At 42.1% G+C, this 266,479-nt stretch overlaps 2 protein-coding genes and 3 long non-coding RNA genes across 17 annotated transcripts; 2 read left to right on the top strand and 3 right to left on the bottom strand.

The window, feature by feature from the left end:
* Nucleotides 1-44,014: 44,014 nt before the first annotated feature.
* LOC118351931 (uncharacterized) lies at nucleotides 44,015-59,488 on the bottom strand. Its single transcript, XR_004808178.2, has 3 exons — nucleotides 59,062-59,488; nucleotides 52,516-53,082; nucleotides 44,015-47,481 (listed from the first exon to the last, which is right to left on the bottom strand). It is a non-coding gene; the product is annotated as an uncharacterized LOC118351931 (long non-coding RNA).
* SERP2 (stress associated endoplasmic reticulum protein family member 2) lies at nucleotides 51,900-72,983 on the top strand. Of its 2 annotated transcripts, none has more exons than XM_025478223.3 (3): nucleotides 51,900-52,283; nucleotides 56,496-56,568; nucleotides 65,844-67,446. In XM_025478223.3, exons 1-3 carry the CDS (start codon nucleotides 52,200-52,202, stop codon nucleotides 65,918-65,920), a joined length of 234 nt encoding a protein of 77 aa, XP_025334008.1. In that variant the 5' UTR covers nucleotides 51,900-52,199; the 3' UTR covers nucleotides 65,921-67,446. The 2 variants fall into 2 exon arrangements, with proteins under 2 accessions (XP_025334008.1, XP_025334009.1); XM_025478224.3 differs by lacking the exon at nucleotides 65,844-67,446 and adding an exon at nucleotides 72,539-72,983 and having other exon boundaries at nucleotides 51,914-52,283.
* A 33,476-nt stretch (nucleotides 72,984-106,459) lies between these two features.
* On the bottom strand, nucleotides 106,460-237,658 carry TSC22D1 (TSC22 domain family member 1). Of its 12 annotated transcripts, none has more exons than XM_025478233.3 (4): nucleotides 145,707-145,758; nucleotides 132,908-133,031; nucleotides 109,030-109,081; nucleotides 106,460-107,868 (listed from the first exon to the last, which is right to left on the bottom strand). In XM_025478233.3, the coding sequence occupies exons 3-4, from the start codon at nucleotides 109,030-109,032 to the stop codon at nucleotides 107,611-107,613; spliced, it is 261 nt and encodes an 86-aa protein (XP_025334018.1). In that variant the 5' UTR covers nucleotides 109,033-109,081; nucleotides 132,908-133,031; nucleotides 145,707-145,758; the 3' UTR covers nucleotides 106,460-107,610. The 12 variants fall into 12 exon arrangements, 9 of the variants coding, with proteins under 9 accessions (XP_025334018.1, XP_025334010.3, XP_048955500.1 ...); XM_049099541.1 differs by lacking the exons at nucleotides 132,908-133,031; nucleotides 145,707-145,758 and adding exons at nucleotides 205,245-205,401; nucleotides 234,429-237,658 and having other exon boundaries at nucleotides 107,770-107,868; XM_025478225.3 differs by lacking the exons at nucleotides 132,908-133,031; nucleotides 145,707-145,758 and adding an exon at nucleotides 234,429-237,616.
* Nucleotides 237,659-239,474: 1,816 nt separating this feature from the next.
* LOC112678858 (uncharacterized) lies at nucleotides 239,475-259,839 on the top strand. Its single transcript, XR_007405068.1, has 4 exons — nucleotides 239,475-239,817; nucleotides 256,274-256,420; nucleotides 257,718-257,967; nucleotides 258,622-259,839. It is a non-coding gene; the product is annotated as an uncharacterized LOC112678858 (long non-coding RNA).
* LOC125753377 (uncharacterized) lies at nucleotides 240,073-244,951 on the bottom strand. The gene is made up of 2 exons (XR_007405069.1): nucleotides 244,731-244,951; nucleotides 240,073-243,172 (listed from the first exon to the last, which is right to left on the bottom strand). It is a non-coding gene; the product is annotated as an uncharacterized LOC125753377 (long non-coding RNA).
* Nucleotides 259,840-266,479: the final 6,640 nt, after the last annotated feature.

Raw genomic sequence — 266,479 nt, 5'->3', positions numbered from 1 at the left:
TTTACCCACTTTTTAAGATAGCCAATTCTTCCTTTCCCCCCCACCCCAAGACATGTGAGCATCTGCTAATGAAAAGCAGTAAACAGCTACTTGGGCTATGGCATTTTCAACTCCATTCCAAGGTGAAGATTCCAATGACATTCAAGACTTAAGTTCTCTCAATTTTCTCCTAACAAAAGTTCCTGAGTCCAGTATTTACAATATCACAGCACTAGCAGCTGTCGAAATTTATAAATAATTTGTCGAAATTAATGTTTCTCTGGAAGAACTGCAAGAGTTAAGAAGAAGTCAGATATGCCACTTAGTCCAGCGCTTGGATACAGTGTTGGATGAGAGCACTGGCTGTAGAGTCTGGTTTGCTTCTAGAGGAATTGGTTGGTTAGTGCCCCAGGATGGAGCGAGGTCCTATCAGAGCAGTGCAGACGTAGTTCTTACTGGAATTGGTGCTGATGAGCGACTTGCAGGTAATTCTCACCATCGTGTGTGCTTTCAGATACATGGAATGGAAGGATTAAATGAGGAAATTGAGATGGAACTGGACAAATATCTTCTAGAAATCTCAGCCGTGATGACAGAGTTATCAGTGATCACGGAAAAGAAGCAAGATTTCCTTTCCTGGATGAAAATGTCATCTCCTTTCTAAATTCCCTACCAGTTTGGAAAAAGGTAGACTTGACTTTACCCCGTGGAATTGGTGAAAAACTGATTTTGCGTCTTGCAGCAGTGGAACTTGGCTTAACAACCTGTGCTCTTCTGCCAAAACGGGCCATGCAGTTTGGATCCAGAATTGCAAAAATGGAAAAGAATAATGAAAAGGCATCTGATAAATGTGGAAGGCTCCAGGTCATTTCCTTAGAAGACCTCTCTATTGAAAAGGATATTGAAGTGTAATATTTCACAATGTAACAGCATTTACTGAACGATGACTGTGTAAAAATAAAACGCTCTGCTGCTTTATTATTAAAAAAAAAATTCAAAATTTTTCTCAGTGTAACCGAAGCAAAGATAGAAAGGAGGTGATAGTGCCTGAGGAGGAGGACAAGACTTTGTCACCCTGCAGGGTACAAAAGAGAAGGAAGACAGTGCTGTCTGCTTGCAGCACTTCGGGGTGGTGCCTGCTGGGTCCCTCTGGCCGTGGGTTGGTTACATCCTGCAGTAGCAGGAAGGAAGAGTCTGGAAAGCACGGAGCCTGATGCCTGGGAAGAGCTGGGCACCAGTCATTTGGCAAGGGCCTTAACTGTGGCCTGGTCAGCATTTCCGGAGTTAATGATTCCCGTCACCACTAACAGCACCCATCCCAAATGGGCACGCTGGTGGCTGTGGTTAATGATCACTCTGGCCAGCGAGTGGCTCTGCTCCAGGAAAAAGCTACTGCACGCAGGTTCCCCAGTCTAGAAAACAAGTCAGAATTCACCATTTTTCTTTTTCCTGAATCATTTCATTTCCTTTAAGTTGCATGGGTGACACGTCTGGCCTTCTGAGGGTAGTGGATCCGAGTTCAGGCTGGAACACGGCCACAGAATACCTGGTCACTATCCCCGCCAGCATGTTTAAGCAGCTTGGATTTGATTCCAATACACGTGGTAAGTCATCAGGATGCATCAGGCCTCACGGGGGGGAGACACACACACCATCTTGGATGTTCTTCCAAAAGAACGTGCGGAAAATGCAGCCCTTCTGCCAAACCAAAGCCTCCTTTCCCACCTGTGCCACTCTCTGCCCTCGGTCCGAATCCCCAACACACTGCAGTGTGCAGGTGGCTGTGATGGGCTCCCGTGCTGCCTCGGGACACCCTGTGCCACCTGTCCTGGGCTCTCCTCCCGTGTGCCCCTACACAGGTGACCCCGGGGGACTTTGAAGGACAAAAATAAGAAGGCTCAATGGGGCAACCTCCGCAGCATCTCACCACTCTGCACTGCTGATAAGCAATCGGCAGGCCTTCCTCTGGGGAAGGATGGCCCAAAAGAAAATCCAGAATTGCAGCCTGGCTGCGGGCCACAGTGGGGCAGGCGTATGGGCTCTCAGGCATGTCAGATAGAGCACTCCAATTCTCAACTAATTCACAGCCCGACCTCCATCTGGGAAACTAGACATGGGGTGATGCAGAAGGAAGTCCCTGAAGGCATCCTCCGGACCCCCCAAAGCTGCCATCCCAAAGTTACTATAATTCGCTCCTGGGCTGGGCATGCTGATAGCACACAGGCCAAAGGACATTAAGAAGATTAATGTTAATATAATGTTAATGTTAATAATAAATATTCATGTGCAAGGGGGCAAAAACGATTACAGAGGACTTTGCAGAGCTATGGCCTGAGGATAAACCAAGAGCATTTAGTGGCCAACACAGAAAACACGGACTCACAGCTGAAGTTCTCTCCCCAGCAGTACAGAGCCGAGGGGCGTGTGACACCTGCCCCGGGGAACCCGCCAGCCCAGTGGGTGAGCAAGGACCCGCACAGCGAGGGAAATGACACCCAGTAGGGGAAAAGTGCCACGGAAGAGGTGCAAATGAAGCATTTTAGGGTGTCCGAAGAGAGGTTGCTCTCCCACAGTGGTGAGGCCATGGCTCCATGGAGCAGAGACATTGGAGCTAAATCTGAGAAGGAGGTCAGGATGCAGGCTCATGGGGTGGGAGGAAGAGAATTCATTGGCTGCGGCCAGGACTATAGCAGAGGTGCTGGGGTCTCCCTCAGAGCCCCTCCCCGTGTGCGTTCCCATGGCCTGGCTGCTGGGCCATCGGCTCTCCTGGCTGCTCCCAGCTGCTCCTTTCCCTGGAGCTGGTCCCGGGCTCACCAGAACATCCCACCAGATAGATAACCACACCCTGCCTCTGGGGGTGGCTGACTGCCAGGGGTTGACGGATGCAGGGACACCCAAGGCCCCTTGCCTCAAGGCAGGGACAGTTCTGCAGTGTATGAAGTTATGGCCCACCCCCAGTGACTCACACCCAGGCTAATCTCTTTGCTGGCTTCTCTCCCCACTCCTATCCTGCTTCCCTCACTCCCCGGCCTATTCTTCCTAAAATCATCTCTCTGGTGAATCCCATGTCCTCAATCCCTGCGTCAGGCTCTGCTCCAGCTTTCCCTCCTGCGGCTGCACAGGTGCGGTACCAAGGCATGCCTGGGGGAGCCTCGAGTTCCTCGGGGAGCCACCTGTTCCACGTCCCAGCCACAACTGTCCCTTCACTGCTTCCACCCCTCATGCCTTCCTTTGTTCCTCCTCCTGCCAGGGAAGCTTACTCCACTTACCTATCGCTTTCAAGAGCTAACTTGAGTTTTAATTTATTCCACTCCCAATATCCCTTCATGTATATTTTAAAGCACTTAAGACAGGTGCCAAAACATGTACCTTTTTTTTTTTTTTTGTCTTTGAGACAATTAGATCAGAACTTAATCATCCAAACAGCTGTTGCCACTTCCAAAGTACTCATCTTGAGAGATTAATCACTTCCTCCAATACAGCCACAACCCATCGTAATTTAGGGATTCCGCGTCTGGGTTTGCCTTCAGAGTATGTGTCACCCACTAGTGAACACAATAGCCTACAGCAATTCTCTGTCCTTCGAATTTTTAGGGAATCATCCGCGGAACCACGACTGGCGGTTGCAGATTAGTGAAAGTATGTGTCTATTTTGGAATTCCATAGTTTTGCACACCCAGGGCTGTCCCTTGGATAGCAACACCCTTTCTCCTACAACGCTGCCCTCACCCCAAGCAATCCCAGCAATAGCAAATATTTGCTCCGTGAAAGTGATTTTTCTTCCCCCTATGAGACATGGATTCACACCCGATGAGTTAGGTAGGCATTGATTCCTTCATTCAACAAATATTTATTGAGCACTTTCCACACGCAAGCACTGTGCCATAAGCCTGCCACATCAAATAAAAGATGGTTTTTACTCACTCGGGACTTAGAGCCTGCTTGAGGAAAATACAAGTAAATGGACAATATTTTGAAGGATGATTTGCAGTTTGCCAGATGAAGGTGGGGCAGGAGGGAGAGAAGGAGCTTGCAGGAAGGCATAGATAGGATTCTGGCCCAGCAAGGCCCTCCTGTGAAGGGCGGACAGGAGAATGAGCACAGAGGTGAAAGGCCGCTTAAGCTGCTGAGCAGCCAACCAGGGTTTGTCTTCAGAGTGATGGGAAACCACTGAGGGTTTAGGCTATGACCCAAAACAACAACCAACAGAGCAAAATCACATCATGTGACTAAAACCCATGAATCCGTTGTAATGTGTGTGCTCCGTATTCTTCATGTGGGCCAACCTGGCTAACAACCCCTTAACTCTGCGAGACACACGTTCTTAGGCCCACATCACAGATGAGGAAACCGAGACCAGGGAGATTTGGTAACATGCCCAAAGTCACACAGCTGGTAAGTGGCCAGTGAATTGGGATTCAAGCTCTATCTCTCCATATCTCTCAAGTCCAAAGCCCAGAATGACCTCCCGAAAAGAAACTCAGCAAAAAATATGAACAGGTACATCATCTTGGAGGAAACTTTGAATTCTGAATATATATACAGTGTTCAATCTGGGCATACATCAAAGCATCAGAGAGACGATAATATTGAACCACTTTATACTCACTTAATTGGCAGGAAACATTAATAATCATGCATGATGCCATCTAATTTGTGTCACTAAACAGTCATTAATATATTGATGGTCATACTGTAGATTTACATAAATCTTTTGGAAAGCAATATAATAATAGATATTGTCATGAAAATGTCCATCTTGCAGGGCGCCTGGGTGATTCAGTGAATTAAGCATCTGCATTTGGCTCAGGTCAAGATCTCAGAATCCTGGGATGGAGCCCCGCATCCGGTTCCCTGTTCGGCGGAGGTTCTGCTTGTCTTTCTCCCTCTGCCTCTGCTCCTTGCCCCACGTGCGCACTCTTTCTCTGTCTCTCTCAAGTAAGTAAATAAAAATCTTTTTTAAAAATGTCCATCTTCCTTTGCCACCTCCAGAATTTATCGTAAGGAAATATTTCAAAAGTGGGCCCAAAGTTTATCACTGAAACATTATCTTTAATAGCGCAAAATTGAAAACACCCTAAATGTGGAATAACAGGACAATATCTAACCCATTATACAACCACTCAGTGGAATATTCCGTAGTCATTTAATATGATCTTTACGAGGATTACATAACACCACGTGACCGTCACATAAAAATTAAGTAGAATATAGTACACTATTGACATTTATGAGGCATATGGGCTAATATCTTTGCAAATTCCCAGGTAAGAGAAAACCATTGTAGCCTACAATTTCCTCCTTTAAAATGCAGTACCTAAAAATGTTAAGTAACCCCTTAAGACTCTTAATGTATCTACGAGCTCAGAATTGGCTTATAAAGCTATAAATATAAATTCTGCCAATAAAATAAACTCTAGGTTGCATTATATCATACTATTAGTGTACTTACCCAAATTTACTGAAATCTGCAAAGAAACAACATCTATCATTTTGTGAGAGTCCCTTGCAAGCTCCATATGCAAGTACAAAAGCTGTATTGAAACGCTGCTCCCAGGAACGGTGGGCCAGGTTGGTTGACTCACTGTGGACTCTTACTTTCCCACACGACAGTTTTGAAAACCAGCCATTTCAAAATCAAACCCCTGCAGAATTACAAATTATCACAATCTTTGAAGTTCCGGGCAAATAATTGAAATTGAGAATGTCAGATTCAAGCATGTCAACAGCTAGTACCATTCGTAATTACAAATGCGTTATGATGACAGCTATTTGAGAATGTAGACATGGAGCCAATGTTGCTTGGAAACACGAAAAGACAGTGTCATTGGGGTGAAAGAAGTCTAAGTAATATCTTCCTTTTAAACCATTCATTAAGTATTCTGTTGTTGCTTTACAAAAAGGAAAGGTCCCATAATGACTTATTACTCTACAGCCATATTCTTCTAGATTGCACTCCATTGCCTTTAGCCCTTTGGTATTTTGTAGTTTTTAATGTGTTTGCAAGGGCCTTAGGGTTATACCGAGTGGGTCAAGCCTGGAGAATTAGCAGGAACTCGCAGCAGAACTAACCACATCATGCTTCCTATGGCATTCAACTAGAGATGTCAAAAGCACGAGTGGCTTTGTACCCGTGAACACTGCTGCAAAGCCCCTTACTTAGGCTTCAAAGATGATTTTCGAACACTCAAATAAAGGCACACGCCTAGGATTCCTGAACCCCCACCTGAGTGATGTGACTACAACTACACATTACATCCGGGGCTCTCTGTACGTGAGTCCGGGAGAAAGGGAGGAAGGGAGACGGGAAGAATAGAAAGCAGGAGGAAATCATCGTGTATTCATGCTAACAAGCCTTGCAAGCCAGTTTTCTTTTCCTTGTTTTCACAGCTCCTTGTGTGGATCCCTAGGGGTCATTCTCTCTGTCACCAGAGATCCAGAGATAGGAGGGGAGAGGCAGGTGGAGCAGGTGACAGAGGCTCAGCCTACCCATCAGCATGTGAGGCAGAAGCTGGGCCTGATGCTCCTCAAGCGGGGGGGGGGACCTCCACTATACAGGAACATCTAACTGGAAAAGCAGATGCTTTCTGTGTTTGCAGGAGGGGACAGGAAGAGGAGCGCCACAAATGTTCAAGTGCGTGAGCTTTGCAATCTGTAAAAGCTCATTGTGTTTTCACCTAGTATAACTAAAAAGTAATAACGCAGAGAAAGAAACTCTGGTGTCCAAACTGAAAGCAGCCTAAAGAGAAACACCAGTAACAAGGATTAGTGGGGATGGGGAACAGGGAAAACGACACCGCATTTAGCTTGGATCTTGAAAATGGCGAATCTTCTGTGAAATCTGACATCCACTTTTTAAATAACTGGACTTCATAACATCTTTACACCTGGGGCTTATGCATTTTTCTTATTGACCAAATAAATTCAGTAGAGAAATGAGGTAAAAGCCTTAGGACAAGAAGAGGGGAGAAAGTTTAGTTGTGCAAGACAAGTAAGTTCTGGAGCTCTCGTGCACAGTGTGTGATGATAGTTAACACCATATCATATGCTTGAATCTTCTAAGTGAATAAATCTTAAATCATCGCACCACACACACACACACACACACACACGATAACCATGTAGAGGTAACTGTCTGCTATATTGCTTAGCTGGATTGTGGTGCTTATTTCACAATGTTTAGATATAGCAAAATATCAAATTGTACCTTTTAAATATATACAATTTTATATATCAATATCTCAATAAAGTTGCTTTTAAAAAAAAGAATAGCAGAGAAAAGAATATTTAAAATGTTTTAGGAGTCTTAGCACCTCATTCTTTAAAAACAAACAAAAAAAGATTTTATCTATTTATTCATGAGAGCCACAGAGAGAGACAGAGAGAGAGGCAGACTCCATGCAGGGAGCCGGATGTGGGACTCAATCACAGGGCCCCAGGATCGAGCCCTGGGCTGAAGGTAGTGCTAAACTGCTGAGCCACCCCAGCTGCCCCTATTTTACACTACTCTTCTTTTTTTATTTTATTTTTATTGGAGTTCAATTTGTCAACATTTAGCATAACACTCAGTGCTCATGCCACCAAGTGCCCCCCTCAGTGCCCATCACCCAGTCACCCCGCCCACCTCCCCTTCCACTGCTCCTTGTTCATTCCCCAGAGTTAGGTTCTCTCATGTTTTGTCTCCCTCACTGATATTTTCACTCATTTTCTCTCCTTTCTCTTTATTCCCTTTCACTAATTTTTATATTCCCCAAATGAATGAGACCATATAATGTTTGTCCTTTTCCGACTGACTTACTTCACTCAGCATAATACCCTCCAGTTCCATCCACATCGAAGCAAATGGTGGGCATTTGTCGTTTCTAATGGCTGAAGAATATTCCATCGTATACATAGACCACAGCTTCTTTATCCATTCATTTTTCGATGGACACCGAGGCTCCTCCCACAGTTTGGCTATTGTGGACATTGCTTAGCACCTCATTCTTGACCAAACTCTCAGTCTACCACTGCTGGAGTGCAGAGCAGTGAAGAACAAGAATGGAGCATACCAAGGTCACCCCTCAGAGAGCCCAGGCTTCTGGAGCCAGCACGCCCTCCACCCCGCTCTTCCCCAAATGACAAACTCAACCAGTAGTGACTGTCCTTACGGATGAGGCACAACCAATCCTCATCCCACCGACTCCTTAGATCCACCGTCTTACAGAAGACATGGTAACTAACTGAAGAGTGGCGAGCACTGTGGTGGACTCCCTGGCTACCACACCTCTCTGCACGAGTGTAAAGCGGTCAGGCTCCTACCATCCCCACCCAGGAGCTTCTTCAGGAATGTTCCTGGGGCATATTTCTGCTAGCAATCTCCTGGAGGAAGCTTCTCTGTCTTGAAAGACCATCCCAGGGGGAGGAACTCTCTCTTCATCCTTGGGCAAGGACAAGATGCCTCTTTTTCCCAGCAAAGCTCACTCTAAGGACAGCAGAGGGGGAAGGGAAAAGATAGCAAAGATCCTGGGTGGCATCACTGAGCTACCAGCCTCACCAACCCCACAGCCAGCCCAACCTCTGCACTTCATACGAATGAGATGATAAATTTCCCGAGTGTCTACACCAGTATGAGTCAGAGTCGATTTCCTTTTCATCAAAAGCATCCTGGCAGATGCAAAAGCCAGAATCCCAACTCAGGTCTGTCTGATGACCACACACCTACTCATTCCAAAAGTTTTCTAGTCCGAGAGGCTGTCTCTGGTGAGCGTAACATCTCGAAGGTGCTCCAGCCCAACAGCTGCAGTGTCACTGGAGTCAGACAGATTAGATCCCAGCTCTGCCATTGATTATCTGTGCGATCACAAACAGATTCTCTCTCTTCCTTATGCCTTTTACCTCATCGGAAAAGTGGGAATAATCTTAGTGCTTGCCATAAAGGATGCTTGAAGACTGAAGCACGTCTCCATACAGTGAGTACTCTGTGCCCATTAGCTGTCCTGAGAAAGGGAGCCTCATGACTTTTGGCACCTTGGTTCTTCACGGAATTTTTATGTTTTTAATAAGGTGAATTATTTTCCCCTGATATATTAAATCTATGTCATAATTAAAATAGTGTTTCCTTTTAAAAAAAAAAGTGTTTCATTAATGTTTGTCCCTGTCTGAGCTTTCAGCTTTTTAATTAGTGACTGTCCTCGAGAAAACACAGCATCATTAAAGAAAACATTTAAAATGCACCCATAGTATCACACTACCTAATTAAAACTATTTTTGCTCCTTGATATTACCTTTGAGTGTAATATTTACATATCCACGACCATAGTGAACATTCCACTTTGTTTGCTGTTATTTTTACTTAAATCACAGCACATTTCTCTGCATTTCTATACATTCTTTAAAGTATTCGTTTTAATGGTTTTATGATATTGCTACAACATAATTCACTGAACAGTCTCCTAACATTGGTATTTTGTACACAAACTGCCTCCTTATTTTTTTTATCTTGAAGATATTACAGCAGCAAACATAGATGTTTACAAATGCTTTGATTTCTGTGAATTATTTCCTAAATAAAAAATTCCTAGGAATAGAATTACTGTTTCTCGGGTATGTATTGTCTTTATGCCTCCTGCTGTATAATTCCTTCTAAAAGGATTGTTCCAGTTTGCAACTGTAAACTTTATCTTAACTAGTCAAGACTGAAATTGAGTTCCTTTAAGCAGTTACTTGGTTTGAAACATCACAGAAGTCTTTGTACTTTAGTGAAATCGGTATTTTGATTGCCTTGCCATGGTTTCAAACTTTATAAGTCAAGTTCTGCTTTCTTGCTTTGAAAGTTCCCCTTGAACCAATCAGTCTTTTTTTTCCCCCATAGGCCATGAACTTTTAAAAGGCTGTCTGCTTTTATCTCCCTGTCTCCCTTCATGAATCTAATTGGATTGATATAGACCCCCAAGGATTCGTAAATGGCTCAAGGACACCATTTTAAATGGATAATCTAACCCAACTTCATACTTCCTGTGAGAGGCACATTTCCAGTCCGGGAGTGAAGCGGTACAATCGCTCCAACCAGATGGGGCAGCTCTGATTTCCCCAGGTCCTTGGAAACCCACCGACCACTCTGTGAAATCCTGGGACATTAAGAAAAATGCACCCCATGCAAAGTTTAATGTTAACTAACCCCTTCTCACTCTTCCATACAACAAAAGTAACGAGGCTCTTTTTCCTTTGGAGCATGGAAAGTGGGTTTGACTACACCAGGATGAGTCTCCTGGGGGTGTATATTTTTCTTTGGTTCGGAGTTTACCTGACTCATGGGCAGATACCTCTCAGTCATAGGCAAGGCGGTGAACACAGCCCTCGATGCTCCTAAAGGGACTTTGTCGAGCTTGCTGTGAGGTCTTTCCATCTTCTCATGTTTCTGATGATGATCAACCCTAATCTAAATGCAGACACTAAAACACAAGGCACTTTATAATTTGAATAATTTGAGTGACTAGGTTCTAGAGGAGTCGTTCAGATGATGCAGGGCGTGTTTATGTTCTTTTTTTAATATCCAGACTAATATCCACATGAAAACACAGCATTTAAAACTTCTAGACTAATATCCACATGAAAACACAGCATTTAAAACTTCTGGTAGGATTCCCAAAGTATGTCTAGAGATATACTGGAGTTACAAACCCCGGGTTAAGAAACACTTCAAGTTCAAGGATCTAGTTGTTGTTGTTGTTGTTGTTTTTTTCTATAAAACATCAGATAGTAAATACTTTAGATTTTGAAGCCCAGATGGTGTTTGGAACAACTACTCAACTCTGCCAGCACAAAAGCAGCCACCAACAATTATAAACAACAGGCACAGCCATGTTCCAATGAGCCTTTATTAACAAAAAGAAGTCCAAAAAAAAAAAAAAAAAAAAGTCCTGGATTTATACTTTGTCAATTTTGATTTAGTGTGTAAATGGTAAAGTGGGAAGACCATCCATCAACTCTGTAGTCTCGCTCTCTGCAATTTGTGTTTGCAAGCCCATTGGTCCATTCCATTAGTTTCTGTATTCATATGTCATGGGATTTAGGATGTAGCTATTGATTCATTCATTCAAACATGAGTTTTTTTGCTACCTACTGTATGCAGTCACCCTTTAGTTTTGTCCTTAATTAGTCCTATCTCTATTAAATATGACGAAGACCTCATTTTTTGGTGATGTAGGTGGAAATTAGTTAAGAAAATTAAAAGCTGAACCGCAGCAGGCAGTAAAAATCAATTTTCATTTTCAGGAATTTCTGATGAACTGAGATCTGAGCATATTGATTAGAATGGCTTCTCTGGGGATCAGGGAAGACTCGAAGGCAGGAAACTGTCTGATGTAGAAGAACATAGTGAGCTTGGAGCTAGTGACTGGTGCTACAAATATTTAGCTGTGTGTCCTTTCCTTAGGCAAGTTGTTTAATTTCTCTGGGACTCAATTTCCTCTTCTATAAACCAAGGGATTTGGATGAAGTTGGATTAGATGAGTCCCAAATCTGCTCAAGCTTTGAACATTTAGTTTTGTGTCAACCAGTCTATGCTGAGAAGCTTCCATTATGCCAGAAAGCAAGCAATTTAGAGAGATTTCTTCCTCTAGTGGAGCTCAAATACACATCCTGTGAAGGCCCCTCATTTTGCCTTCACCAAAAACTGGGACATTTCATTCATCTTGGGAACCACAATGATCATGACAACGTACCTGGCTTAAAAGGCTTCCACCCACTGTGAAAAGCAAACATGCCACTGCCAACTGCAACCCAAGGCAGAGTAGAAAGGAGACACACACCATGGAAATGAGGAGAGGAGGCACTGGTCCTGATCCTGGTCAGAAGCAAAAGCATTGAATTGGGGTCCTGTGGGGTGAGCAGATTTTAATAAACCTGGGGGTAGGGCGACAGTGTTATATCGCTTTGCTAATAGAAGGTAATTCAAATGGAGAAATACGGTGATGGAGGCACCATCCTGAGCCAAGTTCACAGTACTGTCACCTTGTGAGTTGGTGCTTTCCCTGAACCCCACTGTTGTTGGTACTCACCTCCAATGGTTCAGCACTGGTAACTATCACAGCAAACGTACACTGGGGAATTTTTCATTACACACCAATTTTTTTTTTTTGAGTATGACTTTTTGGTTTATACCTTTTAATTGGTTGGTTTTTCTTGATCGTGGATCCATCAAATAAAGTCAGGTTAAAGTGAGACTATAGGGACTATGGTAGATACAGTGACTCCAGCAGAGGCAAGGAATCATGTTGATAAGTGAAGTATCAGAAATGTAGGTACTTGAGTCTGCTAATAAGCCCAACATTGGCAATTTAGTTTCAGTAAAACATCACCTAACATATGAAATGAATGTTATGAACTTGAATGCTGTTGATATTTTTGTCTTATTTGTATGTAATTAGATTTTTAATGGTTGCATAACAAAAAAAAAGCATACAGAATGTATATCTACTTACATATTTTTGCATTTTTATATAGCCCTTGATAAAAATAATTTGAGTCAACACTTAGAGTCCTTTAGAAGAATTTTTAAAAGGTATTACTTACTAATTTTTCTAGATAACACATTATATCAACTTAAAGTTTACTTCTTTATATATCAAAAGGAGATGGTAATTATTTATTTTGCAGGGCTATTCAGAGGATGAAAAGAGGTCTGGGAAGTTTAAAATGCTATGTAACACCAAGGAGATAAAGCAGTATTTATGACAAAACAGATACGAGTGAAAAACCAAAACAGCTGCCCAGTATCTACCTCTCAGGCTGCATAATCGGGGCTCTTGGCAAAACGGTTTTTATGGGTAAAGAGCAATAACTCACAATTTGGATGTTGTTCCTTGGGGAGTCCTGTACATGCAGCAAAACCCTACCTGCCCCACTGCATCCTATCCCTGTGAGTTTGCAGATGCTCATGAGTTATGTCGAGGCTCCTTTCAGCCTTTTGAAACAAAACCCAACCCGGGATAAATGCAGAGGCCAGCTCATGAAGCTGAAGCTTCGCAGGACTGTTTGCAAACAGCTGGTGACGGAATGCATCTTGAAATCTAAGCTGGAAAGTCTTTTGACTGAGGCAGGTGGGCAAGATTTTTCTATAGGATATTCTTTTGCATCAAGGAATCCAAACAGGATGTATCTCATAAAACACCCAATTCAAGCTGGGCTCAGAGAGATGGGTGGATGCAGGAACCACAAGGCAGGTGTGTGTTCCCCCCGCAACTATGGAGGACAGTGAAGGGGCTGCAGGATTTCTGATCCCCACGCACTAGTGGGTCACTGCCACCAGGGAAAATGAAATGTGGATAAGTGCAGAATTAACTGGTCATTTCAGGAGTTTAAAATTGTATCTCTAGCTCCAATGTGACAATTGTTTATTCAAGGTAAGCCATTTCCCAGTTCTTGGGGGTCCAGGAAATGATTGGTGCTGCAGGTTTTGACTTTCAGTTTTACTATTTCAATGACAGAGACATTTTCCTGGGTGACAGAAGTTTCTAGTCTCCAAGAACTTTCTCGAACTTCCCAATAAGGTGGAATTATGATTTTTAACTTGAGATAGATACCTACCTCTGAACTACTATGTTGGGGATTTTGTTGAAAGCCACTGAGCAAAGTCAGTCCTATATTTACTGTTTCTTTCATTCTTCTCCAATGCCTGACACCTTGCTCTCGCTAATACATTGTCCTCAACCAATATGTTCTCCCAATTCGGTACTGGGGGAAAGTTTGAGCAACTGGACTGCCACGTTTTGTCAGAAGCTATCTAGTCAGCACCTCTCCCTAGGGAGAGGGACCTCTTTACCCAGTTCGATGGGAAATGATCCTGTTTCAAAGTCCCTCTTAGCGCCTGCTTTCCTGGACCACTCCTGGCAACAATCTTTGCAGGTTGGTAGTAAGACCGAATTCTTCGGAAGGAGACTTGGAAATGGGGTTTGGTATAGAGGGTATGTATCAGGGATCAAGAGCTGTTGGAAGTGACGGGGAGGGAATAGGATTGGTCAGAAGGAGAGCCAAAGCAATACATGCCCAACAAAAGTGTGGCTGGCACAGCAAGGAGCTCAGGAGTGTGCACGGCCCACCAGGGCTATCCCACCTGGGGCTGAAATGGGTGGATATGCCATGCCCCCCACTGCAACCAGTCAGTGGTGAGGCTGCCGTGGGATGAGGTGGATCTGCAGTGATGGAGGCCTGAAGACACGGACAGCTGGGGAACCAGCCACTCCTATTAGGGACCCAGTGGATCCTCGGCAGCTCTCTCTTCAGCCATCCACACCTGATTCCTCTTACCCACGGCCACCACATCCGTGGGCCCCAGCGGCTTGCCTAGGGTCATGACTTCCTGAAGAGTGTGGGTCCCTCCTGCGTACACTCTCTCCCCTCGGGCCTCTACTCCAAGCATCTAACCTTTGCTGTCACATCATCCTTTTCTAAAGTGAGATTCTTGCTTCTAAAATCCACTTCGAAAAAAATCAACTCTAAAAGCAGCATCCTGCCTCCCAAAGCCGCTTCCAACTCCTACAGCGATCATCCCTGGGTGTGAGCCTCTGCACCCCCTTCTAGTTGTTCATTCCCGAGGCAGCCCCACTCCTTCCCAGGCCAGGCTCAAACAAGGCAAAAGGAGACCTACTATTTTCACTCTGGAGAACTGGAGAAACAAAGAGTTACCTGCATAGAACTCACATGAGACCCTGTAGAAGCTCTCTCATCATGAAAAATGTCTCCTTCATTTTAGCATTAAAATAATATTACATGAGGATGGCTTATGGGAACAGTCCACTATTATCTTTGAAATGCCTTTCTAAAAAAGGAAGAAAAAAGAAAGAAAGAAAGAAAGAAAGAAAGAAAGAAAGAAAGAAAGAAGAAAGAAAGAAAGAAAGAAAGAAAAAAGAAAGAAAGAAAGAAAGAAAGAAAGAAAGAAAGAAAGAAAGAAAGAAAGAAAGAAAGAAAGAAAGGCCTTTCTAGAGCACCATCCTATCCCAAGGTCTCCCATCAGCTCTTCAAGGTCGGTGCCATTATTTTGCCAACTTTTCAGAAAAAGAAACAGAAGTTCAGAGTGGCTCACAGCCAGGGTGTGGAGGGAGTCTGAATTCAGAGACCTTAAAATCTTCTGGGGATGGATAGGGCCCTAGAGAGGACTCTCCTTTCCGTGCCCTCCCATCTGACAGGGCTGGGGGGTCTCATCAGTGGCCTCTCCAGAAGAGACGGCATAGTGTTTCTCTTACCTCCGTCCGTCCTTCCACCTCCCCCCCGACCAAAGTGAATGTAAAACCAGCTTGCCTGCTTTGGAAACCCAGTTTTGGCCAGAACCTCACTCTGTGCCCCTCCCGTACATTGACAGGACCCCTCTTGGGGTCTCACAGCCAGGGCTTACAGGTACCATGCAACAGTCCCTGAACGGGTGGTGGCTTACAGGAGCTGAGACGGAGAACTCTCTCGACCTCATTCCACAGGCACAGCCTGCAGCCACGTAGCTGAGAATTTTCTGAGGAGACAAAGCTGTTCTCACCGTTGCTTCTGTCCTTCCCACCTCCTTCGTCCGAAGTTCCATGAACCCTGACAGCGAATGTCATGGATCTCAGAGGCTCCCCACAGTTCTGGAAGGTGCTGGTCGGGGAGCCAACCTGTGCCTGCTCAGCTCATATGCACAGAAGCCCTGGAAGGGCTCATGTGGGGAGTGATAGACTCCCCACAAAGGAGAGGCGCATCCGGGGCGGGGGGAGGCAGCGCCCAGAGGGGCAGGGCAACGGGGCCTCCCTCTCCTTTGCTGCATCTCCAGGAAGCCCCAGCTGCCAGGGCTCGTGCTCTGCAAGCAACAGAAATCTCAGTGGGCTCAGCTCAGCTGGAAGGAGTTTGCTGGAAGGGTGCAGAGGAGGAGCGGGGAGGACGGTGGGGCTGAGGATCTGATTGCACGGCCTACAACCCACCACGGGGACGACAGAATCAGGAGGTCACCCTGCAGAGTCCCCTGAGGCGCCCAGACCTCTGCACACCAGGCCCTGCACAGGGGAGGAAGCCTCCAGAGTGCCGGGCGCCGTCCCAGCAGCAGGTGCCCCCGAGGAGGGCCACCTCTGTGTCAGGGGAGGAACCTCACCAAAGCAAGGCTCTGCCCTTGTACCAGACCAGAGGGACTTGAATCTCCAGTACCCGGGCATTCCAGTAGAAAGCAGTAGCGATGGCACAGATTTCGAAATCAGGCGGAGGAGCTCAAATCATGCCACAGCCACTTACCGGCTGCAGGACCTTGGGCGGCCGATTCAACCCACGAGGGCCTCAGTTTGTCCATCCTTTAGATGGGGGTGAGACTGGGTGCTCACGAAGTGGCTGGGGAGAGCATGAAGAAAATAAAAATATAAAGCAGCTGGCTCAGAGCAAGAGTTTGAGAAATGCTCTCTCTTCTTCCCTCCTCCCATGTGCCCGTCCTGGCGTCGCGGGGCCCCGTACACGGCCACCTGGGACGGTGAGAACCGGTGTCCACGGAGCCGGGCTGTCTCTGTCAGGTGGGGAGAGCGGGCCCGAGCTCACATGAGCATTTCTGGGGCAGCCGAGGACCAGGATCGGGGACGTGGGCTCCAGGGGCCCACCGGGTACCACATGACAACCTGACACACAGCACCCGGTGGCCTTCCAGAGCCAAGAGCACCCAGAGGGCCCACCCGAGCGGCCCCACCAGCAGAGGGGACTCGGCCCAGGGGTGCTGCCCTGTAGAGCTGATGGCGCGAAACCCTGCTGACTGAAGCACAAGAGCAGAATCAAGGAAGGACCAGGGACCTTTCCCTGGCCAGCATTCCTAACTATTGGTACCAAACAAAAGATCTACTTACTAATTTTTTTTAACCTGGTAAATTTGTTCTCTGCCCACTGGAAAGAACTAGGCATTGCCTAGAGGAGCCGGGGGGGGGGGGGAGGCAGGGGGAAGGAAAGGCTCTCTCTTGCATATTCTGTATAGGATGGAAATCTGAACATTGGCACAAGTAAAAATGAACCCTGAAGAAGCCCCTCAAAGTCTGGGGAGAAAACCGGGTCTGAGACAATCTACTTGTTTGTGGATTTGAGAATGGGGTGGTCTCATGTGGGGCCCTGAAGAGAGAGGGACAAGGTATTTCTATGTCTGCAGTGTTGACTACAGTCCTGAGCTCCGACATTCCATGCTGTGGCCCCACAAACAAATATTTGTCCAGGTGATAAAATTGAATTTAGAAAACGGGGGGCAAACACAGCCCCGCTGTGCTCAGAGGCCCCCTCAGGCCCGGCGGCAACGGTGGGGCCTCAAAAGCCCTTTGTGGGTCCCCTGGGCGCTCCCAGGATCCTGGCACCTCACCTCGGAGGGTGCTCCTTTGTCCACACGGCTGGAGGCCTATGCCTTTTTAAGAGACACACACAGGGCAGCCTGGGGGGCCCAGTGGTTTAGCGCCGCCTTCGGCCCAGGGCATGATCCTGGAGACCCCGGATCGAATCCCACATCGGGCTCCCTGCATAGAGCCTGCTTCTCCCTCTGCCTGTGCCTCTGCCTCTCTCTCTCTCTCATGAATAAATAAATAAAATCTTAAAAAAAAAAAAAAGAAAGAAACACACACACACACACTCGCTTGTCTGGGAATGGTGGTAGTCACTGGGCTCCTCGAAAAGTTTTCCAACAGAGTAAACTTCTGGAAACATTTAGTGGCCGTCTTTCTCTTGGTTTTGATGTTTTGTTTTGTTTTGTTAATTCTCATGCCCAGCCTGTCCTGGGAATCCTGGGAATAAGAGACAGGCGGGGAGGGGCTGTGCAAAGCCCTATCCCCGAGGTCCAAAGGCCAGCAGGCCCCTGGGCCCCCACAGCCTGGCCGGGGATTAGCTAGTCCGGCTTCCACTGGCTCAACAGCTCCCCTTGCGAGATTCGGGTGTCTTATCCGAAGGCTATATTGGTGCCCATTTCTTTGAGAAAACAATCCTTGAGCCGAACTTCACACACAAGTACAAATTAGTCTACCCAGTGACCCTTCATCAAGGACTATCTGCTTCGTCTGTCTCACCGTCTGGCGTAAAGGACGTAGCTCTCATTTGAAATATCATTTACGATTTCTTTACTTGTTCGATGAGGACGCCGTCATCAGGCATGCACACCAGCAGGGACAACAGAAACAAAGTAGTGAATAACGAGGGCTCTCGAAGTGGGGCCTAAAGCTCTCTCTCTAGGCCTAGAAGTTCTCGTCCTAGCCAGACAAGCGGTTGCTTAGTAACTCTTCTTATCAACGATTTAGGTTTTCTCCTGATTGCCTTGTAAGAAGATAGGACCTTTGGTACTTTCTATTTCTTCCCTTCCAGTCGTAATGAAAAACGATTTTGCAAAAGGTCACTGTCCAGAAATACACTCTCGCTCGCATGCAACTGGCTGGGCAGTTGTACAGTCATTACCGTCACGCTCCCAAAGGTGGCCCTCGAACTTGACTGCACATCAGCATCTCCTGGGGAACTTTTTAAAAGTACACAGGCCAGGCCGCATCCTATTTCGGAGAGCCCGAGGCTCTATATCGTCTCCTAACTCACCAGCATTGGAGAACCACTACCAGAGCCACAGCCACTGGCCACCGAATAACCAGAGTCTGTAGTTCTCAGGTGTCCACTAGCCCCTGATGCCAATCCAAATCCCATCAATGCCCAAGCTTTCACACGTGGCTCCAAGGAGACCTTTCCGATGCTTCGTCGCCACTCTGGACTCAGGCTCGAACAGACCTCCAGAGGCCCATGTCCACTGTGTCCACGGAGGGGCTCTGATGACAGTGTCTGGGTCATGGCTCCCAGGAGACTCATTCCGTAGATGATGGACCTCAGAGAGACAAGCTAAGCCCCGCCAAGGAGCAAACAAGGTCCGAGTCTCTCTTTCCCCAAAGCTGAGATTTCAGTTCATGAACAAAACTCATCTTGCAACAAGGATGTGAGACACCAAAATTCACTGCAAAAACCAGGTTGTCCCAGAGTCTTCTAATCTGGAGATTTTAGGAGTTGGGAGAGCCATCTCTCTGGAGTTGTTTGACGCACGGATCTGGTTGCATGGATGTGATTTGAGATTCTGTGACCTTCAGAAAGAATTGGGCTGCTTCCTGGAATGAATGGTTTGGAACATTTTCTCCATCCTACAGCACCGGATCAAACAGGTCAGTACAACCCAAATGCAACTTCTCTACACACACACAAGAAATTGAAAATCTAGGGGTGTCTGGGGGGCTCAGTCGGTTAAGCCTCTGCCTCCTGCTTAGGCCATGATCCCGGGGTCCTGGGATCAAGCCCCGCATTGGGCTCCCTGCCCAGCGGAGAGCCCGCTTCTCCCTCTCCCTCTGCCTGCTGCTCCCCCTGTTTGTGCACGCTCTCTCTCTCTCTCAAATAAATAAAAAAAATCTTAGGGAAAAAAAAAGAAATTGAAAACCTAGAGAAAGATGTTGGAGGCAGAAAATATTCTAGATCCCAATAGAATTTCTGCTTCCAAGTTAATCTCCTCCCCACCTCCCCAAAAGAGCAAATTGATCTTTTTTTTTTTTTTTGCTTTTTTAAGTTTTTCAAGAAAAGGAAAAAAGTTCACTCAACCATGGTTTTAAAATGAGCTGCCTAGAAAACATGTGTCATCCTTCCTCTCAGTGGGAAAGACCCATGGAGCAGACGCTCACCACAAGGCTCATGTCCCAGGTGGGAGCATCTCTTGGCCTCCTTGGCATCTTCACAAATCACAGGAAACAGAGGTTTGGAGAGCAGACAAGAAGAAAGCTCGAGTTACTGGCAACTCTGTTCAGAAATGACCTAGACTCTAGACTTCATTTCCACACGTTCCGAAGCCCCTGGGCTAGAAACTCAAACTGATGTCATAGCAAGAACCTGGACTCTGGAGGTTTAAACTCTGCAAATAGAAATAACGCTTTACGACAAAGCCAGGGAGCGGTCGTCCTGTACAAGTAACACTTTTATATGCATTATCGTTTGCTGTTTCTTTCTAGGGAAGAAAGAAAGACTGACAAATGGAAGGCTGCCCATCAAAAGATAGGAGGAATGGGCTTCGGGTTCACAGAGAGCTGAATCTGAGGTGTGGTTTTGCCACCTTCCGACTGTGTGGTCTCAGGAAAAGTTGTTTAGTTTGTCCAGACCTCAGTTTGCCCCTCTGTAAAACGAGGCAGTGAGAGTATCCGCGTGGCACTCGCACCAAGAAAGCGCTCGGTAAGTGTCAGTCACCATTTCGGATCTATGAGGAAACAAGATCACTTTATATTTTAAGCAAAATTCTCAAGTCATTGGAAAGTTGGTAATTGTAAGAAAGAAAATAGAGTCATGGAAGGTGGTGCGAGTATCCTGCCTGTTAGCTCGTCTAAAAATAAAAGGTATGGGGAACTTAATTATTTATTGAGTCTCTGAATGACATGCCCAGGACTATTCCTGGCATGACTGGAGAATCAAACATGGTCCCTGCCCTAGAAGAGGGTACAACCCAATTGTGCGGATGAACCATACGACCGTCTAACTGTTTGAAGGAAAATTAGGTACAAAGCCAAATGGTACGTTCAGTGGAGAAAGAATGAGAAAAATGAGATCAGCGCCAGCTTGATGAGCGGGTGTGGAGGAAGGCTTGAGTAGTCGTTACCATGCCTCACGTCTCTGTTCCCATCAGTCACCATGGGACAGCCAAGTCTCCAGGCCAGGCCCACCTCCGGGGCAGGTGTGTAGCCCCGCGCGCCAACTCAGTCTCACCCTTTGCTACCCTACCAGCCCTTGCCCCGTGCCCTCTGAGCTCATGACGTGAAACCCTGAGGTCTAAACCTCCTCTCTGAGAGACCGTGTCACCTTCTTGCCCTCACTCCACCTCATCCCTCCTAAGGAGGCCGATTCTCCTGCAGCCCTCTCAAGCGACAGCCCTTTCTCACACACACACACACACACACACACACACACACACACATCAAGTTCCCTGCCTGGTTTAGGTCCGTGGGGCCTCCTCTAGCTTCTCCTCCCCAAACTCCAGCGAGTCTAACGCACATAGTCTCAGGCCAGAACCCCCTGTTGTGTCACCTGCACACAGCCTGGGCTCATCCCCACTTGTTGAAGGTTTTAGCACTGGGAGGATGGTTATTCTCTTCAACATTTCTCCTGTGGTGGAACAATGGCCCTCCTACACACACACACACACACACACACACACACACACACGATGCCCACGTCCTAATCCTTGGATCCTGTAAATATGTTACCTGGTGATATGGCCTGAATTGCATCTTCCCCAAATTTCTACATTGAGACCCTAACCCCCTATTCCTCAGAATGTGACCATATTTGGAGATGGACCCTTTAAAGAGGTAATTACATTAAAATGAGGCATTTAGATTGGGGTGTAATCCAATCCAACTGAAGTCCTTATATTAAGAGGAAATTTGGACACGCAGAGAGCCATGAGGGATGCACACACTAAGGAAAGATCAGAGGAGGACATAGCCATCTGCAAGGCAAGGAGAGAGTCCTCAGGAGACACCAAACCTGCCAACTTTTTTTTTTTAAGATTTTATTTGTTCATGAGAGACACAGAGAGAGAGAGAGAGAGGCAGAGACACAGGCAGAGGGAGAAGCAGGCTCCATGCAGGGAGCCCGACATGGGACTCGATCCCAGGTCTCCAGGATCACGCCCTGGGCCGAAGGCAGGCACTCAACCACTGAGCCACCTAGGCGTCCCCTTGCCAACATTTTGATCTTGGGTTTCTAGCCTCCAGAATTGTGAGAAATAAATTTCTGTTGTACAAGCCCCCCAGTCTGTGGGATTCTGTTCTGGGATCCCCAACAGGCTAAAACACATGGCGAAGGGGAGTTAAGGTTGTAGTTGAAATTAAGGTTGCTAATGAGCTAACCTTAAAATGGAGGTTATCCTGCATCATTCAGATGGGCCCAATCATAAGGAAACATGGAAGAGGGAAGCAAAGAGGCCAGAGTGATGCCATGAGAGAAGGACGCAGCCCGCTGTGGCCAGCTTTGAAGTACAAGAGGGGCCACAGGCCGAGGGACGTCCAGGCAGCCTTAGAAAGCTGAGAAGGGCCAGGAAACAGATTCACCTCTGGAACCTCCAGAGAGCACAGGTCTGCCAACACTTTGATTAAAATCCATGAGACTTATGTCGGCCTCCCACAGAAAAGTAAGATTATCAATTTGTGTCGCTCAAACCATTAATGTTTGTGGTCATTTGTTACAGCAGCAGTAGGAAGTAGATACAACTCTGGTCAGGGGCCAGAGTTTAACATCTGGGCTAGAGTAGACAATCCATCCAGCATCATCCAGTCCCTCCGTCCCTGGGGTTCCTCTCCTCCACAGACCCTGTTCCCGCCATCTTGTCCCCTGTCATGACAAGCCAACCATGTCTCACTGTCAAGGGCAACGCTTTCCAACTCCACCTGCTGCCTTTCCGCCTCACTCCCTCAGATGCTGACCCGGACTCCAAACATCCCACAGCTGCACTTGCTCTCTCCCTCACACTCCTCCCAGCTGTGGGGCATTGGCCATAAACACAGCCAGCCCTGACATTCAGCCTCACCATCTTTCCTTGTTTTTCCCTCTTTCATACTCACGTGGAAGCACCAAGCCCCAGAAAGATCCAACCCTCCACCCACTCTGAACCTGTATCCACACATCCAAATGTGGCTGGTGGACCACATTCTAGCGGGCTCCTCGGTCTCAGTTTCAACCCATGACTGACAATCTCAAAAGGATTCTCAGTGCAACTGGTCAATCCTGCCGCATTCCCCTCTATTTACTCTTGTATTCTCCAGGATGAATATCTCATACCTGAATACTGACTTTGAGCAATCACCTCTCCTAGGAATTCCCTCCTGACCTCTTCTCTGGCCGCCCCAAAACTGACCGAGGTACCTCTCTGTGGGGGTCTTCAAATATTCTGTGCCTAGTATTGCACTTACCATTCTGGATTATAATTATCTGTGTGCTCACTGGACGCTGAGACCCTTGAGGACAGAGCCAGGTGCATTTCCAGGCCCTGCAGGAAGCCCCGTGTCCAGAACAGGGCAGGTATTCAGACAATGCTTGGTGAATGGATGAAGAAATGAATGAGTGAATGGACCAACAAAGTGAGAGGAAAAAGACATGGAGCAAGCAGGTGAGTTGCAACATTATATAGTAGGTTTTTTTTGTTTTTTTTTTTTAAAACTCTGAACCACTTTTTCCCAAAAGAACAGAAGCCAGAGAGGCTGGCTGACCTCCCAAGGCCATTAGCGCACCGGGCAAACAGCCTGAGACAGCCGTTGGAAAGTGAGTTGGAGAGATTTGTTTAAATCGGGATAGATTTCATTTGGAGATGTTCTCAAGTCTGGAGTCATGAAATCTTAGAAGAGGATGGGGCCTTTGAGGTCATTTAATTTCACGCTCTGAGCTTGTCCAGCCCAACCCGAGGGGTGACCTTGGCTTCAGCGCGCTCTTGTTTGCTATTTTGGTGGATTTGTTTTTATATCTGTTATTTTGAACTCACGTTGTTTAAAAACGTGAAAAAGACACTGGAAAAGAGAAATATTCACCTTAAAAAGAGGCCATTTGGCCGCTTTCACACATTTTCTGGATCTGAAAAATGAACGGAGAACCAGAGGGACTAGAGAGACGTGTGAACCAAAGTCAGGAAATCAAGGCCTAGCGGCTCATGTGTGCACTTGTGTGAACCAGGGAGGCTTCCCGAGGTTTCCTTCCAGACAATGGAGGTTACTGTAGCTCCGTTCCCCTCCCCAGGCCTGACTGCATTAGGTAATGCCTGTGACCACACTGCACTCCCGGGAGAGTGGGTCTGAGCACAAGTTACACTGTTGTAAATATTCCAGCAACAGTGAGAAACTAACGGTCCTTTCTCGTAATTTTTTAAAAATCATAAACCACATGATTTGACCTCGCCAAGTTGTGAAAAACGTCCCTCGTGATTCGCCCCAGCCAAGTTGTGAGAAATGCAGCTGCTCATCCCAAGACTTGCAGGAGAACAAATGGAAACTTCAGGATTTGGGCTACTTTTTTTGCTAGAAAGACAGTCAAATGCGAAAACACACCATTTCTCCACGCCAGGCCTTCGAGCTTTGCTTGGTGAACATTTCTTTGTTAGAAAACCAAACAAAGCAAGGCCAGCGATGTGTCTTCGGCACCTGCCAAGTGCCAGGCGCCGTGCTGGGCCAGGCCGGGGTGGATGAAGACGAGTCACGGCACCTTCTCTAGAGACACTCACAGGTGATGGGGGGCAAGGGGGAGCCACGTGTAAACAAATCACGAGGATGACAGGTGCTCCTAAAGGGCCTTTGTGGGAAGGTGGGGGCCATCTGCTAACATTTCTAGCCCCACTTCCAGGCAGGGGTGGGTTAGTTTGGTCAAAAGATGCAGGAGGAAGTGATCCAGGCCGAGGCTATGAACTGCCAGCTTGAGACTCTGCGGAGTTTCCTTCCATATCTTGGGGACCCTGGGAAAGTATGAACTGGGGTTCAGTGTGGCACTGAGCCGATGCATGAGGTCAGCCACCCCCAGGAGAGGCCCCCGCCCCTCAGCACATGGCCTCTGCTGGAACTCCACTGTCGCCCTTTGCCACCAGCGAGGTGTGGGGTGCATTTGCTGTCCCCCTATCAGGAGATGGAGCCCGTGGTCCCTCTGCACCCCCTCCCCACCACTTGTTCTCTCTCTCTCTCTCTCTCAAATAAATAAGTAAAATCTTCTTTTAAAAAAATGCCAAAGGCAGTGACTCCATCCATGGCAAATTTGAACCTAATGGCATTCGTTTCAGTTGTAAGAAATAAGAGAATGTAAGAGTTGAGTGGCTTCCTTGAGGGATTTCTCCTCCACCCATCCAAACATGGTGTCTTAAGAAACCGGCTTCTGGAGGACTCTGGAACACCACGTACCTCCCTGTCCTTCAGGAGTTCAGAATATCCCCAAGGACAACTGGAAGGCACACAACAAAGCAGGCCCATCCACTTGCAAAGATGTCTCCACTGGACGACTAATCCGGAGTGTTGGAAGCCCCTGGCGGGTTATTGGGCACAAAGCTGTATCTGACAGAGTAGGGTGAGTGGCTAAAGACAACACATATCTTTCTACAGATTTATTGAAATATAATTTAGGCATTGTGCAATTGACCTATTTTCAGTGTTGAATTTGGTTAACTTGAGGCAAACTACCCAGCTGTCTGACCATCACTTCCAGGGCTGGCGCACTTCTGTCACCTGAAAGCTTCCTGACACCTGTTTGCCGCTAAACCCTGCTCCCATTGCCACCCTCAACAGTTTTGCCTTTTCTAGAAATTTCACATAAGTGGAGTAATGCACCAGTCTTTTGTGTCTGGCTTCTTTCATTCTGACTTTCACTCTTGCTGTTACATGTTTCAGTAGTTCGTGCCTTTTTGCTGCCCAAGCAATATTCCATGCTAGGAATATATCACTTTTTTTTTTTTTTTTTTTTGCCCATTCATCATGATGGACGTTTAGACTCGGAGCTGTTATGCATAATGCTGCTCCGATTATTCACGTACAAGTCTTCATGTGAATAGATATTATCTTGTCTCTTGAGCAGATACCTAGAAGCAGAATCACTGGGTTGTAAGGTGAATTTAGGTCAAGGTGTGTGTGTGTGTGTGTGTGTGTGTGTGTGTGTGTGTGTGTGTGTTTGGTAGGCTCCACACCCAACAAGGGGCTGGAACTCAAAGCCCTAGGTCAAGGGTCACATGCTCTACCACTGAATCAGCCAGGTGCCCTTAAATTTAAGCTTTAAAAAAGTGTTTTTTAAGGTGACTTTACCATTTTACATTATTACCAACAATGCATAAGGGTTTCAGTTTCTATACATTCTCTCAAAAACTTGGTATTGTAGGTCTTTTTGAATGCCAACATTCTGGTAAGTATTAGTGTCTAACTCTGGTAGTATTTATATTTCCCTAATGATTGATCATGGTAAGCATCTTTCCACATGCTCCTTTTGTTGTTGTTGTTGTTCATTCATGTGTTTTCTTTAATAAAGTGTCTATTAAATCTCTTGCCTATTTATTTATTAAATAGTTTGTCTTCTTGTTGAGTTGTAGGAGTTCTTTATACATTCTGGATGTAGGTCCCTCGTGAGAGATACATGATCTGCAAATCTTTTCTCTCAGTCTGTGGTTTGCTTTTCATTCTCCTAGAAGTGTCATTTGAATTGTCAAAGTTTTTAATTCTGATAAAATCCACCTTATCCTTTTTTTCTCTTTTATGGATCATATATTTGATGTCATATGTAAGAAACCTTTGCGTAACCCAAGGTTGCAAAGATTTTTCTCCTATGATTTCTTCTGAAGGTTTTATAGTTTGAACTGTAATATTTATACTTATGATCTATTCTGAGTTAATTTTGTGTGTAGAATGAGGTAAGCATCTAAATATTTTCTATCTGTTGCTGTTGTTAATTCTGCATACGGATATCGGATTTTTCCAGTACTATTTTTGAAAAGACTATTCTTAATCCCATTGTTGAAAAGACTATCCTCGCTCTTTTGCATGCACCCTTTTCAAAAATCAATAGACCACAAATATGTGGGTTTATTTCTGAATTCTAGTGTCTACCATTGACCTACATGCTATCCATATGCAAATACCAGGTGTATTTGATTACTGGACCTTGACATTAAGTTTTGAAATCAGATAGTTTTAGGTCCTCCCACTTTGGTCTTCTTTTTCAAAATTGTTTTGGCAATTTTAAGTCTTTTGCATTTCCAGTTAAGTTTTAACATGATCAAACACTTTTTTTTTTTTTTTTTTTTTTGAGCACTACAGTTTCTACCTTATGGAAACAATTCTGCATTTCTTCAATGTATTTTTTTTTCCTAAGAGGTCAGAATATAATCTGACTGGAACAAGAAAGATTGTCAGTAGTATAAAGTGTTTAAGATTATGCCTAAAATGGGGGATCCCTCGGTGGCTCAGCGGTTTGGTGCCTGCCTTTGGCCCAGGGTGCGATCCTGGAGTCCCGGGATCGAGTCCCGCATCAGGCTCCTGGCATGGAGCCTGCTTCTCCCTCCTCCTATGTCTTTGCTGTCTCTGCCTCTCTCTCTCTCTCTCTCTCTCTCTCTCTGGGTGTGTGTGGGTCTATCATAAATAAATAAATAAATAAATAAATAAATAAATAAATAAATCTTAAAAAAAAAAGATTATGCCTAAAATATAAGGTGCTAAAGACAGTTGAGCACTCCTCTTGTTCTCTCTTCCACTCCCTAGCTTGCATTTCCACCAGAAGGTGGGAGTCAGAACAACATGGGTTTAGATAATGCCTCTGTGACTTACCAAGTGGACAATAGTGGGCAATTCATTTAACTTCCCTGAGCTGATATCTCTCCATCTGTAAAATAAAGATCATAATACCTACTTCCTAGGGCTGTTCTGACACCAACAGTATGCCAGATCCATGGAAAAGTTTGGCACATATGTTATAGGCAAATGAGCAAATAAATGGAGAGCTGGTGATTATTTGAGTTTTATGACAACGTGAACCCAAAATACACTATTATGGCTTCAAAGAAATACTTGGGAGAAAGGACTCACTTCCTGGTTTCCCACAGATATTCCTGGTAGGAAACAAACCTGTCTGATTCTACTTACCTTTGGCAATAGTAGAAAGGCTATTCAGCACTCCTCCCTCTAGGGTCCTGGTTGAGATTTTCAGAATTCAGGGATCTAGTTTTTTCTTTCTTGTGTTCCATACAATGCCCTTGTGGCTGAGTCCGAGGCAAGACAGAGCATGCTCTTGGCCTCTAGGGTTTCCATGTTTATCAAATAAAAATCCAGGAGAGCCAGGTGACTTTGAATTTCAGATAACCAATGAACAATTTTTAGTATAAGTATGTCCCGTGCAATTTTGAGGATATACATGTCCTAAAAAGTCAGTCATTGGTTATCTGAAATTTAAACTGAACTGTGAGTTCTGTGTTGTATTTGTCCCATGCCTTAGAAGGCTTTACATAATATAAACACAGTCACCACAAACAAAAAATGTAGTAAAGAAACACATGGGCCTTCTGTCATCTGCTCTGCAGACCTGGCATTTGTCGGTGGCACAGCATAACCTGTCACCATAAACAGTCTCTAACCACACCATTCTCTAGTAAACACCATCCAGGCCCCAGGGAATCACTCGTCCACACCTCTTTGCTCTTTTGTCCTTGAAATAAAAGGCAACTGCATCCAAAAGGCTGTGAAGCTTTGTGGGTTGAGCCAGTGCCAAGGTCAGAGGTGAACACTGCTTCAAAGGGCCCAGAATTTTTAGAGTGAGAGAAGCATGAAGGTAAAAGACAAATTAACTTGCCAAGACCTTCCTTTCAGATAACACGGGGGCATAAATTAAATATTGCTTCACAGTAGGGCCAGACGACTAATTTGTGCTCCAGTGCATGTTCTGGAGGCACTCGCAAATTAGCAGGGCATTCACAACATGCTGACAGAAAAACATTTTGCAATATTAAACAGCTCACATTACACTCAAATTTGAGTGTTTATAAATATGCACATGACATACATAAGCCATGACAACAGTTCTTTACATTGGCAACTAAAGAGACATAGAAAACCAGAAATACAAACAGATTTACTTTCATAAAATATTTAATGGGACTCAAATATTTGAAAAATTAAATTAAAACACTCAGCTCCATTTAAATCATTTTGATTTGGAGTGCCTTTTATTTTAATTTGCCTCTAAATTTTAAAAGGTAACTGTGACTATTTTAGGAGATAAGTAACCATTAAAAACGTATGTAAAATAATTATAAATGTTTACACATTTAATATAATTATAAATGTTTACACATTTAATATAATTCATTTTTAAAATAAAAGTATCTACTTCATCACCTTCAAAAACTTACAATGTATTTTAATCCTGTTTATCTTTATTATCAAGTGAGCATCAGTGGTGTGAAAATCTTAATTATAACATGGTGGCTGAGCTGAAATAAGGCAAGAAAAATAAAACGTATGTAAAAACTATATAATTTATTGTGACATATTTATATAAGATCTATTAAACTTATTAGTTATCCGCACATCGCCAGCTCATCAGAAGATCACCCAGACATGCAACAATCATATTTAAATTCAGTGATATTTAACATTTTGCCAACTATCAGTCAAGAAAAAAACTATAGCCTTACAGATATTTTTAAGCTTTGTTGCCGTTTTGCATGGTAGGTATAAAAATAATGTATTTTATTTACCAGTTTGCTAGCGCCGTGGCTGGGCCTTCTGTGGTTCTCCACCGCAAACTCTTTCTCTGGGCCGGCGGCTGGTGGAGTCTGGCCTGCCTAAGAGTCCCAACAATCGAGACAGGCAAGGGTAGTGGGCCCGGTGCTTTAGCACCCCTGATGGATGGGGGGGAGGGGGAGAGGGTCCAGTGGGTTCTTTCTGTGGCTTATTGTCAGGGAAGTCACGCTCTTGTCCCCTCATGGAACCAAAGACCTCCCAAGGTTGCACTGAAGGCCAAACCAAGGCAAACAAATATCCGACTGCTGGGCCACAGAACTGCTAGGTCCAGCTGGGCCTGGGGATGGTCTGAGGGGCAGGCCTCGGCCGGGCCTGGACTTTCTCCAGTGCATGAGGTAGAGAGGGACATGCCATGGCACCCTATAAGTGAGGGTGCTGAGGTCTGGCATGTGCCGAAATCCAGTGAGGATGAGCCCAAGGCCAAGTGGGCCTGTAGTTGGGAGGACACCTGGAAGGCTCTGAGAAATGACTTCAGAGAGATCCACAGCTGTGCAGAAGAGCAGCCTCTGCAGGGGTCAAGGTCCAGGTGAGATTTGTTCACATATTGATTGGAGGCCATTGACTGGCCCACATTACCTGATGACAGCAAAACTTCAACACTGTCTATTATTGCCTGCTGCTGCCCCCCACACTGGCCAAAGTCCCTTCCACGGCAGGGGCTCTTCGCCCTGGGCAGGAGGCTCCCACGCCTCGGCCTGCAGGCAGCACTGACCAGCCCTTCCCTGCTCTCCCACCTCCCAGCTTCATCTCCCCACTCCCGCTTCCTGGGCGCCCCACTTAACTCTGAGGAGCACCAGAGGGCTTACAGGTACTCCCCACACTGCTCTGCCCCACCTTATCATCCCCCTTTCTGTTTCTGGTGGAGCCCCCTACACCTTCCAGATCCAGAACAGTGCCACCCCGACCCACTGCCATCCCAGGCCCGGGCCTTGGCCTTCCGTGGGCTCCTGTCGCACAGGATGGACTTCTGTGTCCCAGTCATCCTTTAGTGGGTGGGATGGGGTCTGTCCCTGGTAAACCGGGAGCATCTGAGGCTCAGGGACCCTTCTGTCTTTTGTTCCCAGCGTCAAGCTTAGTGCCTGGTGCATAGTCAGCACTCAATAAATACTTGCTGCGGGGCAGCCCCGGTGGCGCAGTGGTTTGGCACCGCCTGCAGCCTGGGATGTGATCCTGGAGACCCGGGATCGAGTCCCACATCGGGCTCCCTGCGTGGAGCCTGCTTCTCCCTCTCCCTCTGCCTGTGTCTCTGCCTCTCTCTCTCTCTGTGTCTATGAATAAATAAATAAAAATCTTAAAAAAAAAATAATAAAAAATAAAAAAATAAAATAAATACTTGCTGCATGAACCAAACATAATCTCACTTGACCTTCACAGCACCAGGTGGAAATTGGCATATTATTATTTCATTTATATGGGTGAAAATAAAGGCTTAAAAAAAGTTAAGTTCTCTCACCTAGGATCTCCCTGTGAAGTTTTCTGATGCCCAAGGCCACACACAGGACTTTCTACGGAACCGTGAGTGCTAAATTCAATGGCTTTATTTCATTTCATTTCATTTCATTTCGAAGATTTCTATAACTGTGAATTCTGTTTGAAGAACAAAGGAACAAGTGGTCCTCACCTTTGAAGCTCTGGAGCAATGGTTACCCACTTTGGAATATTCGTTGGCCAATGAGAATTGTTTTTGAATCTTCCCTTTGCGTAAAGTGGAGCTGGTATCATTAGTTGAGAAATAATTACATAGCACAGAGCACTCGGCCCACAAGAGTCTTTGTTGTTGTTGATGATGCTTTTAAATCAACCCTTTACCAGGAAGCTGGTTTTCACCAGGGTAACTGATGCAAAATATTTATCCAGGTAAGAGAAACATTCCTCAGCCACTCAGAGGCACCTCGATTGTGTGACTTCACCTACCTCATTACCATTGACTACATCGCCAGCGCCAGCCGTGCAATTACCTTCGTGTGGAACACATCCTGTTTCCGCTTGCTCAAACTCCCAGACTAACATTTTCTCTGATTTTCCAGAACTGAGCTGGGAAGTCTGAGACAGGGAAATAAGTGGCCGGACTCCTGAAGTTCAAAACCCCTGTGTCCTAGCATATTGGGGCACAGACAAAACACCATCCCTGAAGAGTTAGAAGCACAACTAAGAGGTTCTGGATCCTTCAGGGAGCCCGTCACTGCAGGAGGAGGTAGCTCCAATCAGGGATGAGTGAATAATGCCCTGGGGCTCACACAGGTGCACCTCCTCCCCGAGATCCCGCCCCCTCTCTCCTCAGGAGCAGACCTAAAAAGCGATAACAATGCCAGGACACCAAGGTGGAGCCTTGGCAGGATGGACACCAAAACCTCTGAGAAGCTAATTTCCTCTCCTTGGGCACAACATAAAAAACAGAAAAGGGGGGAGGCGTTCCAAAGGGCCAGCCTCAAATACCAGCTCTGCCTCTTTGTAGCGGCGTGACCTGCTGCAAGTTATCCAACTTACCAAGCTTGCTTAACCATTTGTAAGATGTATTTTGTAATTTGTACTTGAGGATAATGGTATTTACCTCACAGCTATTGTGAAGATTAAATAATACAGGGGTGTGGAAAGTGCAGGGCACAAATAAATGTCTGGCACGGAGCTGGCCCATCACCAAACACTACTCTTCCCTCTTTCCCACCCTCATCCCTAGAAGCTCAGAGAAAGATGGCTTGATCATCGTGAAGGAGCTTGAAGATTGGAGAGCACAAGAGCAGGAGGTGGAAATTCAGCTCTGCACCAGGACCAGGCAGGAGATATAAATAAATGCATCCAGTATGAGAGCATGGGGGCTGAGACAAATAGGAGAAAGTGCACCGCATGGAGAAAGAGCTCTTGGGATTATCTTGAATACATAGGTTACTGACCCCGTGTTACCAGAGATTCAATTTTTTAAAAAGATTTTATTTATTTATTTATTTATTTATTTATTTATTATCAGAAGGAGAGAGTATGTGGGGTCGGGAGGGACAAGCAGGCTCCACACTCAGCACAGAGCCCACTGTGGGGCTCGAGCCCATGACCCTGAGATCACGACCTAAGCCGAAATCAAGAGTCAGAGACTTAACCAACTGAGCCACCCAGGTGCCCCCAGAGCTCCAATTTTTTAAGAGAAGCAAGAAATTGAGATATGTGTTTGAGAGTTCCCAGTTTCTAAAAGTTGAACCAAATTAAAATTAAAAAATACTCTCCTGAGGGTCAAATAAAATACGTTCCCTTGGTCCTCCACTCTGCAATCTCCATTCAAGGTAAAAATGCAAATGGCACAGTGTGTTATATAGGGAACTTGGAGGCCAGTGAAGATCCAGTGGCACTCATGTCACTTACTGTGACCTGTAATTCCGATAGAAATCTGATAGTCATCACCACAAATAGCCGACATGTAATGAGCTCTAACTGTGGACCTATTCACCTCACCTAATCCTCCCGAGTAGGGTAGGTGTTATCATGGTCACCCATTTTGCAGATGAAAAAAACGTAACTCAGAGAGAAATAGCTTTCCCAGGATCATCTACCTGTTAAGAGGTGACACCAAGATCAGTAAATGTGTGCTCCAAATCCCAGTTCCCTCAACACTCCCAAGAGCTGATGCCTAAGTGAACTTGAGGAGTTAAGACAGAGAGCCTCAGAGAGAATCACAGTCAATGAGTCATTGCTTCCACGTCTGCTGTGTCATGGTGTGACGTAGATTCTCAAAAGACATGGAAGCCGAATGTTTTCTGCCAAGGGCCTTTGGCTAGAGGTATTTTCTCTTCCACGAGCTCACCAGAAAGAGTGGCTCCTCAATGGAACCAACCGATAAACAGACAGAAGCCTACACTTAAGAAAATTAGGGTCAATATTTGTTATGGTCACGCAGTCCTGTCAACCAACAGGATGTGGGCACAGAAGCAGTCATCAGACTCAGAGCATGACATATCTTCCACACACACGACAGGCCACACCCTGGCCTGCCCACCCTCTCCCTTTCTGCCTCAGACACTCAAGAGGATAGAGGGTGGATGATGGGAAGCCTCGGAGATCTTCAGGAGAGGATCCCACTCATCAGATTTACAAGATTTGAAAAGTTCGACACTACCAAGGGTTGTTGAAGGTGTGGGGGAAATGGGAACGCTCATATAGGGCTGGTAGGAGTGCAAATCAACTCAAACATTGGAGAACATTTCATAGTATTGCCAATGCGCGGGGCCTAAGACCCAGCTGTGGCATTCTAGGTATAAAATCCTAGAAGAAATGGCCCTTATGTGCACCAGGAGCTACACACAAGAAGACTTACTAGAATATTCTAGGTGGTAGCCAAAAATAAGGGAAGTAATAGATGTGGTGCTGTGCTCACACTCTGGAACACAATGCAGAAGTTGAAATTAATCGACTAGGTTTGTATAAACCAATATGGTTACATCTTAGGAACCTACCACGAAATGAACACAGCGTAAAAAATACAACATGTCACCACCTCTCTGCAAATAGTTTTAAAATACACCATTAGGATATGCTATTTGGGGAAAGCAAAAAGATATGAATTGGAAGGTGCATGCTAGATTCACGATGATGGGGATGTCTAGGAAAGGGGGAACGAAATGGGCCTGGCAAGGGAACAGAAGGACTTCAGACATTTCGGAAGCAAGTATGATACAACCGTGCATCTGTGCCTTCCGGCTGGTGGGCACAGGGTGGTGACTACATATGCTGTGGTTTCTGAACTTACAAACCTTTCTTTTTCTTTTTTTTAAGATTTTATTTATTTATTCATTAAGATACAGAGACAGAGAGAGGCAGAGACACAGGCAGAGGGAGAAGCAGGCTCCATGCAGGGAGCCCGACGGGGGACTCGATCCCGGGACTCCAGGATCACGCCCTGGGCCGAAGGCAGGCGCTAAACCACTGAGCCACCCAGGGATCCCTGAACTTACAAACTTTTCATCCAAACTGAAAAGGGAAATGATATCCTGAAAAAGCCTTGTGCTGGAAAGTAGTCTGCCCTCATCCGCCTGCTGCACCTGCACCCTGGGCCCCTCCTTAGGTCCCCGGTGGATGGCCCAGTCTCTGCCAAGGCCAGCAAGCAGATGCCTTGGCATGATGGTCTCTTGAGTCTAGTCTCATTCTGGGGTCAGTCATCTTGTGAAAGTCCAATGTGATTCATGATTTTAAAAGGAGGAACACCCAGCTAGGACGCACAAGGCGCCAGCCAAACATCTTCCAACTTTACAATACAATCAGAGGGACAAACTCCTTGCCAGATCAACATACAACAAAACCCAACATGGCATTATAGGCTTTGGAATCAGACAGACTTGGATCTAAATTCTAGGATTATTATTTACCAGTTTTGACTCATTTGGCAGAGTAACTTAGCCATGTCTCAGGCTCCTTGTCTGGAAAGTGAGGGAAAGAAATCTTCCTCCTGGGTCTGTTGTGGAGACTAACGTACCAAAGAAGTCATGTCCTCCTTACCATACCATGTTCTATTACCTCTAAGTCACAATGTTTCCCTCACTTAAAATCTCTAAAATCAATCTCTCTGTTAACAATCACCAATATCTTAAAATTATAGTTGGTGGTAAATTTTCTTGTTTTGTTTTTTGTTGTGGTGGTGGTGGGTTTTTGTTTTTTGTTTTTTGTTTTTTTGGTTTTGTTTTGTTTTGTTTTTTTGGTTTTTTTTTGAGAGCAAGAGAGAGCATGGGTTGGGGAGGGGCAGAGGGAGAAGGAAAACGAGTCTTAAACAGTGCAGAGCCCAACACAGGGCTTGATCTCCACCTCACAACCCTGAAGCATGACCCCAGCCGAAACCAAGAGTTGCATACTTAACTGGCCGCAACCACCCAGGCACCCCATTTTTTTGTTGTTGTTATTTCTTAAGCCCATGACATAGAGATATGTGATAGCAATAGGGTCTTAGGTTCTACTGTAGTAGTTCCTGACCTTTGTGTTTCAAATAGTCGTTACGTGTTAATCAAGATAAATCCATACATTATTAGGCTATTAGCTAATCCATTTTGCCAACCCTAAGAAAAGTGCTAAGAAGAACTTACCTTGTTTTAAACAGTCATCCCAGTCGCCTTAGAAATATAATCGAGTTCCCTCCTGGCCCTAGACGGGTTGCATCTCTAAAATCAGTCATTGTACTGCAGCGCATTTTCTGGATCCCCTGCTCGGAGGACACACAGGCATCTCAGAAGAAAGTCCTATTTATGTGCACAGTAACCATCGTAAACGAGCACCAAGCCCATCTTTTCAACAAGCAATGGACATATTTGCTAAGCATTTCTGAGAGATGAGGGGAAATCTGGGTAATTTTTGAAATATATATATATTCATATATTATATATAATACATACATAATTGGAAAATAAGGAGTAAACCCTGGGGGAAATGCATATAATAAGAAGGCATATTATGCTTTATATTTTTCAAAGATTTTTCATCCATTTAATGCAGTTGGCACAACCATTCCATGAGTTAAGAGAATAAATATTATTATATTATTCTTGTTTTACAAATCTAACAAATGAGGCCTAGAATTAAGTGGTCTGTTACGATCCTACAGCCAGGATAGCTGGGAGTAGGACCCAGATGTTCCAATGCTCAGTCGAACTTCTGTTCGGCCAACTGTAAGAGCAACCTAGAAGAGACCACATACAAAGGTGCTATTCTGTGATCCGTTATAATGGGCTCACATGCCAAATATTTTATTCGATTTCTTGTTTTTCCGATCCTCCTTTCAACCTATTTCATAAGCAAAAGCAGCTGGATTACTTTTCTTTCTCTTTCTTTCCAACTTACAAATGCACACGATCGTTTCTTCAAAAACATTTGACAGCATGTCGTGAGAGCAAACGTCAGAGCAGTCACTGTTGTCACATCCCAGCCTGGCAATTCGCCTGTGTCCCTGGGCACAGACTGAGGAGATTACTCTTCAACTCACAGTGTACTTCCCTATTGCCCTGAATAAACTCCCCTACCCCATTAATCTGAAGTTTTATCTATCCAAGATGTCAACTTGACATCTCATTTTCCATCCTGCCTAACTGCCAGCAATGCGATCTGCGAAACAACACACCAGAATGGAAATTGCACCTCAAAAATGCGGTCATAAACGTGTCAAGTTTTTTTCACGTGGTAGATTTTGTTTTAAATACAGCTCAGATGGGATCAGGATATACGTAATCAAGAATACATCTGTGTTTTCATTTTCAAACCAGGAAAGTGATATCCCAAAGTTTTTTTAAGTCCTGATTTCGATCTTCAACAAGCTTGATGTTACGGCCCATCGCTAATCAATAACTCATTATTTTCACGTGCGGGAATGATGTAAGATGACTAATTTGCACCCTGTGGAAACTCTAGTCAAAATAGTCAGTTAATAATAATTACTACTTTTCACTGAATGTCTTCCATGCGCCAAGTGCTGTACTCTACTTGAGGAGATGAAGTATTATTAAACTGGTTTTACAACTGATGAGGTCGAGGTTTAGAGAAGTTAAATAACTTGCCCTGGGTCACCCAGCTCGTTAGCAGAAAGTGGAGGGTTGAACTCAAAGCCTATCCCCTTAACCACTCTTCATATGAGTTTAATTTGACCTGAAATTTTATCCTTAAAATAGGGTTTGAAGATTTAGAATCTGGAATTTCCACAGGATGTTGAGTGGCCCTTGAAATAATCCTGCTAATATTGTGTACTTCGGCTTTCATATGTTCAGTCAACTGATAGGATTCCCTTTCTTCTTGGCCCTAGGGATAGCATGGTAATAACAGATATGGTATCTGTCTTCATGGAGTTTACAGTCTGGAGGGGACATAAATCACTAATCGAATAATCGCAGGAGTAAACGCCAACTACACTCCAACATGCTATACCCCATTTAATCTGATAAAGGAGGTGTATGGTACGTGTTCAGGGGGGCCTGACCTGACAGGTTTCAGAGCAGAAGTGTTGAGATTCACAACCTATGAAGCACAACACTTGATTGAGTGTTGCTTCTAAAGCTGGGGAAATGACAGGAATGCCAACAATTAGGATGTCCAACCGAGTCCAGCTTCTCCTATGTCCCCTACTGACTTGACCCCATAGTTTCCTCTTAGAGCCAAAGACGTCTCCAGCTCTTTCAGCTGAACTGGAATATGTTTGAAATAGCGCATCCCGTTGATGACCTGGACATGGAGGGTAGTGGGGAGAAGAGAGTTGAGGAGGACTCCTCCGGATGTATAAACGTGCGGAGCTAGGACCTGGGCCCTGTCCTTCACCAGCAGTGGTGGAGATGGACAGGAGGGAAGGTTTAGGGGGTGCTTGGATCGCAATAATATGTATTCCATTCGAGGCTAAGGTATTCAAGCGATAGTAAAAATATCCAAGGGGAAACACCTTGCAGACTGGGGTGGGAGATAAGAACAAATGCTAAACCTGAGTGTCAGACTGGAATTTATCTGCACTCAGGAATAATCACTCTTTCGGGTTACATAATAATCATCGTCATTTCACAGGGTGCTTACTCTATGTCTACCCACAGATTAACTGTGGGAGTCTAGAGAGCGAGCCTGTGAGGCAGATATTATCATTTCTGTTCTACAGACTGGGAATCCGAGACACAGAGTTCAAGTGGCACGGCCACCGTAATCATGCTGAGCCAGGTTCAGTCGCAGGCAAGCTGCCCCCAAAGCCACACCCTTAACCACCAGCCTCCCTCCATAGCATGACAGGTTACAACACACTTGTACTCCCGTCCGGTGCTCATTCCCCACATCAGCCTATTGCCCCTACAGAGGAAGTATTGTCAGGCTTAGCTTTACAGATGAGAACACAAAAGCCTGACACAGGGTTTCAGAGCTCCAACGCATATTTTCTGGTCCCAGGTTCAGTATTTTTTCCACTGCCCTAGGGGCTCCTTGCTGCCTTGGGCAGCACAGAGGGAAAAGAGGGAATTTTCATGGGTGTTGAGGAAAAAAAAGAGGGAAGGTGTAGGTGAAGAATGAAAAGTTAGAAAAACAAAAAAGGAAGCCTGGGAAGCCAAAGAAAGTAACAGCCTCACCAGATGGCGACTGATGGCTGCCTGTGGGCAAAGCACTATGTTCAGTGGTTAATGAAAGCGTGTCCAAGATCAGATGTAATGGTAATCACCTTCCAGGAGACCTGATTCTCGCCCTCGATGAGCTTTCTCTCTGTCCCAGTGGGAAGCAAGTCAGGCTTTAAACACAGGTAAGGAAATATTTTTACAAATATTTTATTTATTTATTCATGAGAGACAGAGAGAGAGAGAGAGAGAGAGAGAGGCAGAGACACAGGCAAAGGGAGAAGCAGGCTGCCCCCCAGGGAGCCAGATGTGAGACTGAAACCCAGGACCCCGGGATCATGACCTGAGCTGAAGACAGACGCTCAACCACTGAGCCACCCAGGTGCCCCCAGGTAAAAAAATTTTTAAAAACAATTGTACTGAAGTGTGAGTGACTCAGAAAACAGCAGGAGGATTTTAGAGAAGGAAAAGTTACAGGCTGAATTGTTATGGAAAAGTCAGAAAAAATGGAAAAACATGGGTCCATCCAGTACATTCTACATAGAGAAATCGTTCTGTGCTCTTGCTCTTCTGTTTACCTGTAATTACCTCTGCACATTTGTCTTGATCCTTTCTGGACCAAGACCATAGAGAACAAATTCATATCCTTTCCTCTATCCTTCCTCTCTCTCTCTCTCTCTCTCTCTCTGGCCAAAAGAAGGAAAAAATAGTGACAACTTTTCTCACTTCTCTAAGCACAACGTTGAGGTGGTTACCTGAGTGGCCTGTTCCAGTTCTAGAATCTCTCCTTCTCATGCCACAAGAATAAGTTTTATTTACACTCCCATCCCAAAGGAATTTGAAAGTGCCCTGAATGTGCCCCAGGGGCCTCCAGCTGCTCACTAAGTCAACAGTCCCTCAAGGAAGTAATTTCCCTTTTAGAAATCTGCAAGCCCCACCTGTAGCCAAAGAAACATGTGATTCCTATTTCCTAAGAAACGAACCCAATATGGACAACATTTGTTAAAGTGGTTTCGTTATCACTGGAGAGGAATCTCAAAAAGCCAATCTATAACCAGGAACCCGGTTATAAATCTCTCCAAGTCCACCTGTGTTAAAACAGATGCCTGAAATAAAGACCAGAAGTTGAACAGCTCCCTCTCCCCTTGATGTGAAATCCCATTGCTGCTGTTGAACAGGATTTATAGACATTGAGTCAATTAGAGGGAATTATATGCAGCACCTAGAACAGGCAAATTCAGAAAGACAGGAAGTGGAAAGGGGTCACCAGGCGCCGGGGAAGGGGGAGATGGGGAGTTGTGTTCAATGGGGACAGAGTCTCAATTTGGGGAGATACAGATGTTCTGGAGGTGACTAGTGAGTTTGAGCACAACAATGTGACTGTACTTAATGCCACAGAACTGCACACATAAAAAGTAGTGAAAATGGTAAATTTTGTTATGTATATTGTACCACGATTTTATTTTATTTTTTTAAGATTTTATTTAAGAGAGAGAGCACACAAGCAGCGGAGGGGGAGGGAGAAGCAGGGTCCCCACTGAGCTGGGAGCCCAGCCAGGAGCTCGGTCCCAGGACCCCGGGATCATGACCTGAGCCAAAGGCAGGAGCTTCACCGACTGAGCCCCCCGGGTGCCCAATTTTTAGAAAAAGAGTAAAGGAAATGTGTTTCAAAACCTAGAATCTAGAATCTTTTCCTAGTAACAGTGACTAGGGCAACTGCCACCTTTTTATGACAAACTAGCTTTTAGTCAACTATTTTTAAAATATCATAAACGAAGGGGAGGGAGACAGGAGGGCCTTTGAAGAGCGTAATATGAAGAAAAGTCAACCTGTCCGCTAGGAGCCATCCTATGAGTAGTTCGGGTGCGCCATCGGTTCCTGGGTTATTCAAGGAACCTCTCAGCCTGCCAGATGGTCATTCAGCAATCTGATAGAAGCGCATCGAGGCCTGGAGCCAAGTATTACCCTTTTAAGAAAACTGAGACTTCAAAACTGTATTTCAGTACCTGGAATAGACAAACTCATAGAGACAGAGATGGAATAGAAGTTTGACCAGAGGCTGGGAAGTGGCCGGGGGGGGGGGGGGGGCGGGAGGGTATTGTTTAGTGTTATTGTTTAGTGGGTACAGAGTTTCTGTTTCAGATAGTGAGAGAATTCTGGAAATAGTGCTGATGGTTACATAACACTGGGCACCTATTTAATGCCGCTGAATTGTACATTCTAAAACGGTTCGATTTTATGATATGTGTATTTACCACAATTTTTTAAAAAAGGTTAAACCGTCCCAGCCCCTTGCAATAAGAGCAAAACGAAACAGCCTTTCCAAGAAAGAGAGAGTCCTAGAGAAAAAAGACTAATAAAGAATTGGCAGTTCGTAGATAGTGGGAGGCAAAAAAAAAAATCTTTATTTCACACGAGGGCTGCTATGGGCGTGAGACAGCCCTTAGCCCGTCTAGTCTGGAGACATCTCTCACGGATCTCTGGCTGGCAAGGCCCCATTCAGCCAAAAGTTTTCCGAGCGGCCCGGTCCCTCTTTCTCTGTCCTCCTGTCCCCTTCCTCCCCCTCCTAAACTATTCAGAGCCCTACCCGGTCATTTTCTTTCTTTTAAATTGGCAACCGCCCACGTTGGATAAACAAGATACACAGGATGGAGGGGGGTGGTGAGGCGGAAGCACATTTCAGAGCTAAGAAAACAAATAGCCAATGAAGCAGAAGAAACCACAATTTGACTTAGACAAGTTCAGCTCTGGAAAGAAGTGTCAGACGAGTCAATTATTTCCAGATCTCTACAGGCCAGGGCCGGAGAGAGCCAAGGCCAACCATAGCATTTGTCGGAGTGAGTTCCTACGGGGTGGAGTCCAAGTCAAAGGAATGGATGGAGAGAAGCAAGAAGGGGAGTTAAGGTCCCTTTTCATTAAGTTGTCACTGAGAAAGCCAAGTCTGTAATAAAGCTTGTTGGGTACCGATTAGGCTCTGTGGGTTTGGGCAGGGGAGGAGAAGGGATAAAATAGCAGTCGTGACATGACACCTTGTCCCTGACTCTCACTGGAGCAAAGCCGGAGGATGTGGCCCACACCAGGCACAGAGGCCACAAAGCCACAGGGCCACACACTGAGAGGTTCCCATGGGCTGCTCAGGTCCGAGCATCTCAGGAAGGTGAAAGCAGCAGTAGGCTCAGAAATGGGTCCTCTCTGGCATTCTCAGCCATCGGGAGGTCCACCCAGAGCGACCCTGCCCTCCCTGGAGCTCTTCCCAGAGCCGGGAGCACGAGGGGTGCTGGGGCCTTGAACACAATCAGCTGTGGCTTGCAGAGTTGAGGCAGGCCCTGCGTCGCAGAGCGACAGAGCTGCAGAATGAACTAGGCGTATTGTTTTTTAAAAAAAATCCCACTTTTCTTTTGGGCAAAAACGTTCAGCTCTTTCTATTGCATGGAGCCAAAATGTGGGTTGAATTCAGGCAAGGCTGTTCGTGACGTAGCCCAGCCCGGGCCATCTGAGGTGCACCGCCTGCATGTCAGGGCCTCCGCAACGTCAACCGAGTGGCAACCGTGGGCAAGGCCGCGTAGGGAAGGTGGCCTGGGAAAGGGAACGCAGATCATGCCAACACGAACCAGACGGATCCGCTCGCAGAATTATCACTCGTTACCAAAGATAATGCACAACAGGGGCCCCAGGGGGCCCAGGGAACACAGTTGGGTGGGAAACAAATCACAGGACTTCCCTGGAGAACCAGGCCTGCCTGGGAAATTGTGAACTTCTATTCTTAAAACAGTAACGCTACCAATAACTGCAGTTGATCTGAAAAGAAACCTATTTTTCTTCCCTCAGCACCAAGGAGCAACAAAGCCTTCAGCCAATCGGTCACCGTGTCTCCCTTGTGGACTTGGCTCCTTTTGTTGCCAAATTCTGTTTATGGCTTTTACTATGGAATTATGACTAGCCCTGTTCAAACGAAGTGATTTATTTTTACTGCGTGCCCTACGTGTGTTATCAAAATGAACAGAAATGAGGCCCAAACCCTAGTAGCTCAGGGGTTTAGCGCCACCTTTGGCCCGGGGTGTGATCCTGGAGACCCAGGATCAAGTCCCACATCGCGCTCCCTGCATGGAGCCTGCTTCTCCCTCTGCCTGTGTCTCTGCCCCCTTCTCTCTCTATGTCTCTCATGAATAAATAAAATCTTAAAAAAAAAAAAAAAAAAAAGAAATGAGGCCCAACTGCCCCTCCAAAAAAACACACATGCTCGGATTCTTGGGGTACAGTTTCTGCATATGAAACTCCCGGGTCTCAGGCACAGGGCACCCAGTATGATGAATGATGCCCCTTTTTTGACATTTGCTTTGCATCCCCTTTAGGCCGGGGCATGGGCCTGGATCATCTCCAGGCTTCTTTTCCACCCCAGAGTCCCGTGAGGCTGTGCAGGAGGTGGGCTCACCGGCTATGAATTGGGGGGCTCTGACGGGACAGGTCGGGCAACCTGAACCCCGACCCGATGCCACCACCCCTGTTCCTAGGAGAATCCTCCACTGGTAGAGTCACGGGGTCCCCATGGGCAATGGGGGTGCCAGGTAGAGGTTGTGTGTGTTTGGGGTTTTCTCGGTTGTACATCAAATGTCTTGCAAACAGGACTTCAGGGCAGGTTCCTACCACCATCCACCCCATCCCTTCTGGCCAGCTGTTGCCCTGAAGGCCCCCCCCCATAGAGAAATTCTGGAGCCGTCACCATCTGTGTGCTAGTTTCTCAGCTGTAGACCTGAGATGATAATAACGCTGACCTATCTCCCCACCGAGGTGCGGGGATGGACTAATTAAGGCCTGCAAAACGCCTTGAACACTGGACAACAGGACCCTCTGCCTCTGTCAGAAAGAATTCACACCATCCCCTAGGCCTGACCCCGGGTGATGCCGCAGCTCCTGTCACTCTCCGCTGGTATTTTGTCACATTTGGACAAAGGGCTCTGGAGTCAAAGGGCAGTTGAACCACACACACCCAATATCTTGCTCCGAGGAATTCCTGCGAATCCACTTAGCGCTGGGGATGATTGCCAAATGCTCTGAATCACTTCCTTTCCTCCCCCAGACTGGCTTTTTCTTGATTTCTGCTCCTAGATGAAATGGGTGTGCACGGGGGTGTGGGAGAGGGACCGAGCCTGCGGCCCTAGGCTTGTACTTGCAGTGACACGGTGGTTCCGATGCTTCCTACAGGGACCCGAATTCCCAGCAAAGCTTCCTCTTCGCAGTCCCTCTTTCCTGATGCTGGTTCCGATTTCACTTTGAGGGCAACTCCTGCCTGGCTTGCATTGCCCCCCCCCCACATGCACCCCCATGAAGCTGAAGATACCAGCGTGGCCAGGGCCCTCCACATACAAAATCACGCAAGCACGTGGGGTGATTAGAAGCTGCTATGGTTTCGGTGAAAGCAGCTCCGTGCAAACATCTGGGCCTTCCGCAGACGGTTTGTTAATCCATATCTCTCATTGCCAATGAGCTCTGGGCGAAAGCCTTTTCAAGTATATCAGATGTGACAGGTTTCCAGAAGCTGGGATCCTGGGTTTAATGTGCTGACAGTCAGAAAAGCCAACAGCATTCCTGACCATTCACAAAGCTCCTTTCAAGTGATTTTGTGATGCAGTTACTGAAAAGGCCCGACTTTTCTGTAAATCAGACCTGACAGAGATAAAAACAATAATAATAGTAATAATAACAACTGTAAAGAGGAATACGGGAATTGGATGAGGAAAACATGAACGTTACTTAAAAATGGTAATTTAACTTTTAATTTAGATCAAAGAAAAACAACAAAGGCAATTAAATGAGGATTTACATTGTCATCCTTCTTAGACTCCAGGGTCACACAACTCAGAATATGTACCTGTTCTGTGCACCTAACAACACAAGCTGATGTGCACTCTGAATGAATGAAATACAAACTCGACGAAACACTGAATATTTACTGTGATCACTATCCAAACCCCCCAAATCCTCTCAGTCTCCCATTATCTTTTCACTTAATACCCACTGAATACCTCGCATTTGCCATAATGACAGCCTCTGGGAATATCACGCTGAACATCCATGGTCTATGCCACCAAGGGGCTAACAGTTTAGGAAAAACAATTTCTGCGCAATAAGGATTTTTTATAAATGTAAGTCCTCTTTCTCCAAATTGTTTAGAGCATTATACTAAATATAGATATATCTTGCTACAAATAATGAAGCTGAGGAAACAGAGCAATATTATCATTTTTAAAGATGTAAGTCTGTCGATAATTCACCATTACCGTCTTTAAATCCAGAAATGGTCAAGAATATTGCCTCTCTGTTCATTTTCTCCTCTAGTCTCTGTTGGGATTCACAGACCATGGAAAGGACTAACCTTGATGAAAGAGCCAGCAAAGCTCATTAACTACTTAGTAGACAAATTCATGACCTTGGGCTCATTAACATAGCGCTCAATCTAACTAGTAAATATAAAGAAACAAAAAGAAGCAACACTATTTACTCAGGGTTGTTTGCCCAATGCAACTAAGAAATAATGGACTGAACGAGCTCATATACATTATGGAAGGAGCATACATTGACACAACTTCTCTGGAGGATAATTTGGCAATATCCATCACAGATTTATGTGCGTAACCTTAGGTCCAGTAATCACACTTCTAGGAAGTTCTCCAACAAACACATGTGTGCATATTTACAAAAACACATATACAAGGTTGTTTATTGATTCATAGTGGAAAAAAAAAACCTAGAAACAATCTAAATATTCATCAATAAAGGGTTGGTTAAATCAATCATTATATACCCACACAGTGGAACACCGTGCAACCATTTAAGATTGTAATCAATCTTGATATAATGATGTAGCTCAACCTCCAGAATACACTATCAAGTGAAAAAAAAACAAACACAAGGTACAGATCATATTGAAAAAAAAATGGACTATTTGGGATTTTTAAGGAGGGATTAAAAGGATTTTGTAAATAGCTTCTTTAAATATACTATACATGAATAAGCATACACACATGTATGTATAAAATGCTCTATGCATGCGTGCTCGAATTTGCGTAGAAAGACACGAAGGGGTTCCTTTGAACTTAAAGTCAGAGGCAAAAAAGACCAACTCTTCTCTATATGCCTTTGATATGGTAATACTTGAATTTCTTTTTTTCAGATTTAAAAATAATTAAAAAGAAAAAAAGGACCCAGAAATATTGTCCACAGGTTCTGTCTCTCACTTCAAGGGCTTCTCGCATTCATCCTGAGTTACCGCATTCATTAGTGTTTAAGAACCTCAAGAGGGGGGCACTGGGTGTTATGCTATATGTTGGCAAATTAAACTCCAATAAAAAGAAATTAAAAAAAAAAAAAGAACCTCAAGAAGACTCCAAACCACCTGAAGGCGGGTACTGTGGTTCATCATCTTGACTCTCCTTGGGCAAGTTACTTAACTTCCGTAGACCTGTTGCCTTAATGGTGTAGGTAAAAGCGGCAGCTGCCATTTATTATGTGATCACCACGGGTCCAGCCTCTGTGCTCAGTGCTTTTTTTAAACATTTTTTTTATCATCTCATCTCAAAACAATCACATCTAATAAACACTCTTGCTCTTCCCATTTTGCAGATTAGAAAAGAGGCATATTAAAAAAAAAAAAAAAAAAAAAGAGGCCCATCACTAAAGTACGAAGTGGAGGGCCCAGGATTGTTTGCTCCCAAGGTCCACATCCTCACAGGGTTGTGTAAGAAGTGAGAAAGCGTAAGGAAGGTACTTGGCAGTCTGGCTCTTTAGGAAGCACATAGGAAATGTTAGATATTATCAGTGATGTCATTTCTTCCCTGCCAGGAAACTCTTCCACCCATTAAGAACATGCATCCAGTTGAACTGAAACAAGGTGACTCTGTCCTGGAAGCACTGGAATCTTAGCGGGGGCACAGTCATGAGTGATGCACAGCCATAGCGGGAGCTGAGACATGTGGAAGAGCCTCACGTCTCTGCAGCCACGAGGGGACGGCCATGGGGAGTCATCAGGGAGAGAACTGCATGCAGCAGGGCAGGTGTTTTCCCCTTGGGATACGAAGGTTTTGCTGCAATTGATAACAGACGTGGCCAGCCGATTACAGAGCGGAGATGGGTAATCACATCTTGCATTTGGAGGCTTAATCTGATCACCTCTGGGGTCAAGGAATGACATAGTCATCAGAATGGTTAAAGTCTGCTTGTGCCACCCCTGATGGGCCGAAGTTCAAGCCTTGGAGGTCCAAAATGGAATTTATCATGCACAAGTGTGCATGCATGCGTGCTTGCGTGTGTGTGTGTGTGTGTGTGTGTGATTTATTTTTGTGTACGTATAAGCTGCTCCAAAGCTTGGCCCTGTCACCCTGGCTCCCTCTTAAGTTTACCTGGTAAACGTTTCTCTTGAGAAAATGGAAAGCCAAGAGGCCTCAATTTTGCTTTCAGTTCTGCTACAGTTTTCCTTGCAATTCCTGGGCTTGAGCTCACTTGTGAAATTGGGGCCGTCTCCCACTGTTTACTTCTTTGTCTCCGCCACACAACTGAGAGCTCCCTGAAGGCAGAAGCCTTCTATCAACCATTGAATTCTCAGTGTCTAAAATAGTGTCTGGCCTACAGTAGACACTCAATAAACACCGAACAAATGACTCTTGAGCTTCCTTCCAGTGACAATGTGGCATGATTCCATGAAATCATAATCAAGTGCATTGAGTTGATTCCAAGGCATGCAGCAGATAACACTGGCTGTCAGTTCTCTTTTTATTTTTCTCTGCTTCCTATTGAGACACCTTCACGAACATTTGCACCAGAATATAACATGTACGAAAGGAGATGATGTTGAAATCTGCCCAATTTTTCTCTTCTCTGCCAGTACTGGGAATGGTTTGGATGAAGGAGAAACAAAGTCTTAATTTGAAGTGTTGGTGATTTGCTGGTTTTATGTAAGCAGTTGTGTCTGCCAATCATCCCCATTCATACTCGAGAACTGGCTGCCCACACTTGTCACCAAGGCCTCTAGACTTAGTTCCCCTTGGTGAGGAAGGACCTCTGGCTAACAGTGTCTGAAGGCTTCAAGAGACATGACAATCATTCCAGATTTGGAAGGGGAAATGACCAAGCCAAAACTTTCTGGGTTTTGTTGTTGTTGTTGTTGTTGTTCATTTTCATGCACATGAGTCAGGGTTATTGGATGTAAACAACACAAAGAACCTCTGGTCAATGGAAGCAGAAGAGGAGTCTAAGAATTTCAGGTACCACAAAATCAGTGGGTTTCACCCCCACTCCACCGCCACCACCCTCTCCACTGCTGAATGCTGCTTGCCTCTTGGGTACCCCACTACCAGGGTGAACAGTACCTTATCCTTTTGTTTTTGTTCTTTTTGTTCAAAATTCAAAGCCCCAAACGGAGAATATGATTGGCCAAGCTGGGCCATACCTCCCAGCCAAATACAGGCACACCTCAGAGATACTACAGGTTTGGGTTCCAGACTCCTACATTAAAATGAGTATCACAATAAAGTGAATCAAATAAGGTTTTTTGTTTCCCAGGGCACAGAAAAGTTATGTTTACACTGTACAGTAGTCTATTAAGTGTGCAATAGCATTACAACTAAAAAAAAGTACATACCTTACTTTAAAAATACTTTATTGTTAAAAAATGCTAACCATCATGTGAGCTTTCAGTGAGTTGTACACAGTGATCACAGATCACTGTAACAGATAAAATAATGGAAGAGTTTGACCATTTGCGAGAATTGCCAAACTGCGACGCAGGGACGTGAAATAAGCAACTGCTGTTGGAAAGATGGCACCCATAGACTTGCTGGACGCCGGGTGCCCACAAATCTTCAACTTGTTAAAAAAAATCATAATATTTGCAAAGCATGAGAGAACAAAGCACAATAAGATATACCATATCTGTCCCATTGGGCTTCTATATTGGGAAAGAAGGTCCTAACTTGCATGCAGTCGGGGAGTCCCCCAAAGAGAAAAGAGATTTGCATGCTGGTCAGCCACAGAAAAATGACAGGTGTGCACTACTTCACAAGTCAAGTGTAGCATCTGTACACTTTGATAATACATCATTTATAAAGGTGTGTGAAACCTAGAGTCTACAGCCGCAAACCTAGTACCCTAAGTGGGGCAGACTCATGATTAATGTAGGGAGGGCTGGTTAGGATTCTTGCTCTAAAGGTCGAAAAAATTACTGGCCAAAATTAAATTTTAATCATTTAGCAGTTTCCTGCTACGTTACCCAGGGCCATTTTAGAAGTTGTGGTTGAGCACCGCATGCTACCGGCATGTTATAAAATTCCTGCTGCCAGCATGAAATAACCCAAGGGAACTTTTAACTCTTGATCAAGTTTCCATTCCTCTCCTAGGTCTCCCACCTCAAAAAAACAAATAATAAAATAAATAAAATAAATAAAATAAATAAAATAAAATAATAAAATAAAATAAAATAATAAAAATAAAAATAAAAAAATAAAAATAAAAATAAAAATAAAAATAAAAATAAAAATAAAAATAAAAATAAAAAAACAAGACAACCCAGGGCCTTGCTCCTTCTTAACCTTGTGGTTACTCCGGAACTCTGGGGACACACCTTCAGACCTTGGCCCCAGCTTCCCTGCAGAAAAGCCTCTGGGACCAGCCAGCTCAACCTCTAGTTCAGGTCCAGCCGAAGGCTGAGGAGAGGCAGGGACAGAATCCAAAGGGGAAGGGAAAAGCTTTCCTAGCAAATAATGCTGATGCTCAGGGGCCATAAAGAGGACTGAGATCCACAGAGGAGCAGGCCTGAGTACGGTGGAAGTCACAGCAGGTTGGCTCCCCCCAAATCAGGAGCAATCTCTCCACCCAGGACCTTGAAAAGGTGCAGCAAGGTCCCGCCCCGCAATCTCTTGCACACATTTACTTGCACAAGTACATAAAGGCAGGTGGGCAGGGATGTGCACAGTGCAGGCAAACACACACTCACATCGGAAGTGACTGTCTAGCAATAATCCAGTACATTCCATATAATCATGTTGAGGGATAGTATGCATGTACGAAAAATAGAAATGATTTATAAGTAGACGTGATAACATTGTCAATAAACTGAGAGAGAAGAGTAAGTGGCCGCACGGTTTGTCTAGTACGATTCTGTTTGTTTTTAAAAAGGAAATACGCAGGCGGGTGTATGAATGAATAAAAAATGCTGGAAGGGTAACCTAGGACCCGTGGGAATTAGTGAGAGAGAGAGACAGAGAAAAAAAAACAAAACAAAACCTTCAGTTTTTACTGTATATATCCGATTTCTGTTGGCAGGTTGACTCTGAGCGTGCAGGCTACACATAAATTAAAACAAGAAAAAGGAGCAAAATTAGCCTCCACCAAGCAGGAATCAGGGGCCAAGAAGGAATTTTATTCCCCCAAACAAGGGGCTCACCTAAGGCTGTGGGAAGGCAGGCTTCTCAGTTAAGAACGGGTTTCAGGGGGGATCCCTGGGTGGCTCAGTAGTTTAGCACTTGCTTTTGGCCCCAGGGTGTAATCCTGGAGTCCGGGGATGGAGTCCCATGTGGGGCTCCCTGCATGGAGCCTGCCTCTCCCTCTCTCTGTGTCTCATGAATAAATAAATAAAATCTTAAAAAAAAAAAAAAAAAAAAAGGATGGTTTTCAGCTTATAGGCCCAAAGGGACAAACATCTCTGTCTGTAGCTTTTCCTTACTGTCCCTCAGAGCCAGGTGTGTCCTCAACTCAGGGGGGAACTCACCCTCTACATCCTCCCCAGGCAGGTGCCTCAGGGAGAGGCACTTTCTGGGCTTGGGACCCTGGCAAGGCTCGGTGGACAGCCGGGGGGCGGGGGTGGCCCTCTCTCACGCGGCCCCACCAACAGAGCCCATCGTGACAAAGAGCGCGGGTCTTTTAAAAATGGGCCTGCTTTGGGGGATCCCTGGGGGGCTCAGCGGTTTAGCGCCCGCCTTTGGCCCAGGGAGTGATCCTGGAGTCCTGGGATGGAGTCCCACGTCGGGCTCCCTGCATGGAGCCTGCTTCTCCCTCTGCCTGTGTCTCTGCCTCTCTCTCTCTATGTCTATCATAAATAAATAAATAAATAAATAAATAAATAATATTTTTTTAAAAAGGGGGGGGGGGGCTGCTTGGTTTGTAGGCCTGTGGAAGGGTGGTGATGTTGGTGGGAACTACAGTGGAAACTTAACTGACTTTAGAAGAAGTAATGACCCGGACTTTACTAAATGAGGCTTGATGGCAGCCCCTTCTGGGCCACCTAGGGCAGCCCCCAAGCCGTCTGTGTGGGAGCTTGGATGACAGGCTGCAGGAGGAGGGGGAGGATGGCAGGGACCCTCTATCCAAGCAGGGCCCTACCGTGCCCTCAGGGAAGGCCTGGGGCGCAGGGCCCCAAGCAGGTTCCCCCACCACAGCCCACCCTCCAGACCTTGCAGGCCGTTCCCCCCCCACCCCGTTCTCCACTCTTCTGAGCTGCTGAGAGCTAACCTCAAGTCTTGGGGCGCAAGGAAAAGTGAAGGACTCAACGCCCCTCCCGGCCCCCCCACCCCCGCCCCGGAAGCAGGCAATCTGCGGGCCCCAACACTAGTGCCAGTGAGTCACCCACACTCTAGCTGTCATCCCTGCGGTGCCAGGAACCTCCCAGTCCAGGTCCCTCGGGCTAAGGGTGGCGGGAGGAGCTCCAACCGCCCCGCGGGCGGGGCCAAAGGCGCCCAGGCCCCCCCAGCCCCCACACCTGTCTGCGCCACACCTGCCGCCTGCCCGCTGTCATTCCCCCGTGTGGCCCCTCGGCCTCCAGGGCAAGGCCACCCGCCCAAGTCCAGCCTCGCGCCCACTGAGCCCCACCCTCGCGGAGTTCCCGCGCTTTCGGCAGCGCTCGACCAAGGTCCTGCGGGGAAGGGGCTCCCGGGCGCAGGACCCCGTGCCCAGACCCCTGCCCCGGGGTTCTCGGGACTGTCCCCGACAGTAAGGGCCCGGCCTCGCCCCCGCTCTGCTTTGTCCTTTGAGGACCCCCCCACGCCCGCCCCCGTGCTGCCCCCCCACCGCCCCCTGATCGATCCCCACCTGGCAGGGCCCCCGCCCCCCCCCGTGCAGCCCGCCCCCTCCCCGTCATCCCAACCCGGCAGGGGGTCCCAGGTGCTGCCCCCTCCCCGCCTCCCTCCCCATCCCCACCCGGCGGGGCCCCGCGTGCTGCCCCCTCCCTCCTCCCCGCCCGGCAGGTACCCCCCTCCCCGCCCCCTCCTCCACCCCCACTGTGCTGCCCCCCTCCCCACCCCCCTCCGCGATCCCCACCGGGCAGGGCCCTTCCCCCGTACTACCCCGCCCCCTCCCCCCCCATCCCCACCCAGCAGGTTCCCCCCCCCGCGTGCTGCCCCCCTCCCCTCCCCTCCCCTCCCTCGTCCCCTATCCTTACCCGGCAGGTCCCACCCCCCGCTGCTGCCCCCTCCCCTCCCCGCCCCCCTCCCCACAGGTCCCCCCGTGCTGCCCCCTCCCCTCCCGCCCCTCCCCGCCCCGCCCCGCCCCCTCCCCTCCCGCTCCTCCCCGCCCCGCCCCCTCCCCCTCCCCCTCCCCACCCGGCAGGTCCCCCCTCCCCTCCCCTCCCCTCCCCTCACCCCCTCCCCCCCCGGCCGGGCCCCCGCGCTGCGCTCCCGCCGCCCAGGTTGGGGCGGCCGCGCTGGTTAGGTAGCAGGGGGGACCGGAAGGATGGCGAGGAAGCAGCGGAGGGTTTCCTGAGATGAGAGATTACTTCCGTCCGGGCTCTGGCCTCTCCGGAGCCGGCTCGCGGGGGGCTGGAGCGGGGTGCGCGGGGCTCGGGGGCCGCGCCTGCCACCTGCAGCGCCCGCGGCCGCCCTGTCGCTGTCCCCGCCGCCGGGTCGCGGTCGCGGTCGCGGTCGCGGGGGCTCGTGCCGGGGGCTAGCGCCCAGCCATGGTGGCCAAGCAGCGCATCCGGATGGCCAACGAGAAGCACAGCAAAAACATCACCCAGAGGGGGAACGTAGCCAAGACCCTGGTAAGGCGGGGGCGGGCGGGGGCGGGCGGGGCTCGTCGCGGCTCCCCGGGCGCCCAGGGCGGGTGGGGCCGGGAGCGGCAGAGACAGCCCCGGGAGGGAGTGGGCCTTTGTCTCCGCGGAGCCCGAGAGGCCCATCCTCAGGGAGCAGTGAACCCCACTGCGGGGGGTTGACCCCCCTTGACCCTTGGGTGCACGCACGCTTGCATGAATGCTGGGGAACGGAGGCCCTTACCATCACCCGGTCCGGCCGATCCCGGCGCTCCACCCTGGGCACCCCCCGCGGCGGGCTTTTCTCGGCAGCCCCTTTGTAAGGGCTTGTGCAAGTCCGAGGGAAGCGGGGTTCAGAGCCCCGTCTTCCCTCCATCCTGCTTTCTCTCCTTTGCCTCCTCTCCCGTGAGGCCTCTCCCCACTGGGCTCCAGTTGAAATGCGGCCCTACTCTTGTTCTCCATCCTGAGGGTATGATCCAGAACTTTGGAGATTAGATTAAGGCTTTTATAACTGGACTTGAAAGTAAAACCTGGGCCTCTGCACAGGGGGTTTCTTCTAGAGTGTCTTCAAGAGAAAATGCCAGGCCGCCGATTTGGGACATTCAGAGGCATGCCTGGGACCAGTTGTCGGGCAGTGTTGGTCTCCAAGCCTATGAGCCAAGGCGCCTGGAATCTATTATCCTAGACACTTAAGCGAAGTCCAGATGAAGCTTGGGGTTTGGCTGGAAGAGCTTGCAGAGCTGATGAGGCAATTCCTTTTAGCTCAGTAACTGAGCAAAACGCTACAGCTCCAATCATCACAGCAGGATTCCTACAAAACCAAGCAGAGAGACCTTAGGATCAAACTCTAGGATCTACCCAGAGCTTCATACACAGCTCCAGATTTAAGTTACAATGGAAATTCCCCCCCACACACACACACACCCCGGGTGTTAGATCATTTAGTGGTGACTGAGCAGTAAAATGCTACTATGCCACTGAATCCGAACCACTTTTCACATAGATCTATTTTCCCTATTTGGTTTTGCTCAGAAAAACAAACCTTGCTGTCCAAACTGACCTTGAAAAAAAAAATAAATTTTAATTGATGTTAAAGCACTCAGGGTTTTATGTCCCTGGGAGATCGCTTCGTCCTAGATATACAGACTAGCTGATGTGCTGGAAATCTCTAGTTGTGTGGTTTTTTTTAATGAACTGAGAAACTAAAGAACTAAGAAAATGATTAGCTGAACTCAGGTGACAAGTATAGGCCTGCAAAAGTAACAACACGGGAACCGATTTGGGGAGCCGATGTATCCATTAGGCTCTGTAGACTCAGTGTGGGCCGCCTCTGGCTTCTCAAGGCCATTAGAAGACCGTTGAGATCTGGGGGAAAGAAAAAGTTACTGTCTTCAAAATAAGGAAACTTAAAAATTGGGGGGAAATGTTTAGCTATCTAAAACATGGACTTAACGCCATTGGAACTCAACTCAACTTTCGGAGCTCCATTCATACTTGTTTAATCTATGATGAGTGAATATAAATAGGTTCTGCTATACCATGGAGTGGGCCCTTCCAAAGTGCCTGGCACCTATGAAGGTGTTCACACGGCCCTACTACATTCGTAATGAAAGTTTCCCAAACCAAGCCACAGTCTATGTTGATCTTCAGTTGGTTAGAAGACCTCTTTGGGTAACTTTATCGTAAACGGACCAGCGTCCAAAAAGATAAATGAAGTTCTCTTTCAAAAAGAAATACTTTAAACCCTAAATCTCATTTCCCTAATCACAGGTCAAACACAATTATACTTTGAAAGAAGTAACTTACAAGGGTGACTTGTTCCAGGATGACACTGGGGACCTGTGAACAGAGTCTAACTGAAAATTCAGAATAATCCTTCCGAAATAAACCCCTTCAGTTGTATGCAGATCCTTCAGAATTTCATCAGTTAACAGCTACGAAGTGAATGATACTCTCCCAGGTAGCAGATAAATCCAAGAAAGAAGGAAATAGAATAATCATTTTGTGATTATATAGTAGTAACTTCTCCAGAACGAAGGGGGATTCAAATTTCAGAGTTCTGAGTTACCCTGCTGGTGTATAATCATGGGGAAAGCCAGCCCCCGACGTTCCAAAGCCGCCAGAAGTAGCAAACTTCTGTTTGAGATGAACCATGTCATTTGCAGGATTCTATTGCTTTTCCTTCCTTTGCCAGCCATAGATTCAGGCTTAGGTGAATTGCCCCAGTGGGACTGAGCTGGGTACTGCTTGCAAAAAAGAGGATCTCCAAGCTCTCAGAAAAGGACACATTGCTGTTGTTGAGCTCTGAGAGTCCTCCAGTAACATTGATTTATTGGCAAATGTCATCAAATACATTATTTGTGTTTTGTAGCCCAAGCTCTGCGTGTTGACAATCTGTGTTTTCCTGCAAAGGAACAATAATGGACTCCGTTTGGTATCCGCATTGGACCAGTAATTCATTTACGGGCTCCTAAATTCACTTGTTGGCTTTGCTTGAGACAGAGCTAAATGAACTTTTTATATAGCATTAGTGGGATGACAGCCACAGAACTGGTTTCTGGTCAACTATGACAGATTGGTAGGGCATTAATGTAAGAGGGTGGAGAGGGCTAAGTGCCACGCTCTGTTCAGGTAACTTTAGTTAATATCACTGTTATTTACCTGATCTGACCTTGATCTGGTGTTAAGTGCTTGTCAAGGCCAGAGAATTGAGGGGTTTTAATCTTTAGAGTCTACCTGCCAGTAGCACTTTCATCTGTACTTCTCCAGTAAGAGGGTGATAGGGATAACCCTACCACCAATTAGGAAGTATTTATATATATACAAAAAAAGTTCTTATGCTTATTCATTTTCCGATGAGCACTTATTGAGCACCTCCTGTGTGTACATCCTGTACCAGCCATTGCTGTACATTGATTCAGGAAAGCAACATAGTGCCTGCCCTCGTGAGCCGATGGTCTGGCCGAGAGACAGACAGTAAACACGTAATCCTGAGAATAAACAGATACGAACTCTAATACATGCTGTCAAGAAAAAGCCGGTGGCGATAGATAGGTGGTCAGTGGACCCACTTGAGGTAGAAGACAGGACGCTCTCTCAGAATGTAACGGGCAAGCCGAGAACCAAAGAATTGTGGCCCCATCTGTGAGACAACCAGTTCCCTAATTTACCTTGGGGATAGCCTCTTTTTGGCTCACACACAGGAAGAAATGGGAGTGAGTTCTTTATTTTTTTCACTCTGATTTTTACCCTTTTTATTTGAGAAACTCACCACTGTTTCGGGTGCCCCCCCCCCTCAAAAGATAGTCCTTCCATGGATCGATTTGATTTTAAGGTCCAGGCCCCACCTGCAAAGAGACCTAGGCTGTGGATGGTCATTCTTATTATGCCTGTGCTGTTGGTTTGAGGGGGGCAGGAGGTACACAGGGCCAGGTTCATGTGGGCACAGTAGTGCCCTTCTGCTCCCCAGGGAATGTAGAGATTTCCCCAAAGCATAAGCTTCACTGAGGTTCAGGAGCTTTGTTACAAAATGCTGCTTCCTTGGCAGAGCCACTCACGGTCGCCATGCCGCTTCTGTCGTTCCAAGGATTTCCATGGCATCCACTTCTCGACTTTTTTGGGAGGGAAGGGGGGGCACATAGAAGGTTTTGAGAAAATGGCTGTTCTGTGACCTTACTTGGAATCCACAGGTTCAGGAATTAAAGATGACTCTATCAGTGGAAAACACCCTGGCTCTCTAAGGGGGCAGTCCTAAATCCCAGCCCTTGCTCAAGCTACCAGACTTGGGGTGTCTCTTTCCCAACTAGAAGTGGGGAGATGATAATACGCCTTGCACAGAGCTGTGGGTGGTGGAAATAGGGGCTGGAGATTGCCCAGGGGAGAGCCTGGCATAGAGTGTGCCTTTGACAAATGGAGTAGTGTCATTTGGGGCTCCCAAATCACTGTATTGGTTTGTGTATTTGTACCCCCATCCATCCCCAGAATGTTTAAGCCCACCAAGTTCACTGCATTACAGGAGTAGAAATAAGGTTATTGATGAGCCTGTTCACACCTCTGTGGACCCATTACAGTTGGCTTTCTTCAGCTACTTCTGCCCACTGGGCATTAAGACGGGATCTGTCTCCCTCACCGTGGCGTCCCCAGCCGTTAGTAGCGTCTAGCAGTACCCCACAAACGTTTCCTGAATCAATGAACCTAATCTTACTTTCCCCCATTCCCTTTCAGAGGCCACAAGAAGAGAAATATCCTGTGGGACCATGGCTGTTGGCACTGTTTGTTTTTGTTGTCTGTGGCTCAGGTATGGGTTTTTCGCTGACCTCACGGCCCATGTTCTGCTCTGTTCTTCAGAAACACATTTCATAAGTAAATAGACAGAAAAAAAAATATTGGTCTGGGATTCAAGTTAATCACTGCCTGAAGCCTTCATCTCGGTGGGTTTTGAACCAGTCTCTAGGCCGGCAGAGCAAATATGAGTAGGGACAGAATTGATATACTATCAAATCATAATCGTAAGATGATTACACGGAGCAATTAAGTCGGCTGTACACACTTGAGAGTTCAGTTAAACCTTTGTGTGAAAACGTGGCCTAAAAAGGGCAGTTAGAACAGAGCGGAGCACCTGTCTGCCCAAGATAGCTCCAGATTCCGGAGAAAGGGAGAGGCTTTCTGCCCTACAAGGAAATGAGAACTAGGGAGAACTGGGCCTTTGACCTGTGCCTCTTACTGTAAGTTCAGAGAGCTTTGCTTATACTCACGTGCAAACACACACACACACACACACACACACACATACACAGGAGGCTTGAGCATGGGATCATGCAGTTGTTTCTAGTTGAATTCTGTTATTAGGAGTCTTGTAATCCCCAATCCCCGAGATTGGGTCTCTGCAATAGTGGTCAGTGGGGAGAAACGAGGTCATTTCTAGCGGGACAGGCCTTCCGAGGCTCCCGAGATCTCTCACTTACAGAAACAAAACTGTACCCCGTTCCCAAGGATGCAGCTCAATAGGAATCTTTTACCCATTACGGGGATCTCTCATCTTTAGCAGACGTTATCTAACCTCTGCTAGAATACTTCTGAGGGTGGGGGGCTCACTTCTTCAAAATACCTACCCCGTTTCTGTATGGCCCTAATTCTGCTAGAGACATCTCCCCTCTTTTGAACGACGCTGTGCTGTCTTCTCAGTAGTTCAGGGGTGAACTCCTAACACCACAAGGCATGGACTCGCTCTCTTCTGAACATCTTGAATCTTCGGCTCTCTCAAAGATGAGTTTAAACTCTGCCAACTAAACTCCTTCCCTACCTCTCTCAACCTCGCCTCATAAGATGTGGTTTCTAGACCCCCCCTCTTCTGGATGCACTTCATGACTTTCTTGAAATTTATAGCATTTGCAGCTGCAGAAGTCTAGAAATGGTGTGACTGCTCCAGAGGCAGTAGGATTGTCACTGACTGACCTTCATCCTGTCACTCTGTTTCTATTAATATGACCCGAGCTTCAGTTTATTTTCAACAGTCACAGCACATCCGAGACTCACATCGAGCTGATGACCAGCTCAGCACCACCAGGCTCTTCTTTACATAAATGTCCTGCAAGCTTCAGAGATGCATCTCCACACCTCCGCCCCCACCCCAGTCCCAAGTTGTCCCTTATCCCCATCACACATTGTCTTGTTTTATTCATGGCCCTCATCAACATATGACATTATTTAGTTCGCTTACTTACTATCCATTTTCCACCCCTGGGACATAAGCTCAGGGGAGGCAGTGTTTAGTCATCCACTAAGTGTGTACATTCTTGTAAGTATTTAGCACGTAGTGAGTGCTCGGTGTGTTGGTTGGATGGATCCGTGGATGTGTGGATGGATGAATAAAGCCAGATGTGGCCCATACTGTAGATATCCAGTTGACTTTCTTGGAGATCTAACATAAAGCTTCATGAATATTTCTATTAAAATTTTACTGTTGGTTGTCAGTTGTCTTTCTACAAGGGTAGCCACGAAGTCTAGAAACGTAAAAGAATATACATAATAAATGGCTTGCCGATACCACATTGCAATGCGCAATACGGTCAGTGACATGACGTGATATGCTCAGGGTCTCCCCCCATTAGTCGTGCATGGCTCAGAGCACTGTACACGATTACAAGGAGTATGGCCTGCAGAGTCTTCCGTTACGCATTGCCTCAGACGATCTGTCTCTGATTTTCAGCCAAAAACAGAACAAACAAACGTATGCCTTTAGCATGCCCCCAACACACACACACACACACACACACACACAAATCAGGAAAAATAAATCCACATAAAAAAATAATCTGCATTCTCAGGCTTTATGGCCAGCCTGTAGATTGTTAGGTCTTGAACCTTGAGCCTTTTATCTAATCATCCTCCTCCGCCAGCTTTACAGTCTCTGAAAGCGCATAACTCCTCCGAGTCACTAGGAAAGTCTAGACACTGAGAAGCCTCCGGAACGCCATTAGGGACAACTCCCTTCAGGCTGACCTTGAACATCTCAGCAAGACGCCTGCAAACAGTCACCAGGTCTCGGGGGTCCCCTGTGTGCCTGGCCCTGTCCCAAGCGTTGGAAATGCAAACCCCTTGAGGAGCCTGCAGGCCCTGAGGGAGGCAGATAAGGAGGCTGGCAGTTGCACGTGGGGGGAGAGTTCCATGATAGCAGCGTGCCCAGGGTGCTTGGTGGGCGCGGATAAGGGATTGTCTGAGGCTCTTTGGGCCCGTGTGACAAAATCCCACAGACCAGGCGGCTTATGAACAGCAGCAATGTATCACTTACAGTTCTGGAAGCTGGAAGTCAGATCAGGGTACCGCATGGTCCGGTGAGGGCCCTCTTCCCGGTCCCAGACTTTTCCTGGTAGCCTCACATCGCAGGGGGGGTAAGGAGATCTGTGGGGTGTCTTTTACAAGAGCACTAATGCCGGGCACCTGGTGGCTCAATCCGCTAGGTGTCGGCCTTCAACTCAGGTCATGATCCCGGGGATCCTGGGATCGATTCTCCCATCGGGCTCAGCAGGGAGTCAGCTCCTCCTCTTGCCCTTCCCCCCTGCTCATGATCTCTCTCTCTCTCAAATAAATCAAAGCATCTTTTTAAAAAAAAATAGTTAGGGCAGCCCAGGTGGCTTGGTGGTTTAGCGCCACCTTCGGCCCAGAGTATGATCTTGGAGAATCGGGTTCGAGTCCCATGTTGGGCTTCCTGCATGGAGCCTGCTTCTCCCTCTGCCTGTGTCTCTGCCTCTCTCTCTCTCTCTCTCTTTCTCATGAATAAATAAAATCTTTATAAAAAAAATAAAAAAATAAAATAAAATAGTTAAAAGCACCGATCCCTCTCATGAGGCCTCCACCCCCATGACCTTACCACCTCCCAAAGCCCCTGCCTTCTACTGCCGCACTGGATGTTAGGATTCCAACAAGTGAATACAGGAGAACACACATGATCAGACTAGGGCAGGGACTTCCAAATCGTACAGGGCAGAGGAGAAAGTTCCCAGAGGAGGTGCCATTTGCACTGAGTTTTGAAGGACAAACCACCAGACAAAGGGAAGGTCATTCCACAGGAGGGAATGCCAGGTGACAAGGCTCCTAGGCTTGAAATCTGCTATATGCAGGGCTCAAGAATGGCCAAAGCCCTATTGAGGCATCCGTGAGCCCAGTCATCCTGCAGCCAGGGTTGTCAGGAACCTAATAGATACAGAGCCACTGTTTTCTTATTTTTGGCATCAAGATACACATTAAACAGCCCCCACCCAAACCCCAGTCTGCATCGTTAGGTAGCACAGAGGGCGGGTTCAGTCAATAAAGTCTCAAACCTGTGTTGGTTCTCAATGCCCATCCTTTTCAAAGGGCTTCTTAAAAACCTTCTCGAAATTGCATTTTAATTATAATCTTGCCAGGCTCTTGGTCTATATAGTAGGAACCGTGTCTCTTCCCACCAACCACCCCCCCGCCCCGAGTAAATTGGGACATCTGCTGACACCAATCTTTTGGAGCCCTCCCAGCCTCCATGCATTTTTTTTTCCCAGGGATTAACTACATTGGCTCTGTTATCCTTCCTGGGGGTTTGTCCAGGGGCCTGGGACGGGCGCTTGCAGGGCCTGGAGATGCAGACTCAAAGTGGCGGAGAGGACACCGCGATTAGGGACATGTCACACCGTCTGCCTTCAGGTCCCTTGCTCTTCCGGGGATGGTGCTTTAGGTCTTCCTCTGTTCCTTTTACAGTGAGGCTAGTTAGGAGTTGGGTCATCTCACTTTCTCTGTGTTCTGTTAACATGCTACCGTGATCCCTAGATAATGGGCTTCATCTCTTTTTTAATCATAACTAAAAATAATCCACTACCACCTTTCTCTCTCTCTCTCTCTCTCTCTCTCTCTTTTTTTTTTTTTTTGCAAGCCTCAGCTCAAGCCGGGCACTGTTCTCACAAAAATGTGTCACTCTTCTCAACTTGTCCTTGGTACTGTGCCCTTCCTTCTATCTTTGTACGTGTTCTTTGCTATCCAAACATGTCATGAAAAAAAAAAAAAAAACACAGTAACTCCTTTAGATCTGTCCCTGTTGCCACCTCCCTGGGATTAGTCACGATTCAGCTCATCGTACGGAGCCTCCTGTCCCTCCCGAGCTTTTCCTTCGGAAGGTTGCAAGGCCAGTGTCTTCTCTGCCTGTAAAAGAATGGGATTTTCTCAGGTCCTCTGCTTCGTGCCCCAAACCTCCCTGGTGCTGGGTGATCGAAGCTCCTGGTCACAGTGAGTGAGTCCACGTGGCTGGAGATTCATAGTTTGTATGTTTTTATACAGACAGGAAAGCTATGGAATCTTCCAAGATTGATGAAGGTGTTGATCCTGGACTTGATGCTCTTGAAAGACTCGCTCTCCTTACCCCACTCTGTTAACCCACTTTTCTCGTGATGCTTGGTTGGGCAAAGTGCTCTTTTTAGAAACTTTTTTTTTTTTTTAATTGAAGTTCGATTTGCCAACATGTAGTATAACATCTTTTTAGAAACAGAGTCCGTGGGCCTGGGATGGAGACACACGGAGGTCAGGCAAGTTATAAGGAATGTGCATCTTACCTGTTTTCTTAGCTCGATTATGGGAAAGGATTAAGGCTGGGAACACGTTGGCGTTGAAGTATATGCGCTCACTTACTGGTCACCCTTACTCCCGTGTGTGTGCAAAAGCGAGTTAACAAACCTCCAGGAGGTCACCGGACCCCTTAACCACGGGGAGCCATGTGTCGCAGCTTGACCCCTTGCTTCCCGGCCCCTTTGCAGGCCTTCCTCATTCTCCGCACATGCCTTTCATGCCTGTGGGGCTGATAAGAGCCAGATAGTGAGAAAGGAGGGAGAGGAATCAGGGCAGTGGTGAGGGCACAGAGCGCAGGCACCCAGGGACCCCGGCGCAGACATGCACCCAGAGAATGCTCACCCCCTCCCCAGGAAATCAGATAAGGGCGCCAGACCCCCGGGGGCTGCGCTGAGGTCCAGCCCAGGCACACAGTCGTAGCCCTCACCACGTGGCCCTGTTGAGACACAGTTGGGGGAGCTGCCCAAACACACCCCTCTTCAGAGCAAGTAGATTTTTACTCTCCATGGTTGCAAAAGGGCTCTTGGGCAAGACACTTCTTTGAAACCTGACCAATTGGCCATAAGAGGATAAGAGGTTAAGAGGCCTCGGAGAGGGGGAGGGCTCTGGAATGTGCCAGATGTAGGTTCAAAGCCTAGAGTGGCCATCAGCTGGACAACCTTGGATGCATTATTGACTCTCTCTATCGATTTCCTTACTGATCGAAGAGGGATCCCGGGGGCCCCTCCCCAGCCTCCCCTGGCACTGAGTGACTCCAGGGACATCGGTGCTGGTCCCCAGCAAGCTTGAAAGCTGCAGCTTCCGACACCGTGGCCCTCGTGGAGAACAGTGGCTCTGCAGCTGGGGCTCGTGTGCCGTGGGGGGCTCGGCTTCCTTTTGCCTTTCCTCCTTCCAGGCTCAGCCACTCGCGTCGCTCTTGATCTTTGAAAAAGCCAGAGGCCCTGCCTCTCCGAGGATGGGTGTCAGCAATGTAAATGATAACCCTCTGGGTGCACGAGACTATTTTCCGATGATAAAGCAGCAAAATCTTTCAGACCTCCCCACCCAGGACAAAGGAAGCACCCACGTGCAGACTAGAATTAACCAATAGGGGCTTGTACTTTAAGTTGAATAACAGAAATGGAACGTGAAGCTGCATTTCCTTAAGGCAACCTGACCACACCACTGTTTGGCTGCAGAAGTTTTCTTTGCGAGATACAAGGGCTTTGGGAACAGTGTGTTCTTTTGAGACATGGTATCACCCGGATAGGACATGGATAGGACAACTCGGGGCCACACCATTCTTTGTGTCATTTGCTCTATTGTTATTCATAGTATATACATTCTGTCCAAAACCCAAAACCTGTTTCTCAGAAAGCCTGTTATAGTCTCCCCAGATGCGTATTCCAAGTAGACCAGAAACTTTTCTTTTCTTTTTTTTTTTTTTAAGATTTTATTTACTTATTCCTGAGAGACACAGGCAGAGGGAGAAGCAGGCTCCCTGCGGGGAGCCCGATGTGGGACTCGAACCCAGGACCCCAGGGTCACGCCCTGGGCCGAAGGCCGACGCTCAACCGCTCAATTGCTGAGTCCCCCAGGTCCCCCCCACACCCAAGGCCAGAAACTTTTCTCGTTCAAGTCTTGGCCTGGGACTTGGCAGGTGGCGTTTGTCCTTCCATGATTTCCAAGGACCCCAGGTGCACGCAGAAGCCCAAAGGATGCTCAGAGGCTTTGCTGTGTTTTTCTCTCTCTTCTTTATAAAAACATTATCTTCCATTTCTGCGGGCGGTGGGGCCTCTTTCCAGATAAGCAGCCCACCCTGGCCGTCCAGGTCCCCTCTGGAGCCCGCCTCCTTGAGAACCTGCCGTAGCTCCCGAGCACTGCTTGTTTTTATCTTGAGACTCAGAGACAAGCGCGCCCCGGAATGTGTGTCTGAGGAGATGCCGTCGCCCAGATAGGCCCGCTACTATCTCTGGAAGCCACTTGCCATCCCCAGGCAGTGCCCCAGACCGGCAGTGAAGCCAGTCATTGCAGGGGGGACCCCAGAGCCCTGGGTTTTCCTCTCCCCTTTGCCCTCAGCAATTTTAAGAACTTTCCTGGGAAGGATTGTGAGGCCTGAGCCAGGCTCTGGGGTTTGGGGGGGGGGGGAGGTATCTGCTGCAGTTGACTCCTAACATCCGCCACAGCAGGGTCCCAAGCTCATCTTTGCCACCCGTGGCCCAGCCTTTTCCTAATGTTAGTGCCACAGGTTGACAGGACAACCGTCTTCAGCCTTTTCGGCTTTCCCCTGGGACTAGAACTAGTCCAGGCCTCCTGGACTCCTTGAAATTAGGTCTTGTCCTTAAACGTGTTGGTTGTTCTAGACAGTTCCGTTGGGCAGTGAGCATATCCACCTGTCTCGTACCCCGTGGCAGTCCTTCCCCTTTCCCAGCCCCAGTGGGCAACTGGAGACAGAGGGCCCCAGTCGGAGGCCGCGCTCTTTGCAACAGGGCCTCACCCTTCTGGGCCTCACCCTCAGGTCCTCAGGGACACTTCCACTGGGGTTCATGGAGTGCTCACTTGGTGCCATGACCCCTTGGTTTCCAGAGGGAAACTCTTACATGCCAGCCACGGCCCGGTCCCTCCCTCAGACTGTCTCTCCCTCACGGATTCCTGATTTCAATTTTCTTCCTCTCGCTGTGGCCAAGCCTGACTCTCCTTTCCTAAATTAGAGATGATGCGAATTGCAATGGCTACCGAGGCCTGGGTCTTCTCGAAACAAGGTGAGCTTGCATCCCCCATCAAAGGGAAACCCCTCGGGTAATAGGATTAACCAATGCCTGTTATTTCCTTCAGACTTTTCTCTATTTCCCAGTTTTGTCAGTGAGCATATATTACTTCTATCACCAGAAAAAAAAAAATGAAGTGTATTTGAAGAAGGAAACATCTAGACTAGTGCATTTTCACCTTAAAAAAAAAAAAGCAGCTGAGCTCTGCTCAAATCTTAGAGGGAAATTAATAAAAGGGCATCTGTCCTGGTTTTAGTAGGATGTGTGTGCGTGAGAGCGTGTCTATGTGTGAGTGTGTGTGTGACTGTGTGTGTGACTGTGTGCGCGTGCGTGTGTTGCTGGATATTATGATTTTTTTTCATCCCAAGAAGGGAACAGACATCTGGACTCTCCTTGCCCGTCAGATAGGAAGCTGTGTCTGGCCCAGCGCTGGCCTCGATCATGACAGAGCTAATGCCTCTCAGCAAAGGGCCTGCTAGGTTTGTTTGGCACACGAATTGCGAGTAGCTGCGCTGTTTCTGGGCAGAGACATTTCCTTTGTGTGTCACTTAACAGACGACAGGCTCCTGTATCGTCCAGGGCCCCTGCCTGCCTGTGGGTGCGGGGGGGTGGAGGGGATAGCATGCCACAGGCAGGTCCGTCCTTGAGGACAGCCTATTCAGAACAGATACGAAGAAGTGATTCCCCGAGATGCTCTCGGCTGGGCCTGAACCCTTCCCGTGTCCCCAGCCTCGTGTGTCAGGGGGTCCAACTGTCTCCCTTTACAGAAGGCATCTCCGTGTCTCTGGAAGGGCCAACGCCCCGATGCTCCCTAGGACTGGCTGTTTTTGTTAAGAACAGTGCGGAGGAGGGAAAGGACCAAGTCGTGTGTGTGCCAGCATCAGGGCCAGGCCCCCGGGCTTGAGACCTGGCTCTGCCACCTAGTAGTAGCCGGTGGCCTCGTCCAACTTATGCCCGTTCTAGGCCTTGGCTCTCCCATTCTTAAAAGACATAGGGATGGTCCCTAGCTCCTAGGACCTTAGGAGCCTGTTGCTACTGTCGTTATGCTTATGACCCTTGGTACACCGTCTCCCCACCCCTCAGCCCCCTCGGGGGGGTTCTGACCAAGATTCTGAATGCACACAGGGAAAGAAAGGTAACACTTCCATCTTCCCAGTGACTTGACTTAGAAAACTTGTATTGGGATAGATAGCCCTGAGGTCCTGAGGGAGCTGTGGCTGTGCCAGCGCCCACCCGGAGAGGTGGGGGACAGGTCTGTGAGCCAGAGGTCGGAGGGGTCACCTCCGCAGGGGCAGCTCAAGCCTCTTCTCTATCTGTAGAAAGGATTCTTTATAAACTAGCAGATGGGGGTGAGCAAGACCTGTTCATAGAACCATGCTGGCTACCATTTCCTGAGGGCTTGTCATGACACCAGGCCCTCCACGTACCTTTGCTCTTCTCATCACGGAATCCCTGCAGAGAAGCTCTGGGGCTCATTTCTCCAGATCATGAACCTGAGGCTTAGAGAGGAAATCAGCCAGCATTCCGCATCACCACTAAAGAGTGAGAGAGGTAGGACCCAAACCTGACCTCTAAATCCATCCCCTTCCTATTGCCCTGCATTCTCTCTCTCTCTCACGGCCTCCCCCACAGAGTAGGACCAGACCCAGCAGAAGTTGTCCACCAACCTTAGGCCTTTAGCGTATGAATGCATATCGAAAAGAACTCCTGTTAAAACATCTCCTACTTTCCCTGCCAGAGGTTCCAGATGTACGGCCATCCTGGGTCTGCCCCCAGATGGAGACAGCCTTGACCCAGCCATGGGCTGCTTGTTGACTGGGCCACCGGGAGGCCCCGATCACCTTACTCTTTTCTGGACTTTGCTCCAGGACCAAGAATTCACCATGTCTGCAGGTCGACCAATAAACACTGGCCTTTCCCGGAGACCTCCAGAACTCTCTCGAAATTGTGATGCTCAAGGGTGGTTGTCACAGCCCCTGAGACTGGCGAGCAGGATGTCTGAGGAACTGAGCAGCCCAGAAGGAGCCCTTCGATGTCACCACGAAGGAAGGACTGAGGACATAGCTCTATGTCCTGCCTCAGGACCTGCGATGGACACTCTGGGAAGGAAATCTCAGCAGCCACTGGCTGCCTCAAGGGGACCTGCGTCCTCCCTCGTTCCAGGCCACCCTCTGCCTTCTGCCCCATGGAGCATTTGGGTTTGTGTACAGTCTGGTCCTCAGAAGAGCGTTTCTGCTGTGTGCCATTTTGCCAGAGATGGGGCCATCATATTCTTTGCTAATAATATTCCTTCTTTCCACAGCGCCTTTCTGCTCTCATGTGTCCCAGGCACCTCTCTCTCTTCCCTCTTCTCCATCTCTGGAGAAGCTACCAGAAAATGCGACCAGGACTAGTACCCTGCCTTTGACTCTCCTTGTGCTGACTCTTCCTGAGAGCTTAATGACTCGCCTTTGCAATGTCTCATTTCTTGACATTTCCACTTACCCTCTCGTAGAACCTGTACTCTTTTCTTACCAGCTCTTTATTTTTCTTTTCATTTTTTAGATGAAAAATAATCAGAATTAAATAATTTCTAGAGTCATCTTATCCTCCTAACGGGTTTTCCTTTGGCCTGTCTCAATCTCTCTTCTCAACAAATCTCTTGACCTTGCTTATCATCAGCCTTATTTTCAATAAAACTGGCCTTCTGAAGCTTCCTGTTGCCTGGCAGGCAGCTCTCTGGCAGCCTCCTATTGTCTCGCTGTCTGACAGTTTCCCCGGGGATCCCTTCCTGCCATCCCCGTGTCCTTCTGGCACTCCCAGTTAGCTGGGATAGATCAGTCCCCAGGGTGGAAGAGGGTTGGGATGACATAGTCCCGGGACTTCAGGAGTTTATGGTCCTTCATGACTTTCCTTCCCCTCTAAAGACTGAGCTCTTGCAATATTGGAATTGAAAAGTAATGATTTGATGTTGACTCGTGGCTCACAGAGTCATAGTTTGAGGTTTTCAATGTACATGTGTTTTCCTCCATGCTCTTTGCAATTATTCACCTTTCATTCCCCCAATAAATATTTACTGAGGATCTACTATGCCCAGAGCTGAGCTGGGCCCAGTGGTATAGTCATGAGCAAAATCATTCAAGGTCCAGGGGTGCCTGGTTGGCTGAGTCAGTTAAGCATCCAGCTCTTGGTTTTGGCTTAAGTCATGATCTCAGGTTGAGCCCTACGTTGGAGTCTACTTGGATATTCTCTCCCTTCTCCTACTCCCCCTCATTCGCAGTCTCTCTCTCTCTCTTTCTCTCAAATAAACAAACAAATAAATAAATAAATCTCTAAAAAAATAAATAAAAGAAAAGAAATCATCTAAGGTCCCTGTTTTCCTGGAGCTCACAGTCTAGTGGAGAAGCAAGAGGAGTTTGTCAAGTAGTTATGCTGAAACGTGAGATTTCAGCCATGACGGTGTTTGAAGGAGAGGCATATAAGGCTGTGAAAGCATATACCACAAAGGCTGGTATCCTCTGGGTAGGAGGTTCTCAAAGTGTGGTCCCTGGACCAGCAGCCTCCGCACCACCTGTGACCTGGTTAGAAATACACATTCTCATTTCCCACTCTGGACCCAGTGGACTAGAAACTCTGGAGGTGGGGTCCAGCCTCTGTTCCACACGTCCTCAGGAGACTACTGTACACACTCAGATTTGAGAACTCTTGCTTCACATGGTGGAAGAAGGCTTCTCGGCAGAAATAACTTTGGGATTATAAAGGAAAACTAGGCAACAGGGTAGGGCGGGAGAAGTATTTCAGACCAAAAGAATGGCATGTGTAAAAGGCCTGTAGTAAGAGCAGAGAGCTTTTGAAAACACGAGGGATTACCCTTCAGAGAGGAGAGTGATACAAGATGAGTCTGGACAGGTTGATAGGGCCAGCCTATGCAGGTCATGGAGTCCTCCTCAAGGATTGGGCAATAGGAAGCTTTTGATGTGCTTTAAACACAGGGATGACACACTCTCATTTCTTTTCTTTTTTTTTATTATTTTTTTAAATTTATTTATGATAGTCACAGAGAGAGAGAGAGAGGCAGAGACACAGGCAGAGGGAGAAGCAGGCTCCATGCAGGGAGCCCGACGTGGGATTCGATCCCGGGTCTCCAGGATCGAACCCTGGGCCAAAGGCAGGCACTAAACCGCTGCACCACCCAGAGATCCCTCTTATTTATTTTAATTTAAAGAATAATTCTAGCTACAGTATGGAGCACGGAATGAAGAGGAGCAAGAGTAGACCAGTTGGAGGTCATCGCAGGGGTCTGGGGGAAGATGGTAGTAACTTGCACTACGGTGGCTTCTGGAGAGATGGAAAGAAAGGTGCATAATCACAAGGTACTTAGGTAAAGTCCACAGGTCTTGGTGACCTGTTGGAGGTGTCCAGGATGGCTCTGGCATTTTGGGTTTCCATTCAAGGTGGAGGATAATGATGCCAAGTTTGGTGGTGGGAAGAGACCATGAGAAGATCCTGTTGAGGTTGAAGTGTCTTTGAGCCATCAATGTGTAGGTATCAGTTAGATGGTGGGAGGTGTGGGTCTGCAGCTCTGAGGAGAAGTCAGGGCCAACAGATGAGTCATCCAAAGCTATGTGCCAGCTGAAATTGTGGGTGAGGATGAGGTCGCCCAGGGAGAAAGAATGTAATGAATAGAAGAAAGCCAAAATGCTCACTGAGGAACGACATTATTCTTGTTTACTGGTCAAGTGGAGTCGGGATGCCCCCAATAAAACCCATGTATGTGAAGAGCTGAAGGGAAGGAAGAAAACTAGAAACCAGGAGAATATAGTGTCACAGAGGCCCAGGGAGGAGAGGGTTGAAGGAGGGAGTGTTCAACAATGGTGAGGAGGGGAGGCAGGCAAGAGGAGGCTGGAAAATGCCCATTAAGTGACATGGGGGAGCTTTGTGGCTTTAGCAAGAGGTATTTCAGTGGAGTGAAGGGAGCAGAAGCCAGAATGAAGTGGATTGGGGTTGGGAATTGAAGGTAAGGAGATGGAGTAAGTGAGTATAGACAGCTCTTTAGAAAAAGTTGGGGAGTGGACGAGAGGGCACCTGTTGATGGCAGATGTCGAGTCAGGAGGATCGTTCTGGTTTGTTGGATCTTTTGAGTGTGAATGGTTCTCTCATGTGAAAGCCTGAGGATGTTACTGCAAGGGGATGGTTAAGTAAAAGAGAGAGACGTGACCATCCAAGGTTCCCAAAGATCAGGAAGCGAACACGTTGCAGAGTCCAGAGGCTCTGCGATTCCGTAGCTCGTGCGCAAGCCTGGAGTTCTCTGGACCCCAGTGACCTGCCTAAGACCCGATGCCCTGGCCTGGAATGCCTGCCTTTTCTTGGCACCTCTCCTCCCTGCTGTCTGGCTTACTACGCACAGCCCCTCTGCTCCAGGCCGCTCAGCTGTTTTCTCAGCTTTGTTCACTCACTGTTAAGTTATTAACTTGTCAGGGTCCAGACTCCCCACTTCCTTTCCCTCTTTGAACCCACTGTTGGCCCCTTTCCTGTTCGCTGCCTCGGAAAGTCAGCGCTTGGAAGGCCGGGGTTACTCTGCGGGTCATTACGGGCAGCCACACAGAAGTACAGTTAACAGAATTGGTAGGGAACGTTGAAGGCTTCTTAAAGACATTAATACAACCGAAAAAGGAATAATAAACCCAACCCTCCCCCCATTACCTTAAAGGTGGAGGCCAATGGGGAACTTGAACTTAGAGTAGTCTCTCCAAGCGGGTTCAGTTTTACAGAGTCACCTGTAAACAGGTGAAGGGCTATCAGATTGTCACATTTTAATGTGTAATGTTAATTCCTGGATTCAGTGGGATCAGGAGTGATCTTTGATTAGTTCTTAAAGCCGACTCCGTAACTGACAAGTTGTTTTAATAAGAGGGTTGCTATTCTGAAACAAGCAAATTTTGTCGGATTTTTCCTTAAAAAGAATTAAGTGGTTTTTATCATTACCTAGCACTTTTCAAGTCATGGATTAACCGAATGGGGCACAATAGACTTAAGGCACAGACTGTTTCCTATTTGTTGACCTACATTTCTTGTCTAAGGATAAAGTTAAGGGAGAAATAACATTTTTGAGCGTTTGATGATGGGCAGATTTTTTTGCTTGTGTCATGATTATTTATTCCTTGCCATGCTTTGAGTCCCATATCATCTACAGTTGCACAAATAGAGAAATCAGGGCTCAGAACTATCAGGGCTCAGAACTCCCACTCAGAACTATTTGGGAGTTCCCTCTAGAGAGCGGCGGGTAGCACTTGGGCCTTAACTGAGCTCTGGTCTTGATGCCCAGGCGTGGAGAAGCATCAGTCATTACTGCAGGGATGGTGACATCAGCGACAGCTCCGGGGTGGAGTCCTCAGTGTCACAGAGCCTTCCTATGTGTCAATGTGTCATATCGTTTAAACCCTATAACAAGCACTGCAAACACCACGGTCCTCATTTTACCCCAGAGGAAACAGGCTCGAAAAGGTTAAATTATTTGTCGGGTCACACAGCTATTCAGTGAAAACCTGGTTCCATCTAACCCTAACATTCCACTGTCAACTTGTTTGTCAAGATTAGGGACGTTTTCCTCCGAACCCAAGAACAAAACATGAGGCAGGGTAGACGTAAATATTTTTCCCCTAATGTTGTTGACTATACAGGGGCCTCCCAGCAGTCCTGGTGAGCTGGACCACAGAATGTTTATCTGATTCTTATCCCTTGTCCGCCTTGGGAGGGGAGGACAGAGATGTCCATGATTTCCGGGAGCTTATACATCTCGGTAAGGTGCCTTCTCACCCAGTTAGTACCTTCTCCAGTCAAGACCCATCCCCAAACCCAGAAGAAGCCAAGGAAACCTCCCAGCACAACCAGAATTAAATATCCCAAGTTGTTGAATTCACTCCTTCGCTCCCTCTGGAGAAGAGCCCCTCCGACCTTCATGCAGAACCGGCTGGCTTTAATGCTCCATGTAATTCTAACAGCCCTGCTGGGTCTGTAGCGACATGATGATAGAAGAGGGGCCACTGCATGGTGGTATGGTGACACCATAGAGGTGAGCGGAGATCATAATAATCAAAACAGAAGCAGAAATGAGAGCCCAGGGCCCAGCCAACCGGAGCTGTTGGTGTCAGGTGGAAAACCTCACATATATTCCACGACGATGTTACAGCAGAGTCTTACCAAGGACCGTTTCTCATTATGGTGACACTGAACATTTATGAAAAATTAATAGTATGTCATGTCTGGTGTGCATCCAATTGAGGAGAGTAGTGGCGATGGGTGCAGGGTTGTTTTTTGGTTTGGTTTGTTTTTAGAAAAAAAAAAAAGGTGCATTCAGGCCTTATCTCGCCCTCACATCTAGCTGTCCAGGAAAGATCGCCCAGGGCCCTGCGTGTTACTGATCTTTGCACACCCGAAGCCCGGGACCTGGCGCCCAGTGCGTGCTCACTAAAGTTAGATCATGGAATGCCAACGACGTGTTTCCTCAGGGTTCTGGAGAGCCTGTTTTACTGCGGCCGCTCCACTGCTTTCCTGTTTATTCCGTGTTTAGACATGATTAAGTGGAAGGATACCCAGCCTCGCCTCCAAAAAAAAAAAAAAAAAAAAATCGCACAACGCATGGTCGCAGCCGTGTGCATCATGATGCCCGTCGTCCTCATCAGGACCGACCAACACTGCCCTCCGGACAGGGTGCAAAATAGAAGCTGGGCCTCACTCTGCTGGGACACAATTGAACACCATAGCTACAAAAACAAACAAACAAACAAACAAACAAAAGAACTCCCTAGCGAGACCCAGGTTGGGGAGCTGTCTCACCAGCTCTTAGCACAATCAGCAGGGCACCAGAATTCTCTGCGGGCTTACAGGCTCCCAGCCCCTCAGTGTGAACTCAGTGTTGCTCTGGATGGGGGCTAGCCGCCAGGACAGCTTGATCCCCGGGCTCCCGCACCCAGGGCCCCAGCCTGCTGCACCTGCTCCGACCACCTGGCCCGCCTTCCCAGCTCAGGGGCTGCCTGTTTTCCAGGGCACTGCAGCTTGGGAAAGGCAGCCTCGCTGACCTGTTCGATGAGGGCAGCCCTGTGTCCCCCCAACCCGGTCCCCTGCAGCCACCACCAAAGGCTTCTGGGGAAGGGGGCCCAAAGCTCTCCGCCTGAGGGAATGCTGGCCTTAGCTCCCGCTGGAATTAGCCGGAGTTATCCATAAATCCCCCAGGCATCCCTGGGCAGGCCGAGCAAGGCTGCCTTTTTAAAGAAGTTCACTGACCTCTTGTTAACTTAACTCCTTGTTAGGAAATATCTAATCAGCTGTATGCTAACATGTCAGGGGCCTGGAGTTTGGGGGGGGTGGTCAGCAGAAGCAGGGCTGGCTGCGGCCTGGGGTTTCCAGCTGCGGGCTGCCTCTGTCTGAGCCTGTGTCTTGTTTTCCTCCTTCCAGCTATCTTTCAGATCATTCAGAGCATAAGGATGGGCATGTGAGGAGGCCCCGGGGCTTTGACACTGCCCCCATCCTCTGGAGGGCGGAGGACCACTTAGGCTTTTAGCCGGGTGTGGTGGGAAGCAAACGAGCCACACAGAATAGGGAAGAAAAAAAAAAGGCTCCCTCAATTGTTCCCTGATGACTTCACCGTGGATGTCAGACCAAATTGCCTTCTCACAGGACATCTTGGCACAACCGTGTGCTGGAGCGGAAAGGACATTTTGCTTCTCTGTTGGCGGGGTCGGTAGCTCCCCAGTGCCCGCAGCGGCCCGTCTGGTTGGGCCCTTGGTGTCACTGATGTATGCATGTGGCCCTCTGCACGACCACCACTCTACTTTCTATGGATACACCCTCTCCCCCACTGGGAATTGGTTTTACAAATAAATGTCTTTGTTCAACCTTACGCCACGTGTGGGTGACCCTGAGAAAACCGAAGCGAAGACAAGGCCACCACGGGTCCAGGGGGTGCTGGGTGGGGTGGAGGGGTGGGTGGGGACTGGACCAGACGGTTGGGACTGGGTCAGGGAATCTGGTTGAGGGGCCACAGCTAGATTTACCTTTCAAGATTTGGTTGGTTGGTTGGTTTGCCCAGAAGGAAGCCCAGGCCTTGGATTTTCCACACATTTTGCTTTTATAAATGTTTTGATCTTTTGGGGTTTTTTTTTTTTTTTTTTTTTTTTTGTTTTTGTTTGCCTTTTGTTGTTCTTTTCTTCCGTGTAGAAAAGGCATTTACAAAGCATGTTGAGGCTCGATTAGCCATTCTCTCCTCTTCGTCTGCCCCAGGGCTTGGTGAGGAGCAGGTGTCTGAGGCCTCTTTCTGAAAACCAACCAACCTCAGGACCCAGCCAGGCCCTAATAAGCAGCACAGGAGGACAGGAGTCCCACCTCTGGGTGAGGCCCAGGGCTGGTGGGTGCAAGCCTCCCCTCCCTGGCCAGCCTCCCCGCAGCCTCTCAGAATGTGGTCTGCCTCCATGGGCACCCCTGCATACGCCGGGGCAGGTCAGGGGGTGCGTGGGTGGGGGATGCATCTCAAAATACAGACCCTGGGGTTCCATCTCAGGCCTGCTAAATTGGAAGGGCCGCAGGTGGAGTTGAGGCTAATGTTTTTGGACGAGCTCCCCAGGTGAGGCGTACGCACCCAAAATTTGGAGGACCACCATCCTGAGAAAGCCCGGTTAGGGAGGGAGGGAGTTTTGTGCCCTTCCAAGCAGCAAGGGGCCCCTGGCGGGGGCGGCTGGTGGAGGCAGGTGGTGAGTGCACCTGCCCTTTCACCCCTGTCCCCAGCGGCCTGAGGAAGCCCGAGGGCCGCCCCAGAGATCCGTGGCGGGACTGAAGGCGTTCACCCTGCAGCTTTGAACAGGCCCGTGTTGCTTTTGCAAATTCCATCGTTGCCTTCCTGGCGGTTTTTTTCATTCCCAAATAGTGTGAGAGCTTTAAAGGTGGAAGTGGCAGCAGCGGCCAGGACCTCCCCCGACCACTCAGGGGCTTTGTTGTAAATAGGACACTTGGAAATAGGGTGGGGGGGGGGGCTTTGGGGCCCCTGGAGCCTTCAGTGATGTCCTTTAAGGTCTTATTTTCTCCCTTCCTCCTCCTCTCTTCCTGCAGAGAAGAGGGGGGCCGGCTCGCTCCAAAGAGAGCAGCCCCAGGGACAGCCCAGCACTCTCAGGGTCCCCTCAAAGGCCACCGCTAAGCCCCTCCCAAGCCGGCAGAAGGCACCTGCCCCCACCAAGGCCCACACACAAGGTGCTCCGCGACACCCCGTTGGCCCCACGCGGTTCTCTTCTAGGATCCGTGTGCCCGAGTGGTCTTAGAGACCTCAGGGCTTGGAAGAAGAGGGGCTCACCTGGCCCACGCTCGCTCGTGCCCTAAGTCCCGCGTGGCCCAGAGCCCACCTAGTCTGGCCTTTCTCCCCCTGCCTGGGAACAGCACCCCACCCACCCACCGCGATAGGCCGCTGCCGGGCGCACGCTCCTCCGGGACCGATGGAGCCTTGTCCTGACACCACTTGGGCCTCGCCCACAGCAGTAGCAGCCAGCGGGGGGCCAGGCTCCCCCAGGCAAGGCAGGGGAAACTCTGCCAGACTGGGCTCCGGGGAAACCCAGCTGGCCCCAGGTGACAGGGTGACAGGTGAGTCAGCTGCTCTCGGTTGGGCTTCCTGAGATTGGTTTGTCCCCCCATATGTGATCACCCACAAATTGGTTTTCTGTTACTTCCCAGGGAGCCTCCCCGAAGTACTTGTATGCCACCCGGTCTGCCCTCCGGGGGCCGCCTCCTATCCCTCTTCTAGAAGAGGAGACAGGGGCTGCCCCCAAGTAATCGAGGGCCACGGCTGATGTACGCCGTCCGGCTGAGACTTCCAGGCGTCTTGGGCCGTGACACGCAGAAAGAAATACATGGAGGCCCAAAGCACGACACACCCACCGAAACGAGTTTTCCAGAACAACACCTACCCTGAACATACGTCATGCACTCTTCCCAGCCCCCGCCCTCCTGGTCTATTTAATTTTTTGTTTTAATGCTGGTTGCACCCTGCTCAGCGCATCCTCTAACCCCTCCCCCCCGGTAGGTCCCACGCACTGGAAACACTGCTCTTCAGCCGAACGTCAGGCCCTTAGCGGAGACAGAGGAGCGAGTCTCACAAGATAAGGGAGTTTGCATCTCGCTTTGCATTCTGGCGAGAGCCTGATGTCACACGGGTCACAGCGCATCCGTACCTCCTGTGGCCCAGAAGCGCTTGCTCCCGGTTCTACGGTGCATCACCAGATCCCAGAGAGAACACTGGCAACTCCTTGAATTCATTGAAATAATATGAAACTAATATCACATTTCCTTTGTCAGCCATCACTCGAGGTTCATCACGATTCCTGGTGGTCGGGATGGTTTTTTGGTTTTTTTTTTTAAGCCGGAATCCACCCTGGGTCGACTGAGAATCAAAGTCTCCAGGGAAGATGGGCCTACACGTGTATCATTTTTTAATTTTTTTTTAGTGTCCAGAAGATTCCGATGCTGCCCATCCACCAGCTGGCATTTGGGAAACAAACTCACCAGCTTGAACTGTGACTCAGTTTCAGCCAAAGCAGGGACTCACTCAGCAGGAGTACCCCCAACCCGAACTCTGCAGCGACCCGGCACGATAGCTTCTCCCCCTGATGTCTTAAGCATTTGGGCTTCTGGGCAGAGCTGAACAACAGTGAGACACTATGTCTCATTTGGCTCCAGGTCTTGCATGTCTTTGGTGTTCCAAGTAGCTCACAGAGTCGGGCACAGGGTGCTTGATACTTGACACCCCCGGCCCCCCCCCGCCCCCCCGCCCCCCGCAGCTCTGTAGGAGGGGAGTGTGCATGGTGGGAAGGCCACGGGCTTTTTCCAGGTCTCCACCTTCCAGGCCATACTTACAGATCAAACACTGTTTCTGGAAAGGCCAGGACACCCACGAAAGGGCTCGCTGGTTCAGAAGACAGGGAAACGCGCGCTCACCTGTAGGCCGCACTTTGCTAAAAGACAATTCTCATCTTCTGCAGACGCAAGAATATTCTAGCTTCAGGTCCACGCACTGCCGTGCTGCAGCAACAACTGAAAAGCTCAGTCACCCAGCCAGTGTTTCCTTCTCGCTCACGCAAGTCTGACGGGAGCAGGCCAAGCTTCCCTGCGAGGGGTGTCTCCATTTCCAGGTTGCGCTGCCGTCACAGCCCAAGGTCCCTTCGGCACAGACAGTGAAATGTAGTGGGACAGCATCTTCGCTGCCCTGACCCTTTGCATCCGCTCACCACGACATTGGCCCCTCTGCGAGTCCCATGACTGCAGGGAAGCCTGGGAACCCATGGGGTGCGCATGGGTATCTGGGGAACTCTGTTTCCGCCCTAACACTGTATCTTGAGCGGGTTATGTTGTGTGACTGTGAGGCTCAGTGTTTAGTTAAGAGCAGGTTTCTAGCCATCACTTTTTCTAAATTTCTAACTCTCGCCACACTCCTTAGGCCTCAAAGGCCCTGCTGTGCCCAGCTCACAGACAGTGGCTAAGAGAAGGCTCGCTGTGTGCCGCGGGTAGGTGACCAGGGCATCACCCCAGCCAGGATGCTTGTCAAGCACAAAGCGGGGACTATGAACAATTACACGAGGACCCCAAACATAAAGGGTGACTGTCCTGGGCAGACATACGGTCAGCCTGCCCGTGGACTGATGCACAAAGCCACATCTCAAGAGACACTAGATCACGTTGGAAAGTTTTGCACTTTTGCACACCCGGAGCAGAAGGCCGACTCCCCTCAGAATGTTAGAATAATCAAAGTGAGACAAGTAACTAATTGACCTGCCTTGGCAGAGCCATGAGAAAATCTTTTGGGACCACCAAGGATATCAGTCCTCTCGGTGCCCCAGTGTGAGTGGGGAGTCAAGCAGGAGGGTGGCCAGAGCCAAGCTACCACCTTACCGGTGGGGCCGGCGGAGGTGCTGGGAGGCTCGCTCTATCTGCGAAGCAACTGGAAAGTTTCAGCCTGGAATGTTCCAAATGCCATCTGTCAATACAGAGGCACAGACTACGTCACGGACATCCTGTATGTCTTCAGTATACAACCCCTACTCCTAGACTTCTATTTTATGTTATTTGGACAGGTACAAACGTGAAGTATTGCGTTAGGGACTCAAGGAGAACGGAGTAGAGCTGCAGAGACCTCTGGAAGAAAAGCCCAAATGAATACTTTTTAAACTTGGCCATTTCTTCTTGGGGGGGGGAGGCAAAGGGAGGTACAGACAAGAGAAGGTTTGTCTCTGCTAAGACAAAAAAAAAAAAAAAAAAGCCAGAAAGAAGCATTGAGTCATGGCCCCAATTTTACTGCAAAGCATCCCTAAGCGTTCTCCAATCTTCACACATATTTAGTGTTTTTAGTCCCCCCCAAGGTAGGTCGACGCACAACCAGCACGTACAGAGGGCTTGCCGCGTACAGAGACGACTCCGATCCTTGTTGCATCTGCTCGTGTATTCCTCACAACACGCATGGGTGGGGGCTGGAATCATTCCCCACCCACTGATTAAGAAACTGAGACCCAGAAGTTTTGAAAACTCTGCCGGAAGAGGATGCTGCTGGGGAAGCGGGGAGCTGGGGCTCAGACCCGGGTGTGAGCTCCTCCCCAAGGTGCTGCCCTTAACAGGGCCTGATCCTCACGCACAGAAGGAGCCCATTTGGGTTTTGTTCCATTTTTATTTTCACTGCTATATATTCCCAGTGTAGATCAGTGACTGGAGCCCAGTGATCATGAAATGAATGCTCGGCTGAGTCAGCAACTAGTAGCCCCTTGGGGAATACACACTTGCAGCCAGACTGGAGGGGTGGCAGGTGGACGTGCAGGGTGGAAACGGCCCAGGACCGGAGGTCAGGCCCTGGGCTTCTTGCCTTGGCTCCTGCCCATCGTTTCTTCTCTGGACCTTGATCTCCTCGGCCACACATTTGAAGATACCCTGCCCTCCCACATCACAGGGCTCTTGTGGGCAGCAAATGATACCATGTATGGGCCATTGCTTTGAACAAACTGTAAAATGTATACAAATTATATCTGTATATAATTATATCTATGTATACAATTACCTACGTAATCATTGCTGGCAACCGTATAATAATATAATAATAATTGCTACTCTGGATGGGCGGGGACTGCATAGAAAAAAAAAAAACAACAAAAAGCAATTCACATTCAAAATTCTACCTCTACCAGGCGGACCCCGGCTTAGAAAACCATTCAGGGTGGCCTGGGTGGCTCTGTGGTTGAGCATGTGCCCTCGGCTCAGGGCGTGACCCAGGGGTCCTGGGATCGAGTCCCACGTCGAGCTCCCTGCATGGAGCCTGCTTCTCCCTCTGCCTGTGTCTCTGCCTCTCTTTCTCTCTGTGTCTCTCCTGAATAAATAAATAAATAAATAATCAATCTTTTTTTATATAATCTTTAAAGAAAGAAAAGAGAAGAAACAAGAAGAAAAGAAAAGAAAAAGGAAAAGAAGAAAGAAAAGAAAAAAGAAAAGAAAAGAAAAAAAAAGAAGAAAAGAAAAAAAAGAAGAAAAGAAAAGAAAAGAAAAGAAAAGAAAAGAAAAGAGCAAAAGCAAACCATGCTGTCCCGGGCAAGAGTGCGCAGGCGGGGAGGGTGGACGGGTGAACACAGGGCGTCCCAGCCGATGGAGAGAATCCAAGGCCCGTGCACGACTTCAGTGCCACCGTTTGGCCTTATGACCGGTGTGGATTGTCGTTCAGGTGCGACTGCGAACTGACCCGGGCTCTGGAGGCCCCCGGAGCCTGTGGAGACGCTGACCCACTGGAGTTTCACTCTGATCCCAGTTTATCTTCAAAGGTCCTCGTGTGTCACCCCTGAAGAGAAAGGGGCCGGGACGCACCGTCCACCAACACACGAGATTCAAAACGGATGTGGGAGGAAAGGAAGAAAGAGGGGAAAGGGGGATCCCTGGGTGGCCCAGCGGTGGAGCATCTGCCTTTGGTCCAGGGCATGATCCTGGAGACCGAGGATCGAGTCCCGCGTCGGGCTCCCTGCATGGAGCCTGCTTCTCCCTCTGCCTGGGTCTCTGCCTCTCTCTCTCTCTCTGTGTGTGTGTGTGTGTGTCTCTTATGAATAAATAAATAAAATCAGAAAGAAAGAAAGAAAGAAAGAAAGAAAGAAAGAAAGAAAGAAAGAAAGAAAGAAAGAAAGAAAGAAAGAAAAGAAAGAAAGAAAAAAAGAAAGGAAGGAAGGAAGGAAGGAAGAAAGGAAGGAAGAAAGGAAGAAGGAAAAGAAGGGAATGCGGGTGGGGAGAGGAAGGAGGAAGGGGGCGGAGGGAGTGAGAGGATCCTCTGACCCTGTCGCCCCCTCAGAGTCCCGACCCAGACCCAGGTCCTCCCCCGCCAGCCTCTACCCGGAGGAGCCTCAGCCCCCAGGGACCCGTCTGCAGAGGGACGGTAGGAACCTGCCCCGCGCTGACACCTGGGTTATTTCTGGCTGAGAAAAGGGCTTATTTTGCCTTCGGACTCTGATAAGCATCTGCAGGCTGGATATAGGGTGTGGGGGGGACGGCAGGTGCCCCTCGGGTGGGGAGGCTGGAGCACGATTGCCAGGGGACGGGCCCTCATCCTGAGGATTGGGGGTGTCTTCGGAGCTCAGGACGAGGAGCGGAGAGTGGGAGGCCCCAGCACCTGGCACCCCTGCACCCCCCTGCACACCGCTGCAGGGGACACTACGGGACTGTCCTTCTGAGGAAGCCGGCATGGCTGCCGGAACACAGGACGACGTTCAGCGCGACGCTGACCCCAAAGGTACCTGCGGGTGAGGGGCCATCCCCTCAACAGGTGCTTGCTGTCTCTTCCAGAAGGTGTTTCGGGGGGGAATAAAGGAGGAGAGTGCACGGCGCGTAGGGCCTGCTCTGGGGGTGGGGTGGGGGGGAACTCGGGCTCTTGCTGCAGCAGGAGACACCCCATGTGTCCCAGCAGGGGTCCAGGCACAGGCTGGGCAAGGAACGCAGCGCGCACGGCCCGAATTAAGGTCGCTCATTGTCAGAAGTCACCAAACTTGTATTTCAAGGGCCATGTCGCTGGTGCTCTCAGCCCGAGGCCAGCCTGCGCCCCAAGGGACCCAAGGGACCCAAGGGACCGGGCTTGGCTGCAACCCCTCCAACCACTCGGGACAGCCCGTGGCTGTGGCTCCCCGTTCCCTGCAGCCGGGCCACCACCTCAAAGCATCGTGCTTGTGTTGGGGAAGATCCCTGGGGGCTCCCGGGGCCCAGGAGGGGCGAAGGCGTGAGGGAGCGACCCAGGTGGGCCTGGGGCCCAGGGGACAGCGCAGGAGGGAGGGCGGCAGCTGTCCCCTGGTAAGCCACCCCGGCCACGCGGCCCGGGGGCCGTCGGGGTGCCTCTTGGTGCCCCTGCCTCTCTCCTCAGGCTCCCAGCAGGGAGCCGTGACTGCCACCCTCCAGCAGGACTACCCTTGTCGCCCTGGACGCGGGGGTGCCACAGCGTGGCCTCTCCCAGCCTCCGAGCTGCGTCCCGGCGTCCCGCACCGGCTCTCCAGAGGGGCCGCCTGGCTTTGCCCCCTGCGGGCAGCCCCTGACCACCGCGACCCGCAGCCTGAGGGGTGGGGGGCAGACGCAGGCGCTTGCTCGGGCTGGGATCCGCATCCTGCTCCGGGCGGCCACCTCCCGCCGGAGGCACCAGGACGGTTGGGGTCCCCCTGCCGGGGAAGGAACCCTCCTTCGGGCCTCTCCCCGGGCTCGGTGGAGAAATGAGGCAGCATTTTAAAAATGTGAACCCAAAGTGCCCCGTGATGGCCTGGATGGAAACCCAGCAGGGAGCGCGCGGGGGCCCCATGTGCCTTGTCCCTTCAGAGCCATCACGGAGTCATGGGGGTGCGGGCAGTGGGGTCCCGCTGGTCCTGGAGGAGCTGCACTAGCCTGGTCAGGGCCCGCAGGGACCCCGGACCCGTCTGCATCCCGGGATCCATGGGCTGCGCGGGAGCCCCCCTGAACCCTGCACATCTGGGAAGCGCTTTCCTCCTGCAGAAGATGGGAGGGACCCAGGGGATGGGGGGCGGGTAGGAGGGCAGGCAGGGGCCTCGGGCCCACCGGGGAGTCTTTACTATTAAGGGTGGGGGTGCTATGCGGCCCCCAGACCCCGCGGTCCCCATCCCCTGAGACCTCGCTGGCTGTTGCCCGGGGACCCTCGATGATGCACTGGTGCCCAGGTACCTGGGGAACCCAGAAAATCACTTTTCCTTTACACAATGGAGCCTGTGTTATGTAAATTTAAGAATACAATAGAGGAGGAAGGTGAGAGCCGCGCCAGCCGGCAAGGGAGGCCTGCCCAGATGCCAGCTTTTGTTAAATTGCGGGGGTTTCCAGGCCCCGCTGCTGCCCCCGCCCCCTCCCGTGCTCGGGCTCCTCACCCAGCACCTCTGGACCCAGCGCCTCCCCGCCCCTGTGACCAGCACAGCGTCCACGGAGCACTTACCTGTGCCCGGTACGGTTCCAAGGGCTTTTCAGGACTTGGAGCTCCCAAAACTCCCCGAGGAACTCCCCTGCTGCACGCACACGTGCCCCCCTCGCCCGGGCCTTCTCTCACGCACACGCATTTGCACACACACCCCACACACCGGGGCCCCCCTCTGTCCATCGCACGGCGGCGTCTGGGGTCCTCGGGCAACAAACCTCCTCGGAAGGAGCAGCTTCAGAGATGAGGAACCTCAGCACCTTGCCTCTTGCTGGGGCATCTGGAGCCCCCCCACACCCACCCCCCGCCCGGGTTGCCTGCAGGTGCCTGGGTGCTGACACCTCCTACCTGGGTTAAAGCTTGTGGTTAAAGCTTGTGGTTAAAGCTTGCTGACCCCACGCTGGGCTGCCCCCCACCCCGGGGCCCAGGCCTGCTGAGGGGTGTCCCCTCTCTCCTGAGGGAGGCGACAGGCCCAGAGCAAGGGGGGCCACACAGCAGGCAACCGCCCCTCCTGGCCGAGGCCATGTGGCAGCAGCACCAAGTAGAGCACCAAGTGGAACCTGGATTTGGCTCCTGGCCCTGCACCAGCCCCCTGTGGGGTTCTGAATTTCCCACAGGAAACTGAATTATATTCTTTTTTTTTTTTTTTTTTTTAATCTTAGGGCAGTTCTTTCAAACAAAATCAGGGAAGCCCCATATAAAAGAAATACATGCAAGCAGAGGCGGGGGGCTCAGCACCCTCCTCTCTGCAACAGGCCTGGTCAGACTCGTTCCTTTCCTAAATCGTGCAGAGGGCAGACCTCAGGCCTTGCCGGGTATTGGGGTGTCGGAGTGTCAGGTGGGCGTTCCCCGTCTACCAGGAGCTTATAGTGCAGCGGGGAGAGGGACAGGAGAAGGGACAGCAGGAGCGCCCCTCACAGGCCCCTGCGTTCTCAGGGGCCACGGCCAAACAGCACCTGTTCAGCTCAAAGGAAAAGTGATGTACAGCCATTGATCCGCATCTGGGGATGCACCCCAAAGGCCCGAAAGCGGGGGCTCACAGAGATCGGATTGCACGCCCGGACTCAAGGCAGCATTCTTCACAACAGCCAAGAGGTGGAAGCAACCCAGTGACCTTCGACGGCTGAAGCGAGAAGCAAATGTGGCCTGTGGAATATTACTCAGCCTTCAAAAGGAAGGAGGCATTGGGACACAGGTTGCCGCACGAACGACCTTGAAATAAGGCGGTCAAAAAAGACAAATGCCATGTGATTCCAGGTACCCGAGGTCCCTAGCATAGTCAAAGCTCGTAGAGACGGAAAGTAGGGCGGTGGTTGCCGGGGGCTGGGGACAAGGACCGGGGAGTTGTCAACCCAGGGATGGGGAGTGCCACTTCTCCGAGACTGGACAGCTCTGGGCGGGAATGCAGTTAACACCCCTGAACCGTACATTTAAAAATAGTGACGATGGTAAGTTTCATGTTAGACACGTTTTAGCACAATTAAAAATATTTTTAAGATTACTGAGTCTTGGGGGATCCCCGGGGGGCGCAGCAGTTTAGCACCTGCCCTTGGCCCAGGGCGTGACCCTGGAGTCCTGGGTCGAGTCCCACGTCGGGCTCCCTGCATGGAGCCTGCTTCTCCCTCTGCCTGTGCCTCTGCCTCTCTCTCATGAGTGAATAAATAAATTCTTAAAAAAAAAAAAAGATGACTGAGTCTTCGTGTCCGAGAGTGGCTGAGGTTTGGCGGGGGCTGGGGTGGAGAAGAGCCGAGGAGGCCGAGGGGCAGCAGGCCTCTCCTGCATGGTCTCAAGGCCTCTGCGTGCGCAATTCTCTCACCAGGTGCTTTTCCCCTGCGTGTCTCCTTGGCTCGAATCCACCAGGCTCTCTCCGCGGATGTCACCTCCTCGAAGAGCCCTCACTGACATCACTAACTAAAAGGGCGATCCCGCGTGCACACGCGCACACACTCTTGCACGCTACCTAGCACCCACCTTAGCTGGATTTGCGTCCTTCACGGGACCTGCCACCACCTCTCATGTGGCCCTTCAGCTGTCCACGTCCGCGCTCCTCTCCTGACCCCCCCGCCGGAGCATAAGCTTCACCAGGACAGGGACTGTGGTTTCTGCTCACTGTTCTCGGCCCCCGTGCCTGGCACATCGTGGGCGCTGATGGGACTTTTTCGAAAGAATGGTGATGAGTAAACCAGTGAATGACAGCTCGCCTGTAGGGCTCGGCAGGCCCCCACTTCGGAGTCCCATCTGGCCACGCGCCCGCCTGTCTGGGATTGTCTTTCTTGCCTTTACCTCTCTCGAGAATCCGGCAGGCAGGTGATGTCCAGTTGGGGCCGTGGGGATGAGGGCTGAGGATTTGATGCCGAATCATAGCTGCAGAAGATCCATTGCCATCTTCTCAACTCTTCCAACTTGGCTTTACGGTTCAGATACCAGGCGAATGACAGATGGTGAGTTGGGAAGGGAGAGTCAATTTTAGAGAACATAGAACTCAACGTTTAAAATAGAATCCTACAGGGTTTGAGGTGGAGAGGGCCGCAGACTTGGGCTGGGTTTGAAGCAGCGAGACAATACCCAGGGGCGAATGGGCTGTGTGGCCCTGGTGACTACCACCCCTGGTGACACGGACAGGCCTGGGCTGTCCTGCCGGTCAGGCTCCAAACACGACCAGGGTGCTATGACAGGCTTTTGTTGAGGAGGAGAGAGAGCTGCTGGGGGCAACGGGGACAGGGAGGCGAGGCCCAGGGACCGTGGGGCAGGCACATAAGACGAGCTGTCCTCTCCAGGCTCGCCCCAGAGCTCTCAGAGCAGGGTGGTCCCTCACACAGACTTGGATCAATCGGATGTTGAACCTTACTCAGACCCATAGGCGTGTTTTAAGAGCTTTAATTTGCCCTTCCCCCTAAATTAGGCCAAAGCTAAAAAAGGCCAACTTTGAGTAAGAATTCTATGAAAAACTGAAGGCGGAGTGGCGATGTTGTTTGCTTCTCCGAGGCCACCAAGTCAGCTCCCACTGGATGCATCGTCACCCTTCTCAGTCATCATGCCTTAAATCCAACCGTTGGAACCAACCACAGACTCTCCAGGATGGAGGGAATGCTCAAGGACCCTGGGCCAGTGCTTCTTAGGCTGTGGGCTGCAATCCTGTCTCAGGCCGTGAAATCAATTCAGCAGACCCTAGAATTGGGGAATTTCAGCTTGAAACAGAACAGAATTGAATAGAAAATATCCCCGCGTGTTGCACATAGTAAAGGTACACGTTGCTTCCCAAAACTTCTCGTTCACGTGTATATAAATAGACGTGTGTGTCCTGCCCTGCAATACGAGCTATGTTTCTTACCAAAAAAAAAAAAAAAAATTGAAAGCTACCCACCCGGGTCCATTTTCAGAACAGGGCTCAACACTCCTATATCCAGCCACTGTTTAATCATTCCTTAATTCCCAAATTTATTAAGTGCCCATGGTATGGAAGGCACAGTTCTGGCCCCCGGGAAACAAAGATGAATAGAGAACACTGTGTCGGGCAGGGGCCCGGCAGGAACCAGGTGGCATGCTCTAATTGGGTAATACGAGGAGAGTTTAATAAAGGAGCTATTTATCTGGTGGGCAGGGCACAGGGAGACCTGAAGAGATAGGAACCCAGGGCTGGGGCCTGCAGAGCAAGGCCGCAAGGGGTGAGGGAAGGGAGGTGTTCCCAGAACCCAAAGCCGTGCGGAGAGGATCTTCTCGCAGGAGGTATCGCCCTCAGTTCAGGGGGGCAGCCAGTTCACGGTACCTCTGTAGGAAAGGAGCCAGAGGGATAAACACCTGAGCCTCGCTCTCCTCTCTGTCCCCCACCTCCTGTCAACAAGCCCCCCGTTGGCCCATCAGGCCCAGGGTGCCCTGTCGCCGGCCCCATGGGAAAGCAGGGTGAAGGCGCTGGAGAATGAACACGGAGTTTGGAAAGAAGGTGACCCGGGACACCTGTGGGGCTCAGGGGCTGAGCCTCTGCCTGGGGCTCAGGGCGTGAACCTGGGGTCCTGGGTTCGAGTCCCACATGGAGCCTGCTTGTCCCTCTGCCTGGGTCTCTGCCCCTCTCTGTGTGTCTCTCACGAATAAATACAATCTTTTTGAAATAGGAAAGAAAGAAGATGGCCTGTACAAACACAATTCCTGCCTCCAGGAATTTAAATCCCATACTCATATGGGGTGGGCAAGTGTAGAATCCACACCATCATAGGCACCCCATGCTGGCAGGAAGGTATTAGCGAGGACTTCTGGAAGCACCTGGGAAGAAGCACTTGCCTCTTCAGGTAGAGTGAATATTCAGCTTGGGGGGAAAATGGAGGCAGGGCAGAGACTTTTTTTGGGGGGGAAATAGTTTATGTTTAGGGTTACCTTATACTCAGGCATATACTGCATGCATGATCATTTCTCTTTTTAAGTTAGCTGGAGCTGAGCTTCCGTCCTGGCTCGACGTGCAGAGGAAACTGCACGCGCAAAAGTGTGGAGGTGAGAGAGCGCGGGGCCTACAGAGAGGCCTGCTCAGTCTGTGGCCTGATGCGGACGCAGGCGGCAGAAATTGGATAAGGCTCCCTCGGTGGGCTTGGGTCAGGTGCCGGCTGTGTGAGCGATCAAGAAGCGGTTAGGCAGGCAGTGACACAAACGTGCATTTTTTCCAAAGGATCTTATTTATTTATTTATTTATTTATTTATTTATTTATTTATTTATTTGAGAGAGAGAGGGAGAGAGAAGAGTGAGCAGGGGGGAGGGACAAGGGGAGAGGGATAAGCAGACTCCTTGCTCGGCAGGGACCCAGCTACAGGGACTTGGTCCCAGGACCCCGGAATCATGACTTGAGCCGAGGACAGGACAGCAGACCCTCAACTGACAGAGTCCCCCAGGCGCCCACAGGTGTGCATTTCAGAAAGCTCACGCTGGGAGCCCTGTAGGAGACAGGCAGATGAGCCCACCCGGAGGAAGGGGGCTGCTGCAGAGCTGGGGGACCTGGTGGGCATCAGAACTCAGCTGAGGACTTGGGGGAAGGCGAGCTGTGCTGGGATCCAGGAGGGATTGGGGGAAGTGAAAGCATCTGGAGTTAGTGCCAAGGTTCCAGTTTGGGCCAGGAGACAGGTGGTAGCATCAATGGGATCTTACTTCCCACGTCCCACAGCTTTGAGGGGCTTCCTCTCGGTCACCGATTCCCGAGTTCTTCTGGGTTTATCCATCATATAAGATATGGGGCCCAGAGCAGGACATCTTCCTCCAGCTGTGGTTTGGCCAGTGACGCGCTTTGAGGAATGCAGCCCCTGCCTCTGGAGGATCTTCTTCGGACTCACTTCCCTGCGATGACCCCTCGAAATACATCCTTATCTAAAACCCCGAAGTCATTTTTCACGTAGGCTCCAGATCACTTCCGTAACGGGGTGGCGAATATTTTTAAAAGTGAATAATTCTTTTAACCCATCGGAAACGCAAGCCTATACCGTTAGGGTTGGCATGTCTTCCCTCCCTCTGAAAGCTCTACGACTCCAATTCTTTTCGTCTACTTGAGTCCAACAAGGAAGTACGGAATGGAGATTCTGGAATGGATACTAGGGGAAATGCATGAGGGGGACATGTTCTTACTGTTTTCAAGCAGCTTAGAATCCGGGGATATGCGTAATGACGTGGAGATGTAATGATTAAAGATGTCTGGAACAATCTCTATCTGCAAAATGTTGGCATGGAGTGCTCACTGGGCTTTTTAAGGTTCTGAAAATATTTACCAGGAGGTTCACCGCAGCGTTTTCCTAGGACAGCAGGTCTGGATGTTCTCACCGTGTCAACTTCTGGTTACCTGCTACCTGCCTACCTTGCAGATGATTCAGATCAGTCACTGGCACTTCCATCTCTGTGACCTTTGTCCCAGACTATGTCCCTTGAGACTATGGGTTGAACCCTCCTCTGCTTTCTCTTTTCTGGGGTTCTTTTGTTTCTTTCCCCAAATCTCACTCACTTCTACAGATACGTATCTATAGGTACCGAGGGTGGTGACAGAAAGCAGGCTTCCTGACATGCCCTTTGCAGGTGTCATGTAAACTCTCTTAAACCCACTCTCCCCCGCCCCCCACCTCAGGAAACTGCCACCTCCCTCTGTCCTTATCATCTGAGGGTGTGGTCCCCAGCAAGTCCTGCTGGAACCTCTGCACCGTGAACCTCTCTCCAGTTCTCCGGGGCGGCTGTTTATTCAATCCCGAGGGCCAGGCCGTGGGCAGCGCAGTGTGTCCCCCACACCGTACGGTGCCCCTTTTCTGGGGACCTGTGGGGGAGCCTGACACAGAGATCTCAGGACAAGGCAAGCTGTCCGAGTTCCCGCAGATCCGTTTATCCTACCCTTTTCTGATGCCTACTGTGTGCCAAACCCTCAGGGAGGGACAGAGCCGCGGCCGTGGAGTTGGGTGACGGGGGAAGGCAGGCCAGTTGATCCCAAATGACAGATGGAGAGAGCGAGAGCATGGCAGGCCCCAGGAAGGGAAGAGTGAGGCTTTCCCATGCCTCCAAGCACGAACTGGAGGGAAGGGAAGAGGCTGGCAGGTGAAGGCACGTGGCTCTTATCCAAGGGCCAGAGGAAATCACCGAAACATTTTAACCAGAAGCGATGTGCTCAGCCTTGTCCTATTTCCCTCTTTCTCTGATAGCCTAGAAGCCCCGACCTGAACTTGTGGCCCGCCGCTAGCAAGCAGAGGGCCACCGTGTGCAGCCTGGAGATTAATTTATCCTTCCCTCATCGTATAATCCCTGAGTCCCCATGTCTTCATTTCCTTTTTTTTTTAATATTTTATTTATTTATTCATGAGAGACAGAGGCTGCAGGATCCCCTGACCCGAGCGCCCCCCCACCGCCTGCTGCCTGCCTGCTGACGAGCCTCCCTGCCTGCTGCCTGCTGCCAGCCTGTCCCCTGCCCTCCACCTGTACTTAGGCTCCTCAAGAGGGTCTGTCATTTTGTTCCCAAGTGCACCAAGTAGCCAAGGCCAGCCTAACCCTTGGCTGCCTTTAGAGCTGGACCTTCGGGGCTCACGAGAGCTGGGTGATGCTTCCGATCTGACCGACTCCTGAACTCAGGCTCGGAGACAGCGGTGGCTCCCCGGGTCACACCGCTGGTTAACAGCCAGCTTTGGGGTCACCGACAGTCCCCAGGCACCTCAAACACGTTCTGCAGCATCAATTTGCTCATTTGGAAACATAAGGAGCAAATGTTTAATTTGGTCTGCTCACGAAACTAAGTTGTCTGGTACAGCGAGAAAGGCTGGCGAGTGTTTGGTTTTTCGGAGATTTGAAGCCACGGCCCCGTGATCTGTTCTCGCCACCAGCCTGCCTCAGATACTCAGGAAACATCCTCGCCCGCTCTGGTCACAGCTGTTCTCCACCTGCCCCCCACTCCCTCCCAACTGTGTCATCTGTTCATTAGGCCTCACCACCCCTACTTAAGACCTGGGGGGTCCCGGGTAGTCACCATAAAGCGCTCACACACGTGGGGCACCTCTGTCCCAGACACTGTCTGGAGCACCGTGCTCCAGTGGGTCATCCCACTCATCCTCACACCGGGCAGAGGAGCCAGCGGAGCCCGCGCCAGGACAAGCGACTCGCCCAAGGTCGCTGGTGGTGGCACTCAGGGTCCCCTCACTGCTGGACCGCCGCGGGTCCCCTTCACCAGGACGGGGCGGGCTGTGAAGCCCGGGTCACCTCGCCCAAGCTCCAAATCCCAGCAAACAACGGGCACTGGGGTGGCCCCACCAGGCTGCCCCAGATCCACTCAAAACCCAGCCGGCCCTGCCCCCCAAACAGGCAGTGAGCCTGGTGCAGCCCCTGGGGGGGGTCCTGCCCGCCCTGGTTTCCTCCCCCAACCCCCGCCCCCTGCCAGGCTATCCCTAGACCAGGCCTGCTCCCTCCTCCCGGGGTCACGGTCACTGCTCTGGCTGCAGTTTCCAAGGGGTCCCTGGGCCCCCGCGGGCCCTCCCCCCAGCACCCCCATAGTCAGCACGGGAGTTCCACAGGCAGGTGGGAGCACCTTGTCCCTGACCTCAGCCCTCGGGGGCCCCGAGCGGGACCACGATGCTCTCTGTGGCCACATCGCTGGCTTCCGCTGGGGCGAGCAGCCTGGCCTCGGCAGCAACCCCTGGTGCCCGGGCCAGACCATCTGCCTGCACACACCTCTGCCCTCACACCGCTCGTGCTCCCTTGGAGGGGCCCCGTCCCCGGCCCTCGGGGACCGGAGCTGGTCATCTCCTCCCCTAGCTCCAAGCCTGCCCCTTAAACTTCAGCCTGGCCCGCCCTTGTCCCGGGTGCAGGGACTTGGTTTCCCATCCCCACCCCGGGCAGCAGGGGTTGGTAGGTCACCAGAGCTCCGCAGCCAGGAGTCACTTCCAGAAGGTCTCCGCAGATGCAGGTGCATGAGTGCAGTGAGCAAGCAGGGGCACAAAGCTCCGCGGGCGGCCACGCACACACCAGTCCCCTCGCGCAGGTGCCTGGCCTGGCCCCCTGCGGGCCCCTGACAACCCGGGCCACCTCCACCCTGTCACCACCTGCCACTGCCCCCCACTACAGCCAGTGAGGCCCCCCCACCAGCCCAGGATGCGAGTCCCTCCCCTTAGCCACCCCCACCCCACACCCTGGGGCCTCCCTTCACCAAACCGGGAAGGATACTTGGGATCTGCCAATGGGGGGGTGTACAGAGCACCCCCACCCCCGGTGCAGTCCTAGAGGGAGCCACCCAACGTTTGCTCCCTCTGACGTGAGCACTCCGTAAATATTTGTGCAGCACCAAGGCCTGTACTATAAATATTCGCCACAACTGACATGCAGCCTATCTCCTCCGCAAGAAAACCCGTGCGAAGGCAAAGCAAAGCGTTGGGATTTTCAGACATTTGAAGCTAGCAGGTTTCGGACGGCTGGTTCTAGGGAGATGAGCGTGTCACCACTGCTACATGGGCGTCCCGGCCCCAGTGGCAGCCTAGGTCACCCCCAATGCTGCTGCTTGCCGCTGCCAAGTGGCAGAGGCTGGCGTGGCCCCTGTCCCACCATCAGGCTGGCTGCTGCCAAGGGGGGAGGAGGGGGAGACCAGGGGGAGGAGGCAGGGGGATGGAGCCCCCAGGGGACCATCATGACGCTGGCTCCCCTCAGAGACTCTGGCTTCCCAGGATAGAGACCAGCAAACGCTTCTAACCTTTCACTTGGGGGCACTTTCCTTTTCCTTTCCTTTTTTTTTTTAATTGTCCTCATTGAATTCACACTCAAAGAGACATGGTTTTTTGTTTTGTTTTGTTTTTTTGAAACACATGCGGTGGTCTTTGTGGCAGACACAGAGGTAACCAGAGGTTTCCTTGAAAGTGAACGTGTCTGGCTAAGCCACGTACTGCACACTCCCTGCAAGGATTTTTAGAAAGCCTGGAAGAGCTGGTGGAGAAGACCAGGTGCGCCCCCAGGCCCCCAGTGACCGCGGTGACACCTGCTGTAAGCGCTTCCAGGGGCCTGTGGGGGTCTAGCTCTAGCGAGGGGTCTAGCTCTAGCCCCCCAGGCACCGTCCCATACTCTCTGAGATCAGTGAGGGTGACAAACCATGAGAGACCCCTAACTCTGGGAAGTGAACAAGGGGGGGTGGAAGGAGAGGTGGGCAGGGGGTTGGGGTGACTGGATGACGGGCAACGAGGGGGGCACTTGGCAGGATGAGCACTGGGTGTTATGCTAAATGTTGGCAAATTGAACTCCAATAAAAAAATTTTTTTTTAATTAAAAAAAAGAGAGATCCTGGCCACATTCGCATTTGGTTTTGCTCTCTCTGCAGCACGTCACGGATGACCCCCTCCGCCTTGTTTGGTTTTCAAAACGTTGCTACTGTGGAAAGACATCACCGGGAACCTTGGACGCGTCTTCCCAGAAGACACAGAGTTCTTAAGGAAAACTTGGAGCCACGGGACTGAGACCAAAGCCGAGGCGCGTTTGGGGCTTGGGGCACATCCCGCTGGGCCCGCAGCAACGTCAGGATGTGGGCAGAGGAGCCTTTTCACTCCACCTGCAACCTGCACGCTGTGACTCAACCCGCAGCCCGAAAACCAGCAAACTCCTAAACCACCCAAACCCTCCATCCGACCCCTGGAGCCTCAAAGGCATTTACGACACCCCCTGCTCCGTCCCGGGTCTCCTGTGAGCTCTGGTCCTGCACACCTGCATCCTGCACACCTGCCCTCCGGCAGCCTCCCCACCTGTGAGAGCATCAGGTCGGGGAGTCTCCTGGAGACCGACTATTTCTGCCTGTGACCAAAAGGCCCAGATTATTCCAAAGCACCGTGGCTTCCCTGACAGCTCGGGGTGGTGGTGTCTGGCTCCAGGCTGCCTCCCGGGCTCAGGTGTGTGCCGCCGGGGACCCACCGTGACCTTGGCTCTGGCAGCAGGTGCACTGGTTGCAGGGGAGTGGGGGGCAGCAGCTGGGGACCAGGGAGGGAGTTCGGTGGCTGCAGAGACTGGCACGGGGTAGACGGGCCTCCTCGTTTGCCCTCTTGACATCACTAAGTGCTTTCTCTGGGAATCCATGCAGGCAACGAGCACCCCCTGTAGTGGTGACTTTAGTATGGAGTGGAAATCATAGGTATTTTCAGGTCTATTACGGATATTGCAAATATTTCAAAATGTCATGAAGGTCATCACCACTTTAAAATCATAGGAATTAGGGACTCCCGGGGGGGCTCAGTGGTTGAGCATCTGTCTTCGGCTCAGGGCGTGATCCCGGGGTTCCGGGATCGAATCCCGCTTCAGGCTCCCTGCGTGGAGCCTGCTTCTCCCCCTGCCTGTGTCTCTGCCTCCCTCTGTGTCTCTCATGAATAAATAAAACCTTTAAAGATAAAAATAAAATAAAATCACAGGAATAAATGAGAACTGCTATTAGAAAAAAAAGAACTGCTATTAGATTTTATTACTTGACATGTGAATAAAGGCCATGTATTACTATAATACTAATTTATTTTTTTAAATATTCTGAGAACTGTATTTTAATATGTTTTTGTGATCCTGTATATTTAATTTTAGCATTTATACCTTGTTCTAAAACAATGAAAAGAATTAATCTATTCCCTGACAAAAACTGAAAAAAAAAAAAAAAAAAAAAAAAAAAACCACCAAAACTTTGTTCTGAGAAGGATACCCCATCCCCCTAAAGGATCCAAAGCAGAAAAAAGGATTAAGAATCCGGGAGGAGGGGCACCCGGGTGGCTCAGTGGTTGAGCGTCTGCCCTGGACTCAGGGCGTGATCCCGGGGTCCTGGGATCGAGTCCCACGTCAGGCTCCTGCAGGGAGCCTGCTTCTCCCTCTGCCTGTGTCTCTGCCTCTCTCTGTGTCTCTCATGAATAAATAAATAAAATCTTAAAAAAAAAAAAAAAAAAAAAAGAATCCGGGAAGAGGAAGCTAAGGTCTGAGTCCTGTGACCTACAGGTAACTAAACCTTCTGTAATCCCAGAATTACAAAACATTCCTCTAGGGGTGAAGGATAGAGATCCTTTTCCGCTCACTCATTCATTCAACAGACATTTATTTAGCATCTATGAAGCAAGGCACACTGGAAACATGACACCAAGGCAGCCCTGGAAAGAGAACTGCTGAGCCGTGCAGGTGAGAGGACTGGCAGGCAGGTCAGGGGACTTATAGGTAGATAAGGGGACTTACAGGCAGGTTAGGGGAGTTGCAGGTAAGGAGACTGGCAGGCAGGTCAGGGGACTGGCAGATGGAAAGGAGCCAAGGCTCAAAGACAGTGCGGATTCCAACTGCTCATTGCTGTGAAATCCATGGAAAGGTAGAAATTCCATCAGAATAATTCCTGGCTCCCCCGGGGTCAGCTCTTATCACCCTGTGACTCCCCACGCACCCTGTCGAAATCCCACTCATGCCTCAGACCCTAACTCTCTCTCCCTTCCAAGCCGAGTTAATCCCCGCTCCCTCCCACTCTCCCCTGCAGGTTAGCACCCTCACTTTTTATTTGTGTTACTGAGGAGCCTGACTTCCCCGGGGAGCCGGGGAGCCCTCGGGTGGTGCCTGGGGGCCTGGGGCAGCCTGGGGCGCCGTGGGGTGCATCCTGCAGTCCCGAGGCCTGGTTTTTGAATTCTGCTTCTTCCTCCAGTTCTCAGCTGAGTGATTTGCACCGTCTGTCTCGGATGGGGGAACCCTAAAGACCCGGTCAAGTTGCTTCCTTTTGGAGGCTTTACCTGCCCCTCATCACCCACCCCGTCCAGCACCCAGGGCAGATATGCAGCCTCGCCCCAGGGTGCCCGGCTGCACCCTGCACACTCTCCCCGCAGCCGTCTGTGCCCTCCCCTCCCCCACTCAGGGGTCCACCCGTGGTCAGGCCGTGGTCAGGCCTCATCTAAAAGGCTTCGGAGGGAGGAGGTGCGAGGGATGGATGCACGAGCCCCCTCCCCTCCCCACCTCTCCCCAGCTCTTCCCTCCCTGCCACTCACTTTGGGTTCCAGCGCTGTCGTGGCCCTAAGCCTGGAAGAGGGGGGACCAGACTCTGGTTGGGGAGCACCCCAGCTCCCAGCTCCTGAGCAATGCAACGCTGCCGGCTAACCTTGCAGGGGCCCCTGCTGCCAGGACCCCAGGACCTCGCGAGGCCACACCCTCTGTCACCGCCATCCCTCCAGGACCCGTGTCCCCACCCTCTGTCCGGCTGGTCACGCAGCCTTCTGGATTCCACGGCTTCTTGGTCTGCGCGTCCCACCCTGTCCCTTACCTACCCCGCGGCTCCTGTGGAGCTTAGGGTCTCCCCGCAGGGCTTGGGCTCCTCAGACAAGTGTCCCCGCGCCTCCTGCACCCCCCTCAGGCTGCCGATCTGGGGACAGAGGTGTCGGTGGAGGTGGCAGGGACAGCACGAGGTCTGCACTTGCTCTCGCAGTGACTGACCCGTCTGGGCCCAGAGCCACAGCCACTTGGTCTCCTTGGTCCCAGCCCGGCTCTCTGTCCCCCCTGCACCCGCCAGGCCGCAGAGCACGGCTCCCCTCAGCTGGGGTGCCCGCAGCGCCCCAGGCCCTGGGGTGGGCCCCGCTCACGTCCCTGAGGCCAGGCAGGTCGCGAAGCCGGGGTGGCCGTGCCTTGGGACAAGGGAGAGGCACAGGCCAGCTCTCCGCCTGGGTCCCCAGCCACTGGCCCTGAGAAATCCCCGCCGGGGTGTCTTACCCCTCGGTCACCCCACCTATTCAAGACAGACCTTGTGGAGGTCTCTACCGTCCTAGGCCCGTGGGGTGATGGCCCCCCGCACACCCAGTTACCTGACCCGGGAGGATCCCACACTCCCGCACCCCTGCCTGACCAATCTCTATTTCTAGGTGTTTCTTAGGCTCGTCCCTCACACCGGATCCATTTCAAGAGCTCCAGAAGGGATTTCTCTGCAGCCCGCTGCCACCGAGGTCGTGAGGTCGTGGCCGTTGCCGTCGGTCGTGTTGCCCGGTGGTCTCGACCACGCTGACCGGTTGACGAGGCCCCGGAGCGTGTTCACCCAGACAGACCCACTCTGAGCCTATGGGAGGCCGGCTCTAGTTATCTCCTTAGTCCTATAGGACTTGGGGAATTCAAAGTATGCAACGGGAATTATTTCTTCTGAAATTCAAAGTAGGGAACCCTAACTCCCATGGGGGGGGGGGCGATGGGAATAAAACCAGAATCCCAATCTGCTGACAAGGAAACAGAGAAAGGACACGTATAAATTAGGGATCCTCTACTTTGCAAGCCCCAGCAAGCCCAACTGAAATCAGCTGCAGAGCAAAGGACTGTGTCTGGGGGGCAGACGGGGCTTCGGATCCGGCTGAATGATGTCACAAAGACCCCAGTTTTTATTTATTTATTTATTTATTTATTTATTTATTTATTTATTTATAATTGGTGTTCAATTTGCCAACATATAGCATAACACCCAGTGCTCATCCCATCAGGTGCCCCCCTCAGTGCCCATCACCCAGTCACCCCCACCCCCCGCCCACCTCCCTTTCCACCACCCCTAGTTCGTTTCCCAGAGTTAGGAGTCTCTCATGTTGTCTCCCTCACTGATATTTCCCACTTATTTTTCTCCTTTCCCCTTTATTCCCTTTCACTATTTATGTTTCCCGTATGAGTGAAACCATATAATGTTTGTCCTTCTCCGACTGACTTACTTCACTCAGCATCATACCCTCCAGTTCATCCACGTCGAAGCAAATGGTGGGTATTTGTCGTTTCTAATGACTGAGGAATATTCCATTGTGTACATAGACCACAGCCGCTTTATCCATCATCTGTCGATGGACACCGAGGCTCCTTCCACAGTGTGGCTATTGTGGACATTGCTGCTAGAAACATCGGGGTGCAGGTGTCCTGCCGTTTCACTGCATCTGTATCTTTGGGGTAAATCCCCAGCAGTGCAATTGCTGGGTCGTAGGGCAGGTCTATTTTTAACTCTTTGAGGACCCTCCACTGATCATATCAGCAAGAGAAAAAACAAGCACCATATGATCCTGTCAATAGATGCAGAGACCCCAGCTTTCTTAAGTGGATTCACCGCGGGCTCCTGCTGGAGCCCCAACCTCTCCGCTCAAGGCCGTGACCTTTCAACAGTTTCATTTTCAAGGGGCTGATCCCAGCAGGGAGCGGGGAGAGGCTGGGCCAAGTGTCTGAGCCCTTTGTGGGCTAAGGGTCGGGTCACGATGGCCAGGGGAGGGGCAGGTGTCCAGCAGGGCCACTTCTGTGCCCACGGCAGGGTCTCCCAAGGAGAAGGAGGGAGAACAAACGCTGGACAGCTGACCACACACGGGGTGACGCCCCCCCCCAGCAGGCGTGGAAGGGGACACGGTGGGTCCCCTTGGCAGCAGCGTCCCTCCCGCCCTAGCGGCTGCTTCCCAGGCAGCATGACATCTTCCTTCCCTCCGTTTTGCTCTCGTGTCCACTGTTTTTGAAGGAGATGGCCTTTGGCATTGTGAGGATTCTTCGCCGGACTGTCTTTGCCACCAGCCTGGGCCCCTCGAGAGCAGAAGTGAAGCGGGTCACGGTCGTAGCCACGGACCGGGGGCTCCGGGGGCTCCCAGTGCGACGACGGCCCTCATCGGCGCAGCATCCTCTGCAGGAGCCCTTCGTGCTCCCGCGCTGGCTTTCCCGGGGCCCTGGCCGCGACCCCGGAGGGGTGGCTGTCTGTCTGCGCCTGAGATCCGTCTGCCGCCTGCTGGGCACGACGCCGGGGAGCTAGCTGCACGGTCCCTTCCGGGTCCCCGGACTCCACCCGCACCTGCACCTGCCCTTGGCGTGTCCTTGCGGGCGCAGAAACCCCCGGGCCTTGCCAGCCCAGCAGTTTGATGGACAGGGAGGGGTTTCGGGCAGGCTGTCTCCTGGAGGGGATGGGACTGCCCCCTGCACCCCTCCTTCGGACAGACATGCTCAGGGAGGGTCAGAACCCCACAGTGCTCCCCTGGCCAGGGCTGCTTGGCTTTGGAAGTGGCCCAAACGGTGGCCGAGAGCATGGACCTTGGTATCAGACACACCTGATTTGCATCACTTTCATCAGGTCTCTACACACCTGAGTTGGCACGTTCCTTATCCCATCTTCCCCTGTAACACAGGTTGCTAACTTCACCACGGGGGAGAAGGATAACTGAGATGCCGCACCTCCTCCAACAATCAGTAACTCAGGGACATAAGAAATGCGCTCCATTCTCCTTTTCCCAGAAGGAGACTTTAGGTCTTCGTGCTGTGGCCCAGTTCGACCATTTCACACCTGGGAAGGAAAAAGCATGACTGCTTATTTTCTCTTTCTTTCTTTCTTCATTCATTCATGAGAGACAGAGAGAGAGGCAGAGACTGCTCATTTTCTCTCTTTTTTTTTTTTTTTTTGCCTAATTATGTTTTAATAGTCATTTCCAGTGGTTTTCTAAAAAGTTTGGTACTATTCTTTTTTTTATTTTTATTGGAGTTCAATTTGACTGCTCATTTTCAACAGCAAGGACTCAGAAGTGAAATAAAACCCAAGAGACAACAGAGCCCGTTCTAGTTGTTTTCTTCTTTAAGGACCTGAGCATTCTTACAGACAGGGCTAAAATGAATGAAATCACAGAATGTTAGGAATCAGGTGTTACAATCTGGCTTCGGGACGCAGCTTCCAATGGCTACCTGAGCTGGGTATGTAACGGGATGAGTGAGGCGTGCTGGCAGCCGACAGGGTGGGGCCATCCCAGGTGTGGCTGTCTGGGAGCCCAGGCTGGACTCCCCCACCCCCAACAGCAGCTCCCACTTAGCAGCAGCCAATTGTTACCACACAGGAGACAGGCTCAAGGTTGCCAGGACTTGGAATGATACCCACGTCCCAGCAAGGAGGACACTGATTGACTTTCTTGATTTGTTTTTCAAATGTTGTGTAAAAGCCTATGTGAGAGCCAGCTCTGGTCACTGGACTTGCTTGCTACAGCCCAAGGGTCACCAGAGTGTGACCTCTGATCCAGCTGACTCCTTGCCAGCAGGGCTTCTCAAAATGAGTTACACCTCAGAGTCCAGCAGGCCAATTCTCACTGCAAAGAAGCATTTCTCAAAACTCTTAGGAAGATAATTTATTCTTATCCACATGGGAAGGCAATTGCTTTCAACAACTAGATCAAAAATTAGTTTTGCTCATGTGTTGTCACTTTACAGGCCCTTCAACCTCAAGAGTCACCTCTTCCTAGGGACACCTGGGTAGCTCAGTGGTTGAGCGTCTGCCTTTAGCCCAGGGCGTGATCCTGGGGTCCTGGGATCGAGTCCAACATCAGGCTCCCCGTGGGGCACCCGCTCCTCCCTTTGCCTGTGTCTCTGCCTCTCTCTGTCTCTCATGAATAAATAAATAAAATCTTTAAAAAAAATTCACCTCTTGTTGGAATCCCTCTGTGATACAGTCTCATCTAACTCTACTTCCTGCTTGGTTCTTGCATGCCCATTGTTGTTGGTTGGTTGGTTGGTTTGATTTCAGTTTTTATTGTATTTTGTTGCACCCGTGTTTTTTAAAATTTTAGTTCCAATATAATTAACATACAGCATTATGTTAGCTTCAGGTGTGCAATATAGTGACTCAGCAGTTCTAGACGTTACTCTGTGCTCATCATAATACTCTTGTATCCCCTTTACCGTGTACTCTTAATCCCCTTTAGCTAGTTCACCCATTCCCCTCTGGTAATCATCAGTTCTCTATATTTAAGAGTCTGGATTTTTATCTCTTTTTTTCTTTGTTTTGTTTCTTATTCAACATATGACTGAAGTCATATAGTATTTGTCTTTTTCTGACTTATTTCACTTATTATAATCTCTAGATCCATCCATGTTGTTCCAAATGGCAAGATCTCACTCTTTTTTGTGGCTGAGTAATATTCTGTTATATATATATATATATATATATATATATATATATATATATATATACACATATATATATATGTATATATATATATTGATCTTTTCATGTGTCTGGTGGCCATCTGGATGTCTTCTTTGGAGAAATGTCTGTTATGTCTTCTGCTCATATATATATATACATACACACCACATCTTCTTTTTCTATTTATCAGTTGATGGACAGTTGGGCCACTTCCATGTCTCGGCTGCTATAAATAATGCTGCTATAAACACAGGGGTGCATATATCTTTTTGAATTAGAGGTTTTGTACTCTTTCAGTAAATACCCAGTAGTGGAAATATCCAGTAGTAGTGAAATCACTGGATCATATGGTAATTCTATTCTTAATGTTTTGAGGAAGCTCCACACTGTTTTCTACAATGGCTGCACTAGTTTGCTCTCCCACCAACAGCACACGAGGGCTCCTTTTTCTCCACATCCTTGCCAACACCTGTTGTTTCTTGTGTTTTTGATTTAAGCCATTCTGGCAGGTGTGAGGTGATCCCTCATTGTGGTTTTGATCTGCATTTCCTTGATGATGAGTGATGTTGAGCATCTTTTCATGTGTCTGGTGGCCATCTGGATGTCTTCTTTGGAGAAGTGTCTGTTATGTCTTCTGCTCATCTTTAATAGGATTATTTGGTTTGGGGGTGTTGAGTCATGTAAATTCTTTATATATTTTGAATATTAACCCTTTACAGAAACGTCTTCCCCCATTCAGTAGGTTGTTTCCTTTGCTGTGCAGAAGCTTTTTATTTTGGTGTAGTCCCAATAGTTTATTTTTGCTCTCCTATTTCCCTTGCGTCAGGAGACATATCTAGAAAGATGTTGCTATGGACGATGTCAGAGAAATTATCGCCTGAGCTCTCTTCTAGGATTTTTATGGTTTCAGGTCTCACATTTAGGTCTTTAATCCATTTTGAGTTTATTTTTGTGTGTGGTGTAAGAAAGTGGCCCAGTTTCATTCTTTTGCATGTAGCCATCCAGTTTCCCAACACCTTCGCTGAAGAGACTTTCTCTCATTGTATATTCTTGCCTCCTTTCTTGACGATTAATTGACCATATAATTGGGGGGTTATTTCTGGGCTCTCTATTCTGTTCCATTCATCTATGTGTCCATTTCTGTGCCAGTATCATACGGTTTCGATTACTACAGCTTTGAAGAAGTTCTCAAAATCTAAGATCGTGATACCTCCAGTCTGGTTCAATTGCTTTGGCTATTAAGGGTCTTTTGTGATTCCATACAAATTTTAGGATTATTTGTTCTTAGTTCTATTGCCCATCACTTTGTAATACTGCATCAGGCTGTCCATGCGTCCGTGCCCAGCTAAGGTAATGAACTGAAAACATATGTCTGAAGCATAATAGAAATGTATTTATTGCCCTCTTGTAACAATCCTGAGTAGTTCCTGGTTGGAGAGGGGGAGGAGGGGGCAGGAGAAGGACTTTGCTCCACTCAGTCGCTCAGGGAACCAGGCTCCTAAAGCTATCCCATTGCCAACCAGTTGGCCAAAGGGGAAAAAGCATGGGGGATTGCCCATGGGAAGTTTTTATGGATCAGGCCTAGAAATGACAAACCAGCATTTCCATCCACATCCTCAAGTCTGGCCAGAATTTCATCAAATGGGCTCACCCAGCTCCAAGGGAATCTGGGAAAAGCAGTCTGTGTGTCCAGGAAGAGGAAAGGAAGAGTTTTTTTTTTTTTTTTTTTGAAACACCTACCAGTCTCTGCCATGGATCCTCCCTTTGGATTTAAATATGTGTATCATCATCTTGCCCTCACAGTACACATTCACCTTCCAGGGTGCAGCAGCCCCAGATCCCATCCAGCTCAAACTCCAACATCTCTGGGTGAGACGTAGGTCTGGATGTGGCCCCAGGCAAATTTATGTTTCCCTTTACAGACAATGCACAATGGGGGAGCCAGGGCATAAGACCTGCCATAAACCTCCTGTTGGAAGCATACCCAGTCCTCAGCAGTTATGAAACCCTACTGCTTAGGCATTGAGAAGACCCCTTTGCCGTGGCAGTGGGGGAAGTTCCCTAACTAGACCCTGTTTCTGCCCTCTGGGGGGGAAAAAAATCCCTGGCTCATCGTTCTCCAAAATTCCAGTCTCCTTCCTCTGGGAGGTTTTCTCGTCTGTTATCCTCCGTAGCCACCTGTGAAGTGGGCGTTGGGGAGAATGCTCTCCTTGGGAGCTCTACAGCTTAGACATCTGCGTCACCCACTTCCAGCTCCTGCGAGTTCCAGGGCCTTAAAGTTATTTGAACGTTTTATCAATTTTTATTGTAGTTGTTGGTAAAGTCTGGGCTGGCGTATGTCTTCCTTGGCAATAGAAGTCCCTCAAAAACTTAGTAGGTTTCTGCCCTATTTATATCCAATCCATTGTGTTGGCAGCAAGACCTAAAATATCTGTTCTGGACAAGATAGTTTTAGTGCTTTGTCTCGCCTACTTCCATCAGCTGACAGCGCATCTGAGACCAAAGGTGTAGATGGGGAGCGATACCATCTTGGCTGAAGGCGTGAAGGACCTTGTGTAACTGAAAAGTCTTAAGGGGATCTAGAAGCTTTTCTGATGCTGCACACCCCACATTTCTGCACCTTTTATCCCCTCTCCTTTCTGCTTACAAACTCAGCTAATTCTGTCCTGAGCTCACCTCCTTCGAGCCCAAAACAGGGAAGAGCCACAAGCCAACTGTCGGCCCCCTAGAGCTAGGAGCTCACTGGACACTTGGGGGGCCTTCTAAGTTATCATCAGCAACAGTTTTGTGAAAAGGTTTTGCCATTTCAGAATATATGCCTCAACCTCTTAAGCCTCCAATAGTGTCATCATCAGCCACCACCCAACCATCATCAATGCCGTGTATCTTAGGTTTTTTGACAGCTCCCTCCCACTTGGACATACTTACTTCACCTTCTTTAGGGTCAGCCACCGAAGTGAGCAGATTCTAAATTACCCAATGGCTGGGACAGAGCTGCTTGTAGAACTCTGCTGGCAGAGGATCTGTCATGCCCAGGGTGCCAGGTCTTCTTCATCGGGTCAGCAGAAGAGGAAGGAGCACAGAGGATTGCTGGCGGTGGTTTTCTGAAAGCCAAGTGTCAAGCTGTTGAGTACTTTCTATCTATTGACTACAACTGGGTCCCCTGGTCGCATCTAACTCACTCCAAAAGGGTGGGAGATGTAATTCAGCTGTGTGTCCAAGTAGAAGAGGACATGGGAGCTGGAGCGACCAACTTGTCCCCGTTTGCCTGGGACTTTCCTGGTGTGAGCCCAGAAGGCCCACTTCCAGGGAACACCCCTGAGGGCCCAGGCCAACCAGTCCAGCTGATCACTCTGCCGCCTCCCTCACATCCCTCCCCTTAAGAAGAGAAACCAAGTGTCCTGTTTGCATGCCCCCCCCCCCCCCCCACCATCTGCAGGGACTACCAACTACACATGAGGACAAAACTCAATGCACTGGAGACCACAGGGAAGATGGTTTCCATTGGAATCTAGGTCATCCCTGGAAATTTGGAGCATGTGTGGTGTGACCTTGTAGCACACACATCTGCAAAATGCTGTCTTCGTCCCTAGATGAGTCAGTTCTAAGATGTAGTTATGATGGAGGGAGTGGTACTACCGCGAGCAAATGCCACGGATTTAACAAAAGTTCTTAGAAATAGGTTTGCCAAGGAATACAGAAGCAATTGTTCAATAATGATGTGCAATAATGATATTTGCATAAGGCAAATTTCGCCAGAAAACAAAGTACCTTGTTTATTTTAAGAGGAGCTGGTGGGCTGTCCTGGAAGGCAAGGACTGTGGCTCGTCCACCCTCCTATCTCTGGCACGTGGAAGGTCTCCAGAGAAGGTTCGCTGAAGAAACTCACCCATAGTTACCAGACATCCTCTGCTCAGTTTCTCTAATCAGAAAGAGGAGGGGTTTTTTGTTTGTTTTGTGCTGAAGGATGAGCTGCTATTTGGGGCAGGAGTCTGGCTCTTGAGACAGACACAGAAAAGGAGTGGAAACTCTGGGCCTGCGGGCCGAATCAGTAGAGTGAGGGTGCTTTCGTCGGGGCTGCCCTGTCTGAAAATCAGAGCCTGGATTTCTGGAGCTTGAAAAATTGGAAGACCCGGCAACACGACACCTGAGTCCCCGCAGAGGGGCAACTGGACAGAGCCAAGGAGCAGCGTCCCCATTAGTTGGAGTACGCACTCTCCAACTGCCACTGTCCCGATCACTGCCACTGTCTTACCCTCACTGCAGCAAGAAACTTGTCGTAGCCTATAGACATCTGAGTCTATAACACCTGGATTGGGGCACCTGGGTGGCCCCATGGTCTGCCTTCAGCTTGGGTCGTAGGCCAGGAGTCCTGAGATCGAGTCCCTCACTGGGCTCCCTGCAGGGAGCCTGCTTCTCCCCCTACCTGTGTCTCTGTCCCCGACCCCACCTCTGTCTCTCATGAATAAATAAAATCTTAAAAAAAAAAAAAAACCCAGATTAAAGCATAGATTTATATTGTAATTATTATATTAACTTCGCACATTTTAAAATGGCCACTGAACCTTCCATAGCTATTAATTAAAGCCTGGTTACTAATCCCGGAGATTTTTTAGCCTGACTGGCATTCCATAGCACTGTTTTTCCCATAAGAAAATTAATAATTATATATATGTATATATATGTGTGTGTGTGTATCTATATGTCTCCCACCTGTAATTGTGTATTTACTTCCATCAATATATTCAAACAAGCACAATTCTCAACCAATCCCTCTCTAACTCAGAAATGAAAGAGCTGCCTTTAGGTATTATTTCTGAGATGAAGAAAAAAATGGTACATTTCTGTCCATGTTCTAAATGGCATTTTTTAAAAAACTTTATTTTTAAGTCATCTCTATGCCCAGCGAGGGGCTCAAACCCACAACCCCAAGATCAAAAGTCACACGCTCCACTGATTGAGCCAGCCAGGCGCCCCCTAAATGACATTTTTAACGTATTTTTGTCATAAAAGTCACCAGTACTATCAAAAGCTGGGTCAAAAGCTATTAGAAAATAAAACTGCCACGGCTTTCTTCCTACAAAAAAGTACAAAATATATAAACAAAAGAACAAGCGACTCAGAAATAATAGGAAGGCCAGCATTCCTCAAACACTTGCTCGGATCCCATCTCTGTGCTTACTGCTTTGCAGCATTCTCCTTAGAAAAAACCTGTGGAGAGAACACGTCCCATTTTGAGCGTTAAGGAAACAGAGAAAAGCAAGTAAAATACCCTGTCTGAGGTCACTGAGTTGGCAACCAGCGGAGCTACCATTAAAACCAAATTAAGGTTAGTTTAAGAAGTTAAATGAACAAACAAAAATGGTGCTCTTCCCCCTCCCAGAAGTTAGAATAATACAGGAGACTCATCTTAAAAAGCAAAGGACTGGAGCATTTCAGGGCAGAACAGAATGTGACCTGACCCAGCTCCTTATTTGACAGGTGCAAGAGCCGGTCTAGGGGGTGCGCTCCCTCTCTTGCCCCCACTTCTCCGCGTGGAGCCAATCCCGACTAAGGGGAGTTGACACCTTCTCCTGGGCCTCCGTTACACCATCACTGCTGCTGGGATGGACCTGAGGTTGATGGCTAAAGGCAGTTCTGTTGTCCGACTCCTGGGAGCTTCCGCTGCTTCTGGTACGTACAGCAAGGCCAGGGTCGTGTCTGTTGAAATTAATTTTCATTTTCTGATTTCAGTTCCAATGAACTTTTTATACGTGTCTTGAGTAAATTTAAAAATTGATTCTGCTGGGGCATCTTCATCACAGAATGACAAATCTGTTTTGAGAGTATGCAAAAAATAGCACAGAACTACTGAGTTATACACATTGTTAATTTGAAACAGAAAGCAGACAGTCATTAAAGTCATGTAAATTCCTTCTGTGTCTACTTTATTGGAACAACGGTGTCTCCTGCTGCAAATGATGATGTCACGAACACCCAGTGCTGGTTCAGCATTCCATCCCTCTGAAAAATCTTTCCTGCTCCACAGAACCTAAGTGTGATATAATCAATTAAATAATAACCCGCAGGTCATCAAAGGCCAGTAAGCAAGTAATAAAATGCCTTTTTAAATTAAACATCCCGAAATGTCAATCATGTAAAAAACATGTTTAGCAATTGCTAAAATAAACATGAATGGGAAAACATCTTTTAAAGAATTCATTACTGCACACATAGTATTCAGCTCCCAAAGTGTCATGGGAGTCTCACATTTTTAATCAAAAGTCCAAAATTCCATTAAACGACGGAGAAGGAAGTTCTCCATTACTTTAATGATGCATGGACATGAAGCCTCCCAAATTTCCCCGTTAACGGCGGCTGGTGTTGAGGCTCTTCATTAAACACAAACGATGGCGTGGCCAGAGATTTCGATTATGTTTTTTTTTTTTTTAAAGGAAATGTAATTATGATGTACATACCCCCCTTTATTTAAACCAAAGTTAGATCGCCTTCAAAGTAAAATGACAAAGGCTTTTTTAAGTCCTCGCCAAATCCCCCAAACCGTCTTCACGGCAACTGCCACCAGCATGTGCCAGCGCGTGGTTTACTGCAAGGAGAGCTGTGGGGTCTGTATCAGGGGTCTGTATTGCGCCCGCACTTGTCCACTTCTCAGGGGGGCACTGACCTTCCATTCACTCACCCACTGATCTCCCTCCAGCTCTACAGCAGAAAAGTGAAGGATTCAGCGAAGTTAAGTCCTTGTCCTGCAGGGGTTTAAATAAGCCTGAGGGCTTACAAATGCCCCAACTCCCACGGGGTGGAGGGGGTGCTGCTGAGGTCCTAGGGCAGATGAGAGCTGATGAACCGCCCCCCCACTGCTCACCCGCTCCACGTGGCCCCCAGGACGTGTCAGGCTCACATCTCAGATGCCAATTTGCCAGAGGATCCCATTGTGCTTTTGATTTCCACCTATTTTAGTCTTAAGGAATCCACTGGGAAGGACAGAAAGGACTGAGCACCTTGCTCACCTGGTCCCACCTCAAAGCCCGTAGAGGGAACCCCACGGAATCATCTTGTCTTTTGCCTGGACACTTCCAGTAGCTGGACACTCAATCCACGCTAGGAAAGACATCCCAATCCAGGGTGACAAGAGCTCCTAAAGTGAAAATCAGCTTAACTGCCATCTTTTGATTCTAGAGCTGCTTACTAGGATTAGAGAGAGCAAGTCTCATTTCCCGCTTAGTTGATAAACATTAGAAAATTAGGGCTTCCCTAGACTCCTAGAACTTTAAAGCCACAGAACCGAGAGATTCCTCTTTCAGTGTCCCACATGGGCCCTGAGAGGTGAAGCCACTTGTCCAGGTGATACTGGTATGAATAAATACGCTCTCATCTCCTTCACGTTCTCCCCTTCCCTTCCTGGCTTCAAATCATGCAACGTCTATTTCCTTTTACTTCTATAGCTCAAACCACTAGCACCCCTACTTTGTCCAACCTTCGCACTCCCCTCTGAGATTTTGATAGTCAAACTGTTTTAACTTTACCTGGAAGTGGCTGTGAAGTGACTGCAGTGACGTTAATACTCTAACATGAAAACACTTGTTTATCAACATTTTATATGCTTTATTGAAAGTTGACAAGTGCAACAGTTAAATACAGTGACACCTTACAACTGTGTAGAGAACATGCACAGAAACGTATGCATAGAACTACTATACAGGTAATATGCAGAAACCCCTACTTCGAAATTCATTTCATTAGCTAGAACGGGTCATTTTTCAAAGTATTCAATCAGCTCAATCAAAAGACTTCAGCGAACAGGAATTTACTTCGAGATATTCAGCAACTAGAAGATTTCGGATTACACAAAGTGACCGATGGTGCCAAATTCTTAAAATTTCTTTAGGTGTGGGTTTTCTTCGTGTCGTTTTTTTTTTTTTCTTTTTTTTTTTTTTTAACGTAGATCTCTATAGAAAAGACAAACCACACCTCTTCAGACAGCCAATGAAACATCTAAATTTCAATCTGTACAACCTATAATAGTAGTTACAGTCCTCTATTGTACAAAATAGTTACACTACATACACAAATATACAATAAGCAAAACAACCTTCATGGTACGAGAGCCTAGGTCCCAGCTACCTGTCACCATTTTAGTCGCTCTAAGAGTTTTGTGTCGTCCGCTGTTTCAGAAAGAGGCACAGTACTATTGTTTTATGGATTTTTGGTGACAGTCGTCAATGTGTACGATGAACTACGTTTCCCCTCATCTTAGGTGAGACTACGCGTCAGTCTTTACTTTGACCTCCTTTTAAGTTCCTCATGGGGGAGAAGAGGAGAAAGTCCAGTGGAGCCCCACTGCTTCAAACCCCATGGAGTACACTACGTGCAAGCAGGAGAGAACTCTCGGGAGCGGGGAGGGGGAGCAGGGGAGGGGTGGAAAGGCACACAGCTCCTCAGCATGAATGAAACCACTTCTTTATATTATCTGCCAAGCTGCATGAGGTCCCAGTATCTCCATGCTAATTCTCTGATTAACCTTTAATTCACCCAACTAAGAAATGTCTTCAAGCCGAAAGCGTATGAGTGTTTAATACTGGAAAAAAGAGACAATGGCATAGGTCAGTCTCACTTCTCTTTCGCAGCAAGCAATGAAATGGGTGACTGTGGAGGCGGATCCGCCCTAGCACATCTTCTCCGGGTCTGTTCAGTTCAGACAGCAGCAGCCAGTTCTTCGCGGGCAGAGGAGGCTACGCGGTTGGTCCTGAGCCCTGGGACGCTGGCTGGGCCGGGGGCTGCGTGGTCCCCTGTGGCTGTGTGGTGGCAGGCGGGGAGCCAGTCTGCAGCTGGGCCTGAAACTGGGCGAGCTGCTCGGGGCTGGCCAGTGTCTTCAGCAGATTGTTTTCCTGCTCCAGCTGGGAATTTTTCTCTATTAGTTCTTTGATTTGCTCTTTGAGGACCTCCACTTCCTCTCTAACCGCATACATCAAATGGCTTTTCACCAGATCCTGAAAGGCAGAGGTGGGGGGGGGGGGGGGCGGGGAGGAGGAGAGAAAGGGGTTTAGCTTATTATTTCCCAGATTCCGAATCTCTAAAGCATTATTTTGCCCGATTCTCCAAAAACTATGACCGTATCATCCCGCCTTTAGCGGATCCAAGCGGCCCTTGGAGCAATCTGGGGAGTACGACCAGGACCGTACGAAATACTTAGGTCTAACGTACGAGGGGATCGGGCTTTTTTAAAGCCTGTGCGTCCTCTGCGGCCCTGGGCCGGGAAGGCGGACACCCGCGCGCCCACTCCCCGGGCTCCGGGCCGGGCCCTGGACGGCGGCGGGAGCCGGGAGCCCGGGATGTCCAGGCCCGCCCTCCCCCGCCCTCCGCCCCCACCGCCTCCCTCGGCACCGGCTGCAGCCAGTTCCTACAGAGCATGTTGCCGCATTTTCCTCCCTCCACCCCCGCCCCCCCTTTCGTGATTAAGCTGACATCACAGAAACCTGGGCCGACGTCGCAGCCAATGGGAGCACGAGTTATTTATAGCTCCGAATTAAAGGTTCGGAGTTTGCCTAGCAACAGTGGGCAGAGAATCCCGTGAGAAGAGCCACAGGCGCTGCTCCAATAACAAAGAACAGCCAAGGCGGAAATAAAAAAATAGGAGAAATCCAGGCACAAGGCTGAGAAAGACCAAACTTTTTCTCCGGTTCTTCCTCGTCGGGCGGTCGCCTCCGTCCCCGGGGGTCCGCTTGTGCGAGGTCTAGCGAGCCCTGGGGGCGCCCACTCTGCACCCCCCCCGCCCCCCGGCCCCGTTCCCTAGTGGCCCTTCGGATTCCTGGTAAAGCCACATCGCTAGGGACGTGCCCGCGACCTGAGGGCGCGCAGGGCAGAGGGGCCCTAACGGGATTCCCGAGCAAAACCGAGGCCCCCCTGCAGAAAGCCCGGCGTGGTGTGCAAGCGCCGCGGACAGGGCGCCTTCAGTGGCCTGCGGGCCCGGCCTCCCTCCGCAGCCGCCTCGGCCTGGGGCCTCCTGCGGCCTCCCGTGGCCTCCTGCAGCCCCGGCGGAGCGGTGCCGGCAGCTCCCGGTCACCAGCACCGAGAATGCACGCGCTCCATCCCCATCTCGCTTTCTCTACTGTGCCCACATTTCGTGCAAATGATTTTCAATCCGTACATACCATAGCTTGCTCGATTTTGTTGTCAATAGCTACCACACTTGCACCAGAGGAGCTGGAAAAGAGGGGGGGGGGAGGGAAATCGATAAGTGGAATTTTTATAACATCCAAGACCAAAAAAAAAAAAAAGGACTTCCCAGTTCTGGGAGGTTACTAGCATCGGTTTTTGCACATTCCACAACGCTAGGTAGGATCTCAACCTCCAGCAAACACCAGCCACTCTCTTACTAACGAATATATCCAGACATTTCTCTATTTCAGCGAGCCACAAAAGGCTAAATTACATAATGTGGTTTGAAAAAAAAAAAAACACAAACGCCTGCTCTCTGGCCAGACCTGCAAAAATAAGGCTATTCTAAGCATTTCGAAAAGCAACATCCGTGTCACCGTCGTCGTCCCTCGGCAATGGACAAAGGAATTCGCCTGGCTATCTTTCACCTGCATTATCAGAAGTATCTCACGAGTAAATGTAAAGAAACTCTCCCAGCCGACATTTACCTATTGTCAAGTCTCACAGAGGCGTTTTCAGTCCCCAGCAAGGATGACAAGAAAGAAATTGAAAAATGTCTCAGTTGGTAAACTCCTAGATCCATCGCCACTGGTCTACACCATTGGGATTTCATGCAATTGCAGCCAAAAACACCCTCGCGGAAGAAAAAAGGAATTAAAAAAAAAAAGGGGGGGAATACCAAGCAGCCTTGAGCTAGATTTAAAAAAAAAAAAATCAAAAAAAAATCTTATAAGCTTTCCTGCAGCCCAGGGAGAAACAGAGCGCAGTTTCCCTAGTTTCAAGACACCCGGCTTCTGGGGCTTGGCGATCCGGGAAGATGCTGCTGCTGCTCCCCCGCGGCTGCGCGGAGAAGCCTCGCAGGGCGGCGGGCGGGCGGCACTCGGGCTACGGCCGGGCTCGGGCTCGGCGCCGCATATAAGGAGGAGCGGGCCGCGCCGATTGGCCAGCGCCCGCCGGGCCCGCCCCTCGCCCCGCCCCCGCCGAGGCCCCGCCCCCGCCCCAGCCCGCGCTCGGGGGGGGGGGGGGGGGGCTGGCCCAGGCCGCGGGGAGGGGGGCGCCCGCCGAGCGCCCGGGCCGCGCAGGCCTCCGCACCGCCGAGGGCCGGGCCACCGAGGGGCCCCGAGGCGGCAGCCGGTGCCCCCGCACGTGCTTACGTTAGAGGCCGCGGGACCCCGTCCCCGGAGCTGCCGGTCCCCGCGGCGTCCCGACGGCGAGCGCTGCCTGTTTGCAACCGGAGCCCTGCGAGCCTGCGAGCTACTGGGCATGCCCAGTCCCGCGGGCTCCGGGCGCTCGCTCGAGCCGCTCGATTCCCATTATCTGGTTCTTACAGGCGGACAGTACGGGAGGCTGCCACGGGCGGTTTCATTTATAGGGACACTGACCGTACGGTGATAGGGACTTTTTAAAGAGGTAGGGAATTGGGGACGGAAAAAAAAAAAATCACATTTGCTTTTTTGAGGGCTACTGCCTTTTTCATGGATTTATTGCTTGTAGGAGCAAAACAAAAAACATGTATTCTCTGCTTCTTGGCATGGATCTATTGAGGCAAAAAGGAACCCATCAGATGGAAGTCAGGCAGCTCTTCCCAAAATGTCCCTAGAGCCATAAACCTTAAAATCCCATTTCCCTCCTTCCATTTATAGCTAGAAAACTCAAGCCACAGGTTGAATCCTACATTGATCTGTGCTCAGTGAGTCCCTAAAGCAAGTGTTTAGAAGTGCCCATTCCTGTAAGTCTCAACCTTGTGAGCCTTCTTACATCAGAAGGATCGAAGTATTATAAAGTAAGTATTTCAGCCCTTTATGGCCATACTGACCAAGTAATTCCCGTCCCCAAGCAAAAATCAAGAGATCTGGGTGTAAAAACGCTTAACCTATTGCTTATTTCATCTATTAATTTAAAATATTTGCAAGGATGCATCAGTTGAGGCTGCAGTTGAACGTACTAAAAATCTAAGGCTTTAAATTTGCTTGATTATTATAGATTCTATGGTTTGCAAGTCAATATTAGTCAAGAAAGCAAATTTACCTCTACAATACTGCCCTCTAATGGCACAAGCCTATAAAACCACAAACAAAAAACTACAAATAGTGAAGACTCCTCTAATCTATAGGCAAGTGTATCATCACAATTTCAACGTAAAATTTGACCACAGAACATATATATGTAAATATTCTATTTACACACATACACACAGTCTTTTCTGTCTCCAACAGGCATTCTCTCAATTTCACATCCTTCAATCCTCAGCTACCTTTAATTTAGGACATTTTAATTGCCAGAAGACACTTTCAGACATTCTTTTAAGTTGACCCAGTGCTGCCAGGGAGCGTTTGGTTCTAGAAGTGGTCTAAAGGAATTAGGGACCAAGTCTGGTAAATGTGGTAGATGACAACAAGGACACAATTCTCTTATGGGTTGAAAACCTGAGTGTGACTAACATTCCCTTTTATTAGAAGGGTCATAATATTCTCCAAATTTTAAGCCTTTGCTTCTGAATAACAATGTCTGTTAGCATATTTGGAATTTACAAACCCTGATATATATACTATCTCAAATGAAAGAAATTTATTTGAGGCAGACACCCATATTCAGTATAAAGAAACAGAGGCTTAAAAGTCAGTAATTTGGAAACCAGGGATGTGTGGTTCCTCTGTGAGTACTAGACAGATTTAATACACAATAGTTTCTATATTTTGAAAGTTAAAGTTACCATAAACTATCTATGTAATTAAACCATTTACATATTTGAACTGCACAGGACAAATTATTAAAGAAAGCATCATCTTAAACTGTAAAAATGATCTTTAAAAATAAAATCCTACAGTCATATGAGGAAATGAATTTAAAATTCCCAGCTGAAGCCTAAGATTATGAAATTAACTGAATTTTATTTGTTTGTGATTTCTTGAACACAAACATTAAGAAACAAGCTGGTTTTGCTTCCATTTCATTTGTTTCAACAAATCAACTGGTGGATTAAGCTACAGAAGCCAATATAAGCCATCATAGTCTATTTAACCAATAAATAGGGACATTATGATCATCTCCAAAACTTGGCTATTTTAAATAAAATTGCAAGAGATCTCTTGTATGTATATCTTTGATCATTTGTCTATATATTTCTGGAGTACTTGCAAGGCTAGAGGATAGAAAAAATTCCCCCAGATTATTAGAAATCTATTGCTTAAAGATTCCTTTCAAACTAGATTTTTATATGCAGGCTGGAAAGTCAGTTTGAAAAAGGCAAATTAACTGAAGGAAAGCTCCATGGAGGGGAAACCCATGGGTCAGAAATGTTTGAGGCTCAAAGCTAGAATTACTTTCAAAGATACTTCTCTTTGTAAGACAAAGCATCTACAAGTCTGTTGAGCCCAGTCAGAGCTCAACAAAGACTAGCTGATAGGACGGGGAAAACACTGCCTCCCTGAAGGCATGGATGACAATAGCCATCGTCAGGCATTGGGCAGAGATCAGGTCTCACTCCAGTGGAGAATCTGGAGCACAGGGAACAGCCTGAACGTTACAGGTCGGCATGTTCTTTATTGTTGTTTTAATTTTTCTGTTTGGTTTGTTTTGGACTCCAGTCCCACCCCCCGTGCATGTTGGTAGCATGCATACTAGGATGCGAGACGAGGAGCAGAGGCAGGGCCTGTGTTCCTAATTCAGTAACGCCTGCTTTTTTCTTCTAAGCTTCATCTGACCTAGCCAGTATAGGTACAGTTGGAGATCCACCACTCAAATAGGATAACTTGTTTCTTCCTCTGTCCAAACTCCTCGCAAATCTAAAGTGACTGCCAAGGAAGACACTAAAGCATACCACCCTGTGCCTAACCAAATCTTGTGGTCCAGGAACGGCCAGCTCACTCGCCCTAGGAGTAGGGTGGCTAGGTATAGCAAATAAAACTCAGGACTTCAAACTAAAGGTGAATTGCAGATGAACAACAAATGTTTTGTGTTGGGTCCCCCACACTGTCAGAATAAGAAACAATTCCAAAGAAATCAACACAAAATTCAGCCATATTTGAAATGTCCTTGACTTCCATAGAAAAGTTATAAAGATGAGAAAAATCTTCTAAAAAGTAGAATAAAATAAAAAGAGACATAATTGAGAAATAAGAAACTAAAGGGATAAATCTAGGAGGTCCAATATCAGAATCAGATGATTCCAAAACTACAGAACGAAGAAATAAAGAATTTTTCCTGAGCTGAAGGGCACAAGTCTCCGGCCTAAATGAGATGACCAAATGGCCACCACAATAAATGAAAAAAGCCCTACACAAAAGCACATTCATCATGAAAGTAAAGATCTTGGGACAAAGAAAATCCCAAAAGCTTCCAAGTGGAAAAAACAAGTTATAAAGTACAGAAACAAATATCAGAATGGTTTTTGCTGGCTGCCAGACAACAATGGAGAAAATTCTGAGAGAAAAACGTGCTCATTCGGCCAAATCATCACTTAAGTGTAAAGGTAGAACAACTTTTCAGATACCAAAGTGGAGGAACAAATCAGGCAAAGGGTTGAAATTTTTAAAAAGAAGGAATACTGTGTATTTCAAAAGGAAAAAGAGAAAAAAGGTATAGGAAACATGAACCAGCGACTCAAATGCTGGAGAGAAAGAAGGGAGGGAACCCAAAGGATGATGGGGAAGGAAATCTCAAGATGACAGCTGCTAAGCAAGCCTAAGCAGCACCTGACCTGTATGGGTGCAGAGAGAAGGGAACCTCTGGGAGGGAGGGCTTTGGGGGAGGGAATAAACAGATGATCCTCCATGTCTGAGCATTGGCAGAGGGGAGCTACAGACAGGTGTATGACAGATCTAATGGACCGACTGGGTAAGTTCAAAGCAATTTTACAGAAAACAAAAGCAAGAAAAAACTACTATGCTAATCAATAGAATTTACATGCCTATATTAATTTTGAAATGTTTTATTAGTTTAAAAAGTTAATTGCATTGGGAAGGTGGTGGGGGAAAAAAACTGAGCCATAAGAATGGTTTAAAAGTGCTGAATCTGAGTCTACGACAGCTGGATTATAAAATATTAAAATTGGAAAAGCAAGAAATAACAGCATAAACATATTACATAGATATGTAGGTAAATGTGAGAAAACAAAAATCGAAAATGGCTGCCTCTGAGGAATAGACGGGGGGACTGAAAAAAAATAACTCTAGTACATTATTTTTTTCTATTCACTCTGTGTGATGTTTAGGGATTAAAGTAAAAGAGAACAGGATCTGCTCCCAGGCTGCATGAGAGCACTGACCAGCACAAGCATATGAGGAAACTACCAAGGGTAGAAAGAGCCACCCAAAAGAAGCAGGTAGAGATAACTTCTGGAAATCACACAAGGTCAGGAATAGCTGGTGTTACCACCAGCCAGAGTAAAAACAAAACAAAACAAAAAACAACTTGTAAACATGGGGCACCAGATATTCAGAAGGATACCACCAAAGTTGTGTTCTAGAAAAATTAATTCTAGACTAAATGGTGTTTTGGTCTTGTGCAAAGCAGTTTTAAAGGAAGCCTTGAAGATCAAACTATTACCAAGTAACTTAATTTTGTCCCCAAACAAAGCTCTAGGATATTAAATAAAAATACAGTTAGCATCCAATAATTCACAGTGTCTGGCATCCAGTGAAAAGTACCAGGCATACAAAACGCAGGGAAATATAACGCATAACAAGGAAGAAAATCAATCAAAATGACCCAGATACAACAAAAATCACATAATTTGTAGACAACGATATTAAAACAATTATTACAACCATATTTTATATGTTCAAGAAGGTAGAGGGAAAATTAACATATTAAGTAGAGGTATGGAAGGTATAAAGAAATTAAATTTCTGAAGGTGAAAAATGTTTGAGAAAAAAATATACTGCATGAGATTAACAGTAAATTAGGGCAGAAGAAATATTATGTTAGAAATATGTTAGCAGTAGAAACTATCCAAAATAAAACTGGAGGAAAAAAAAACTGGAAAAAAAGAACAAAACAAAAGAAGAAAAAAGCATCATTGAACTGTGAGGCAATTTCACGCAACCAAATATATTTTTAGTGAAGTCCCTAAAGAAGAGAAGAGGGAAAGAGAGAGGAAAAATATTTGAAGAAATAATGGCAATTTGCCCCAAGTTTTATTAAAATAATAAATCCACAGATCCAAGAAACTAAGCCTCAAGCAAGAGAATTGTGGAGAAAACTGCAATAAGAGTGTGTAATAATCAGATGCCTTAAAACCAGTGATAATGAGAAAATTTAAAAGCAGCCCAAGAAAAGAACCAGATTATACACAAAGCAACAAAGAATGTAGCTGACTCGTGAGTCGTAAACAGCTAGACAGCAGACAATGTGGTAATATCTTTAAAGTGCTAAAAGAAAATTTTCAAAAACTTGTCAACCTATAATCTTAGGCCCAGTAAAAATATCTGTCAAAAATAAAGGTGAAATTCATTCTTTTACAGACACACAAAAGCTGGGAGGATTCATCACAGGCAGACCTGCAATATAAGAAATTTTAAAGTTTGCTCTTTGGACAGAAGAAAAACGATACCAGATGGAAATCTAAATCTACACAAAAGAATGAAGAGTATCAGAAATGGTAACTATGTGGTTAAAAAAAAAACCCCAAAACAAAAACCCAAACTGTTCCCTGACCTAAGAGATAAATAAGTGTTTATTATTGACAGACTCATATGAGAAATAAACTGTTGGTTACAGAGACCAGAAGGGTGGCCAGGGAGGCGGGAGGGAGTCAAAATAGATGAAGGGGATGAAGAGGTACAAACTTCCAGTTATAAAATAAATAAGTCACAAGGATGTAAGGTGCAGCATAGGGAATATAGCCAACGATATCTCAGTAACTTTGTGTGGTGACAGATTGGTTAGTAGACTTATCACTGAGATAATTTTGTAATGTATAAAACTATCAATTCACTATGCTGTTCACCTGAAACATAAAGAATTTTGTATGTCAACTGTACTTAATTTAAAACATTAAAATTAGAAAAAGATGATTAATTAAGGCAGAAATAATAACCATGTATGGAGGGGGTGGACAACATATTACAGAAGTAAAATGTAGTACAAAAAGAGAACACAAGCCAGGAGGACAGAAGAAGCATACAGCTGTAAGGTTCCTACATGACTTGAAAATAGACTATTATAAGATGTATCCTGCAAACTCTAAAACGACTGAGGTAACAATACAAAGATATAGTTAATAAGCCAATAAAGGAGAGTGGAATCATAAGAAAATATACAATCTAAAATAAGATAGAATAAGAGGAAAAGAGGGATAAAGAACAGAATAAAGGGATGCCTGGGTGGCTCAGTGGTTGAGCGTCTGCCTTTGGTTTTGGCTCAGGTCCTGGGATCGAATCCCATATCAGGCTCCCCACAGGGAGCCTCTTCTCCCTCTGCCTATGTCTCTGCCTCTCCCTGTGTCTCTCATGAATGAATGAATGAATGAATGAATAAATAAATAAATAAATAAATAATTTTTTTTAAAAAGAGAACAGAATAAAAAACAAATACCAAGATATAGACTTAAACCAACTATAGCAATAATCACGTTAAATGTAAATGGTTCTAATTAAACACCTTAATTAAAATATAGAGGTTGTCAGATTGAATTGTTTTTTAAAAAGCAAGAAAAGGGGGTGCCTGGGTGGCTCCACTGTTGAGCATCTGCCTTTGGCTCAGGTCATGATCTCGGGGTCCTGGGATCAAGTCCCGCATCGGGCTCGCTGCATGGAGCCTGCTTCTCCCTCTGCCTGTGTTTCTGCCTCTCTCTCTCTCTCTCTCTCTCGAATAAATAAATTAATTAATTAATTAATTAATAATCTTACAAATAATTTTTAAAAAAAGCAAGACAAAACTATATGCTGCCTATAAAGAAACATACTTTAAGTATAAATGCACAAATAGGTAAAATAAGAGGATGAAAGAAGATATTGTATGCTAACAATAATCAAAAGAATGCTGAAGTGGCTGTACTATTCAGACAAACTGTACTGCAAAGATCATTTCATAATGAATAAAGGGTCAATTCATCAAGAGGTCATAAAAATCCTAAATGTTTACACAGTGACAACAGGGCTTTAAAACACACGAAGCAAAAATTGATGGAACTGCAAAGAGAAATAGGAAAATCCACAATTAAAGTTGGAGTTTTCAACAATCTTCTCTCAATAATTGAAAGAAAAAATAAGCAGAAAATAACTATAAAGATATAGAACACTTGAATAACACTGCCAACCACTTGACCTAATTTGTTTTTGCAGAACATTCCATCCAATAACAAGAGAATACACACTTTTGGAGCACACATGGAATTTTTTCCAAGATAGAACATATTCTGAGCCATAAATCAAGTTTTAATTAATTTAAAAGGATTCATATCATTCAAAGTAAATTCTTGAGCACAATGGAATTAAAATAGAAATCAACTACAGAAAATTATCTGGAAAATCTCCAAGTATTTGGGGGAAAAAATAACATATATCTAAATAACTCATGGGTCAAACAAATAATCAAAAGAGAAATAAGGAAATATTTTGAACTAAATGAAAATAAAAACATCGCATATCAAATTTATTTCAATAAATTTAACAACTTAGATGAAATAGACAAATTCCTAGATAGAAACACTATCAAAACTCACTTGAGGAAAAACAGGTAACATAAATGATGCTAGGTCTATTTTATGTAGTTTAGAATCTTCCTACACAAAAAAAACCCCTCAGGCACTGATAGATTCACTGGTGAATCTTACTAAACATTTAAGGAATAAATAATACCAATTCTACACAAACTCTTTCAGAAAACTGAAGAGGAGAAAATATTTCCCCCACTTATTCTAGGAGACCAGCACTTCCCTAGTACTAAAATAAGGTATCATCAAAGAAAAAAAAATAAAAGGAAAACTACAGACCAATAGACATAGATGTAAAAACTCTTAACAAATTTTAGCAAATTGAATCCAACGAGGCATACAAAGGATAATAAATACATCCTGACGAAACAGCATTTATCCCAAGAATGCAAGGTAAACATCTGAAGATCAATCAATGTGATTCATTCTATAAAAAGACTAAAGAAAAATTATAGGGTCATCTCAATAGACAAAATTCAACATCCATTCATGATCAAAACTTTCAGCAAAACAGGAACTAAAGGTATTTTCCTCAACCTGATAAAGGACATCTATAAAATGCATTCAGCTTACGTTATACTTAACAGTAAAAGAATACATGCTTTTCCTTTAAGATTGTAATCAATTTGACCACTCCTACTCAATCTCATACTGAAAGTGATAGCCAGCAACAAGGCAAAAATAAACAAATCAATACCTAAGTACATAAATAGCATTCAGATTGGAAAGAAAAAAAAATCTGTATTCACAGATGATTCTCTATGTACAAAATCCCAAATAAATTACTAGAACTAACAAGAAGCATGTTTAAGGGTCATGGAATATAAGTTCAATATAGAAAAATCTATTGTATTTTCATATATTGTCATGAACAAGTATAATTCAAATTTTACAAATTTCCATTTACAATAACATAAAAACCACATGTAATAGGTATAAATCTAACAAAATATATACAAGATCCTAATGTTGAAAATGACAAAACATTAATAAAAGGAACAAAAGAGAACAAAATCAAATGGCAAGATATACCATGTTCATCAACTGAAAGACTCAAAATTATTATGTCAATTCCTCTTCCCCTTAAATAATATATAGAATCAGTGTGGTCCCAATCAAAAAAATTTTAGCAAGACCTTCTGTAGAAAATGACAGAGCGATTCTAAAATTTACATGTAAAGGAACTGGAATAACCAAAACAATTTTAGAAGAACAAAGCTGAACGACTCCTAGTACCTTATCTGAAAACTTTCTGTAAAACTCCTCTCATCAAGATAGTACGGTATTGGTGAAACAACAGACGTACAGATTAACAGAACAGAACAAAGACGTCAGAAACAGACCCATGTGCATGTAGCAAATTGATTTTCAACAAAGATGTAAAGGTGATTCCATGCAGAAGAACAATTTTTTCAACAAATACTCCTAAGACAACTAGAGGGCCACCTACAAAATAAAATCAAACAAAACCCCCGAAATTGATCCACTCCTCCCACCATATGAAACATTAACTTAAAATGGATCATAGACATAGCAGTACCTGGGTGGCTCAGTTGGTTCAGTGTCTGCCTTCAGCTCGGGTCATGGTGCCAGAGTCCTGGGATCAAGCCCGGCATCGGGCTCCCTGCTCAGTGAGGATCCTGCTCCGACCCCCCACCCACTCATGTGCTTCACTCTCTCATTCTGCATGCTCTCTATCAAGTAAATAAAAAAAATCTTTAAAAAAAAAAGGGACCATAGACCTAAATGTAAAATCCCAAACCATAAAGCTTATGCAAGAAAACACAGAAGAAATCTTTGGGACTCTGATTTAGGCAAAAATTTCTTAGATATTAACGCTAAAAATATACTTCATGAAAGAAACAAGAAAAAAACCCAATAAATTAGACTTTATCAAAATGAAATTTTGTTTTTTGAAAGGCACTGCCGTAAGAACCAAGAACAAACTCTAGGCTGGAATTAAGTATTGCAAGTCACATATCTGATAAAGGAATCTATATCCAGAATATATTAAAAACTTTCAAAACTCAATAGCAAGAAAACAAACAATCCAATTAAAAAAATTGGCAAAAGACATATCATCAAAGAAGATATGTGAATGGTATGGAAAAAATACTAAACATCATTAATCATTACAGGAATGCAAGTTAAATCCATAATGAGACACCACTGCACACCTATTAGAATGGCTACATTATGGGCAGCCCCAGTGGTGCAGCGGTTTAGTGCCGCCTTCAGCCCAGGGCCTGACCCTGGAGACCAGGGATCAAGTCCCACGACGGGCTCCCTGCATGGAGCCTGCTTCCTCTGCCTGTGTCTGTGCCTCTCTCTCTCTCTGTGTCTCTCATGAATAAATAAATAAAATATTTAAAAAAATAGAATGGCTACATTAAAAAAAAATTTTAACTTTAAAATACCAACTGTTGACAAGAATGCAGAGTGACTGAAATGCTCATATATTGATGGTGGGAATGCAAAATGTTACAACCACTCTGCAAAAACAGTTTAGCAGTTACTCATAAAGTTAGACATACTCTCCATAAAACCCAATAATCCCAACCCAAGTTACTAAGGGAAGGAAAGATTTATGTTCTCACAAAAATTAGCAAATGAATGTTTTGAGTGGTTTTATCATAATCACTCAAAACTGGAAGCAACCCAAATGTCACCCAATTGGTTACACACACCAGGGTACTCTATACAATGGAATGGAATACTACTCAGCAATGAAATTAACTACTCACAATGAAATGAAAATAACTCACAAATGAATCTCAGATATATTACAGTAAGGGAAAGAAGCCAGACTCAAAAGGCTGCTAAATATATGATTCTATTTATATAACATTCTAGAAAAGGCAAAACTATAGGGATGGAAAACAGATCAGAAATCACCAAAGCTTCAGGGTCACAGAGGGGAGGTTTTTGTGGGTAACACAACTGTTTCTTGATGCTGGTGGCAGTATACCCCCTGTGTCTGTCCCAACTTCTAGAACCATATGCTAAAAAAGGGAAACTTTACTATATGTAAATTATCCTCAAAAAAGAAAGAAAGAAAAAGTAGCTGCCTCCTAGGTAGCACAGTGCAAGAATGGGGGAAAAAATAAAGAAACTGCTTATATATTTTGTAATAGTTCTCTATTTGATCTTTATATATGTATACACTTATTGTGGCAAAAAACATAAAATTTACCAATATAACCACTTCTAACTGTGCAGCCCAGTAGCATTAAATATATTCACACTGTTGTAAAGTAGCGCTTTTCATCTTGTACATCTAAAACTATACCAATTAAACAACTCTTCTTTATCCTCTCCCTCCAGCCCCGGTAACCACCATTCTACTTTCTATTTCTATGGATTTGACTACTTTAGATATCTGTACATATATTATTTTGATTAAAAATATTTTAAAGTAAAAGCAAAGAATAAAAAGCTATAAAAAATAGACTCCAAGGACTTGAACACTTTCATTGAAGAGACCTGAAATGCCTATTTTATAACTAATTTCTCCATAGTCATATGAAAGCACACACAAGCGGGGGAGCAGCAGGCAGAGGGAAAAGCAGGCTCCCAGCTAAACAGGGAGCCTGATGGCAGGACTTGATCCCAGGACCTGGGATCATGACCTGAGCTGAAGGCAGACGCTTAATGGACTGAGCGACCCAGGTGCCCAAATAAATAAATCTTAAAAATAAAAAAAATAAATACTTGCTTCTAAGTGTGAGAACTTCAAAAACCCTAACAAAATGCTAATAAAATTTTAAAATAATCTTTTATATTTATTTACTGGGGCACCTGGCTAACTCAGTCATTGGAGTGTTTGACTCTTGATCCTGGGGTTATGAGTTTGAGCCCAATGCTGGGTGTACAGATTACTTTAAAAATATAAAATCTTGGGCAGCCCAGCTGGCTCAATGGTTTAGCGCCGCCTTCAGCCCAGGGCATGACCCTGGAGACCCGGGATCGAGTCCTGCGTCGGGCTCCCTGCATGGAGCCTGCTTCTCCTTCTGCCTGTGTCTCTGCTGCTCTCTCTCTAATAAATAAAAATAAAATCTTTAAAAAAATAAAAAATAATAAAATCTTTAAAAATATATACATATTCTTAAAAAAATTAAAAAATCATGGGCACCTGAGTGGCTTATTCAGTTAAGTGACCAACTCTTGATTTCAGCTCAGGTCATGATCTCAGGCCCGTTAAGACTGAGCCCCAATGTCAGGCTCCATGCTCAGCAGAGTCTGTATGAGACTCTCCCTCTTCATCTGCCCCTCCTTGCCCTTCTCCTGCCCCACAACGTGTATGCATGCTTTCTCTAAATAAATAAATATTTAAAAAAATAAACAATAAAAAAGATTTAAAAATCAATGTCATTTCAAAAATAAATATGAACTTTTACGTATACACATATAATAGTATATAAGGCTCTCTACAAACATTATTTTCTGTATATTTTCTCTCTAAACATTTATGATTACTTTCAAATTATTGTTACAATTCTAGAAACAATTTCCAGTCTCCTATGCACATACCTCTATTTCTATGCCTTATTTAACATATCTACAAATTCAAAAAAAAAAAAAAAAAAAGAAAATAATGCTCATACCCCAAAAAGACTCAGTGTCTTTAAGCACTAGGATTCAAACAGGCAGCATTCTTTTTTTCTTTTTTATCTCTGTAAAAATAAGGTCTTCAAAGCCAAGTTTCTTCATAAATTACCACTTCCCCTAATAGTGGTAGATTATGAAAATCAGGAGTCACAAGCAAAAAGGGCATCTCAGATTTAGAAGCCAAATGATACACTATAAAAAACATCTGAAGAAGTAAAAAGCTGTCCTGATTATGATTTTCTATTTCAAGAACCTCATGCAAGTCTCCTATCAAAAACGAATACCATTTCTATTTTACTTTTTGCACAGCTACGGAAAATAGCTACTGCGAGCTCTTCTTTTACTCTTTAAAAATAACTAGTTAGTTTAAGCCACATTTTCATGTTAAATTCTGGAAGATATCAACAATGATAAGCACTATGGAAAGAAGAGCCAGTAGGAACTGGGTTAACCATTATTCTATGCATACAGAAACACTTAGGGCCATTAGAGCCAGTCCTTTGGTGATCCGAAAACAATCAGATAAAGCTCAACTGAACACTCTTATTTACAAAGGTGAACATAAATTCAAGGGTATTACATGGCTACTGAATTTCTAATGTACTGCAGACTTCAGTGAGCATTAACTGGGGAGGTAACTGTGGATGCTGGGGACACACTGAGTGTTTAATAAGTACCTTCTGCTCTGATCAAAGGACACATTTCCACATTATGGTCTCTCTCAACTCCGGCTCTGTGACTTCAAAGGGCCCGAGGGTTTCTTTAATTGATCTATTCAGTATTCTAGAGCTGAAATGGACCTTAGAGATCATATAGTTCTAATTTCCTTATTCTGTAGGTTTAGAAATGAAAGCTCAAAGACATTGTGGGTTTTGTCCAGGGTTTATCTACTTAACTGTAGGATGAGGCATAGAACCAACTTTTGATTCAATATTTTATCTTCTAGACATGCAGACCAGGAATTCTAAACCAATATACACTTCCAGATTTATATACATATGCTTATTTATATATTCTATATAATATTTATTTATATATATATACTATATATACACATATTTTATATATATATATATATATATATAAACTATATTTTATGAACTAAGGAATATTAGAACTGGAAGAGGATAGAGATTGCAAACCCCAGCTACTGGGGTTTCCAGGCCTTGTCATAAGTAAGGATGTGGGCTCTTGGTGAGAGCCGGTCCTCTCAAGCTCTGTTTGTATTATATTATGATACTGGAGAAGCTGTCAGGCACTCAGATCAGTCCAGTGCCAGTGAGTCCCACAGTCTGCGGACGTGCTCCCCAGTCTCTGGAAGAGGTCCTGGCCATGAGGAAGATCACTGGACACACAGACACACCACTTTGTGAACGTGCCTATGAATGATTTTTTAAATTGTGCTTTCCTAAGCCTGGTAGTTCCTTTGAGAATCCTCAAGAGCAGTAAGGGCCAGAGGGAGCCCAACCGGACCAAAGAGAATGAAGCCGACTGTGTTCCCCAAGCCTGTGGCCAGCAACAAGAGGAGAAAGTGGCCTTCACAGCATGTCACTCAGAACACAGATCAGAAAACAGATCTCTACTCTTGGTGGTCATCACCTGGGATCTCCTTCCCATTTCTTACCCCAACCCGGAACAAGATTCTGGCATTGCCATATTTTCCTCTATTCACCATGAAGACAATGTGATGAAGACAATAAGTACTGAGTGAACTACAACGGTCAGTGGAGTGGGAAATACATAATTTATAATGTAAACGACAGTTTTATAAAAAAAACAATGAAAAGATGCAACTTACAATGACTTACAAATGTACAAGTACTTCAACTTGTTGCTGACTACTGTAAAGAAGTGGCCACTATAATATATCTTAGCTAAGATACAAACTAGAATAAAATAATTTTCTCTACTCTTCAGGTATTCCTTCCCTCATTTATTCATATTTATTCAGCACTAAGCAAACACGAGAGGCTAGGAACTTTATGCCTGGCACTACAGTTATTAAGATCACTGTCAGTGATTGGGGGGGGAGGGGGTGTAGTTGGTGCCAGGGAGAAGACATGTGATAACTGGTATTATTTGGGTTTATAAAAAGAATGGTAGTTAGCAGAAGGAAGCCAGAGATGTTTCAGAGAGCAGAAGATGCTGCCTCTGGGCCTTGAAACATAAGTAGGAGTTGCAAAGTCAGACCACAAGGTACAAAAAAAAAAAAAAAAAAAAAAGAGAACACTCCATGAAAAGGGCAGGTAAACCAGGGTGATAAAGCAGCAGGCTGAGTGTGGCACCTATCAGCTGGGGGTTAGTGGTAGGAGGTAGAGTGAGAAGCAGAAAGTTAACAAGTTGGAAGACAGGCTGGGGCCTTCCAGACCACAAGATGGAGACCAGTCTTCAGTCTGAGGGCATGGGGGGCCCATACAAAAGGGTTTTAGCAGGCAAGTGATGCGATGGGATCTGGGTTTCAGCAAGGCCCCCCTGACCACAGTGTACAAGGTGAAAGGAGATGGACCTTGCCATGAGAGAATGGAAATCGTAAGGGCCAGAACCGTGAGGGCAGATAGAGAGAAGAGGGGATGAATGCAAAAGAGATTTGGGAGTTGGGACAAACAGGACTGGAGTGTGGGAGGTAAGGGAGGCTGGAGGGGTCCCAGGCTTCTGGATTATGTGATTGGGTGAAAGGTGATGACATTCGCCAGGGTGACGGACACTGTGGTCAGACACTGGTTCTGGAAAATGACACTGATGGGACACCCCAGGCAGTAGAAAATACAGCTTTGGAATTTCAGTGAGATCTGACTTGAGCAAAATATTTGGAGGTTGTCAGGGGGGTAGGGGTACAGTAAAGAGCTGGGGAATAGATGAGATTATCTCAGGAACAGATATAGGAAAGAGATGGTGGGGCTGAGAGGCCACACACTGCTGGGGCAGCCATTTGACAAGGGCACCCGAGTTTTCTGTGGCCTGGTGGACACCACAGAAGATAATGAGGCTGAAGCCATTTGGCAAGACCCTTGTCTAAGAGGACACTGGATGAAGGGACCAGGAAGCAAGAGGGTGAAGGTGGTCTGACTGTGAAGAGGACTGGGAATGAAGACATCAAGTCAGTTTTCCAATGAACCACCAAAATGTTTCACTAGGAAGCTTGCATGTGAATGGCTGCCTCACAGGAAGAGCCAACAGTCCATCAGAGGGAGACCAAAAAGCAGCTGCAACCAACACAAAGAAGCGGGACCTGGCCAATAGCAGATACAGAGACTGCGTCTCAGAGCTCCTTATTCCCCAAAGCTGGGGCACTACTTACTGAGGAGAGGAAGGGAAGTATGTGAGAGCCAAACAACATCCCTCAAAAAGGTGCCAGGACCCAGACTGTTTTTGTTTTGTTTTGTTTTGGGTTTTTTTTTTGGGGGGGGGGGCTTTTGGGGGTGAAAGTGGACAGACAAGAAAACTCTGATTTTGACATGAAGCAAGTTTCCAAATGTGAAGAACTGAGTTTTTAAAAATTGTGACTGCTGGGGTGCCTGGGTGGCTCAGCTGGTTAAGCGGCCAATTCTTGATTTTGGCTCCAGTCTTGATCTCAGGATTGTGAGATCAAGCCCCATGTCTGGCTCAGCACTGAGTGTAGACGCTTCTTAGGATTCTCTCTCCCTCTCCAACTGCCTCTCCCTCCCTCCTTCTCTCTAAAAAAAAACAAAAAAAAAAAAAAAAAAAACATAATAATGCATTTTTTTTTAAACTGTGACTGTTTAAATAACTAACATTTACTGAGAAGTGATAGAAATATGTTTACATGCTGATAAGGAAGCCTGCTACCAGTGTGAAAGAGAGATTCGATGGACACAATTAGTAGCAGTTATTTGAAGAAATAAAACCAAACCTTACAGGTTTATTCTCCCCAGTGAGTGAGACACTTCAGTGAACACTCATGGAGGGAGATCCAGAAGAATCCAGCAGAAAACCAACAGTGAGGGGGCAACTGAAAAATGAGGCCATGTCTCTGAAGGAACTGGCAGGGACTAGGTGAGCTACTTGAGGAGAACCCTTACTTATGGGGTCTGTTGGGGCCACCACAAGCCCACAGATCACAAACGCAATAGCCATGAAGGCTGACAGAGGAGAGCACTGCAAGGTCCGAGGTAAGGACACCCATCTTCTCCCTCTCCCCAGTCCCACACCAAGGGAGCTTGCTCACGGAGGGGGAGAAGGGGCAGACAGATACGGGAACAGATCAGGGGCCCCCATCTCCATTCCAAACTGCTAGAGATGCAGGCTTAGCCTGGACAGTTTTAAAGCAAATATGATACAAAGTCATTAAACACCAGAACTAAGTCTTAAGAATCCAAAGTTCCCTAAACAGTTAAGTCCAAAAATGAACTTGAGTTGTATAACAAAAGTGAGATACTGTGAAGCAGGCCCATTAAAAAGCAAAAAGGAAGAGCTTGCAACGGGCAAAGCTGGTACAGTTTTTAGAAAAATAAAACTGCCATATATTCATACCCTGGAAAGTTGAGACTTCTCAACCAACTGGTTATATGTGCATTTTCTTATTTATTTAAGCCTTACAACAACTCTAAGGTGGTAGGTTCCTTTATTTTCTTTATTTAAAGAGAAAATAAAAACACTGAGCCTTAGAGTGGCCAGACAACTTGTCCAAGGTAAGTCACATCATGCTTAAACAAAATTCCAGTCAGTGGATGCTGGTATAGAGCACAACTCCACACCACACAGAACCAAAAGGTGGGCACTTCCTAGACACCCTGGAAATGCACAGTTAACTTAGTAAAAAAATTTACACCTGTCTTTAAAGTTGTAAAGGTTTCTTATTGTCATTAGGCTTAGACATTTTGGGATAATTTATATCTTAAATATACTGATTTATCAGACTATTAGACTTGTGTTTGTAATAAAAAAGAAATAGTCTTAACTGAATAGGCTTTAATTTGAACAAATCTGTAACTGGTTTGGAGGCAAAGTTAAGACACAAAAGGATTCCTCTAATTTAGTCTAATGTAGAAAATTTAAAAATCTTTCATTCTATTACTCAAATACTACACATATTTTTTAAATTCAGTGATACTATTTTGAATAAAACAAGATGTTTTGCAAAAGGCATTAAAACAGTGTCAGTGACAAAACATGATTCCCGCCACCTATCCCAAGTCAGGGTAATGCTGCATAAATTATACAAAACTAATTATTTCATAGACACTATGAGTAGAAGCAGAATTAGTTAAAAACAACTTTGCGTTTTAATAAAGGGAGGGAGGCAGGCACTGATTAGGTAAATATTAAGGGATTTTTAAAGGTCAAGTCCATCTTACCAAATCAGGGTAACTAGGTTAAACGAGTAATTAATCTGCTTCAACACTTTAGTATGTTTGGAATAGAAAAGATTTTTTTAAATAAAGTATTTAAAGCATACAAAATACATGTAACATTTATGAAGTATAACAGGAGGACAAACACCCACAAATCCTCCACCAAACTAAGACTGTGACCAATATTACTGAAACCCCAGCCCCACATTGAGGGCAACACCTCCCTAGCCTGAAAATGTTCAAAGTATCATTCCCATTTAGTTACTAGGTTTATCGTCTGCCTCCCTGAACTGGAAGGTTGGGGAGGGTGGGGACTTACTGTTTTATTGACCAGGGTGCCAAGCACCTAAATCAGAACCTAGTATATACTAAGTGCTCCATATGGTGTTACTGAATGAAGGAAAATGAACAGTAACAATAATCATAATGATAATAGCAGCATATACTTAATCACACTTCGGACTCGTCAGTGCCTGTTCCAAGACCATTACATGTAACTCATTTATCCTCCCAACAGCTCTCTCATCTAGGTACCATTACTGTCCTCATTTATACAGATGAGGAAACCGAGGCCCAAAGGAGTTGTGGGGCTTGGTTAAGGCCAGACTTATTGCCACTAGGAAAAGCAAAAAATATTTCTGTGGTATTAACATAACAGACACCCCCACATTTTTGTAATCCCCAGTCTGGATAGACTGGTTATCACCGGAATATGGAAATAGCTGAAAAAGGGAAGAAAATCGAACATCTATATATACTGAACCCCTGCTCTGGACCAGGTACTGGGCATTCAGCAGTGAACCGAATCCCTGCCCTGGTGGAACCCACACTCAAGGTGGGGCTAAAGGAGAAGCACGACAGGCATGTGCATAGTATGTGAAATAGTGATGATGTGGGGGGACAAACTGCCGAACGGAAGCAATATTGGAGAGGGTAAACTTTCAGACAAAGTTGTCAAGGAAGGCCTCCCTGAGAAAGTGTGTTTTGAGTAAAGACCTGAAAGAAATGAAAGAATTAGTCACGGAAGGGCTCTTCAAATGGAGAAGACAGGTAAGAGACATGCCCATCGAATATTCAAGAGTCCCAACAAAGTCAAGCATCACAGGAACATGCAGTAAGCCATAGATGATGAAGGAGATGGCCCGTGCTTTGGTATCTTGTCCTCCTTCCTCTGGGTGGAGAATGTTTACTAAGATCAGAATTATGATACACAGAGCATTTAAGAAGTATGGTATGCACTTGAAAGCAATGCAGTAATAAGTATTACATTCCACTTTGTACTCCCCTAGTTTCTTCAAAGAGTATTTTGGGGCACTTTTCACTTTTCAATAAAAACTCAATCTTTCCCCATGTTTGATAATAAGTAAATGGTGCCCTCTGTAAAATCATCTGCCTCCAAAGTTCAAGCACTAGATAGGCAATGATAGCTCTTTTCTGAGTCTTGGTTTGGACAAGTTTCATGAAACCATGAGAATCTTAGAATTTACTTTCTTCTACAACAAAGCTGTTTAAAACTACTTCTGAGTAAATGGGGTGGATAAAACACGCACATTTTATCTGTTTCCACCTACAAACCACTAAAGAGATAGAGAATCCAGTGTAAACACACAAGGGCCGAAGAAATAGGGCAGATGTCAATTTCAACAGTTTGGGGGACCAGAAAAAAAAAAGATGGTTTAATTCATCCAGTTGGAACTTAAGCAAATGTCAAAGGAAGTCCAGAAGATAGCTGATATGCATTAAAGAATTCAATACTCGAAACCACATGCTTCTCATTGTGCAAGTGAGATGAGAGTCTATATGAAACACAGACCTTATCCTGTCCCGATCTTACACAGCTGAACAACTGAGCAAAGGGCCAACCATCCTCTAACATACCCAACACTCAGGAAAAAAAGGAACCTGGAGAAAACAGGGGAGTATAGGGAAACGAGGAAACTTTAAAGGTCCTGAAAGGCATGGATATATAATGATGGCAGGAAGACAATAACAGAACACCAAAAAGAGCTCCTAGAAATTGAAAAATGGGTATTATGAGAGCACAGTGAGAATTCACTAGAATAAATGGAAAGCAAAGTTGAAGAAATATCTAAGAACTAAAACAAAATACCAAAGAAGGAAAAATGAGGAAAAGAAAAGATAGCAGTTTAGGAGGGCTTACATCTGAACGACAGGAATTTCAGAAACAGAGCAGAGGATATGAAGGGGAGCAAAGTAGCATAAAATAATTCAAAAAAATTTCCTAGAACTACAGAACATGCTTTTTTTTTTTTTTTTTTTTAAATTAAAAGAGCCTATCAAGTACAATCTGTTCTGTTTTAAAGCTTGTTTGGAGAACACGAATTTGTTCCAGAACAATATATATATATGTTAAAGAACAATTTGAGGATAACGCACACTTCATGTTTTGCTTATGCCTATGTCTTCAAGAAACGCGAGGTGAAAGTAGGAAGCCGCACCAGCTGAACCAAGTCGCCTAGAAAAAAAAACACACACACACATACACACACACACACACACACACACACACACACACACACACATATCTCAAATGTATACCAGGCATGTCAGTCCACCATGTTTCCTGTGTTACAAAGATTCTATTTTGTCACTCTTTGGCAAATGTCAATTTTTCTATATAAAAAAGCACTCATTCAACATTCTAAACCTGTCTAATCACTCTGATTCAAAAGCACCAGCAGTGCATGAAAAAAAAAAAAAAAGGTTTTAAATATTGAGGTGAAGGTGGAAAGAGGAAAGGTTCTTTCCTTTTAAAGGAAAGAACATGTAATTTCTCTAGAGCAAGATGAATAAAAGAATCCATGCTGTGGACACCAAAGATAACCCATGAAAATAAAGGAAACTTGCATGGCTAGAGCAACCTCACGTGAAGTCAGGAGGAACAAGCTCCAAAGAAAAAGAAGAAACAGGAAGATTGTTGAGGATATAGACTGAAGAGCCAACGGAAGCAAACAAACAGGAACAACCTTCCTCCCAATCAAAGAGAAAGCACTATCTATAAACCAAGACCTTTACTGGAAATCTCCAAATCCTGCTGAAGCTGCTTCTTTTAGTGTCAGCAGTCGTTGGCTTGGTAGCTTCAAATATCTTTATAATTTCCAAAGACTTCAGTGGTAGGGAGAGGCAGAGTACAGATGAGGGAACTGCAGGATTTCCAGGGATGGTATGGGAAGTAAAGTGAAGGAGGAGGATCTACACTGGATCAAATTTTCAATTTTGATGACGCAGGTTATCTATTTTAAATGTATGCATTTGATCTAAGTCTCCCCCATGCCGTCTTATATTATTGGTGGACTTGGAAAATTAAGTTTCTGTGGATTTCAAGGTCTCCTTATTTCAAAATAGAAAAAGTTCTAGGACCTACTTTCATTTTTTAAACAGATTAGTGAAGGCTTTGATTATTTGATTCACAATTTCTATCACATTTAGCCTCCCAATGTTTCTAAGATTCTGGTACCAGCAAAAATTCTCCACATTCTCTTAACAGCAAGATTCTATATGGCCTAAGAGAAGTAAAGCCAAAATGATGCTGGCTTACTCTTTCTAATTCCAATTAAAATGTCGCTTCCAAAGAACCCTTAAAAGTATCTATGATATTATTTTGGTCATTTAAATCTAGATATGTAATTGTAAAGCTCAAAGTCTATTTAATCCCAGATTAGAATTGACCTTTTAAAATTTTTTTTAAAGATTTTATTTATTCATGAAAGACACAGATAAAGAGGCAGAGACATAGGCAGAGGGAGAAGCAGGCTCTTCGTGGGGAGCCAGATGTGCGTCTCAATCCCAAGATTCCGGGATCACACCCTGAGCCGAAGGCAGACACGCTCAACCACTGAGCCACCCAGGCATCCCTAAAATTGACATTTTAAATGCAACTTTTTATTTGAGGGAGACAGAGAGAATGTCAAGCAGGATCCATGCTCAGCATCGAGCCTGTTGTAGTGCTCGATCTCATGACCCTGAGATCATGACCTGAGCTGAAATCAAGAGTCAGTTAACAGACTGAGACACTCAGGCGCCCCTTTAAATGCAACTTTAAAGAGTAATAATCAGATTTTGAGCTTTGGAGTTGGACTTTAATTCAAATTTCCAAAAGTTATTTCTTCCTATGTAAAATGAGAAGATAATACAAGCAAAGTACCTGGTATTTCCTGCAACAATAACGTGAGCAGGTAAGGCTCGAACCTTGTGCTCCGAACTACTTTCTGCTTCAGTCATTTGAGTTTAATCAAAAGAGGTCAACACATGTTCTCCACTTACCTTTTAAATTAGAAAACTTCTTGAAAATAGCCTACATAAGCAGTATTGTTACAGACTGTATCTAAAAGAAAATGTTTCAGCTTTGAGAATCACCTTATAGGACTCGATTTATTGTTCCCTAACCGTATGATAATAATCCTAAGAAAGAATCATAATAATCATCCCAAGAACCAAAGAAGATTTCCTTGTTTTGGTAAAAGGACAACTCAAGTTTTACTTTAATCTCTGTGATTTGTTGAATTAGTTCACATAGTAATTCCTAATATTTTTCTTTTATATGTTTTTTTTCCCTCATCAATTTATTCAATGTCTCAAACTATGCAACAGTCCTGGCAGCCTCCTTCAAAAAGGCTGTTTGTACCATCTTAGTCTCTCCTCAAGGAAAAGCTAAGGAGGGGGAACTCTCCATCAGCTTCTATGTCTTTCTTTCCCCCATGATTGTGGTATGCCTGTTTCTCCAGCAAGAAATCAAGTGACTTCATGCCCAGAACAAGGAAGGGAAGACAGTCTTTCTTTCCCACGATAGTTCCCTGCCACAGATATCTATTGCATATTATTTCACAAACATTTTGTGCCTGGAACTGGGCTAGTCTCTGGGCTCCCTTTAAAGAGTGAAGCAGCTCTTCTTCTAAAAAGCTGGTCGAAATTTGTAAACAGTGTTTTTCCTTAGCAGCACTAATAATATAACTCATCATTCAGTTTTATCACAGAGCACTAGAAGGGAGAAATGTTTTCAGATAAAAACTGTATTCTTGTTACAGATAAAAGAGAAAAATAAAAGAGAAAAAAGAGAAAAAGAGAAAAAGTTGTTCAAAGAGAAAAATAAAAGGCTAGACAAAACTTTTAAACTGAATTTAACTAGGAAAATTGAACAACTATGCACCAGGCAATGCACTAAGCACTCTACATATCATCTTGTTTAATAGTCATCTCATCTCTATTATCATCACATACACAGAGGAGCAAACTCAGAGGAGAACTTAATTCAACCACTGCTGTTAAATGACAGACCTGAAATTTGGACTCAGGTCTGCCTGGTTCAAAAAACCAATTTCCACTTCACCGAAAGTACTTCCTTGGTGATAATCTGGGCTAAGCACTGTGATAGCTCCATAGTCCAGGAAGGGTGGTATATCTGCAAGCAATAAATAAAGTGCAAAGTAATAAGTATGACATCTTAGGTGCCACAGGTACCAAGGAGAGCATAGAAGGAGGTAAACAAGTAGAGGGGGCTGGGGGAGGATTGTAGGTGTTGGGTAGTCAGGAAAGGTTACAAAAAGGAATTTTCTCCCAAATTGAATCTTCATGAATAATCTTACAATCATCAGCCCCCCAAAAAGAAAGAATTTCAAGGAAAATGAAAAGCATGTACGAAACAGGCAGAAAGGCACAGCATCTTTGTGGAAGATGCCCAAGAAGTAGGGCCATCTGAAATAATCACAGAATGGAAGAAAATGGAGGCAGAAGTATTCAGAGATATTCTGATTACCCCAGATCTTGAAAACACTGCTAAAGAATCAGAAATTTACCCCACAACACGTGAGCTCCAGGCAATCAGAATAGATGCTGGTTGTAAATAGCCAATTTCACCCTCCTAGTGCAAAGCAGCCAAATATCAACCCTGCCTCTAGGAAACGAGAGCAGATACTGAAGGCATTACTACAGGAGCGTGTTCTGGATTTCAGAAAGGTGATTCCAGATACAGAATGAAGGCTGAACGAGGAAGGACAAGAGCAAAGACTAGGAAGAAATTCTGGTAAAGGCTCTTAGCCTGTGAAGGCATTTGGGGAGTGATTTTAAAGGAAACCAAGTTATCAAAATATAATCATTACTTTAAATGATTCTATCACTATAACAAATAAGTATATGTATTACACAGAAACCATCATACAATAAAAATAATCCAGACCAGTGATTCCTAGATTGCCAACATACATATACATGAATATTACTATTTTGGCAAAATAACAATTACTATCATTTAACTAAGTACCTTGTTTTGTTCAAGTCATAAAACATTAAATATCTATTTCACATATAGGCATTTTTAGAAAGGTAATGCATAATAGAAAACATGGCTCTGTAAGCTCTGTATCATAACAGCCTCCTTTAATCTCTTTTATAGAAAGTAAGAGCAGACTCTGCACAACAAAAGAAAGCAGTAATGATATATTTCTAGCAAGCCTTCTGAGTGTTTCTCTGTGATTATAGCAAATGTTCAAGATATACTCTGGCCCATACTACTTTTAGTTAGATGGGTCATCTACTTCAACAAGTCATTTACAAGCCTGCAAATGCAATGAGCACAAATACAACACAAAAATCCAAATAAAAATAAACCTCATACAATGTAGAAATATATAAATAGAGCTTAACAGTCTATTATTGTAAGTTACAAGATATTGAAAATTACCCTACTTATGGTATTTATCTGGATGTTTAAAGAACTTGATAGAGACTATTTCCACATGAAAAAAGAGGATGTGAAGAATTTAGAGAGAGCGGCAAAAGGACAAAAAGTAACTTAAAAAGTTCTAAAACTGGAATGGAAGAGAGTAAGGAACAAGGAAAGAAACCATTGCAATATAATGTAACGTAATATAATGTCCATTAAGATGGTAAATGTGTCTGGAAATATTTAGAAGTTCTGTTATCTGTGAAAAGCAAAGCTTATATATAAAATATATATAATGTATAAAAAGCAAGTTAATGTATAATTATAAACAAGATTTTAGATGTATATTTAAGACCTTGAGAAATTAAAAAATAATTGAAATCATGTCACTCTTTTCAGTGAAAGAAATTCACTTAATAATTTTAGTCCTTCCCCCAACTAATCCTAAAACTAAAGTTGATCCTATAAGAAAATCCTGCACATGAATTGCTCAAGTGTTAGACCAAAGGGATCAATTTTACTTGACAAAGTAACAAAACGGACTTCACCTTCTGTGTATAAGCCTAAAGAAAGTATAAATGAATATAAAAACTATGTGTAATTTCCTAAAATTACAGAATTTTAGTTTAAAAGCCCATGAAAACTTCTTTGAAAAGTGGTAATGATCTGACATCTATAAATAAAATTCAACTCATGACATATTCACAAATTTTCTGACATATTAATCTTCAGTCTATCCAGAATTATAAAAACAATAGTTCTAATTAAACTGCAGCTCAGAGACTAGGTGCACTTCTGAAGTTAAGATGGCTAAACAGCCAACCTATAAGAACACTATACACTTGAAGCCAGAGATAGGTCAATGAGAATAAATTCAGATTACTGAATTTAATCAGGAAGTTTAGAAAAAGAAAACTGTTCTCTCTTCCAAAACGGCCTTTAAAAGATATGTCTAAATCCTTAAATGTGTAGCATTTGACTCGAGGATTTCACAAAAAAAGAAATCGTATTTGCAAATTTATATTCATTTGCCCTTAAGATTAATAAAGTTTAAAAGAATCCTTACCTGCAAATCCAATCATAGTAATTTTCAAAGAACAATGCCAGAACAGATTAAATCATGAAAAAAAAAAAGAAAAATCAGTCATTTTCTATACTGCTTACTATACTCATAATTGAGGTATTTTATATGTATGTACATAGCTTACATTTTCATATATTCAAGAATATATTGGGGAAATCCCTGGGTGGCTCAGTGGTTGAGCATCTGCCTTCAGCTCAGGGCGTGATCTTAGGGACCTGGGATTGAGTCCCACATTGGGCTCCCTGTGTGGAGCCTGCTTCTCCCTCTGCCTCTCTCTCTGTGTGTCTTTCATGAATAAATGAATAAAATTTTTAAAAAAAGAATATATTGGCAAATTTAAAATGCTTAGCTATGCACAGAGAGTCCTCATTGACTGCTAAATTGAATTTTAGAAAAAATTAAGTCTAACTATCATGTTCTATAATCTCGTATTTAGAAACAAAAGAAATTAGGGAGTTAGAGTCAATGAAAAATAATAGAAAAACTAAGCAACATAGAAAATACACATACAATGTTAAATGAACAAAAAGACAGAGACTATGCATGACCTATGATGACACCTATAAGCATGAACACATATGTGTGGTGGCCAGCCTTCAAGATGGCCCCCAATGACCCGCCCCTCTTGGTTTTCATACCCTTATAACGTTCTTCTCCATAGTGAATAGTGCTGCCCTGAGAAAAATATTGCACAAATGACGGTGTATGATTTCTAAGACTAAGGCATAATAAGGGTTCTCCTTTACTGTCTCTTTGATCATTCTCTCTGAGAGAAGCCAGCTGCCATGCCCATGAAGACTGTCATGTAGGACTATGGGGAGTTCCACGTAGCAGGGGATTTAGGTGCATCCTGTCAAGATCCAGCATCAACTTGCCAACCGTGTGAGTGAGCCACCTTAGAGGTGGATCCTTTAGCCCAGTGAGGACTGTAGCTGTGACTGACATTTTGACTATAACTTCATGACACACCCTGAAGCAGAACCATCCCGAACCATCCCGCTAAGTCTCTCCCAAATTCTCAGCCCCTTAGAAAGGGAGTAAGATAATGTTTATTGTTTTAAGCCATTCAATTTTAGGATAATGTTATAATATAGAATATATATACTTCAAAAGGCCATGTAATAATAATAACTGTTTTAGAGTATGACTAAGGAAAGGCTCGGGGGTTATTTCCTCCTCGACTTCCTAAACTTTCTGTAAGGTTAGGTCACTCTCATGTTTCATTTTTTAAAAGCACACTCCATGCTCCTATCTCTACTTGCTCCCACCACTTATATTAGAAAAGTTGAGTCATTCATTCATTCATCCATTCATTTATTCAGGAAATGCCTGTTGGGACCAGATTTCAAAAGCGTCCCAGTCCCACCTCAGGGAGCTTACATTCTAGTGAGAAAGAAGCTAAGTCAAGTCATGCCACAAATTAGTCTAGGATTACAGATGGTGGTATATGGTCCACTTCGCTACAACATGCATGTGTTTCTGGAAGGCAAATTAGTTCACGAGTGATCAGTCGACGGAAAAAACGATGTCAGGGTAACACCAAAGTTTTGTTGATTCAGGGGGATTTTTCCTACACAAGGGGAGTCAGAACAGTCAGTGAACTGCAACCTGTAACAAGAAAGGAAAAAAAGCTCTCAACTCTGTTGCTATAGCAGCAGCAAGAGGCCTTTCGTTTGTATTTAACAAAACTTAAAAGCAAGTGCTTCCATCAGGAGCACCCCCCCCCCCCCCCCCGCCCCGCTCCCCAAGCTCTGTGCAGCTTCCAGCTCATGGTAGCCTGGCTGCCTCCTGTACCAGCCTCGCCACAGCCCCCACTGGCTTGGAGCTCCATTGCCTTCTGCGTTATCTTAGCACCTGCCGCCTCTGCTCTCATTAAAATATTGCTGGCATTTCACTCTACTTTTTTGTGTGTGTATTTTTGATATCTACCAGGAGAGCTTCCAGCTATATCGAGCCGGTACCAATTTTTTGTTCGCTTACTGCTCTGGCTACAAAGCTGCCTGAGTGTTGAGTGGTTGGCCCCAACTCCGTTTTCTCCATAAACTGCCTTATTTTTTTCCCCGTGCAGTTCTGTAAAATGAGGTTTTAAGGAACATACATATCATGGTATAGAAGAAACGCCTGCACTATTGAGGAAAACTTTGCAGTTCTAGGAGAGTATGTAACGGAGAGTATGTAACCTTGACCTACCACGGGAATGGCATATAAAAGGTCTAAAGCATGGAGACAGGGGTACATGGAGAGGCTTACATAAGCTTCCTCTTTATCTGCCTCAAATACTTGGCCAGACTAGAGAAGCTGTATTCACCTCAGATGGCTGAAGCACTCCTTTGTCTGACCAGACTGTGGTGAGGCAGGTGATGAGACTGGGCCTACTTCAGCGCTCCTCAGCCCAGACCGAAACCTAAGAGTCAAGTGGGAAGCTTTTCACAAATACAGATACTCAGGCCTGTTCTGACGTAATTGGTCTATCTGAGTCCTGAGCATTAGTAGGTTTTAAAAGTTCCCCGGGGCTTAGTCAGGGCTAAGAACCACTAAACCAGAGGAAGGCACCAGCCATAATCAAAGGATTAGAGAACAAGGTCTTATAAAGAAAGAAAGAAAAAAAAAAAAAAAAAAGCAAAATACTGATATTTATGCATTTAAAAACTTTGCAATTGCAATTAGTAAATAAGACTATATTATTTTCCTCAATAAGATTTATAAGGATATTTCTGAGAGGGCTGGAAGTAATCAGAGCTGGAATGTGGGGTTCAAGACCAATGGAGCACTAATCTGTTTCTGGGAGAAGCAGCCTGCGGGGCTGGAACCGAGGAGCCTCAGTTCCACTGGGGCGACAGAGTGGGGAGAAATGAGGGAGCCTGGGAGGAATTTCCAGAAGGATTTAGGTAAGGTCCTCAAAAGGAGTCCTGACCGAGTGTGCTACAATAGTAGCACATACTGTTTAAAAACATGGCCATCTTTGGAACGTCAAAATAAAGGATAAAAATGGATAGAGTGGTTTAAACACTATTATATGGAGGTAGAAAAGCAGATTGCAACGAGTTTTCATACTTGGTGATCAGAGTAGGGATATTTTAAAAATAGATTCCTGAGCCCAATGTCAAAGGTATGGATTGCAATCTCCAAGACGTAGGAAATATAGCAACAGCTGCTACCATTTATTCAGTGTTTACAATGTGCCAGGCAATCTCCTATGCATTTTCTAGGTTTTATCTGATTTAGTTCCTGGAACCCCTAATAGTTAACTGGGACACAGAGAAATTAAGTGGCTTGCCCATGGTAAAGGGCGGACCCCGTTTTCAAACCTATAGACCGACATACGCTCCGTGCTCTTAGCCATGACACTCTGCAGCCTTTGAGAACATTCTCCCCCATTTCCAATAAAGCAAGTGATTTTGACGCTACTACTATTTGAGAACCACTACACCATGATCTTTCAGTCACTTTTAGCCATCATTCTACGAAATCAGGCTCAAAATCAACAGTGTCTTCCTTGTTGAGCTTTACATCAAGTAGCATTATTTCCTTTATAATGAAGACTTTGAAATACACTAAATGTACAGAAATAGTTTTCCTGTAGAAGACGAGCTTATGTCTGAGACTTCTGTCTCGGACAGAAATAGAAATTTTACATAACACTTTTTTTCTGAAACACACTTAGCGATTTGCTAGGTCTTATCAATTCTTCCCTGATACTATCTCTCCCTTTTCTTTCTCTAGTCCCACTGCCACCAACCTAATCCAGACCCATGTAAAACTTCCAGATTATCACCATATCATCTGGTCAATCTGATCCCAATCTCTATCCAGCCAGATCCAAACAAATTCATCCTGTATACTGCTTCCAGGCTAAATTCTTAGAATTTTCTTAATTTTCTTGCCTGTCATTCAGTTAGAGTCCTTTAGTGATTACACACTACCTTCAGGATAAAGCCACACTCTTTAGCTTGGCATTCCAGGGCTGTAACTAACTGCCCCTTTACCAACTCTAATTTCTTAAAAAAATTCATTCAATACAATGTATTTTTTAACCCAAAATCCCTTCATCAAAACAAGAATTAAATAGATCTTAAAACTACATTTAGAATCAGAAAAATACTGAAATTGTGGGCTAATTCTTTAAATCCTTTTAATGAGATTCTAGCTATCTTGGAGTGAAATGTTCAAACTTGGTACCATCTCAGGTGAGCCGTTCGCTAATACTTTGTTTTGCAGAGTGTTTAAGAGGATGTTAACACAGCTGAGCTCTCGCATCTGATCCTTCAGGTAATCTCAAAGTTAGTTTCAGGGTGTACAATTACACAAAAACTGCTCTAATGCAACAGGGAGGGTTTATAGCCTGTTCTTAAACCATGAATCTTTTATATAATCCACAAAAACACTTTTGCAAATTTTGAGTAAGATTATTTTTACTTAAAAACATATAGTACCTTGCCGGGAAGAAAATTTATACAGTCGAAAATTACAAGTTAGGAAAACTTATCCATATATTTTAGTTCTGAAACTTATACCGCTTCATCTACTAGAAGTTTAAAAAAAAAAAAAAAAGTTGTTACTACCAAGGAGAACTGAGAAGCATGGATCAAGTGTCTATGCGCTAATATCCATTTCAGGTAGAGTTAATTTATCAGTCATTTCCTTGGCTTCTCTGGACCGCTTATAAGAGGTCTCCAGTTACCCCAGAAGGGCTGAATGAAAGATGAAGGCAAACACTCAGGCCTCCAGAAGCTGATGATCACTATGGAGAGCAGAAGAGCGGCAGGCATCAGGTAGATGAACATTAGCGACAGCCAGAGAAACACACGTCCTCCTCCTCTCCCCTTAATCAGTTGAGCCCAACAACTGCTTTCTTAGTGCTTATGTGAGGTCAAATTGATTCCCTCTGATATTTGGTCTGATGAACTCTATATATAGTATCTTTTAAAAGATTCAAAAAATATGCAAATTATTAATGAAGGAAAGAAATCCAGAAGGAAACCTCTCAATTAGTCCAATTTTTTTTTGTTAACAGATACACAGAACAACCCTCGACCTGCAAGTATATGGGAGGGCAGGGAAAAGCTGTGGCAAAAAAAAAAAAGCGGCATCCAGAAATAAACTGAAAAGTCCAAGAGGCTCAAGATTTTACCCAATGCTTATTGAATCACCAGTAAAGACACAAAATGCCTGGGAACACCTCTCCAATGAATAGATCAGCAAAACAGGGAAATGCACACACACCTAGACATATCTGTTGTAATCAATATTATCTCATCCATATAAAGTATGCCCAATTGAGTCTAAAATATTATAAGAAAGATTTTTTAAAGTTGCTACGCAAATAGTTACTCTAGTTTCTAATGTTCCTCATTACTATTCCTCCTTGTCTAGAGGGGCCACTGATGATAAATTTTCAAGGCCTCATAGTTCATTTTCCTTCCCTCCAACAACCTGTCACAAAATCCCCTGGGAGAAGGTAATGTTTGCCTTCATTTGCTTTTCATCATGCACAAAACCATGTTGTGCCATGCCAGAGTCTGGCACTTGACATGATTCACTTCACTTTATTAGGAAAAAACGTTGATAAGCAAAAGGCAGGCTGACGTCAGGCACAGCTCGAGAGCACAAAAATCCAGTCTCTGCTGGGACCAGTCCTCACTCCCTCCACACCACCTTTAGCTGTTATCACTTCATCTTGACACAATCCAATAACTGGTATTCAAATGGCTCACTGATAAAGGCTGAGTTCTATTCTTCTGCTTGGGAATTCTGGAAAGCATGGAATGTACTTTAGGAATTTTTCCACCGGAAAAGTTAAAATTTAAAAGTTCTGGTATATAAAATGCTTAACAGTTAATCACATGGAAAACTTCTGATTTTAGATAACCAGGGGTTTGCTGTACATCAAAGCAAAAAGAATCTGCAAAAATACAATCCTGCCACCTTGTGGTTCCTATTCAAAAGCACTTCACTACTTTTTACTTTTTTTTTTTAACTTCACTACTTATTTTAAAACAAAATTTGGCTTTTAAAAAATGTGCTTTTATTAAAAAAAGTCAAAATAATATAGCATTTTAAAATCTTAAATATCAATTTTAATGTCCCCTGAAGTTTATAGAAATTTATCAAATTGCCAATGTTTGACTTAAAGAAATTGTAAGGTCAAACTAAATTCTCTCTTCAAACATAAAGCACTTGGAATGCTCAGTAAATTTTCTGTATCAATTATGGATCATGCTTTTCTTTCTGTAGTTAAATAACCATATTATATAAATGAAACTGTAAAATTTTTCCCGCCCACAACATAGCATTGCTTGATCAACTTTAAACTATGATGTAGGAATACATGTAGTAAATTTCAATTATACCTTTACTACATATATTTTATAATTCTTAAATTATTGAGCCTCCTCAACAAATGTAAACAAAGAATTAAGTTTCTTGACATGTTGACATAAATAAGGCTAATTTTAAAACAGATAAAAATATAGGATTGCTGGCATTTTCAGAGAACCTCTAACAATTAATTCCTTTTAGAAAACTAGTAAGTGAAAAATAAGTCTCTTTTAACGTATAAAAGACTGAAAGTTTATTCTTAATCAAATGTGAAATTTTGAACACAAATTACAAAAAAACCCATGATGCTCGTAATATGAGATTGAATCATATGAAATTCTATTTATGCAGGTCAAAAACTGTTGAATATTACTCATTGTAGTAATTCACATTTATTGAGAGTTCCTTATAAATCTGTGCTATGGACTATATCTGATCTGTCGTATTTAATAATCCTCACATTAACCTTGCGAAGGAGGTACTCTTACTATCCCCAATTTAGCAATAAGGTCATTGAGGCTTTGAGGACAAATAACCTAAGTGGCACAGCCCGACTGCTTGAGTTCCCAACCACCATATCCAACAGAATAGGTATTTCTATAGATACAAATAGAATAGCTGCAAAGGTGTTTCTGAAAAGACACTCAGATCTTCCTGCCAAACTTTTTCTTCTGTTAATGAGGACTTTAAGAAGCATTTATATTGTTAAAACTTTCAGGAGAGAGCAAAGGGCAACTACTGCCAGTTTTGTGATCTAAAGCATCATCTGAATTTACTTCTTTGACAAATCCTGGTTATCTTATCTCACAACCTTCTCTTTTTTCACATAAAGCAGCATTTTTTACTGTGCATGCTGGTATTAACCCCCGAGATACTCATATCCATTAGCATATCTGATTTTTCTCTCGCTTCTTATCCATTTAACAAATACCTCTTTTTGTTCATATATGGAAAGAACATAAAAATTCATAATCTTTACCCTCAAAATGTTACACAAAGAGACGATCTACTGCTAAATATTTCAAACAAGTATGTAGAGAATATAATAGAATTTGGGAAGGCAACTAACTTTGTTTCGAGGTACCTATTTTTTGCCCATTCCTTCCATTTTCAAAATCATTCCCCAAAGGAGCTCCACATTTAATTGTGCAGCAAGTGTTTATAGTATAAAGTCATGTACTACACAGACTTAAGACTGGCAATAGTAAGAAGAGGTACAAAACAAAAAGTTTTATCAAGGATGATGAAACTATCAAATATTAAGCAAATAAATATTTCTACCATCTTTTATCTTTTCTGTCCATAGTCCAAATAATCCACTAAGTGGCTACAGGAGAAACAAGGATATTGGTATCATCTGTAAGTTCCATAAGAAACATAGGTTTGGAAGTTCATTTGTTGCAAATTCTTGTTTTAACAAATTGCCACCATTTAAAGTTCTATCACAGCCCTTCCTTTTACTCCATTTCCCCTTTTAACTTTTAACTCTAATAAAATGAACACTTTACTTAATTTTCTCCCTACCTATCCCTAAAATTGGACATAAATTTCTCTAGATAACCTTCTTCATTCAGACTGGGTCTATGATCAGATTTTAAATTGCCGATAAAATATGATCAGTTGTATTAAAGAGATTTCTAGTTAAATCCTTAATGAGTATACATTGCTTTTATGATGAAAATTATTTTTTTAAAAAGAAAAATATTTCTGCTAATTCATATGACAAATATTTACTGAGCATACTTCAAATGTACTAAATATATATAAAAAATATAAACACAGGAGCCAAAAGACTGGGACCTATTCTAGGTAGCTATGCTTCCTTAAGTAGCTATCTCTTGAGTTCAATTTCTTTGCTTGTAAAATAAGGATAAAAATATTTGCCCTACCTCCCTTCACAAGTTATTCCAAGGATCCAAAAGAGACAATATATGTAAAAGCACTTAGAGTAGTAAGTTACTTCCAAAGCCAGTCATCAGGGAGGCAAGTAATCTCACAAAACAAGTAGGCAAATAAGATTGCTTAATGCTATAATTGAGGTGAAATGTATCCTACATACCCAAAATATTTTCAATTAACCATTAATTCCAATGGGATATTTATTTGTGGGTTATAAGTTCTATTTGGTTTAACTAAAGTGTGTCTTTGAAAAATCATCACAAGCCAGCTCTAAAAAAAAATTACATCTTAAATAACCCCTCACTGTCTATTCGTCAACTAAAATCTAAATTATTTCAAGGTTTTTTAAAAAACAATCTTTCCATCTGCATTTATACTATTATAAAAATAAATATCATTAGGCCATTAGTAATCAGATATTAAATGATTTCTTAAGTCCACTGAGTGCCCTAAAATCATGTGATGATTTTATCAGAAAGTTTACAAAAAAAAAAAAAAAAAAAAGGTTTACAAACATTACAGGAACCCATTAATCAATAATTAGAATTAATGAACTAATTTTTCATTAGAACTAATTAGAAAAATCTGCCACCCTATGCAAGGATCAATTTAGACAAAAGGCTAATTTCTTCTTTGAGATTCAATAATTTTCATTTACGCTAAGCAGAAAATTTCCCATTTGCAATTTCAGCTCTAATGAGTATCTTTTCCTCAAACCGTTAGTATCTGTGAATCTGCAGATTTAATTACCAAAGACATAACCGCATTTGTCCATTATCCTTTTGAGTCACTTCCCTTCAGATAAAACTAACTTCAATCTACATCTTTCCATAGCAAGCTAACTGCAAAATTCCTGTTATTTTCTCTATTTTTTAAGCCAGTTAACAGCTCATTTCGCAATTTAAATGGTCTTAAAAATGTAATTCTAAGTTAAATCTTCATTTGAAAAGTCAATACCAACTCCTCGGTAAGTATTTTACATTTACGGAGAACTACAGGAGTGGACGCGTACTTTTGCCAAACTCCAATCAAAAAAAAAAAAAAAAGAAAAAACCACTACAGGGCAGCCCAGGGTGACTCAGAGGTTTAGCATCTGCCTTTGGCCCAGGGCGTGACCCTGGAGACCTGGGATCGAGTCCTACATGGGGCTCCCTGCATGGAGCCTTCTCCCTCTGCCTGTGTCTCTACCTATCTGTGCCTCTCATGAATAAATAAATAAAATCTTTAAAAAAGCACTACATACACGTGCACCTGGGTGGCTCTGTGGTTGGGCCTCTGCCTTTGGCTCCAGGATCGTGAGATCGAGTCTCGCATGGAGCTCCCTGCATGGGGCCTGCTTCTCCCTCTGCCTCTCTCTCTCTCTCTGCCTCTCATGAATGAACGAATGAATCAATAAATAAAATCCAAAAAACAGCAACAACAATAAAAATAAAAACCCCACTACCTCCATACAGTATGCAGACACACATACATATAAACATACAGATGCACGCATGAACGCGCATGCACGCGGATAGAGACCTGTGTACACACTAAGCATTAAGCTAGAATTTGCCAGCTCTAAAAAAAAAAGGGGGGGGCGGGCAAGGAACATTTCGAACATTTCAAAAGAACCAGGCGCCCGCTGCTTCACATTGCAAGCCCTCTATTTAGAGAACCTCGACCAGCACAGCCAGCAGCCTTGTCAAGCGCACATACACGAAGGTGGTCTTTTTTTTTTTTTTAAGCAGAAAAGCTCCATAGCTGATCCCGAAACACCTACAATGTTAAGTCCACCCACAGGAGCTTCACCTGGAGGGGGAGTTGAGACAAACGACTCAATGTTTCAAGAGCATCCCCTGCAGGCAGGTGCCACTCCTCCTGCCACCCAAGGGGGGGCATCCTTCCCCCCGCCCAAGCCCCCAAGGTCTTCCAGGTGGCTCTAAAAGCAGCTTCTGGGAAGAGCACAGCCGGAGGGAGCCGGGGCCCCAGGAAGCTCATCCCTGCACCAGGGTGGGCGGGGCCCAGAGGCCAACTGCCTGGGGGGGGGGGTGACCTGGGGCGCCCGGGGCCCCTCCCGCCCGGAGCACCTGACCTAGGTCGCCGGCCTCGGGGGCGCCCGTCCCCCAAGCTACCGAGGTCTCCCGCCGTGCAGGGCGCTGCTCTCCAGGGGCCAACCGCCGCCCTGCGACCCGACCGCGACCCCGCACCCCCCCCCCCCCCCCCCCCGCAGCTCCCCGGCCCCCAGGCCGTCTCTGCTTAAAGGGGCAGCGCCCTGGGACTGCGCCCCGGGGCGGATGAGAGCCACTCGCTGTGCAAAAGGGTGGTGCACATCTTTTTTTTTTTTTTTTTTTCCTCTCCCTTTCAGGGTTTCTTTGCATGGGAGCAAGTCCATAGCCTCCTAGGGCCCCTCTATGGATCATTGCACCTGGATCCAGAAGTGTCTAGCGGGGGGGGCGGGGGGGGGATCTTTTTTTAAATTTTTATTTATTTATTCATGAGAGACACACATAGAGAGAGAGAGAGAGAGAGGCAGAGACACAGGCAGAGGGAGAAGCAGGCCCCATGCAGGGAGCCCCATGCAGGGAGCCCGACGCAGGACTCGAACCCGTGTCTCCAGATCACGCCCTGGGCTGAAGGCGGTGCTAAACCGCTGAGCCACCAGGGCTGCCTGATTTTTCAACTTTTGAAACATGTTTTTATGTGGGAGTGGGGTGGAGGTGGAAAAAACAACAACAACAAAAAAAACAAAAACAAATCAAGTCAAACAGTGAGGATTCAGGGGATGGAAGAAGACGTGAGGAGGAGAAAGGATAAAGGAAGGATGAGGATGAAGATGGAAAGGAGGGAGGCAACCCTCAAGAGGAAAGGCAATGCACAAGCCAAGCGAGCAGGTGTCAAGGTCTCAGAGAGCCATGGAAAGATCAGCTGCCAGGCGGCTTTCCCGGCCCTGGAGGCCTTGTCGTCCTCCCTGCAGTTTGTGGCAAGGACATTCTAGTCTGGACCTGCAAATGCACCACATTTTACTCACATTTTACTCAAGCGGGAGGTGGGGTGGGGAACACAATTCTTTATTTGTTTTTCTTCCTAAACAACCTGCAGTGCGACTGACTGCAGAAGGTAGAAAAAGACTGAGAAATACCGCATAAAGGAAGGGACATCAGTAAAAGCGAAGTGATAGAGATTATGAAACAGGATGTAGAAAAGTAAAGGTGCCAGCTGGGCATCTTTAAAACTAGATGAAGCCTTAGAGAATAAAGGAAAACTAGAAGACAAAGGAGTCACCATCACAGGAACAGACACTTCTGAGACTAGAAGTGAACAGTAACAAATAGAGCGCACATCAGAACTTCGGGAGGTAACCGAAGCAACACTTAGGGAAAATGTACAGTCTTGAGCATTCAAATAAAGGTGAAAGAAGAGTGGGATAAGGCTTTAATCGAGAACACTGGGGGGCTCCCAGTGAAGGAAGCCAAAATACAGGAAAAGAGGTAATAAAAATCATAGCAAAAAATATTAAAATAGGAAGCAATCATGTTGTCAACAAAGCCAAATATTGGCTCTGTGAAAAAGACTATAAAAATAAACCATTAAACCTTCAGTGTGATTAAGAAAAAAGAGAAGGCAGAAAGAGGCAGTATCAGGAATAAAAAAGGAATATAATTGTAATTAAAGATATACAGATTAAATGGGCAAATTGTTAGAGAAATACAATTTACTGAAACAACCTAGGAAATGTGAATAGTCCTATATTGCCATTAGTAAAATTAAATCAAGGGACCCCTGGGTGGCTTAGCGGTTGAGCATCTGCCTTCGGCCCAGGGCGTGATCCCAGGATCCTGGGATTAAGTCCCACGTCAGAGTTTCTGCATGGAGCCTGCTTCTCCCTCTACCTGTGTCTCTGCCTCTCTCTGTCTCTCATGAATAAGTAAATAATATCTTTTAAAAAATAATACTAATAAATTAAATTAAATCAAGAATGAAAAGTCTTTTCACAGATTAAACTCTCAGACTTCGCTTCACTAGTGAGCCCTAGGAATGGTTCAGTGGCCCGGCCCAGCTGGTCTCTGTAATGGATCAGCGACACAAGGAAAGTGGCGCTGCCCAGAGAACATGACACACCTCAGGGGGTGGCCAGAAGGAAAGAAGTAAGTTCAAACTAATGCCAGGCTGGCTGACACCAGATAGCTGCAGGAATCGGCAGGAGATACTCTTTGGACTTCCAAAAAATACTTAGAAGAAGAGGGACTGGTGCCATACTCTAGCAGGTAGAGGCAACTGCCACACTTGTATTATGCAATCATTAAAACTAATATTCTAACAACAACAACAAAAAAAACAAGTCACAGGGATATGGAGTTTCTAAAAATAAATTGAAATGTGATTATTAACAGAATATGTTTCTTAGGTATTTTTACTCAAGTCTATGCAACTTTATACTTCAACAGTTATGTAACTATAGACAAACTATAGAACTTGTGTAATTTATTGCCACAAATATAAGAATGGAAAAATATTAGAATTATAAAAGAGTAGTTAATTCTCAGTCAGTCAAAAACTATAAATTACTCATAATTTGCAGTACACTTAGAATAACAAAATGGTTCTCCTTTTGTTAACTATCACCTAATGGTGCCAACGTACAAAAAGAGAATGAATGTGCTCTATTTTTAAGAATCTATTTTTTAAAATCATAGTTAATTAGGAGTCAAATTTTATGATTGTTTTTTCTATATGCAGTAATTAGAATTTATATTTAAATTAAATAATATATTTAACAGGAAAATACTACCACCGCAAAAAATAAGAATTCATTATTTTTAAATGCATATCCTTCATATATAATAGCTCCTTCCTGTTTCTTTTTTTCTTTTTTTTTTAACTTTTATTTATTTATGATAGGCACACAGTGAGAGAGAGAGAGGCAGAGACACAGGCAGAGGGAGAAGCAGGCTCCATGCACCAGGAGCCTGACGTGGGATTCGATCCTGGATATCCAGGACCGCGCCCTGGGCCAAAGGCAGGCGCCAAACCTCTGCGCCACCCAGGGATCCCTCCTTCCTGTTTCTGTTAGAAATGCACGCACTGCCACATTTACTCCTTTTCTAGTTAATGACACTGATCCTTCCTTGGATCTCAACCTAAGTTGCTTCTTGAAGTGAGCCTTTCCTGAATCCTTAGATTCAGTAAGTTCTCCCTGTCAAATGCTCTCATAGATCTAAAGACCAGTTCTTAGTAGAATTTAGTTACCTGTGTGATTAAAGGTAAGACAGCCAGACTCCCTTATTACACTAGATGTATAGCGGACAGGGAACATGTGTGCTTTTTTTTCACTGTTGCATCCCCAGAGCCTAACACACTGCCTGGAAGTCAGATGTGTTTAAGAGAGAAAAGAGTAAACTATGGAGAATACAGCAAGTATTTTACTTTTTTTTTTTTTTTTGTATTTTACTCTTATTTTAAAATAAAGTCCTTATGTAATAGGTAAAATAATTTCACCAGATTCCTTGTGAAAGCTAGGACAAAACTCAAAATTTGAATTGCTTAATGCTTAAATAATTAAATCGTAATATTCTTTTGGAGATGCCAGAAGATTCCAGAAGTCCTAAGTCTGAAGATATATGAAAATTTACTTTCAAGTGTTTTCTACAGAAAAACATATATACAGAATAATATTACCACTACTGAACTCCACACATTGTTCTAAGTACTTTACATATATATTGTCTCATGTAATCTCCACGATAATTTTATTATTTATCACTAGGAAAACCCAATTTCAGAGACACTAAGTAACATGGCCATGTTCCAGGTATAAGTGAATAACTTTTTGAGTCAGGCTTGGAATCTGGCAGCCTGATGCCAGAATGCACATGCTCTATTGACTCCACAAGAAACAAATATGACAGATCAAATTTTGAAAAAGTAAAATAATGGTGTACTAGATTTTTTTCACATTTTTAGTGATAATAGCTTTTTAATATGAGGCAATGATAGAAAATTTATGACACATTCTAAAACATAAGTTAGCATCAAATCATTTATAGAAAACTTGTATTTAGTTTGTTTCTCACACTCCACCATAGACCCTAGTCCTCCCTGCTATGCACACTACCCAGCAGGAGAGCCCCGTATACAGGCACAGACACTAATGATCTTTATAAATAGTGCTAGATAAAGGCTCTGGCAATGAAGTTAAATTCATGAATATGTGCTATGGGTGTATAGAGATTTTCAGTCATGCCCTTATCACCAAAGATTAAAGCTCCAAAGCTGTAGTGATCAAAACACTATGGTACTGGCACAAAAACATAGATCAATGGAACAGAATAGAAAACCCAGAAATAAACCCACAACTATATGTTCAAATAATCTTTAACAAAACAGGAGAGAGGGCAGCCTGGGTGGCTCAGCAGTTTAGCACCGTCTTCAGGCGTGATTCTGGGGACCCGGGATCAAATCCTGAATCAGGCTCCCTGCATGGAGCCTGTTTATCCCTCTGCCTGTGTCTCTGCCTCTCTCTCTCTCACGAATAAATAAAATCTTTAAAGAAATTTTTTTTTTAATTTTAAAGAAACCAAAGCAGGAGAGAATATCCATTGGAAAAAGTCTCTTCAACAAATGGTGTTGGGAAAACTGGACTGCAACATGCAAACAATGAAACTGAACCACTTTCTTAACACCATCCACAAAAATAAATTCAAAATGGATTAAATACCTAAATGTGAGACCTGAAACCATAAAAACCCTAGAGAACACATGCAATAACCTCTTTCACATCAGCTGTAGTAACTTCTTTCTAGGTAAGTCCCCCAAGGCAAGGGAAACAAAACCAAAAATCAACTATTAGGACTACATCAAACTAAAAACTTCTGCACAGCAAAGGAAACACTCAATAGAACTAAAAGGCAACCTACAAAATGGGGGAACGTATTTGCAAATGACATCCAATAAAGAGTTAGTATCCAAAATATATAAAGAACTTTAAAAAATTCACCCAAAAATGAATAAGCCAATTAAAAAATGGACAGAAGACATAAATAGATATTTTTCCAAGGAAGATACACAGATGGCCAACAGACACACGAAGATACTCAACATCATTGGTCATCAAGGAAATACAAATCAAAACTACCATGAGATACCACCTCATGCCTGTCAGAATCACTAAAATCAAAAACACAAGAAATAACAGGTGTCAGCAAGGATGGGCGTGGAGAAAGGGGAACACTCCTGCACTGTTGGCAGGAATGCAGACTAGTGCAGCCACTCTGGAGAACAGTATGAAGGTTTCTAAAAAAAGTTAAAAATAGAGTTATCCTACCACCCAGCAATTGCACTACAAGATATTTACTCAGAGAATACAAAAAATCTAATTCAAAGGGATACATGCATCCCTATGTTTATAACAACATTATTTACAATGGTCAAACTACGGGACAGCCCTACTGTCCATCAGCAGATGAATGGATAAAGATATGGTATATATACACAATGAAATACTACTCAGCCATGAAAAAGAATGAAGTCTTGCCATTTGCAACGCATGGAAACAGCTAGAAAAAGACAAACACCATATGATTTCACTCGTATGTGAATTTAAGAAACAAAACAAGCAAAGGAGAAAAAAAGAGAGACAAACCAAGAAAGAGACTCTTAGCTATACAGAACAAACTGATGGTTACCAGAGGGGAGGTAGGAGGGGGGACGAGTACAATATGGGATGGAGATTAAGGAGTACACTTGTGATGAGCACAGTGTGATATATAGAAGTGCTGAATCAATATACTGTACACCTGAAACACATATAACACTCTGCTAACTAATGAATTAAAATAAAAGCTTAAAAAAAATTAAGCCCTCTTGCTTTGTCCCACATTGCTCCATAAGTGATGCAATGGAAATAGCAGCAGATGAACCATAAATGAATGGGAACTACCTCCAGGTCTCTAGAATCAGCAATCCTAACCTTCAGGACATAGTCTAGAAACTCAAAAGACTGAATAGTTGGAAAAAATTCTCATAAAGCCCCTATGCCAAAGAAATAAACTCTGTTCTCCTTACATCTTGATAATTACTAACTCTAGTTTATCACACAATTAAAAAAATTTTTATTTATTCATTTGAAAGAGTGCATGTGAGACAGAGCATGAGAGGGGTGAGACAGAGGGAGAGGGAGAAGCAGACTCCCGGCTGAGCAGGGAGCCCAATGTGGGACTCAATCCCAGGGCACTGGTATCATGACCTGAGCCAAAGGCAGATTCTTAACTGACTGAACCACCCAGATGCCCCAATCCTATAATTCTTAAAGCTTGATTACCTAGCTTCCAGGGACTCAAGAGAGATTAAAAGCAATCAAATGAAAAAAGCAACGTGTTACCAGCCAAACCTAGGCTCAAGAAGAGATGGTTTTTAGTCTAACATGACAGAAAAATGAAGTAGTCTCCATATGAGACAACTCTTCACCCTGATGCTGTAACAGAGTCATCATCAAACCACAATCATCAAAAGGTTAAAATAAGGTTATTGTAAGATCAGATATCTGAAAATTTAAGTTTTGATTATCTGAATATTTCTCTTAGGTTAGATACTAAAAGCATTAGAAAACCTACATAATTAAATTGTTACCATCTAGAATTTAGAACATACTAGCCTCTCTTTTGCTATTTATTTAGGACTGAAATGGGAAAAGTCTATACCTGTAGGCTGGTCCTGGAAGGACTGCTGTGTATTGGGAATAATTTATTCCACAAAGGACAACAAATGGAAAGCACAGTCATACATTTAACAAAAAGGTAACTAGCAAACCACTATTTGAGAGTATACAATGAATAAATACTGAGAAATATCAAATTTTAACAACTGGATTGATAATAGGACTAATGGAAAGAACATTTATAGAAATAAAATTTTTATTTTATTTTTAAGTAGACTCTACACCGTGGAGCCCAACACAAGACTTGAGTTCATGACCCTGAGATCAAGAACTAAATTAAGATCAGCAGCCGAATGCTTAACCAGCTGAGCCACCCAGGTGCCCTTGGACTTCATTTTAAAAAATGAAGAGATTAGAAGTGTACAGGTTCCAAAATGTATCAATCGTACATAAAAAAACTTTTTTTTTTAAAATCGGGGAACTTAAGATTTTATATTTCCCTCTGATATAACATTAACATTTGTCAATATAACATTTTAAAATTAGGATGAGAAAACCTATTGTTTTAGAGTACTTTGACTTTAAGAAGTTAAGATACTATTTAATTCCTGGGGAACTAGGGGTTGCTGATACATTTATTTCTACATATAAAAGTATTAGTTGAGCATTTAACTACCATATACAAATTATGGTAAGTAGTGGGAACATAAAAATTCTAGTGCAAAAAAAAAAAAAAAACACAGACATGAATCAAATAATTATAATGAAGCAAAGTCTTTCAGAGATGAAAGAAATTAAGGTAATAGTAATGCCAGGACTAGTTGGCTATTTAAGTTAAGCAGAGTTTAGGATGATTTGGGGGTTTGGGCTTAGGATACAGAGTACATCTTGGTACTGTTGACTGGGGCAGCATATTGTTTGAAAGGAGGGATAATAAAAATGAAATCAAAAAAGAAAGGAGGGATAAATGAGGAGCCAGGTTTGGATGGTACATCCAAGTAAATACGTTCACAGGGAAACTGGGGACAGTGAAGGGCAGCTCCAGAATTTCTATAAAGGAGTAGTCCAGGGGCAAAAAGGATTAGGAGACACTACTTGAGGTTGAGTTTCCATGCTTCCAAAAGTAGCACCAAACATGCTACATAAGTTTTTATAGTTGTTGTTGTTTGTTTTACATAGATTGTATGTTTGCTGAGGGAAGCTTTAGTGTGTTAACAAGTGACGGAGATTGCGAGGGGCTGGAGCCATGTCCTCTTCCCCTTGCATGCTACCAGTAGCTGAACTCAGAGAACTCCGAAGCCATAGAGAAAACTCAGGCGGAGGCATCCAACCATCAGCATATGGAGGGCTGAGGTGCCTGGAATGCAAAGAAAACCTACAGAGTAAAAAGAAGGAAGGGCAAATGATAGACTCTAAAGGAACACCAACACTTAAAACGACAAACCGTAAATGAGACCAAAGAGGAGAAGGTCCAGAGAGAGGACAGCTAGGAGTGAATGGTGCATTTTTACACTGGAGCCAGGGAAGAGAATGTGCCAAGTAAAGGATACAACGCTGAAGACAGAGGTCAAAGAGATCAGCTCTGAAAAGTGTTTTAGAGTTGAGACAGTTGGCAACTCATTGGTAGTATTTGCAAAACAACAATTTCAGAAGCTTGAGAGGAAGCCTGGTGAGGTCACACGACAACAGCGCAGGGGAATGGGGGCCCCGGGGGGTTTGGGGCGGCGGGGGGGGGGGGGGGGGGGGGGCAAGGGCTTGGGTGGGGATGGTGGGTCATCAAGAGTCAAAAAGTAAACATAACAAGAGAGGACATATCCTGATAAAGCAAAGTCCCAGAGGACACAGGAGGGAATTAGCTATTTATAATTATACACAGAAATTTATGTTGGTGTGAGAAAAGAACACTAGTTTTAGTTAGCACAACTGTGAGGCAGAGGCTTTCATTTTCATATACTTGCCAGCATCTCCCATGCTCATGAACAATATTCAACATTGATCATCTCCCACCACATACCCCTCCATCCTCACCTTCCAGGCTGAATACATTCACAGCCTGGTTCCATTAGGCTGGTAGATAATATGAAATCAATAAATATTTCTAATAATCCATGAGTGGATTTTATTTCCATATGTCCTCCTAGAATGCCCTGGAATGTCCTATCACCATCATGATCATAGTAATAATGACAACAACAGCAATGATAATAAAGTTGGTAGGGAACCAGTAAGCTAGATCCACTATAAAAGGTATTCCTCCTTTGAACTCCTAAAAAAACACTTTCTGTCTAGTTGATTTTAAAAACTGGATCCAGGGCAGCCCCACGGGGCTCAGTGGTTTAGCGCCGCCTTCAGCCCAGGGCCTGATCCTGGAGACCCAGGATCGAGTCCCATGTTGGGCTTCCTGCATGGAGCCTGCTTCTCCCTCTGCCTGTGTCTCTGCCTTTCTCTCTCTCTCTAGGTCTCTCATGAATATATAAATAAAATCTTTAAAAAAATAAAAAATAAAAACTGGATTCAAATATTATTGCATTATTCAAATTAACTTTAAAAACCCTTCATATATTTATAACCCATTTCAATTATACTTGAGGATGTCACAATTTCTTTGCATGCTTCTCAAACTCCAACAGTTTTTCAAATACAAAGGGTGCTTAATATTTTACTGGAGTAGGAGTGACAAAACTATAGAAATCCGCACATGTCCATAAACTTGTAGTACGGTGTTACTGAAAGAAAATAAAAACAGTTATGTCCTCTGAGTCTAGTAAATGTTAAGAACGATGGCTTTACACATGCATCCTATTATTTAATCCTCAAAAAAAACCCATTTTCCAGATGAAGAAACGGAGCCATGGGTTAAAATACTGCTGCACATTACCCAGGCTAGTAACCAACAGATCCAGGACCCAGGACCCCCTTTGGTCTCCTCTTTTCACTCTGCCTCTACTCTGAATGGTAAGCACAAACAGTAAACATTTTGAACATTTATATTCTTAAGCTGCGTATTTTATTCATAAGGTCCAGGTTTCAAAAAAGGGATTAGTTACTAAGATAAAAATATATTTATTGAAACATTATATTCACTTTTATTATACAAGCCAGTAATAAAAGTAGTAATAATGACAATAATGATAAATAACATTTATTAAGTGTTTATGTGCCAGAAGCTATGCTAAGCGCTTTAGGAGTACTCTGTTCATGTTTCACATAATCCTAAGAGGTAGGTACTGCTATTTTGATTCCCACCTACAGATGAGGACACAGGCTCAAAGTTAGGGTTCATGGTCTCAAGATCACAAATGGAACAAGTGAGAAAGCCAACATTTAAACTCAGAGATCCTAAATTTGAAGTTTAAGTAGTACATTATATAAAGCTATTTTTTAAAGATTTTATTTATTTTGAGAGAGAGAGAGAGAGAGGGTGCGTGCACGATCGGGGGGAGGGCTACATAGAGAGTGAAATAGTCTCCCCACTGTGCAGGAAGCCTGACGTGGGCCTCAATCCTGGGACCCTGAGATCATGACTTGAGCTGAAGGCAGACACTTAACCAACTGAGCCACCCAGGTGCCCCTACATAAACCTATTTTTGCAATATCCTTTCCATTAACAAATTGAACTCCAAGAAAGTGATCATATTACTTAGACAAAGACTTTCCTCTAAATTACCAACACACTTAATGCTGTGCCACGCGGATTTGGACTTTCAATTAATTAACAAGCCACAGATTGAGAAATAGTTTTCCACAGTCTTTCAACTACAAATGGAAAATTCAATTTAAATCCCTATTTTAATCCACCAGTCATTTTATAAGAATAATAAATCAATCAGCAAAATCTTAAAACAAAAGTGCTACATGAGAAGCTAGCATAATTAGCTAGCTTTATTTTAAAACTCCAAACTGTTAAGGATATTGTAGGAAATTTGTGACTGTTGCCTTGACAATTACGAGGCAAAAATCTCCAAACATTGGTCAACCTTGCAAATACATAGTATATCATTTGACTACGCCAAACGTGCAGATTCTATTGAGTGGTCAACTAAGTGAGAATATCCCAGGAAATATGCAGGACCTACAATATGGCACTGGGAAAAATCCAAATGTACACCAAGAAATGATTATTCTTACTTAACAGTAGATGGCGCTAACATATCACAGCATATTTTAAAATAGCTGTCCACAGACTTCCAGAACATTTTTACCTACATGACCCTGGCAGTCTTAAAGTGAAATTTTATTTATGTAAGAGTCTATATAATTTAATTTCTAAACTAATTTTTAAAAATCTAAACATATAGGCATATTATCCACAAATCTGGCCTCTTTAAAAATGTATTATTTAAATACAGAATAAAAAGTCACAACATTTGTTAACAAATACAAGACATACTGTCACATCAGAAAAATTGAAAAAATGAATATGAGTAGGTAAAAGAAACTTAAATAATATCTGAACGTTTTGAGTAGCCTGTGAGCTTGAAATTATTCCTACAGTCAACAATAGGAATGTTCAAACATCCCTCTAAAGTCTCTAGTATGTACAATAATGGAATTTCCATTTCTTTCTATATAAGCCTTTACGAGTACACAGAATATATTAATTTCCTATGGCCAAGCCAGGGAGTACAATCTTTCCCCTCTTCCCAAAATAGCTCATATTTTATACATTATAAATAATAGTGATTCCCAAACCAGAGGTAAATAATATCTCTGAATGCTGGGCTTAAATGTAGGTGTTATTTTAATTAGTCTGGAAGAGGAAAAATACCAAGTTATTTATTATGACTTGTCATATTAGTCTAGGACATAAGTTGGGGTAGAGAAGGCTGGGAGTGATAAGGATTATTAAAAGTACAAGTGACACTGATGATAAATATATTTAATGATTGTGGCATAAGACAACTATCTTGAATCCTACAAATAAATCTAATTGTAGGTCTTTAAAGCTACGCAGAATATTATTAGTTGGAAGGGGGCTCTTGTGCACATCTAACATTAAGCTACACAGGTAGCTTAATTCAGTCCACCTGCTAATCTTTGTAAAGAGGATTACTACAGGACATCTTAACTTAAATGACACCAGAATTGTAGAATATACATGAGCACTTGTGTTTTGACTCCTAATTTTAACACTTTAAAGATGCTGTAACATCTTGAGAAGTCACTTAACTTTCAATTTCTTCATTTATGAAATAGAAAGTGGGATTATAGTAAGAATTAAAAAGGAAAGATTTTTAGGGTATACGGTATGAATGATAAAGATTCAATGAATATTGGACTCCATCCCCTTTCTTTTGCTGTATTATAGAAGAAGAAACAGGCAGAAATAATAAATCTACTCAAGTCAATGTAAATCAATGCAACAGTTTAAAAAATAAGATTTTAAAAGACAAATGCAGACAGATGGCCCTCTTACCATCAACAACTAATAAAATATGAGTTTCTGAAAAACGAGTGCTTAGTATAAGCAAACAAGACTTAAGGCCATAAACAGTAATAGGCACTATAAATAGCGACTCCATCCACAAACCCAAGGGCAGTTACCACACAAACGTATAACGTTCTTCTAATTATATTTCTACTGTTAAATGTACAGCAATTCTATCAGTAACCTAATACAAATTTTGTACAATATTAAGAGGCTCCTTAGTAAGATTATTTTCGTTAAGCCTGCACATAGTAATTAGAATTCCAATTATATTTTTCATTAGAAAGATTTCAAAAATGTTCTGCTTTTGCAGAAAAAAATGATGACCAGGATAACTTTCAGCCTAGAAATGGGTACCCAGACCTTCCAAGAACTAGAGTAAAATACACCTATGTTCAGAAAAGCAGAAAATAAGTTAACCATTTAACATTCACTAAAGGAATTTCCAAAATATATATTCTTTAGGAAGAAGGAAACTGTGCCATTCAGAAAGTATGAGTTACAAGAAAGAAGAGTAAAAAAGAAGCAGATAAACATGTAGTTAAAGCTAAACAAACATTGTCTATAGAAAATAACGCCAAATTTGTGAATTATTTAAAAATGAAATTAGAATTATGAACAACAATATCGGGATCCCTGGGTGGCGCAGTGGTTTGGTGCCTGCCTTTGGCCCAGGGCGCGATCCTGGAGACCCGGGATCGAATCCCACATCGGGCTCCCCGGTGCATGGAGCCTGCTTCTCCCTCTGCCTGTGTCTCTGCCTCTCTCTCTCTCTCTCTCTGTCTCTCTGTGACTACCATAAATAAATAAAAATTAAAAAAAATATATCATGCAAATTGTGGGGAAAGTAGTAATTAGTATTAAAATGTGGTAATGATTTTATACTTTTTCAAGAAATGGTAGGTTTTAAGATATTGATTAACCTTAGATTTTGTTAAGTTGATTAAAAGAACACAAGAACTTACAGGTTCCAAACAAGAAAAGGGGGCGGGGGGATAGGAATGTCCCTCCCCTGACCCAAATCCTGCTACCCTGTATTTACAAGAGATGCCCTAAAATATAAAGCATGAAAAGGCAGAAAATGGAAAAAAAGATATCATTAGCAATACCAACTGAAGATAGGTAGAATAAGCTTGCTAAAAGAAGACAAAAGAGAGCTGAGCAAACAGCAGCACTAGGATTAAAGAGTCATGACCTAACAGCTTCAATGCACAGCAATTCTAAACTTGTATACACTTAATACATATAAATATTTAAAGCAAATTTTGGTAGAACTGTGAGGGAGAAAGTGTCAGTCACCTTTCTCTAATATTGTTGGGTCAAGCAAATAGAATACAGATTTCAACAAAGAAATTTAAAAACTTATCTTAATGGACACGTAGAGAATACTCAACCTCAAAATTAAAGAATATGCTCCACAAGCATACATGAAACAACTAAAGTGTTCCTGTGCTAAACCGTAAGGCAAGGGTAAATGAATTTCCAAGAGTCCTAGGATACAATCAAGTTAGCAGATCACTACGCAATTCATCAATACAGAATTCACTAACAAAATGATAAAATGTAAAAATACCTGCCATTTGATGATTTCAAAACACACATTCAAATAATTTGTGAGTCAAAACCAAAATCATAATGGAAATTCAAAACACTTAAAAAGAAGATGCAGAGGCACCTGGGTGGCTCACAGTCAGTTAAGAGTTCATCTCTTGATCTTGGCTCAGGTCATGATCTCATGATTGTGAGATCGAGCCTTATGTCAGGCTCTACACTCAGCACAGAGTCAGCTTGTCCCTCTCCCTCTGCTCCTCCCTCCGTCCCCCCCTCCCATAAATCAATCAATCAATCACTTTTTTTAATGCAGACTTGTAAGACATGCTGCCAAAGTAATAATGCAGAAAGCATTTTATAAATTGAATATAAATTTATATTCAAATGCTATTCAAGCAAATAGAATACAGATTTCAACAAAGAAATTTAAAAACTTATCTTAATGAACACGTAGAGAATATTCAACCTCAAAATTAAAGAATATGCTCTACAAGCATACATGAAACTAAAGCTGAATATAAATTTATATAGATATATACAGATATATATACATGATCTCTCTCTCATGATCTCTCATATAGAGAGAGAGATCAAATATATTGAGAGACAAATTCTCTCATTCTCTTTTATGAAGTCTAAGAATCCATAAAACCCAATGAACAAAATAAAATAAATCTAGTAATAAATTTTAAAAAAGCATCACAACCAACTTATGTTTATACTAGCAATGCCATTAGAAAATCTTTAAATTTAACAGATTAAAAGAAAAAAGTCATCTCAATAAATATAAAACTTATTTAACAGTATTCAATATAACTTACTTACTAATAATGAAACTAAGTAAAGATATAAAGAAATTTCCTTTACCACATAAAAGATATCTGTCAAAAACTACAGAACACAGCCTTCCTAATGGTGAAATGTCAGAAGCAGGTTTCAAAATTAGGAACAAGATAAATATGCCCAGTATTGGCACTCTACTGGAAATTTTAGTGCTGCATTGTCCAATACAGTGGCCACTAGTCACAAGTGGCCATGAGCACTTGAAATATGGCTAGTACACTTTGAGATGTACTATAAATGTGAAATGCATACCAGCTTGCAAAGATTTAGTACCAAAAAAGTAGTAAAATATCTCATTAATAATTTTTATGTTGATAACATGCTGAAATAACAATATTGGGTTAAATGAAATAAAGCATATTATTAAAATCAGTTTCATCTGTTTATTTTTTACTATGACTCTAGAAAATTCAAAATTACATGTTGCTCACGTTTCTATTGAACAAAAAGTAGAAAAAAAAACTTTAATTGCAAAGGAAGAAACAAAGCTATTAACCTCAGATAATATGGTTGTCTACACAGAAAAAATAATATACATAGAATTTTAGAATCAATAACAAGTTTTAGCAAAGTGGCTAATAATTCTATATATATCAACATGTAAAATATGTAATTTTCAAAAAGATACTATTTACAAAAGCAACAGAAATATAAAGCATCTAAAATTTAATAAAAGATATGTAGAATTTAACTGAAGTATAGGAGAACCCCAAATAGATGGAGAGATTCAGTACCATAAATCCCCAAACTGAGCCGAAGATTTAGTGATACTCCATCAAACTTCCAAAATGGTTTCATGAGGAACCATAATATTCATACAGAAAAGCAAAGACCCCATAATACTCATGGCATCTTAAAAAACCAAAAGATGGAGGACTTACCCTCTCAGATATCAAAATTTTTAACAAAGCAATAGTATATTAAAAGAATATATCAGTGAAACAGAGAGCTGGTTTTCTGAAAGGACAAACAAAAAGGACAAACTTTAGCTAGACTCTCCAAGGAAAAAAGAGGACTCAAATCAGAAATGAGGAGACATTACAACTGATGACAGAGAAATATAAAGGATCATTAAAAGACTACTATGAACAATTATATGTTAACAAATTGGACTACCTAGAAGTGGATAAATTCCTAGAAACATACTACCTACCAAGCTGAATCATAAAAAAGTAGAAAATCTTAACAGACCAATTAATTACTTGGAGGGAGACTGAATCAGTAATCAAAACCTCCCAACAAACAGAAGTCCAGGACTACATGGCTTCACTGGTGAATTCTAACAAACATTTAAAAAAATTAGTATGGATCCTTACAAACTTTTAAAAAACACAAGAGATGGAGCACTTCCAAACTCATTTTATGAGGTCAGCATTACCCTGATACCAAAACCAGACAAAGACACAAGAAAAGAAAATTAGTGGCCAATATTCCTGATGAACACAGATGCAAAAATTTTCAGTGAAATATTAGCAAACCAAATTAAACAATTCATTAAGAAGATCATATACTATGATCAAGTGGGATTTATTCCAGGGACACCAGGATGGTTGAATATCCACAAATCAATCAAGTGATATGCCACATTAACAAAATGAAAGACAAAAATCACAATATATCAATAGATGCAGAAAAAGCATCTGACAAAATTCAGCATCCATTTATGATAAAATTTCACAACAAAGTGGGTACAGAGGGAATTAATCTCAGCATATTTAAGAGCCATGGCTAATATCATACTCAACAAGGAAAAACTGAAAGCTTTTCCTTTAAGATCAGGAACAAGACAAGATAGCCACTTTCAACATAATATTAGAAATCCTAGTCAGAACAATTAGGCAAGAAAAAGAAATCCAAATAAGAAAGGAAGTAAAATTACCACTATTTTAGAGGACATTATATTTTATGCAAAAATTCCTAAAGATGACATCAAAAAACTGTTAGAACTAATCAACAAATTCAGGAAAGTTGGAGAATATAAAATCAATATACAAATATCAGATGCCTTTCTATACATAATAACAAACTATCAAAAAGAGAAAATTAAGAAAACAATCCCATTTACATGTGTATCAAAAAGAATAAAATACCTAGGGATAAATTTGTCCAGAAAGGTCAAAGACCTGTACACTGTAAACTATGAGACACTGATGAAAAAAACTGAAGACAACACAAATAAATGGAAAGATAATCAGTGCACATGGACTGGAAAAATTATTAAAATAGCCATACGACCCACAGCAATCTATAGATTCAATGCAATACCTATCAAAATTACAATGATTTTTTTTTTCACAGTAATAGAACAAAAATCCTAAAATTTGTATGGAACCATGAAAGACCCAGAATAGCCAAAGCGACCTTGAGAACAAAAAACTGGAAAACAAAAAACATGCTTCCCAATTCCAAACTGTATTGCATAGCTATAGTAATCATAATAGTATGGTATGGGCTTAAAGAGAGACACACAGATCGATGAACAGAACAGAGAGACCAAAAAGGTGAAGGAGGATGGTAGATACAGGCTTCCAGATATAGAATGGTAAGTCATGGGAATAAAAGTCACGGCATAAGGAATATAGTCAATGATATTGTAATAGCATTGTATAATATGGTATGTAGCTCTAGATGGTAGCTGTACTTGCGGTGAGCATATAGCATAAGGCATAAACTTGTCAAATCACTAGGTTGTACACTTGAAACACAAACAGTATGTGTCAACTAGACTCAAAAATTTTTTTAAAGATTTTATTTATTTATTTATTCATTCATGATAGACACAGAAAGAGAGAAAGAGGCAGAGACACAGGCAGAGGGAGAAGCAGGCTCCATACTGGGAGTCCGACGCGGGATCCGATCCCGGGACCCCAGGATCGCGCCCCAGGCCAAAGGCAGGCGCCAAACCGCTGAGCCACCCAGGGATCCCCTAGACTCAAATTTTTTAAAAAATTTAAATAAAAATAAAAACAAAAGTAACAAAAAATAGAGATTCCCAGAAATGAACCCATTCATATGTGGTCAATTAATTTACAACAAAGGAGCCAAGAATATACAATGGGAAAAGGACAATCTCTTTAACAAATGGTGTTGGGAAAACTGGACAGTCACGTGCAAAAGAATGAAACTGGACCACTATTTTACACTAGGCACAAAAATTAACTCAAAATGGATGAGACTTGAATGTAAGAAATCTGAAATCATGAAACTCCTAGAAGAAAACATAGGCAGTAAACTCCTTGATGTTGGTCTACTAAGACTAATGATTTTTGGATTTGATACCAGAAAAGCATCAAAAACTATCATCACAAGGGGGACTACAGTAAACCACAAAACTGCTGCACAGCAAAGGAAATCTTGATCAACAAGATGAAAAGACAACAACATATAGAATGGGGAAAAATATTTGCAAATCTTGTATCTGATTGGGAGTTAACATCCAAAATATATAAAGAACTCATACAACTCAACAGCAAAAAAAAAAAAAAAAAAAAAAAACAGAAAACAAATAATCCAATTTAAAAATGGGCAGAAGGGGACACCTGGGTGGCTCAGTGCTGAGCATCTGCCTTTGGATCAAGGCGTGATCCCCTGGATCCGGGATCGAGTTCCGCATCAGGCTCTTTGCACAGAGCCTGCTTCTCTATGTCTCTGCCTCTCTATCTCTCATGAATAAATAAATAAAATCTTTTAGAAAAATAAAAATGAGCAGAGGATCATCAGACATCTATGAACAGACATCTTTTCAAAGATCTATGGATGGCCAACAGTTACACAAAAAGACGCTCAACTTCACTAATGACCATGAAAATTCAAATCAAAAGTGCAATGACATATCACCTCACTCCTGTTAGAATGGCTGGTATTAAGACAAGAAATAGCAAGAGTTGGTCAGGATGTGGAGAAAAGGGAATCCTTGTGTACTGATGATAGAAATGTAGACTGACACAGCCAGCTTGGAAAACAGTATGGAGGTTCCTCAAAAAATTAAAACTAGAACTACCATATGATCCATCAATTCCACTGCTGAGTATTTATCTGAAAGAAAACAAAAAACACTAACTTGAAAAGATTTCTGCACACCCATGTTCATTATAGCATTGTTCGTGACAGCCAAGACATGGAAGCAACCTATGCATCCATTGGTGGATAAATGGGTAAAGAAAATGTGATTGATACACACACATACACACACACACACACACACAAACACACACGAATATCATTCAGCCATTAAAAAATAAGAAAATTCTGTCATTTGCATTAACATGAATGAATCTTCCGGTCATTATGTTAAGTGAATTAAGTCAGACAGATAAACACAAATACCACATGATCTCACCTAATGTATACTATAAACAACAATGAAATAAAAACAGCCAAATTGATAGATACAAAAAAAAAAAAGAGTAGTGGTGACCAGAGGCTGCGGGGGGGGGGGGGGGGGGGGGCGGGGGCGGGGGCGAGGGGGGGAGAGAAGCATTAAATCGGTAAAAGAGTTCAAAAAGTATAAAATTCCAGTTATAAAGAAATAAGTCCTGGGCTATAATGTACAGCATGGTAAACGTAGTTAATAATGCTCTATATTTGAAAAGTTTCTAAGAGAATAAATTTTAGAAGTTCTCATCACAGGAAAAAAATAAATTTTATGTGGTGAGGGGCATTAACTAGACTTATTGTAGTGATTATTTTTGCAATATGGGCATTGACTAGACTTATATTATTTTGCAATATATACATACATAAATCATTGTTATATACCTGAAACTAAGATAACATTACGTGCCAATTCTATCTTTAAAAAAAAATTTTAAAACAACAAAGAAGAGACAAGATGGTCTTTCCAAATGTTAATACTGAGCCATTAGCTGCCCCTATAAGGAAAAAAAATTACTCTTGAAAAAGTGGGTAAGAAACATGAACAAGCATTTTACAAAGTAACACATCCAAATAACCTATGTTCAACCTCATTAGTAACAAGGAAAATGCAATATAAAACCACAATGAGGTACACTACACACCCACCAAGATGGCTAAAATTAGAAAGATTGACAAGTGGGTTTAAATCTAAGTGATGAGTTAGACTTCTGGGTGGCTCAGTCAGTTAAACATACGACTCTTGATTTTTGCTCAGGTCATGATCTGAGAGAGCCTGCTTAAGATTCTCTCTCCCTCTCCCTCTTTCTGCTCTCATTTAAAAAAAAAAAATCTAAGTGGTAGATAGGGTATGAAGCAACTGAAGCACTCATACATAACTGGTAGGTGTGAAAATAGGTATAGGTTTGGAAACCTGGAAATATCTACTATACACAAACCAATCAGCAGTCTTTTTTGGTCTTTTTTTATATTTAAGCAATCTTATTCCTAGGAATATATTCCAGAGAAATGCAAACATATGTGCATCAAAAGACATATACAAGAATAGTCACAGATGCATTATTCATAAGAATCTCCAAAATGGAAACAACCCAAATACCTATCAATAGAATAGAAAAACAGAATGTTCTACAATGAAATACTATATAGCCAAGAAAATGAACAAACTCCTATGAAACTCAGAATCTGAAAAATACTGAGAAAAATATATATATAGTATATAATTTCATTTATATAGAGTTCAAAATGAACAAAACTGATACTGTTAAAAGTCTGTAGAATAGTTACCTTTAGGGAAAAGAAGGAGAGTAGTAATTAGGAGATAGTTTGAGAGGGTATTCTAGAATGCTAGGAATGTTCTGTTTTGCTTTTTGTTTTTTTTAATCCAGATGAAGGTTACATATCCATTATTTTGTGATAATTCATCAAGTAATTTATGTACTTTCTTACAAACTGAAGGACTGATAAGTTGCTTGCCTTTGCTTCACCTAACTCAGACTCTCTCAGAGTGGCAAAAGTGTCTAAGCACAGGGCATTGCTTTAGAACACTGAAAGGCAAATGAATAACCCACTATTGTCTGAAGCTGAAGATAAAGCACATAAAAAATATGTTGAAAAATGGGGAGAGAGATTCTTTGGAAAATTAATACATTGAAAAGCTATCATATAAATTGAGGAATTTAGAATGCCAAAGTGCATGCCCACAGCAGGATGTACGGAGACCCTAAATTTTCACCCCTGGCCAATCCTTAGGCTCAGTACAAGCAAGAGGAAAAGATTAAGGGAGAACTGTAAACAGCCTAGCTAAGCATAAGGAGTGTCCCAAAACAGAGTCAATATGCAAAGACTGAGAAAACTGGGGTATCTGGGGTATCTGGGGGGAGAAGCGTGGGGTGAGGAGCTCTAGGTAGTCAAGGAAATCTCCGCCAAAACACTAGCTGACAAACTAAAGAAATGCACACTTCAGAGATCATACAGGACAAAGGATACAGAAATAAACCCATACAACCATGGCCAGTTGATTTTAGAAAGGGGTGCCAAGACCATTCAATAGGAAAAGTCTCCTCAACAAATGATGCTGGCACAACTGGACATCCACATGCAAAAGAATAAAGTTAGACTCTTACTCACACCATATACAAACTCACAACAGACTAACGATCAAGGTATAGGAACCAAAACTATAAAATTCTTAGAACAAAACAGAGAGTAAAATTTCATGTCCTTGGGGATTCTTAGATACAACAGCAAAAGCACAGGCAACAAGAGAAAAATAAACTGGACTGCATCAAAATTAAAAATTTTATGGATCAAAGGGCATTATCAAGAAAATGAAAACCTACAGACTGGAAGAAAATATTTGCAAAACATATATCTAGTATTATACTTCTGGGTATGTGTCTACAAGTGGAATTTAAAAGATACACAAATAGCTAACAAGCACATGAAAGATGCTAAACATCATTAATCATTAGGGAAATGGAAATCAAAACCACAATGAGGTATCACCTCATACCCATTAGGATGGCTATAATTAAAAATGCAGAAAACAAATATTGGTAAGGATGTGGAGAGAAATCAGAACCTTCATACATTGCTGTTGGGAATGTAAAATGGTACAGCTTCTGTGGAAAACAGCGTGGTGGTTTTTCAGAAAGTTAAACACAGAATTGCCATATGACTCAGCAATTCCACTCATATGCGTCCAAAAGAACTGAAAATAGGTAACTTAAACAAATATTTGGACCCAAATATTCACAGCACCACACAAAAGGTAGAAACACCTCAAAATGTCCATTAATAGGGCACCTGGGTGGCTCAGTTGGTTAAGCGTCTGCCTCGGGGCTCAGGTCATGATCCTAAGGTTCCGGGATTGAGTTGGCATCAGGCTCCCTGCTCAGCAGGGGAGTCAGCTTCTCCCTCTCCCTCTGCCCCTCCTCCCTGCTTGTGCTGTGTCTCACGCTCTGTCTCTCAACTAAATAAAACTGTAAAAAAAAAAAAATGTTCATTAACAGACGAACTAACAAAATGTAGTCAATATACACACATAGAACATTATTCAGCCGCAAAAATGAAGAACTGATTCATGCTATGTAGACGAAACTGGAAACCAGTATGCTAAATAAAATAAGCCTGATTAAAGGGGCTATATATGGTACGCTGCCATGCGTATGAAATATTCAGAATAGGTAAATCCATAGAAACAGAAAGCAAATTGGTGGTTGCCGGAGCTAGGGTGAGGGCAAATGGGGAGTTGCTTGCTGTGTAATGGGCATGGAGTTTTCTTCTGGAGTGATGAAAATGTCTTGAAACATAGAAAGTGGTGGTTACACAGCACTGTGAATGTACTATAGACAACTGGATTGCACACGTTAAAATGGTTAATTTGTTTATGTTAAGTTGAATTTCATCTCAATTTAAAATCAAAACAAAATAAAACCTGTGACCTGAATTAGAGAGCCAAAATTGTATTCAATCTCACTTTTCTAACACCTCTCACATCCCATACGGCACCGAGTCAAGGAAGATTCCACCTCCATTGCCAAATTATGATTCTCTCCTCCTCCTTTCCCTTGCCCTTGTCCCTGCCTTAATTCAGGTCTATCACTTCTCACCTACTAACTACTAACTACAACAGTGTCCCAGGTCATCTAGTTGCCAACAATATTGTTCCCCATTTTTAACCCCTTTACCAAATTGCTGCTGGATCCATCTTTCCAAAATGCAAACTAATCGTCTCACCCTCTAGAAAGGGTTATTCCCTCGCTCCTAGTTCACTACTTTCACAACATAGCAAGCATTTATCAGAGAATTTACCACACCGTAGTGTAACTGGCTTACTTTCCTATAGACTAGATAACCCCCTGAGAGCAGGGCCCATAATTTCATCATATTTATATCTCAAGTACCTCCCTCAGCAAACATTCATCATTTGCTCAAACAAACATGAAATAATTCATAGATCTGCCCACCTTTTGCTACTTGATCACTAGGTTTTCATGGCTGGCCAACATCTGAGAGAATAATTAGCAACTTGTCTGTGCAATATTTCTGCTAAGTAATCTATCCTCAAACTAATTAAACAAGAGCTTTCTTGATTTAGTGCACTTAATACATGAAATAATATTCTCTAATCCTTATTTAAAAATTGCTCTAAGTCAACCTAAATAAATGTAAATTTTCTTTTTTATTAAGGTAGACTAGAGAGGAGGTAAAAATCCATTAGTTTTGAGATGAAAACCTAAAAATAAAAATTTAGCTAACTGTTCTCTCCCTCACTGGAAATACACAATCAATTTTGGTCTTTAGAGTTAGACAAACAATTATGCTCACTCCTATACCACTTCCTACCAATTCCCCTAGTCACACTGCATTGGGTTCTTAAGTTCACCAAAGCATTTGGTTGGTATGAGGTAATGTGCTAGAAACCAGATACTTTCAAGAATATTTTTCATAGAAAATTTAAATTTCAAAGAATTGTTCAATTGTTTCTGCTGTAAACACTGGGTTATCTGAGAATGCTTTGACAATCTAAATTTGAATGTGCCTAGGTAAACTCAGGTAAGTAGGAATATAGCTCTAGACTGCCTTAATGACTAGAGGTAAACCAGTATTCTGAAATATCTAAAACTTCTACTTCCTATAAAATAATACTTGAATGACAAACTACAGTCATGTGTTTTCATTGTTCACAGGGCAATTTTTACTCTAACTGTTCAATTTAATTCTGCCCATGTAATAATATCTATAGCTTCCCAACATCTAAAAAATGAAGTGCCGTTATTAACTTACTTCTCTCACAGTCAAGACTGATTTTTCCTTGGCTATTTCTGCTGACCCAAAGCATGTTCTCCATTTTCATTAAGTTTATAAATTCACAGAAAAGACCTCGGGCAAATATTTTCCCAGTGCCAACAATTCTTGCACTTTGCCTAATTAACTCATTTGTTTTATGTCGTACAGGGTTGGAATCTGCAATTACTTTTTCCATCTCTACACTGGCTGCTAGAAAGCTCTCAGCTAATTTACGGCCCATTTCTAGACTTCCTCATATGCAGAGTCTGGGTATTATTCTCATTCTGGCCTCCATCTAATCCTTTTCAAACTCTCTCCTTTGCCACAATATACACTTAATTTTATTTTGTCATGCTGGATATATTTTTGTAAGCTGCCTTTAACCCCTTCTGGAATATATCTTTAAAAAACCACTTATATGCACTGGACTAATTATTAGCCAGTCTGCTGCTGGGCTCCCAAATGTTACAGAAGCCAGACATAATCAGATTTATTCAGTCACAGCTGTTCAACAATTCTTGTGTTCATTCTTGGTTGATGACATATCCATTCCCCATATATATATATATATTCTCTTAGAGCCATTATATTTTATCTATCAACAAGTCACATTTCTACCTAAATTTCAGAGATGATAGAGCCAATCCATTAAATTCCCTCACTCTCCTTCCCACAGTCCACCTTAAAATTTCTAAATTATAATCTCAAGCAAAAGAAATTAAAGTCTTCCATCTGGGTTCTTAATGCTAAAACTTCATCTTTTTTTTTTTTTTCCACAGACTTACTTTATCTCATACATTCAATGGCATCCACTTGGCTGGCTCCTTCCTTCACCACAGTTCAATAAGGAACATTTTACTGTCTGCCACTGTCATATGTTCCTGGGGTGGGATGGGAACAGATAAGGATTTGAAACTAGAAAGTAGGAGGTGGTGAACCAACAGTAGGCGGTATGGAAAATGTAACAGGTAAAAAACAGATGAAACTCCGACAGGCAACAGGTAATAATTAGGCAAGTGTTTAATATCTGCCCAATGGATAGGGCACTGTTAATGCCACACACACATCGGAGAGACTCAGTCTCTGAGTTCCATGAATAGGCTTAGACTTACCAAAACAAGGACTCTGCAAAGAGAAATAAAATATCCCAGGCACCTAAAATAGGATGTGAGGTGGGGAACAAAGCGGTATACCAATTATAAATACTGAATATCAGATTTGTACTGCTCCTCCTGCTGAATCCCCTAATATTGAAATGAAATTCTTTCAGTCCTCCCTACAGTCCAACTTGGTCCCAGAGGTGGGGCTAGAGAAGGGGTGGAGTGTAAGTCAAGTGGAACAGATGACTGAAAATGATCACCTACATGACATGCAGGATAAATAGCAGGGAAGTGGAACTTTAAATGTAGGAAGACAAGTTAGGAGTCTATTGTAGTAAAAACAACAATAACAATTCCCTAAGCATATTAACGGTATCAAAGCTATATAAATCTCCAAATATCATACTAAAACTGTGAGAGAGAAAATGAGTACTAACACATGTACTGCGGGGGGATGTTCCACTGAAATGGCTCTCTCCCAATGTTAACCAATGATCTTTTTACTCAACAGCCAATTTTTAGTATTTAATCTACGTAAAATTGTGGTTGCATGACACTATAGACCAAATGAAATAAATGTCTCTCTCCAACTTGCCTTTATGGCAACAACACAAAATTATAGCCACAAAAAGAAAGGTGCATCAATTTACCTTTTTGGTACATGGTTAATTTCCATTTGCCATTTCTTGCTTACTAAAAATTGTATGTTTTTCTCTCATAGTATCAATATATTCGTAAATTTACATGACTTTGATAAGGATAAGGAGTTTTGTGGGTTGTTTTTGTTTTGTTTTTAATACGGAACCATTACTTTTAAATGTTCCATGCTTTTCTGATTCATGACTAAAGTTGTTGATTTTCCAGGTCCCATCTTGGTCCTAGAGATACAAAGTAACTGGATACCTGTTTGTGATGGAAAACACTCCCAGATAACCTTTAACTTCTCCCAGCCTGAAAAACTCTTTAACCTCCAGTTAAAAACTTTCAGAGTCCAACATAACAGCTAACACTTGCAGGCCCTGTTCCACATGATTTATTCTATGTTAACTCATTTAGTCCCCAACCAGGGTTCCTTCTTAGAACCACCGCTGTGGCTGTGTTCTCAAATCTCCCAAGGATGGTTCATAACTAGTGCCATTCCAGATGCATAAAAGAGAAGTCATTACTTAAAATAGATGCCTTAGGCCATTGGGGTTTAATTTTCTCAAGAAACCCCAGTTAAGGAAGGCCACAAGTCAACAATCCCAGTAGGTAGGTTGTATTATCATCCCCATTTGACATCTGAAGAAACAGGCAGAAATTGAGTTACTTCATCAAATTCACATAGCTAGAAAGTGGTAGAATCAGGATTCAAATCCAGAGGGTCTAGCTCCAGAGTCCTTACTACTTCAGTAAGTCCAATCCTGTTGCTCTGAATCCACTTAGCTCATCTTCCATGTGCGGACTACATCTGTGACTTTATCCTTAAGGATTCACTATTTTTGTAACTATTTTGCATGCATATATTTTCTTCACAACAAAACTGCAAGCTATTTAGAGTAAGAACCACAACAAACTTTCCTTGTATTCTCACAGCACTAGGTCCACACACACACACGCACACGAGAAAATAAATCTTGAATTGATCACTGCAATCGAGAATAGCCGTAAGAAATCAAGAAACAAAGAATGAATTCAAATAGGTGAGACCAGGTTACTTGATTTATAAGCTTGGCTGGAGCCAAAAACTATGGTTGTCAATCATTATAGAGATAGTAATATGTGCATATTGAACATAATGAAGTTTGAAAATATATGAACAAGATTCACATAGCATAGACATATCTACAACCAACAATATTCCAGTTTTCCTACAATTACTGATATGAAGGTTGCTATTTCACCAATTCTATTCCTCCTGACAGTTTCTAATATTCCCAGGCAGATACCCTCAAGTAAATAGAAAACAGCAGGGGGCAGAGAGGTGATATAGTTCACCATAAAAGTCTCGAGAAATCTGCTGGGACTCTCTTTTGGAATATACAAATCTAAATTAAAGTTAACATGGCAGAAAAGAAAGGAACAGGAATGAATTATTTCCACCACAATTGAAGGATGCCATACCCTTGAATTTTTATATTACCATTGCTAATAAATTTGTAAACCATCTACATGCTTATGGATTTTTTTCAACCGGCAGGGGTGGGGGAAGAAGTGTATGTGACCTAAAATATAAAAATTTCCCAGTATTTTCAACTCTAAAGCACAGAGAATAGAGCACTTTACAGCATGAACCCCCAGTGTTTCTACCCGAAGGTTATAAAGACAAATGAAACAAACAGAGGTAAGACTTGCCAAGTGGATGAGCAGGTCATACTACAGCTAGTGAATATTTCATTACAGTTACTTGATACCTTTCCTCCTTTTACTTAAACACACTGATCCATTACAAAACCTAATTTTATAGATTCTTGAATATATCTATATTGTGACTAGCAATATTTAGAATATCTTAATATTTTAAATAAATCCATGACAAAATTAAGAGACATTAATTAAACAGCATGTTAACATAGAAAGACGGAAATTTAGTTAATTCTTTGTTAAATATACAAGATGATATACCTAGACTTTATAAGTAATGATTATTCAGTGGGAACCTGAACTTCTAGTGGTTCTTTGTCTAATGCTTAAAACCCCTGTAAAACCAACAAAGGAAAACACTATTTCACTTGAGATCACCAAATATAATAAAATGTTAAAGTTTGAAAAATAATTTTACTTTCTTAGGGCACTTAACCAGGCTTCTGTTTACTGGTAAAGATTTCATTTTTCTCCTTGTGGAGCCAGAAAGATTAAGCCCATTTTTAATGGGAATTTCTTCTCTTTTTTCCAACAAAACCAAACGACACTCTACATTTCACCTGTGGTCTAATTTTAGAGCCTATAGTGCCTATTAAAAGTCTCCAGCAGATTGATACAACTAAATTAAATGTCTACCCCAATGATAATGTTTGCCGTTTCTTTAAAATTATATAAATATAACTACCTGATGGAATGTTAAATATTTAAGCTTAAAACATCATTAGCACAATTCCAATGTATTAAAATTTAACATACAGGACCAAAAGCAAACATTAGTCCTGGATATCTCTTATTCAATCCAAGAACTGACTCCAAAACTCTATTCAGTAGATGTGCTGCAAGAGCCAAATGTAAATATAAGTTAAAAATCCCAGAATGGACACTAAAACTAGTGTTCTTGAAAGAAACCACACATAACTCACTCTAATTCTATTGTGGGAGGCTTTCACTTGGAAGGTTGTCTCTGTTGCACGCAAACTGTTGCCCAATATAATTCTTGGGTTTTTTTTTTTTTTTAATGTTTTTTTTTAATTTAAAACACCAAAGCTTACGTTTTAGACATTTGAGTGTTCAAAGATTCACTATTTCATCATCTTTGTATAATTTTGTTTAAAATACATATTTTTAAATTTAAAACTACATAGTTGTTTTATTTTTTCCCCAACCATGTAATTAAACAAGGAAACCATATACTCTGCTATTAAATTATCCCGGAAAAACCCTGTGACCTCACTTTATGACTGCCGAAACTACTCTGTACAAGTTTGAACAGCCTTATTTCAAAACCAAAAGTAGCTGTTATTGGACAACTGCATTTTTCAATAAATTTCAATTTCATTCAATAAGTAATTATTGAATGCCTACTAAATGTAAGGTACCATGATAGGTTCTATAGGATACTCCAAGTAAGAATCAAAGATTCTCCACCTTTAAGAAGCTTACAGAATAGGGTATTTCTATAGTGTTGGGCAGTGTTTTAACATACATACATAAACATGTATTAAGTTACTTATTCCTCAGAGCAGCCCTGAAAGCTGGATACTATTACTGTTTACAATTCATAAATGGGGAAAAATGAGGCTCACAGAGGTCAAGTAATCAGCTCAAGGTACAGGAGTAGTAACAGGTGGAACTAGCATGTGAATTCAGGCAGTGTAACTCCAGAGCCCCTTCTTATAACCACTCTGGCCCTGCTGACCCAAAGAAATGATTAAGGTAGGGTGTGGATGGGTAGCAAAAAACTGCCAATAACAACACCATCACCAACAGAAAAGTCTTGAGTTTCCAAAAGCAGATCACATCTAAGCAAGCAGAAGCTAAAATGTAGCCCCAGGATAGATAAGTTTCAGAGGAAGAATGAAGTGGGAATTCTAGGTAGGGAGGGTATGGAAGAAAGAGCAAGGGGCTATGCTGAAGTATTATTATTAAAAGTATGAGTCAGTAGTCAGCTAGAACAATGGGAAGCCACTAAAGATTTCTAAACTGGGTACTGAGAGGGAATGTTTGAATAAGACTAACTGCATAAAACACTGATTAATGTTTTAATAAGACTAAGACTGGGAAGGAGGGAGGTAGGCTTGGATGCTAAATGGCCCATATGGTGTCTCCCACAACAGTCCAAAGAAGCAGTAAGCACCTGGGTTGTGGTGGTGATGATGGGGATGGAAGGCAAAAGGAGAAAAAAAGGTAAGATCAGAATCAGAGACAACACAGTGTCTGCTGTGCAGCAGGCATGGGGGACCTAGGGACAAGCATGTGGGAGGCATATGAAAGTGGATGCCAAGGTGACTGAGCTTTAGAGCCTCGGTGACAGGAACACCAAGGCAATCACTCACAGAAGCTACAGGCTTTGGAGAAATTCAAACAAAATCTGAGGCCGGTGGTCAGCTCCATTGGACAAGGCGATGGGAAAGAGACCCAAGGTTGAAGATAAGGACTTAGGATCCTCTACGGAGGGCAGAGTTGAACTGTGGCAAATGCTTCAGCAGGAAGTTGACCGAAAGAAACAGACCTAAGGAGATGACTTATACATACCTAGCTCAAGGGAAGGAGAGTAAATAACCAAGCAAGGAGATAAGGAGAAATAGGACAACTAGAGCTGTGCAGTGTCAAAATCAGCAAGGGTCATCAAGGAATGAAACAGCAAGCTTAGCCAGGACTAAGAAGGAAAGGAGTCAGACTATAGGTCGTCCTGAAGAACTAAGGATCTGAATTCCTTTCAACATTTTATACTCCAAACAAATATACTATTTAAAAAAAAAAAAAAAAAAAAAAACCTTACAAAGCCTAATCGTGTGGATACCAGTGTTATCCCAAAGCCATCAAAGCAAATGAAGAACGTGGAAAGTCTACTAACTACTACAGCACTGGAACTCCTCACCCTGAAGAAGGTAATAGTGTAAGCCACAGTGTAAACCACACAGAGGGCTCCCTGGAATGTCAATTTTACTCCATGTTGGGCTATTATAAATACTACTTTATATTAAAACTGTACTGCAGCGCGTCAAAGACAAGATTCACAGGACTTTACAGAAGTTTCACACTTGCCTCTAGTCAGTCCCTCCCAGTTTGCCTCCCCAATGCCCCTCCCCCACCCCTTTTTTCTTCACTGTCCCCAGGCTTGATCTCTGTCCTCAAAGCCTGAGGACTAAGCTCAGTAATACACACCTACCAGAGAGGAAGGTATGAGGTCCAATCAGAGCACAGGAGAGGGGCCTTCGCCCAGGCTTGGGGGAGCACAGGCAGCTTCTCAGAGCAGTGACATGACATTTTAACTTGTGACACAAAAATTAAAAATGCCAAAAATGTACATCAAACTCTCAAATTTCGCTTACGCCCTAAGTTCTAATAGACTTGGAAGGAATTAAACTAAAAGGATGATGGTGCCAAAAGGGTGCCTGCATTTAAAGAAACTGACAGATGTTTTGCTTTTTATTTCAGTGCTATTAATGACTGTACTCCCTGTTCTTCATATATGAAACAGGGATACGAGTATCTTTCTGAATTCACTAAGTCCTTTATAATTAAAGCTCATTTAACCTCACAGAGACGTTCAAAGATAGTTGACAGTGAATTTTTGAGATTCACATGCTAACTATATTTAGTCTGGGGTTACATTATGGTATTAATGAACCCATCACTCCCAAGCTCCTTTGTTCTGGTTAAGTTTCACTTTTCCGTGGAATAAACCTGGCCAGTTATCTTCAGTTGTGCTGCAGATGGTCACGATATGGATTTAGTAACAAACAGAGAGAATATCAGTTATAACAGTGCCACCCAGGTAACAGAAACAGCTTCCCAACACATCACCCTGCTTCTTCTCTTCTTTCTCTATAAATCCACTTCTCCATCCAGCAGTCACTATGATCTTTTAAAAAAAACACATATTAGACTGTGTTGCCTCCTTCACCCCACGTCCAGTTAAAATCCTTTAGTAGAGTTCTAGTCACGATCATGTAGGAACTTAACTGCAGCTCCCGTCTCCTACCGCTGTTCCCCTGGCCCCTCATGTCCAGTCACCCTGGCCTCCCTTCTGTTCCTTGACTAAGTCACACTCATCCCACTGCACAGCCTTTGTACTTCCCGTGCCCTCTGCCAACATGTAGAGACAGACACACAGGCCCCATCCTTGTGGGTAAAAATTTCTGAGTGAAGCATCCAGTCAAAAAAGAACAAACATAGAACTATCACGTGAGGCCCTGTAATAAGCATGAAGTAGTAGATGATCTTCCATCTTTGTAGAACTAAATAGTAAGTTTGGGGAAAACTGACATGCAGAAATGCTAATAAGCCATTACTTTGAATGAGGGACCCTAAATTATTAGCAACAACTCAAAAAAGCCAACCTAAACTGAAATCTCAGCCACTGCACTCAGTGTGCTTCTACACCTAGACAAACCAACAAATCTCCACAAAATGACTACAAAAATATCAATCATAATAACGGTTCATGAACAGTAAGAATGCTACAAGCAACACTGCTGAATTTCAAAGCCAACGTTGTTGTGCTGCAGGATTAACCAAAATGACCAACAGGGTAGGGTGGTGGAGACAGTTGTCCGACAAAGTGAACGCACCCAATGCAACTGAACTATACTTTTAAAAATGGTTAGGATGGCAAGTTTTACATTATGGGTAGTTTACCACAGTTTTAAAAGGGGGGGAGGGGCGAGGAGTAGGAAAGTTTTAATACACTTTTAAGACTAAAAAACCTAGACCCCTCTGTCATGAAAAACATACAAGCTACAGGGATAGAAGTCTAAGTCATGAAAGATACAGTAAGAACGTGCAATTGTTCACTGAATTAGCTACTAGAACTAAAGGGGGGAAGAAAGAAGATAGGCCATCAAAAGAAGAAATACAATTAGTTTTAACATGTTTACCTTCACTAATAACCAAAGGTTCATATTAAAACAAGATACTCTTTTCACCCACGAAATTAGAAAATTAGCAAAATTAGTAAAAGATAATGACCCGAGTACACGCATATATGGCTAGTGTAAATATAGTCAAGGCTCTCCTGAAAAGCAATTTGCCAGTATTTATTAGGCGCCTCCAAAATGTTTGTACTCTTTTGCCCAGTAATTTCACATCTGTGAATTAACCCTAGGGAAACAATCCTAAATGCATAAAAAGATAAATGTACAAATATGAATGTTCATTAAAGCACCATTTATAAGGAAAGAATGAAAAAAATGAAATGTCTGGCAATGAAAATAAGTAAACTCTGATTCATCCACGTTTCTATATAGCAAGTAAAAATATTTCTGAAGAACCTGTGATAACATGGGAAAATGTTAAGAAATTATGGGAAGTTGAACATACCAGGTATAATTTCAAATATTTTCAAATATGAACAAAAACCTATACCTAGGATTTTTCACTGCTTTTCTACAGGTAAGCTTATGTCACTCTAATGGTTGCGAGAGAAACAAAGTTTACTTAGCAACAAATTAGTTCAAATTTACACTTGGGAGGGGAGAATAGGGCAAACTGTAAACTTCATAAAACACCCCCTTCTCCCCAGCTGTCTTATTTTCCACATTAAGTTCCTGGTACCCTAAGTACCTGGTATCCTGGTAATAAGAATAAGAGATCTTATTTCTTGATCTCTAACATCGAGCACATAATTAACTGATAGACAGTAGTTGCTCAGTATGACAACCTGAGAACACCTACCCATCTAAATGGTAGCATACAAAAATGTACACACGCACACTTTTTGTTTTTAAACAATCAGGAGCCAGTCAATCAAACCAAAAATCTGGGGTTCTATGCAGTAGTATTTGACAAAAAAATAAGCTACCAACGATGTCTTTTTTTTTTTTTCTAAATTCTAGAGAAAGTGGTAGAAATGATTTCATGACGAAGACAGATTTTAATTCAACTGCTGAAGGCCTGATAAGGTTTGGTTAGGTGAAGAAGCTGGATAGCAGTTAGAGGAACAAACTGCCCAATCAAAGGCCCTGGGAGTCTTCCCAGCCCTTATATGCTGAGGTTCCCAAAAGCTCTTTCTTCTTTCAGCTCTCAGCTCTTATTTTACATATGCTTCCTGGGCCATGCCTCTACTCTCATATCCTTGTTTATCAGCATTAGGATAACAGCTTCCAAATGAGTATCCTCCAATTTCAGAACTGTATCCCAATCTTGTGATGTGTTCACTGGCTCAAATGTGAATGTTCACTGGCCATCCTCTATTTGGATATTTGTTTCAAACTCAGCGTGCTTAAAAAAAAGTGACTTAGTCTTCCCTCTGAAAACCTGTTCCTCCTGTATTTTCTATTTCTGTGAAACAGAATCACTTTCTACCTAGAAAAACAAGTTATTCTTTTTTTTAAAAAAAAAAAAACAAGTTATTCTTAATTTATCCCTTGCCTACACCCACATCCATCAATTAACAAGACAGGAATTCCTAAGTCTATCTTAAATCAGTCTCTTCGTTCCTATCTCTAAAGCCTCTGCCCTAGTTAAGACCCACATTAGCTCTTGCCTACATCCTGAAATTGCCTCCTACTTGATTTTCTTGCCTACAGCTCTGTCTCATGGATCCTCCTTCAGAGATCAGCTTAAAAGTCACCTCGTCAGGCTGGTCTTCCCTGCTCCGCCAGGGCAGGTTAGGTTTAGCTATGACCCGCCACACCATGATCCCCTAACACTGCTCTAACAGGTCTGGAATGTTCTGTAATGGCTGTCTCCCCTATTAAGTCAGCTCCCACATGAGAGAGGGGACTGCCTCCCTCACCATTTTGCTTTGCTTCCTCTAGGACTTAGTTAAAATGACTTAGTGTATAGGATCTAATATGTGACTGACAAATAAGGATGGCCTGGGCCCTGTATCTTCAAACATGAACGTTGTACACTTTCTCAAATGTATGTAGATGCTTTTTGTGATCAATACAGCACCAACTTCAATCTCACTATAAGAGAGATTGGCTTATGTCAATCATGATAGGCTTCTGTCATGTCTTTTCTTAGTTATATACAAAAATCACAAATATCTGTGACTTTTTTTGATGTTAAAAACAGATTTTCATACTTGAAAATACGAAGATAAATGGATTAGGAAGAAAGTAGCCTAATACAATAGAGTGAAATATTTAACAATAGAAAGCACTCCTGAAATAGTGTGAACTGACCAGAATAGAGATCAGCTTATACAACCTCGTGGTTCTTTTATTATTATTATTATTCAGAATTTGTATAAGCCATTGGAAATCCTTTTTTTTTTTTTTTTTTTTTAATTTTTATTTATTTATGATAGTCACATACAGAGAGAGAGAGAGAGAGAGAGAGGCAGAGACACAGGCAGAGGGAGAAGCAGGCTCCATGCACCAGGAGCCTGACGTGGGATTCGATCCCGGGTCTCCAGGATCGCGCCCTGGGCCAAAGGCAGGCGCCAAACCGCTGCGCCACCCAGGGATCCCAGCCATTGGAAATCCTAATAGCTAACAGACAAGACATATCCAGTGATAAGTCACCATAAGCAATACTAGTCAGTGCTATACTGAGCCATAGTAGGATATCAAATCTCCTTCACCTTCTAAATTTGCTCTCAAGTTAGCTACTTAAGGTCTTTGGGGAAGACAATTCAGAAGACTAGTTATGTAAGTACACATGAACAACCTCAGACACCAATGAAAAATAGTTTTCATAGATAAACCCAGACAGCCACACGATAACCTACACTAAACTCTAGCAGATGCAGTAGAAAAGTTTGGGAAGAGTTCCTTTCAACTTGTGGGTACCTACAGATAATTAAAAGTTTAGTAACTCAACCAAGAAGGGAACTGAAACTAGAAAATGTTACCTTTTCTATTACCCATTTTTTCATTTATCACCCTCAAATTCAAACATTAAACCCATTTGGAGTATGCTCTGATCATCTGGAGAAAATATATTCAATTAAATGTTGTCAGAACAACAGGAGCTATCTACAGAAAGGTAAAGTCAGATCTATCATTGAACCAAAATAAAATCCAAAGGAGTGGAAGATTCATATAGAAAAAAATGAAACCAATAGTCAAAAATATATACAATTTCTTAAATATATATAAATATAAAATAAAACAATTATATATATGCATAAAGAAACTGGAGTGTAGAAGTCTGACTCAAAATATTAGTCATAAAAGGAAACTTTGATTAATTTGATTCCATAAAAATAAAAAATCTCTACATGGCAACACACACACACACACACACACATAAAAATCAAAAAACAAATGTCAAAACTGGGAAAAATACTGGCTAGTGCCTCTTATCACAAAAGCCTAACAACAAAAAAAACTCAATAGAAATGGGAAAAATATATGAACTGGTAGTACATGGAAAACAAATAAATAGGAAAAGCTTAAAGTTACTCATAAAAAATATGCAAATAAAAACTACTCTGAGATACAATTTTCACATATTTCTGAATAAAACAAATTCAACAGCATACTCTAATGACAAGGGAACAGGCACTTTTATCCTTTACTAGTGGGAGCATAAATTGGTACAAACCTCATATATAGCAATGTGACAATATTCCTCAAACTTAACTGCAAGTCTACTCTTGGGAATTTGACTTATGAATACACTTATGCAGATATGAAATGAGATATGTACAAGGCTACTCATCACGGTATTAGCAAAAGGCAACCTAAAATACATTAATTAGAGACTGGGTAAGTAAAATACGGTCTATCCATATAATGCAGTATTATGAAATTGTTAGAAAAAAGAATGAGGAAGTAGTCTATTTACTGTATGAAAAAAGGGACAAAACTGTATGGTGTGCTACCTTTTGCATACAATTTTAAAAGTGAAAAAATTAAAAAAAATTTTAAAAATTAAAGTGAAAAAATAAATTCTGAATTGCTTAAATATGTATAATGTCTGACAGAACAATAAAGAATTTAATTAATCATGGCTGCCTACAGCTGGGTTAGGAAGGTAGCTACTACCAGGTGAATTTGGAACAGGGGTAATAGCAAAACTTTGCAATATGCACTAGTTATAAACCCATTAAAATTTTTAAAATAGCTTTTGGCAAGTGTGACATTGAAAGGCTTTAGCCTTGGGCAGCCCAGGTGGCTCAGCAGTTTAGCGTCGCCTTCAGCCTGGGGACCCAGGATCAAGTCCCACATTGGGCTCCCTGCATGGAGCCTGCTTCTCCCTCTACCTGTGTCTCTGCCTCTCTGTTTCTTGAATAAATAAAGTCTTTAAAAAAAAAAAAAAAAAGGTTTCAGCCAGGCCAAGGACATCAGATCAATGTCATTGTCCTCGCCCAGCTGCCCCCCTAACCTTTCTCTGAAGCCCCTCAATAAAATGATTTGATCCTAAAAAAAAAAAAAAAATCTTTTTAAACAAAACCTCTTCACTTCAAATAAGCAATAACTTCACAGAGGGGGGGAAAATAAAGATATCATTATGAATAAAATCCTCCACTTCAACGTATACTATTGCTGAGAGTAGATAAACACTTTCCGTGTAGCACTCTATAGGGCTTTGAAAGGAATGGCTGGAATCAAAAGTGAAGTTGATTTTAATATAAACCTGATCCCATTTCCAGAAGTAGTTTTCCAAATGTTTTAGCTAGCTGTGTTATCCCTAGAGTAATGTGTTACTTTACCTGCAGAGTATCAGCATCTATACCATTAAAAGAGTTTTCTTGTTGAACCTCACTAGTGTGCTTGGGAATCTGAGGGCACGAGAAATTGATGCTCAGTGATGAGAGGCACCCCCTCTTCCCATTTCCCCTGCACTGTGGGTGACCTCTCTCCTAATTCTGATGACTCTATTAAAAAAAAAAAAAAAAAGAAAAGAAAAGTCTCTTAATAGACTTAGTCTCTTAATAAAAGTTCCCAAATACTTGGATTCAGGCTCCAAATACCTGGTGATAGCTAATAGAAACTAGCTATATGGTAGCCAGTCGACATAAAAACCCAGGTCATCCTAACACATCAAACACATCTAGGCCATCTTCAAAACACACCCAGTGACTGCATTATGCCAGTAATGAAACATTCTTCCTTACTTATCATGAGAAAAAAATCAATATATCAATATTACAAGTGAAATACTATTTGATTTCTGTTTGTTAAATAGAGAAAAACGTAAAAAGGGACACTTTAAAGACAACCCATCAAAATATACACTAAGTAGAAATTATGAAAATCCAGGCACTTGAAATTTCTCCCCTCAAAGATAAGATTTTAAAATTCAAGTTTTCTCTATAATTCCCCTTCCTTCTCCCTCCTATTTCTGGCAACAGTGACACGATTAGCAGCAGCTTCTCAAAGGCAAACCTAAGACATTTCAGCCAAAGCAGGCTGATTACTACTAAAAATGAAGAAAGGGGTAGCGGTCATCTCCCCAGACCTATCCAGTTGTTAGTTACCCCTTTCTTCTTCCTGCCACCACCTGATTCCTTAACTCTAGAACATACCACCAATTCTAAAAAAGTAATCTAGAATTACAGCTATCTGAGATCCCTCTGGTCAGGGGATCAACAAAGTGTTTAGATATACATATATACGTGCATGTGCACATACCATGGGTATACACAAATACATGTATATGTATAATATACAAATACAATTTGATCCAGATTATATGTATGTACATGTATAATATATACACAACCCTTTCAATCATCAGCGGCTAACAACTGAAAAATGGAAGCTAATTTTCAAAACTTCTTTATTCATCTTGTGCTACAGCCCATTTCACAAACTAGCATTTATTTTCTTATACAGTGTGCACCTATCCATGACCATTACACCTAAAACATAGAACAGCAACATAACATCACAGTTAAAAAGAATTTAAAAAAAAAAAGATTTTCTCCTAAAATATTAGTAAAAGTTGGAGAAAAAGTAACAGTATAAACTAGAAAATTTCCCAGAAGTTATTAGCCCCTATAATTTCTAAGACACATCACTAACAGAAAGTAATCATTAAATTTTCAAACTTAAATGTGTGGGGACATTACTTCTTTATCAAAACCTGAGCGTCTTAAAATATTTTCCAGCTTGATGGACTCTTTTTAAATGTCTACGATTAAATAAATGCCAAAAACATATCTGCATATTCAAAAGTTTTAATGAAAAAAGAAAAGTCCCCAGAAGAAAACGAACATACTGTTTCAAAGTGGAGGTAAACAAATTATATATGTTAAGTCACAAAGAGTATTTCTAATAAACAAATTGTCTCATCCTCCCTAGGAGGACAAAGTTAAAAACAGATTGCTTACTTTATTCATACGGCCCTAATTATAGGATTTAGCTATCAAAGTATCATGGATGTAGGTTATTACTTTAATCAAACTTTGCTTTCATATTTATCTAAGATCTTATGAGGATTTCATTCAGAAAGCTCTATACCCTCGGAAATAAAAAAAAAAATTGAGGGAATTAAGGTGATGGAAAAATTGTTAATGGTTTCTTAAAACAATTTGTATGTTAAAATTTCTTTAACTTTCAAGAACTATGAAAGAAAAAGTTTTTTAACCATACTCTAAACCAGAAAATTTCAAAATAGGGTGTAAAAGATCATCTGTTTGGTGCAGGAATAAATATTTTAAAAAATTTTTTTAATCTTGAGAAGTTAAGACGTTGCACTCTGCTGATAAATATGCAAACTGATACCGCATACTTAGGCCATCCCTGGGTCAGATGGTCTCTGTCAACTATAGTGTTCGAGGTGTGTTCCAGTCAAGGCTTCCCCACAGGCAGTGCCACAAAGGTATAGGAATTTCAGTAGCCACTCTTTTTTGTTGTTTTCCTTGTTTTAAATTCCACTGCAGTTTATAGGCATCTAAATTAAATGGGCTATTTTATATTGTTTTAACCAAAATACTCCATGCCAAATGGAGAAACAGCTTTGAAATATTCCTGCAACGGAATACAGAATTAGGGATATTAATAATGTAAACACAAACACATAAAAGGAAAATGGTAGAGGTGAACACTTTTCCTGGCACGAACACCCTCATGAATTAACCACATGAGTTGATCGTGCTAATCAGATCTATGAAAAATGAACCTGCAAAACTACCAAGAATTCACTATGAAATAAAGATTTGTGTCTACTACCAAAACCAACACAGTCCTAAATATATACTGTGCTGATAATTTATGAGAATGTGTGTGCTATTAACATCTAAAACTTAAACTAAAGCCAGAACACAAAGACAAACATCCTAATTTCTTAAAGACCTGTTTAAAGCCATGCAAAATTCAATCCAATTCTTTCAACATTTTACAACACCCACTAAACAGTACTAGCAAATAAAGTTCTATCACAATGGAAAGATTTGCTATTCCTTCTACAGTAAAAATGGATAAATGATTTAAAAAAACCCCAGCAAAGTGACAAATTAAAATGCAATCCTTAATCAGTAAATATTGTCAAAAGAATTATAGTATAAATTGCTTAATATAGGAAGAAAGAAGTATTAGAGCAAATTATATAGTAGGAAAGGAAAGGAGTGGCTATAGGAGATAAAAGACACATATTCCACACGTCTCTGCCTATGATCCTTGCTAGGTTCTATTTCCAAAATAAACATTTTGTGTGTATATGTGAAGAATTCAAGGAAAGTTTTACTGGAGAACATGTAATCTCAACACCAAATTTCTTCTTATAAATTCTGCGTATAACTTCTGATAGAATAGCTGCCTTACCTAGAAAAGGGATTCTCAAAAAAAAAAAAGGAGGGGGGGATTCTCAGATAAATTTACAGAGACAGCAACTCAGGGGAAAATCACTCAACTAGTCATTCAGTCACGGGGAAGGTACTGCAGCAAAGAAGTAGAAATAAGAAGTGTGTGCTCAATGTTCCAGGATATCATCAATGCGCTTAATTCCTTTTCTTTTATTTTTTTAAGCCTTTAAAATAGAAGAATCATTAGGATACTTAATGAGACAGGGAGTAGTTAAAAATTATTTTCCCTTCTACATTCTCTATTTATTGTAAAGAACTTAGGAGTTGTTAAATTTAAAAGATGGGCCATGGACTTGACTTTTACAAGAAAGACATGCAAAATTTGCTGACCTTTTCTGTAATGACAAAACAGAATCTTCAACACAATAAACACACCGAACCTGTTCCTTCAATGTAAAGTGAATGTTATTAGTAGTTCATGAAAGAGTAACTGCTTTTCTGGAGTACTTCCTATGTCAAAGGAATCTTAAAGATGGATGTTTTAGAACATCTTTATCATTTTGTAATTTGTACCGAAATGTTGAGAGTAATCATTAAAAAAAAAAAAACCCTATCTCATCTGCACACTCAAAATGAGTACTTATATTAGGGGTGAGCTTAAAAAAAAAAGATTTATTGAAGTGAGCAATAAAAAGACAATTTATGTAACAAATTTAGTCCTTTTCCTATCAAGAAGCCAAAGTTAAATAGAAAATAAGATAATGACCAGAAGTGTAGCCAATAAATAGTACTCAATGTTTCACTGAAAAACTATAAGGTTAGAATTTACATATAAATATCTTCCTTCTTTGTAGAGGCTTCATATCAAAATTACATTTCCAAGAATGTAGAAGAGGTGATGGATCTTTTAGAATAACCTCTTCTCCATTACAGGTAACCTGACATTTTGAGTAGATTCAGTGAAAAGGGCAATCTAAATTTGCCAACATTGATATACTACAGACCTACTAAGAAACTACACTATGGAAAGGTGAATACATTTAAATAAAAGTTTGGAATTTAGACTACTTAATTAGAAAATGTGCATAAAACGAGTCTTTATTCAGATTGTCCTGTATCAATCAACCAGCACAAAGAGTTCAGGGGACACAGAATGTGACTTCCAGACAGTGATTATTGGTTTTCATTCTTAATGCACTGAATTTTGCAGCTAAAATACCAAAGCTCTGGTTGATATGAAAAGTGGAAGTGGAGCTGCTAATCATTTTTTAAAAATCTGATAGCCATTACAAGGTTATTCTTCACTACTTTCCAAAGACAGTGCTGAAAAACCACAGTTCATTATTATTAAGCCACATTTTCCATGAAGAAAAGGCTTGACAGAAAATGTAAAGAATGCAAGCAACTTGGGGAAAAAAAAAAGACTACATGCTTAAATTGTTTGAATAAAAATTACTTAAGAAAAAATTACTGAGTCCTTATAATTAAAACTTTACAAATTTCAGGACGCCTGGGTGCTTAAGAGATTGATCTGCCTTCAGATCAGGGCATGACCCCAGGTTCCGGGATTGATTCCCGCATCGGGCTCCTTGCAGGGAGCCTGCCTCTCTCCCTCCCTCTCGTGAATAAATCAATAAAATCTTAAAAAAAACTATACAAATTTTACAAAGTATTTAATAAGCTCTTTTATACAGATAGATTTTAGTCAGTGTGATAATAGAGACTGACTTCTAACTGGTAAGTAAATATGAAGATTCTTATCTGCTTTCAAAGGACTACTACAAATTTAATTAGGAAAATAAATGAAGTTCTATCTTTAGCAAAGGAACATGTTTATACGTTTTTAAGATGCCAGAGATAATTAGTTCCCTGTTAATTCAAACATACACATTTTCTCAAAATAAACTTATCAGTACCTCAGCAAGAAGAAAAAGTTCTATACTTCAGTGAACTCTGCTCTACAAAATGACATGTGCTACCAATCTGACTGGATGGGAATCTTTGTTTTCCAGCAATATACTTTTGTACTACCCAATTTTGAGAATAAAAATGTACACTAAGCTCAAAGCTGCCACAGAGCTGTTCTAAAGAACGTTAGGCAATTCAGGCAAGAAAAACAAAAAGAGCTATAATGTACATTATTTCAAAACAATGACTCACAGTTAATGAGTATTTTAAGTGATTGCAAAAGGCTGAAGTGATTAGTTTATTCCAACTACCAAATGCCAGGCTGCCAGGAGTGTTTATTATTCAGATCCTAGGAAAACAGGCCCTAAAATTACAAAAAGGTTATTTGATACATTTTTTAAACTTTCCTTTGAAAACCATCCAGCATTAAATGGGAAACTGAGTCTTTCTATGCTAAACTATCTGATAAGAAGAATAAATGGAGTCAAGGCAAAAATTTAATGTTATGGAAATGACCTTCTCAGTCCCCTAAATGAATGGTGCAGAGAATGTCCTGAAGTGAGGAATGAAAACAGAAATGCTGACAGTAGGTAATCTTTCTATAAAAAACAAAAGCATGAGAAAAAAAGAAAGGATAAATTAATGAAGAGCTAGACAAGCAAACAAGCAATGATTCACTACACATCCCCCTAAATTTAAAAATTCTTGTGATGTTCTTAAACTAAAATTATCACTAAATATCCCTTCCCAGATACGATCGTAAGTCAGAATCACTTGAGAGTTCAGAAAGTCATCAAACCTACACTTAAAGCAAAATCAAAACCAACTTGAATATTTATCTTCAAAGTTAGAAATAAATCTAATGTTTGTTTTGGAAGGCCTAAAACAGGAACCATTATTAAGTGCCATTATTTTCACACAGTATCAGAATCTAAAAATAGATTCCTGAACTTTTTTCTTAAATAACATTGCTTTTACCATCATAGAAAGGCAGGCAGCTGGGAGAAAATGTTACAGTTTAAGTTAATTCAGCTTTTATAGAAAATTCTTTCAATATTGCGGACTTATTTTGCACTGGATTACTTTTTTTTCTTTAGTAAAAGAAAAATAAAATTGGCACCTTAAGATGTCAATGGATATAAGCCTGTTACTGTGTTAAGCAAACAGGATCCTTGGCCTCTTAGGGCCTTTTAGCTAGAGGGAGAAATGGCACACAAAAAGGTAAAACCATGACTAAAAGCAACGATATAGTATGTTCACGGCACTGTGAAAGCAAAAGGATGCTGATCTAACATACCAGAGATCAGAGGAGGTGTTCCTCAGGTAAGGAAATGACCACGGAGCTGAGACATGAAGGATGAGAGAGAAAAAAAAACACCACGTGGCCAAAGGTGCAACTGGAGAGAAAAGAAAGGACTTGGTCTTTTGGGGGTTTCCACAAATTTTAGTATTAGGGATTTTTGTCCCTATTCTTCCCATGGATCTTAAGAGCTATAGAAAACCAATTGAGTGTTTTAATTAAAGGGATAATATCATTAAATTTGTGTCTTGAGAAATACACTTTGGCTGCATTGTGGAGGCTGAAATTCGATTAGCACAGGGTGTATACAAGGAAACCAATTAGAACTGTTATAGTCCAAGTTAGAAAATAATGGATTGAGCCAGAGTAGTGAAAACAGAGACACGGGTTGATGAGATAGTTTAGGCACAAAAATAAGACTAGATAATGGACTGGGGGTAATATTCACTAAAATGAAGAATGATATAAAGGAAGCCCAGATTTAAGGCAGGAAGATCATAAATTCCTAAAATACGTTTGCTCTTGGAGAACAAAGAGATGCCAAGGACGAATCTACAAAGTTGGACCCATGTTATTAAACTTAGTTCATCATTATAAAGGTACTGAATCTGCAGTGTGGATCCAGACACACAATGAAATGAAATCTGACCAAGGATTCTACCTTAGAAACCCCAACATATAAAAATAGTCTGCAAATGAGACTAAGAACCACCAAAAAGTTACAAGGAAACCAGAAGACCCACAGACAGAAAATGTCAAGAGAATGACATCAATCGTGTTCAACGCTGCTGACAAGGTAGGAAAACTGTCCGTCGGATTCAGTGACAAGGCCGTGTATGACCTCAGTAGTATTATCTCAACAAAGTTATTAAGAGGTAGAAACAAGACTGGAGTAGGCCGAGAAGGGAGTGACATGGAAGGAATGAATGTTTTTTAAGTTTGTGTTTGGTTTGTGTAGGTAAGAGGAGGGAGGCAGTAGCTACTTTTTTTTTAGTTGGAGAGACTTTAACATGTTTATACATATATGAGAAGGAACTAGTTGAGAGGAAGAAGGTAAATATGAAAAGAAGGGATAATAAAATGTTAGGAATCTAAGAAAGCAGAGGTGGTATGATGGAGGGCATAGGAAGGAGAGGGGCGCTACAAAAGGCATAATTTAGGTTTGCCATAGGGAGAACATAAAGTAGGAAGTGAGGGGTCTGTGGAGAGAGCTGCATGTTGCTCAATGTAAGTATATTCTAACGTCATAGAATTTTATTTAAACGAGGTCTTTATAGGATAACAGAAATAGCTTCATTGATTGCAGGATGGAGCACATAGTAAGTGTGCCACGTATTTTTTTTCATCCATTTTATCCTCAAAATCATTTTGAGGATATCATTTTATCCTCAATATCCTTAATATTAAATTTATTATAGCTCCTTCACACATGGGGAAACTAAGGCACAGGCAAGTTAAGTGATCTGCCAAGGGAATGGCAGCACTGGGTATTCAAAAGCAAACCTTGACTCTAGAGCCAATGCTCAATCATTATGACATCTGAGCTCATCATGGGCTTGACACTGCCCCTACACACCTATACTGTCCCTTCAAAATGATGGGTTCTCCTGACACTTAAGATCCTAAGTCTGTGATTGCTAGGAAGAGAGTTATATAGACCCTCACATTAGCAAATAATAAAAATATAAATTAATGGCTAAAGATCCTCAGCAATAAGACTTCATAAACTGAATCATGTGATCACTAGTTCACACTAGTGAGAAAGAATCCCAAAGATTTTTATTTAATCCTTCATCTCTTATTTTCTGGGACTACAACAACTGTCCAATACCACTAATGTGGCACTGCAATTCATCTACATATATGTGGATCTCCCTCACTAGATCTGGGCATTTCAAAGGCTGCCCATGTCTTCTGCATTAAAATGTGTTCAGTGCCTCTTCTGTGGCAACTACTGTGCCAGGTGCTAAAAACAGCATAGACAGCCGTGATCTCTGCTTGTATGAAGTCAGGCAATGAACAATATATGCTTTCAAATTGAGAAAAAACACTAGAGAGAAATCAGGAGAACAGAGAATGACTAGCAAAATAAAGAATTGGATGTTTACAATATACTAACTAGAGAAGGCATCACTGAAAACATTTAAACTGAGACCTAAAAGTGGGGAAAGAGTCCATTATTAATTATGAATCCCCTAAGATAGGGGATAAATAAATACTTCAGAGGCTAAATAAGCCCACGGTTGTCTGCAGAGTAGAAGCAAGGGTAAAATTGAGGAAAAGTCAGGGCAAGATCACTCAGGGCCTAACAGGCCATGATAAAGAATTTGGATATTATTGTTTTTAAAAGAAAGCAATTAGTATTAAGCAGAAAATAGACAAGATTTTATTTATGCCTTAAAACTGTAATAAGTCATATTCTGTGAAGAACGCAAAGGTCAAGAGATAAAGCGAGAAGACCAGTAAGGGCCACTGTTCAGGCAAGAGGGGATGGTGGCTTGGAGGAGATAGATGGAATTGGTTAACATGTGGACAAAGTTTGAGAGAGACTCAGGAGGTAAGTCTGACCTTCAAAAAAGGAGCAAAAGCAATTCAAAGGAGAAAAGATAGTCTTTTTTAAAAAATGGTACTAAAACAACTGGGCATCCACATACAAAAAAAAAAAGTTTTTCAAAAAAGTGAATCCAAAACTTATCATAGTTCTAAACGTAAAACTCAAAACTCTAAAACAGGGATGCCTGGGTGGCTCAGCGGTTGAGCATCTGCCTTGAGCTCAGGGCATGATCCCAGGGTCCAGGGATCAAGTCCCACATCAGGATCCTTGCAGGGAACCTGCTTCTCCTTCTGCCTATGTCTCTTGCTTCTTTCTCTGTGTCTCTCATGAATAAATAGAAAAAAAGAAAAGAAAAGAAAGAAAAGAAAAAGAAAAGAAAAGAAAAGAAAAGAAAAGAAAAGAAAAGAAAAGAAAAGAAAAGAAGAAAGAAAGAAAAATAAAACCTCCACAACATAACACAGAAGATCTAAGCAACCATGGGTTTCGCAGTAAGTTTTTGGATACAGCACCAAATGTATGATCCACAAAAGAAAAAAACTGATGGAAAAAACTGCTGCTTTGCAAGAGACACTGTTAAGAGAATGAAGACAAGCCATATAATGATATACAATATTTGTATATCAAAGATGATATACAAATGGATAAGCAGCTTATGAAAAGATGCTTGGTATCATATCACCACGGAATTAATTGCAAATTAAAACGATACCACCATACACCTATGAGAGTAGCTACAATCCAAAACACCAACAACACAAAACACTGACGAAGATGTGGAATAACAAGAACTCTTTTGTTGACCACTGGTGAGAATGCAAAATGGTTCAGCTACTGCGGAAGGCAGTTTGGTGGTTTCTTACAAGGCTAGGCATAGGCTTACCATTAGATCCAACAACCACACTACTTGATATTTTTTCCAAAGGGGCTGAAAACTTACGTCCACAAAAAAATTTGCACATGAATGTTCGTTCATAGCACTTCATCCCAAAGTGCCAAAAATTGGAAGTAACCAATATGCACTTCAATAGGTGAATAAACTGGTAGATCTAGACAGTGATAAAAAGGAAGAAGCTATATATAAAGTCACAGAAAGACAAGGAGAATGAACATTAACTGCATATTGCAAAATTAAGAAGCCACTAGAAAAGACTACTTACTGTATGACATTTGGAGAAGGCAAAACTACCGGCAAAGGAAAGATCAGTAATTGCCAGGGATTGGAATAGTGAAGGATGAGAAGGTGGTACAAAAACTATTTTTAAGGGGTAAAAAAAAAAAAAAAAAGCATTTTTAAGAGCAGTGGAATTCCTATGGGTATCATAAGATACCCAAATGGTGGGTATGGGCCATTACGCATTTAGCAAAACCCACACAGTTAGTGAATCCTAATGTAAACTTAAGGTATCAAAATTGGTTCAGTTGCAAGAAATGTTAAAAATAAATCCAAGATATTAGTAGGGAAAGAGGGAGGGGGAATCAATATAACTCTCTGTACCCTTTGGTCAATTTTTCTGTAAACTTAAAACTGCTGTAAATAGGGGCACCTAGCTGGCTTGGTCTGTAGAACATATGACTCTTCATTACAGCATTGTGAGTTTGAGCCCCACATGTGGTACAGAATTTACTTAAAATTTAAAAAAAAAATTAAAAAAACTGCTGTAAATAAATTAAGTTTACAAAGTCAAAAGCAAACAAAGGGACTAACAAAAATGAGGAGACAGTATTTGGGAGATGAGGACGAGATCACTTCATGGTTTTTCATATAATGAGATAAACAGTGGTGCTCCCCTGAGGTAAGGAAGACTAGGAGAAAAATAGTACAGGATTGGGCATTTTAACTTTTTAATTATACAAGTGAGTATCAAGACTGGAGCTTTGAGAGGGGCTGGGGGTAAGGGGAGATAAAAATTGGGGCAGAGGTAACAAAATTATTAAGCCATCTAATATGGATAAGATTATCTAGCATAGGGGCGCCTGACTGGCTCAGTCAGAAGACTGTGCAATTCTTGATCTTGAAGCTGTGAGTTCAAGCCCCATGTTGGGTGTAGAGATTAAATCAATCAATCAATCATCTAAGTGTAAAGGGAGAAGAGGTTAAGGGAAAAGCTCAAGGACAGAGCACTGAACTACTTTCCATAGTTGGATGAAAGAGTAAGACCAGCAACAACAACTAAAAACTAAATGCATGGAGGAAAACCAAAAATATATGCTGCTATAGAAGTCAAGAAAAGGGCATTTCAGAAGGTAGAAATGTTCAATTATGCTGAATTCTGTTAAAAGATCAAATAAAAAGGCAGTGGTTTGGCAACAGCAAGGACTGAGTGACTTTGGCAAGAGCAGTCATAGTGGTATTAGATGCCAAAAGTCAGATTGGAATGGATTGAAAGAAACATAAAATTTGAGAAACTGTAACATTATGAGTAGACAATAAAAGCGAACAGAGATTACAGAAGACAGAGGGTAGGGAAAGAATCAAAGTTCCTTTTCTAAAGATGATAAATGACTACATAACCAAACATATTACTGATCTAGTAAAGAGGGAGATCTGCTCATAAAAAGAGAAAATACTAAAGCCAAAGTCCTTGACAAGATACAAGAGATATATCCAGGATCTACCAGACAATGAAAAAAGCAAAAGACTTTAAAAAGAGCTATACAAGGGTAGAAGCATCTTAATTACCACCAGTGTTTGGAAGATGCATGAAATTTAGTAAGTAGATGCTAAATAGGACTAAATAAACCAAATTAAATAACCATAATGGCTTAGAAGTCCCCTAATAAAACACCATTACTTGTGTAAGGACTCAAACCAAATTGAAGGCAAATTCGAATATTTAAAAATGCTCAGTGACTCTCAGTCTCCAGTCCAGCAAGTAAAAGTTGTCACTTCTGAGCACACAACAAGAAAAAAGCTAAAGTAAAAATCAACAACACTCTCCTTCCACCCATGAGAGAGAACTGAGGTCACAGGACCAACGGTCAGCTCCAAAAGTGGAGAATGCAAATATAACAGCAGCAGCAGTATACCTGGTGGTATACTAGGAGAAACCACTGCTGCAGCCAGCTGGGTAGAAAAACGTACAAGGAATTGACTGCTAGAGACAGAGAGCACATAAATTTAAGAGATTAAGAACTCCTGGGAGGGACACCCGGGTGGCTCAGCAGTTTGGCGCCTGCCTTCGGCCCAGGGTGTGATCCTGGAGACCCGGGATCGAGTCCCATGTCGGGCTCCCTGCATGGAGCCTGCTTCTCCCTCTGCCTCCCTCTCTCTCTCTCTCTCTCTCTCTGTCTGTGTCTCTTCTCTGCCTCTCTCTCTGTAGCTCTCATTAAATAAATAAAATCTTAAAAAAAAAAAAAAAAACTCCTGGGAAATCAACCTTATGGGGCCTCTTATATTTTCATGAATTTTATCTCCATAAGCCCCATCAGGTTAGCAGGGTGAAGAACAGAGAAAAATCTCTTCTACTTCTGGAAGCAGGAGAAGGAAAAGTAACCCTTTTGAAATATACCCAGAGCATATGGTTCTCCTTAACAAAGGGCTGCCCACAAGGAATATTATTTTACCAAAGCCTAACAAAATGGATAAAGGGAAGTATCCAAATCAGACCCTTTCTACCTTTCGTATATCATAAGGGGAAAGGAGGGCACTTGCGAAGGTGAAAGCCAACAGTAGAGTCCACTAAAAGACTGAGACCTAAAGATAGGACCACAAAGCACTTCCACATCCACACCCTACCCATTACATCAATAGGGAATTCCTAGAAGAATGGCAAAGCTCAGATTCCATTTATAAAGGAATCTCTAAGAAATCCCAAAGAAAACAGATTGGTCAAAAAAAAATTCCACATTAGAGGGAATTTCAGCTTTTGACACATATAGGTAGAACAAACAGTAAACAGACTAACACCTAGCCAGATCAACATAAAACCTCACTATAGACCTATTTGCCCAAGTTCCTTTTCCAATACAGCACGTCTAGCACTTAACAAAAAAATAATAAGGCACCCTAAAAGATTTAAAACACACACAAAAAAAATCTGAATATACAAAGCAAGCATCAGAACCAGATTCAGATATGGAAGATATGTTTGAACTACTAGACCAACAATTTCAAACAACTACTAATACAGTAAATGCTCTAATGGAAGAGGAGGATAAAATGCAGAAACAGATGGGTAATGCAACTCTAAGAATCAAAAGGAAATGCTAGGATTCAAAAAACAAAGTCAGAAATAAAAAATGCACTTCATGGGCTCATAAGCTGACTGCACACGGCCTAAGAATTAGTGAGCTAAAAGACGTAGCAACAGAATCTTCCTACGCTGAAAAGAGAAGGGGAAAAAGGAATATCCAAAAGCCATGGGACAATTTAAAAAGATGCAACATATGCACAATGGGAATACCAGGAGGAGAAGAGAAAAAGGAACTAAAGAATTATTTGAAAAAGTAATGGCTAAGAATTTTTCAAAATTTGTAACAGACACTAACAGCACAGATCCAGTAAGCTCAGAGAACATGACATAGGATAAAACCAAAATATCTATACTTAGGCATATCATATTCAAACTGTAGAAAATCAAAGACAAAGGAAAAATCTTCAAAGAACCAGAGGTAGGAGTAAGGGAGAGGAAACCTGACCTACAGAGGAATAAGGATAAGAATTAGATCAGGTATTTGTTTTTTTAATTATACAAGCAAGAAGACAGAGTATTTAAAGTGTTGAGACAGGAGAAAAAAAAAACCCTACCCATCTAGAAATCTGTATATAGCAAAGGTATCCTTCAAAATTAAGAAGAAAATTTTTCGCACAAAAATGGAGGGAATTTGTCACCAGTGGACCTGCTTTGAAAGAAATTCTAAAATAAGTTCTCCAGAAGAAAGAGATTATACAGGTCATGGGTCTACACAATTTCCTTTTGGAAGAGCATCAGAGAAGTAATTTCAAAAGGCAAAACAAAACCTCTTATTTTTAAGACTCTAAATTGATATAACAATTTGTTCAAAATGACAGCAACAATATTTTGTTGATTATAGCTTATAGAAAAGTGAAATAAAGGGCAGCGATCTTATAAAAGATGGGCAGGAAAAAAGCAAGAATATTCTATTATAAGATACCCACTCTACTCATGAAGTGGTGTGTATTATTTTAAGGTAGATTAGTTATAAATGTATATAGCAAACTCTAAGGCAATAACTAAAAAACATTAAAAGTTTGTTGAGAGAAAATGGAATATACTCAATATCAGAAAAACTTAAAAAGGAGGAAAAGATATAAATTTTAAACATTTTATTTAATCATGAGAGACACAGAGAGAGAGAGGCAGGCAGAGAGGCAGAGACACAGGCAGAGGGAGAAGCAGGCCCCATGCAGGAAGCCCAACGTGGGACTTGATCCCAGGTCTCCAGGATCAGGCCCTGGGCTGAAGGCAGCGCTAAACCGCTGAGCCACCTTTATTTAAAATGTTGTTTTAAAAGAACAAAGGCAATGAAAAAGTTATAAACATATTAATCCAACTATATCAATAATTGCTTTAAATGTAAATGGCTGAAATATTATCAATTAAAAGACCAACACTACCAAGTGGATAAAAAAAAGACCCATTTTAAAAAATAAAGATATATGTAGATTAAGGGGGTCTATAAGAAACACACTTTAAATATAAAGATATATGTAGATTAAATGTGAAAAGATGAAGATATTATGCCATGATAACACTAATCAAAATAAAGCTAGAATAGCTTCATTAATTTCAGGAAATGCAGACTTCAGAACAAGAAAAAGTTACCAGGAATAAAGAGTCATTACCTAATGAAAGGATCAATTCTCCATGAGAACATAACAAGCCTTAACACACAATGGCCTAACAATAGGCATCAACATACATGAGGCAAAAACTGATAGAACCAAAATTAAAAACTGGTTAGTCTATCCACTATTATACTTAAAGACTTCAACACTGTTCTATCCTCATCAGTAACTGCAGATCCAGGAGGTAGAGAATCAGTAAGGACACAGTTGAACCGAACAGCATCAATGAACTAGACCTAAGTGACACCTGAAAAATACTTCATCCAACAAAATATGCCCTTTCATGCTCACATGGAACACTCACCATAAAACACATCACAAAAAATATGAAAGGATAGAAACAACATTGAGAATGCTCTCAAACCACAGTGGAATTAAACTAAAGGTCAATAACAAATATTCACAGGTAGATGAAAATCCCAAGATACATGGAGATTAAACAACATACTTCAAAATAACACACTGGTGTAAAAAAAAAATCCTCAAGAGAAATTTTAAAATATTTAGAACTACAAGATGAAAATACAATTTATCAGAATACTGGGATAGTGCAAAAACAATGCTTAGAAAGAAGAGCAATATAAACCTAAGGCAAGTAGAAGAAATAAAAATTAGAACAGAAATCGATGAGATGGAAAACTCTAAAATACAGAAAAAAAAAAAAAAGTAAAAAAACCTGGCTATTTTATCAGTAAGATTGATAAATCTCTGGCCAGGCTAACAAGTGGAAAAGAAGAAACAACTAATATTACAAATGAAAGAGGGGCCATTACAGCCAGTCCTTTGGATATTAAAAGCTATTAAGGAGTATTATGAATAACCCTATCACTACAAATTTGAAAACTTGAGATGAAATAATTCCATAAAAGATACACTCTATCAAAACTTACACAAGAAACAAACTGAATAGGGTTATCTGTATTAAAGAAATAGAATCAGCAGTTAATAGCCTTCACAAGAAGAAAGCACCAAGCTCAGATGGCTTCACTGGTGAACACTAGCAAATATTTAAGGAAATGATACTAACTTTCTGCAATCTCTTTCAGAAAGAAGAAATAAAGGGAATAATTCCTCACTCTACGAGGCAAATCTAGTATCAAAATCAGACAGACATTACAAGAAAGGAAAATTACAGATCAGTAGCTCTCATGAACACAAAAATATTTAGCAAAACCCAAATTGTATTTGACACAAAAGTAAATCCTAATGATGTCTATCAATATTAGTTCATTAATTGCAAAAAATGTGCAACCCAGAAGTGAGAGGTTAAGAACAAAGTAAAATATGAGAGGGAAAATAGGGTATATGATTGGGGGTTGCGGGGGCCTCTCTGTACTTTCTGGTCAATTTTCCTGTAAAACTAAAATATTTCCTGTAAATAAAATAAGTAAAAATAAAATAAACTCTTTTTTAAAAAGAGTGGATTTTAAAAATTGCATACTAAGAAAATATCCCTTTTATCTACATTAAACACTGAGGTTCTATAAAATACGTTCCTGAGAACATGCATTCTTTTTGGCAAAGATATTTAGCAATCAAAGGTGCAATAAAGTTCTATTTTGACAGGTCTTTCAAATGCCATCTTTGTTGCTTACTGATTATGTGCCCTTGGGCAGATTCTGAAACCTCTGGGCTTCAGTAACTTTGGGTGTAAAATGAAAAAGGTCACCTTTCTCACAGGTCTGCTAGGTTACATTAGGTAAATACATATAAAGCACCTGGCCAAAGCTGCACAGAGCAGGCATGTGTTTGTTCTTTTCTCCCTCATTTGCCCTAAAATTCTAACTCAAGAAGGATAATATGCCCTCTTTCAAACAGGTATTTCTCAAACAAAGGTAAACCTGTAGTACCCAGAGAGGCCCATGCAACCATTAAACAAACACCTTGTGTCTTACAGGAGCTCAATTTAAAAATTTGGGCGAAAAAAGCTAATTATTTCATTGTAATTTAAAATGTTGGTATGCTAAAACATCGCTATAGTATTCGCACTTGTATTTCAAAACTATGCTGATTTCATTAGAACGTAGGCCATATTCTCAGATTTCCAGGGCTGCTACTTCATCTTCTGCTGTTTGGGACACATCCCAAACCTTTCCACTGAGGTAGCCTTTGGTTTCTAATTTTAATTACGTTACTAAACACAAGTTGATTTTCTTCTCATTGTCAGTCCCGTGTCAACAGTTTAGCTCCAAAGGGCCTGGTTACCCTTAAATTAGCAAGAATCACCTGAAAAATAACATTTTTCACATTATGCAAGTCATTTAAAATGGAATGTATAGTTAATCTCAGCCAGAACTAAGCAAGCAAAGAATGGAAGACTGTACATTTTAAACTAGGACTCCTCAAGGCCTTAGCTACTACTTTTTTTTTTCCCACTCAACTGTACACACTTGCCAGTACATGAAGACTAACTACTAGCCTAATTTTTAGATACAAAATATTTTGCATATCACTACAGAATTTTTGTGTATAAAATTAAGCACCTTACTGGATAGGTAAGGATAAACAAAGTGACAGGGGTATTCTAAGGCCAAACAGGTGGAACACACCTGTCATGTGTTGGCTCGGTGTCACACATTGAGAACAATGATAAACTGAAGCATGTTCAGAAATTAAAAAAAAAAAAAAAGACTTTTACGGAGTTCAAAACAAAGTTACATGAGTAAGAGCAATAAAATGGAGGTGCTTGATCTATTTAAAAATAAGCGCAACAAAACACGCTTGAAATTAATGGTGTAAAACAGCCATCTTACAACACCGGAAGGCTGTCATATTTGAAGGAAATCAACCTATGTTGTCCAGAACTAGGATCAACATGAGAAGGCAGCAGCTTGTGGTCAGGAGACCCGAGTCCTACAGTTGTTTATCAACTGCGTGATATCAGATATACAGGAGATATCCTTGCATGTTCATTACTTTGTATAAAACAAGGATGCTAACTAGACAAGGTCTATGGTAGTTAAAAAAAAAAATAGGACACGGAAGCAAATACGGATCAACTTCACACCATTAGAGTATCCTAAATATGGGGTCATCTACCTCATGAAGTAGTGAGTTGTATCTCTAGTTTACACACCAACACAATCTTTTGCGCTACCATAAAGGTGAAAATGGAATAGTGAACTATTTTAACTGAACACCAATGTCCACAAGCTAGTATTCTTATAATAAGAATTAAAAGATAGGATAAAAGATTATTATGATTTCTATGGTACCATCTATTGAATAAACTATACTCGTATTTCTAGGGGGAAATAAACCTAAATCATTTTTCTAGATCATTTGTATTGGATATTGAATTTTCCTTTGTTTCTAGATGTACTAAATAGTATATGCTAACACTTTTACTCTGTGAACCTACTTAATATTCCTCAGAGAAGAGTAGCATGTTTTTCTCTAAATGATTTTACATGCTAGCCAACATTATTATTTTTTAAGCCTTATGTAACAAATTCCCCTAAGTTGCAGCATAAATGCATACTTTTAAAACTCAAAATTTCTTAAACCAAGATAAAAATTATTCAGTACAACTGTTTTCTAGTTCTAGATAGCACTTAAGAAAAACAGGCAAAATGAAGCCAGACAATAATCTCATGGAATATGTACTCCACTTTCCATACAAATTGTAATATTTTAATAGTGCTCAGAGCTTAAGAAATACTAAATTAAAAGTGGATGATAACACTAAGAGAGAGTGCACAGATAAAAGATGCCCTGACACATAGGAGGCTAAGTATACCAAAGAAACAATATCTGGGTGGGTATATGTTATCTAAATGCATTCCAAAGTCCTACAAAAACAAATCTGTGATTTATCTTTTTCTCTTCTCTGGCAGAGACGTTTTTAGAAAAATTATTTTCCTAATTCTACACCTGTCTCAAAATCCAAGGATATCTGTTGTAGTTTACCATCAGACATTTCATTGAACACATTTTTTAACATTTTTCTACCTATGCCATACCTTACCTCGAGTAGAGATCCCTTTTGATCATAATTCCTGAAAATTCCGAAGCATACTTTGAAGTTCCCTAACATTTTTAATGCAGTGATCTAATTACCTTGATGATATTAGTGGAAATAATTTTAGAGCACCTATGTGCTTATTTTTGAAAACAAAAATCTTTCACATTTTAGGACTATATTAATATGCAATCTTTTTAACAGGAAGTAAAAATACCTGAATGAAAAGAAAGCAAAAAATTGCTTAGGATGTCTAAGCACTGACATTTTACCCAATTATTTCAATATAGCAAAGCAAAATAAGAATAAGATGTGAGCTCATATTTACAAAAAACTGTAAGGTCAGTTCTTTGTCAGCCACACTGTTTATATGACATTTACTTTTTTTTAAACAAAAGCTATTTTGTCTCCTCACTAAAGAACAAAACAAAATTTTATACTATAGTTAATCCAATGAATGATGGTGAAACAATAAGCCTATGTTCTCATACCTCAAAGATATAAAGGTAAGCCATGTTTAACATTCTGTAATGTTTTTATTTTGAAGACAAATGTAGGAAGAGTCCACATAATAAAAATTAAAGTATATAAAACTCTCATTTCACCATTATTTTTACATTATGCTCGAAGTTTCTAGTACAAAATTTTTATTCAACACCCCACACCCCAGTCTTTTAGGCACGTATAGTTAAAGCTTATAAAATTTTTTAATTCAAGTAAAAAATATAGCCTTCCATTGAAATAGGTCTGTGAATCTTTTAATGGCTTTAATTCTAAAACCAAAATCTTATCCACAGAATCTTAACTTCTTTTCCAAACTTACCAGAGTAATAAGGCCAAGAATTTCAGCTTCCTGCTATCCCCAAACAGTAACTATTCTATATCAGAATTTCCTTTTTATTTTTTCAGAGTGTAATTTCCTTGGGAAGCCAAACTGTTTCATTTTAATCCACAAGTTGTCATTAATCCAACTTTTATTTCTTGTCTAGGAGGACCCCATTCCAACATTGATTTTTAATTTTTGGAGTCCACTTCTTAATCAAAAGGAAAATCCCTCTTGCTTCTAGAAAACTACATAGAAAAGGTAAATTGTTCCAGTGGCTTCAATTAAGTTTATGTAGCTATAATCATAAAAACTAAGCTTTATCCTTTTCCATGTTGTCTTGATAAAGTTAAAAGCAAGAGACTCTTAAAATTTCTCCTATGATTATCAGTTCAAACAGAACATTAAAATATAAAATATTTTTTGTCTCCTGTTAACAGCTCTAGTGAATTGGGTAGTTTTCCAATCGGCCATTATTTCCAAATGCTTTTTTTTTTTTTTCCTAAGGCGAGGATTTGTCTTTTATATGCTATTTTGTAACGGGTTTTACCTTTCCGTTTATATTTTGATCAATCTCACTTTAAAAGATTTGACCATGTTTATTCCTGATATTTACAATATTTGCTCGAGAGTTTTAATGGTTTGCAAAATGGACACACCAAAATGGCATCTAAAAAAAAAAAAAGAAACCAACCCCCTTCTGGAAACAAAGATGAAACTAATCAGGAAAATGGGAAAAAAGACTAAATAAATAGATTACCTATTTCATACATTTGGCACTGGGTGACCCAATGAATAATCATTTTAATTTAACAGTTTTTTAAAAATTTTTTCAAAAAAGATTAACATACACAAGAATAGGATATATATTCAGAAATACTTAGAGGATGACACATAAAATTAAAATACACTTAAAAATATTGTTTTCATTGTCTACTCCTGAAACAAAATAAGCCATTTATCAGTAAGTGCATTTTTTTCATGGAGAAAATATTTATTAGTTTTCAAATGATCACATAATACAAATATTACACAATTAGTCATTCTAGGAAAAAAATTAGCTTATACTAATAATCATAAAATAAACACTGAAAAATATAGAATTGCATAGTGACACGAAATATAAAAAAATCTGAAAGGAAAATGTATCAAAATAAAAGTTTAAATAAACAAATCAGTTCACATTAATATACAAAAAGTTTCACTTTTAAATAGCTTTTAGTGGCATGAGGTAAATGGAAATGCACTTACATTTCTTTTGCACACTTTAAGGAACAGAGCTAAAATTTAATCAAAGCATGAGGTTAAGAGATTAAATCACTTTTCATCTTTAAAGCTGAAACAAAAGGCTTATAATCGCACAGGCCATAAACTGGTTGGTACTGTGGTTCAAAGAGTTCAACTTAATTTCCAAGCAAATTTCACTTTAATTTCCCCTGAGTTATTTCTAAAATGGTGGGTATTTTTAAATTTATGTGTTTGTAAAGACTGTCTTATTCATATTTAACAGCAACAAATCAAGTTAAAAAGCTGTAATCATTTATGGGAATTCAGAGCTCCCTACGGAAATTTTAGTTCAAATTGATCTTTTAAACTTTTAAGTACTATACAAAAATTTATAATTAATGAGGCAAAAAACAGGTCTCATGGAAAGAAAGACTAAAGGCCAAGTTATAACTTAGTAAATGTGGTTCCTAAGACCTTCAAGATTCCTAAAACATTTTAGATGCTCCCATATTAAGGATTCTAGAATTTCTATTCCAAAAAACTATACCAAATAAAACAAACTGGCAGCATCAAATAACTTTCAAAAACTTCCTTAATAGCTTTTGACTGACTATTTAATAGATACCAAAGAGAAAAATAGAAACATTTTGATAACTACTTCCATTTGGGTAACTATTTTGCAACACTTATTCACATGTAGAGGCTTATTCTAATACTACTAATAGCCTTTGCTCTTATAAAACACTTCTTCCTTTCAGTATCATTCAAACTTCAAGGCAGAACAATACCTCAAATTTAACAGATATTTACTACTTTAGAAGACCGACCAACCTATTTGATCTCAAAAGATGTCTTTATACTGGTATCTTTGTTGATTTGACAAATAAGAATTAAGGCTCAAGACCAGAAAAAGATAAGCCTGAAAGAGTGTATCCTAACACTAAACATAATTTGGGAATAATTAAGTTCACCTTTTGTTTACTAGCTCTTTTCAGTGTCAGGCAACAAAAAACAGTTTGAGAAGTCTTTGGGATCTCCTATACTACTAAAAAAAACGGGGGCGGGGGGTTGCCTGCTTCATTAAGGTGATTTTTCAATCCCACAAATCTTTTAAGTGAAACAGAGAGCTGCTTTTAAAAGAAAGGAGTCTCTCATATTTCCTCTATTTCAGTCTTCTGAATAGAAAGGAATGTTTGCATGGCCATGTAAAACTCCAATCTGAAAAAATTATTTCATTATTTGAGCCTTTCCGTTTCCAGACCAAGAGTACACCAGAGTAAATCTTAAAGTTTATAAATGACAAGAACAGGTGGCTCTCTCATCCTTGTGTCTTCTAGATATATTGCGTGGCTCCGTTCACCACTGCCTTCCAAACTGCAGGTGCTGCATGTGTGACAGATATCATCCATGAAGGCTCTGCTAGAAGAGTTCCTTTTGCTGAAGAAGTATGATGTTTACCAGTTGAAAGAAATCTGGGCAATTAGAGAACAAATAAACCGGTCTCCCATTATCAAGATACCTGGAGTCACAGAAGGAATCCACCAAGGAAAAATGAAAACTTGCCAAAGACACCAAAGTTCACGTTCTACCCACTGTAGATGATAAGAACTTCCTGGAATCAAATCCTACCCTTGGCATCAAAGAAACTAAGAGAAAACCATCTTAATGCCATGGGAAACATCTAGGACAAGGCTCTTTTGCCACAAATAACATTATTCCTAGGGAATGGGAAACTACTTATGAGTATATATTTAACGTAGCTTTCAGGGATAATATATCCTGAAACTTATAATCATTCACATTCATCTTATTAAAGAATGAAGCCTCGATTTGACAGTAAAACCATAAAGGTACTATCATTGTATCTTCTAAAAGATCTAATTCATATGAAGTCCTAAAGTTTGAGTTAGGAAAAAGACCAAAAAGTTCTAACAGAGTAGGATAACACCTGGACATCAGACAGCATAAATTAGGACAGTTCAGATGTCCAGCTTGCCCAAAGATGAAATACAAAAACTTCTTAATTACTGGAATATAAAAGAGCACTTAGAAGTCCACTAATACCATTAAAGGTTAAAATGGGCAAACATTCCTTTTTAAAATTCCCGTGGACTATACAAGCAGTCACCAAATCTAGTGCCCAAATCATCCACTGCTTTAATTATCTGGAGAGAAAATTAAATAAATTGTTAGGTATCTGTTTTGAATGGGCACTAGTTAGCATTCTTAGAAAAAAAAATAAACAGGTTGCAGCCCCACTTGGTTCTTATAATGAACCCAATAGAATTAAATGGGCAATGGAAGGACACTCCAATCTATAAATAAACCCAAGTAAATAATGGAAAGCACCCACTTGTTTATTATCCTTTCCCACTCTCTCCAGAAGCTGGATATTCTGCTTCCAAGGGTTCAGTGGAGAAAGTGGACCCCTGACGTCAAAAGCTCTCCGTGGTCTTGGCTGTATCTGTGGTTCTAGGATCACTCCTTGCACCTCTGGTAGGAGAGAAGCACTGAAATAGAGAGCTGAATATAGATTTAAGAAAAAATTCTTATTAAGAAATTACATTCTCTGGTCATTTGAGTTTGTAATGACTTATCCTCAGGATAAAAAGGAGCTACCCTTGAGCATACTTTCTTTAGTGCCTCCTTAATTTGAACTTTAGAAATCTGTCACCACAAATGATTAATTCTTCAGTAACTATTAAGAAGGGACCTATCGTGGTGTAAGCCGTAACATTCTCTGTGACAAACCACCCGACTTCGAGTGGAAGACCAACTCAAAAAAATGATAAATTAGGACTAGAAACAAGAGCACAGTTGTCTTAAAGGGACCGGGAAAGGCACTCGACCTCAGATATATCAAAGGAGGAGTTCCAGTTAATCTTCTGCCAAAGAGAAGAAGATGGATTGAAAAGGAGAAACAGAATAATCAAGCATATTAACAGAAATATTACTAAACTTTGGGAATTGTCTAAGAAGCTGAATTTGTTCTCGTTTTAAAGTCTCCAGTAATTTAAAGAATTAATCAGACTACAGTCCCATATTACAGCAATACAAAGCTAAACCTAAATTTTATCAAGCTACGACTACTGTCCCTAGAAAAGATTCATTCTTCAAGCACTCATATTTAAAAGTAGGAGGGCAGAACAGTGGACATAGGGAATACAATCTCCAAATCTTTTATAAATTGTATGATCATTGGTTTGGGGTCAAGAAGGACCAGGAAATAAATCATTAATGGCTATAATGCAGGAATTAAAGCAGTAAGATATACCCAAATAATAGATGATGATAAAGACACTGGAAAATAGTTTACTTTATTATAGGAATAAGGTAAATAAGAGAAAGAAGTCAAAGCACATAGCATCTGATCAAGGAAAAGCTGAAAGGAGAGTAAGATCGGCAGATATGTATTTAAAGTTACAGGGACTGCAGGGTAAACTTTTACGTAAGTAGAAAATAGATAATTGTACTTTGTAGTACAGAGTGATAAATCCCTATTAAATTTCAGATCTTATTCTTAAATAGAAAGGTGCTGCACATTCCTTTTGTATAGAACACAGTCACAGTATAGTATTTCATGGACATGTTATATTTGTGGATAAATTAAGGAAAAAATGTCATCGGGTAATTTCTCTCTCACGCCAACTGGTTATCAGAAAGGTTCCTTACCTGTTAGTGGAACGAGGATTGTGCTCTCTTGTTCTCTATCAATCAACCAACAAAGGTTATAGTCTCAGCACTAAGAAAGTAGCAACCAACCAAAGTTAGTGTTTTAAAGCCTTCACTTCCTCTTGGCTCTGGCAGCCAGTTTGGAAATATACCAACAGCTGAAAAGGAATCGTTATTCCATTACCTAACAACATTTAGACTCAATTTTTTTTAAAGCCTGAAGAAGAAAGACAAGCTAACCCTTCTACTTTAGGAATATATCCAATTCTGTACAAGTGAGAAATGAAAACAGTTTGGACTAAGAAAAGAAAACCTATGAATTTAACCATCAAATCTGTGATTTCCAAAATGTAAAGAAGTGAAAAAAGATATCTAAAAGAAGTCCAGGGGGTGCAAGTGCCATCTAGCAAGAGGTATCAACTAACTACGAAAGTACCTTATAAGCCTATGTGGCAGCTATTTTTTTTTTTATTTTTAAGTTTCCAATAGATTTTAAGTCCTAAAGTCTTTGAGTTTTGAAGACTATACTTTTTAAGCAATAGCTTACCACAGTATTTCATAGTATAATCACATTGAGGAGGTCACATATCACATTATGAGGGATGATGAGAGGAAAGGAGTACAAACTAGAAAAAGATCTGAATACTAAATATCTCAAGAATTGTACTCTAATTAGGTATTTTCAAGAGTCAAAAAACAAAACACTATAATCCCAAATAGATTAACAAAGTATTCCACAGCTGGAGTTCTTAAGGGGGTGCTTTTCAACAGATGAGAAAAGCTTAGCATTAATACATCATAGCTAGCTTATTTATGTATTCATTGTACCTACAGTAGGCCCCACAGCCATCTTAGTAGTACCTACAGACCCCCTGTGGTTTTGCTCTCTGTGGTTCCAGTTACCCTGTTCAACCATGATCCAAAAGCAGATGATCCTGACACATCATCAGAAGGTCAACAACAGCCTAATGCTACGTCACATTGGTCATTCACCTCACTTCATCTCATCACTAGCATTTTATCATCTCACATCATTACAAATAGAAGGGTGAAGGACATGCAATAAGATATTGAGAGACAGACCACATTCACATAACTTTTATCACATTTTTGTTATCATTGTTCTATTTTATTACTGTTGTTCATCTTTTACTGTATCTAATTTATAAGTGAAACTTTATCATAGGTATGTTATGCACAGAGAAAAAGACAGTATATACAGGGTTCGGTAATACCCACATTTTCAGATATTCACTTGGAGTCTTGGAAGATAAGGAGGGATTACTGTATACTGTGCAAACAGGTGCTATAAAAGTATTTTTTTAATTACTAAAAATGTACCCTCTAGTCTTTTCTAATCAATTCCCTTGAAAAATGATTATTTTTCATATCTAATATTTTAATATAAACTATAAGATTAAAGATTCCCAAATTAATGAGATCTAAGTAAACCTTAACCACTTTAAAGTTTTAAAAAGTAAATTCAGAAACTATGAAGATATGATTTCCCAAATTTCCCCGTTTTCCCTTATTTCTTGAATACTAATCAGTAGTAACAGTGCATCTGATTGAAAACACAGACAAAAAGGGAGCATTCCACTTGGGAACAGGAAATACAACTAGTAATTTTTTTTTTTTTAAGTTACAGGCTCGCTTCACTTTCAAAATGAAAAATAACTCCTAACAAATCATATTTTGCTCAGATTAATAGTAGGCTAAGTTTACAATTTCTCATACAGTAGGAGCTCTAAAGCCTTGATTTCTTTACCATACCCCACAGGATTCATAACTGAAAAATACAAACATATTAAAAGCAAAAACAAATGGTCTTAGGATAGATAATTATAGGGCTGGAGAAGCAGATCCACTCATAAACTTCTCCCAAGTGAGATTACTTTCAGGAAATAACTTGTTTTGCCTGATGTACCAAAACTTGTGGATTCAACATATTCATACTCAAAAATGAATAAACAAATGTCCTTAAATAGAAATTATTTTGAATCATTGAGAAGCGCTCGTATCTCTCTTGCTTCAAGAGTTAATTATTTATGAAGACTATGGATTTGATAATGTATCATTTATAAAGAAAAATGTAAAGGCACTTTCAAAATGAGATCATTATTCAAACAAGAAAGAGCAGCCATTGTGAGACTACTATTGACAAAGGCTCTTAAGAATGACACAGTAGGACCTTACTTAATTCTATTTTAAGACACCACTCTTCTACTCTTCTGATGTTTAAAGAGATGGAAAAAATAAGCACTCCACTGGAGAACTTGTATTTCAACTGCTAAGAGAATAAATTTCAAAACAAAGCTAACAAATCCACCAGTGCTAAAATGCCACAAAGGAACTCAAATGGATGTTAGGAGGTCTACTAATCCACTACACCTCAATAAAATCACTTGAACCTTATCAATAATATTTCAATTTTTAAAGATTCTTAGTGAAAATTCAGTTATATTCAAATCAGAAACAATAAATCTAAGAATTTTATATATAAATACCACTCTGAGAAATTCTCCTGAAATGTTCAGACTAGACTATTTGCAGTATTTGTTCTCAGTACTAAATTACTAAATGAGCATGTACTGCTTATTAGTTTTAAGCATTGCTAATACTGAAGAAAGAGAAAAACCTAAGCCTAATCATTTTTAAGCAACGAAATAAGAGGCAATATGTTTCTATAAACTATTTCTATTCATTTGTATTATAACTAAAATTGAACTTGCTGATTTACATATTTATACATCATCTATAAAATAAAACATTCTATGCTAAGTTAAGCCATGATATAACATATTCTTAACTCATCTTTCATCACTCCTTACTAGTTCTATGGCTGTCTATAAAGAAAAGAATTTCTCACAAACCCCTCCAGGTTCCCAGAACAGTCCCAGCTGGCAGTAAGAAGAAAATCAAGAAAACCATAACAGAAACCGTATCTCCAGAAAGAGCTGACACAGTGAGTTAATTCTGTAAATGTTTTACAAATGAATGAAGACTACTGATCAAGAAACAAAAAGAAGAATTTTGTCAAGTGGCTGATTATCTAAAGTAGACACTAAAATGTTCAACTTTCTAACCCCAAAGAAAATAAAAATTATCAAAAATACTACTTTCATGTATCTCTTCTGGAAGAAATCAATTTCTAGGATGGTTTTTCCAACACGGTCAGCAGAACTTCAAAGGTATCCTAAGATGATAAAAATTTTTGCTAAATTATAACACCTATTATAGATTTTCTACTGGTCTTTTCCAGATTCAAAATTAGTAAGAAATCAGATATTGCCAGAACACCCAATTTTAGATATTCAGTTTGAAAAAGGGAGATCATGCCAAAAAGCAAAGGAACTAACAAACAAAACCAGCTTCTTTAGAATTAGCCATGGTATTGTACTGACTCTGGAGAAAACGATTACTTCTAATCCACAATCTTGTATATACTGTTGAGTAGGATACACTTCAAAAACACAAAAATAAGGAAGAAAGCCTGAAACTTTAAGGAATGCAGAGCATTATGAGGCAGAGAGAGGGAGAAGCAGACTCCCCACTAAGCAGGGAGCCTGATGCAAGGCTCTACCCTAGGACCCTGAGATGATGACCTGAGCCCAAGGCAGACGCTTAACCTAGGCACCCCAAGAAGAAAGTAGTAGTAAGAATGAAAAACCCTAATTATTAGAATGTTTCAAGATCTACCAAATTCTAAGATTAACCATATATTTTCTCTTCACCCTTTTGGAAATGATACTACCCAAAAATGTTATTGAGATTCAAGTTACTCCACTAGGTCTAAACATCAAGTATTTGTTAACAGATAAACAAGAGACAAGTAATGTGTTTTCATGATCCACGGATTAAGGTAGAAGATGAAGTAAAACAGATAAACAATGCATAACACATTTTTTAAAGTAGTTAATCTACCACAGAATAAAAGACAAAAGGCAATCATAAAAACATACATTGTGTTAAAAAAAAAAAACAGCAACTTCAAGGTCAAGAAGATTAAACACAAAATTATTTAAATTTTCCATTGCCTACTTTGAATGAAAAAGGCCTCTAGATTTGACAAGGAAAGAAAACCTTGGTAAAAGTATATTGTTAAGAAAATTTTCTAAATTGCCCTCATAAATTCTTTTCATAATTAATCCAGACTATTATTTTTACCTCTTTTCCACCTGTTTATTTTGCTAGTATGAAATATTTGGCTTTGTTCTTATAATGGCCAGCATATACTGAAGTATATATACAAGATACCGGGGGGGAAAAAGGATTATCTTTCTATCACATTTTTTTATTCCAGTACCTTGGATTGTGCTACATCCCTAATAAGTGCATTCAGAAACAGATGAAAAGACTACAGAAAGAAAAACAGTGATGTTTTATGAATTATGCTGCCTTTACATTAATTCCTTTGAGACACTTATCCATCTATAACAAGAAATACATCAATAACAAAATATGTTACAGTATTAAATTCAAAAGGTTCTGATCAAGCAAGATTGATGGATGCTAAAATTAATGGAAATTATGATGAGAATATAGGAGAATATGAGAAATTGAAAATATGATGAGAAACAAGATATTTATAATGTCACAAAATATCTCCCCATAAAACACTTGCTATTCACAAAAGGGGAAAAAAGAATAATTTTAAGAGTATAGAAACTTGGCAGATCTATCTTTAACCAAATGATCAAGATAATGTCACCAGTAACAGAACAAATCAATACCATATACCTCCTGATATAATGCACTGACTAATGTTAAGGACATCATATCATTTCTGTGGTATCCTTGCCAAAAATGCATTATCCCAATTTGTTCATGAGAAATACCAGACACACAAGTTAAGGGACATTCTAACTAGCTAGTATTCTTCAAAAATGTCAAAGTCAAAGAAAAAAAAAAAAGTTAAAGTCATGAAAGGCAAAGAGAAAATGAGGAAGCATCCCAGATTGGAGGAGTCTAAGGAGACATGGTAATTAGTGCAAGAGTATGAGATCCTAGGTTAGATCCTGGACCAGAAAAAGGTCACTTAGTGAATGGACAATGGTCAAAATTCAAATAAAGTTTACAGATTTGCTAGTAGTAAATCCTGATTTCTATGTTTGTTCTTTGGTTATATAAAATAAGACCATGAAGGAAAACTGGGTAAAGTATATGAGAATTTTATGAAATCTGCGACTTTTTGGTAAATCTAAAATTATCTTAAAATAAACTAAAAAATAAAACAGGTTCTGAATAAGGTACCATATTTGACATATCCATGGAATGTCCACTAAGAAATATAAATCTACATTTTTCATATGAAAAGTTTACACCAATCTTTCTTTAAAAACAAATCCTAATGGAAATAATAGCATTATGTCATGTTCTGTACAAATATCAGAAAATTAATCAGATGATGTTTTTTAATTTCTTTGGGAAATAGTTCTCTATACAGAGAACTCTGATTCAGAAGTATATGAAATCAAAAGAGAAAACCTCACCCACAAACAGAAAAACTGAAGTATGTTTATGTTAAACAACTAGTTGTAGAAATTAGCTTTAGACTACAGTAAACATATGATAGAATAGGTAGATAAGAAACCAAAAGCTGTCCCAAGTTAATTATCATGTATAAACTTCTGCTACATTATAAAAATGGGAGGAATAAAAAATTCTGCTCAGTTTTTCTTTAAAAATGTCTGTAGGAAACGAAGTTTAGTGCCATCAGTGTCCCTCTTGCATTTTTTTTTTTTTACTAAAAATCAAATGATGAAGCTTCAAAATAATTTATTTTTTAATCTAATTATTTAAGTCATCCTCTACACTCAACGTGGGGCTCAAACTCACAATCCTGAAAGTCACATCCTGTTCTCCGTGAGCCAGCCAAATAATTTACATTCACTTGTAAAAATCAGTTACAAATAAAATAATGACTTTTTTTTTTTTTAGATTTTTATTTATTTATTCATGAGAGACAGAAGGTGGGGGGGGACAGAGACACAGGCAGAGGGAGAGGCAGGCTCCTTGCAGGGAGCCTGATGTGGGACTCAATCCTGGGTCTCCAGGACCACACCCTGGGCCGAAGGCGGTGCTAAACCACTGAGCCACCCAGGGCTGCCCGACCTTTTCATTTTTTAACATTTATTGAACTTAGTATATAGCAAGTAATATATTATGCATTTTATATATACTGCCTCATTCAATCTTCAAAATAACTCTGACATATACAATATTAAAATGATCACAATTTTACTGATGAGGAAACTAAGGCACAAAGTAATGAAGTAACTCACCTAAGATCATACACCTAGTAGCTGTAAGAGCAGGAAATTCAAAACCAGTTTGTCTCCAGGATCCAGAATCCTAATTTTATACTTTTCTAAGTCATATTATTTTCATTAACAATTAAATATTTTCTTTTCAAATATTAGTATATGACAAACTGCTAGTGTTTTAAGTAGAATTCTGAAATTCTTTCCTTCGATTTCATTTAAATATAGATGAGTTGATAGTTATTTACTTTGTCATTTCTATCAACCAATCAAAGTTTGACAAGGCAATAAAACTTAGAAATGAAGTGCAGCAAAACTCCATATCAGCAAAATAAATAATCTAGAAACAGATGTTTCTATTGAACCTGAAAAGCCTGTATCTAAAAGTAAATTGAAATGGTAATCAGAATTCTCTCTTACCTTTTAAGTATCTACAAAGAAGATGCAGAAAGATTTTTTTACATTTGAATTTCTAGTTTACATATCTATTGACTTGCCTAACAAATCTATAGCATAGTCTTTTAAATGCATAAAAATTTCAAAGAATTTAATGATTCTAATTATTTTAATGTAATTTAAATATCGTATCTACAATTTAAGTCATCATTTCTGTTATGATGAGCATGATTAAAATAATAATCTGGCAGTAACAAATTAGACTTTATTCTCTACTGATTGACAGCTCAATTCTACTACCCAGAGAACAGTCTTTGGTTTGTTACAGAATATAAGATATTCTGTATGGATGTCTTAATTGTCCTCAATTGCAGTGTATTTTAAAAGTTATTTATGGATAGCTTGCAATATATTTACTCAAATTCTTTTATATATATATATAAATTTTGCATATATATGTATGTGTATATATATACGTATATATATATATATATGAGATCAAAGAAAGGTCGTTTGCTTCCTCATCTCAATTTGAGTCCAATAAAAATCAAATATAATTATATAAATGTAAATATGATAGAAACAATAAAACTGTATATAATACTTCATATAAGAACAGGGCGTCTTCCAATTCTTTATCAATAAAATGGGGCAGGTTCTTTAAAAGACATATCTAGTTACAAATAATGCCTTTAATCTACTCTATTAAACTTGTCTGCACTCTGAGGCTGCAGTGACAAAAAGAACATCATAATGTCAATAGCATCCACAAGTTTTAGAGAGAAGGAAACCTTTCCATTGGAAATTAAGACAGCACGTGTTAATCAACTACTCATCAGATAAGTTCTATGCAGTAATGAGATTACACAACAGAAAAATGAGAAATGTCCAACCTGATATGCTATCTTAAATTTAAATCCTGGAAAAATACCTTAATCCTGGTATTTTACTGACCATTCACCACTTCCATAGCTGATTCTACTTTCCAGACATTTTGGGAATAAGATTGTATAGTCCTAATCCATGTCTTGAAAAGGAAAATACTGCCAAAAAGGTATGAAGGGAAAAGAATATCACCACTGTCAAGTTAATAATCTAAGAAATACAACTTTGACAAAAAATACATGAAGTTTAGTTAGCATTGTATAGGCTATCAATACAATTTTGAAAAAGTCACAACAAATCTTGGATTAAAACCCTTGAAAGTGCCAATACTACTAAAGTTCTCAATTCAGCAAGACTTTACATATGGATATACCCTCATTAAGAAATAAGTCATGTATATTCCTTCACGTTTTAATAAATCGCTCCTTTAAATTTTATTCAGAATACGAGAGTATAGTACTTCTCTTTCCATTCTTCCCTCAAAACTTGAGTCAAATTTCTTAAACTGTTAAATGCAGCTAGTAGTTTTAAAAATTCTGACATTCCAGTTTTACAGTGGTCTACCTTCAAAGACATTCCCAAAAGAGACATTCCTTCCTTAATCTACCAATAGATCTTCAGAAACATCTCCGATAATCATTCTTTCCACCCCTTTGATAAATCTTTTAGTCCCCAAGACTTCAGTTTTTGTCCTCAGAATTTGACATCCCTTTTTTTATTTTCTTAATCCATTTCTCAAATAAGCGTAACATAGAGAATGGATAAATGGGAGATGAGAACGTTCAGTTGGCTCATTTACTTTGTTAATAACATTAAACTTCAAAACATAAGAAACACAAGTTAGTAAAAAGTTCTACATTAATGGTAATCAAAGCATAGAACAAACTGATTAGCCTCCCTATCTCTGAATGTTTACAGAGTTAACTAGTTCTTTCTATCCTGTTTACAGATTTCCCCCAGGAATATATTAACTCATAGGAAGTCTATCCCCCTAAGGTCTGTAAACCATTTACAATGACAAGGCCAATTAAATGAGGCTGCAAATATGTCAGTGCTGTAGTTCTCAAAATATGTTCTTAAACTTCAGCCAGATGGCTCACTTGGTATATATACTCACGTGACAACAATTTTACTTTTATTTCTAATATAAATCGAATACTTATGAAAAACAGGATGGTATAGCAAGAAAGGAACTGTTGAGGGTAGAATAATAATTGTACAGAAGAAATCCAGTGAAGTCTGCCACCACTACTTAACTATACGGCCCAAAACATTTCTCATATGTAATATGAAGGGGATTAACATTTCCCAAGTGCATTACAAAGAACACTAGTTCTATAGGGCATTCACAAATGTTAGATGATCAAAAAGGTTGGTAAGGTTAGTGATTAATAAATAAAATTGTCTCTCTTCTGCAGAATTTCAGTCTCTAATACATTAAAATACAAGGTTAACCTCCAAGATGTATATAACAAAAAACATTCCCCAAGATGCCTGGGCTCTAGAATTTTTTTTTTTCCTTGAAGAAGTGGTATACAAAAACACTACTTTTGAAACTTTTATACTAAATTTCAAAATCCAGTTCAATGAATCTTTGAAACCTAAAAACCAGGTACTGACCCATTATCTTATTAAAAACAAATTGATTAATTCCATTCATTCTAAGGAGATAGTGTTCAGTCCCATATGGTACCGAGTATGGAACAGATGGTCTTCAGGACACTAGGCCCATCTAAAACAACCTTTAAAATGAAAAAGTTTAAGAATCACTTAATTAGGGTAATAGTTCTATCTTGGAAATATTAACAAATGCCAGAAGACACTATATTCTCTGTAAGTAATCCCTACCCTATTAAGAAAGAGAGGAAGGCATGCTTTGCAATAACTTTTGTTTTTATAAATTTAAGAATTTCTAAGCACTGGGGGATCCCTGTGTGGCTCAGCAGTTTAGTGCCTGCCTTCAGCCCAGGGCATGATCCTGGAGTCCCAGGACTGAGTTCTACATGGGGCTCCCTGCATGGAGCCTGCCTCTCCCTCTGCCTGTGTCTCTTCCTCCGTCTCTCTCTCATGAATAAATAATCTTTTAAAAAAAGAAAAAAAAGAGAATTTCTAAGCACTTCTCAAATAGTTGTAATACAGTCCCAGCAGCCTAAGACTCAGAAGAATTAATCTCTGATGCCATTATTAGTAATAAATTCCCTTTTTTTATATGCATCTAGAATGGTGATACAAGATACATGCCATTCCTAGGAGGACTGAGAGAGATTAGTCCTTCTTCTTCCTATAGGGATTAATTCCCTTATGGAGCCCCAGGAAAGAAAGCCTATACCAAAAATGTCACAAAGGTGCAGAATCACTGGTTTAGAAAGCTATAGTATGTAGAAAGTCTATAACTACATAGACAAGCTTTTAATTTTAATTTACAGTGCTTCTGAAAGGAATCATTTTTACTTGCACAATAATAAAAGCAGCTACCGTGCACAAAAACTACTAAGAACTGAGCTAGGTGCATTACATCCTTTATCCCTTCTAATCCTCCCAACAACAGTGCAAGGGTAACTATTACTCCCACTTCACAGGTAAGTAAATTGGGCTTACGCTTACATTTACAAAGGTCACACAATAAAAAGGTGGCATAAACAAGATTAGATACCAGATCTGATGCCAAAGCTAATGCTCGTTAAACACTACCTCCTTGTCCTCTATGCTTCTTAATCCATAGCCTTGGTTAATCAACTCATTTGAATCAAAAAGCTCTCATGCACACCATTTACAGAACTAAGCATAATATAACTTAATTTTGAGAATTCAGAAGTTATATCAAGATCTTATGATGCTTCTTCAGAATACTAGACAAAACTCTTGAAAACCAAAACCATGACTTTTTTTGTGTCCTTAGTACCTTTGTTCAGTGCTACCATACATAACATTCAAATATTTCTTAAGTAAATAAATCATCACAATACCAGGAAAGACTAGAAGTGCTATAAAAAAGCCTCAAAGGCTAACAGACAACTGCTTAAACTAGCCTAGTTTTTCTAGAACATTTTATATTGCTAGCTATAGAGATGTAGACAACAAAACTGTTTAGTAATTTATCAATCATCACCAGATCCTCCTCTTTTCCTTCTGTAGCCTTTAATGGTCTTCTATACCTATTTCTCTGTTTCTGCTCTCTTACTCATGTGTTAAGACTCTAACTCAGACCACTAAATGGCATTTAGGTCACATATTAATAAGCTCAAATACAGCACAACTCAGGTTTTGTTAGGCCAGGTGTCTACTTGTTAAAAAGCTTTTGCATTTTGGATTCATTTCTTAATAAGAAAATTTAATGAAATACTGGTAGATCCTCATGAGCTAAAAATTTTAGTACAACTAGAAACTAAACCTTTAAATAAAAGAAAAAACCCAAAGCATGTCTTTCGGCCTTCCATTTCACAAAAGGCAATCCTACTTTTAAACATTCTCCCTTCAATATGATTGCCTACCTGGATTGGGAAGAATGCAAATTTAGACTGTCAAAAGTGTATCAATAAGTAAAATGTCTAGAAATGCAATCAACTTGTACAAGATGTGAAAATTACTGGCTTTCAGTAGCTTTTAGCTATTTCACATTAGTGGAGAGTGAAATTATGGAAAAAGTGATTAAGATTTACACTATATTACTATTAAATGATAAATTTACTAGATCCATTAAGATCTTTATTATTAACTACAATTTTTTAAGAAATTCCAATTGCTTCTTTCTAGAGTTTCAATGTTTATAAATCAAGGAAAATATAATGAAAATGAAGGAAAGAACCTCTACTGTAAAAAAAACTTTGAATTAAAAGAATACCTAATGCAATTCTTTAAAAAAATAATAATAATAAACTCCCTCTTCTAAGATAATAAGCAAGAAGACAAGGTAAATCCTGTTCTTCAACTTACTACAGGGTATTCACATAAACTAGCACTTTCTTATTCCAGTAATAAGCAGGAGATGCAAATATAAGCTATAACCATTCAAAATTAAAAGATTTGAGTTATAAAATGTACCATTATGATTCAACTGATTAAAGGGAGTTTTCTACTTTACAAAGTATCAATGTAATTTGATGTTAAGCCTTAAAATATATATATATATTAAGTATGAACACTTTACTATAAAAGCTCACTAAATGAGACCAATGAAAGGCTACTAACTTGACTTACTGAAAAGGTTCATATCAGAAAACTTTCTCTACACTCATTTAGTCTTAAAAATTGGATTCCACTAAAGCAAATTCTCCAAATTAAAAGTTTATTCTTCAGCGAAAGTTTAATCATTTTGTGTAGAATGCTTTCAAAATTAAGAGAGTTAATTAGGAGAAAAATAATATTAAGAGAAAATAACTAAGGATTGACAGGATTAGGAACATCAGTCACTGTACAATTCTCTAATGAGAAACCAATGCAGTCTACAGGGCCAAATGCCTCCATCTTCATAGGTTAAAGACTGCTTTTTATAGCTGTCAGCTGTCACCTTTTGATGCTCATCAGTGGGCCAGGACAATCTCCAAAATGGTTAAGAGTACAAGCTTTGGAATCAAATCACCTAGCAGAATACTCCATCACTTAGTAGTTTTATGTGACCAAGTTATTTAATTTGATAATATTTTATTTAAATAATCTATCAGCCTATAATACAGTAGAAGAAATTTTAGAATCATCTGTCATACAATCCTCAGGTTCCCAACGAATTTATCATTAATCTTATATAAATTTACCAAAAAAACAGCTAAAGAGGCCAATAATTCAAATCCTATGTTCCTTCAATAAGCATTAAATATACTTGTTCCTAGAAGAATTAGGGTTTACTATCATGGTTAATTGTTGTTGGATTCAAGAATGAAAGAGAAAAAAAAAAAAAAGAAAGAAAGAATGAAAGAGACATTATTAAGATATCTAATTTAGATTTAAACTCATTTCCCCATTTTGGATCTACCCTTCTTCCCTGGAACCGAGAAATAAGTAAAATTCCTAATAATAAAATATAGCAGTTGTCTAAACATATTAAATCCTGCTGTCATTTCAGAGAATAACTAGTAAATAATAGATTCCCAAAGAAAAAACACAATGAAGCTAAACAACTTTGGAGTCAAATTTTTTATTCCAAGATTCTACAATAACAGGGAGCATTAACCAAAGAGAAGAGATGGCTCTAAGCTTGACTCTCAAAGGAAAGTAAGATAATTACAGTAATAAAGTCTAAAAAGAGGAAGAGAAAAACCCAGACATTTGATGGCTTCTCAGCACCTGATGAGTGGACAGCATAACGGTCAAAATCAGTCTTTTCTCAATTCACCTCACACCACCTTGCACCCATAGCAATACACTTGAACAAAAAAGCAAAAAAAGTAACTTAAAAGCAGCATTTTTCTAAAATAAATTTGCTAATATTAAAGTTTTATGGCAATCACCTTTAAAAAGTTTTTTTTTTAAATACGAGTTTTTCCTGAACAGAAAGAGAATCCTTGGCATTGCTGAAAATACCACAATAAAACACAACAAATAAAATTAATACTAAGCATAAACAAAAACTTCCTAAGGATGTTGGTGGGTTAAATTATCTATCATATAATCTCACTTTTAACTGGTGAATCATTCAATATGATATCCTGTTTCTTTGAGGTATTCTTAAAATTTCTAACTCCTCCTTTGCTGTCAGGCTATAGCTACTACTTTCCCAATGTCATCTTACCTGCCTTAGAATCCCGTTTTTCCTTCCGCTTCCTCATCTGCTTTAAGATGATAAAGCTAGCAAACATAAGACTTAAAAAGTCTAAAAAAGAAAAGAACCAAAAATAGCCCTGGGGAGGGTGTTGGGAGGGCGGGGCGGGGGGTATCCACATGGCTTTATTTTGTGATAGCAATTTCAAGCAGTTTGGAGGCCTTTACATTCCAGAGATGTATTCCAAAGGATTAAGTTACCAGTATTCAACTCTGGATTAGTGGAGTGTTACCATGTGTGGATTGGGTCCTTGCCTTCTTAGCTTTCCTAATGAGGCCAAGGTCACTGATTCAAACCATCATCTCTGATTGCAACCACGAAGAGAATATATCTCCATCTCCACCACTGACAGAAAAAGGAATTACTGAGTTTCTCATACCCCATTAGGGAAGGAAGCAACTAGACATCACAAATAAAGTCAGCAGTTTCCTAAAACCCAGCACTGAGACCATGCCACTACACAGCACAAAAACTAAAAACGGCCCTCCATTCCATGTCCAATTAAGTCCAGACTTCTCAATCCTGCCTTTAAGGCTTTTCAAAGTTAGCCTTATCTTCTATGTTCCTATATACAGACACCATCATCTATTAACTTAGACTATGTCCTATGCTCTTTTCCATAAATCCTCCCTATACCCTGAACCTTCTTGGTGTAAGTTTTCTCTACTAAAATAACTTCTCTCAAACATTACCTCTTCAAAAGCATATGATCTTTACCTTCTGACTCTCAATACTGCTTTATTAATATCTCTCATATCCCACCTTTGTCATACTTTTTCCATTTATTGCACTTCTATCCCAAGTCAGTCCCTAAAATGTTTCAAGCAGCCTACAAAGGGAGCTATAAACATTACAAAATAAATTATAAGTAGGTGAAAACAACTGAAGCAAAGGAACAAAAATAGTAGGAGAGCAGTATTTGGAGCCTGTTACCTATTATCTTTTTCCTGTGTGTGTGTGTACACACACAGACATCTATATTATCTATATGTAGAGATATTCTAGAATAAGTAGGCTCTCCTTAAGGATAGAAATACCTCTGTGCAAATACTTAGTAAGTTATATTCTTTCAAAGACATAGGACACTTTGTAATCTAAGAATTACAAAATGTCCTTTTAAAAATTGTATTCTTTTATGTATAGATATCCACACACACATATGGGTATATTCTCAAAATTTTAAATGGCAAATGAAGTGAAAAAAGGCACCAACATATTAAGGAATAACTTACTTTGGGGGCAACTTAAATGTCAGTAAAATAATCAAATTAGATTTAGTATCAATGACAGCATTCATGCTCTTTTAACATTTTATTTTTTTACAGATTTTATTTATTTATTCATGAGAATACACAGAGAGGAGAGAGAGAAGCAGAGACACAGGCAGAGGGAGAAGCAGGCTCCATGCAGGGAGCCTGATGTGGGACTGGATCCAGGGTCTCCAGGATCACACGCTGGGCTGCAGACGGCGCTAAACCGCTGAGCCACCAGGGCTGTCCTCTTTCAACATTTTAAATAACTATATATACCAATACCATTTCCCCTTTGGTAGAGACTTATGAGTGCTCAGGGGGATAGGAAGAAATAATTCCTCCTCTTTCCACTGCCTGGAAGAGACTAGCAATGGAATGTATGAAAAGTAAACAGGGAAAGGTCTCTGATCACTAATGTAAAAAACCAATAGTAAAATAATAGTTCACACTCAGATTTCTTTTCACTACTAAATATATTTGGGACACATCTGCTTTGGATTAGACACAGATGAACCCCATGAAAACCAACTGCCGAAAATCCTACCTCAAGGTTATGACTTATCTAACATACCTTTAAAACTACAACTATAGATAATAGCCTTTCCTAGAAACTAGGCTATTTTTGTCTGTTTTTAAAGTGAGAAGACAAATATATTGCTTTGAGGGAAAAGAGGATAGGAAAGTGAATACAGTATTTTTATAAACTGAGAAATCTGCTAACCAAAGGGCTTCTATACTGAATCATTTTACAAAGAAAATCACTATCCCTTTAATTTCCTTCATTTATTAAAAAATAACAAAAAACAATTTCCTATCTGGTCCTCCCTGCTTCCAAGTATACCCCCATTCCAATCCAAATACAGCTTCTTTTTACACCAATCTTCCTTGAATGTGATTTAGTCAACAAGTGTTGAACGCCAGATTACTCCTGGAATTCAATCTTCAGTCACTTCCTAAAACAAACTTGCTCTATTAAATCCAACTGTTGCCTTACTGATGTCCTCAATGCTTTTCTTATTTCTTACCCTTTTCATTAATACTCTCTTGCCTGAAACATTTTCCTTCAACCCAAAACTTTCAAAAGGTCCATTCAAAACACACTGCATCCCTGACCTACCAAAGGTCCATTCTATCCCATCTGTGAATTCTGAATGCAATTTCCTATGTCATTTTCGAGACTCGAGTTCCAGTTAGTCTGAGAACATTTTGTAGCACTGAGAATTCACTCAGCCTTTCTGAAATTGTTCCTCCATCTATAAACCAAGAGTTGAGTGAGACCTCAAGATTCCCAGCTCTAAATTTGATTTGTTGATTTCACATCCTCATGTCATTTATTTTTATTTTTTCCTCATGTCATTTAAAACTGTTATTTAGCTCTTATGTTGTCATATCATTTCACCATATGCATGTCATATACACTCCCTAAGGACAGAACCATGTTTGATCACATCTTTGCCTACACCATTACTATGGAATAATGTACACCTAGTACCTACTCAATAAATAGAAAGAATTTAATGTAACAGGTACAGTAATATATGTGGGAAGATCTGAAACTTCCTTCTGTATGTCAGAATGGCTGTGAACATAATGGTAACAGGGTGCCAGAGTATTTGGCATGATATCTCCATTCTGGATGTTTATGGGGGTTTTCTGCCACATGTCTGAATTCACTCGTTCGACAAATATTTCAGAACATAGTATGAGCCAGGCACTGTTGCATGCAGTGAGAATACACAGGTAAACTAGATGGATAAGGTCCTTCTTCTCACAGGGCTTATATTGTTGAGTATAAGAGTAGCATTCCCACTCAAACTTCCAAGATCAAAATAAGATGAGGATAGAACAGGATAAGAGATATTTGCAGTTCCCAGTGCCTTCCAATATAGGAAATCTGACTGCGAAAACAACTTTCAATACTGCTGTCAGACTCAGGTCTGATCATACGCTACAGAGCCCAACAGTGTGCAAGGGTTGTTCAGAGTACAAACTCTGAAACCCAGACTGCCTGGATTTAAATCCTAGCTCCCACTTACTAGCTATGTGACCTCTGAATAAGTTACTTCATCTTTTAAGTTAACCATTCTATGCCTCAGTTTCCTCACCTGCAATATGGGGATAATAATGCTACTTACAACTCATATAAGATTGTTCTGAGAATTAAATAAGCTGATATATGTAAAGTGCTTAGAACAATCCTGCACCTAAGTACTGTAATATTCAGCTCTTACAACTACTACTCTTACTGCTAAATTGTTATAGAGTCTACAAACAAGCTAAAGACAGTACCTAACACAGAGTAGTAACTCAATATTTAATCAATGACTGAATAAATGTACCGGACTCTTTCTTCCTCTCTGAAAACTGAACAAAAGCATCCTATCAAATTTAAGACTGCTAGGACTCAAGGGGATATAATCTATTTCAAAATACTTTGTTAAAAACAACCCCCCAGGGATGCCTGGGCGGCTCAGTCCATTAAAGTGTCTGCCTTCAGCTCAGGTCCCAATCCCAGAGTTCCAGGATCAAGGGGAGTCTGCTTCCCTCTGACCCTCCCCTATCTCATGCTCGCTCTCTCTCTCAAATAAATTAATAAAATCTTAAAAAAAAAAAGTCATACAAGAATGTTTCACTACTATTACCAATGAAAATGTACCATAGCCACATTATAACAAAAATTTACTGCTAGATATTACCTAAATTATATGTTTATACCTTCAAAACATTCCTAACTAGTCAATATGCTGTTTATTACCATGTGAAGATACACAAGGAAAGCCTCATACCAAAGAAATTAGATAACTAGATAAGCTGGGAGAGAATGAAGTCTCATCACAATGAGCAATTTTATAATCAAACCAACTACAACTTACTCAGGCATGTACCCAAGGTATCAGAAGTTCCCCAACTTGAGTGGTGAGCTGATATTACAAAAATAATCTAGGAAGCCTGGAAAAACAAGATGTTATCTCATCTGTCTTAACCACATGAAGCTCAGAGTAACCCTTTACAGCTTCATGGATGAGGAAGGGCAATACCATCTATACCATGATAGATCCATACACACCATGATCTAAAGTTAATTCTTAATAAAAATCAACCATAGTAAATCTTCTCCCCAATCTACACAAATATGGTTTTAAGCCAGCCAACCAGATTAAATACTGATAGGTCTCTCTCACAACTGATGATATTGTACTACAGCATTAGATTCTACATTTTCCCTGTCTGTTTTTAATTACCCCAAAAGTAAAGACCTCATCTCTTAACACTTTTTTACTCCCATTAATACCCATAATCAATTTATTGCTAATTCTGATCATTGCCAAACCTCTCATTCCTCTTTACATAATCCATAACTTACCTGTTCAATAACAAGTAACCATAATAACTATAAGTAAAATAGATCAGATTGGAATTTTAAACAGGTAATTAACTCATTATTTACTAAACTGTCTAATAAAGAAAACTCTCAATACAAATGACATTTTTACAAGTTAAATGTTTATATTTTCAAAAGCTGAAACTGCACCAAAGGACTTCCAATACTTGGATACTGCTTCAGATTCACATTATATGTTGAGTAGATGAACGAATTCAAAGTTGATAAAGAATACTGATATCCTAATTTAGAAGTAAATAGGGGTTTTTCTGGTCTTATTCAAGTTGAAGAACTTTTATTGGCATAAAAATAGGTAAATACAAAATAAGCACAAACATAAAACAAAATGCTTCTTAAAACCAACGACTGAGATTGCTTTTTTGGCTCATAAACAAAGCAAAAAGTAATCAATCAATTCTGATTCACCTCTATTAGAGGAAGAAACAGTGATATCACATGGTCATCTATACAGAACTTATTTACCTTCCAAATATACCACAGTAGTGATTTAAAAAAAAACAAGTTATCTTTTTGCCACTTTGCCTCATTTACTCACTACGTAGATTTTTACCAAGCTATCTGTTAAGCATTGAAATATACTTTGGATATGTAGTAGCATACCAAACATCCCGGTCCATGAAACTTAAAACCATCAGATAATCACACTCACAAAAAAAAAAAAAAAAAAAAAAAAAATTACAAACTGTAATAAACATTAAAAAGAACAGCATTGGGATCCCTGGGTGGCGCAGCGGTTTGGCGCCTGCCTTTGGCCCAGGGCGCGATCCTGGAGACCCGGGATTGAATCCCACGTCGGGCTCCCGGTGCATGGAGCCTGCTTCTCCCTCTGCCTGTGTCTCTGCCTCTCTCTCTTTCTCTCTGTGACTATCATAAATAAATAAAAATTGAAAAAAAAATATTTAAAAAAAAAAAAAAAGAAAAAGAACAGCATTAACAAAGAACCTGAGTTTCGTTTGCTAGCTCAGAGAAGGCCTATCAAAAAGTGATGGTTAATACACTTGTGAGGAGCACCAAGTAGCAGTGTATAGAATTGTTGAATCACTATACTGCAGACCTGAAACTAATATGATATATTAATTACACTGGAACTGAAATTTTTTTTTATTAAAATGTGACCGGTAAACTTTGAGAAGGAATGGAAAGCAGGTGAACACCGGATGTTCAGGCTGAAGGAACAGTGTGTACTGTGTACTTACCCTTAAGGAAGAAGTAAGGATAGATGGCAACTTGAACTGAAAGAAGGCAGCTGGAACGCAGAAAAGTAGGGGGGGGGAAGTGGCATAATATGATGCCAGAGGTGAGCAAAAGCAAAAAAGTATTTTCAAAGTAATAGGAAGGCTTTTAAGGGTGTTGGGCAAATATGTGATCTAAACAGATTTTTAAGACTATCATTCTGACTACAAGATATAATAATAAAGAAACCCAAGAATATATGCAAGAGGCTAGTGAGGAAGCTACTGCAGTACTTTAAGAGGTAAATATGTTTAGACAAGAGTTGTAGCAATGGTGGTGGTGGGGCAGATGAATTAAGATATATTTTGCAGGTTATGGTCAAGATGCATGGGGTGAGGAAAAGAGAGTTACCAGGCATGGCCCTCAGGTTTCTAAAGTGAAGAACTAGTAAGAAATAATTATTAAAATGAAGATAAACAAAAGAGAGATGTGAGAGATTAGGTAATGAAGAGATAAGTTCATGCTCTGTTGGGACTATCAGAATGCAAGTGGAGATGTCTTACAAAGGCACATAACAGGGTCACCCTAAAGCTAAGAGAAGGGTGGGCTAATGGTGCACGTTCAGAAACTGAGAGCATAGACTGCATCTAAAGCCACAGAGCAGATGATCACTTATGGAAAAGGCAGTAAGTGAGAAGAGGAACCAGAAACCTGAAGAAACTCCAACACTGAGTCTGACAGAGTAGGTGAATCTAGGAAAGATTGAAAAAAGGGGCCAGAAAGATGGGAAGGAACTGAAAGCAAAAGAGAGTGTTTCAAGAAAGAGGAAAAACAAAGGTCAACTAGGCCCAACAATGCTAAAAAGTCAAATAAGATTTCCGGGTCAAACCGACTGGTAAGGAAGAAATGGTGGAAGGATATGTGAATATATGTGAAGCTAGAAAAAAAAAAAAAAGTCAACCTAGAATCTAAAACTAATTATAAAGAGTTCTTTAAAATAATGTAAACATGTAATTCCTTTTAATGAGCCGTTAAAGCATATTCTTACCATGACATATTCAATGGTAACAATACAGTGACATGGCAAAAACCAACCACCAGAGTTCCAATATTGCAGCACGCTTCTAATATTGCAGCACCAGAACAGGTCATGCTTTGCATAGTTTCGTACTTTTATTTTATTTTTTTTTTAATTTTTATTTATTTATGATAGTCACAGAGAGAGAGAGGCAGAGACATAGGCAGAGGGAGAAGCAGCTCCATGCACTGGGAGCCCGAAGTGGGATTCAATCCCGGGTCTCCAGGATCCCGCCCTGGGCCAAAGGCAGGCGCCAAACCGCTGCGCCACCCAGGGATCTCAGTTTCGTACTTTTAAATTCAACTTTCTAAGCAAGAACCAAAATCTACTTGACCTACAATTCTGAAGCCAAAGCTACAAAAACTGAATTTAAATTATTAGGAAGTTAAAACAGTTTTCCTGAAAAAAAAAATTTTCATACAACTTTCAAAAGGAAAAAACCTACTGCATTCAAGGTACATCAACGTGATGACTTTAACCACTTTTTTCTCATCAAGGGCTTACAGGTAAACATTGGTATGTTCCACGGTAATTCTGTTATTTGCACAAATACACAAATCAAAGGAGTCTGCCTTCTTTTCAGGTTTTCAGCCACTCTAATATTATTTATGGGTCTTACCTCTTGTTGGCTTTATTAGCAAAAATACCAAAATACTTAATTGGAAAAATGGCTTTAAATATTAGCTGTTTTACTACAATACATGTAACCAGAGGCAACTCCATCTCTCTAATAAACTAAGCTTCAGTTTAGTCGCCAGTAAAATAGAAAAAACTTAACCCAGGGTTGTTGAGTTGGTTTAATGTGATGATAAATATTAACTGGATCTAATTCTAACATTTCTAATCATGTCTGTGAACTGAAATACTGACTTACGTACTATTCTTATTTCTAATGAATATAAGCCAAGCAATTCCACTCTTAAAATTTATGTTGTCATTACAGATCAAATCTTGGAGCAATGACTTTATTAAAATTTGCATCATTCTTCATATTCAATAGGGCAATATTCTATAGTTAAGACAGGTATATAATGATAGTAAACACATTTCATACTCCTTTTCTAAAAACCCCACTAAGATTACCAGAAAAAAAATGAATTTTTAAGATATAACGACATAAGCTCACAAAAAATGAAGAGAATGGGTGAAAAGACAATAGCTACAAAAATTCAGAAACTGGAAAGCAGATGGTTGAGTGACAAATGACTTAGCAAACACTAGAAAATCAAATCTTTAGCAAACAGTGGAGAAAGCCAAGAACAAACCCAATTTAAACTGTAAAATCCCCAAAAGACTCAGCAATTGGCAGGACCACATACATCCAAAGTGGGATATGGGGGAGAGAAGGCGATAAAATAAAGAAAGATTGTGTAAATGTCTTTTTAAGAAGTAACCAGCACCACTGATACCAACCACCCCTCCCCAAAGCCAACAAAAAACTGAAAATATATTGTCTGAAGAATATAAAACACAATATCCCAAGATTGAGAAAATCAAGTATAGCCAGAGGCAGGAAGACATACAAAAAACAGGATGCCTGAGTGAAGAAATATATACGGGGATACTCAGATTCCCCCAAGACCTTTTACCCAACTTCCCTATCCCCCACAACCTTCATCTCAGGCAAGAAAGAGACTTCTATAGGGGATCTAACCACCTCAAAGACATGAAGACACTGACATTAAAAGTCCTCTAACCAAACAGCCCAGTCTAGTTACCATACAGTAAAGATAACAAGGCTCACTGAGGATTTCTAATTAGCATTTTACTCCCCTATTCACACACAACCACCAACCATTCAAGGCTACAGAATGTTAAAGATAAAGACCAAAGCAAAAAAAAAAAAAAAAAAAAAAGACCAAAGCAAATACAAACTAAGAAAACAAACCTAGGGGACACTGATCACACAAGAAGAAATATTTTTTAAAAATAATAATGTTTATATATTCATATAAGAGAATGTACTATTGTTTCTATAGCAGGATACTATTTAGAAGGAGCAAGGACCAAAAAATAAAAGATTTGGGAAATTAAATATATGATAATACATGAAAACCTCAATAAAAATGGAGCAAATAGAAAAGGAGATGGAAAATAGTAAAATACAAGAAAATTAGAAAAAAGTCAAGAAGATCCATAACCCCAATAAGAGTTTGAGAAAGGGAAAAAAAAAAAAAAAAGAAAATGGGAAATTATAACCAAGACCTCATTCAAAAAAAAAAAAAAAAAAAACTCCCACGAATTAAAAGATGGTTCCAGGGGCAGCCCAGGTGGCTCAGCGGTTTAGTGCCACCTTCAGCCCAGGGCATGATCATGGAGATCCGGGATCGAATCCCACGTCGGGCTCCCTGCATGGAGAATGCTTCTCCCTCTGCCTGTGTCTCTGCCTCTCTCTCTCTCTCTCTCTCTCTCTGTGTGTCTCATGAATTTTAAAAAAAAAATTTTTTTTTAATTTAAAAAAAATTTTAAAAGATGGTTCCATATCAAAAGGGCACACCAAGTACTCAACAAGATGGATGAAAAGAGACCTACAGAAGGACCCATTACTATAAAATTTCCAAACCCTGGAAATAGATACAATCATAAAAGCTTTCAGAGAATTAAAGAGTGAGAGAGGGGAAGAGAGAGAGGAGTAAAAAGGTCAGAGAAAAAATTTAAAACAACACACAATATTTGAGAAATGAGAACTACTCAGACTTCTGAAAAGCAATATGGAAGCTAGAAAGCAATGGAGTAAAATTATAAATTACAACTTTACATGTAGTATTCTTAACCTAACCAAATAATCAAACAAGTGTCAGAGTAAACTAAAACCATTTTTTTTTTTTAAGATTGTAAAGAAATCTCTACATCCAACACGAGGCTCAAACTCACAACCCTGAGATCATGAGTTGCATGCTCTACAGACTGAGCCAGCCAGGCACCCCTTAGAATTTTTTCTTTTTCTTTTTCTTTTTTTTTTTAAATAATCTCACCCCAACATGGGGCTCGAATTCATGATCCTGAGATCAAGTGTCACATGCTCTATGAATTGAACCAGCTAGGCACTCCTAAAACGATTTTAAAACATCAAGTAAATCAAGAATGAACATGACATGGATCACTGCAAAATGGAAAGCCAACCCCAGGAGACAGTGAAGGGAATCCCACAATAATGATTGTGTACCAGGTCTAGAAGACACTCAGTCCAGAATGAAGGTCAGAGGGACATGAGACACTGCCTCAGGAAGATAAAATTGATAACAATACCTGGTATGTCTGAACATCTCAAGGGACACTCAATGAAAAGGTGAATTAGTGATAATTACAGCAAAAACTAAGCCACAGGGTGGGGCAGAGACACTGAACTTCAGCCAGAGCACCCTATGGTAAAGCTAACAGTCAACAAGTCACACAAGATAAGCTCTTTAGTCTAACGTGCAAGCAGATGACCAAGAACTACCAGACATCTGAGGAAAGGCTCTGTCCCATAAGGCAAAGCAAAAATGGGCATAAAGCCAATTCGGAGAAAACAGATGAAAACCTGGGGCGGGGGGGGGGGGGGAGGTACCTACTACCATTTCCATATGCTAAGTAATATATAGAAATATATATACTATACATTCTACATGTACTAGATAGCTGGGGTGTGGTGGAGGGAGGCAGGCAAGTGTGGTACATTGTACAGCACATGAAAAGTGTTATTTTACAAGAATGCTGAAATCATAACCATTAAGAAGAAAGGGTGCCATGAGGTAAGGGAGATTAGTGGAGTAGCTGATAACAAAATTAAATCTTCATTTTCTATCCAGGAAGTTAATAAAAGCAAAACAAAAGCAGAGAGTATTTTATTTAACACACACTATACTGGGCATGTGAGTTAGATACAGTTCTAAAGGCTTTCCCAAATTCATTTCCTATGACAACCCTATTGACATAGGTACACCCCCACTTTTTTTTTTACATGAGCAAAATGAGGCGTAGAGAGAGGTTAAGTAGCCCAATGTTACATAAAACAGTTGACAGAGAAGATTCAAACCTACAGTCTAATTCCAGAGTCCATGCTCCTACCCATCAAAGCCATGTTGCATATCCAGTAACAATACAAGCATGTTGTTTACAAACTAGGAGGTAAACAGGACAAGGATTACTGAAAAGAGGTAAGTGACTGCTTTTGGGAAAGGAAAAAATGGAAAAGGAAGGGGACAGGAAGCTTTTGTTTGTTTTGATAATCATGTAAACTTTTTTACTCTTTAAAGTGTGCAGGTACAACCTAAATAAAAAGTAAAGCCTGTAGCTTAGTATTCTATAGTTAAAACATTTTATCTAATGCTACCATCCTCAGTAGGCAAAAATGAGTACTACTCCTATTTCATAGATAAGACTTTCCTTCCTCTTCAACAAAATTTGAGGGCCCACTACATAAGAGGCATTTGTATTCAGAAGACAGAGATCAATTCACCTCAAATAATGATGAGGTGAAAGAAGTGCAAAAAAGCAAGTGTCTTTATTCTTTTCAATTTATTGCATATACTGTATGACCCTGAATCTCTAATAGCTGTGCTTAAGATGAGAAACAATATAAATTTTAAATAGTGACAGAAAAAAAAAAAAAAAAAGAGAGAGAAAGGTCAACTCGTTAATTTGTTCAAAAAATATTTAGTTCTTGCCCTTAAGGAGCTCAGAGTCTTGTGAGGAAGACAGGTAAACATAATTATAATTGAATGAGTGCAGTGTGTTACATAGAGGAATACCAAAAAGTGCTAAGGAAACATGTTCTGGGTAAAGGGAATGCTTTAGAGGTAACAACTGAGCTGAGTCTTAACGGGATGAATAGAAGTATGACCAATTTTACATAAAAGGCTGTACTAAGAGTTGGAAAACACAGAAGACCACAGATCAGTGTGAAATGCCTATATTTTCCCTGTTTAATAAAGGTAAGTTCATGTAAAAGGATAAAATAAGACATTAATACCTTTTCAATGAGAGTGAATTTTAAAAAACAAGATACATTATTATCTTAACCCCTGACCCATGTTTCTAATTTATGGTCTTGCCCAATGATGAACTGAAAGCATGTTCCACATACCTAATAAACATTTTAAGTTTTAAAGAGTTAAGAGTATTATTTCAAAAGAAACCTAAAGAATAACCATCTTTCATTTGCCTCACCACCAAAAAAAGTTACATCGCTAACATGGTTTCTAAGTCATAATATTGAAATTATAACGTACCGCCCCCCTTCTACCTCTTGAAGAGAGAAATTGGTGAGCAAACCTCAGAAGATGCAAGTGACACAGATGTTATCATGGAAAGAAAAGGTAAGAATTTTTTTTATAATCATTATCACTTTTTTCTCTCGTAGATATTCTCAAACTCCCTTCCAAGGGCAAGTTTAAATGAAACTTTTCTCTAAACTTTGGGGATAAAAGAAATAATTTGCAGTGAAACACCATGAAAAAAATAATATACATGTTTCCCCTTATTGACTTTTACAGGTATTTTAGGGGTGACACATTTTGATTTTTCAGCATTTAAAGGATAACTATGAAACAAAACTTTCCTGGTTTTGATGACTTTGATGTTAACTAACAAAGGTTCAAATATGTAGTATATTCAAAACAGGTAGAGTCAACTCAAGTTACTTCACACCAATATTCAATCATACTTCTTGTTCATTACCAAATCTTTCTACATAATTCACCCCTAATTAATCTTCCTCTTAGTTACTGTATGGAAAAGTTAATTTTGTACTAAATACCTTAAACTGCCCTCTATCCCTACAATGAAAAACCTACTTCTAAGTGGCAACATCTGACTTTAATTGTCTGGAAAAGCAAGTTGTGGAAAGCTCTATCATGCCCTACCACCAGGGGAAGAAAAGGAGAAAGTCAACCAGGAGACCACAAATGGTAATTAACAAAAATCGTGGCAGGTTTCAATTCAAAATGTGTGGTTTTCATTTGTGTATTTCATCTGTCTTTTATCTTGCTGGAATCAGTATCCACATAATACCTGATTTTCAGGGGCTTCACTCAATCACACACTCTAGATTTAGAAAACATTAATATTTGGGGCAAATAATTATTTAAAATTATAGTGAATATTAGTAACTACAGGTGTGAATATTGACCTATGAAACAGAGTTTTATCAGTAATTATATTAGGACTCTTAAGGAAACCACATCCTAGAAGAGGTCCTCTTAAGTAAACTTTGTATACGTGATACGGAATTCATTTGGTTAGGTAACAAGGTTTTAATTATAGGACTCCTGAAAAAATTATAAAAATCCTGAAAGACAAGATTTTAAATTATATCAATTAACCATACTTTTAACTAACATCTCTTAAGTAATTAAAAAAATATATGTATCGTGAAAACCTCACTGGAACATTTGGCCTTTGTTCTCTTTTTCTAAAAACTGCAATTCTTTTGAAATACTCTCAATTTTTCCAAGGTGAAAACCACAAAGACACATTTAGGATATAAATTTCCAATTGGTTTGATGAAAGTTCCATCACAAAAATCTCCAACTAATACTAAAATAATTAAATGTCTTTAGAGCTTATTCCGAGTTGCATGGCTAAAATAAATAGCCTTGGTCATTAACTCCCTATGATGCTATTTTGATCAAGGTTAAGTCACAGACCTGCAAATCTGTGACAAGAACATTCCTTTAAAAAATCAACTTTGTTTAAAAGCCATGTAGAATCATTAGAGATTTCACAACTTTCTAATCAGTCAGCTTAAAGGACACAATTTGATTCAGTGGCATGGTTAGAGCATTATTTCCAATTCAATCATGAAAACACTGGTTTAATAGTGTTTTTTTTTTTTTTTGGCCTTATGTATTTTTTTGGCAAAGAAGGGAACAGGTGGAATAGATTAACAGGAGAACAAAGTCTTATTTCCATGCCCCTATAAATCCAACCCTTCAAGACTTTCCTTAGTCTTTAAAATGGCTACCACCTTGATCCACTATACAAAAGGGAAAATAAAATGTACAGACTACCACTATCAAAGATAAATCTGGTTATTTTGACAGTGTAAGCCCCCCTCCCCCATGACATACTTTCTAAGATTCCCATTCCTCTTCGGTTCAGATAAAATGACCATTAAATAAGTGTACAAAAGTTGGTCAATTACAGTATAAGGGTAACCTATATAACCCAGACTAGGTCATCTTTCCTATAATGTCTGACTAGGAAAAGCAGGTAACATTATCTTTTGCAGACTAAGATCAAACACAGTAGAAGTGAAAAGGAGAAACATTCGTGGGAACCACAGCACCCCCCCGCCCGCCTCCAGCCCCCAGAGATGATAAGTATTTTAGTAATTCAAAGGAATGGATGAACTATTAATATAGGTTAGCAAAAATCTTCTGTAAGAAATCCCTTTAAAAAGCATAACAAAAAAACACCTGGTGCCCTCAGACCTATACTTAATACTCAATAACTATTGTCAAATAGTTTGCATACTTACACCCACCTGCTATCTCCACTCTGAAACCATTCCATGACACTCTTGCTCTAGGAAACTTACCACGAAAACGATTTTCACACACAAAAATGAAAAAAAGAGGTAATGCTCTCGACAAATTTTGTGCATGTACAAAGCTACTCAATAGATTCACTACTCTGAATCCGTTGAATGTCTGCAGAAACACGGCATAATCTTACCTCTCATCCTCGCCATCCACCAGGGGTGTCGTCAGCGGTAGCACCTTCAACGGGAAAAGAGAAGCAGAGGCTGCTAGGCTGCTGCTACTCCCATCTGAAACTGCTGACATTCCCCCACTGTCACCACTGATAGTCTGAGGTAAGCCAACTAAGGAGGGTTCCGCTGGGCGCCTGGCATCTTCAATTTGGCTTCCAATTGCCTGAGCTAATGATTGTGCAGAGAACTGAGTAGAACTTAGTGGGATCTGTTGTGCCAGATTTATATTAGTTGCTATCAAGGGAGGTTGACTAACACTCTGAACCAAATTACCATTTTGAGTGGCAGGGGTTTGTGCTATATTCTGTGGTGGAACCAAGTTTGTTGGGGCAGAAGGCATTCCAGAAGGACCAGCTGAACTAACCTGATTTGTAACAGAAATACTACTAGCAGAGGGCAAAGGACTAACTGCAGGCAACTGCTGCGAAACTTGAGCTACTGATTCTACTCCTTGCGGCTGGGGAGGCACAGTTAACAAGGTACTTTGGGGTGCAAGGACCAATTGTTGAGGAAGGCTCGAAGCACTAGTTTGAACTCCCTGATGAATAATCGCGGTTTGAGCAGGTGAAACTATCTGTGAAGACGGAGGAGCACCTTGCTGAATAACTGAAGGTGTGACTTGGGTAGAGGGCTGCTGCACCGCAGTAGCTATGTTTGCCTGTTGACCAATATTTGCGATTTGACCGCCAGTAGGTACCACAGATCCTGCCGTCTGAGCCTGGCCAACAGGCTGGCCAGAGGCCCCTGCAGGTTGTGCTTGGATTGCGGTGGGCTGCACTGGCAGCTGGATGCTCTGTGGCTGGGCCGTAGGAATCACGGTCGATCCTGCTCCCACGCTCGCAGCACTGGGCTGTCCCGAGGACACCGCTGTTTGGAGCATCGGCGGCGGCGGCTGCTGCTGCACATACTCTGAAGTAGGATTCTGAGTCACCGGTTTACCATGGCCTGGGACCATCTGTGCAGATACAGTCGGTTGCTGTTGTCCATACTGTAACTGTTGGGGTGGTGCCCCTGGAAGGGGAGCTTGCACTGGAGGAGCCGGCTGAGAATATGGCAGTTGGGGTTGAGCCAAACTGGAAATGGAAGGCTGCTGACCTAAAGCTGAAGTTACACCAACCACATTCACAGGTGATGGCTGGATACCCGTCGCGGTACTGAGAGTGGCTTGCAGAGGGACAGGCTGAAGACCTGGCTTTTGATAGCTCAGTTCTTGCGACTGCAACTGTACTTGTGTGATCTGTGACTGAGAAATACTCTGTGGTATACTGACTGCTGAAATACTCTGAGGACCAGAGCTACTGAAATCCATCTGTTGAAGAGCCATACCTTGAAGAGTTGGCTGCTGCTGCTGCACCACCACAGTAGGGGCTCCCATCTCTCCACTTCCCACACTCTCTGTGTAGTGACTCAGTGTGCTGACACTACTGCTCACTGAACTCCCACTAGTGCTCTCCCTCTCAGAAGTCACTTCTGGGTTTTGTTTTACAGTTTCCACCACTTTATTCATCGCCACACCTTCTGCAGCAGGTGCGGCGTTTTCTTTCTCATAGAACTCGGTGCAAGTCCATCTACCTTTCTTAAAAGGTTCAGAACTAGAATCTAACTTCACAACTCTGAACCTCGACGTGTTAACTGTCGGTGGCTGCTGCTGACTGGAAACTGATCCCACAGTCATCCCTGCAGCTGCATTAGGGGCGCTGTTAACAACAGCGGAGGAAGAAATAGAACCATTGCCCATGCCACTCAAGATATTCACATTCACACCGCTGCTAACTCCAGGCCCGACACTCGCACTAGCAGCACTAGGGATATTGCTCGCATTTATACTGGCATTACTAAGCATGCTGCTTGTCACGCTAGGATTAAAAGTACCCACAGCAGTGATGTTAACATTATTCACCGTAGTAGCGCCAGTAACAGAACTTATACCTATACTGCCGGTAGTACTTGGAGCTCGGATATTAGTCATTACGGATGCAGGTGAGCCTCCCGATGATACAGCAGAAGTCGGTGCAGCTGGTGCAACGCTGTCGGCGCTTCCAGGGGCAGAGAGTTTTCTGGATCCCGGGCTGGAGGGTGGCCCTCCGGGAATGGGTGGACTGGCCACGCCGGCATGGGATGGATGGTGGTGCCCGTGGTGGAGGTGGTGCCCGTGATGAATGTGATGGTGGTGATGGAGGTGGTGAGGATGAGCGTTCCCATTGATCACAACGTTCTGGGGGGGAAGGTGGGGCAGATGAGGCTGCGGGAGGTGGGGCTGGTTGGGAGACACTGCCCCAGGTGTCTCGGCTTCCTGGAAGTTATTCAGAGTCTCTTCTGAGGAGCTGCGCTCAGGCTCCCCCAAGTCGGTCGCCCTGGAAAGTGACACATCGAGGATCTCGGAGGAAGACAGATCCTCCGTGTGGGACTCGTCCAGGTCGTCGTAGCTCTCCGTGTCCTCGGCGATGCTGTTGTTGGAGCTGATGCTGGCGGAGATCTGAGCCGGGGTGACGCTGGTTATCTGGAAGCCACTTTTCTTTTTCATCTGAGTCCCGCCCGGCGCGAGGGGCTGTGCCTGCAGCTGAGCCTGCGAGAGGAGGTTCAGGCTTTGTGGAGGCGGAGGCTGCGGCCCCGACGTGGAGGATGCGGCGGGGGGAGGCGGCTGGAGCAGCGACGGAGGCGGAAAATCCTCGGAAGATGTGACACTACTACCGACGCCGGTACCTGCCGCGCTGAGCGCAGAGGCGCCGCCGCCGCCGCCGCCGCCGCCGCCGCCGCTGCCCCTTCGAGGGAACATCGCCGGGTGCGCCATCTTCCTAGCGCTAATGTCTGCAGCGGCCGCGGCCGCCGCGGCGGTGGACTCGGGCGGCTGGTGCATTGTGTCGGGGGCCGGGGGGGCGGAGGAGGCGAGTGCAATTTCCTTCTTCTGCACCGTAATCTTTGTATTCGAGACGCCGGGGAGGAAAACGGGACCTGACGCTCCGCCCGGCGCGGGTCCTCCTCCTCCTCCTCCTCCTCCTCCTCCTCAGCAGAAGGCGCCGGCCGCTCCTGCCTTCGAGGGCGAGCTTCGGGAAGGGAGGATGAACGAGGGTGAACGGGGCGGCCCGAGAGGTGGGGGAGCGGGGGGGACCCCTTCAGTCCTCCGCCATTCACTTTCCCCTCTAGTCTCACACCCCCCTCTCTAGTCCGCCTTCACGTGGGGTGCGGGGCAGGAGGGAGGGGGCAGGGGAGGGTGGGGGTGGGGTGGGGTGGGGTGGGGTGGGGTGGGGTGGGGGGGAGACGAGGGGGAGGAGGAGGTGGGGAAGCCGAGAAATGCCCACCTTCTCCGGCCGACTCGGGGGCACCGCAGCCCCTGCGGCGGCGGCCGCTGCAAGAGCCTCCCGGGCGCCGTGCACCGGCCGAGGCGGCGCGGAGCGGGGGCCGCCGTCCCCTCGCCGCCCCCGAGCCCCGAGCCCCGAGCTCAGGGTCGCTCAAGCCTGTCCCCTCCCGGCCCCGCCGGCCCCGCTCGGCCCTCCCCGCCCGCGCCCCGCGGACCCTTTCAAACCCCCTGGGCTCGCGGCGGCTGTTCCGTGAGCAGACGCTGGCCGCGGCCGGGGCCGGGGCGGCGAGGCTCGGAGCGGGGCGGCGGGGCGCCCGGTACGGTGAGCCCAGCAACGGGGCGCGGGCGGGCGCGCAGGGACGCCGGGTCCTCGCGGAGCACGACCGGGGCGCGGCGGCGGCGGCGGCGGGAGCGCAGGGACCGCTCCATCACTGGCAGCCATGGAGCCCGAGCATTTTCCTCCCTCGGGGCAGGCGCCTCGGCTCGGCACGCGTCCTCGGGGAGGAAGGGGCCGGCGCCCGGGCCTCCCCGGGGGGCGGCGGCGGGCTGCGAGCCGCTCGGCTCCTCGTCCTCGTCCTCGTCCCCGTCCTCGTCCTCGTCCTCGCGGGCGGCTCCTTCCTCGGCGGCGCTGGGGGCCAGACGGGCTGGTGCAAGCGACTGCAGCCGACGCCGTTCAAAGGAACGGGAGGTGGGGTTGGCCGGTGTCGGCGAGTGGGTGGGTGCGGAGGGCGGGCGGGCGGGGAGGGGGCCGTGGTGGTTGTTACTAGTGCTCTCCTCCGGCTCCGCCGCGTCCCCCAGTCTCTCGCGGCAGCGGGAGAGGAGGGACCAGCGCCCGAGCGCAGGAGGAGGAGGAGGACGAGGAGGAGGAGGGGCGACCGCCGGCGAGAGGAGGAGGAGGCGGCGGCGGCGGCGGCAGGGGGGAGGGGGAGGGGGCAGGCGAAGGAGACGGAGGAAGATGGCGTCTGCGCATGCGCCCCGGCGCCGCAGACAGAAAGCCGGGTCCGGCGGAGGAGGCGGCGGCGGGGCCTCGGGCCTCGCCGAGCGCCGGAAATTGCCGAAGGCTGGCGGAGGCGCCGAGGCCGCGGAGAGAGGGGAGGGGAGGGGAAGGGAGGGGAGGGGCGCTTCGGGCGGGGGAGCGGATCCGGGTCGGGCTGCGCGGCTCGGCCCGAGTGGGGGCGGGGCGCGGGGCGCGCGCGCGCAGGTTAGGTGTGTCCGCTCTGTTCTCGCTCGCGGCCGGTGCGCGTGCGCGGGCGCGGGAGCGGGCGCGGGCGGGCGCGCGGCAGGGGAGGGGGAGGGGGCGGGGCGGGGCCCGGGAGTGCGCGCCCCGGGGAGGGGGTGGGTGTCCGCCCCCCCCCCCGCCCTTGCCCGCCCGCGGAATGGGTAATGAGGCTTTTCTCCGCAGCAACAGCATCACGAGTTGCAGTTCCCAGGAGCCCGCCGCCACCGCCACGACACGACATGAGTCAGGCTTTCTTCCTAGGCGCGTGGCGGAGCCCTCCTCCTCCCACCACCACCCCCCTCCCTCCCCGCTGCACCTGGGCGCGCCCCCGGCCCCCTGCAGGCGGAGCTCGCCCACCCCCCACCCCCCCGCCCCCGCGCTCCTGCGCCCCGAGCTCCGCGGACCGCGCCAGGCCCCAGCGCCTCCTAGATAGGGGCTGCCTTTTGTGCAGTGCGGTGGTGACTGCCATGCGGTCCCCTCGCCCTTCGACGGGCCGGGGTGCGCCAGCCCCGGCAGCTGTTGCAGCTGTTGCAGCTGCTGCAGCTGCTTGCTCTTAGCTGCCGGGGTTCCTCCCGGGCAGGCTCTGGTCTGGAGAGGGCGTGCTTGCTTGCAGTCCATCCCTACCCATCCCTACCTGGAGGGAAGCCGCAGCCTCTAGCCCCTGTAAACTAATTGACCTCAACAGGTGGAGCTGATCTCCAGCATGCAAGCCTTTTCGTCCAGGCTATAGCCCCCACCCCACCCCACCCCACCCCACCCCTGTGGGTTGGACTTACAAGACCGAAGTCCTGGTGGCCACACAGATGCAGTGATCAATGAAGACCACCTTTTACAGGTGAAAAAGAAAAAGCCATCTGCAATTCCAGTTTGAAACAAAACAAACAAACAAAAAAAAACCCTGCACGGTCTGAACACAGTTCTGCAGAAGCAACGTCAGGTCTGATTGGAGGCAGTTTACTGGAAGTTGCTTCCCTAGCACTACCCGTCGAAACATTCCAGCTCTAAGCTAGAATGTGCTACTAAGCGGGAATGTGCTCCTCTCCCAGGAATTAAACAACAAACTGGTAGGGGAAAATCCTAGAGAGAAATTTTTATTTATTTATTTATTTATTTATTTATTTATTTATTTATTTATTTTTGCTTAGGTTGTTAGAGGACTAAACTTTTATGGTTAGACCTCTAATTTAGGAGATCTCACAGCTGTGTGGGGTAATAATCCGACTTCAGGAGCTTGTTTGAGCATAAAGAGCTATAGTCTCTTGCACAGTTTGATAGACATCTAGTTGTCCATTCGGCACGTTAGCTTTAGGTTTCTCTACATTTTCTTCATTCCATCCCACAGAGTCACCATTCTCTTGCACCACTGAATAAAAATGCACCCTCAACACCCTGTGTATATCCTGTGTCAAAGTTATAATATATTGTTGCTTTTTCTGTGGTCTCCCCCACTGAACCCAAACGCAGGAATACATTTTTTTTTTTTACTTTAAATTGCTAATGTGGAGCTCCGTGCTAGGTACAAAGTAGGTGACCACAAATATTGAAAATGGTGTGATAATAAAAATGAAATATGTTTGAAGAAATGGCACTTGTGGTATATTAATGAATATGTGAATGTATTTTTACATACCCATGGCCATTCGTGTATTTTACAAAAATAATTTTTTTTTAATATCCGACAATTCTCATTGCAGGTGAAACTGGTGGTTAATGGTTGCCATCCATGATTGAAATGCAAATCTAACATACTATTTAATAGTTTGTGAATGGAAAATAGAAACTATCCTAGCCATTTGAACCTGCAATAGGATGTAGATAGACAAAATATGTTTCTTTGGACTCCTATGAAAGAAAATGTTCTTAAAAAAAAATGTACTTGATCTCTCAAAATGTTGTGTTAGGTCCAAGTTTTAAATTACCCCAAACAAAAATAAATAACCCCAAACAACAACAGCTCAACACACACACACACCCTTGGACCCTAAATACCCTCTATGATTGTGCTGATAGGATTAGAAGCAGATGAAACATATAATAAAGTCTTATCCAAAGTTGACCATAAGTTGAGACAGCCCTACAAAAGCAGATACTCGTTCTGATAACCAGTAGTAGTAAAGGATATTGTTTTGGGCTGGTTTGTTGGGGGTAGGGAGGATGGTAGTATTATTTCTTTTAAAAGGAAGTTCAAAAAAAGAAAAAACTTCCAGGAGAATGTAAGTCATAGGAAAATATGGCCTTTTCAAACGTATTTCATTTTTGTCTGTCATATCACTTCCAAATTCCTGTTTAGGCTGCATCAAGCCCCAGTAAGATACAAGGATCAACTCTGCGATTATGGAAACCTGAGTTTTAGAAACCTCTCTGGATCTCTCAGTTGCCAGCATTTCTGTGGCCATTTTAAGTACATTAAAACAAGCAGAAGCACTTGAACAGCCAGGTGCCTTTATGTTACCACCTTTTAATTTTAAAAGTCTGGATTTTTTTACATTAATATGAAATGCTGAGTGCTATATGTAATGAAGTCATTAAATCCTTTGAACTTAGTAGAGTTCTCCTTTGCCTTTTGAAAGACTGAATTTCCCGTTTACATTCTGAAGGTGTAGCTCTGAATTACTCTCTGTTGACTGTAGTGCAGTGTTCACTTAAATCTAGTTACTGCGACTTTGAAAACAAACGTGTATTTGGCTGTGTTTAGTGTTTTTTTCCTGCCATGAAATAGAAAATTTGCTGAACATTATGACACAACTTACCTTGTGAAATGGGTCGGTCTTTAAAACCAAGTGATTCTCCAAAAGTAATGCCTTCAAAGGGCAGGAGGAGAATACTGAACACTCAGAACAGCAATGAGTGAAAAGACAGATATTAAAGAAAAACATGTACAGAAAAGATGCCTAATAATTCTAGCTAACCAATGCTTCAGTTATCAGTATTACTTATCTGTAACTTTAAATACCATCTGAAAAAAAAAGTCACACATTTTTACAAATGCAGAAACTTATGCTTAGGGATATTACAGCATGTTTATAAATCAATTCGCTCTCTAGAAAAATTTTTAAATGAGACCAGAAATAGTGTATGCTATTTGACTTTTGTAAATAGCACAAAATGCTTATTTTGAAATTTCTCATTCAAATTTCAATAAGTGCAGTTTAGCTTTTAATTAATTTTTGCAGCATTTAATTTTTTAATACAAGTATGTTTCTGATCAGTGACACAATTTTATATCCTCAAAGGAGATATTCTTATAAAACAAAAGAAGTTTGAATTCAGAAATCTTAATTTATGGTTCAGAGGGCACACGGATACACATTAATTCTACCCTTTGAAGGAAAAGACATTCTCATTTTAGAAGTGATCACAGAGGTGTTAAATAACTTGTCCATAGTTTATACCCAAGTCTGGATACTCAGGTCCTCTAAATTTCAGATTCCATGCCTCTGGGTGGAGAGATTTTTCTAAAAAAGCAGTCTGAACTCTAGGGACTGGTATTTTTTTTTTCAAAACTTTCTTGGAAATCAATGAGTGTTCTTTTAATGCTTTTGAATGCCAAGAAAGATATGCTGCACACACACTAATTACATACAGCTTTTCTTCTTCATGAAGAGGATAAAAGACTTTTTGCCTGTTTGACCAAATATAAATGTTACAGATTCTGCTATAGTCTTTTCTGACTTATGAATGTGTTAATTTAGAGAATTTTCTCACAATTGAAAAAAAATCCTAACTTCTGCTACAGAACCATGAAGTGACAATGCAAAAAGAAGTAATTTGTTAATTTAGGGGTTTTTTTAAGTCTATAGTCAAATAACACTCCAAATCTCCCCAGATGAGAGCTAATATTTACTTAATGCCTACTCTGTACTACACATTGTTCTAAATGCTTTAAGTGTTTTATCTCAATCCTCACAACTGTATAAAGTAGGGACTATAATTACCCCACCCCACTTTACAAATAAGTAAAGTGAGGTGCCCAGAGGTTGAGGTCTCACAAGTTGGCAAGTGCTGAGACTGTGATGCAAATGGCTGTAGTGTAACCACCCCTCACAGCTGCCTCCAGCCACTTTGTTAGATCAGGCTCCTGCCAATTCTAGCTCCCAAGTTAACTTTCTACAGAGTACTCACATTTTGATTTTTCTAATGAGGTCTCCAAAGGATCTGGGAACATCCTTTTCTCCCGATGCAGAGACATTCTAAGAAAGAGTGTACATATTTCAGACTCTACTGTGGTCATGTAGGAACTGGACATAAACGAACAGAACAACGATTTAGTAAGTTGGATGATCTTTCACTGATCAAAAGCAGATGTCGGCTGAAAAAAAAGGCATTAATCGTACATAATTGAGGAACGCTGTCTATATAGGACAAGATAAATGTTTTCCCATTTTAGCAATTAGCATTTATTGAACATGAGTGCCTGCAGAATAGAGACAATAGTAATCTAGCCTTTTCAATATGTTCTAAGGACCAATTTGTATTTGTACATCTTTTTGAATAAAATTATAGAAATAAATACATTTATTATTTTTGTTTGTATCATAATTCTAATAAGACGTCTGTCCTTCTACCGTGCATGAACCAAAACCAGGTCAAAAAGTACAAATCATAGCAGCCAGTGTTTCTTTGTATTTAAAGATTAGGTTCATGAACAGTTAGGTGTATCTCAAGTCTCAAAGCTCAAGGGAAAAGGAATGGCTTTTGAAGTCATTCCTTAATATAAAATTTTCCTTTGGTCATTCATTTTTGCCCTCTGTTCTGACTTTATGTTTAAAAAGAAAAACTGATAAGGTAGTTTTTAGTAACATTTAAATTGACATTTCCAGTTAATTTCATTGTAGAAGAAAAACAGGAATTCATTAAAGGCCAAAATCTTTTCTTATTGTAATACCTTTAAAAAAAAGAAGAGGGATGCCTGGGTGGCTCAGCGGTTGAGCAGCTGCCTTCAGCTTAGGTCCTGATCCTGAGTCTGGGGATCGAGTCCTGAATCAGGCTCCCTGCCAGAAGCCTGCTTCTCCCTCTGCCTGTGTATCTGCTTCTCTCTGGGTGTCTCTCATGAATAAATAAATAAAATCTTAAGAAAAAAATCTTAGATGTACACAAGATAATTGGAGACAGAAGCATAAGATAAAATCCATTAATGTTAACAACCACGTAATGTTACAGGCAATAGTATTGCTTACATATGGAAGATGTTTACAAAACCTTTCTATATGAAGGATAAAATTAGAATGATTTAAAGAGGAGAGGTTAGAATTTCAAAGTAAAGTGTGAGATGGAATTTAGGAGGAAAAAGCCCAACATAATTGATTTGTTTTATTACATGCTATACACACTTGTTAAACTCAGGATAATTAAGTATATAACTGAGGTTAAACATAAAGTTAATTGCAAAAATGCCAACCAAGCTTTCCATCAAAAAAAGGAAGAGAAGGTCCAGGTGCTCTTTTGCCCTAGTTATTTATAGATAGGAATGGGATCACATTGATAATGCTGATTCAGTGACTTACCTTTGATGTTTAAAGTTTCTTTTTTTTTTAAGATTTTATTTATTAAAGAGTTTCTAAACATACTCCTTATTCAAGTCAGAACTGACATTATAAAAATGGTTGTTAAATTACACCTATATCAATACATATTTGAATAGGTAATAAATTAGGTAATATTTATATTATCCCAACATTGATCCCAAATTATTCGATAAAAACAAGAATTTTGAGGGACGCCAGAGTGGCTCAGTAGTTGAGCACCTACCTTTGGCTCAGGGCTTGATCCCGGATTCCTGGGTTCGAGTCCCTCATCGGGGTCCTTGCATGGAGCCTGCTTCTCCCTCTGCCTGTGTCTCTGCCTCTCTCTCTCTCTCTCTCTCTCTGTGTCTCTCATAAATAAATAAATAAAATCTTTACAAAAAAAAAAGAATTTTGAAAGGAATCCTTCCAATAAAAAGCATCTTGAGAAAGGAGCTAAATTTTCTTTATTTGGTCAGGCATATGATAGGTACTCAACAAGTACTTACAAAGAATTTCATAAATCCTGCATTATATAATAATATTGTCAACATAACTTATCACATGAACTTTACTACTAGACTTTTCACAAGATGTTTCTGAAGAACATTAAGTTCAGAAATTATGACATTAGGAAATAAGCTCATTATCAAAATTTTGGTCAAGGGCATTCAACAGTATTAAATTTCCTTCTCTGTTCTTTACTTGATCTCTGTAAAATTCTCCTTGTCCAATCTAAGCCTATAACAACTTGCTGACTACTCTTTTTCATGGAACATCATGCCCAAAGCATTTTATTTTTTCTGTAAGCAGCAAAGTCCAGTGAAAACAGTAAGAAGATATGAGTTGAATCTCTCCTTTTCTGACAGCTTTGCATTTGTTTAGGGATAGGGCATCCTGTTAAATACTGATGAGAACTGGAATCTTCAGCCTTTGTGGATTTTGGAAATGCATTCTTTCCATCCTTGTTTAAGGATGTGAAGAATTGATGTGCTTCTTCCAGTGAGATGAACCCCAGAACTATTTTCTAAGAACTTACTTGGCATGACTAGTCACAGACCTCCTACAAAGCCTACAATAAGTAGAGTAATTTCAGATAAAATGATCCATTGTTTAAAGCTTGACTTAGTTAATATATCTAAAAAATTTACTAGCTTCCTATTAGTCAAAACTTCCATTTTGAAGTATTAATATCAAATGAGGGTTTTGCTATTATTTTTGCATTTCTTCCTACACGAAATATCCTTTTTTCTTTTACTTATGATTGTAAAGGGTAATAAGACATGCCACCACATGCTGCTTTGGTATATCGATATTTTGAGTTACAGGCACTTAAAAAGCAAATGCAGGACTATTTATGAACTCCTTTTATCTGCCTGAAGACATATTCTCCAAAAGGAACTCAGATATCATAAATGCCCTCCCCTGGAGTTTCCTCAACCAACTGTCATGAAGAAGTGACTTCAAGTTGACACCATACTCAGACTTTGTCACAAACTATCATACCTCCCATCTGTTCTTCTAATGGCCCATTCATCTTTCCCAAAAATCATTCACTCTCCTCTATCTCCCCTACCCTTTCCCTCTTAAGATAGCACTTAATCCTGAATTCTAAAGACACCTCAGAGTAACTCATTTTTCCTGAGTGCCTTCCATGTATACAGGAGGTAAGCATGTTAATAAATTTGTTTGTTTTTCTCCCTTTTTTTTTTTTTTACAAGGGTCTCAGCTAAGAACTCAGAAGGGTAGAGGGAAAATTATTTTTCTTCCCCTACAATTGTCAGAATAATAAAAACCGCCTTCGATTATATAACTTAGGTTAGAATAAAGAAACTACCTTACTGGGGCATCTGGGTGGCTCAGTGGTTGAGCGTTGGCCTTTCACTCAGGTCGTGATCCCAAGGTCCCAGGATCAAGTCCTGAGTCCCACAGTGGGCTCCCCACAGGGGGCCTGCTTTCTCTCTGCCTGTGTCTCTGCCTCTCTCTCTATCTCTCATGAATAAATAAATAAAACCTTAAAAAAAAATAAAAGAAGCTACCTTGCTGATCATTATGGATATGTTTCTAAATTGAATACGTAATATTTATTTAGCACAGTGTGCAAGCGGTCAGTAAATTCTTTTTTTTATTATTTTATTTTTTTGAGAGAGAGCACACGCGACGGTAGGGAGTGGCTGAGGGAAAGGGAGAAGCAGACCTCTGACTGAGCAGGAAGCCCGATGAGGAGCTGGATCCCAGGGCCACAAGATCATGACCTGAGCATAAAGCAGACCCTTAGCCAACTGAGCCACCCTGGCGCCCCCAGTAAATTCTTTTTTAATCGTAATTATTCTGTAGCTCTAGTATATTCCTAGTGAGTACATAGTAGCTGCCTGAAAATAGGACTTCTTTATGCTGCTTCTTTTTTTGGAAGAACAGGGATATTTTGACCCCAGAGCCTCTCAGATCTGTAGAATCTTCGGAGGAGGCAATTCACCATTTCCACCCAGCTCTGCATTATTAAAATGTCCAAAGAAAATAGTCTTTTGGCACTGTTTCCAATAACTTTGTTCTAATAAGACATTAACTTAGCATTCATCTTATTACTAGTTGTACCAGATGAGTCACTCATTTAAGACTCAGACCTTCATGTATTTTCAAATAGCTTTGATCTACAAGTCAACATTTTTTTGAATGTCGAATAGATTTTATAACAAATGCCTTATTTGCCATTTCTCTCTCTTCCCTTCCCATTCCCTGCTCCCCCTCCCCCCCACTGCCATTCCCCTAATCATACTTCAGAAATCGAAATTACAACCCAGCTTCACGTTGATGAAACCCCAAAATAGTATAATACTTCATTTACTTCTTTGTGAATATTATGCAGCAGCAGCCACATAATAACACCACTTGCTATCCATCCTAAGGACATGAGTTCTACTTCATGAATAATACTGCTGCAAAAACATAGACAATAAAAGCAAATAAAAGCGTATCGACTAATTAAAAGAAAAAACATTCAACATCTCACAAATGCATATTAACAAGTATGGCTGATCCTATCTGAGTTGTATTGCAGATATTTTTGACTTCGTTAGGTTAAAATATGGTTTTTCTCCCCTGAAAAGTACTTAAAGTTGAATTAACTAAAAGTATGTAATTATTTGTGGGCTGCTGTATTGGTAACAACTAGAAGATAGGAAATGTGGGGTTTTGTTCCCCTTAGAAGAACTAAGGACAGGAAAGCTAAGACGATCCAACTTCAGTGTCATTAAGTGAATAACTACTGTGGGCCCTTTATTAGATGAAATTGCCTATACAATAGTCTTTTATATATCTCTGGAAGCACAAAAAGAGATAACCTTCCCCCACCCCTTACCCCCAGCTTAGATATATTTGCATAACCTTATTGTAAACAAAGGACAAATGGAAAGGAACAGGAGAACAATTTGGTTCGTATTTCACCAAAGACATTCTTCCTCCAGGTTAAAAGTAACTAGAGACTTTCAAATTATTGTAAACACTTCTTAATCCCCCAACTACATTGGCACAATATGGAGCTTTAGAAATTAGATGACTAATTTCAATGTGGGGCACCTGGCTGGCTCAGTTGGTAAAGCAGGGGACCCTTGATCTCAGGGTCTGAATTTGAGCCCCATGTTGGGTGGAGAGATGACTTATATCAATAAATCTTTTTTTTTTTTTAAGATTTTATTTATTTATTCATGAGAGACACAGAGAGAGAGAGAGAGGCAGAGACCCAGGCAGAGGGAGAAGCAGGCTCCATGTAGGGAGCCTGACGTGGGACTCGATCCCGGGTCTCCAGGATCAAGCCCTGGGCTTAAGGTGGTGCTAAACAGCTGAGCCACCCGGGCTGCCCTCAATAAATCTTTTTTAAAAAAGAATAATTTCAATGTGAAATAATAGCAGCATTGTAGTTGAAAAACTATGATTCCTCATTGATGAACACATCTGCTGGGAAATGAGCATCTGGTAGTGCCCAGTACAGATGTAAAAAACTGCAATTATCACTCCTTATTTTGATCATTCATTCTTAGTAAGTGTATAAGTATTGTTAGATGCCTTAATTTTTCGTTGTTGGGTTTTTGCTTTGGTTTCTTTGTTTTTTTTCACGGTAGACATTTGCCTCTATGTTCTAAATCTAACAATATTACTAAAATGACCGGGAAAATACACCAAACATAGCAGAAAGCAGGGAGAGTAACAATGTACTAAAAGATTCTTTGAGGCTACTTGTTCCCTGATAAACATGATAGCAAACAACCCTGCATAAAATAAAAGTCCTGAGTCCCTATGTATTTAACATTCATCAATTTTATTACATGGCAGCCTATTATCCTTACAGGGACAGATGGAATATTCCTAAGGAGAAAGACTTAAAAAGTACGTTTTCTGTTTAAAATAAGTAACAGTAGTAAGTCATCAGCTCCACTTTTAAAGCACTAACACGAAGTTTTCTAAAACATAAGCTTAAATTCCATTTTCAAAAGGAAACTAGGGAACTTTTTAAAAGCTTAGACTTGCTTGTCCAGTTCAGGAAAGGCCCCCATTCCATTGACGTGACTGTGGTTGTCCCAAGGGCCAGAAGAGCCTGAAGTCTATGGCACAGATTGAATTGCATTTTGATCAGTATTTAGGCTACAATCTCCACCTCGTTATTTGCATGTGAATTTCCCAAGGGCAGTTTGCATTCCTAGACCATCCTGAACCTCTCAATCAACACCAGTGGAGTCCCCCCATCCCCAAACTACAAATGTGTGCAAAGGGATGTGAAATCATTAGAAATTTGGTCTAGACCAAAAGAAAAAAAAAAAAAAGTTTAGGCAGGCAAATCCATTGAGGGGGAGAAAATCCATTAAAGTATTATACTTTATGCACTGTTTTGGAAGAATTCCACTATTGCTTTCTTCTAATAGCAAAGATAACAAGAATTGATTGCTTTTGTTTCAATGAGGTCTCTCTGCCCACAAACATTTATTAAAGACTTGTCTAAATTGTAGCTCATTTTTAATGTGGAACTCCGCTTATGCCTACAGACTTTCTAACAGAACATTCAGGAATGACTATAATCATATTTCAGTAGAGGATATTACAGCAGTAATGTGCAATAATCAGGTCATGAAAGAATAATAGGGTCAGTAGTGGAGCAAGTACTTAGTTAGGGATACAGAGGTAATGTCCAGAAAAGCCACACGGGAATAGAATTTTATTTATTTTATTTTAATTTATCCATTTTTTTAAGTAGGCTCCACACCCAACGTGGGGCTTGAACTCATGACCCTGAGATTAAGAATCATGTGCTCTACTGAGCCAGCCAAGTGCCCCTAGAATTTTGAATTAACACAGAACTTTCAGGTGCCTGGGGAAGGTTGGAGAGCAGCTAGGAGAAGTTATCTGAAAGATTAAGCAGACCCACTCTCTTACCAAACCTCTTTGCATTTAAAGGATCCACTTCTGGGGGCATCTAACTGCCTTAGTCAGTAGAGTGTGAGACTCTTGATCTTGGGGTTGTGAGTTCAAGCCCCATGTTGGGCATAGAAATTACCTAAATAAGGAAAATAAAGGATCCATGCCTGTCTCTGACTTAGCTCCTTTATTTTTATTCATTCTGGGGGAGGGTGGGAGAGGCAGGTACATCTTCATCGTACAAAAAGGAAGCCCAGACATACAGAACCTGGACTCCTAAACATCATTGTATATCATTACTGTCTTCTCCTGAGTATAGAATTAGTTTTTTTCTATCTTTTCTGATACTGACATTTTTTGAAGATTGCAGACCAGTCATTTTTCACTACATCCCACAAGCTAGATCTGTTTGATTATTTCTTTATAAGTAGATCCAGGTTTAGCTTGTGTAGGGGAGAGGGGAGGCCAGGGATAGTACATATATTCTGTTTTATCTTCTTGCTGCATTAGGATATGTCCATCTTTTTTAAAACATAATTATTTTAATTTTTACATAATCGGCATATTATGTATAAATGTACATGCCCTGCCTTATAATGTCCTAAGCGTTATATCATTTCCCCACGATATGAAAATTCTTCCAAAAATCACCACTTTTGATGGATCCATTATAGTCCATCATATGGTATTACCATTATTTGATAAATAAATCCTCTGTTATTACACATTTAAATGATTCCCAGATTATACTGTTATAAAAATGATATACTAAACATGCTTAGGCATATTATTTGTCCACATACATGATTACTTTCTTAGAAAAAAATTGCTGGGGATGTAATTACCTAACATTATTGAAGGGTAGATATAAACTTTTATTTTTTAATTTTTATTTATTTTTAAAGATTTTATTTATTTATTCATGAGAGACAGAGAGAGAGAGACAGAGACATAGGCAGAGGGAGAAGCAGGCTCCATGCAGGAAGCCCAATGTGGGACTCGATCCCAGAACCCCGGGATCATGTCCTGAGCCAAAGGCAGACGCTCAACTGCTGAGCCACCCAGGCGTCTCAGATACAAACTTTTAAATATTGATGAATTGCTTAAAGAAATGTGGCAACTAGCCATCAAGAAGGCCCTCAATATCCCTGCCTCCTGGTCTTCAAACCCTTAGGTCGTCCCTATCCATATTTACCAAGATTTGTCTATGTGACTAAGAGAATACAGCAGAGCGATGATAAGTCACCTGCAAGGTTAGATTATAAAAGAAACTGTGACTTGTCTTGGTCACACTTTCTCTCGAGTCACTAGCCCTGAGAGAACTCAGCTGCCAGGCTGGGGGACAGGCTGGCAGCCTCTGGAGAAGTCCACATAGCAAGGATGAGGTTCTTGGCCAATAGGCATGAGCCACTGATTCTGGCCTAAACCTCATGAGTGAGCCTAAAAGTAGTTTCTCGGGCCTCCATGGAGCCTGCAGGGACCACCCCCAGCTGCAAACTGCCCTACCTGCGCAGCAGGCTAAGCAGTTCCTGGGTCTCTGATCTGCAGAAACGGTGAAATGATAGATATTTGTTGCTTTGAGCTGCTAAGTATAATAGTAACTTGTTACCCAGCAAAACACCATTCATATAAGAAAATGTGAATCATTTTATATTCTCACCAGCAGGGCACAAGGGCCCATCTTATCACACGAATTATATTCTTTAAAAAAATCATTCTAATTTCAAAAACTTCTTTTTAAAAGCATCCCTTTATTTCAATTTCTTAGTCTCTCTGTGAGGTTGAAGTTTTGTTGTTGTTTTTTTTCTAATTCGAGTCACTAATTCATGTTCTGCAATGGATTATTCTGAGTACTCTTTCTATACAGGTTTTGCCAACTCTTTCTATAAAAGTTTTCTTATTATTCTCTATGAACTCCCTTTTCCAGTTATATTGCTGGTAAATACTCTCCTCAATTATGAAATTTGCCTTTTAGTTTTGCTTTTTATTTTTTTATTTTTTTTTGGCATCCAGAAGTTTTACCTTTTCAAGTAGTCAAATTTGTCTATTTTTTCTTTGCTGTTTCTTCCATTATCTTTATGCCTAGGAAGTGCTTTTGTGAAGATATGTAAGGCAGGGTTAGAAGATAGGGTGCAGTAGGGTGTTAGTGTATACAGGGTGGTCCGAAAAGGCCTCACTGATAAGATGACAACTGAGCAGAGGCCTAAGGGAAAGGAAAGAAAAGCCACATAAGTCTTAGAGAAAAACATTTCAAGTGTTGAATTTTAACATTTTTCTGCATCTGTTGATTCTTTTATCTCTTAATACAGTGGATTAGACTGACAGATATTGGGATAAACCCACTTGCTCACGATGTTTGTGTTGTTATTTGGGTTGAGGTGTTATGATCTATTTTTATCTTTACTTTAATGAAAAACTAAAGGACAAAAAAGTAATTTGCCCAAAGTTACATAGATAAGTGGTAGAAGTAGGATTGGAACCCAGGCCATTTCAGTCCAGTGTCTGAGTATTATCCACTATGCCATGATCATTTTTTTTCTTTTTTTTTTTTTTAATTTTTATTTATTTATGATAGAGAGAGAGAGAGAGGCAGAGACACAGGCAGAGGGAGAAGCAGGCTCCATGCACCGGGAGCCCGACGTGGGATTCGATCCCGGGTCTCCAGGATCGCGCCCTGGGCCAAAGGCAGGCGCCAAATCGCTGCGCCACCCAGGGATCCCGATCATTTTTTTTCTTAATCCACTGTGCCAAAATCACATAATCTCATGTCAGTGAGATGGCAAAAACATATAACATTACATTATTAACCATTTTTAAGGGTATGGGTCAGTAGTGTTACATATATTCACACTGTTGTGCAACCAATCTTTAGAACATGTTCGTCTTGTAAAACTGAAACTCTATACCCACTAAACACTAATTCTGCTATCCCCTTCTTCTCAGCTTTTGGTAACCACCTTTCTATTCTCTGTTTTCATGCTTCTGACTACCTTATAGACATGTCCTATGTGTGGATTCATACAATATTTTTTTGTGTGACTGGCTTAATTCACTTAGCATAACAGCCTCAAGATTCATTCATGTTGTAGTATGTGACAAGATTTCCCTCTTTTTTTTTTTTAAGGCTACATAATATTCCCTTATGGGTATATTTCACATTTTCTTTATTCACTCATCTGTTAATAGGTATTAGAGTTGCTTCCTCCCCTTGACTATTGTGAATAGTGCTACAATGAACATGGGTGTGCAAATATCTCTTTAAGATACTCTTTTAGTTTTTTTGGATATATAACCAGAAGTGCCATAGCTGGATCTTATGGTAATTCCATTTTTAATTTTTTTAAGAACTGTTTTCCATAATGGCTGTACCATTAATCACACTGTATTTTAATAAATTGTTAGAAATGATTTTAATACATTATTGGATGCTGTTTTCCATAATGGCTGTACCATTAATCACACTACATACATACATACAGACTAATACATTATTGGATATGATTTCTTACTACTTAATTTAGAAATTTTGCATCTAAATGGCATCTAAGTGAGGTTAGCCCATAAATTGCCAGTTTTCATAAATTGCCTTATCTGGATTCTTTCCAAAAATGAGATCTTGCTTTTGTTAATGATCTATATTTTTATTATTTTTCTATTTCCTTACTTTCTATTGTTACTTTCATTATTTTCTTTTTCTACTTTGTTTTTTCTTAGCTTTTTGAGATGCATTTGTAGCTCAATTACTTTCAATCTGTCTTTTATTTTAAATTCATTTACATACATTCACTTCATTCTAATTAATACTAATCACCATTACCTTTCTAATTACCCTTCTAATTATAATTTCCATTGTGGTTTCCTCTTGAACCCATGAGTTATTTAGGAGAGTATTTGATTTATTTGTTTTGCGACCCTGAATTCCATTGTACTGTTAGAGAAAAAATTAAATGCCTTGCACAAAATTGTATAGCTAATGTATGGGCTAAAATTAAGCCTCCTGATTATCACTTCATTTTACATTTCCAATTTCTTTTGTTTAGTTTTTTTTTTTAATTGTATTTATTTATTTGACAGAGAGAGAGCAAGAGAGTACACACAAACAGGAGAGAAGCAGAGGGAGAGGGAGAAGGGGCTCCCCACCAAGCAGGGAGCCTGACATGAGGCTCCATCCCACGACCCCGGGATCATGACCTGAGCCAAAGGTAGATGCTTAACTGACTGAGCCACCCAAGTGCCCCACCTTTCCAGTTTCTTAGTTCATATTCTTACCCATCAAAAAGTTTCCTAAAATTAAAGAACATTGTCATTAACTTATACGGAGAATCCAATTTTTACTAGCTTCCTTCCATTATAAATTATATATTTTTCTAAATATACTGGACATCATCTCTTTAACTTTCTTATCCAGCTAGGATTTATTCATTTCTAGCCATATTATTTGGCATAGTGCCTAGCACATATAAGGCTCTCAATAAAAAATTTACTTCTTTATTTATTTATTTTTTTAATATAGGGAAGTTCTTATTTTATTTTTTTAAAGATTTTATTAACTTGGGACGCCTGGGTGGCTTAGTGGTTGAGCGTCTGACCTTTGGCTCAGGGCATGATCCCAGAATCCCAGATTGAGTCCCACATTCAGGCTCCCTGTATGGAGCCTGCTTCTCCCTCTGCTTGTGTCTCTGCCTCTCTCTCTCTGTGTCTCTCGTGAATAAATAAATAAATAAAATCTTAAAAAAAAAAAAAAAGATTTTATTAACTTGAGAGAGAGAGAGAGAGAGAGAGAGAGTGCACACTAAGGGAGAGGGAGAGCAGACCCTTGTTGAGCCGGAAGCCTGAACTGGGACTCTATCCCAGGACCCTGAGATCATGACCCAAGCAGAAGGCAGACACTTAACTGACTAGGCCACCCAGGTACCCTACAATAAAAAAAATTTAATGAGGGAATTTTTGTTTAATGAATGTTTAAAGAATATTATTAGTGCCACCTATGAGCCTATAAGCTTTATTAAACATCAAATGGCAAGTACTGAGATGAGAGAATCTTTCTGGCTCATCATAGCATAAATTTAGTGGATTGATTATAAAGATGAAATGAACAAGAAACTAGAATCACTGTTGAAGTGAACTACAATTCCATGGTCAAAAAAAAAGCAGGGGGTGGGAGGGGAGATATGGAAAAATAAAAATGAACTATAAATAACAACCAATTTTTGTTTAACATCCCATAAGAAATAGATTTCATGATCTCCACTATATAAAGGGGGAAAGGAAACCGTAAACAGTTTGAGTCACTTGCCCAGGTGACACAGCTAGTGGTGACAACTCTTGGATTGGAATGCAGCTTCTGTGACCCGGGAGCCCATCCATCATCTTCGCAATAAGCCACAGCCTTCTCCAGGGTCCTGTCCTCTCAGCTCTAGCCCACCCCTTGGCTGTAACTGGGAAGTGGGAGAGAGCCCGAAGCAAAGGGAGGGAGGGGCTGGTGGTATCAGAATCAGTCTCCAGTGAACACAAAATACTATGCTAGAGCTTCAAATACTACCACATTTTTTTCTTGTCCTTGAGAATAATAGTCTTTGGCAGGGATGAGGAGGAAATAGACAGTTCTGTCTTTTTTTTTTTTTTTTTTTTTTTTTAGTTCTGCCTTTAACAGACTGTCATTTGCCTCTTTTTCTAACTCCTCACTAAAGCTCACAAAGGGAATCTAACGTGCAATGCCATGTTAAGAATATTATTATTCTTACAATTAATGAGCTCCCTTTTACATATTTTCTCTAGGCATCTTTTTAAAATGTAGGCATTTCCTTATTATTTAGTAAAACTGCTTTAATTAATCTTACCAATATAACTCAATGCTACACAATAGCAATTGATTTCTTGGTATTTAAATATTATATATTACACCTGTGCTAACAACTATCTTTTTGTTATTTTATACATTTGTCAAAGCAGCTTCATTCCTTATGTACCAGTTCCTAATTTTTTCCTTGAACATCCTACTCCATAAATTGGTGATTATAACAATCATTCCTCCATCTTCAACTTTTAGATTATTTTTTTCTCCTTCCGTTTTCTGGTTTTTCCTTGATCTCTATAATCATTATTTTTTTTTATATAATAGATGTGGGTAGCAATTACAAAGAATGTTTTTATAACACGGAGAAATCCTCACATACAAAGCTAAAAAAAAAGAGAGAAGTAAAGCAGGATTCAAAAGTGCATATATAGTGTGACTCCAACTTACATGTCTTAGTTAGATTGAATTTTTAAAAACTATATCAAAATATTGGCAGTGATCACTCTGGGTGGTGAGATTGTAAGCAATTAAAAAAAAATGTGTACTTTTCATGTTTTCTACAATGGGTATGTATTTCCTTTCACCAGACATGGGCCAGAGCCCAAAGTCAGAATCGAGGCCATAGGGACAATCATGCAGAGGATTCCTGCTGCCACCAAGGGCTGTCCATCCATAGGAGGACTTCCCTTGACAGCCCTGTCCTGAGGCAGCTGGTTTTGGTGGGCAGCTGGTAGGTATGTGTGGCATACATGGAGTGTGGGGGTGTGTGGTGGGGAAGAAAAATCCAAGGGAGAGGTCTGACAGCCTGATTTCTCTGGGGAGAGACCAGAGCTCTCTTAGTCTATGGTTAAAAGCAAATCTCACTTGGAATAGAGTGGAAATAACATCTGAATCCAGGTGAAAGCTGGATCTAGTCTATATCATCCAATTCACTCTCCAGCTTGAGGTTCCTTTCCCTGAACTAAAATATTTGAGCCAGTTCTGGTCTTTTAATTCAGATTAATAGTGTAATATTTAATATATTTTCCAGCATCCCTTTGTCTCAATTTTCCCAAATCATTAAGGCCCTAATAATAATATTCTCCCACTATCTCATTAAAGTGTCACGAAGATTTAGTAATAAATACCTCCCATTTATTTTGCCACGTAGAATGCAGCTCTTTGCCACAAATGATGTTGCCTTTCTAGGTTAGAAAGCCGTGGTGGGGGAAGAGCGTATCCCCCTTTCTTCCCCTTTTTACTCTCCAGACTTTATTCCATTATTCTTCTTTCTGGGAAATGAGACAGAAGAATGGAGTTCTGTCATCTTAAAAGGCTTGCTTAATGACCATCCCATGTGAACATATGCAGTCTTAGCGGAGAAGCATGACCGCTGCAACCATATAGGCCCACAAGACTGACTCATTTATCAAATATTAAAGAGTCATTTCATAGAATAGCTTTTCCATTCACTTTTCAACAGAATTGGAGCCTGAGCAATTATAAGAAAAGCCAAGAACCCTTAGGTTTTCTTTCTTTTTTTTTTTTTTTTTACTGAAGGGTCAGTCGTCTAACCATTTGGGAGACCTGACATAATAACCTATGTGATTTTTCCCCCCAAGCTAAATTTTCACACAGAGTAAAAAGGAAGAAAAAAAGATACCATTTCCCAATGGCAAATAAACACAAAGAGAAGACATTTTCAAGAGTCTATTTTCTAAGAGTTCATATCTAGAACTCAGTTCTTGTCCAATGAATCGTACTCCCTCGTTTCCAGCCTCAAGCTTCCCATGAGTTGTTAGATTAATAGACTGAACTAACTAAAGTTGAGATGATAGAGGTCTGATAATATATCATTCTCACATGATCCCCTCATCTTGTCTAAACTGACAATCACTGTAGTTTGATACAACATAGGACTCCATTCATCAACTGCCAGAAATACAATATTAATGTTAGATATTTATAAGGTGGAGAGATTAGGACTGATAACAGGATAATAGTTAAGGTGGACATTATATACTATGTGTCTTTTTCCATTTGTCCTCACAGCATCTGCCATTTGCACATTGCTAATAACACCCATGCCTTCCATGCTCGTGGCTTGAAGAGGGAGCAATGGATCTGTGCTACTAGAGCTATGTGGGATTGTCTTCTGACCATCAAGCTAAGACCTAGTAAAACCAGCATCTTAAGCAGGATTAGGACTGAATTCTAATTCAGCCTTCTATCTTGAATCGCTCACCCATCAACACAGAACTGGTGTAACTGGGCTGCTCTGAAAGTCTGGCCTGCTCACCAGGTATTGGAAGCAAGCCATTCTCTATGGAGATGTTTGTTTGATGTTTAAAACATGCAAACTTAGCATCTTTGGTAAAGTAGAACAATAACCGTTTTCTTATTCAACATAAACGATGATCCTTTTATGAAAAAAAAAAGTCAATAAAAAACTCAGTTTGAAACCAGACTTTTTCCCAATATGAATAAGAGTTCAATTATTTTCTCACTAAGGCTTTGGGAGTGCTTCTCTCTTTTTGGACAGTTTTGTATCTCCTTTCCTGTACAGATGTCTATTGCCTTCAAGGCTTTCACAGAGAATTTAATCCTTGGCAGTGAAAAGAAAGAATCCCACGGGGCAAGTCAGGGGGGAGGAAGAGGGACTAGCCAAGTTGAAGGAGGTTGATTTGAATGGAAAAATCCTTTAGTCATGCCAAAATGTGAAATTATCAAAGACACAGAAATCTTATAAAATAAAAACTGAGGTAAACCTCTGCCTTGCAGGAAACACTTTTTCAGTACCCCAAATTGTGATGTCAATCCTACAATAGGTTATCCTTGAAAAGAATATTTCTCTTACCTTTTGGAAGCCTTCCGCTACTTTATAGAGTGAGTATATTTGCTCCTAGAGATCTGAGATGATTGAACACTAATTTGTCCTTTGTTTCATTTAAACTAGGTTTGATCCCAGTACCTACTGCTTTGGGAACTGAAAACAGATTCTCAATGGATCTTATCCCAGATCTTAATTTCAGCATTGATTTCCACCTGCCTCCTTCTTCCTTGAGTATATCAGCTCGTGTTCTTTGGTTGCAAACAAGAGTAGCTGCCTCCGATAAACTTAAACCAGGAAAGAATTTATTGGGAAAATTGGGAAGTTCCAAGGATTGAGGAGAGGAGGCTGAAGATCCAGTGGTGGAAAGGACAGACCCAGATAGCTCACAGGAGTCTCCACAGCATGAACTTCTCAACAGCTGCATCTGAAACAAAGGATTCTGATTCCAGGAAGAGAGCATGTGACTGGTTTAGCTAGGTTCAACTTGCTCAGGGGCTGGGGGAAGTCAGGGTCCCCAAACAACAGTCTCACCAGATGGAATCCAAAAGTGCGTATGGAATTACCAAAAAGTAAATGGGGAAGCTATTACTGAAAGAATGGGGACTGAAAGCTGAGTAGCTAAAGGAAGTAAACCCAAAACAACAACAAAACAAATGAGTGTCATTCCCTTCTCCTCTCCACTTCACTGTTTTGTATGTTTTCCACTCTTTTGTATATGTTTCTCTCTCTTTTTTCCTTTATCTTTTCTGCCTTTCTTGCCTTTTCCTCACCCTTTAAAGTTTATGTGGTATGGTGACTGAAATTTTTGGCATTGTTCCTGCTTTGTCCCAGAAATCTAATATCAAAATTGTATCACCTAAACAAATTGACCCTTGTGGGTAATTGGTGGTCCACATTGTCAGGTTTTTGAAGACATGTTCCTGAATCCATCCTTTTTAAACTAGCAACTGACCCAACTGCCTACCATTAAGTCTGTTATATAATTGTTATAAGTGAGTTCCTTTAATTAGAGCACGGAGACTTCAGGAATTTGCCATGGAAAAGATAATCATCTACTATTTAGTATTTCCATCTTATCATGAAATCAGTCAGCCCTTTATCAGAGGAAGCCAGGGAACAGCCCACCTAGTTGACAGAAATATGCCAGCGTCAAATGAGCATTTACAGTAGAGACAGAGGTTATAGGTCAGACCTCAGATCCACCTCTTTCTGGCTTTGTGACTTAGTTTAATTATTTATCTTCTTCAAGCCTCATTTACCTCATCTGTGAAAGGGGACATAATTCTTATCACATTTGGCTGTTATGAAAAATCAATAAAAGTATATTTGCAAAATACTCTACTACCTGGCATATAATGGGTGTGCAATAAAGGTTAAATTCCACCTTCTTTCAATAAATATGCAGTGAACACCTACTATGCCCCACCCACCATGCTAGATGCTAGGCATGAGAGCAAAACAGACATTGCTTCCAACTGCTTGGAGGTTACTGTCCAGTGGAAAAGACACACATTAATTAAAATCCAGTAGAGAAAGTATTAATAGACATATTAATTAGAGGTTCACAGAAAATGGCTTCTACAGACTCAGTGTTTGTGTCCCCCCCAAATTCACTTATTGAAACCTAATCCCCAATGGTATTTGGATATTTGGAGGTGGGACCTTTAGGAGGTAATTAAGTCATGAAGATGGACTCCTCATGAATGAGATTAGTGTCCTATATGAAAGAGACCTCAAAGACATCTGTTACCCTTTCTCCCACAGAAGGGCACAGCAAAGAGACATCCAACTATCAACCAGAAAACAGATCCTTACCAGACACTCAATCATCTGTATCTGGATCTTGGACTTCCTAAGTCTCCAGAACTATGATAAATAAAAATTTGTAGTTTATAAGGCACCCAGTCTGTTATTTTGTTATATCAAATGGACTAAGACAGTGGTGCTCACACTACATAAATTAACTATAGATATGGACTAATTAAGAGAAGCATTCACATTCAGTAGACCAGAGTAAACTTACTGAAAATATGTGATTGACAACTCTGGGTGTTCAGGGGAAATTTCCCATCTCTCATTTTGCCAAAAAAAATTTTTTTATTAAAGAAATAATATTTCTATGTTTGCATAAGAAACAGAAGACAAGTTGTTTTGCTTGGTGGAGAAGTTTCAATTGTAGGATTTTGCATGGAAAATCTTTGGAAGATTGAAATTGTGTATTTTAATGATGTAAGCATTGAAATGAATCAGCAGTAGTTGAGATGATCCAGATCAAGAAAAAGAGACAATCCAAAAACTTTTAGGAAAAAATGTGCTTAGTGTTTGTAGCAGAGATTGCTGGTTGCATACCCGTGTCTTATTTCTAAATGTACTCTAATTTTCTAGCTTAGCCCACTGCTACTCAGCTACAAGTCTACATTTCTGAGTTGCCCTTGTAGCTAGGTGAAGCCACAACACTGGCTAGGTAATCAGAAGAAAGCAGAGATGTTATGTGTTCTGAAAAGTCTGCTAAAATGGAGAAGCACTCTTTTACTTCCCTCTTCCTCCTTACAGCTACTATCAGGAACTTTAGCACCATCTTAGGCCATAGATGAACTTTGAGAATGGATACCATGCACAGTAAAGCAACAAGATAAAAAAAAAAAAAAAAAAAAAAAGCCTGGGTCCCTGATACTTGCTGCCTTCCTAAAACCCTTGGACTGCCTATCTCTAGACTACTTCCATATATGTGGGAAATAAACTGTCTAGTTTAAGCCATTATTTGGGGGAATCTTTATTTTTTAGCATATATTTAAATTTAATCATAATTGATAAATTGCTCAGATAATATGCCAAATGCTATAAGGGTTATAAAATAAACATATCACATGACCTTTCTGCTTTAGAAGTTTATGTCAAGTTTATCCTTAGATTTATGGAAAGTTTTTGAGAGTTGGAGGCAATAAAGTTGGAGAGGTAGCCTGGAATTAGATGCATAGGATCTGCTGGATAAAAGTCATTGGACTTTTATTTTACTTATGGAGAGTTTCAGTGTCATCATTTGACTTATATTTTTAAAGGATCAGATTTTTTCACTTCTGGCATAGTAGACTGGGTAATTTGAATAAAGACTCCCACTGAGAACAACAACAAAAACAAAAACCCTGGACAAAATGTTAGAAAAAAATTTCCTTGAAGGCATTAGAGAACCAACAAGTTAATTAAGAATTACAAGGCCACGTTCCAGGAGAAAACAAATCACAGACACAAGCTTGGCAGTTAGGGAACTTTTCCTATAGAGTCTTTACCGATTCTGGAAGAAGCAGCTAAGAAATTGAGAAATTAGTGTTTTTGACAGGCTTGTGAAGCCAAGGTGAAAAAATTGAAGTCACAAAGAGATGAGGAATAAACCTGGTAAACCATTCAGGCTTTGGGTTGATACTTCAGTAGGCTAAATTATAGAAGTAAGGATGAACCGAGAATCAACTGACCTTCATAGGGAATGAATCCTTGCTTCAAATCAACTTGATTCTGAGATTGGATTCTTAGAGCCCCTTGCTATCTATAGGAGCAAATTTCTGTAAAAACATGTCACACCCCAAATATCCAAGTACATAAGGGGAGACATGATGGAAACCTAGATAAACAAGAGAAAACAGAAATAGACCCACTGAAGCTCCATCCAGCACAAACTTAAAAATAGCTGTATTTAATATGTCAAAATATTAAAAAGACTAAGATTTTGGAAGAAAACTAAAAACCTAAAAATGAGCCCCTCAAAATTTATATATGAAAAATACCATAACTAAAATTAAAAATTCAATAGAAGAGATTAATAACAGATTAGATAAAGCTAAAAAGAGATTTGGTGGACTGGACGATGGAACAGAGGAAAATATCCAGAATGTAGAGAGAGAAGATACAGAACAGACGATAAGAAACATGGAGCCTACAGTAAGAAGGTCCGAGATACATACAATTGGAGTCCCAACAGGAAAGAGGCAACATTAAATCATAAGGATATAGAAAAGTTGAGAGTAAGAGGAGGGAAAATGGTATACTGTGTAAATATTTTAAAAGAATGATTCTAGGGATCCCTGGGTGGCTTGGCGGTTTGGCGCCTGCCTTCAGCCCAGGGCGTGATCCTGGAGTCCCAGGATCGAGTCCTGTATCGGGCTACCTGCATGAAGCCTGCTTCTCCCTCTGCCTGTGTCTCTGCCTCTCTCTCTCTCTCTCTCTCATGAATAAATAAATAAATTTTTTAAAAAGTGATTCTAGCTATCATGAGGATAATAAATAAGAACTGTGGACAAGAAAGGCAACTTGACAGGAGCATGAGATTATTTCAAGTGGGAAATGACAGAGGTCAAGATATTGCAATAGCTCAGATGTGCTATGAGGTACACTTAGGTATAGGAAAGCACTAGAGAAAGACTACAAATATAAAAGAATGCTGGGCACAAGAATTACTATCTCCCCTACTGTATTTCTCCCTTTGTTACCTATATGCTATTATTATGGTCAAACTAAGGACAAAAGGGTCCTGGCAAAAGGACAGAGCACTCCCAAGACTCCTACAAAGGGGCCCCAGAGGACATAAGAAACCCCAGGTTTGAGGCCATCCCATTTCACTTTACTAGTCAAACCTACCATCGACTTCACTCATTGTAATGCCACCCTTGCTATGCTACTTTAAAAAGTCAAATTTTCACCCAAAGATATTTATTCCGAAAGACCTGTGATTTTTCAGCTTCAGCAATACTGGCTGAAGATCAAGATCAAGATCCTGGAAGTAACAGGACTGTTCTTTTATACCCATTGTTCCTAATCCCAGCAACATGAATATTGATATCCATTGTGAAGGTTTAGCTCTCAATTACCAGCACAGAATAGAGAATATATTGTCATTAACAAGATAGTCATCAGTCAGTGGAAGAGTGAGGGGAAGAATAAAGAAATTCTTTATAAATTCTATTTGCTTTCTGGCCACATTATTAGGAACGTCAAGTTGGCTAGTTATGACATCTTTATTAGCTCATTTGTTATATTGTCTAGAAGGGATCATATGTGACACACTGATGTTTTAAGCATTATTTTGTAACTGATGCTGCTTGCTTATCCTTCCATTCTGAACACCAATACCTCGGTTGCAAAGTTATTTCAAGTCAGTTAGTTCAGATGCCTCTCAAGTAAACAACATATAAAGGGATTCTTGAGTTAGGACTTGAGAAAGATCTATGTGTTGAGAAGAGAATCCAGATTGTAGAAGGAACTAGGCTCAGCGAACTTGAGTATAAATATACATTATATATAATGTATATATAAATATACATTAGGGAAACCATAATAAAAAACTCTGCAAGAGTTTTGGTGAAATACCCAATATATCTCATTAATTATTTCAATTTCAGAATTTTTTTTTAAAGATTTTATTTATTCCTGAGAGACAGAGAGAGAGAGAGGCAGAGACATAGGCAGAGAGAAGCAGGCTCCCAGCAGGGAGCCCAATACAGGACTTGATCCCCAGACCCAGGATCACACTCTGAGCCACCCAGGTGTCCCTCAGCTAGAGAATTCTTGGTTAATAAATAACAGAAAACCCTGATTTAAACTGGCTTAGGAGTTGCCCTTTACTTGATGGGTTACTGCCCGATTCAAGAACTGATTAGTAAAGCCAATCAGATCTCTAATAAATAAATGAGTAAATACACTGACTCAAGCATAAGGAAACATTATTTCACATGAATGAAAGTCCAGAAGTAAGGGAGGATTCAAGATTGGTTGATTCATAACTCATCCATGTCCTCAAATTCTGAAATTCTTTCCATTCCCCCACTCTGCCAATTTTTAGGGAAGAGGTTTGGGTGAGTATATTCCAAAGAAAAGGAGAAAGTCCATCTCCTCCTCTAATTCTTTCAGAAGAGTGAGAGGACCTTTTCCAGAAGCCCGTCAGCAGACTTTTCTCATTGGGTCACAGGCCCCTTTCCTAAGCCAGTTCCTGGCAAGGCGAATGGAATTGCCACAATTAGCCTGGATTGATCATCTGGTGTCAGGAAGAACAGTGAGAAGTGGAGCCTAATGAACACTGTGCCAGGGCTCCAGTGACAGGGGAAGCTATTTCTCACTTTGTGTCCATGTCTTATGCTTCTTCTGCCTCTGGACTCTGTCACTCACGCTCCTCAGTCCACTCCAAACTGGCCCATGCTAGAATGTTTTCTTTCCCATCCAATGTCTCATTCTTTTCATTTCTTCAGTTATTAAAAATACAGATTTTACAACCAGCTGGTGGTTACCAAAGGGGAGGCAAGGTGAAAGAGAGCAAGGGGATTAAGAGTACATTTATTGTGATGATCACTGGGCAATGTACAGAATTGGTAACTCATTATATGCTACACCTGAAATTAATATAACACTGTAGGTTATTTATTACTTCAATAAAATAATACAAGTTTTATGCGAGAAGATCTTCATCAATTTGATGTCTATACCTTGTTACTTCTGTTCCTATAAGCTGTTAAGATTTGTACAGAACTATATCTCAAAGGTGGGGGGGCTCTTTTGCCTTCTCTTTAAAAACAGGCCTATATGGGGATCCCTGGGTGGCTCAGCGGTTTAGCACCTGCCTTTGGCCCAGGGTGTGATCCTGGAGTCCTGGGATCGAGTCCCCCATCGGGCTCCCAGTGTGGAGCCTGCTTCTCCCTCTGCTTGTGTCTCTGCCTCTCTCTCTCTCTCTCTCTCTCTCTGTGTGTGTGTGTGTGTGTGTGTCTCATGAATAAATAAATAAACTCTTAAAAAAAAACAAACGAGGCCTATACCATCTGCCTTTAGAAGTAAAATTCTCTTTGTCTTACTGTGGAAGAAAGGATAGGTGCTTTCTCAAGGATATTTTGTTATCCCCCCAAAGTATGTTCCTTATGTTTAGTTTTTTGTTTTGTTTTTTGTTTTTTATATCACTTGTAAATGTACTCTTTGGCCTCAGCAAATACAGGGTCAACTAACCAGTGGCTGTCTCATTGAAGTTTTGTTGTTTGTTTTATGTCCACTTATGTGTGGATTTTAAAGACAAAAGTGTCTCAATATAATTATAATTATAGAAGATTGTCAAATTATGACTTTGAAGGCAGGTAGGCCAAATTGTAATTATTTTTGGTCTAATTATGAATAAATTTATGAATATATTTTTCTGTTCATAAATTATGAATAAATTTTCCTAGAAATAAAAATAATCATTTTTATTACTTAAATAATAAAAATATTTTTTTATCTAAGCTGAAACTGGACATTTTTCTCATATTTTGTGTTTTACTTTATGTGTGATGCTATAAGAAATTAGTGAGAGTTTTTTCCCATTTTATTAAAACAGAATATAATGCCTGTCAACTTCCTCAAGGAAATAGATTTCCCACAAAATGCTTCATAGTGAATTTAGGTCTGAAGACAGGCAGAAAAGCTTCTAAATTCAGAATAGGTCAGGAGAGTTTCTTTTTTATTGTCCTTTCCACTTCTACTGTCTGTAGTCATTATTCCTTTTCCATTGTTCCCTTCTGGAAAGCAGAAAAAACACTGCTTCCCTGTAGGCCCTCAGGGAGACTAGGTTTAATTAAAGTCTGAAAAGCACATTTGAAAACGAGGACTATTAAACCAGAAATAATTTTGAAGTGTTTGACCCCAACCTGCGTATTACCAGTCATAGAAAGAGAGAAGAAAAAAGTAGAATAAGAAAAAGAAAGGGAAATATTAGGAAAATATTAAACTGCAGTCGGGGGTGGGGTTCCCTGGGCACCACTTTGGTGGGAAGGGATATGAGGCCCCGTTGGCCATTCATTAGCTGTTGTTCTGGCAAATCCAAATGAAACATTCTTGTAGATGCTGTGATGGAAAAAGTACGTGGTCATCACATGTAATTGAGCGAGTCCTGCATAGACAGCAGTAAAATCGTCACGAACAAAAAGCTTTTGCACTCACGTCACGTGCATGTGCAAAGCAGCATTCCACACCACTC

This window comes from Canis lupus, chromosome 22, assembly GCF_003254725.2.
Source record: "Canis lupus dingo isolate Sandy chromosome 22, ASM325472v2, whole genome shotgun sequence".
Taxonomy (NCBI): Eukaryota; Metazoa; Chordata; class Mammalia; order Carnivora; family Canidae; genus Canis; species Canis lupus.
Note: the sequence above shows the minus strand (reverse complement) of the source record. Positions and strands in the feature narration are given on the sequence as shown.

Bases quoted from the DNA above. Each gene is read 5' to 3' on its own strand.
- SERP2 (XM_025478223.3), top strand. From the start codon at position 52,200: ATGGTGGCCAAGCAGCGCATCCGGATGGCCAACGAGAAGCACAGCAAA. The intron at 52,284-56,495 runs GTAAGGCGGGGG...ATTCCCTTTCAG, and splicing joins GGAACGTAGCCAAGACCCTG to AGGCCACAAGAAGAGAAATA. The intron at 56,569-65,843 runs GTATGGGTTTTT...TTTCCCTGCCAG, and splicing joins TTTTGTTGTCTGTGGCTCAG to AGGTTCCAGATGTACGGCCA.
- TSC22D1 (XM_025478225.3), bottom strand. From the start codon at position 237,322: ATGCACCAGCCGCCCGAGTCCACCGCCGCGGCGGCCGCGGCCGCTGCA. The intron at 109,082-234,428 runs GTAAGATTATGC...CCTCTTTTCCAG, and splicing joins GTGGATGGCGAGGATGAGAG to CTCCTCTGGTGCAAGTGTGG. The intron at 107,869-109,029 runs GTATGTACGGAT...TCTGCCTTTCAG, and splicing joins ACAAAATCGAGCAAGCTATG to GATCTGGTGAAAAGCCATTT.